Source organism: Gallinula chloropus (assembly GCF_964237585.1).
Source record: "Gallinula chloropus genome assembly, chromosome: 2".
Taxonomy (NCBI): Eukaryota; Metazoa; Chordata; class Aves; order Gruiformes; family Rallidae; genus Gallinula; species Gallinula chloropus.
In genome coordinates, this window is record NC_140086.1 from 90961688 (window position 1) to 91205480 (window position 243793).

General features: G+C 40.8%; 1 protein-coding gene across 1 annotated transcript; it reads left to right on the forward strand.

The window, feature by feature from the left end:
* Positions 1-111230: 111230 nt before the first annotated feature.
* On the forward strand, positions 111231-227081 carry CDYL (chromodomain Y like). The gene is made up of 7 exons (XM_084260053.1): positions 111231-111850; positions 161934-162600; positions 215676-215932; positions 216539-216711; positions 219984-220194; positions 224858-225001; positions 226821-227081. Exons 1-7 carry the CDS (start codon positions 111827-111829, stop codon positions 226977-226979), a joined length of 1635 nt encoding a protein of 544 aa, XP_084116179.1. The 5' UTR covers positions 111231-111826; the 3' UTR covers positions 226980-227081.
* Positions 227082-243793: the final 16712 nt, after the last annotated feature.

The following is a 243793-nucleotide window of genomic DNA, read 5'->3' on the forward strand; positions in this document are numbered from 1 at the left end:
TAGCTATATTATATAATGTCTCTATCCTGGATCAGAAGACAAACTGTTGTTTATCACTGTAGAAAAGTGCACCGAGGGAGACTTCAAGTGGCAGTTGTAAAATATGGGATGGAAGATCTGTTCCCAACATGTGCTGAAACAGTGTAAAATTAGTAAATAATGAAGTGGCTTGGTTTGAGTTACAGTACAGTTCAAAAGAAAGCAAGGAAATGAACAATCTGGGAATTTCTCCTCAGAAATGCCAGTTCCTAGGATTCTTAAAGCTTTAAGGGTAGTTCAGACCAAGTCCTGTGCTTTGTTCCTCCAGGCTGCTTCTTGCTTTCCAGCCTATTCTCAGTGGACAAGAATCTCTGTTACCCTGATGGGGTGATCTTTCACCACTCTGTGGTCATCCCATGTGCACCTTATGAACACAACAGCATTACAGCTTGATCTTGCACTTCCTAAGTGTAAATTCTCATGATGGGGGAGATGCACCAGCTAAGCACAAAAGCACAGCTGATGTCATGTCAGGCACTATTGTTTGTCTCTGGCCTGCTTCTTCCCTATCACAGGGATGCCATTACCCCAAGGCTGCATGACATTATCTCTTGGCAAGCCCTTCTCACTGTTCAGATGCTTCTTTGTAAGATGTGTTTCCCCTGCATATAGTGTGTAGGTTAAACCTGCATTTTGGAGTGTCAGTCGTAACAGCTGTCTGTTGGAGGGTCATCTAGTTTTAATATGCAGTTACAAGACTAGGCAATACAGAGGCATCAGTACCCAGGAATAAGTTCCTAAGTGGTATTATTTTCCAATCTAAGTAAATAGTGCTGCATGATATGGATTGCCAGGCCTATCCTTCACCAAAGAATTTCTTTCAGATCTAGCTTGAAGATAAGCTGTGCACAGTACTGACCTGTTATTACGGACTTGAAAAACAGAGTGTTCTCTAGGGCAGACCTACGTGTTGTCAAACTCTCCAGCAGTGACAGCACTTTTGGGACAGACTATTTTACTCCCTCAGCTTCTTTCCAGACACAGCATGAGCATTTTTCGAGGCAGCATTTCTGCCCACCGTCTAGCAGCTAAACCATCAGCAGTACAGTCCTCATAGCCCTGCCCTGGGTGCATTGTCTTGGATTCTGTGTGTCATGGTTTGGCTCTGCCTGAGGGCCAGTTGCTCACCAAAGCCACTCTATCACTCCCCTTTCCAGCTGGACAGGGCAGAAAATATATACTGAGAAGCTCAGGAGTCAAGATAAGGACAGAAAGCAATTAGAGTCATGGGCAAAACAGCACAGAGTAAAGGGAAAGAAACTCTAATTTATGACACTGCACTGCACACCCAGTGACACCAGAGTTGGGTAATGAGAACCGCAACCAGATCTTAAAGCACTTCCCCCCACCCCTCCCTTCTTAGCAGTCTTCCGTCATAATTTTGCTCCTTTCTTCCCCCACTCATTGTGGCACAGGGAGGGGCAGGGACTGGGGGAATTGGGTTTTGGTCAGTTCCTCATGAGTTGTTTTCCTTCTTAGCTGGGGAGTGTGGGGGGATGGTATTCCTTTACACTCTTCCCCTGCTTCAGCGTAGGGTCCCATCCATGGGAGACAGTCTTCACAAACTTCTCCAATGTGACCCAGCATAGGTCCCTTTGATGGCATGCAGTCATGGAATCATAGAAGGTCTTCCAGTCTCTCAAGCCCAGACTGCTCCAGCCTGGTCCTCCATGGAGTCACTCAGCAATCCTGCTCTGGCATGGATCTTTCTCTGGCTCATCTCTGCGTCTCTATCTCTCTCCACAGGCTGCAAGTGCTGGCAGGGGCTTGCTCCAACAGGGGTCACAGTGTCTCCTGTATGTCTCCACTTGCTCCAGTGTGGGGCCTCTCCATGGGCTGCAGGTGGGGTCTTGGCCTTTTCCATGGACTGTGGGGGGACACACCCGCTCCACCATGGGGTTTCTCCATGGGCTGCAGGGGCATCTTTCTCTCCGGCACCTCAGGTGCTTCCTGCACATTTTTTTACACCTTGTCACTCCCTTCTCTGGTGGTAAAAAACGTCTGCTTGCATTTTTTCCCCCTTCTAAATGTGATTCCCAGAGGTGCTGTGACCATCACTGATGGGCTCGGCCTTGGTCAACAGCAACTCTGGCCTTGAGCCGGCTGGTGTTTGCTCTGTCAGGCTTGCAGAGAGCTTCTGGCTGCTTCTTGCAGGAGCCACCCCTGCAGCCCCCCCTTCTCTACCAGAACCCAGCCATGCAAAACTACAACACCATGGCAAGTTTATTTACAGCCTCTTTGGCCCAGTATAAAAAACCTGCAGAATGCAAATCTGCCATGCAAATGCCATGAAATAGCCTCACTTTTGAAGAGTGACAGTGCCTAAGCTCACTCTGAGCTGCATTTAAAATAAAAGGAGTTTGACCATTCCTGGAAGAAAGCACCTTCAGTTCCTCTTCATATTAATACTGCTGAACATGTCAGAAGCAGAGACACTGCTGTTGTATCTCAGCACCTGGAGCTACTGTGTCCTTTTTCAGCAAGAACAGCTCCAGCACATGTGCTGTTTCTGTACATGGCGAATGGCATCTGGCATGCGAGAATGACTCACTGTCTCTTAGTTCTGCGACTTCTGGCCAAGTTCTGCTCTGAAATCCATGCAGTTCTGCTTGGTTTTCAGCACTGTGAATGAGAACTCAGTTTTGCCCTAAATGTTTTTAGGGTCACTGCCTGCTTGCTACGTGGTCTGGTTCTCTGCTGTTTCGTTCATGCTGCTCTGTTGAATTGAGTGGAGCGGCCATGCTGTAATAATACTGTGGATTTGATTATCAGGACCCACAAACTAGAGAATACCTCCTGCTCTGTTTTTCATCTTACACTGTTTATACACCGTTGGCTTCTTAGTGGTTTCTTTACACTTTCACTGTGGTGAGAGAATCAAATCGTTAGACTGAATACAAACTTCTGCTGGTTCATATCTAACTCTTTACTCTCTGATATTGAAGTAAGTGACAACTCTTCAAACAGTCCTTGCTGTCAGGTTGATTCTGCCTTCAGATGCTTGATACCTTGTTCCCCACAGGGCCCTGCTTGGTTGATGGTACCTTCCACAAACAGCTCAGTCTTTTCACTGCCCTCAAGGGACAGCTGAGAGATACAGACTGAGCCAATGTAAATAGGACTCTTTCCACATTATGAGGATGACAAAAATGTTCTAGCCACGTTCCTTTTGAGAATAGCCTGAGCTGGATCGCAGCATAAATCTCAAGTAGCACATAGGTGTGTTGTCTGCAGCCCAGCCTCACTTTTGAGTGTAACCTGTCTATTTAGACACCATCTCTTCCAGCTGTTGATTTCCCAGTGGCAATGGGAAGGGAATGTGACTGTAATAGGCCAGAATAGAGTACTGCTATGCACCCAAGTCTCCGCTGTAGAAAACAGGAGGATCAAGACTCCAGCACATGTTCTGACACTGCTTAGTCTTATACACAGGCGAAGGTCTGCTTATTTCCCTAGCACAGAAAGGTGGTGCTTCTGCTGGGGTTCAGCTTGCACTTTATTGGATGTAGCTGTATGTTATCACCCTTGTCTCTTCTAAAAAAAGGAGGAAAATTAGAATAAGTAGAATTGTCTTGTCGGGGAGACCTCATGGTGGCCACTCGAAGGGAGAAGATTCTTTATGTCTTCATTCTGCCTCACACTGATTTGAGAGTGAGCACGTGGAAGTCTGTGGGACTTTTGTGTAGTAAATGTGGCAGTACGGAGCCTGCTGCGACCAGACGGGCATTGCAGGAAGCTGCATGCATCAACAGTTTCTTGAGCATAAAGATTAGAATCACAGTGAGTCAGCAGCACTATCCCAGCTTCACCATCCCATCCAGGTGTATCTTGCACGTAAATTTCTGAACTGAAAACATACACTTTGGTCTGTGTCAGTGACTTCCTAGATCTGGTCAAAGCCCTGCATTTCATTTCTCTTGGGAGATTCTGACTCTTCCTAATTTGCTCTGGTGTGAATCATAATGGAAAGAAAACAATCTTAGCAAAATGTAGGTTAGGAAAAAAAAAGAAAAAAAGAAGGCCAAAATATCTTGCATAAAGAAAGCTGGAGAGGTTTGCATCCAGTTGTGTTACATTGCTTTATATTACAATAGTGATATACACAATAGTGTATTGATATGCAACAGAATTTAGAGAATTCGGGAATTCTCAGAACAGAACATAGGAGAGCTGATAAGAAGAAATTTCACTTTTCCATCTCCCACTATACAAGTGGTCAAGGAAAGCATGCCAGTAGCATTGCTACAGCAGTAGGCAGTACTACATTTTTCTCAGAGAGCCACTGGGAAGTGTTACTTAGGCAAATGGGTATTGCATGTTGGTACACTGAACTGTGCATAGATATGATACGCTGATGAAGGCACTAATCAAAGCAGCAGAAGACTCACAGAAAGGTAGATGAAACCACACTCTAGGCAAGCTTCCAGAATCTGATAATTGATGGTATGGATGTGAGGGCTGAATTAAAAAATAAAAAGCCGGTGCATAGCTAGGTCATGAAAGTCACACATAATACCTCTTTTACTCTCTCACATACATACATATGTATGAAGCCATATGATACTCCCTAAATAGTCAGACCAAAGACCACACTAAACACATTATTCTCAGTCAAAGATATGGACAGTCATGGTGGGGTGCTATGGTCTGTAGAAATACAGAGTGTGGTTATGGGCATGAACTGTTCTGTTCTGGGAAAGAGCAAGATAGTGGGTGTTGCTGTATCTCTGATCCTTTGTAAATGCAAAGATAGCTTGGCAAAGGAGACATGCAAGGTGAAGCTGAGAGTGCATTTCAGGCCATTACTTTGGGACGATGAAGAAATCTCACTATTGCTTGTATGGGAAATATTTGAGAAAGTGATACCAAATACTTCAGAGGAAGTTATTGGAAATCATAAACAAACAAAGACAAGCTGGACAAGCAATAAAATAGAATGCTACAAGAAAAGCATAAACAGGGCAAGCCTGCTAGCAAAGCCAGAGCATGATCAAAGCAGCAAAGAGATCACGAAGACAGCACTAGCAAAGAGATTGTAGAGAAAGCACTAGCAGAGATTTGGGAGAGGGAAGCTTGGCAACTAGAGAATGCCTCAGACTAGCTAGAAAAATAATTTACTTGGTGGTTAAATAGTCCTGGAATAGAAGCTGAACCAATACTACTTGTGCTAGGATGGCTAACAGTAACTTAACAAGTAAGAAAGAGGTGCTGCAGATAAAGGAGGGTGTTTTGAAGACATGTATTTCCTGTACCTGGTGACACATGCATTCTGAGCATGTAGTAGGGAGAGGACAGCTTGCAAGCCAAGGTGGTATGGCTCTCAGAATAACAAAGGATCTCAGCACTCAATATTCATACATAGAAGAAATAGGGTCAACACTATAAAATGCAAAAGCTGTCAGAACATGTGACATTACCACTAAGGTGGCAGAAGCATCTGGAACAAGCATCTGGAATGCACTGTATTTAAAAAGCATTCATGAGGAAAGAATGTCTTGCCAATACAAATAATGATGTAGATAAATTTTATCAGCAATACTTGGAAAAGTAATTTTCAAAGTACTTGTGAACAGGTTAAGGGTACTTTTAAAAGAAGAGATGAACAATTGTGCAGCATGGCCTGGCTAAATATTGTGTGTTTAAACAGGGGACTGGAAAAAAATGAAGAGTATGCTTTAAAGCCTTATTAAAAAAAACAAAACCAATTCCTTTTTTCATTGATTTTATAATGACATTAGTTTCAGCTCAAAAAGGATCACTATGAAAAGTGACTAAATCAGACTAATCAGGGCTATAGATAAGGTGACAACAATGCTAAAATACACGTGTAACAACACGTGCAGTCTCATAAGAACTGATGGACAACTGAGCAACGATTTCATTCCAAAGACTATTGAACAGAAAGGGCAAGAGAGCTGCAGCTCCTCCTCATCACTCTCTTTAACTAGTGGTGATGAACTCCAGACTGCAATGTTGGATGAGCGATGTTCTTCAAAAGGCTTTATTACATCTTATGAGGATGGCATACCTCAATGCTTTCTCTGTCCTGCATCTGCCAGTGTGTCTATGATGTGACCAAAATAGTGATGTCACACTGATTCTGGTCCCTATGGGGTCTCTAGTTGTGTGGATTGTCATACAAGTCATCCCTGTCATTTTCTCCAACATTCCTGGGCGCTTTTGTCACAGGTCGTGAAAATTATGTGATGCCAAAAAGCTCATACTGTTGCTATGTGGTGAGTACAGTCCAGTTGCTTCAGTCTCAAAAGAATTTGAGAGAAGAGGTTAGAGAGTAACAAACTCAAGGCATTTAGCTCTATCTTTCTCCCAAATTGTGTCTGAAGGGCCTATGATAAGTGGGTAGCAGGCAATGAACTGCTACGCTAAAATTGTTCTGACAGGCTGGACCTCGTCCACAAAACTTTCTGTTGTTTGAGCTCTCTGATAGAGACTTGAGCTTCCTGGCTTGTGTGGATGATGTCATGTAACTGCCAGACACACTTGAATTGATGAGAGGTTCTTGGCTATTTTATAAATTTGATGTAGTTGCCTTGGATTCACAATAAATGCCTAGAAGATTAAATGGCTGTATCTAGAAAAAGGGAGACTATGTTAAGTGTTGAAATGGAGGGGGGGTAATCTTATAAAACGGTATCTTTTGTACACACCTAGAAACCTTGGTGAGTGTTAACTACCAAGGATGAGGTTAACAGAGCACATGCTTCAGTCACGGGAGCTGCACATTGTGCAGAATTCCACATGGAATAAGAACAGGATGTTTGGAGGGAGCTGCACTATCTAGAGCTGAAATCAGAATTTGGGAGACAATGGACGTCTGTCATTTCAACTGATCACGAAGAACTTCTTCCCCAGAGACCCTTTGTCCAGGAACCATCAAATGGCTGTTCTTGTAGAGTACAATTGCTCTATTCCATGTCCCCACACAGCATCCACTGCAGGGTTTTGCTCAGTCCAGGAAGCCAGTTCCAGCACTGGGTAGTCAGGAAGTCTGCACTGTGCACTTGCTTCCCAAGCAATCAGAGGAAGGCTGGGCAATGCTGGAGACATCAAATCCCCAAGATCTAGATTCAGACAGATTTTACTGAATCAGTGTATTTTCCTGGTACTGGCAATAAGTTTTATTTGTATGATTGTTTGGATCAGAGACACATTCTTTCCTCGTGAATATTTTTTTAAATACAATGTCTTCCAGATGCTTGTTCATGGTGTCCCTGTCATTTGGGTGGTCCCAAATCTTTTAATAGGTTGTTTGGTAAAACTTTCAGTACAGCAGCTGGGTCCTTTACTCTTCTATGCAGTTGTCTGGGTGCTCTGGTCAAGGAGCTCATTTGTAACCTGAGGATAGCTGGAGGGACGTCTTTGGTCCTTTGCAGGACTGTATTCCTCGTTGGTGTGGACTAAGTCTGAGGTTGTATGACTGCTTTGCTGTCTGCTGAAGACATGCTCTCTGCATGGAGACTCGGGCGTTTCAAATACTATTACACCACTGACACTGATGAGAACTAAGGGTGTTTTCAAAATTGTCCTTTTTGTGCCACAGAAAATTATTTTAATTTTTAGTAAAACAACAAGAATAATTAAAATCAACCATTTGCAGAAATTGGATATACCCAGATTTTCAAAGCACCAGCAGCTCTTCCAGAGTACCAAAGCAGAAGAAAGCACTTGGAGGCTGGGGAACCAAACCCACGACAGAAGTGAATTCTTTTATTAAACAGTCTTATGACTTACATAGATCTGATCTAAAAAATAAAAATATGAATAGTTTTAGAGAGATTGAGTGACCAAAGCAAGACATTGCCTTCTAAGAATAGTTAGGTTCATTTTCGCTGCTGTATATTTATATTTGCTCTCACCAAGCTAGTTTGTTTAAAAATATGTGTATGACATAGGGAAGACTTAAAAACCATTGATCCTATCACACATCACCTTTAAATGACCTTTAACAGATCATCAGAGCAACATTACTTTTCTTTTTTAAGTGCAAGGGTCTAAGGTTTTGGATGTTCCCTGAGTGGCTAAGTGGGACTGTATTTTCACCAGCAGAACTGCTAAAGCATTCTTAACATGAGATCAGTTTTCTCCAGGTTTAAGAGTTAAAAAGCTAGATGTCTAGTCTGACCTACTCATTTAAGCTCCTTTCATGGATAGGTAGGCGTTTTCAATGTTCAACCTGACTTATCATAAGGTATGGGTTTGAAAGGTTGGTACCTATCACCTAGTACCAGCCACAGGTGGCTATTTCTGCCATAAGTCCTTTCAAAATTTCTACTATAAATCCTTTCAAAAGAAAACTTTTTGTTGCCTCATTCTGAGAGCTGTTCTTTTATTTTTCTCACTACTTTGCCATTTTAACGTATGACAGACTCAGTTTTCCTTAACTAATTATAAAGTCTGTTTACCCTATCAAGTCACATGAAAAATGCCATTTGAGAAGTCAAAAACCAAAGTCAGTTTCAAATATCAGATACCACAGTGCTCTCACTTCTTGAGTTTGTAGAGGAAAAAGCACTGCATTATTGCAACTTGCAGTATATCTGCAGCTGTTCTGAAAGTTCTGCAAGACTGAATATGTCAAGTAGATAATATTTACAGAATTATCCACTTTGTCTATTTTTGGAATTTTTCCACTGCACTTATGGACTCAGTTCTTCAGGAGTCTCTGCCTATACAGGATTGCTGCCTGACATACCACAGTGATAGACACCATGAGTAAAGTCTAAAAAAAGCAGCTTGTATATTCATATGATATTCACCACTCTCCTAAAGGGTGATATTTTGTATATGTTAAAGACAGAAAAATTCAGAGTATATGAATCTACACCTACTTCTAGATTTTAAATACGTTACTGCTAGGGAATCTTTACTTTGCTTCTAGTCAATACCTGTAAATAAAGAATGCAATATTGGATGTTTCCCTCACAGTGTTGGTATTTGTTCTGAAAAAGTTACCGAGTGTTTCACATTAGGCTAAGAAGTTGACTCACTTGTTCAGCAAGATACTGAACGCATGAGTTTGATTCCCTGACCAAACAAGCATCTTCTCTGAAGAAGAGTATCCCTTCTTAGGGCTAACACACAACAGGATATACTCATTTAAGTTCCAAAAGAGACCACTGAGACTGATAATAGAACAGGATAAATATATGACTGCATGAATCAAGTGTATTTGTTCCTTACTTTTTATTGCTGAAGAGCTTAAACTAGCTGTTCAATTGTTCCCTTTTAAGTAGATGTGGTTAAGACTTTGTGGACAATATGTGAACGCAAGCGGAAATAGGTTGTTATACTCTTCTTTAAGTCCTCTGTTCTCAAAAAATTTCCATCACTTCAGTTCAGGATGTTAGACAATGCATTGCTACTCTGCATGTTAGAAAATGCCTCTCCCACCTTATCTCTGCAGTCTTACTAATAAGGAAAAGAAGGTAGAGTTTGATACCATGGTGACAGATGTCTACCACTATTTCTTTTAGAATCCTTTAGTGCAGTTACACGGTTCACTTATTAACCTAAGGCGTCCACTGTAGGTAATGCTGGGAGTAAAAGAATAAATCAGAAACCATGAGCAGTGAAAAAGTTGTGTTTGGCACTACAGTCATACTGTTGAGGAAAACTCTACAGTCATTTCTGGAGATAAGGCTTAAGACTCAGAACTGTAGGTTGCATATATATGTGTGCTTGGAAGGAAAGCATCCATAATTACTATAATATTAATGCAACAACACTAAGCATCTAGAAAATTCTACCTTAGTGACAACAGCAGGGAATTAAAACTCTCCTAAGTAAAATGCTTGTTCATCACTTTTTGCTTCCAGTTTTACAGTGTTGCAGCTCTACTGAAATCGCAGTTGTGTAGAGTGTTTGATTTTTCCAATGGCACCAATTTCCAGTGGTTGCAGAGCCACTGGAATATACAGGCTCTTCAAGATACCAGCAGAAGGAAGCCAGCGAAAGAGGTTGTAACAGTAATGACAACAGATCCTTAATTACTGGACAAGGATTTTTAACACACCTTTCCTTTTCCTCAGTATTTTTATAACCCTTACATTGATAACACAATCAACCGTACACAATTAATAGAAAGGGCCATTGCATAAACAAATTATTTCTGGCTGAATTGCCTTCCTGATTTAACCAATGGAAATTTCATGCTCTTTTTTTTATTGTCATGTAATGAACACGTTTCAGTTTCAGAATACAGTTTAAGGATGGAAAAAGACAGAAATAAAGAAATTCAGAACTCTTCCATTGAAATAAATGACCTTTTGTATTATGAGTATCTTACTTTTGATCTGGACATAATTGAGTTGTAACTCTGCTGTCCTTAACAGCATTTATTATTCTACTCGTGGCTGATGAGTAAAGGTCATGCTACGCTTACTCTCAGTCATTGCTATAAATGTCATACCAACATGTTGCAAGCTATGGTGCACGAGTTGGGGCTGTGACAGCTGCCATTACTTCTCAAACCCTTTAACTATGTCTTTTTGTCTTTTTGTCTTTCATGTTCCGGATCAATTTCATCAAGGGACATGTTTTTTCCCTGCTATCCAAATGTGTTTTGCTGGCACTCACCAAAGATGACAAGAAATTTCGCCTTTCTTTCTGCTTGATGGCTGTCACTGAATAGACTGTGATTTCACTGCTTGTTCCCATTATTCTAGAGCATTTGATGAATATTAGTGCAGATGTCTTTGACACTGTGGCTGGAGTGCAAACAGTCCTCCAGGGATTTTTTTTATATTTAAGTACACACTGGTTAAAAAAATCCCAACCCATTGTTTCCATTCTCCAATTTCATAAATATGGAAGTATTTCAGCAATAATACTTGTGCCTGGGTTTAGAATTCCACTCCCAAGATTACATTGGAGTCACCATCTTGAAAGCGGTTTCTTGTGAACATTTATGCCAAAGAAAGATCATGAGGTTATCTTAAATACCTGGAGTTTAAATTTTAAAATGGATAAAAGTTAGCTTTGCTTTTTGAGACAATGATCTATCATTTTCTGATAGACCTTGAACTATTATTGGTAAGGATGCATATTAATCTTAAATCTTTGACTATACCTAATAAAAATATATTCTGTAACAACTAGACCAAAGTTGATGTTTGGCATGAATTACACACCGTCTTCTATCATAATAAGTGCACTTAGCTCTGCCATACACCTAAGCTTTACTTGTATTTGTTTTCCTCAAATTGATTTTGCATGTGGGCTCCTCAACTAGGATCAAATCACCTGATAGTGAGAGGTCCAAAGTTGCATGTGCTATAGATACTATTCTGTAGTACAGTTCCAAATGTTGTTTTGCCATATGGCAGGTTCAATTTTTACTTTCAATATGAAAAGCTTTGCTGCAAAATGTTCAGTTAGTTACTAGTTTCAGTGGCTAAGCTCTGGAAATACTGGTTCTTAGAACAAGGCCAGATTCCACCCACTTTATAACCAGTAGTCAGTGGTAATGTCAGTGGTTTGAGTCAGCAGTATGCCCAGGTGGCCAGGAAAGCCAATGACATTCTGGCTTGTATCAAAAATAGTGTGGCCAATAGGTCTAGGGAGGTGATTGTGCCCCTGTACTTGGCATTGGTGAGGCCGCACCTCAGGTGTGGAATAGGACACTTGTCCTCCACATGCTGCAATCCTTCAGGATAGACCTGTTCCTGCACGGGCTACTCCAGTTCTGGGCTCCTCACCATAAGAGAAGACCTTATCACCACCTACATCTATAACTACTTGAAGGGAGGTTGTAGAGAGGTGGGCGATGCTCTCTTCAGCCAGGTGACAGGAGACAGGACAAGGGGAAATGGCACAAAGCTGCACCAGGGCAGGGTCAGATTAGATGTTAGGAAAAAAATTTTCACTGAAGGAGTTGTCAGGGCCTGGAACAGGCTGCCCAGGGAGGGGGTTGAGTCACCATCCTTGGATGTGTTTAAAAAAAGGGTAGATGAGGTATTTAGGGATATGGTTTAACTTAGGACGGGAATGGTTGGACTTGATGATCTTCAAAGGTCTTTTCCAACCTTGCAATTCTGTGTGATTCTGTGATTCTGTAATACTCAGCATAAGTAAATCTGGCAGAACTTAACCCTTTGAAATTCTCAGTGGATGCTTTACTGGTGGATTACTATCTGTATAGGATAATGAGAAGATTGATGTGAAGAGACAAGCTATGTATATTGCATGGGCACAAAAATATATTTCTAGAATTCAGCACTGATTTTAACCAACTTATGCTGTGTTTCCCACATTTCTTTCTTTATTTGTGTTGTAACTTCCAAGACTAAAATTTCATTGTGGTGGGTTGACCTGGGTCAGCTGCCAGACACCCATGCAGCTGCTCTCTCACTCTCCTCCTTAATGGGGCAGGCAAGAAAATAATGTGGAAAAGCTCATGGGTCAAGATAAAGACTGGGAGATCACTTCCCAATTGCTATCACAGAGAAAACAGACTTAACTTGGGGAAAACTGGTGTAATTTATTGACAGTAAAAAGCAGAGTAGGATGGTGAGAAACAAAGACAAAACTAAACCACTTTACCTTCAGCCCCTTTCTTCACAGACTTGACTTTAGTCCCTCAGTCTTGACTTAGCCTCCTGCCCCCTGAGTGGCACAGGGGAGTGGGGAATGTAACAGCTGTTTTTTGATACTTTCTTTCTCCTCACACTTGTCCTCTTCTCCAGTGTGGGGTCTCCACATGCTGCAGTACTTCAGGATAGACCTGTTCCTGCATGGGCTACTCTCCATTGGCTGCAGATCATGCCAGAACATGTTCTACTGTAGGCTCTCCATGGACTGTGGCAGCCTTCATGGCATGTCCACCTGTTCCAGTCTGGGGTGTGGATATCTGCTCTGGTGTTTCCTGAGAAGCTTTGCTGCAAAATGTTCAGATAGTTTCTAGTTTCAGTGTCTAAGCCCTGGAAATACTGGTTCTTAGAACAAGGCCAGATTCTGCCCACTTTATGTCAGAATCTCCACCATGGTATCCTCAAGGGGCTCACAGAGCTGTTTGTCACAGCATTTCCTTTAGCTCTGGCTGCTGGGCAGCACTTTGCCCTGTCTTACCCAAGCTTTCTCCAAGGCACCTGCCTGGGGCTGTGGGGCTCTGCTCTGCCCTGCACTGGGGCTGTGGAGCTGGATGGAATCAGCTGTGTCCAGCACCAGGCATTCCTGGCCACTGCTCACTAGGGCTGCACCAGCATCCCCCACCTTCCCATGGACACCCTATAAGTTTATATTCTCCCTTCCTTGCTAAAGTGGGTTTTTTTTTTCATATCTGAGCTATTACATTGTCTTGGATAGCTTCCTCTAGCTCTCGATCCCTTCTTTCCAAATTATGCGTTCTCCTGCAAAGTGTACAGGAAATTGTCATCCAAAAGTCAACAGGTGGCTGTTGGTCTGAGGTGAATGAGATTCAGCCTGTGTGAGAGTCTGATCATAGATGGGAGTGAAGCACTGAACACCTCACACAACCTCACACAACCTTATCCACTGCCTAGTGGGAATGCCTATGATATTTATTAATAGCAGCAGCAAACTTGTCTTTCTTCATACAAAGAAAGGAATCATTAAACATCTTCCTCTCTTCAGGGACTCGGGCTCCCTGGCACAAAATGTGTTAAAGTGCATAAAAGTCTTTCCTAAATGAAAAGGGGATCTTGTTATACCATGAGGATGGCGTGTTTTCTCTGCTTAATTGTGACTTGCTTAATTGTTATTTTCACAGATATTTTATGATATTTTTCAGGTAGGTAAATACTGTATTTTAGATCTCTTTATTTCTTTATTATTTATACATGATGCTTTGTCTTACTATAGACAACCACATCAGCAAATTAAACATTAAAATGGAAATACTTGGGCAAATTAGTACACCATTAAGATGAATAGGGCAATTCTGATTCCCTTAGGTACCATAGAAATGTCTCTGCTGTGAACTCACTAGGAGGTTGGAAACCTGATTTATACAACTTGCTGTAGAAGGAAAGCTGTATGAGATAAGACTATCTTAATAGAAAAAAAATTGGGAACTTATAAAATGGTAGAGTGTGGTGTAGTCTACTTTCTGGTAGACAGATGTCATAAATTTGTGGAATCAGAACATTTTCCACAGTTGCAAATTTCTTTTGCTGGTGATAACATACATTAGACTGTATTTATTGCATGATATTATTCTCTAGCACAGTGCTAGTAAATTATATTTTATCTACAATATCTCCCTGTCCTAGTATTTATGCTTGCAGCTCTTGCCTACATAGAATACAAAAGGATGGGAGAATACTTCAGTAGATGACTAAATTGATTAATCTAATGCAGAGAGCACCCATTAATAATATGCTATTTATTTTGCTCTCCTGTTGTTAGACATCTCTCACTAAAATGGCGCTTTAAAATGCAGGTGACCTCTAATTCTACTGTGAAGAATTAATGATCCACTTGATCTCTGTACTCTGTGGAATTGAGTGATCAGGAAAATGCGTGTATGAGTGCTAATGATGCAGCATGTCCACTGTTTCACTTCACTGCTGTTCTCACCCTGCCCTTCTGCTACACAGAACTGCAGAATTTTGCTCCTGGGGCACTTATCTCTGAATCTATAGCAAATTTTGAAGGGCCCTTCAGAGCCTTGTGGAACTGCAAGAGGAAAGATTATATCCTGCTGAGGTGCTAGGGAAATTTTCATCAACCATTGCCAAATTCTTTTCTTATAACTGAGGCCAGGAAAAATACTCGACTTTTACTGTGTGGTTGGTGGGGAACAAAAAAGTATCTGGTGGAGTTTCTGTGCTGTCAGCTGGAACATCAAACTGATGTAGGACATTCTGGAAGCATTCACTTAGGCACAGGCAAGCTCATCTCAGAAATAGCCCAGTCTGTACAGTTCTGTAGGATGGTGACATCTGTGGCTTTTTGGTTCAAAGCACTGACTGGTCAGACAGGCATGTTTTCAAGTCATGAGTTACACAGGGAATGTTCTCCCTGGGAAGAGGAAGAAGCCATTTCTGTTTGCAGACCAAAGCTCCAAAATGAGAGCAGTAATCACTGGCACCATTCCCAATGGTGCTCAGTTGGGCACTACTTCAGCATTAGACAGTTCCTGACCTGCTGATATGTGAGTGTACATGGAAATTATAGTGTGCTGAAGAGGCATTAGAAATATTTTCATGGGTTTCACAAGAGCTGTTGATGGAATTCATGTGCCCATTCTCTTTTTTTTTAATTTTTAATTTTTTTTTCCCCATTTGAGCACAGAAATGCTCATACAGAAAGGCATATTAACCAAGAATTAATGCAATTTCATGTTCTGAAGTAGTAGCCATGGCAGATGCTGTGCACATATACAGCAAAAAAGAATTCCTTCTCTGAAGATCTCTCAGTATAAATAACAACAGTGACGATGATGTAAGTCTAAGTGAATCATCATAGGAAGTTATTGACTTATACATACAGAGGCCAGACAAAGTGCATGTTTTCAATGTTCGTTTCCTTTGGGAAAAGTGGTTTTGGCTTCATGTCTGCCAAAACACTGTCATTCATAATGTCTTCATAGCACTGCAGTTCTAAGTGGCCCTGCATACTTACCATTTTTTTTTCTGAAGGCATTCCTACATGACATTAAAAGACAGCTTCAACCATACACAAAATAATTACCCAGGAGAACGAACTTTTGGGTGACTGTAAACTAGGAGAGTTTGTCTGACTGCAGTTCAAATTTAATGATTAATTTGCAGCCCCAATATAATGCATTTTAATGATACACTTGAAAGCAATGATGAAATCAGCAAGAGCAGCAATAAGGAAGCAGCAAGTATCTGCTGCACAGCCATACAGACAACATACTGATAAGATAGCATGCAGGCACTTTCTTCCTTGGTTGATAGCTGCAACACGTAGCAGCAGTGAGAACATTGTACATGTTTCAGAGTGCTGCTTTCTTAGGGAGCCAGGGAACGTTCAGCCTATAGGAGGTACGTTGCATTGCTATTAACTTTCTCATGCAAGAAGTGGTATAGATGAAAGTGTATGACCTTCAAGATAATTTGTTTTCTCCTTCAGTTTGTGAGCAATGCCCAAGGTGTTGTCTGACTTACAGTGGAGTTGCTGTCTGTAAAATAGTATTGGTGTTATACTGATGAGAGAAGAGATGGGCAATGTGTGATTTGTAGACTCTTCATGTCCAGAAGTCAAGTTCATTTATAAGCAATGCAAACTGAATTTATTTGTGGTTGCATGTGCATTTTTCCAGCAGCAAGATTTGTATAAACAGCTCCTGTATCTTTACACTGGCCTCTTTTCCATCCTTTTGCTAATCTCTCGTTTATGCTGGAACAACTGCATGTGGGGTCTGTGCTATGAACCAGATGTGGGAACTCATGCAACTGAAAAATAATTTACACTTCTTGGAGTTATTTTTATTTTTAGCCAATATTGTTGGTGCTTTGCTCTTAGCAGCGCTGAGTCTGAGTATTCCTTAATTCTCCTCAAGTGGGAGGTAGGTCTGTAATATCCTCACCATTACTACTGAGCAGGTAGGGAGTGCAAATGTCAGAATGTGAAGGGGTGATATTAAAAATGCTGTGCTTGTGCAGTCTCAGAATGGTGATAGAGAATTATGGAGGGTTCATAGGCATCACTTAAGTTATCAGTCCCTTTTATTTTAAAGGGTTTTTTCTATACTAGTTGTAGATTATTCCCTAGGAATTTTACCTAATTTATAAGGCTAATAGTGGTTATTACCACTGTTGTGGTGATATAAAACATTCTTGTGCATTTTTCCACCACACTTTGATGATAATTATGTTTTCGTACATTAAAATTGCTGGAAATGGGAAAAATTCTCATAGAAATTCTTCAGAAATGTGTCGTCTTTTCAAGAGGAACTATTAAGACACTTGCCCAACTGTCTTTGAATTACAGTGTCGTTTAGGGAATTAATTGTTGCATTGGCAGCACACAGATTCTCTTTAGAGCTTCCTGCCATGAACCTGCTGTGTTGTGCAAGTGCAGTCGGCGATGCATTTCTGCGGGTTCTTCAAGCCCTTAGTCACAGCCCAAAGTGTTTTGGTTTGACCTTGCTCAGCTGAATCTGGCTTTGTCTTCCCAGTGGATCACCACTTTTCACATTCCAGGCAGTGAAGGGAAAGGAAATGAATTAATACTCTTGTAGTTGACTTCTGTGAAGAGTGTGCTGCACTGCTTGCACAGGCTGTGAGTAATACACGCCTTGATGGTCAATGGGTGGAGGGATTTCAAGCATTCATAATGAGCTGGCAGCACTGCCCCTCCTACTGTGTCTACAGTTGCAATTAGGAATGCAACATAGTTCATAGAACCGTGGAATCATAGAATGCATGAGGTTGGAAGGGATGTTTAAAGGTCATGTAGTCCAACCCCCCTGCAGTAAGCAGGGACACCCAGGTTGCTCAGAGGTTCATCAAGTCTGGACCTTGACTGCCTACAGGGATGGAGCCTCCACCACCCATCTGGGCAACCTCTTGAGTGTCTCACCACCCTCATTGTAAAGAACTTACCCAGCGGCAAAGAAAGATGACAGCTCCATATAGCGAGGAGTGTTTGTGCATGCTATCCTGTGCAATGCTATACACACTGGAGGGCAGGATGAGTAGATAAAGCCAGTGAGCTGGAAAGACACATAACCTTTTGGTATCTCTGTCAATGAATAACTAACACTAGTAATTCCAGAGCTGATATTCTGTACCATTCGGAGAGATGATTTGTGAGTATGTTTTTGAAAGCAGAGTAACAAACCTTAAAGCTTAAGGCATGTTCTCATTCTGTGATGGATGTAAGTCATACAGTGTTCTTGTCAGTTATATACCAGGTCCAGATTAGTTGTGGGAAGAAGATCCAGCATGCCTGTGTAGGGAACAGAGGTCAGACAGATGGGAAGTGAATGCTGCAAAACCATGATGAATCATTTTAAGTCCCATATTTAATTGATTCATGTAAGAATATGATAAACACTTCTATAACTTCCATCACAATGATTATGCATAATGCAAGAGTTGCTTAATGAGGCTTACCTAAGTCCCTTCCAGCCCTACCATTCTGCAACAAAAGAAATAATGGAGCTTTGTAATAACTGAGCCTAAAGATGCCTCTTCTGTAAACACATTTCTATGAACAGGGATGGTTTCTTTCCACTGGCAGGGCAGCATAGGCCTGCACGTGTGTCTGCTTGCATGTATGTACACAAGGCTTTAAGGGGGCGGGGGGGGGAAATATATGTATTCACCAGAGAACAAAAAGCGTTTGTACTTGTAGTGTGCAATTAATTAAAGTTACTGAAGTTTTATTGGTGCTATACACTGAAGAGAGGCTTATTTAGCAAAAGAAAAAATGTAAAGGTTCTGGTGTAAACAAGGATCCTTTGATACATACATCATGTCTCACAACGATAATAAAAACAGGACCGGGAGATCTGGGTCAGGAAACTTCACAAAACTCTGTCTTTTAACTGATGTCAGAACAAAATGAGAACAGAGGCCAGTTCTGACTACACTTATCCCTTAATAATTCCATCATACCTAAAAGAATGTCACAGCTGTGACTAAGCAAAACCCAAATGGACATAATGGAAGGGGAAAAAATACTTTTGGGAGCTTGGGAGCAACGAAATTGATGGTGTTAAAGATTTTAAAGAAAGGCTTAGAAGAATTTTGTGTTATCTTCCAAACTGCTCGGTTATCAGTGAAGGCACTGTATGTTGTGGGGTTCATTACTGCTCCAGCTGGTGCCACTGTTTTTAGTTGGCAGAACACTGGGAGCACAGTTGGGCCAGGAAGAGGATATAGATCTGCAGCCCAGCTAGCTGACCAGCTGTGCATTCAGTGAGTGCAGTACAAAGCATCTCATGAGGCTGCTGCCTAGACTGCAGCCGCAGAAGGCAAGCTAAGGAAGGATGCCCGCAACCACAGCAGTAATCAGCTTTCAATGAGAAAGAGGTGGTCAGCATGACCCCAGGGAGCCCGCTAGGGCTTCTGTGGAAAAGGCAACAGCTACGTAACTGTAAAGAGGTGCAGAATGTATTCTTGCTTGGAGTCAGTCCCAATTCTGCAATTCCCAGCCCCACTTTTAAGTCTCAGGAGAGCACAATGAGGGTTTCTGGTTAATCTGTATTTAAGAGGGTAAGAAGGAAAGGCTCCCAAGCCCCCTTCTCATTCATGCAGCAGAGCAACAGAAGCCATCACTTGTTGACTTCTAGTGAGTTAACTGTGCTAATTTTAGTCTGATTCTACTACAACCAGAAATCAGCACATAACCTCCACCTCAGCTAATTTAATGCCTCCCGGGTTCCCTGAGGTTTCCCTTTCAGGATCCACAGGGGCAAACGGAATGGGGAGAAGGGGCCAACTTACCATTAAAGATACCATCAGCTGCCAATGGGAAAACTTGGAAAGGAATCAATTTTTGTTGATTATTCAGAAATCTTTGATGGTCTCCATGAGTCTGGCACTGTTGTGTGTGGCAGAAGCCACTACAGACAAAAGCTTTGACTAAACTGCTCCCTAGGGATTTACGGGGTGAGTAATAGTGGGTTAATTTCTCTGGAAATTTCTGTGTATCAATAAATTGTTCCAGATGACTAAAATGAAGTGTTGGAAAAGCCTTGACGGACTCATACCATACTGTCAAGGAGACTCTTCCCCTCTGTTCTTAAAGGTGGCTTGCAATATTTAAACAAACAAAGTGACTTTGGGCATTTAGACCTGATTTTATGAAGGAGGAAGAATACTTGAAAGCTACTTGATTTGTTTTAGCCTATCCCTACAAGACATGAGTATTTTTTACTTTAGGAGCATCTACCAATTTGTTTCTCCTTGCCTTACAGTGAAGCATACAGGCATGAAGTGCATGCTTTCTCAGCCTTTAATTGAAACTGAGATTTGTGGGCTGGAGAGTCGGTCTTTTTTATGCCTTTGAGCTCTTCATGTAGTTATTGCTCAGATGTTTGAGTTACATAGGTGTTAACCGAAACAAAGGATTAGATCACACAGCTTTTGTAGTGAATTAATTACATTGATGCAACCTCAAATCAGTTTTGTCAGATCAGCACAAAATCCCATCCATAGGCAAGGCCAAAGCATTTGAGAGAGCTCAGTGAAAATGTAATCGGTTTCACATTTTGCTCCTGTTTTATTTCATTGCCTCTTCTGGTGAAATGAGGCTACTAGTTCACAACTGGTCATGGAGGCTTCTGGGAACTAGAGTGTAAACAAGACCTGAGTAAAGAAAACAAGCTGGAAGCCACTCATCAACTTTATCACTGCCCTTTTCACTTTTCAGACAAACAGAGCACTGACCCTGTGGGAGAAAGCTGTGCTGAAGGCCCAGGAGGGGTCTGGATGCCTGGTGAGCATAAGACATTGGGTCTGCTCTGGGACCTGGAAATCAGCGTGCTCTTCCCACCAGCCCTGAAGAACCATTGCCCTCACACAGAAGAAGCAGCCTGGCAACAGGCAGCAAAGTCCTTGGAGGAAATAGTACTGAGACTGTGTTTCAAAGTGGGACATCCCACCAACATGGGATTTATTTCTCCTCAATGTCATACCATCCCAGGACTGAAAAGAACAGAAAATGAAAGCTGTAGTTCTGTGACATTTATCCTTGGACAAGAAAGAGGTGACACCTCTTCAGCATGGTCAGCAAAAGAAGTGTTTCTTAAAATGTTAAGGGAAAGACATGACCACGCATGTAGGGATACCCTACATCTGCATTGCCCCATCTTCATTTATCTGTCAATTATTCTATTTTATTGTCTTTGTGGAAAGTGATAAATATGGCCATTTGGCTACAATTTCCAGGCCTCTGGCCTGCATAGTAGAGTATGGATAAATAGCCATATTCAGGCCACCCTTTTATTGCACAGATGGTATGTGCTTGCACAATAACTCAGTTGCAGCTCAGATGCCTCTCCAGCGTGTCAGGCTCACTGCGGTGTGTCAAATATCGTACGCTTGTGCACTTCTGACTGTGAAATATTAGATAGAAACACAACAATCTTAATTACTTTATACTTGTGAGGATTTTGCATAACTGAAGCACATATTTTTGTCGTGAGGCAGAGGCCAGAACATCTCTCCATAAACATAAGCAATTTTGTATGCGCTCTGCAGTGCATCCAAAAGCCATCATAAACAGTATGGCAGTCCTCACCCCTTCTGTCTCACTCCTTGCATTACTGGTGATTGGTGATAATAAATGGAGTAAAAATAGGAACAATGTAAAGGCTGTTATGTAAGGGAAGTAACTGCTCTGTGCAGAATGTATGTGCCTGCTGTAAGATTTTAGTTTGCATTTAGTATTCTTCCTGAAATGTGTGTGTTTTGAAAATATCATTTGGTGTTTCCCTGACAAGATATTTTGCTGACAACTGTCTTTTATAAGATTGTAGAATAATTCAAGTTGGGAGGAACCTCTAAGTCTTATTTCCTTTTCAGGAAGGTTACCTCTGAGATCAGACCAAGGTTACTCTGCAATTTGTGTGATTGGGTCTTGCAAAGCTCAAATGGGGAATGCACTGCCTCTCTGCTGTTTTTCTGCTTGACACAGGGAAAAGTTTTTCTTTCTATTCACCTTCAAGCTTTCTTGTTTCAGCTTATGCCCATTATCTGTCATCCTCCCACTGTTCACTGCTGTGAAGAGCCTAATGCCACCTCTTTGTACATACTGTCAGGATGCTAGTTAGGTCTCTCGAAAGCTGTCTCTCCTCCAGCTGAACAAGCACTCTTTCCCCAGCCTTTCCCTTCAGGACAAGTCTCCAGACCCTTGAGACCCTTGGCAGCCCTCTGCTGAATGTATTCCAATGTATCAGTGGATTGCTTGTATTGGGGAATCCAAAACTGTACAGAGTGTTTTAGATGTGGTCTGGCAAGCACTGAGTAAAGGGAGTTTATAGCTTTCTTGACTGTGCTTCTGCCGAAACAGCCCAGGATGCTGTTGGCTTGCTTTGCTGCCAGGCAGGCTGTTGGCTCATGCTGAATGCCCACCATGATTCCCAGTTTCTTCTCAACAGAGCTAGTCAGGTCCCAGCCTGTATCGTTGTTGGGGTTATTCCTTCTCAGCTGCAGAACTTCCCATTTCCCCTTTCTGAGTTTCATAAGGCTATGGTCAGCCTCTTCCTCCAGCCTATCTAGGCCACTCTGAATAGCAGCCCTGCCCTAAAGTTCCCCCTGTATGGTTACATCTTTAAAGTTGATGAGAGTTTACTCCATCACTCTCCTCCAGGTTACAATAAAGGTGTTAAAAGATACTAAGAAAGATGCTATATCATGAAAAGGTTATATAAGTTTCCATACACGAGAAAGCCTCTTGAAGAAGAGTTTAGTGTTGGTTATGCCCATCCACTTGCCTATAACCTAAGGGGATGATATGCATGAGTTACGTGGCAAGGCAGTCCAAGCCCTAGTAGGCAGTTATGCCCTATGCTTAGCCTCAGTAGTGCCCCAATCACCTCAGTGGCTGAAGTGGTTCTCATCCCTGTAGGTTACAGTCCCTGCACACCAGCCCTTCCTGCAAATCAGCAATATCACAGATAGGGAATATAGTCAATGAACACAATCACAAATTGATATGTATATGCATGAAGTAGGATGGAGGGTATGTAGTTCTCCACCTAAGGGAATGGGGCATGGCCTCAGGAAAGATTGTTCTTGGGCAACTATTTTCTTTTGTGATTCAATTTCTTACCTCTAAAGTAAGGATAATAACATTGCTGTACTACATAAACATTTTTGCAGGGTAACAATTGCTTACAGAAATGTTGGTAATTGGTTTTGGACTGCAGTGGTTTCTTCAGACTCTCAGTGAAATCAGAAGCCTGTGCTTCTGGGGAACGTGTGTTAGAATCCTTATCAATATGTACATAAATGATTGGCAATCTAGGGAAGAACTTCTACACAAATGAATCATCAGCAATACACATGTTGTTTGGGAAGTTCTTCTTTAAAAGCGTAACAGGAACTTTACAACAAAATTGTTGTTTATCTAGATGCAGAGATCAATAATGTCCTGTATAAACCCTAAACTTGTATGATAAAATATCCCATCTGCAATTAGTACAAAATAATTTTAACTAGGAAAGTTGATTGTTTGTTTAAAAATCACTTTCTGTTTTTGCCATATAGATGAGCTACTCGTAATTGCAACTACACCTGCTTTTAACTATTATGTCTCATTAAGTGTATAAACAAAGCAAAATAACTCCTAGTGTTGAGCCTGACCCCATGCCCTTTGAAAACAAAGGAAGAACAAGACTCCTGGTAACTTCAGAGGGCATTGCATCCAGCCCATTGTTTTTAAAAGTCAAAAGCTAACACAGATTGTTCATTTCCTGGCATTGGCATCAGCAGTAAATGGGATTGCCTCACATAACGTTTGCTCAGTCCTCTGGGGACAAAGGATAAGAGCATGTTACATTGCTCAACAATGATCTCCTCAACCAGCTACACAGCAGCACTGTTTCATTTGAATAGCTCGTTACCTCCTTGGCAGTAAAATGAGCCATGGAGTTGAAACTATGGGGAGAAGAGTGAAAGCCAGCAAGAAGGGTGGGTCTGAAATACCATTCTTGGACATGCCCTGCTTCCAAATGGAATAAGTAGGAGATAGAGGCTAACATTTCTTCAAGGCAGCAAAGTGGTAAATGACCCATCTGAGGAAACATAGGGGATGCTTGATGGCTGCAGCCTTCTCGGTATTACTGTGGAACAGGGAGTATCTCTCAGTGTTGTCGTGTCTACAGTGTAGGCATCTATACCATTGCCAGTTGTCCAGACTCCCTCCATAGTGAATGGACAGAAATAGGCCTTCCTACTCTATCTCCTAAATGAAGGTGATTTGTTTAATCTATTTTAGACATCAGAAATGGGATGAGAGGAGCACTGCCCTCAGAAGGCCTGTTCCATTGACTATAAGGGGAGCCTAGACAGTTAACTCAGATACAGACACCTACAATGCAGAATCTATATTTGGATAGATGAATCCCACTGCTGGTGTTTACTATAAATAGGGAAGTGCACAGTATATTTAAAGCAGAAAATCCATCGGGTACTGCTGAGATTATTGTTAATGCTGCTTAAACTAGTTAATTAAATAACTAGTCAATCACCCCCTGGTGTACAGAGGACCAGTCATACGGCTACTGAAGTCAATAGTAAAATTCATTCAGGCAACAGCAGGCACTGATCTGTCTATGTATAACATTGCATTGAAGCAAGAGGAAAACCCAGCCTTAGTTCTAGATCCATTCTTTTTTTGGTTGTTTTTTTTTTTTATATCATGGTGATCTGAATATTTCATTCTGCTGGTTGTAGCAGAAGGGAGCAGCTGCAAAGCTCGGCTGAACAGCTATCACTCTGTGTGAGTGTTCCCAGTCTGCCCAATTGCAAGACGCATTAATGTAAGCCTGTTTCAAGGATGTTCACTGCCCCCAAAATATAAGACTCTTCAGGCCTGAATTGCCACTTAAGACCCATCACTAATAAATTTGGGGTAATGGCTTTACAGAAATTAAATAGCTGGCATTGACAAGTTGCTATATCGTAAGGGTGACAGCACTGAATATTGTCAGTGTAAATCAGATCAAATAATTCTGGTACCTAAACTGCAAAAATGTGGCACTTGGTACTGCCCAATCAACTACAGCCATAATGGCCATAGTAAGAATGTGTTCATTTATTCCTTCATAAATCACTCTGAACTGTATTGTTGAAACAACACGATAGGCAAGGGAGGCATTTGCGTGGATATTTTTATAATTAAAAGGAAGAAAACCTTTCATAAGACTGGCTGCCAGGTGGCTAACTGCCATCTCTGAGAGCATGTGTTGTGAAACATTGGGCACGTTTACCATGGAGAAAGACTCACCAGCCTAAAGGGTTAGATGGGTTGTTTTGAACTTTATAGCATTTGGTGGAAATCCTGAAGTCCGTTCTTGGAATGTAAAACAGATTTAGCCATGACAGATAGATCAGAATCCTTAGTTTCCTCTCTGCCTTATTAGGGGATTTAATTCCTCTAGTGGAACCTCACATTCCAATAAGCATCCCTGACTGAAATGCAACACAATTCTATGCTTGGTTGTTGACTTCTCCCTACCTGTGTGATAACTGGAGACTGACCGTGTGTCTCTTGTAATTGTGAAACCATCTCTGAGACATTGGTAAAAGTTCATACAGTGCCGCAATTAGATGTAAGAGTTAAAGATGGCAGAAGGGTTAAGCAATTGAGGCAACAATCACTCATTCAGAGAGGTCATCTTGATTCAGTCAAGGGTGGTATGAAGATCCCATGTGACAGATAAGGAAAGGGTGAAGAGAGAAATTAGTGGACCAAAATAGGTGAATGAAGTAACGAAGAGATTGCCTGTTTGAACTCATGTCACCTGTTGATCCTTTAAAACCAAAATAGCAGGCATATGGTAGAAGAGGTTTCTGAAGGACTTCCTGAGGAAAGGCCACTGGTTGATTCTTTCCTCCACTGTACAACTTCTACTAGATCCATGCCATTAAACATGAGCAGGTACCTGGCTGTTCCAAACAAATGAACAAAATGTTCCAAACAAATGACAAAAGTGAATTTCTGCCTTGGCCTCTCCATGTTCTCTTAGTCTCTTTCCCCTTACTATCTCTTTTTTAGTCTCTTTCTGTCACTCAGCTTTTAATCTCACTTTGAGTTGGCCTGAGCTGTTGTACCAAATGCAGGACAGAGGAAGGAAGGGAAGGAAGGGAAGGAAGGGAAGGAAGACTTGACTTGGCTAGGCGGGGGATACCCAAGGCAAGGGCATCAGGCTCTAGGCTAACAGTCACCAGGGTGACTTGCTACTCCAAATTATATTCAATGAATACTCGGTTGTTGTCTTGTATGCTGAAAAGCTCAGCAACAGCTAATCATCCCTTGCTTTCCACTCTCTTATCCTTTCTCTTTTCCCTGTCTATATTTATTAACAAAAGCAGGAAATCAATCTTTATTCCTACAGTCATGAACTGAAAGATGAATAAGAGAATTAAACCTTTCTTGTTGTGCTAAGAAGGACTTCTGGATAGCATAATGGATTCTAAATTAATAACCTGTGTCTAGCAAAGGCACTCTGACAGATTTTGATTAAGTTAGTCTTGTTTAACCACTTGATTTCAATTTCCAAATGCTTTGTGTTTTGTTTTTGTACATACTAATCAATATACTTCCCAGCTTTGGCATGTATTTCTAGCACAGCTGCCATGTGACTGAGCAGGCTAAGCATTCTGTACTTAAAACCACAAACCATGTTAATGGTTTGACACTTTATATTGGAAGATCACATTACACCTATGACTGAAGTCTTGCTTATTCCACTGACTGGCTATATCTGACTCCTGAACCCCTCTTTGCACCACTGCATAATTTCTGTCTAGATTATCAAGTAGAAAGAAAAAGGCAGGTTCCTTTATTTTTAGCTTATTTGACCATGTGAGTGGCAAAGTAAAATGTTGTGAAGGCAGAACCAAGGATTGATGCTTTGGCAAGTCGCCAGTAAAGGAGAATGAAGGCACTGGCGGTTTTTACTGGTTACTGCATTTAACATTAATACATTGTGAGAAAAATGTAAGTTAAAACACAATATATTATAGAGATAGTAAAGCCTGTGTAACCTGCACTATTTTACTTGGGATAAATGATTGTGTCCTGTTCAAAATGAAAAGGAGTTTGGGACCCCATGGAATGGCAGAAGATGAATCTCTGTTTCCTTTTACATGTCCTTTCAAGTTGAAGGAGGTCACATAAAGCAGTCTCAAAGCTTATAAATCACTCTGCTAGGCTAGTTTAAAATATCATTCTACAGAAACATAGGTGACAGGGGTTTAAAATTAAGATAAAAGAAGTTGCTGTCAAGTATTTGATTTGTTGAAGGCTTTCAACAAGGACTTTGGAGAGGAAGGAGAAGAAGAAATTCTAAAGAAAACTGGAAAATCTCTGATGAGTAGAAATGTTAAGACTGGAAAACTGAAGAAACCCTGGGATCCAAGAGCACAGGATCTCTGAAGAAAGGCAGGAATGGACAAAGTGTATGTAAATCCAGTTACAATTAAAGTCCAAAACATTTCTGAAAGAAAAAAAAAACCTGCTTCTTTTTAATGAATTTGCATTTTATTTAGAATTTTTAATTGTTTTCATGTGTCTTAATGATACCTTACACGAATACTACAAGGCCTTTTCCCATGGGTCTAAGATTATTTATATAATCATTATTTGACATGAAGTCAATACACCATGATAAACATTAAACTGACTTGACTTAATAACAACCTTATTAGAGCCACACAACTAACAAGTCTGGAACGGATGAGAGACTGTTGTCTGAACATTTTAGACAATAGGCATTTTAGGTGTTCTCTTCCCCACTGTGAGAAAGAGCAAATGTGTTTTCAACCATGATATGGTGAAGTTTCAAGAAGGAACAGAAAGGGGAACGGTACTTTTATTCATGTTTGTCTCCAACCAGTTCACAGGCTAATTCTGTCCAGGACACAGTTTTTAAGCATTACTGTTCTTCCCTGCAGTATGAGAAAAATTGTATTTAACATTATGACAGTTGACACTTTTCCTATTGTAATGTGTTTTCTCAAACCAAAAAGGGCAAGAAGGCTTTCACTGGCAAGTCTCTCCTAGTCTCACTGACGTGAAGGTCAGGCTGGTATAGCTAACCACGTGTTGGTGATCTGTACCAATACAGCCTATAATTTGTTTTCTTCTAAAGCCTTATGACAAATCAGAGCACTTCTATGAAAGCGCTGTCTGTCCACCTAACCCTCCTTAATTGCATAAGGGAAGATACCAGGAGAGGTTTACTTTCCATAAAGGCATTATTTTTGCTTGCAAGAGGTCATCTTAGCAAGAATGTCTGGTTTAGGCATAGCTTCATTGGATAGGTTCCATTCAGTGAAATGGAGGTAGGTCTCAAGAAATAACCAAGGCCGGCGAATTTTGTCTTTGTTGCTAGTAGGAGATCACATGGTTTTTGATGTGCTCATGAAATAAGTTTGACACACACATTTTCTCCTGATTAATTTGGGATTTTATATCTGTTTCAATTCCCCTATACTTCTGAATACCTAATAACTAGAACAATCCAAAATATCACTATATATTTATATTTATATGTAGGTGTGAAGGTTCAAAAGCCTTGGTCTGCCCTCCTTGCTTGGTTATCTACAATGTAGCTAATCTGCACCCATGGATATATGTGAATCTGTTGGCATAGGAGATTACAGCTACATAAGGAAGCTAGTTTTGAATGTGAAAAAGTCCCTTCCTTGAGCTTTACTCCCTGCTGTCATCCTGTCACTGTCTTTTCTTCTTGACACAGCCCTGGTGAGAGCAATTTCCTCACATTTGCACAGCTGCTCCAACCAGCCCATTCTTGAACACTTTGGCGTTGTTAACGTTGTCCGTGTCCAAGGACATACCGACCTGCTGCTTGGCTCTGAGTAGTTGTCATCTTCATTCATACTGAGGGTTTTTACTGCTAGCCACCTTGAGTCTCTCACTTTGCCACCAGCATGTGTAGACACTGGAGTAATATCAACAATACCCAGAGCCATGTCTTTTCATTCCAGTGAGATACACTGGTTTGGGAAAGCATGGCTAACTAGGTATTTGACTAAATAGGAGAGATTACTGCTTATGATGAACCTGAAGCTCTCAGGCTGATTCTTACAAATCCCACACAGACCCTCCAGTGCCAGGGCAGGATATTTATTGTACTTGTTCTAGTGGAAATATTCCTTCTAGTATTGCTCCAGGGGTGGTCTGAGATGATATTTAATGTCTCCAGGAGCAGGGCTGATTTGCACAATCAGCTATAGCACTGTTTCTTTACAGTAAACTGCCAACAGTCTGCCATTAACATCAGAAGGAAAGGAAGAGCATCTTGACTGAATAAAGGAGAAATACATCCACAGAAATAAAATTAGATCTTTAAAAAAAAACCCCAAACAAACCAAAGCAACAAAAAACATCCCAAAACCCAAGCAAATACTGTTTCAGAGCAGGAACAACAAGAACAACAATAACAAAAGAAAACCCAGGATAGAAGAGACAGCCAAGTTTGCACTTCATATTTTTAAGCACTGCTGATTTGGAAGCCAACCATGAATGCCAATAGTGCCAATAGTTGCTTATGCACCGTACATGCTGTACTCCAAAAGCATATCTGCTATGGCAGGCGAACCAGAAGGGAAGGCATGGAATTTTCCTTTGAAACGGAAAAGGTCTTATTGCTCACAATCACTTCTGCTCTAAAGTTAACTCCTTTCGTTCTTCTTTTCTGTGCAAAGTTTACCCTGTATCAGAGCAGCCCCACAACACATCTGTAATTGCTTTCAGGGGTCTTGAATTAGACTCTGATATTGAGTCACTGCTATGGTATAATGTTTCTTATTTAATTTTCCTTTTCTCAGCTAATACTGCCAAGACTTCTCACCTTTGCTGAGGACGACTTCCTTTTTTCTTATCTGATATTGTTGTTGTTGCTGTTCCATGATCATAAACAAACTGAAGGCAGACATGAGCTGGTCCGTGGCCTGATCTGAAGCCCAAGGGCTCTGTCTCTGGGGACACATAGGTGAATGTGGAGGAGGTAGTGAGGGAAGCTGTGCACAAATTATGTAACTGAAAAGAAGTATAATCCACATTTAAGGCACCAGAGAGAGTTACATTAGCCTGAAAAAATAATAGCATCTTCATTGTTACATATCCTCAAGCAGTAGATTAGGTCTGTTGAGAGGCAGAGAACAGCAAGGATTTTAATGCCTAGGGAACAGGATCCTGTTCTATGGCCCGAGTTTGGTTATTGCAGCTCCTTGGAGCAAACTCCTGGATGTGAGGAAAGAAACTGGGATAGAAAACGCAGACATGGCCCTCTTTGCCCTCACAAAACAGAGGAACAACACCACAACAAAACCACTGTGTTTAGGGAACAGAAACTATAAAGGAGCTTCTGGAAATAATCCAAGCCAGATCTCGATAGGAAGACATGGATGCTCAGAAACAGAAAAAAGAACCATTAGCAGATGTTTGCCTACAAAATGGGATAACCATAAGTACTGACTATTGCATAATTTGGTAATGTGGATATGATTATAGACAGTTTTATTATTTTCTTTCACTGTTTTATTTATTTATTACTCATGTTTGTTGCAGGAAATGTCTCTCTGTTTTCTAGCACAGTGCAAAGCCTGTGCAGCCACTCTCATTGTCTCCCCTGTTGGTTATGCATACTTCCACATACATTCATCCTGTGACTACATAGCTTTGTTATGTGCAGGTATTCAGCCACAGGTACTTTGGCATCCCATATTTTGTGGAGGGGTGCTAATGTTATGTATCATGGCACGTGTACCACAGTGTGTATTTCCAAGCGTCAGCCCCAAAAAAGGAAGGAAACCAAATGCTTTCATTACATGAAAATACAGCAAGGTATTATGTCTGTAAAGGTAACACTCATTCTCCTCGTGTATTTGACAGCCAGGACACCCACACATTTGGCATGTTGCCACATACAGTTAGGTAAGGTAATGTCGCATGCACAGCAGGCTGTTCTTATCCTCCATCTGTTGTAAGTCATGCAGATTCAAGTTGTGTGTCCCTCAAAAGTCCACTTTTCCATCACTGTCCAGTCCATAGCAAACGCAGAAGTAAGGATGCTCCAGTGTATGGATTCTCTACTACTTGAGCTGTAAGTGAAATGGAGTGAGGTGGGCTTTTTTACGTTAGGGTTCAATTCACACACAGCAGAGAGCCAGGATTTAGGCTACAGCTTAACCTCCTGCACCTGAAAAGCATGTGTGCAGAGGGTGGTTGTTCAATTTAGCATGTGGGGTGTTCGTTCCCTTGTTGTATTTGAACAATGTATCAGCCCATTCATGATTTAGGCAGCGTAGCAAAACGGTTTGTGTTTCTCTGAGCTCATCTGGTTTATGAATGTGCTCTGAAAGTATTCTTTATGCTCCAAGCCTTTATAACAAATCCATACCAGTTACAACAGCTTCTCCACAGGGACTAAGTTACACATAAGTAGGGCAAGGCTTAATATACAGAACAATAGAAAAAATTAGACATGTTGTTCTCAACAAAAATACCATTTTCTGTATGTTGTAATAGGTTTTTGTTGTTGGGGGTTTTTTAACTCCCAGAATGGTGGATGTTGCTTAGAGATAAAATTTGATGCATCATTGCTATCCTTCCAATGAAAAACAATAGATCAGAGTGCACTGAAAACAACTTCTCTCAACGTTCATAGAAGTTGACTGCAAGCTGCTTTGTTCAGTGGTCAACTTCTTTTGTAGCGCTGCCATAAAATGTCATGTGCATGTTGCGTGATCATAGACAGCATGCTGCTGTGAAAAGCCACTGTGGCATAGAGAAGGGAGGTGAATTAAAATTACTATAGTGATCCAAGACACATTCTGATTGTATTCTTGTAAATATAGAGTCACTTAACCTGATCCCAGATTTACAGCATGGTAACCAAAATAAAAATGACACCCCTGTAGCTGCATTTTCTAACTTCTGTGAAATTCTGGTCTGAATCTTGACAGTGGTTAGCATAGTTGCTTCCATTTATATCTTCAATATTTCTTTCAGATTTCTATTGTCTTCCCTTTTTCTTCACTTTCTGTGCAGCTGTCATCATAGCATTTCAACTCCAGTTAGAAGAGCAAGGCAGATGTCTCCCAGCAGAGGCTCTGCCAACATCACTCCAATGACAGCTGTGGGAGCAGTGCTGTGATAACAGCATGACCACCAACGTCAACACAGAATGACCACATCACATCTGCAAGGCTTTTCAGCTTCCACTGGCGTAGGGCCTGCAGTCTCAAGTCACTTTTATACTTGAGTCTCTCAGTTGGCAGAACTTAATGCTACTTATTTCTCAAGTGTATTAGATACATTTAGATCTATTTTGTTGGGATTTTGGTTTTCATTTTATATCTGAATTATGACAATGTATTTTAATGCTGGGGTGAGAAGGACTTTTAAACATACCTCATCCTGAGTTGATCCCTAGGTCTGTCTGTAGCAGAAAATCTGACTGAAATTGCCAAAATGTTGCTATGAACCACAACTTTCAGCTCTCCTAAATGGAAATTAGCATGACAGTATAAAGGACTACCTCAGCAGTTGCTAAAAGAAGAGAAGATTTAAAGCTATCAAATACCAATAGTTTACAAAAGGTTCCATGAAAAAAACATTTAGCTTAGTAGTGTATGTTGCTGTTGTGTTTAAAGCTTGTTTGTGTATAGTTTTAAAAAGTACAAAGGAAGATACTCATAGGAGGAAAGAAACACTATTCAAAAAGAATATGCTTGCTTTGGAAGCAACTATGTAAGTTCAGTGATGTTTCTGCATGCTCCAGCATTCATGCAGAGATTTTGTCTGTGGTAAAATATTTTGTCAAGTGAAGTTCTAACTTAAGGGGCAAAGCTCCCTCATACATCAGCAAGTGGTACCTTTGCTTGCACAGCCCATGCAGGTGCTCCAATAGTCTTCCTGCACCATTTGATTGGAAAGTGCCAATACTACCAAGAGCTTCATACCCTCCACATCTACAGACAAAGCCTGCAGATTGCTGCAGAGAGTCTTTATTTATTCATTAGACTAAAAATAATATGGTCACTCTGACTTTCCAGCGAGCAGGACTTCCAGCAGGTATGTAATTACAGTTCCTTATAAAGTAACAACCATGGTGTCCATGGTTCTCCTCACAGTTATCAGTGCAGTCCGGGAACATCACGATTCTCTAGAGCTGTTAAATTGAGCAGAAGGGATGTGCCAATCCCTTTCTACAGCTGATAGTTGCGATAACCTTTATCAGCCACCAAACACACTGTTACACTGTGCAAATAGGAAGCAAACCCATTGTTTCCTTGGAGATACTCCTTACACAGTTTGCTGCAAAGGTGGTTAGTTCTGAATGATTAAAACCACTCATTGCTCTAAGTAATACTGTCCCCACTTAATGTAGAAGATGACATAAATTCATCTAAAGCCAAGCACTGCTTAGAAATTACTGGTGGAGTCTTGATTATGCAGTAATGCTTGTAATTGACTACACTGGAATGTGGCACATAGTATTGGGCTAACCACACACACCATTTTTACAACAAATTCTGTCACACTTTGAATTACCTGAAGTATTCATCCCCTTCCCCTCTCCCCCATCCTTCCCCAGAAAGTAGATCCTCCAGCTGCAGAGTTTCCCCTTTCTGGGTTGTTGGGTACATTTGATTCAGAAGAGGAGAGCTGCCTGACAATTGCCACAAGTGCCTCTTGCAACATTTTCATACTGAGGCTTGTGGGAAGCTGCAACTTGTGGAACTTGTAATGTCTGATAACAAACTTGGGTCCCATTTCAGGAAATTGTCCCTGTGCAAAGCAGCTCATTAACATATGCTTAAGATCTGCAGAAGACAGTGAGAGATACACACATTCTTAAAGTAAAGCACACACCACTTCTGGCATTTTCTTAAAATTCAGCATGTGCTCTTCCTGAGAATCTCGAAGTGTAAGTTGATATGGCTTCTGGTGCAATCTTAGGCAAGAAGATGTTTGCTGAGGCTGGAGAAGATAGGTTGTGTCTCTGTTACTGCTCTGTGGCATATACAGGATGAGGGTCTTCTTCCCCCTCAAAAATATACACGTTGAAGAAGAATATTTGGGGGATTTGGTTTTTATATATTTAAAGGAGAAAGTCTGATCTCAATTGCCCTAAAAAACCCCAGTTGTGTGTCTTTTGTAATACAAGCAAAGAGTCAAGTGAAATGTACTTAATTGAAGGAGAAAATAATTTCAATCATCTTCAAATTCTTCTTGCCTCAAATGCTTATTCAGCTTAAATATTTGTATTAAAAGATGCTCTGGTGAAAAATTGAACCCTTTGATTAATGGCCAAAAGCTTCCCACCCCCACCCATTCATCTAAGCTATCCAAAACACCTTTCAAAAACAGAAAAGATTTATTTGAGATCTCGAAGTACACAGCAAACAGAAACAAAGTGGTTTTAAAATACAGGTACTTGTAAAGCTTTTATTTTATAACAAAATGAAAAAAATAGCTGAAATACACGTTTCCTCTTTTTCCACTTACTATTCAATAAATCATATTCTGATACTAAAGACTTGCTTGGATATCCCCACTTTACCATAAGTGATATTTTTAGCGTTATCTGAACTTCCTTCTTAGGTCCATTTCACTTTCCAGACATTCCAGTTAGAGGAAGACTTTGGACCTCAGAGCGTAGACACTGACAGTCCAAAGCCAGAGGACTGCCAGTGGGCTTTCAGGAGCAGCCTTTTTTGATTACTGCACTCAATACCTCTGTTATACATCCTATAAACAGCCAGTGCCAAATATCCAAGAAAGGAATTTGGCCTGTCTGAACGCAGGATTTTGACTGTCTGTGAGTGCTTTTATTTAGAAAAAGGTTGCCCTATTTCTAAATAATGTCCTTTTAAAACCTATGTTAATTCACAATTGAGCACTGTTGTTCTGAAATTATAGCACTTGTGAAGACCTGAACTACCATAACTGGAAGCACAATATATGAGCCATTTTGTTATTTTGGTTCCACTTAACCATGCAGGAAGATCCTTATATTTGTGTAAAATTGGTTATTTCAGCTTATTTTGTGTCTGTGAATTTCCCTGCTGCCCTAATTTCTCACTCAGATGATGGGTTCTTTGTATGAGAACTGAGCCGATTGGTGCAAAACCAAGGACAGTTGAATGATAGTCCCATGCAAGGGCCAAATCTATTTCTAATCAAAACAGAGTTAGGGTTCAGACTCACTAGATGTGTGCTGGTTCATTCTTAAAATAAACTATCAATTTTTTCAACATCCTGTGAAAATAGCACCAATGAAACTGAAAGTACACTGATTTTCTACGGTGCTCCTAACCTTGTACAATCACCCTGTTGAAGTTGAAAATGGCTCTTTTTTCATAAAACACAGCACCACACCAACTCAAAATTCATAGGATGGGAGACCACTAGGAAGGTGATATATGCATGTTATGAAAGTTGAAGAAGGAACGTCAAAATAATAATGACAATACATTATATCACATGACTGTTATCAGGTCAACGTTCCAAATGCTAAGCAGGACAATGTATCACTTTTCTTAAGCTATTTTCTTAACTAGTCACTGAATTAGAAACAGCTATTCAATCTTTGGCTCCCAGAAATAATCTGGCAATAAATGGATAGCGTTAAAAGATAGATTTTATTGAAGTCAAACAAAGCAAATTCTCATGTGCACCTGCTAGACATTCATCGTCAAATATTGTGTATATAGTGGATCTCCAGGAATATTTAGGTGTTTGAATTTCAAACACAGGCATTCAAAGTCCTCACTTAGATGCTACTTTGCCTGGAGGCATAGAAAATCTCTAAGTCCCCAAGTTCTCATAGGTGGTATTTACCAAGTGGCTAAAAGAATGAAACTGGGAGGGTTGATGCTTGAGCCTCATATTTCTCAAGAAAGATATTACATCCCTTAGCTTGCATCCCAAATCCAACCCAGAAAACACCCTGAGTACAGACATGTTGAATTGGGCCATATAGGAATCACAGCCAGGGATCTCTCATCACTCTTCCTGCCTTTTTACTCATCAGCTAAGGAGCTCAGTTGGCTTTCCAGAGCATAGGCATTCAACATCCATTCTTTCTACATTTTTCCAACATGCACAAAGTAGCAAAATATTTGTGAGGACTGAGAGAGTGCAGGGAAGGAAGCGAAGTAATATGAAAACTAGTATGATAATATAGCTCAGTGGTTATAGCTCTCTCACCTAAGTAAAGAGAGGACTGAATCCCAGTCCCTGGTCTCATGATTACTTAATATAGGATACTTAAAATTTCATCAACACAGGCACTGAGACCTCTTCTCTTGTAGCTGAGTGCCTCGAATGCTAGGCAATAAAGTATTGCTCTCTCTTTTGCCTAATGAATATTTAATTATTCTCAGTGAAGTAAAGCAACTTCAACAAGAAGAATTATGGGTCTTTTTCTGTCCTCAAACTAACCACTGAGCTATTGGATAAAAATGAGCTTCTGACTATGCCTCTCTTTGGAACATGTAGGCCCGCCCATGCATTCAAGGTAGTAAACCCCAAAAGAAGTTTATTGGGATAGCCTGAGATTAAGTACTTGAATCCTTTGGCGAGCTTAGTCTCCATTCTCTTGCTATCTTTTGCTGACTTTGCTGAGAGTGTTCCGGGTCTTTGAGCTCTGTGTTGTAGGCATCTAACTCAGGGCTGGTATACAACACCTGAAAGTCAGCTATGTGGGGCTGCCTCTGTCCCTCAGGGATCTTGCTCCCAGTATCCACACCCCTTCAAAAAGCCATAGAGGATATATAAGGGCCATATGCATTCAGAGTAGGCAGTGTTAGATGAGAAAATAAATCCGAGAGGGAATAGAACAGTAGGGCAAATTACTGAAGTTAATTTTCTTGCTTCTGTCCCTTAAAGCTTGAAAAACCCCAGGATCTTCTCAGTAAGACAATCCTTTTGCTGAGAGAGGTGTTTTGTAGCAAAACAGCTGGTGCAGACATACTCCTACTGCCTTCCAGTCTGTCCAGTGCTTATTAGTCTCCCATAGTGCCCAGCTGACGGTCCTTTGAGACCTGCATCCAGCTTACAGACATCCGGAATCACTTTAAGTGGGTGTGGATCTTTTGTACAACTACCATGCAAGTCAGACACCTTGCTGCTGGTCCTTTGCAACCACACGAGATAGTGGCTGGCTCAAAGGGCTGGAGCTAATGTGAGTGGACTCACAGAAAGAGACAGGAATACCTGTTACTTCAGCAGGAGAGACAGATTGCTGGGATTTTTGAAATGAGACACTGTCTCCTGAAGGGAAGAACCATGCTGTGGGAAAAGGTATTGGATTTGATTTTTTTCTCAGGAAAACTAAACAAGTCTGTACCTGAGCCCAGACACTAATCTTCAAATTCTCAGGGACCAAAAGGCAGCTAAAAGGCAGCTTGTTGAAAGAAGGCACTTGGAGGATACCCACATTTTTGAGTATTCTCAGATGTCAACTTGACACAGCTCCTTCGTATCTGGCTGAACTCCAGGTGTGATATTTTGTCAAGGAATTTATCTTCTGGGAACGAATTGGTGTGGAAAAACTATAGAAGATCAAAACATGGACTTTGGCTGACAACAGGGCACATGAACCATAAAATGCAGACAGGGCAGACTCCTAGCCACCCAAATGTCCTGTAGTAGTTCTACTTAAGTACACTTTATCAAGTTTCAGATCCTAGTCCGTTGCCATACAATCAAACTTCCATAATTATTTCTCTGTTGAACTCTTTGAAAAGCTGTTGACTAATTTTATTTCTGTTCAGATTACTCAGTGTTGCTGACACAAAGGTTACAAGACACTGACACTGAGGATGATTCCTGCATTCATTTGTCCATTGGTTCAAAGCTGTTTATAATTCATTGTTCTGATTAAAGAGATTTCCCAGGTCTAGATGGACTGGTAGCACTTGAGTATAATTGGAATATATTCTATTGTACTCTTACTCCATCTTTGCTCTTTACTCCTCACCTTACTTTAGGGATGGTCTTTCATAGGGCAGTTATGAAATTGTCAAAATGGAGGGTCTGAGGTTTTAAATTTTGTTTCTGATGCTGTACACAGAGCAGGTGAATTGCAGTTGAAGAACTGGACTTGAATCAGTGGTTCAGGATTCAATCTCTGCCTCTTTCACTTTTCTCTGATCCACAAGTAACTCGTTTTCCTGCTGTGACTTCCTCCTCTGTTAAAATGGAAGTAATGATAGAAAGAAGGAAAGAAACACTACCCAACTATGCTGTTATTCTTCAGAATAAGGTTTGCCATTTACCGAGTGCTTGCACAATTCTTTGCACAATGGGACTCTGATCACTGCTGTAGTATATAAGTAATAATGATAAGGTATACATTTTTTATTTTCCACCATCAGCATGATTCAGTGTAAGACTTAAAACATCACTGTTTATTCTACGCTACTTGGATAAAGAGCTCTGTCATTATAAAGCAGCAAATTTTTTGTGCCACTTTATTTATAAGGCTACAAATACTGACCGAGGAATAGATTTACATTACCATTATTAATATGCAGCACTAATGCTAATAATACTGTACCAATCCCTCACATTTACTTAGCATCTCTCATCCCAAAGTGATTAAAGTTCCTAATTGAAAGACAAAATTCACAGAAATGTGGTCATCCATACATTGAGTGAAAAATGGAGACGCGAAGATAATTTTCTACCAATATCATATTCTGAGTAATGAAAGAAAGGAGGAAGCAGAAGGAAAGTATGAAATAACTGGAATGTTTCTGGAGGTACTTTGTACTCATGAAGTGGTACTACCAAAAAAGCTTTGGTGAGTTGCTCTACTTGAATGACCATTAGAAAAAGCTCCATAACTTTTGAGGGAAAGATTACCGATGCTATAAATTTAAAATTGCATCTCCCACTGGATATAATAACTGGATAGTGATACTGTATCCTACACATCAAAGTACGAGTTGAAACAGCCGAGCATACACAGTAAAGACTGTCTAGAAGAGACAGGCATGACAGTAAAAGCCCAGCATGATGGATATGCCCAAGCATGAGGCCTGCCATAAGGCATCTAATGTATGTAATTTGCAAAAACCATGGCAAAAAATTGCCAACAAATCACAAGAGATTTAAGAAAGTTCACACAAAACTGTCTGAATTACATGCGAACATTTAACTCCTATTGGTGTTGCTGTTACTACTAAACTTCAAAGACATGTAGGTTCACAGGCACAGATCAGTTCTTCACTTCTAAGCTAGTTATACCGCTGTGAGAAATTGGTGTGTGCATTTTTTAAAGTCACAAATATTTATACTTACCAGAACTTATTTCTGTGTTCAAAATCTAATCGTATTAGATGTCCTAATATATCTGCTTCATACTTATTGAGTATTTCCAAGTGAGATCTAAGCACCTGTGACATTTAGGATACAGTACTTATCTTTTCTGGTATTAACTATGTGCAGAGTTCTTTTAAGAAGAGAACAGCCTTCAAACACAGAAAGTAATCCTTCCACTCTTCTCACATCTGGCAAGACCTCAGCTAGACAGCAGTGTCCAGCTCTGGTCAGTGTTCTTCAAGAAAGGAGTGGACTACTCAAGACAGTCCAGAGAACATCAGTGAAAATAATTACAAGCCAAAAAACATGTTCAGTGAGCCATGACTGAAAGAACTGCTGTTGTGCACCCTAATGGAGAGAAGACTTTTAGAGAGAAGTATATACATTGTTCTCCTAGACCACGAAGACAAGACTTCTTGTGTGACAAGAAGTAATGGACTTAAACTGCAGGACAAAAGAATCATGTTAGCTGTTCATCAAAACCTTTCTGAAAGAAGGGATACTGACACCCTGGAGTTGGTTTGCCCCAGGAGCTGGTACAGTTGCTGCTACTGAGGACTTCAATACACGTTAAACAAGCGATTAAAAATGCAAAAATGTGATAGCCGATGATGGCTGGGGTTTGATGACCATACAGCGTGCTTCTCAGTCATTTATACTGATAGCTCTCTGTTGCTTTTATGGTTTCAATTGCCTGTTCAAAGCTGTTGAAAAAGTTTTCTTCAAACTCTCTGAAGTAATTCTTGTTTGGACAGAGGCCAGCTGTGGAAAGTGTCTAGGACAAAGTAACACCTTTTATAGAAAAGATATAGACTATATAAAGTGGCCATGGACTCTAAATTATGACATTTGGTACTGCAAATATCTTAATTAGATGGTTAAAACTGTACCACAGAAATATACAGAATGTGAATATCATTGGATTTCCTACTTAGAAATGTATGATGTCACCTCCACGCATGATGAGCATCTCTGGTGTGCAGCAGAGCTGCTGGAGCAGCTTTTTGAAGTTGTAGCATGACAGGATTTTGGCAACTGCTTGGAACAAAGCTGCTCTGATGGTTGTTTGATTAAGCAAATCTGCTGTGGTAAATGTCTGAAGCCAAGCTGTTTCTGCAGCTGTTTGAGCCAGAGCTAGTCCTGCAGTTTTTGAAGAAAGAAAGCATTTGTAAAGAATGAAGGAGAGAAATGGAAACAGAAAGGAGAGAAGAGAGAAAGAAGAGGTTTTGAATCATTTCAACTAAATATAGTGTTAAAAACAAAAGTATGTTTGTTTTCAAACAGCTTTGTAAAACAAAACTATAATGCCATCTTGGGGTTTTGGTGATACTGGCGATTATAATATGCAGGATTCCTAAGGCTCTGTATGTTTGTATAAAACATTAAATGCTAGACTTCAATAATGTCATTGAAGCTGAAAAGTAGAGTAATCAAAAGCTTGGAAATACCAGAAGTCAGGTTACATGCAAACTTCGCTTTAGTTATGTATCCACATAGGGGTCTTCAAAACCCAAGCCTCAGTCAGCACTCAGGGGTTACAGGTAGATTTTAAATGCTATCTGATATTTTGTTTTCTTGCCCTCATTCAGTGCAAGTCCCTCTACCTTGTTTATTTCACAGTAGTAAAATCTTATCTGACAGCAGAATGATTAGTCTCCTCTTGATCTTTTCAGTGGTTCTCATCACTGTACTCTCTGATGTACAAATACGTTTACTTTTATGATACATCTCTAGCAATTAAAATTATATTTATAGTCCTGCTTTTTGCAGAGATAAGGTTAAAACTACCCTGTAGTTTTGCATGCTCTGTTCAAGGTGCATGATTGTGAGCCTTAGAATAGCTATTTACGTATTCATTCAAGTTGTAATTCCTGTTGGCTTCTCAAATGTGCAACACTTCTGTAGGCCAGATCATAGGAAAGCAGGTGAGGCACTCAGGCACTATGTATGAAAAGCTTTTAGTTAGATGACTTGCTAAGGATTGCACTGGGATTTTGGGAGAAAGGAAGGTGTATAGTGCCATTGTGAAATAAAACAGGTAAGTAATCATGCAGTTAAGAAAAGTGTCACCTAAACACAAAGGAGACAATATGCAGTCTCCACGATTGTATAGCTTTAGTTTTTCCATTTCTTAACTTCTGAACACGTGGAGTCTTAAAAATGATCCATCATATTTTTTTCTAAGTGCAGATAAGTTTCTCTTTTTTGATCCAAACTAGAAAAAAAATCTCCCACATGTTCCAGCTGTCATGCCAAAATGTGCATGTTTTTTTTGTGGGTTAAGAAAATGTAGATGTCCCACATAGTCTCCTGACATTTAAGCTAACAGAACAACTAGGAATAATATTTTCTGTCCTCTCTGTGGTCCACAGCAAAAATGATAGAACAATTCAATGGACAGTTTCCAGCTGATTTTCTGACAATGGCTGGATTGTTGAAGTCAAAGTTCTTGGGCTTTACTACAGGGTCCATATTGAATGTACATCCACAGAACACAGATGCGTGACTTTGTTCCTGCAGAGGATAACCACTTCTGGCTCCACTAGTCACTACTTCAGTCTTACTTTCTCCTTAACCTTAGTCTTCTTTCCAGCTCTATTTTCATTTCTCAGCACATTTCGGTTCCTTCCACTACTTCCTTTCCTTTCTAGTTTTTAATCTGTTCTGTCTCTCCTGGCCCCTTTTCCACCAGATTTCCCTGTAGACTGACGTCCAGTACTAATCCCTCACCCAGACTGAGTGATCCTTCAATCTTTCTCACAGTTGCCAACATTTCAGCAACTCTTCTTAATTTTTTTTGGTCTTTTTTGCTGGCTCTGAATCTCTTCACCTTCTTTTCCAGTGCAGTTTACTGCCTCACAGTTACCGCCACAACCATCCCAGTTCCTTCTTCTTTCACTCTGTCTCTGCACTCTGGTATCCTGGTTCCTGTCCTCTCCTCATCTCCAGGCAGATCAGCTTTTTGTAAGCTCTGCTTTTAAATAGTGCAGCTTCCTCCTTCTCGCTTCCTGTTTGGAGTAGGTGGGAGAAATAGAGCTTCTGCGCTCCGTCTTGGACTGTAGCCCAGTATGACGTAGAGCTGTAGTTGCAAGGAAAATCCTGCTCAGCCTCAGTCTGGAACATGTTCTATAATTACAGCATCTTTGAGAAATGCAACTGCTGACACCTGAGACTTCTGTACTGAGCATGTGTGAGCTGCTTTGGTTTTTCCCCAAAGGACCAGAACTTAGCCAAATGTGACAAATTCTTTGAAGAGATAGAGAGAGATACAGCCTTGAAATAAAGGCAAGCCTCTGTCAAATTTTAAGCCCATTCTACAAGTTGTGGTAGCCCTACAAAAATTCAGCACAACTCTGATGGGTTTTTTTATGAAGAAAATGACGTATTTTCCCTTAGCCTTGATCTCAGAAATGGCGAAGTTATTTGTTTCCAAAAAAACCCCAAATTCAGCCTGAGGCAGATGCTCAGTGTGGAAAATTTCAGCACAAATAATTAAACTTTGGCAAAGTAACAAGTAACTGAAAACAGTCTCATAATGGGAAATGCTGGACAACCTTGCTAGGCATGTGTGCATCCAGGTCTGTCTATAATAGAATGTTATTAAAATTTGGAGAAAAAATATTTTCATGGTCAGCAGAGAAGACCTCATGTTATGGTTTTGCTGCCATCACAGCGTCAGGCTTCATCCAAAGCTGCTGTAGGAGGGTGCAAGAAAGCTACTTTGAACACTTCGTTTTCATTAAAAGGGATGTTCTTTTATTTATGATAAAATATCTGCAATTATTTCTATATGGATAACTCCAGTCATTCCAAGATCCTGAATCAGGTCTCACAAAATCAAGGAAGTGATTCAAAATTTATGAAATTTAAAGAATTTTGCGGGGGGAATGATGACTTCTCTTCCAGTTTCTGAGCTTTGGAGGTGTCCTTTTCTGTAATTGTAAAGGCAATTCACTTCCATATTATCTGTGCTATTTTATGGACTTAAACTACAAGCAGGGGCTTTAAGACAAATAGAAATATACTGCTAGTTGGCATACTTATTAATAATGAATATCATTATAATATATTAATTATTATGACTATATGTCATAGTTATCATGTACTGCTTGACTTTGGAGTCAGAGGTCCATGCCATAGTGGCTTTTCCATTGTATTCATTATGGACTAAGAGTCTGGATGCAGAGTGCTCAGATGATGCACTGTCTCTGCTTATAAAGATGCAGCAAATATCTTGTGTATTTGAGCCCTTTTATCCATTGACTTGTCAATTGAGTTTGAATTCTATATTTTTCATATGACTTAAAAAATTTTCAAGACAGTTACAGTGCATATTGTATACACCTGAAAATGAAGGAGACGTGTTGAAAGCTCAGTACAGGGCAAACGTCAAGTGGCACCTGAGCTCTTCTGCTTTGGCAGCATCAGGATATCCGTTTCTGGTACCAAGAAAAGGTTCTAAACACACCGACTGTAAATACTCCAATGGTTACTGATAAATTTCACGTAGGTCAAAGAGCCTATGACTGTAAATTTTTAAAAATATGTTTGGGTTTTTTTAATCTGGATTAATTTAAACTAATGTTTTTAGGAGAACTTTTTCAAAGTAATCCTCGTGTGGAAGGTTGGCAAAGCTATCAAGGAAAGGTGAAGAGATCCTTTCAGGTACTCCTGAATAACCAAGTACCAAACATTGCATAGTAAAGGCACAAAATCTTCAGAAGTCTAAGTACTAAGAGAGGGAAGAGATTGTTTACTGCTCTGAAGGAAACTATAACAAGATTGAGCAGATTTCAATCAAATGCTTTCTGGAGCAGGAAAAGGACTGTGGTGGTCTAACCTTGGCTGGATGCCAGGTGTCCACCAAACTGGTCTATCACCCCCCCTCAGCTGGACAGGGAGGGGAGAAAAATAAAATGGAAAAAACAGCCCCATACTCATGGGTCAAGACAAAGGCAGTTTAATACAGTAAAAGGCTGCAAATGGAAACAGAGCAAAACCAGTATTTTATTCTCTATTCACCATCAGCAGGCGATGCCCAACCACTTCCTGAGAAGCTGGGCTTCAGTACGTGTAGTGGTTGCTCCAGAAGGCAAACGTAAGATTGAATGCCCCCACTTCCTCCCCTTACCTCTCGGCTTCTTATTGCTAAGCAGTTGTCATATGGCATGGAATATCCCTTTGGCCAGTTTGTGTCAGGTGTCCTGGTTGTGTCCCCTCCCAGGATCTCACTCCCCTCCAGCCTACTGCTGAGGAGGGGGGAGAAATATTGCAGAGGCCTTGATGTGCACCAGCACTGCTCTGTGACAGCCAAACCCAGGTATGTTACCAACACCTTGCTGGCCACCAGTACACAGCCCAGCGCTGTGGGGGCTGCTGTGGGGAAAATTAGTTCCTTCTCTGTCAGACCCCGTATGATCCTACAAGTAAATGTTATTAGGGCAACATTTTCTGGATTACAAGATTTACAAAGATGCCTAGGAAATCAGCAGATATTTAGCTGCTTTGAACTTCTAGAACTAAATTGAACAAAGCAATACACAAGGCACCTGCAGAGAGGTTACTGAAATTAATTGTTCTGATCCTTAACTACCAAAATTTTGTTACTGAAACCTAGAAAATGTGCTCCTTCTCTTCGTTTGCCGTGCTTAGTTAAGATATATATGAACTGCCTGTGGCTTTGCCCTGACACATTGAGATTGATATGAGGTTAGCTAGGAAGGGGAAACCTCAGAGGGAATGGGGTGACAGAAGTAGCATAACTGAGTAATTCTGAGTTTCACTACATTTACTCCTGAATATTTGGATCATAGTACCATGTATTTCATCATCTACAGCTGGTCAGAAGGTGACAGCTCCTCACATGAAATGCATCTCACTTAACTTCGGCTGTCCGAAACAGACAGTTGCACCTGAGCTAATGACCCTAAGTTCCCTTTCCTGTCAAGGAAAAGAAGTACAGTTGTAGAGCACGATCCATTCCATCTAATGTAGATGTCTGAAGTAAGGCAAAAGAATGATACCTGCTGTGAATATTTCTTGGTCTTGCCTGTAACGGCTGTGTAGCACAAGCAGCTAACCTGGGATGTCACAGTTAGATGAAACAGCTTCCTCATTTTTGTCCAAGGTGGACGTCACTACAAGATTTTTTGTCACATATAAGCCAAACAGCTGCAAAGGTCTGTGATGAACAGAACTATACTAGACAGGCATTTCAGAACTGCAAAATATCATTGCTCACCTTCTGAACAGGGTTGCACAGGCCCCTGACTGCTTTTCTAAACTCCATGCTAATTTGAAGTATGTGTCTTGTGACTGTACAAAGTGACGATGCTGATTTTCAAACCCCTCAGGTGTTTAGGCCTTGTAGCTGTGTCCTGCTGCTGACTTAATTAAGGTTGTGTGTCCCCCCCCACCCCCACCTGAGACTAGCTCTTCTCAGCAGTCTGCCACAGCCTGCTTTCAGTGTGCTCAGTAAGGGTGTGCCGGTCCCGCGTCCTGTTTGTCTTGTGGTCCACTGCTTTTCTTTGTGCACAGAGAGGAGGATGCCATCTGTCCTTACACCAAATTGCACCTTCCTCTCCAGTTAGTCTGAGGGTGAGTTTTTATGCTATGGCTAGGGGGGGACTCTATTGATGGAAGCTCCTGGAAAGCATGGTCTTGCTCTTCCCTTCTCTCCCCCATCCCTGGTTATCAGATCTGTCACACAGCCTCAGGGTGACCTGATGCAGCTGACTGACCCAACGAGGAACTGTTTCATTTTTTTTCAGAGTGAATTTTCCTCTGGATCAGCCAGTTGAACTGACTCACCTGGCACCTACACCTTTGTTAGGTGTGATACGCAGGAAGCAGGGGGAGTACGTGGCTACAGGCTGACTGGGACTTATTCCACTCCTTCAGCAGCATTGCTTCATCCTCTTAGCTGCAATATAAAATGGAAAGAACTTCACTGTGGACTGCTAATCAAGGCAGTGAGTGCTCTGTGAGCAGAAGGTTTCAGTGTATACAATCACTTCTTGGCATCTAGCTAATCAGGTTTGGTTTTGCCACTCTATAAAGGAGTTTATATTGTTACCAAAAACCTCACACTATTCGAGGTTGGAAGATTCAGTTAAATATGTGTCAAAACATCACAAGATGCCAAAACAATGGCTCTCATTTATAGCTCTGCTATCAGGTTATTTGGTGCCATAGCAGTGCCAAAATATGCTGTGGTTTTGGTTGGTTGGTTCATCGGTTGGTATTTTTTTTCCAAATGAGAATGAAAAAAACCAAAGCCGTGTTTGTCACATGAGTTGTAGCACTGCCCTTGCCGTGCTGGGCAAGTTCCAAGCGGTAACCAAATTCAGAGTGACTACTAGGACATTCCTTGCAGTTCCAGCTGCATGTTGCTTGTTAACTTCCTGTTCTAAAATAGCAGGGAATATTGCTATCAGCATCTAAACATTTATTGCTTCCTTCCCCAGTAGCAAGCGCAATTCACTGGCAGGCCTCAAAGTATGGAACCTGCTCCTGAAACTGATAGCACCTCAGTAGGTGAAGGGCTTTTAATGACTGCACCCCTAAGGCAGACCCTTTTACTAACAGGAAACGTGCTAATGCAATTTACTATTATCTTTCACGGCAGGAGTTCCCTTCAGGGGAAGACTGATGTTTATTGTAATACTTGGATTTTGTGAGGTGCCTTGAGAAAAGTGAATCATTAGGGATCGGAAAGATGTTAAAATCTCTATTCAGCGAGCGATTTGACCATGACTGGCAATTACCTGAAAGTGCATCTCTTACTGGGATTCCTACCTCATGTAGGATTTTCAAATTTTTAATGGTTTTTAGGTTTCCTTCTGGCAGCAATCTTAAGAAAATCAGAGCACTTCAGACATCTCAGTTTTAAGTACTCAAAATTGCTACTGGCTTTTAAAAGCTTTGGCCTTATGGTAATACCACACATGTAAATGGAAATGAAATGGGTCTGTGCAGACTTGCTGTATTCCACTGCCACATCATTGTCCCAATGCCAGAACAGCCAGCCACAAATTGATTCCACCAGCACTGGAGGAAGTATTATGCATGAAAAAAAGGAAATTATGTCTAAAGTTTGTGAAAGAGCCTTTACTCGGGATTTCCTGTACTTTTAGTTTTTGTGTTATTTAGGAATGAGAGTCAGCAACCTTAACACCATCTTAATGCAATTTTGTCTGTGTGTGCTGGAATTTCCCTTGGTTTTTTGGAATGTAAGTGAAGTGAACACATAGACCTAGCTGAAATACAATTGAAAAGCTGTTTTTATGTAAGTAAGTACTGACAATTGTAAATGTTTACACTGTTACTCATGGAAGAAAAATTAATAATAACAGGTATGCCAAATGCATCCTTCCCTACCAACCAACAAGGAGTTCAGGGTCCTTCTGGCATCATCTACGAAAGGAAGAGAGCAGGGAATTTCCTCTAAGAAACCTCTTTGGTCTAGTCCACCACCAGTTTCTATAGAGACAGTATTCTCAAAAATCATCCTCATTTATAGCTATAAATAACTCCCACAGTTCAGTGCAAAAGTGGAGCTTAGCCATAGAACTTGCTGGGCAGAAGTTGGACGTTATTTTGGTGAAATGGAAATCCACAGCAGATCAAATGTCTATGTGCAGTTGTTGTGGAGAATTTATATAGCCACTGGGGATGGAGAAGATGTGCAGTGGCAGTCTGTTAGTGACACTATTTCATTCTGGGAAGATTGTATCTGTTGCTCACATCACAGGGAGGAATAATGCTGTGCTGTGAATGGGGAGTTACACGCTACACAAAGCTGCATTAGTAGGAGGAGGAGTACCACCCTAAACGCTCTTCCCTGGCGGGTAATACAGACCCTGCACAGACAAAGAGTCACGTGCTTCCTGGTGGGTGTTTCTGTAGCTTCTGAGTTCTGCAAAGTTGATGCATTTTTCTTTATAACAGCCATGTGAGAAAAGAGTTATTATCTCTATCTTGCTGATGGGAAAACAAGTCCCAGAGCAATAAAGATCTTGATTTTTTAACATACTTTGACACTTTGTTTAGAAACTTAAAGCTGTTTAGATACTTAAAGATGTAGGAACGGCTGCAGGAAGACTTCCCAGTGCAACAGACGTGTCAAGGTGCAATCTGAGTGGAGCATCCCTCTCTCCCCACCCTGTGCCTTCGTTTCCATAGGAAGGAAATTTGTGCACACGAGATGTAGAGCCCTGTAGTGCCACTGCTCTGCAGCCTAGACATGGCTATCGGCACCCAGACGGGGTTTTTGAAGGCACCAGGTGCCTCATTTCCATTGTTCTCTATGTCAAAGAGGCCCTGAAGTGCCTCTGGAAACCCTAGTGCCTGTCTGCTGCATTCTTTAACAACTCTGCCTCTAAGTGACTGCTGAAGATCACAGAGGTAGCCTGTGGCTACCATGCTAACCACTGGGATATTCTTTTTTCTGTGCCAACAAAGACTCATTAGAGTGAGCTAAACTGATGGAATTTCCCAGCAGGACTAGAGCTTTTTCTTGATCAGTCAGGAATGAGATGTGCACCCTCTGTCAGCTGCCATGAGGGGCTGGGGCTTCAGGCAAGACCTAGGTACTGGGGAATGTTTCCACAACAGGGAACTTTGTATGTTTATAAACCTGGCTCTGTTATACTGTCCTGTCCTGTAAATCCTGACTGCTGCTAAATACGTTTTGTGTTGGTTTCACCACAACAAAATGCTTTAAATTGCTTTGCATATCCACAGTAAAATACTTTCATCGACAAATGCATTACTGTAAACGAAAAGTTACAGAGGAAATGCAAATACTTAATTGAGGCCATATTACATTCAATACATGCTCTTTCCAGTAGACATTGACAATATATATGTGTGGGTAAGTCTGCAGTTTGTAAGTTTTAAATGTATTAAACTGAAACTACTTGCAAACAACAAATAAAAATAAGAGTTTTTTTTAAATACCTCCAGTTTTTCTAAACATAAAAAAAGAATCAGTGGATACATATTTTTTATAGGCATGCACAATGGGAAATTTTGATAAGCTTCCTGCAGGAAAATTTCACGACAGTGAAAAGAGGAGCCTTACAGTATAAAATGAACATAATTATCTCTTTTGCCCGGAGTACTGCAACATGTTGACAGTTCTTGATTTGCTGGTGATCAGAAGCCTTCACTAGATTTCTCTGCCAGCCTCTCTAATGAACAGAAAGGTTTTACTACCTGGTCAGCTCTGTTTACCAGGGATCAGACAAGAGTGTCTATGGGGCAAACCAAGGTGTTACACAGAAATACCCAAAGAAGAGTTAAATTGGCTAGCTTGAGTGTGGTAATGTTTTTGGCCATAGCAACACAGGTCAATTTACACTGCTTCTTAGCAGGAAAATTTAGCCTTCAGGAGCTCCGTGCTACTGCAGTTTGTTTGCTTCTGGCCTTCAATGTATCTTCTTTAACACTAGCTTGATAACTCTGCTTAATTACAAAGTGCCGTTTAGACAATTTGCAGCGCTGTAATCCAAAGGCAGCTGATGCAGCTCCAATTTTCATATCATGCTTTGTAGCCTGAAAAGGTTCCTTTGTTCTGTATAAATTATGTTTTTTATAGGGCACTTAGACATTCATATGTTCCTTTGCAGTAGGGTCTGACTGTCTTGGATGCTGCATCACTTAGACAGTCATAGTCTTCAGCAACAAAAATAGCTATGACAGGAATGGTCATTTTCATTGCTAAACTCAGAACAAAGAATTACTGGTACAGTATACTGGGTTTGTCTTTTCTGCCAAGTGGGTTAACCCCCAACACAGAGTTATAGGCAAATACTGCAGAAGCCACCGCATGAAAAGTGGAATGTCTGGATTAGTGTCTTCTTGGTAATATTGCAAGTGATTATGTGAATAGTAGAAACCTTGTTTCCTGCAGAATTGTGCATCACAGTTGGATTTTCTAGTGTCTAAGAAGGTGTGATCTCTACTTACCTAAGGATGAAGTAATGCTGCTTCTCTCTGATACGTGAGCTTTGGATATGGTAATGGCTGAACTCATCTTCTATACTTTCACTTAGCAAGTGCTTCTTCCATTTGTCCATTTTCATGAAAAGAAGGTCTTAATTTCTCAGATTATTAATCAATAGGCTCAAGACATAAGTGGAGAGGAAGAGATGGACCTTAAGTGCTTAAAGAAATGATCTAGAGGTATACTAGGAAGAGTTAGGCTATGGTTGGACTGAATGATCTTAAGGGTCTCTTCCAACCCAGGTGATTCTATGATTCTACGACACACATGCATGCACACATGTAGGATCTGTGAATCTCTTTCCTTAAGAAAACAGGATAAAAATAGTAATGAACCCTCAGTGCTACTTAGAGTCCATTTTGTTCAAGGCAGCAAATGATTGCGATAACTACTTGATACAAGTCAAAGCCAAGCATTAACTAAACATCCAGCATAATTGATGAGTGTCTAATATGTCAATACCTGAAGGGTTCCACACAGAAATATTTCTACCAATATTAGAAATATTTTGTTTTCCTGTAGAAGAATCTTTATAATTTTCGGCTGTTTTCATCAGTTTAAACATTAGCTAGAACTCTGGGGCTTTTTAATTATGCCTTTGCAATTGTGATTACTGTACATTTAACGGTGGGGGGTCTTTCATCCTCATTTACTCTTTTCTTTCAATTTCTAAGAAATGTCTTTCCATTAACAGTATTCCCAGGTTTTTGTTCATAATAGGATCATTTCCAGAATCAAAATGGACACCTCTCCAGGGTAATAACTCTCCTGGAACAGGCCCAGATCTAATTGCCTGCCAGAGTCATGATCCTGAGTAACAAATGGCAGCTGTACCGCCTTCCCGCTCTGACCGGGAGGACAGCAGCACTCCCGCCATCCCTCTGGCTCACGGGATTGGCAAGGCAGGATGTGGGTAGTGCCAGTTCACTTGCCTTAATGAAGGCTGAAGTTTGGCATATGTTGGAACACTGACTGCCCATGGGGTTGGTGAATGCATCTTTGGGAGCAATGATTTCTAGCAGGTGAGTGACGTGGACAGGTAGGAGAGGAGACATTGGCTGCCTCTCTGGTGTAGCTAACCACATCAGATCGCCCTCTGTCTCAAAGCCAGTAGCAAGTGATAATGGTGAGATTTTTTCACCTCCTGATTTTCCAATATTCTTTTATATGGACAAAACCTCTGTTTTCTACACCTTATCTGTGGCTTGCTATTTTACTGGTCTTTTTTAGGTCTCATGTTGAAACAGAAATTCCTAGGACAGATAAGTGAAATTAACTAATGATACAGTATCAATTAACAGAAATCAAATCTTACAAAACTCATTTTTGGGTAATCTTTGATAGAGTCAATCTTACATCTCACTGCTGCTACCCCACTGCTGATAACACATGCTTGCCGCTCCCTTGTGCAAGCCCCAGCACTCGTAAGACGTGCACTGAACTAATTCCACTCACTAACCCATAAAATACACCAGAGAAGCAAATTATTTTTCTCCAAAGCTAGTCAGATGCACCAGCCCAGCTCAAAGGAGGCAACGTAACAGGATGGCCAAAAGCAGAGGCATGGGGAGGGAGGAGCAAGGAGTAGGGCTGTCCCTTTCCATAGCAGTGAAAATTAGATAGACTACAGGATTATTTGTTTTTGAGGTACCATGAAAGAGGGAGATATTTAGTGGGATGCGGGAGAGCAAAGGCTGATCAACCAAAAGGTCTCTCTGTGAAGAGCAGATACAAATGAGGTTTTCTTTGGATTTGCACCTCAAGATTGATCTTGCACGTGTATTCTGTCTAGTCGACCAAGGTTTGGGCTCACATTGCACCTTTCTTTCAGTTGAGGGATTTATAAGGGTCTCTGTCACAAGGATCTGTCTTTTCTACTTGGTCAAATATTTTAATAAACATTGTAGGAACTTAATATCTGCCAAATAGCCATCTCTTGCAGAATTCAATTGAAACTGGCCAGCATGATCCAAGTTATTATAGGACAGTAAGCACTTGCACAGACTGAGACAGAAAGTCTATGCAATAACACAGAATATATTTTCTTAGAAAAAGAAGGGGGAAAAGTGTCACATCATTAATTTTTCATTTTTTAAAATTGGAATTAAAAAAAATGCACTAAAATGTCAACATTGGAAAAGGAAAAAAAGTAATACCATTTTATAAATCATTATTCAAACGTGTTGACCGATCTAATAAAGCTACAATCCAACATATATTTTACACTTTTATGGATCCTAGAACCTCATAATTTACCCATACATTAAGTGCAAGGAACAGAAATGTTTCATGATATGCATGCCTTTCCAGGCAAGCAGCTTAGTAAAGGCAACCAGAGATTAGAAAGACAATTCCACCGCGGACCTGTCACCATATGGGTTGTAACTCTAATTTGCAGCGGCAATAGCACACCCTGCGTGAGCCTCACTTGATTCAGTAACATTCTATTATTTCTAAGAGCTGCAGGGTGAACCTTTATCAATCTCCCAATACTAAATATATCAAGATGTGACAATCACTCCTTTTCTTATGGATTAAATAACAATTTGAAATGTCATATTTGGATCTACTGAGCAATATGCCTGCTGCCAGTCATTGACAGCAAACCACAGCAGTTAATTTGACTCTATGGAACATTTGTAAGCAGGCAAGCTTGAAGCATGAGCATTAAGCATGTTTGAGGTTTTGCTTACATATTTCAGCAAATTGTTCATATATACCTGTTCATATTTTCAGTTATTTTTATTTAAAAGTACCTTCACACATGGTAAAGCACAACAGAAAGGGAGAGATCCTGTTGTTAATGAAGTGTCCTTGATTGAAATTCCTCTCACAAATATCCTTACACAGAGGAAATATTTCTCCCCTCATAAACTTCACTCCCATTAGAGAACATTTTATATCTTGACTACAAAATAGAAGGAGATTCTCAAAGCCTCACAAGCCTTTTCCTGATTAAGGTAAACAATTTAATTACCTATCTAAATTGTTAGCGTACTTCGGTAGGTTCAGTGACAGTTCTTGCTCCTGACAGACTATTTTATGTGTCCACCTGCTCTAAATCATGTGTTATGCTTCAAATTTGTTATAAACAAAGGCCCAGTCATTTATGTGCAAATTATCTCTGCCCATAAATTAGGAAATCAGCTCTGAGTTTGTCTCTAAGGTCTCTATTTATATGCCCACAGTTTGGGTTTTTTTAGAGATCTATCTTGCTTGGATTTTTTTCCTGAGATGGTATTAGCTCTGGCCTTTGGGTTTTCTCAAAATAGGATACTGTCAAAGGTGAATTCCATACACCACTTGGGGTTAGAAGAGATGTAGATGGCAGCAGAAGGACCTCCACAGTCTATAGGCATAGGTCTTTATGGCAAAAGGGGTGGACATACAGAAACCAATGGAGACATGACCTTTGCTCATGCTGACAAAGGTTTCCCTGGCTCCTGTTGTGTCATAACTGATTTTCTCTGGATGTCCTGCTGTTTACAGTAGACAAGCCTCACATTTCTGCATGTTCACAAGAGAAGTGACAGTTTTGGCTGAAATGGCACCAGGCCTCTGTATGCTTCCCCCATTGCCCCCATGTTTTCCTGACTTTTCCTGTTTACATGGATTGATTGATAACCATTGGTGCTGATTGCGATTTCTGCATCCCTCTCACAGTTCAGAAAGACAGATAACAACACAATAGCCAAGGGTTATCTATGCTAATGTGCCCACCAGACACTGGTCAGTATCCACTGGCATATACGGGTGGTATGTGAATATGACTATGGGCCAATCATCTTACTCCATAAATAGTGACCAGTCCAAGAGCCCTTTGAGCTCTCCTGAGATGACAGTTGGGCTGCACGTCAGGATCTCCCCTTGAAAGGGACACCTTTCAAGGTTACTCCTCGAGGTCGAGAGAATCCTTGCTGCAAGAGATCTGCAACAGATCCTCGGTAAGTGAGTTGGGAATAAGTGCACTAACATTTGTGATCTTTGCTAAGAAATAGAAAGGATTGGTTGTATATATAATCCTTTAGATATAAACCTTTGACCAAGTCTGGGACTAAGACTGAACCCAGCCGCACCTAGGCTCCTCTCTGAGCAGGAGTTTAGAAAGCAAGGGGATTCTTTCTGAACCTCGTGACTCAAGGGGAGGGTCTCCCTGATAGATTCATCTGACCCTGTTCTCTATGCACTAACTATTCAAGATTACCTTACCATTGAGTCTTAATCACTGTCGCGTTTATTACTAAACACCGTTACACCCTTTTGTTTTATATCAATAAACATATTATTGCCTCTCTCTTGAGAGTGAAGTGCATCCCTCTTATCTCTCCCATCTGCGACAGCCTCTCCTGGAGGTTAGTGCTCACATAACAGTCAGCAAAAGGGAATGGATCGAATGTTTCCGCCAGTGACCTACCACACCTGGTGTTGAGTTGGCAACTTCAAGGAGAGAGGCTGGACAGAGAGCTGGGGCAACAACTTCTTAAACTGCAAAAGCAAAAGCTAGATTTGCCACGGCTTGTCTGACCATGCCCTAACTCCCCTCTTTGCTGAAGTGCACAACTAGCCTAAGAAGAGCTGGCACTGTCCGTTAAAAAGTCTTTGAAGACACCTTCAAAAACTAGGCCGGGTTCATTATGTGATTATGCATTTGTGTGAGAAAATAGCTGATTTCATCTCTAAAATTACAGGGGCATCCCAACTCTGGATACTTTTATATATCACAAACAAATGCAACTTTTGGCAAAAAAAATAATCTGTAAACTGCTAAGAGAACTGATAATGGGAACTAGGTCCTTTGTTTTATAGGTCACCAGTTGAAAGCCACCATAAGTCAGGAATAGCAGCCCTTAGGAATTTCAGTTGATTTGATGATGTTCTATAACTCAATACGAAACGTTAGTCATTTCAATTCAAATCCTAGTAAATAGACATTACCAGCACCACCGCCTTCCCTTCAGTTCCAAGTAAACAAAAAAGTGCCAGCTGCTATTGTATCAGAGAAGCAAAAACTCTATTTCTCATCTCAACATTTTCAGTTGTTCCTTGTGGAGGCCTGTTCATGGGATCAGATGAAAAGATGTCATCGGTACTGCACAGAAAGTTCTTGTTCTGTGGATGAATAATTCAATTTCCGATGTTGCTAATCCAGTGCTTTTCAGAAGCATTAAATTAAGTTTCAATTAAGTATGTCTGAAGTCATTTGACTGTTTATCTTTTTGTTTTCTACTGTGTTAAACCACTCCATGTATGAGAAATGCATAGAGAGAAAATTCAGCGTGCAAAGGCAAACAGGGAGCTCTATTCCAAATTGCCGGAGAACACTTCTGCAGTAGTGTAAACAAGGTTTTTATCACACCTATTACTGTTGGGGTGTAGTGTAGGTTGTTTTTTTTTTTAATAGAAACTATTTGGTATTTTTTCAGCTTCCTCACACTATAAATAGGCATCCTTCCCCAAAATCTCTCAGAAGTAGTAGTGTTCTCTGCGTAAATGTTAATCAGCTTATAGAGTGTATCATCCTCATGTCCCTTTAATGAGATTAAACTCCTCTTGCTGAGTGGGAGATCTCCTGAGGTGCTCTATTCTTCATGCCAGTTTCTATCAGAAGAAGACCCCACCCTTCCTGTCTCAGGTATTTAACAAACACATTAAAAAGATAATCCTTGCCCCGACAGAAAAATTCCTCTTACCCATGCTCTAACACTGAAGGGCGAGTTTCACAGTACATCTTTGATTAGCACAGTTGCTGCCAAAACAGGGAAATCCCCTTCCTGGCCATTCATTATTCTTCTTCTGGGACATTCGCTGACCTACAAATGCTTGTAAACTAAGCTGCCAAAGTCAAGCAATGTGAGTATTCTTACCCACTTCAGCACAGCAAAGGCTATGGTTGACTGCACATTGTGTTTCATTGGGCTGCTGGAGCCGTGGTGAGAAACCAGTTGGCTTCTCAGTTATGCCACTATGACTGTTTCTGTAGCTGCAGGGTGATCTAGATTTGACATTTATTCCAGATAAAAATAGCGTTCTTTCTTGGTTTGGTTGGTTGGGGTTTTTTGCGGGATAACATCATGTAGGCCCACCAAAAAATGGTATCAACACAAGTGAGCATGCAGTGCAAGGTAGCAGGGCATGCTTTGGCTGTGGCTGTGGCTGAAGAAAAGTCAAGTCTCCTGATATTATCCCAAGAACCTGAGAATTAAAGCAGAATACCCCAGACTTCATTCCAGTGTGTCTTTAGTTAAAACTGGCAATTAGATGTGACAATTTCTTGCGAGTATAAAAGAGAGAAAGAATGAAACTGTGAGAAACAAACTGGTAGTAGCTCCACAGTGCGTGCATGTGTGTGTACATACATACATACACACACACATACTTCTCGTAACAGGCAGTAGTCTAATTCTTAGTCATTAGCTGTTCTCTACTGATTACTTTGAAGGTCTACAATGCAAGGTAGCTCCGCAGCCATGCTCTGCAGTTTCCTAGTGCCCTTGGGAGTCATATAGCAGGAATAGGAAAAAAGGAACATGAAGAAACTGAAGGTGTTGCTTCTTTGTTTTCCCTGCAGCAGGCTTTAGGCACAATTAAAATAGTCTGTTGCCAAAGACTGCAGCCATGGCTCCATGACCTGCTTCACCTATAGTCGGGCGCCTTTGGAAAGCTGCATTTTCTGCTGTTGCTGAGAAGCTCAGGAGTTGGGGAAGCAGTTACCGTGGTGACCTCTTCCCACAGCAACAGATCTATCTCCCTCCCTGTCTCCTTAGGCTTGCTGCTCACACTGCTGTCTCTCAGTAGGATTTCCTCCTCATGCCCCAGCCTGCCTTCCTCCCTTCTCAGCTGGTTGTAGGAGAACTGAATGTTCTTCACCGCTAAACCACTCCTTTCTAAGCTAATTCCCTTCTTATTTAGTCCAGGAAAAGCAGTGACAACAGACACTTAAACCCTTTATCTAAATAGCAGTATTTTGGGATCAAGTCTTGGATGCTGATGTCATGTCTCAGAATATGGAAAAAACCCAAAAATCTTATCCTCATGTCTTCTTTAATACACGGAAGTTCGACACATTAGACACTTTCCTCCTTTTCCTCAGATATTGGGGAGTCTTGTACCAGAACAGGGAACACACTGGAGACTGAGTGAGAGCTAAAAAGCACTTTGCCATGTCCTCTACCTTCATTGTCCCTCTGGGAGCCACAGAAACAGAGGAGACACCCAATTTGGGAACCAAAATCACCTAGCAACCGCAGCCTGAATGAGGGCTTGGAATGTTCTGCCATTTATCTTCTCTGTCCCTCCTGGCAACCAGAGAAACAGCAGTTGAAGGCACACCCCATCCAGAAACCAGAGACACCCAGCACTGGACCTTAGGTAAAAGCCTGAAAGTGAGCCATCCTATTGATCTCCCAGTTCCTGCCTGCTGCACTGTGCCTGGCAAAGGAATCAGGTAAACAACTGCAGTCACAGCCCCTGAAAATGCCATCACAGCAACTATGAAAAATGACGTAAGCTCTCCATGCTGCTGAGAAATACAGTATGCCTTTGTGTCCACAGGGCAGCCTGTACATCCTGTTCTGGCACAAGCCAAACCTGTTAGCTACAACCTCGTCTCCCTGCAAGCATGTGTCTGGACAAAGGCACCCCACTTGCGGTGTATCGAAAATCTAGGTTGGGCGCAACTTTGACGCTGGTACTTGAAGATGAGGCAACAGGCGTTTCATTAGGCAGTTTTGGTCGAAGAGTTGAAATGTGTTCCCTCCAACCCCCCTATTAAAAACACCTCAGTCTACTCAAGTGTATCACTGAGTTTGAGGTCTAATCACCCAATGCTTGCTTTATTCTCAAAATGTGCAAACTGGGATGATTGAGCTTCTAGAAATTCTCACAGAGGAAATATAAAGAGCTTTTTTTTCAGGTAATAAAACCAAAGTCTTGGGCTAATCTAGAGAGACTTCTAAAAAGAGGCAACTAACTGTACTTTTCCAGACAGTGAATGTGTCAGCAGATGTGATGCTTCCTCGCTTTACAAGGCTAGTATTTGAAGATAAACTACTTCATAGGAATACATCTTGATCACATTATTCAGAATAACTAGTGTCTTAGCCTACAATTCCAGTCATTTCATGGACAGTGGTTCTGGGTTTGTTTTATTTCAGAAACTATTTGGTTTTATTTAGTATAGTGATTAATAAGCTTCTGTGTTGTTACTTTCAGATTTTTTTTTGTTTCATTATTAAAGCTAATTTCATTTTTCCTTTGTATATATCTCTAACCTAATGTCAGACTATGAAAAAAAGTCCCTGTATATTATTCACTGCACTTATTAGAACCTTTTTTCCTTGAACTGATATTGTTCTCATTAAAAAAATGAAGGAAAAGGGTGTGAAATCGGACCAACACAATGACCATTTTCCAGTACTTTAGACAGGTCTAGCAAAACCATCTTCAGCTCCAATGGTCTGCAAGCACTAAACCCAAGAATTAATTTGTTGACAGTGAAAGCACAATTCATTTTATTGAGTTCTGAAAAGATCTACCAGTCTACATTGTGTAACTTGCCGATAGGGATCAGAGGTTGTCCATCACACCATCTGCCTTTCATTCAGCAGGCTTCCAATTTCCTACAGACAGTAGAACAGCTGGGAACAAGCCAGTCTTGAGGCATAGAGCTGGGTACTTGCAGCGTATTTCTGGCATTATAGCTCAGGGCATTGCACATTCTTTCCCAGAAGTCCTCCTGAAGTGCTCTTGAATAGGAATGGTGAAAGGTCGTGAGCGAAAAGAGTAGTTGCATGTCTGCCAGAAAAGATCAAAGCTGTCTTAAAGTATAGCTGCTCGTCCTGGTCAGGTCTCACAGCCAGATCTGCAAAACCTCCTCCCTAATCAATGGTATTGGAAGCAGCAAAGATGATGAGCATTATTAGTATGATGATTCTGACTGAATTAATGACAACAGTGGAAAAGTCCTTCTGGGGCTCCCCTTACATCAAGATGCTCATTAGAACCTCTAATGGAATAATGAAAAGATTTGTCAAAAATTGCCTTTTCAAGCTCCTCTTATCAATACTGGAAAAATAAATCAATTTCTCACAAAGACATTTTTAATTTTATTCCCAAATCATTTTGGAAACGTAATAGTTCATTAGAGTTTACGAGACTTGAAAGCTTCTGATAAGTCTGTCCATGGTTTTTAATTAAAATGCTTAGAAAACTGCAAAACGTGAATTAAGTCCATTTCAAATATTTCCAAACCGAGAACAGGCATGTTTTGAAATTTCTGATAAAAGCAGGTTTTCAGCTTCTGAGAAATTCAAATACTGATGCAAAGTTTGGTGTCCTCGAAAGGCTTTGTTCTGCAGCTGAGCATTTTGGTGTCAGTTTATCGTCAGGTCAGGGCTTCCATCACTGCTGCAGCTAAGACAACTGGAAATTGGAAACCCATTCATCATGTTAAGGAAGCCACTATGACCAGTCTTTCCATCTCCCCAGAGAAAGTGAGCTCATTGATTTCTCCATGGAAGTGAATGTCAAAGAACAGCATTATCCATTGGTTGGGGCACAAGACTAAAGGTGTTTTCTTCTCACAGGCCTGCCATTAGGGTTAGCTAAGCAAGCAGTGTTTGGCAAGAAGCACAAAGTGTCCACTCCTCATTATGCCTACCTGCAAAAACTTTAAGATATCCAGATACAGTGAAGTATTTGAAATGCCTAAATATATATGTGAAACTGGTGTGAAGTGTTCCTTTGCCTAGGGAAGTAAAGCTTATATGGCTGAGATGGCTTTCATTGCACACTTTTTTACTCAATCAGCAACTTTAAACTAAATTAGACTAAGAGCATTTGTAGTTATTAAGTTACTGAAATTTCCTGAAAACTGTCAAATAAGCAGAGAGCATGCCAAATTGGCACTCCCATTCTCTCCTCATTGCCCCTTTAGGGAAATGCTACAGTGTAATCCCAACAGTTACCTGTTCTGCTTGTCCTTCTGACTCTACAACTCTTGTGTACATCAGATCTAACATGTCTACACATATGGAGCTACAGCTCAGCCACCACGTATGCCGTTCCTTCTCATCCTGTAGAGGGATATAGGAGAAAACTATGGATACTATGAGATGCAAGGGGAGATCTCAGGAGAGTCGCATAAGGGAACTAGGGTTTTTGTCCTTGTTTCATAAAGGGCACATAGGATGTGAGAGTCAGGAGGCTGGAGCCAGGCTCTTCTCAGTGATGGCCAGTGATAGGACAAGGGGCAATGGGTGCAAGCTGGAGCACAGGAAGTGCCATGTGAATGTAAGGAGAAACTTTTTCACTGGGAGGGTGACGGAGCCCTGGCACAGGCTGCCCAGAGAGGTTGTGGAGTCTCCTTCTCTGGAGACATTCAAAACCAGCCTGGAAGCGTTACTGTGTAATTTAGTCTAGGCAATCCTGCTCTTGCAGGGGGGTTGGACTAAATGATCTTTCGAGGTCCCTTCCAACTCCTAATATTCTGTGATTCTGTGATACAACTGCATGAGTAGGCTTTGCTGGTTCCTCTGCAAGGAATAGCTTATTAATAGTAATTGGCCATGATGTATCAAAGGCTTTAAATGGAAAATCAATTTCTTTATGGTCCCTTTCTCTAACAAAGTAGGACTAGATGAAAACTTTCAGGTGGGAGCCATGTCCCTGTTAAAGATGAGGTTGTTCAATTTTTTTCTTTAATTTAATGTTTTCAGTAGGGCATTCACTCCAGCTACCATATTTCAACTAAAAATTTGGTAAACTCCAGTTGAAGGTTGAGAATTCATTACATAGCTCTATTACTCAGTATAGTCAGGCTTACCTTGAGAATAAAAAGCGCAATGTTTTAGGGAGAATGTGCCAAGAAACTGACTCCAATTTAAATTAAGGTAATGCAACATTTGTGTAAATACTAGTTTAATCTCCTGTTGTTTCAGTTTATTTTAAACCACTTGGAACTGGCATATACCTGACTGAAATAAAGTGTCCCTGCAGTAGTTTGCACTCAATTATAGTGGTTTTAAACTGACTTGATCTAAGCAGTGAAGCTTCCTAATGTGCACAGATATTGAGGATTTTCAGGCATGTAACCTGGAAGGACAAAGTACCTTGACTGAATTTGTCCCCCTTGAAAATGAAAAGCTAATGAACTGCAAAAAGAGATGTTCTCTAATCTTTAAACAAGAAATGGGTTGTAGAAAAGACACAGTGTTAAGGAAAACCATTATAGCTCATTTTGCTTGTTAATTCCAGGAGACAGGCATTATTTTAGTAGCAATAACTCTGCTTTTGTTTATTGTCCTTTTTTCAGTCCTGGTTTTATTTTTAAAATTCTATGGCTATTCCTATTTTTACAGCCTTTCATATTTCACAATAATAGTTTAAAGATTGTACAGGTAGGCATTGCTTATTGGTGAATGCATTGCTTATTTAAAATGCTCTGAAAATGTACCAAGGGATAGGAAGGAATCTAAGAACTTCAAGACAGGAGCCCATTTCTTTATATTTCATAAAGAATCCAAGCAAAAAACTGTAACATGAAAGACACTTCAACTACATCTTAATGTGACGGCAGTGAAATAATCTCTTAATTACATTGTTTGACAAAGAGATCTCCCAAGTTGTGTCACAATGCAATAGTAATTGAATTTAGTAATTCTGGTAGTACTGATGTGCTTTTTTCTGGGGGGAGGGTGTATGTGTGGTGTCAACTAGTGAACATTCAGTACCAGGCCAGTAATAAACAAACAAAGCTGTTCAGAGGTTTATGTGTTTTCATGTCAGTCAGTAAACTTAGTACCAGTAATAACAATAGCTAAAGCTGGTTGAGGCAGTCATTAAAAATAGGAAAAATACAGTTTTATAAGCTAATTTATTTTTAAAGGTTTTTTTTAACTTCTTTTTTTTAAGATTTAGTAATTAAATCTAATTATTTAATTTGCTTTTTTCTCTAATTTCCTTTAAATTGCAGTGTGCATATAGCATGGCTTCTTTTTTCTAAACTTCTTTTAATTATTCTGATCAACAGGATTGCTAGAAATCACTACCTTTAATACCATGACTTGACTACTTTTAAAAACATAACAGCAGTCTAGAAATATCACCCATGTCTTGACCAGAAGAGATGTGGAAATGCAGTTTTTATTTCAGAAGCCTTATCTGTTCATCCCTTATCCTCTTAATAGCTAAGAGTTAAACACCAGCAGATTAACCTCCAGTAAAAGTTCTCCACTTATGATAATGTTTAACATCTTATCATTTGCCTTGATGTTTCTGGCTACTGGCTGTTATTATTTTAAGTAGCTTCTGGTACCTCTTTCCTGCAGCTTTTGGTGAATAGTTTATAGATCATTCCCCAGCCTTGTTGTTAGCATTGTTTTCTAAGGCTTTCTAACCACATACAATTACACCATCTATCAATGTTTATTTTCTTCCTCCCCTTCTCCCTCCAGTAACTTTAGAACTCATTGTCCAAAGTCAATCATTTTTGACAGTCTGCATGCGCACAGCTTAGAGCTCACCGCAGTGTGTTCATCTCCTTGCCAAGCTGGTGGGTTAGTACTCATCAAAGTGCTGTGTGTAGGGAGCTGTGTAGGACAAATGGAAAGTACTGGTGGGGGTTTATGGGAGGTAGTGGTTTTGCTGTGGGAGTGTAAAGTAACAGAAGGCAGAATTTTATTTTAGATTATCAGCTTATTTATATATATATTTTGTAGGAAATATATATATATGTACACATATATCTCACAATCAGAAAAAAATGAAGTGTATTTTCCATATAATGATGACAATTTCCTAATATGAGCAGGTCTCATAAAGCAAGCTGGCAAATCTTTGCAGTAGACAATAAGGTGAAGTACATTTTTGCCCTTTGCATGAAACACATTTTCGTAAGTAGCATTTGCTGGAACAAAAAGGGCAACCTCTTTGGACCCTTTGATGATACGGACTAGCATGCATCATAAGAAATTTGTTTAGCATTCTTGATTCATCAAAAACAAGACAGCACATGAATATACAAAAGAAAACCAACTTAAAGTTTGTGTCAGAATTCTGACATCCGTGGCTCTGCCCTGTCCCATTCTGTTTCTGCTTCCACAGGTGAAGTAACATCCAAGAAAGAAATGGGGGTAGACAACTAAAATTCATGACTTTTCAAACTCTACTGCAAGGTTTCAGAGAGCCTACCTTTAAGAACTGTGTCATACTATCCGAGCTGGGAACACTTGCTCTTCCATGGCTTGGAGCTGTGACTTACAGTGCCATATAAAGATACTCTGGTGCATTCATATGGTGGCAATGTGGCTTAATCAGAATAGCATACATGGAATTCAGTGTAATGATATAAATATAACCCAACCAGCAGAGAGGACATTCTAAAGGCAGCTAGAATATCCTTAATATCCTTTCTGCTGCGTTACACATTTGCTATTATTTCTAGAATGTGGAGCAATAAAGCAAAAGATTTGGGAAATTCTAAGGGTGATTCTAAAATTAACTAGCCGAGATTCTGATAAGACTGTACCTGTGGCAATCCAAGCTACCAGTGGATAAAGATGCCAGGAGCCAGGCATACTAATGAATTTAAATTCCATCCTGCCAAGATAATATCATATAATGTACCTACCAGATCTGAATGGTGTCCTCATTCAAATGGGGCTGAAAAGCTACATGGCTGCAACTGTATTATCCGATGCAAGTGAAAGCTGGATGGGTAGTAGTAGTTTCAGTCTGGATGATCTCCTTGGTGAAGAATGACAAGCAGGTGGTTGATTTCTTTAGATCCACAGCTGATAGTAAAGACAAGGAGTAGGTTTATGCTTCAACCAAGAAGAGTGGTTAAAATTGTCATAGAGAATCCACTTTTGTTTTACAGGCATGATATTTTCTACCGGAGGAGATGGAGCAGAGATTTATTTCAGCATTAGCATGGATCCATCCAAGACCAAAACTGCTAACACATTGCTTATTTCATGTTGAGGCCTGAGTCTGAGTTCACACAGGATAGCTGAAAACTTAGGTAAGCAAACACTAGTGGATAGGATAATTTAGGAGACCCTTAGGAATTCCTTCCCTTCAGAAGAACAGATTCAAGAAAGTAAACTAATTGAAGAGGTTTACAGTTTCAGAACTGATCTCTTAAGCAACCACTACAAAGCATAAAGTAATTTTATCACAACTGAGTGAGAACTTGCTATCGTTTAATTGCATTGAGAATACCACATTACAGGAGTTTTGAAAACCTGCCTTTAGCACTGACAGAAGGAAAAAAAGAGCATCCATGCCATGAACTGTTCTGTCTGTGTTCAGATGCTGTGGTTGCACCTTCTGGGTTTTTTTTTTTACATATTCTCTTTCCAGTATCTGTTTCTCAGTCTCTTCCTCAGATATCTTAGTTGCATGTGGCTACCTTTTGTAGCTTGGGATTGGTAGTTTCATTTTATGGCTATGAAACAACATACACCAAAAATGTGCCTCTATTTCCCACAAATAATTTGAGGTGTATCTCTACTGGAGCTACCACAACATTAGGCAATATGATTTTTATGAAAACAGATCAAGGATCTTATTTTCTTCAGGGCTTATTAAATGTTGAAATGTATCATTTTATTGTGAAGGCTTTGTGTTTTAGTTAAAATTTCAAATAAGTCCAAGATAAGTGCTTTGCTTGCGTTCTTCTCTATTTGGCTTTCCAGCAGACCTTTGCCTTTTATTGTACTACATATGTTTAGTTCTCTTTTATTGCTCAGTTATAGGTGTACTTTAACATGCTACCATTAATAGTAAAGTACATGTACTGTAAGGCTTTGCCAGAAGTCAGGAGACTGGTCAAAAGAAATTTACTTACATTTTTGCAACACGCGTGTGTTTCGTAACTGACTGACAGTGTTTTGGAAATTTGAGAATCTCTTTTGAGGCAAATAATGTAACTGAGAAGCCTCTCTCTGCTTATTCCCAGCACAAGAGGAAGGAATGGCAAAGATTTCTTATTTTTATCGTTTCAATTCGGTCTTGGAATTCTGAATTTCCAGCATGAAATGCTTTTACTGGGGCAGTTTCTGGCTCTTCAGGCAGCGCGGCCCGGAGCGGAGCGGCAGTAGGTGCACAGTGGGGATTCAGTTCCAAGCGGTAAGAATAAAAAAAAACCACACGCGTGCAGCTTCCCAGTTCTGGTTCCCCAGCCCAGATGAGCACAGAGGAATGTGGGTGGAACTCGCCTTTCTGCCAAGCCCTATTTTGGTGGGGATTTAAGTGGTGTATAGGCCTTGTGCTGCATGGGGATGAAATGGAAAATCACAGAAGCCTCTGTAGACCTTCCTTCAAAGCAAGTTCTGCAGAGCAACACGCCTCGATTTCCAGAACTGGAAAGCAGAAAATAAACTGCACCTCTGCCCCAGAAGGATAACAGTTGAGTGATCATGGGATTGCTTTGTCACTGTGTGTTTGCCATGTTGGTGGGACTGATGCAACAGCATCTTGCTTGTTTGTATCTGATTGGCTCCAAGAGGGGCTCCAAGAAAATTATATCCTAGGTTGGCTTTTTCTAAGCAGTTGTACCCTAAAAAGGTGTGTCTAACTTTTAATATACTTCTTAATGAGTGCCAGAAACTGTTTTAATGCTACTTTGCAAAAGATTAAAAGAGAATGTCTCAAGGGGATAATGTAAGCATGGAAGGATTATATTTTAATAAAATTAATCCCACCTATAAAGGAGGCCTGTAACAGTGTCCACCTGGACAAATCCAATTTAACTATCTGAGAAGTAATGTTGAATTTGTTCTATTCATTTGGTTAAGAGAGGGAGGAAAACCAGTCAAATCCTTCTCACACTAGGTGAAAAGACTTGAAGGATTGAGGATTTGGTTGCACATAAATTACAAAATGCCTCCCATTTGCTGAAAGAAAGATCTTAAATCCTGAAGTTTTAAACAAAAGCTGTCACTGATCTTCCTGGATAGGCAAAGACAGCGGGATGTTTGCTGAGACTGCTGATCTAAGTGTTCCCCAGAGACCGAAGATGAGCTAGGAGGAGCACGGAGAAAGGAATAGGGTGGGCACTCTTGCTATACATCTTCTCCAAAAAGGTAGCAAAAATGTAGTGAAACCCCAATGCTTAATTGCCTGATCAAAAGCCTGAACTTCCTTGTTTCCACCACAATAGAAAATACTCTCATACTAACAGACCATTACATGGGCATACAGATTTTAGAGCCTTCTCTCAGGCTCCAGAGTAGATGCTGAGGAGGAGAATAGCTCTCTCTCTCTCTCTCACACACACTCTCCTTTTTTCTTTTTTTTTTTTTTTTAATGCAAGGAAATGTTTCTTCTTGCCAAATAAAGAGGTTAGTCAGCTGAAAACTAAGCTCTCCAGGCTGTGCCCTCACATGTTGCTGCTTGTGAAGCCCGAGCACCTGTGCTCCCAGACGCCAGAGGCTTCCAGAGGGAAGTGGCCCTTGGCCACCCTCTCCAGGGCCGTGCCCCATGGACCCCTTCCCACTTGCCCCACAGGCACCTCCCCTGCCACAGCAGACTGGGCTCACGTGTGGTTAGGCAGACAGCTAGTCCTCCACATGGCTGGAAGGGGAAGATGTCAGTCTGTCCTGGAGTTTTCAGCCATGTATGCTTCAGCTGCTAGTGTGGCTTTTCAAGGCTGATTAGTTAAGTTCAGCTGCCCAATAGCATCAACATGCCTAAGGAACAGGATCCCTAGAACTGTCCTGTAGGGTCCATCTCTCTGCCAAAGACGTTAAGATCTGGTTCCTGAAGGATCTGGAGGTGAAATGGTCCCTATTCTGCAGCCCAACTCAGCTCAGTCAGAGAAGATCTAACCAAAGTGTCTCACTTTTATAGAATCAGAGGATGCCCAGGGGGCAAATGCAGGGGGGAGTGGTACTCAAAGTAGGTTTTATGTGTTGCTTAGTCTTGTGTTAAAGCCGGAGAAACCATTCTCTTGTCAATGAGGAAGTACTGACCAATAAGTACATCACCTGTAGAAAACATTTACAGGTAATATATGCTAAAGCCCTTGACAAAACATTTATGTTATTGAAAGAAAACCCTGCCCCAAAGGCGTGCCAATGCATCATCTCTCCCTGGCACATGATACATTAGCTCTGTGCAATGAGGAAAATTCATTTCATGAGAAGAAAATTTCTCTGACACAACTGAGTAACCATAGCTCCATAGCCTCATGGCTCCTGTTGTGCTGTCCCTCAGAATTGAGATCAGCTTGGATGTCATAAAAAACAATTGTCGTGTAGAAAAAAATATCTCTGCTCCAATACTTCCATTTAGAATCACATCTTCCACATGGAAAAACAAAGCTGAGAATGATTAAGAGCTGACATAAATAAATCTGTCCAAATTAAGCAGAGACTTTCTGCAACCTGTTCTTTCTATCATTGACTATATACGGTTTCTCTTTAGAGATAATGACTATTTGTCTAGCTATATTAAATGCAAAAAAAGTAAACTTACTATAGTCCCAAATACCCAACTGTTCCTCTTAGAATCAGAAATACCTAATTCTTTGACTCATGTGTCTATTTTTTGATAATTCAACAATTAGCAGAACTGTTCAAGGTAAACACATGCACTTCAGAGCTTAGCTCCAGTGATAGACCTGTTTGAAACAAAATGGATGAGGGGCTGAAGGATTAGGTCCAGAGTCATGGGCCTCCATCACCAATGTTTGCTTCTTATGTTCTTTTACATGTAGTGTATTTGCTCTTCTAAGACCACTAGATAGCTTTATGTCTCTTAATCCTTGCCTCATCTTTTCCTGCTGCTTGTCCATCCAGGCCTTTAGCTGCATGTCAGCATCTGAGTAGGAGAACAGCTTCCAAACTGTGTGGATTTGGTGATAAGATTGATGACATACTTTGAGACCAATTAGTAGAAAAGACTGATTATATATGCATTCATGAAAGACTGTTACTTGAATCTAACCTTACATATTAAAGGAGGTCTCTTATTCTAGCAGGCAAAATTGAGCTGGTTATTAATAATGCAAGGATGGTTACTGAGGGAAATACTTAGCTCATATGAGTGATTCTTATTAGGAGAGACTGGAAAAGCAGAGTTCAAATGGGCTAAGTGCAGCTTAGTGCTTCTGCTTAAAGCATTACTGTTGCAAACAGAAATCTCCCAGATTTATATTTGTGTTTTCTTTTATTTGCCTGTGGCCACACCACTTAAGCCTGAGATCTCATCCACTCTCTCGAAGTAAGCAGAGTTCAGCTAGGACAGAACTACTCTCAGAGTTACAAAGAATGATGTTTCTGCATTTCATCTGGGTTAGCTTTTCTCTTTTGGCAGCACTGATCTTATGGATTTTGTAGCAAAGAAGAAATTATTATTGTTATTGTTATTATTTACTACTACTATTATTATTGTTATTGAAAATCCCAAGGTGGCTTTTTCATGGCAGATGTTGGCCTTTGATAGACAGACGAGACCCTGCTAATACAGCTGCTTTTGTGGAAAGGAGGAGATCATGTCCCTGTACCCCCTGGGAAGCATGGAGCACAAGATTCAGCCGTGCAAGAGAAGGTGCACGGTTCTGCATTCAGGGCTATGGGGCAAAAACTGAGCAAGGGCCTCCAGAGGTAGACCTCTAAATTGAAGGCTAACAAAACAAGATGATAAATGTTTCAGACCAAAATCAAATCGAAGCGGCACAGTAGCCAGTCATACCTGAGGTCCCTGTTTCACTGTCATCCTTGGAATCACTTTTTCATTTCACAGCCATTAGGTAATGGGACTGTGCCTGAATTCCTTTGGTAAAGTCCAAGATACAGATATGTCTGCATGTGTGTTCTGATCAGCAGGATGTAGTCCTTTAAAAGCATGGCCCACAGGTGATTTTCAGTGCATTATCGAACACTCGGGTTATGTAAACCTACACAAGCTCTTCTGCACCGTTCTGATTCAAACCACGTCTGAAACTCAAACCACGCTTCTCTAAAAGTTTTCTCCTATGCTTAGAAAATGTAATGAGTTTTAACATTGATTTAATCTGAACAGGAGCAAGCCCTAACTGCTACCTGTGCTCGTTGCAGCACCATTAGACATGAAGGACACTTCAGATCAAAGTGTGTGATGTGTTCTAAGCTGCAAGCCCAAAAATTCCAAGCCCAGGGTAGTCCGCCCCCAACTATTTTCTCTTGCCAGAATACAGGGAACAGATATTTGACTGTGACTTTTCTGTAAGGTATTTTGAATGCAGGATGTGACACACAATTCAGAGGAAAAAAAATAACTTTGAATTGGTAGAAAGCGCTAGAATCTCCTTGAACAAATATTCATAATGCTTATATAGAAAGATACACTAAGTAGGTCAAGTTCCACAAAATTACTTGTTTATCATCTCTTCTGGCCTTCCTCCCTCTAAAACCAGATAAACTGACTGTTTCATAATGTGTTATTATTTGAAAACTATTTGTTTGTAGTTTCATGGTACCAAAGTAAAATCTGCAGCATAAAATTCAGCTTGTAAAGACAAGGATGACAGGTTAGTTTAAATGTATTTAAGGTTCTTTTTCTTTTTTAGTGACCAGTAAACTTTATCATCGTGTTTGTGACACTTGCAAACAGTTTGTTTTCAAATGACCAATGCCTCCCACTTTCTGAAAACATGCCCCCCTCTAGCAGATAGAAGATATCAGCTTCAAAAAGAGAATGAAAATTTAGTTTATAGTTCCCATATCTCTCCCTTACATTCAGACTCTCAGGATTAATATTGTGAAAACCTTTTAACCAGTAAGGAGCTACCCCATGAGGTTTATTATCACAAAGCCAGACCATATGCTTCCCTGGAAAAGAAGTATTTCCAGCTAGCTTGTGGAGGAATAGACAACTTAGACTTAAAAGAAAGGACACTCTAAAGTCAGCGGTAAAGACAGTTATCTCTTTAAGACTGTTACATGCAGGTTTTATCAAAAAAGGTTTTTTAGGTCATTTGTAGTGGGACAGAGATGTGCTGTCATGAAATTTCATCTCACTTTTGCTGGTGTGATACAGAAATAATACCACTGAAATCATTAGGGCAACTCTGCCTTTACACAGAGACAATTTTGCCCAGTCACAAAAATGTGTCTTTCTTTTTGCTCTGTGTACAGTCTGACAGGCAGTAATGATAAGATGACCCTTCTCTTTCCAGGTGACAGTAAAAATGTTACAAAAAAAAATAATATGTAAACATTAAATTACTAAGTAGCAGTTAAGGATTCCATTTGTCTTCATCTTTCTGCCAATGCAAAGCCCAGAATGCAAAGCTCTGAGGGTGATTGGCACATTTGACCAGAACTTGATAATATTTTAGAAGAAAAAACACTTGGTTCCCATTTCTGTAATGTCTCAATATATATAACCCAAATTCCAGTAGCTCATGTCAATGTTTCTCAGAATTATGTCACATAAATAAGTTACCACAAGGTAAGCAAGGGTGGTAACTCACTCTATGACAGTGAAAACAGATGATTTATATATCATTATTTTATATAGATATTGCATAACACTAAGCAATGTAACTTACCCCTTTCACCATAGCATATACTGCCTCATGTTTATTGAATAATGCAAATGTGCACCCTGGCAATTAACATGCAGTAACAGAAACACTCTTAAGTTCATACCATTATTTCTTCTATAGTAACTTTCTCATGGGACTGTCCTTTGCACCGCAGCCTCTTCACTAATTTACTGTCTATTCTTCAGCAAAGTATCCTCTCAGGTAAGCACACAAAGGAATACATGTTTCTGATTCCTTTCCTCTTCCTTGCTCCTTCCCTCAAGGTTAATTTCAATATTTATTTGTTCTTTCCTATATTTACACAATCTTCCACATCATTGTTTGTAAATGTTAATACTATATGTTTTTTCTTCAAAACATCAGTGTAGACATGACATGACCTAAGAGACACGCTAGTCCTTGGCTTTGTTATTGTAAACCTAGATTTCATCTCTCTAGGTTTCTGGGGCTTGTGCTATCTGCGTTCTAATCTGTCCAAATTCCTCCATGTTATTGCTCGTGACCTTCCTAAGGCTGTTGGGCTAATAGTTTACCCACACAGTATTTTTCAGATGTACATGCCTCATATGCTTATCCATTAGACTGGAGATATTATATAGCACTGTAAGTCTCGTGCCAGACCTAGATTGCTGTGTCCTACTGTTCAGCAGAGCATTTTAGATCAAGCACACGGCTGCAGTAACCAGCCCATAGCTGGTTAGCTCAGGCTGCAAGCAAGACTTGTACAGACTTATCCCAACAGGATTAAGAGAAAGCTCTTCCTTTAGTTTAGATATGAGTTCACTGAGCATATTTTCACTGCATTTTACTTTTGGATCAGTTCTGCAACACAAACCTAAGCCGATTTACATTCACATTATTTAATATAAATTCAAGCTTGACTCTCCCCCTAGCTCACCCCCTGAGACCTGCCAACCCATAAAGGTTCAGGCTTATATATGGTGCAGTTTCAGGCTTATGTGTGGCAAGTATGTATCCTTTGGGAATGGATAGAAGTGAAGGGTCATTGGAATCCAAGGAACTTCTCTTTCCCCCATACCAGCTTCCTGTACCAGTTGAGTGGCTGTATTGTCTGCTGATGCCAGAGTCCTGCCTCCCTAGGCAAGGTGGGAAAAAACAGCTCTTAAGACCCTCTCCCCATATTTCTTCTCAATATCATCCTAGTAATATTTGTATGTAATGCTGCTCAGATGCCAGGAAGAGGAGGAACTGAATAAAGAAATGCTTCATTTAGCTCTAGAGTTCTCCATCTCTCTCCATTGCGGAAGAAATTCCCCCAGTGCTAGCTGGGTAGCGATACCTAAGAGTTGTTTGAGTCCTGCTGGCCTCCCAGAAAGAAAACAGGAAGTCCTCAAGCAAGCAACCATATCACCTTAGAGCAGTCATGGAAACTACCGTCCCACACACCTCACTATCCCTCGTCTTCTCCCCTGCGACCAATGCCAGACTAGGCACAGAACTGAGCGTTCAGTGGACTTGCTGTACCTGAGCTTAAGCCCTGGCTTAAAATACAGTACAAAAACCATTGGCCAGGAGTCACACAGAATACTAAAATCACCTTCACATCCATCATCTCATTCTCTGGGTATCTAATTAAAAATCCATTTCCAAGACTGAGGAATACCAACCTGTTTGACTCTCAGAGGTGAAAATATTAAAAGTTAAATAAATAGTAGATAAATAAGCAGGTCACAATTCCTTATACAATATTCCCCCTGTCACAGAAAAAGTATGCAATTTATATTTGTCAAGAAGCTGGAAACTGTGAGAAAAGAACTGAAACTGAAATCCTCCTCTCAGACATTGCTCTTGTTATACAATCTGCTGCACAGGAATGGAGGAGGCTCAGTCTGCTATTGAATCATAGAATCACAGAATGTCCTGAGTTGGAAGGGACCCATAAGGATCATCAAGTCCAACTCCTGGCTCCACACAGGGCCAGTCAAGTCAGAGCATGTGACTGAGTGCATCGTCCAGTCGCTTCCTGAACTCAGCCAAGCTCAGTGCTGTGATCACTTCCCTGGGGAGCCAGTTCCAGTGCCTGACCACGCTCTCAGTAAAGAATCTCTCCCTAATATCCAACCTAAAGCCCTCTGTCTCAGCTTCATGCTGTTCCCTCAGGTTCTATTGCTGCTCACTGAAGAGAGGAGATTGGTGCCTGCCCCTTTGTTCCTTCTCATCAGGAAGCCACAGACAGTGATGAGGTCTCCCCTCAGCCTCCTTTTGTCCAGGCTGAACAAACTAAGGGACTTCAGCCTCTCCTCATAAGATTTCCTTTCCAGACCCTTCACCATCCTTGTTGCCCTCCTCTGGACACTCTTCAATGGTTTTGGGTCCCTCTTGAACTGTGGCACCCAAACCTGCACACAGGACTTGAGGTGAGGCCGCACCAGCACAGTGTAGAGTGGGACAGTCATCTCCCTGGACTGGCTGGCAATACAGCGCTTGATGCACCCCAGGATGTGGTTGGCCCTCCTGGCTGCCTGGGCACACTGCTGGCTCATGTTTAACTTGCAGTTGACTAAGACCCCCAAATCCCTCTCAGTGTGGCTGGTCTCCAGTATCTGACCCCTCAGTCTATATGTGTAGCCAGGGTTGTCCCTTCCCTGACAGTGCAGGGAATCTGCACTTGCAGAATCTGGCACTTGCCCTTGTTAAACTTCATGCTCTTGGTGGTTGCCCAGCTCTCCAATCTGTCTGGATCTCTGTGCAAGGCTTCTCCATCCTCAATGGAGTCAACAGATCCTCCCAAATTAGTGTGATCTGCAAACTTACTTAAGATGCCTTCTTGTCCTGAGTCCAAGTTGTTTATGAAAATGTTCAAATGAACAGGGCCTTTTTTTTATGGCACCCTGGGGAACCTGACTAGTGACTGGCTGCCAGCCAGATGTAACCCCATTTTCTACCACTCTCTGAGCCTGACCCTTCAGCCAACTGCCCACCCAACATGTTATGGTTTTGTCTATTTGTATTCTGGACATTTTGTACAGCAAGATACCATGAGACACATTATCTAAGTCTTACTAAAATCCAAGTAAATAATATTGAGATGCAAAATGGTTAAGTCAAAGCATTCCTCATCTACTTAGTGCACAACTTACCCATTGGCTGTATGACTTTTATTTAGGTTATTTGTGTTGATTTGTATATTTTCCAAAAATAAGTAACAGAACAGAATGGAATCATAGAATCACAGAATATTAGAAGTTGGAAAGGACCTGGAAAGATCATCTAGTCCAACCCCCCTGCCAGAGCTGGATTGCCTGGACTAAATCACACAGGAACACATCCAGGCTGGTTTTGAATGTCTCCAGAGAAGGAGACTCCACAATCTCTCTGGGCAGCCTGTTCCAGGGCTCCGTCACCCTCAGTGAAAAAGTTTCTCCTTATATTCACATGGAACTTACTGTGCTCCAGCTTGTACCCATTGCCCCTTGCCCTATCGCTGGCCATCACTGAGAAGAGCCTGGCTCCATCCTCCCGACTCTCACCCTTTACATATTTATGAACATTATAAGGTCACCCCTCAGTCTCCTCCAAGCCAAACAGGCCCAGCTCCCTCAGCCTTTCCTCATAAAGAAGGTGTTCCACTCCCTTAGTCATCTTGGTGGCCCTGTACTGGACTCTTTTCAGAAGTTCTGTGTCCTTCTTGTACTGGGTGGGGGCCCAGAACTGGACACAATATTCCAGATGCAGTCTCACCAGGACAGAGTAGAGGGGCAGAAGGACCTCTCTTGACCTACTAACCACACCCCTTCCAATACACCCCAGGATGCCACCGGCCTACTTAGCCACAAGCGTACAATACTGGCTCATGGGCATCCTGCTGCCCACCAGGACCCCAGGTCTATCTCGCCTACACTGCTCTCCAACAGGCCAGTCCCCAAAGTATACTGGTACCTGGGGCTGTTCTCCCCTAGATGCAAGACCCTACACTTGCTCTTAAATCTCATTAAACTCCCCGCCCAGCTCTCCAGCCTGTCTAAGTCTTGCTGAATGGCAGCACAGCCCTCTGGTGTGTCAGCCACCCCTCCCAGTTTTGTGCTGTCATCAAACTCGCTGACTGTACACTCTATTCCCTCATCCAGGTCATCAATAAATGTATTGAATAGTACAGGTCCCAGTACCAATCCCTGAGGAACTTCACTAGATACAGACCTCCAGCTCGACTCTGTCCCATTGGTCAAAACTCACTGGCTTCTTCCCTTTAACCAGCTCCCAATCCACCTCAGTTCTCTACCATCCAGACCACACTTCCTCAGTTTAGCCACGAGGATGCTGTGGGAGACAGTGTCAAATGCTTTACTGAGGTCAAGCTAGACTACATCTACTGCCCTACCATCATCTATCCACTTGGTTATATCCTCATAAAGGCTATTAGATTAGTCAAACATGATTTCCTCTTGGTAAAACCATGTTAACATCTGAATTTTCAGAGTTACCTGGAATTATTGCTATTAATTAAAAACTATTTTACTTCAATATTTTTCTGTCTTTTAATGCCTTGACTTTTTTGCCCCTTCCCAGAATTTATTTCATTCAGGTAGCACACAGATGTTTTTAACTGTCTTAAAATTATTCTAAATACAGAGCTTGAATCATAGAGTCAGAATCATAGCATGTGTTAGGTTGGAAGGGACCTTTAAAAGTCATTTAGTCCAACCCCCCTGCAGTAAGCAGGGACATCTTTACTAGAACAGGTTGCTCAGAGCCCCATCAAGCCTGACTTTGAATGCCTCCAGGGATGGGGCTTCCACCAGTGTCTCATCACCCTCATACTAAAGGCCTTCTTCCTAATGTCTAATCTAAATCCCCCCTGCTCTAGTTTGAAACTATTGCCCCTCATTCTATCACTCCATGACTTTACAAAGTGTCCTTTCCCAACTGTTCCATAGGTCCCCTTCAGGTACTGGAAGGTTGCTGTAAGGTCTCCCTGGAGCCTTCTCTTCTCTAGGCTGAACAAGGCCAACTCTCTCAGTCTGCCTTGTAGGACTGGTGCTCCAGCCCTCTGATCCTTGGCCCTCCTCGGGACCCGCTCCAAGAGGTCCATGTCCTCCTTGTGTTGAGGGCTCCAGAGCTGGATGCAGTACTCCAGGTGGGGTCTCACCAGAGCAGAGTAGAGGGGCAGAATCACCTCTCTTGATCTGCTGGCCACACTTATTTTGATGCAGCCCAGGATGCGACTGGACTTCTGGGCTGCGAGTGCCCAATGTTGGCTCATGTCCAGCTTTTTGTCCATCAGTACCCCAAAGTCCTTTTCTGCAGGGCTCCTGTCTATCACATCATCCCCTAGTCTCTGTTGGTACCGAGTATTGTCCTGATCCCTGTGCAGGCTCTTACACCTGTCAAACACAAACTTGAGTTTTAAGACGCTGCCAAGATCATGATCCAGGGCAAATGAGAGAACTTCTTTTCAGGTGCAGTAGATGTTTTCTCTGTCTCAGACATATCGAGGAGGAAGCAGAATACATGGAGCTGCCAATTTAAAAATGTGGGAGATGGGGTGGTACATGTAAAAGGAGGACTACTGATGCTATGTCTACACTAGCAGATAGTGTGAACGTGTAGAGTGGCAGAGTTAGAACTGAGAACCTAGCATGTGCATTGTATACATTTCATGATTTATAGCTCATGCTGTAAGCAGGGCAACATAATTCTGATGTTCCTGTACTTGTTTTTGCAGTCTTTTTCATTCCACTCATTGTTTATGAGGTACAACTGCTAGAAAGGCTTGCCTAGGCATGCTGGGCAAAAGATACTGAGGGCAGCTTCTTCATTATCAGATGGGGTATTTCCACCATCCTTTCTGTGGAATCCCATGCTTAGAATAAATTCATAAGTGCAAAATTTAGGAATTAAAACACCTTTTGTTTTGTTGCTCTAAGCAGAAGTTTGAGGAAGGTCAAAAACTGATGAACTGGGTGGGTTTACAATTCAGTTTCTATGCCCAAAATAATACAAGGACAAGTAATATCTAGTGAGATAGACCCGTGGACATCTTCTATTAATAATGGAGACATTTGGATCAGCTCCAAAAAACATTACTTTGACAATCAGAGTCCATATATCTTAAACTATAAATAAATTTTAAAATACATCCAATCTTTTCTGTTGTCTTTTACTAGGTCTGGCAAACATTTACAAGTCTATGTTTTGTGATGTATTTTTAGCACTTTTGTCACATAATTTCTTAGTCAACACCTGTTTGGAGAGGTTCTGAAGCTTACTTTTGATTTGCCTCAATATCTGTTTTGCAGATGCATTGAGTTTCTGTGGCAAGGTTTTGGTAGCAGGGGGCTACAGGGGTGGCTTCTGCGAGAAACTGCTAAAAACTTCCCTGATGTCCAATAGAGCTGATGCCAGCTGTCTCCAAGACAGACCTAGCCCTGGCCAAGGCCAAGCCCATCAGCGTCAGTGGTAGCACCTCTGTCATAATAGGGTTAAGAAGGGGAAAAAAATACTGAGAGCAATTGCAGCCAGAGACAGGAATGAGAATATGTGAGAGGAACAACTCTGCAGACACACAGATCAGGAAAGAAGGAGGGGCAGGAGGTGCTCCAGGCACCAGAACAGAGATTACCCTGAAGCCCATGGAAGTCCACAGTGGAGCACATATCTGCCTGTAGCCTTTGGAGCATCCCACACCAGAGAAGGTGGAAGCTATGACTTTGTTGGAAGCTCATGCTGGAGCAGACTCATGACAGGACCTGTGGGCCGTGGAGAGACAAACCCACACTGGATCAAGTTTTTTCTGGCAGGACTTGTGACCCTGTGGGTGATCCACACTGGAGCAGTGTGATCCTGAAGGACTGCAACCCATGGAAGGGCCCCAAGCTGGAGCAGTTTGTGAAGAACTGCAGCCTGGGGGGATTCATGTTGGAGAAGTTTGCAGAAGACTCTCTCCCATGGTAGGGAGCCCATGCTGGAGCAGGGGAAGAGTGTGAGGAGTCCTCCCCTTGAGGAGGAAGGAGCATCAGAGACAATGTATGGTGAACTGACCTGTGGTCCTGTGCTGCTGGCAGGGAGGAAGTAGAGAAGTTAGAGGTGAAGTTAAGCCTGGGAAGAAGGGAAGGGTAGGAGGAGCTATTTTAAGATTTGATTTTATTTCTTATTGCTCAACTCTGACTTGATTGGTAATAAATTAGATTCATTTTCAAGTTGAGTCTGGTTTGCCCATGATGATAACTGGCAAGTGATCTCTCCCCTTTCTTATGTCAACCCAAGAGCCTTTCATCAGATTTTCCCTTGCTTATGCAGCTGGGGATGGACAGTGGTAAAACAGCTTTGGTGGGCAACTGCATTCTAGCCAGGATCAATCTACCACAGCAGAACAATAAGAAAATAGCTTCATAATCAAATTATTATAAAAAGCAACCTATGCATTTGCAGCATCTGATGTGTATCATGCTTTTGTGAGCAATACCAAATCTCCTACGATATAATATGGAATGGAAGAGAGGATGCAAAAAGATGATCAATCAAGGCTTTATTCAGAAAGTCATGTGTTAACCAGATTTTTCCAGCCTAAAAGTGGTCATGAAATCGAGCATGGAGCTGCAAAAAAAAGAAGTTGTTATAAACATCATCAATTTCCAGTAAGTATTTGACAGCATTCTGGAATATATTTAAATCTTGTATGTGCCAAAAAAAATTAATATCAATATGAGGTTCAGCCTAAAGGTAGAATCAAGGTGAGCACGTGTTAAAAGGATTAACATAGGCTCTGTCAAATACAAAGTGTTCTTCCCCAGTTTCTGTCGGTACTGTCAGTCACTCGTTATGCAAAACAATATATGGTTTGCTGTAACACATAGGTTCAGCAACAATACATTAGGAGGCTTGAATTTTGCTGAAAAAAATCCATTTTCTAGGGGATAGCTCAATTAACATGCAAGCAAAGATTGAAGGACTACTCAGGATCAAAAAGACTGAGTTAGAAAACAATTATGAAAAACACCTAGCAAGAATTTCAGCAGCTCCAAATCAAGTATTATCTTAAAAGGCAAAGGAACAAAAGAAGTAATTCAGTTTGAATATCTGCTCTGGGCAGCAGCCCAAGAATATGAGCATGGTTGTACTGGGTCTGTGTAGCCCAGTATCCTGTTTTGGATGGTTGCCAAGCGGGGGTGGACGTACTAAGCGCAAAGCTATAAGTTTTTCTGCAGCATATTTTCTGCCTTTCTTGTGGAGACTTGGGTTCATGTCCTACTCTTGACTTCAGAACTTAACAGATGTAATCCCTCCCACTGGTGGCAGTTCTTCAGGTACACACCAAGGGCAGTGATCAAAAGCAGATGTCTGCAGAACAGTACAAAAATGGAACAAGCATATGATGATACTTTTCCAAATATTCTCCCAGCAGTCAGCGATTTGAGGAAGCGTCTGGGAGACGTGAGTGGGGAGGCTATCACACTCCCCTGGTGAAAGCAGCATGGCTGGAGGCCCAGCTCAAGCGCCTGTGCACAAACGCACACAGACCGGGAGTGAAGGAGAAGAGTTAGCAGTCCATGCACCTGTGACCTCACTGGGATTACAGACACATGGTGGGATAGCTCACAGTATGGGAGTGCTGCACTAAACAGATACAGGCTTTTCAGGAAAGACAGGCTGAGAATACAAGGAGAAGGGGTTGCACTCTATGCAGAAGAATGACTAGAGTGCATGGAGCTTTGCCTTGGTGAAGAGCAAGCTGAGACCTTATGGCTAAGAACCAGAGAACAGACCAATGCAGGTGACGTACTGTGTGATATCAGTCAGTGCTACAGACTGCCTGATAGAATCATAGAATGCTTTGGGTTGGAAGCAACCTCAAAGATCATCTAGTTCCAGCCCCCTGCCATGGGCTAGGACACTCTCCACTAGACCAGGTTGCCCAAAGCCCCATCCAACCTGGTTTTGAACACTTCCAGGGATGGGCTTCCACAGCCTCTCTGGGCAGCCTGTGCCAGGGCCTCACCACCCCCATAGTAAAGAATTTCTTCCTAATGTCCAATCTAAACCTACTCTCTTACAGCTTGAAGCCATTGCCCCTTGTTCTATCATTACATTCCCTGACAAACAGTCCCTCTCACACTTTCCTGTAGGACCCCTTTAAGTGTTGGTACATTGTAATTAGGTCTCCCTGGAGCCTTCTCTTCTCCAGGCTGAACAAGCTCAACTCTCTCCGCCTGTCTACATAGGAGAGGAGTTACAGCTCCCTGATCATCTTCGTGACACTTCTCAGGGCTAAGGGTACAGTCTATCTGACTGTCCATGTCACAAAGATGTTGAGCAGTGCTGGTCCCAGTGCTGACCCCTGAGGAGCACCACTTCTCACAGACCTCCACGTGGACATTGAGCTGTTGACCACATCCCTTTGAGTGCGACCATCTGACCAGTTCCTTATCCACTGAGTGGTTCATCTGTCAAATCCATGTCTGTCCAATTTAGAGACATGGATGTCATGCTGGACAGTGTGGAAGGCCTTGCACAAGTCCAGGAAGATGATGTCTCTCATCCTTCCCTTGTCCACCATGTCTCTTACTCCATCATAGAAGGCCACCAGATTTTTCAGGCACAATTTGCCCTTAGTGAAGCCATGTTGGCTGTCACCAAGTACCTCCTTATTCTCCATGTGCCTGAACACAGGCTCCAGGAGGATCTGCTCCATGATCTTACCAGGCACAGAGGTGAGACTGACCAGCCTGTAGTTCTCTGGGTCTTCCTTTTTCCCCTTATTAAAAATGGGGTTAAATTTCTTATTTTCCAGTCAGTGGGGACTTCACCAGACTGACTGGACCTCTCAAAAATTATGTAGAATGGCTTGGCCACTTCATCTGCCAGTGTCTTCAGGACTCACGGATGCACCTCATCGGGTCCCACAGAGTTGTGCACCTTCAGGTTCCTGTGTGTTCTCAAACCTGACTTTCTTCTACAGTGGGTGGTTCCTCACACTCACAGTCCCTGCCTTTGCCCTCAGTGACTTGGGCGTTGCAGCTAGAGCTCTTGCCAGTGAAGACTGAGGCAAAAATGTCATTGAGTACCTCAGCCTGCTCCGTATTCTGGATAATCAGGTCACCTGTTCCATTCTGGAGAGAGCCCACATTTTCCCTCACCATCCTTTTCTCATTGATATTTAAAAACTTTTCTCATTGCCCTTTACATCCCTGGCCAGATTTAGTTCTATCAGAGCTTTAGGTTTTCTAACCTAGTCAAGAAGAAGAAATAGATGAAGCTTTTGTTAGACATCCAGAAGCCTCATGATTGCACATCTAGGTACTCAGTCACCTTTATATCTGCTGGAATGATAATAGGACTGTGGGAAGCATCCCAGAACATTTCTGAAACACGTCATGACAATTTCTTGACACAGGTTACAATGGACCTGTTTAGAGAAGGTGTTCTCCTGGATCTTATAGTTACTATCAAGTCATTGAAGTAAAGATGAGCCATCATAGCTGCCATGACAATTAGATCATGGAGTTAAAAATTCTAAGAGAAGATAGACAACTGGGATCACAACCCTGGACTTCAGAAGAGCAAGTTTTGGGTTATTTTCAGATGCACTTGATAGAATCCTATAGTAGACTACTCTAGAGGGCAAAGGGAACTGGTTGGTCTTCTAGTAGAACTTCTTCAAAAAGCAAGACATTTCAATGAATAGAGGGCCAATTTTAGTAGAAGGAAGCTTGGGTGAATGGAGAACTCCTGTCTGAGCTCAAATGTAAGAAGACAGTACGAAGAAGGAAGGCTACTCTGGAAGATTACAGAGATATTTCTTGAGTAAAGAGGAAGGAAATAGGAAAATCAAAGCTGAACTGGAGTTGAAACTAGCAAGAGATGTGAAAAGCAAGAGGATCGACTTCCACAACTACACAATAACTTATTTTAATATAAATACAAACTATTTGCATTGGGTTTGCCTTCATAGTGTCTAGACACCACCCAGTTTCCCAGCAAGATGTCAGGGGCATTCCACATAATGTTCCCTCCTGCTGTGTTATTCTGTTCCTGTAGTAGGAGGTAACAATAGAATTGGGAAGAAATGAAGGACACCCTGCCCCACCCCCATCTTAGAAAACCAACCTCTTCACATTCCAGCAGAGCCAGGAGTATCACATACAAGTATCTGCAGTTTCAGACTCCAAAGGAGATCAAGTGTTTGATCTATCCATCTTCAGAAGGTACTTTAGATCCCATGGTCCACAGGCAAGACACTGGAAATAGACTGTCACAGGAGTCTGTTATAATGATTTTCAGAGGTTATTACCTTTACTAATCCAAAATGACCATGACTTGTAGAACATATATCTTGTTGTTGTTTTTTTTTTAAAGTAACTTTTTTAGGGTTTACAAACTTTGCTGACTAATAATATGATGTCATCATATATTGAGATTTCTGAAGAGAATTTAACTTGGTCTTGCACACCACTCTCATTGCACATCACTCTCATTGTGCTCATAACAAAAAAAAAAAATCAAAGAAACTTACATTAATTAAATTAAAACCATGATAAGAGTACATGGTCGTAAATGGTGAGCTACCACCCTAGCATAGAAGTTACTTGTGTATTCATGAAGGAGCTACACTGAGCCCCATGATGTTTAATATATTTTGTAGAGAATGGAAGAAAATGTGATATCTTTCTTCTAAGTCTCGCAGAAGATGTGAACTGTTACAGTGTGACAACTCCTTGGACAGACTCATCGTCTGCTTCCTCTGTTGGTGGTGTATGGAATGTTCTGTGAACAGTCTGACTTTCTCTACTACAAATGTATTTTCTCCTTTTCAATTTTCCTTTCTCCAAATGGAACAGCTCTACTTCTCCAGTTCAACAGATTTCCACTCCTGCATTCTAGATGTCCTCTCTCTATAACTTGATTCTTAAACTTTTCTTCAGTTCTGTTTTTACTTGTTTTTCTGTGTCACTGATTTAATCACCAGTTTAATGCAAGAGAAAACTGACAAACTATGAGGTCCTCTTTCCCTCATTTTGACTAGTCTGTTCTTCCTCTACCTCAACTACATCTTCATAGTAAGATTTCTAATCTGCTGATTTCTCTGACCCTATTAATGACTTCTTCCAGATCAGGATGCATTCTTATCCATTAATATTAATCCCCCGCTTTTCTCAACACTTCATCTTCTTGACCTTTCCTTTCACAATAAAGATTATGTTTATTTTCTCCCAGTTTTAAAAAATATAGCCTTTACCCTCTCCTTCCACTCACTGAGTTCAAACTGCAATTGCTGCCAGGAGTATTCTTCCCCAATTCCATCCTCCTTTCAGTTCAGACGAGCTTCCAGAGCCTTTCTGTTCACCTTTTCATTCAGCTGAAGCTACAGTCAGTATTACTACATCGACCTACATCTGCTTAAGGCCCAGATCAATGTCCTCACTCGTCTCGTGCGCTTAACACAATAGCAATACTCTTCTTTTGAATTCTTCTCCTTTCTTAGCTTCAGTGATTTCAGCAACTTGGTCCTGTCTGGGTTCCCTTACCAATCTCTCTGTTAGTCAATACTTTCAAGGATCCTCTATCTTCATAGATGATTGCATGAAGATCTGACTTTGGCTCTTTCCTCCTCTTTTTGTCTGCTGCATCTCAGTAGTCTCATCCACAAGCACAAGTTTAATGACTATCTCCACGCAGAGATATAAATGTATACATCCATAACATCTTGGCTTGTGTCTCAGCCTCAGCATTTTCTGATAGCTGTCAGTTCATGTGCAGTATGACCAAAGAGTGTCACATACTCCCTTGTCAGTCCTTACTACTTCCTTCATTTAGAACTGTTGTGAATAATGTGGTTCACAGGCTTGTCAGGCAGGCAGGTGATGCAGACAGCTTTTTAGGTCCAAAAAATCAGATGAAGTTTCCATCATACATATTATTCCTGGACCGTTTAGGTAGTTACAAAGTTATAACTCTTCCAAATTCTCATAATCTTTAGCTTCAAACCCTGCAACCTTTTTCTGCTCCTCTTATCAGAAACAATATGCATGCTACTGTTGTAAAGATCATTTTTCTAGGCTTCTTTTCTTTTTGACTCTCCACTGGTTCCTTCTTTGCTATCACATCAAGAATAAGTTCATTGTTTTAAAGAGTGCCTTGCAGGCATATTCCCACTTTTCAAGCCATTTCATTCGATCTCAGTATGTCAGTTGCTATCTGCAACTGACCAATTATTCCAACCTTTCCTTCCATATCTGCTAAATAAAATTACCTACATGTGTTTTCTTGAGCTTTCTTTCATTGCATCATAGGTCTGAAAGGATATTCCTGCAAATGACCACCACACCTGCTCTAATGGATATGCTAAGTATAGAGAGATCACTCAGCAATTACCTGCCATGGGCAAAACAGACTCAACTCAGGGAAAGTAATTTTTTGCCAATGAAAAGTCAGAGTATCATAATGATAAATTAAAACAAATCTTAAAATACCTTACCCCATCCCTGCCTTCTTCCCATACTTAACTTTGCTCCTGAATTCTGTATGTCCTATATATATATTTTACTTTCCCTGTCTCAAATATGTTATCCGTGAGGTGCTACCACCATCATCGATGGGCTTGGCCTTGGCCAGCAGCAGGTCCAGCTTTCCAGCTGGCATTGGCTCTATTTGACATTGGAGAAGCTTCTGGCATCTTCTTGCAGAATCTGCCCATACAGCCTCCCTTGCCACACTAGCCTTGATACACTTCTATTCTTGTCAATATTGCTTATATCAAAGCAATATTAACATCACAGGCATTAGTCCTGATTTTTTGTACATTCTATCCAGATTCTTAACATAATGTGGTAAAAATTCCAGTTGCTGCTAAAAGATGGACTAAATGTACTTCAAGTTATTCCTTTGTTATTATTAAGTAATTTTAATTTTACTGATATCTGAAGGAACTTAATGGATTTGCTTTCAATGTGAATTATTTTGAATATATTTAAAAATAATTATGACTGATTTCTTATTACTTTTCTTTCTTAATATTTAATCTCATAGACACACTTCACAAATAGCTCAGTGTCACCAAAATGGATAAAATTAATCTTCTTTGGCATGGTAAGTCTATGATAAAATGATGCAGAATAAAATAATGTTAAATCTGACTTTACTAACCAATGCTTCCATATCTGTCTGTGTAAATGCAACAAACACTGTTTGCTCACGTGCCGTTCTCTGTTTCATGACTCACTATTACCATCCTGCTGTGATAGGCTCCTCCTTTGTCAGTAACTGACAGTCTTTTTGAGGTGTATGGAGAGATATATAGAGAATATGAAAGATGTGTAAAAATAAAAAAAATCTACTTAGAAGCTGTTCAGTAGAAGTATTGCCACTCAGAAATATTGCCTTTCTACATGTCAGCATCTCATCATAATCTTCTGCCACTGGTTCTGTCCTCCAGGAAGTCTCTCCCCTTCAGTGGGGAGTGATTGATTTAGCTTGTCAGAGGCTAACAAGACTTAATGTTTCTCCCGTTGCCTTAACGCGGATCAGCTTCTCTCAAAATCCCACCTTTAATAATGAAACCCTAATGCTTCAGCAAGGCTTATGATCAATCTCACCTAATTCTACAATATAAGCTTTTATATCTGAGCTGGTTATATTGGGCTTGCTCTAGTTAAAAAAGTAAGAGAATTTGTGGGGAATAATTCACCTGACCTATTTAAGATATCTACCTTATGCTTAAGTGAATCATGTCTCAGAATGTCATTTTCTCTCTCATTGATTATAAAGAAGTCTAGACAAAAAGCTCAAAGATAGAGGGACTGTTGACATCAAATTGTGGTCAAACAAGTCCTACCTCTGTTTCTATTTGTACTTTTACAGAGACATCAGTAACAAACCCCAAATGTTTCGCTCTAATTTATATATATTCCTATTCTACAATGGTTTTTATATATAAATATATGGAACAATAATGCATCCTTTGGTAGGGCACCTAAGCCAAATTTTAGGCTTCACCCTTCTTTGAGATGAGTGGATCAGTTGTGCTTGATAGTTTTCAGATGTACAGAATGGTTAAGAAAAACAGATACTTCAGTTAATGTTCACAGATATTTGATATGGTCTGTTCTATATATTGTGAACCTACACAGTTTATATTCTTCAAACACAGCTCTCAAAGGCAAAACTGGAACCATTTCCATCATTTTGTACTCTTATAAAAATGTTTTTCAAAGAATTAAAATTTAAATTAAAAGGATTGAGAATATTGTGGACTAAACCAAACAAGAAAAGGATTTTGGTTATTTGTCTTACAAAACACATCTGTGAAAGCAGCAAGGTTTCTGATTGTGAATAATTTTGCGCTGATTTTATTTTTTAAAATTTGTAGACATGAACACAGCTCAAATAATGTTTGCATGACATCCACAATAGGATTCGAAGAGAAAGTGTTAACAAGCCATAGACTGATGTCTTTCTCATCTCTGTAAGGGTGGGATTTGGCTCCCTTAATTACATAAAAGCTAGACTCTACCAGTGTAAGAGAGTTGTCAAGGGTCCCTCTATGGTCAACAGAGAGAGACTGGCATTTCCCAACAATGATTAATCGAAATGTAGAATAAATGTCTGAAGGACATCATCTTAGTCCTTTCTGAAGTTCCCAACTCTATCCATTGATTCTAAGAGAGAACTATATGACTAGCTCAGAGTAAATAAATAACTTTTAGATGCCTAGAGTGAGAAGAAATTAAGCCAGATCAAGATTTCTCTTAGTCATGTAGTAACTGTTACTTGTAATGGCTATCAGCCCTTGGCCAAGGATAAAGACGATGAAAACCATTTGGTAGTATTTAAAAAAAAGTCAAATCACACACACATGCAGAATCACAGAATCACAAGGTTGGAAAAGACCTTTAAGATTATCAAATCCAACCATTCCCGTTCTATGCTAAACCATATCCCTAAGAACCTCATCTACCCTTTTTTTAAACACACCCAAGGATGGTGACTCAACCCCCTCCCTGGGCAGCCTCTTCCAGGCCCTGACAACTCTTTCAGTGAAAATTTTTTCCTAACATCTAATCTGAACCTACCCTGGTGCAGCTTTGGGCCATTTCCCCTTGTCCCATACCCAGTCACCTGGCTGAAGAGACCATCGCCCACCTCTCTACAACTTGCTTTCAGGTAGCTGTAGGTGGTGATAAGGTCTCCCCTCAGCCTCCTCTTCTCCAGACCAAACTCTTCCCCAGCTACCTCAGCCACTTCTCATAGGATTTTCCCTCCAGCCCCTTTACCAGTCTGGCTGCCCTTCTTTGGATTCATTTAAGGACCTCAATGTCTTTCTTATGGTGGGGAGCCCAGAACTGGACACATCACTCAAGGTGCGGCCTCACCAATGCGGAGTACAGGGGCACAATCACCTCCCTGGACCTGTTGGCCACACTATTTTTGATACAGGCCAGGATGCCATTGGCCTTCCTGGCCACCTGGGCACACTGCTGACATATTCAGCCTGCTGTCAACCAACACCCCCAGGTCCTTCTCTGCCTGACAGCTCCCCAGCCAGTCTCCCTCCAACCTGTAGCACTGCATGGGGTTGTTATGTCCCATGTGCAGCACTCTACACTTGCCACTGTTAAACTTCATTCTGTTGGTCTCAGCCCATCAGTCCAGTCTGTTCAGGTCTCGTTGAAGAGCCTCCCTACCCTCAGGCCTCCTCCCAGCTTAGTGTCATCTGCAAACTTACTGAGGGAGCATTCCATCCCTTCATCCAGGTCATTGATAAAGATGTTGAACAAGTCTGGACCCAGGACTGAGCCCTGGGGGACGCCACTCATGACTGGCCTCCAGCTGGATTTTGTTCCATTCACCACCCTTTGGGCCTGGCCATCCAGCCAGTTTTTAACCCAGCTGAGGGTCCACCTGTCAAGGCCAGTGGCAGCCAGTTTCTCAATCCGAATGCTGTGAGAAACCATGTCAATGTCTTCACTGAAGTCCAGGTAAACCACATCCCCAGCCTTCCCCTCGTCCATCAAGTGGATCATCTTGTCATAGAAGGTGATCAGGTTAGTTTGACAGGATCTACCTTTTGTAAACTCACGTTTACTAGGCCTGACTCCCTGACCATCACACATGTGCTGCATGATAGCTCCCACAATGGCCCTCTCCATGATCTTCCCTGTCACTGAGGTCAGACTGACAGACCTGTAGTTCCCTGGATCCTCCCTCCAAACTTTCTCATATATAGATGTAATATCTGTCAGCCTCCAGTCTAATGGAATTTGCCCAGTCCCCCAGGATTGCTGGTAGATTACAGGAGTCATCTGGATGTTAGGGAAATCTTTGTAGACTTATCAATTCACTGTAGTTATTGTAGAAAATGTAAACAAAATTTAACTAAGCAATTTGTAAAGTATCTTCAGTTAATTTGTATGAGGCAGAAAATGGAAAGTATAATTATTGTGCGTGAATCTTAAATCCTGTTTTCAGAAGAAAAAAAAGCTTTAGGAATTTTTGGAGACCCTTTATCTAAAATATCAAGGAATGATAAGAGAAACACTTGTGAACCATTTAGTTAATTTTTAATAAGTAACTTTCCCTTGGCTTGTTAGTTAAAGCATTCTCAAAGGAGTTTTACTCTATGAGCATGCCAATTTAGTTGTAACATGGTATTAAAGGATATTAAATGTTGGATAAAACACATCTACCTTATATCCAGTGCACTGTTAGAACGGTGATCTAATAGTCAGAACAGGGGGTGGGGGCTGGTTGTGGAAGAACTATTTGCAGCTCTGACGTTGGCGCTCTATGACTTTGCATAAGTCACAATTCTGCAAAGTCAGAGAAAATGACTAAGCCAAGGGGGAGGGGAGGAGGCTCCTATCCACTTTGAAAGCACAGTCTTCGCTCCCTCTGGAATGTGAAAAGACTGAGAATAGAATTCAACCCCCACAACGAATCTAGCTCTCAGGAAAATTGTCTTCCCCCTAATTAAAGGCTGAAACAGTACAAACACATTTTATCTACCATCACTACTGAAATGGCACACCCATGACCCGTTAGCTTTTTTTACAATTGTATTTCAGTTCATCTCTATAATTGTTTGTGATGTCAGTGTTTAAGCTTTTATGACTGGCATTAGGAATGAACATGTTCCAGTGGATGGATTGGAATTCTCCAAAGGATGTACAGAAAATTTTATTATGTGTAGGATAATTACATACTTGGTTACTGAAAAATAATGTGTTTCAACAACGAGCTTTACTGCTCACTACAGGGCTGATTCTCTAGGGAGGATTCTTACACCTGCACAAAATCCTGTTGATGTTAATGGGGCTTCATGTGTTATCAAGAATCGACCCACCCAATGAGCTTGCAAAATTAGAGCTTTAAAGCAGTAATTTTTAAATCTCTGTGACCTCAAGCAGGCTGCTGAACAAGTAGATCATAAGAAACAAGCTCTGTTTAATCAATGAAGTCTACTTACTGCCAGGTTCTCACCCTGCTTCTCTCCTTTTCCTCCTGCAGTGAATAGAATACTAACCACTACCAAGAATATCCTCCTAATTAATTTCTAGACCCAATCCCTACTGGACAGGTTAGGAACTGCCTAAACTGGTAGGTATCCAAGAAACATGTGGACTAGCAAAGTAGGTAGAGTCTCCCCCAGAGTTACAACTTTGCTTTTGCATTGTTCTTTATCCTCCTTCTCATTTTTTGATTCTTTTCTCTGAAGAAGGGAACGAAAGAGACATAAATGATATTTGTTGGTGAACCAGGTGCCAAAGGAGCAATATAACCGGGTCACTTCCATTGACCAGCCAGAAGACTTCTAGCCCCATTTTAAATATCATGCGTCATTGTTAAATGAAATCAGGAAATTGTTGTGGAAGTCAAATGAAGATTACTGTTATTTCGTTCACTTTCAGAAAAAGTATTTTATTTGACCAGGAACTCCCCAAACCTTTAAAGTAGCTCACAGGTAAGGACAAATACATTTACTAGTGAGTCATTGGGTTAACTTGCCAAGAAGAAGTGCATATGCTAATGAAGACGTTGTTCCTCTAAGACTAGAATATTAGAAAAGTGTGGGTAGCAAATAAGTGAGGCAAAGGAAATAAAGTAGTTAGGGGAGGAAGGTGTTTATTGGTAGCAAAGGAAGTGAAGAGAACACAGATTGTGTTTGCGATTCCAAAGGTTGGAGAGAGAGAGAAAGTGAGAGAGAAAGAGGAAAGAAAGAGGGGGGAAGAGAGAGGGGGGAAGAGAGAGAGAGGGAGAAAGAGAGAAGAGAAAGAAGAGAGAAGTGAAAGAGTGAAAGAGAAAGAGAAAGAAAGACTAGAAAATGCGAGGAGACAAGAAGAAAAGGGAGTCAGAGAATGTATCACAAAGGTTACACCTGTAGTTCTGTAGTAGATTCTTCAGTATGTCAGAGCAAATTTGAACGCATAGACAGAAGCTCATTAGTCCTGGCTTGATGTCAACCTTTTTTTTTTACTTCTTTTTTTCATGACGAAATCATGCCCATGACATAAAGAACTCATGCTTTCTCATTGTTTCTGGGGTTATGACTACACTTAGAATCATGCCATCTCATGGTGTCTGAACTGAGAAACATGGTCATGTCAAAAGGCTAAAAATAGGCTACAGAGGTCAGTCAGTATACTAAAACTTTTTATGCCATTTGTTTCCTGTGATTTGTGATGTTATCAATGTTCTAATGGTAAATATTTTTAGCATAAGAATAAGGAAGTTTTCCATTAAATTGCATGCTACCCATAGTCCTGGAATTGAGATGACTTATGTAACAAACGTAGGAGATGCAGGCACTCTTAGATCAAAGGCTATAGAAGCTGACTCAGTGAATATGGCAACTCTCTATGATACGTGCCTGATACTCATGTGTATGTTGGCAACTGTCCCAGGCTTATGCCTTAACTTTTGCTTTGTCCTCCCAGATGTGTCATCACTGGGAAATTTGCAGAGGGCTGCTCATAAAATGCATTATCTATTATTTCAAACTAACCCCTTTTTACTGTAAACACAGATCATCCCATGTCAGGCTCTTCTCCAGTACCTTTAAGCTCTGAGTGATGGAGATGGAGAAGTAATGATGAGTTAGGAGTTGTGGCACTTTAGAAGTAACAAGAAAGAAGCATGATATGGTTCAGGAACAAACAGATAACTGCTTTGTCAAAATTGTAGGTGGTATGAAGAATGTAGCTGTCTTTGTACTACAATCAAACATTATTCAGGAGAGAATGTAAATGTAATTGTCCCTGACAAATCATGTCGCTGGTCTGGAGACTGCATGTGTTACAATGCTACTCTGGAAAATTGCTGGCCAAGGACAAAAGGCTAATCATTAGCACTAGTGTTTGTCCTCATCTGATCAGAGATGTAAACAGGCAAAAACAGCCACTCCTCCCACTCAGTTTGATATATCTCACACTTAAAGAGTCATCTGCATGCTCTAGACAGTTGGTGCTCTCTTATGCATATTGCCTTTTCAAATGCACGCTTCTTCATAGTCTGCTGGGCAACCCAAACTTTGAGGAATATTTTTTCCTCACCAGTTCTTGATCCACCTTATCCACAATTTCTCTGGACACAAAGGACAAAGAGTCCCAGAGTATCTTACCTGTGTATTTAGAGATAGAGGTGGTTTACTACCTCCACAGTGGAAGCGCATTGCGAGGGAGGCACGATACACTGCAAAGGCACTGATGATATTCTCAAGATGTGGGGTAGCAGCATGGGAATAGACTACAAAACTGAAGGAAGGTCATTCAAAAGGCTGCTAAAACCTGCTAAGACCAAGCACCCATCTGAAGACAGATAATTTTCTTCACAGTTGAAAGATACTTGTATTAGAAGAATACTGGAGTAAAATGATGTTGCACTTACAGATCTGAGCTTGCACCTCGTTATATCACAAACACTGTAGACTACTATTACATTATTGCCAGGAGAAGAGTGTGAGGGAGCATGTCAGTGGGCACTATCCAATCAGAAAACAGCTAGTAATTTTCTTCCTGCCCCTATTCTAGTGTCATGTCATGTTATACAAGTTACATATATAACGTAACTACACAAATTACACAGGTACCTAATGTAATCGCCTTTGATGAGCACATATAACAAAGAAGGACTGTAGTGATTATATATATATATATGTATCCGTTGCATTCTTTGCTGAAATTCTACAGTTCTAACTGATGCAACATCAAACTGCCATAATTATTTTAATATTTTTTAAACCTTTGGCCCCGATCCTTCATAGTATAATTACATGTTTCAAATCTGTCTCCAGCTCTCCAAATTCCATAGGGAAAGCAGTATGTTAAAAGATTCTGAGAAGAGATGAGAGTCAACTCCAGATAATGACCCAGATAAAATAATTTTGTAAGATAGGAGTGGAGTTCAACTACAAGCCAAAGTGTTTCCAGACAGGCTACTACCAGAAAAAATAGATGGTTTATGGTAACATGCCGAAACCATCAAACCTAAACAGCACTTGGATAGAGTGAATTCGAGTCTTGCCATTTTAAAGACTTTTTATATGTGTAGTTTGCATTCTGCTGAAACTCTTCCAGGAACATTTGCCCTGAAAACAATTATTCAGTTTTAAAAGCCAATCTTTCAAAATGCTTCATAATCAATGTGAATACCCAGATTATTCTGAAAATTGATGTGCCTAGGGAAAGGAAGAATTAAAAGTGCAAGTTTAAGATAATTTGCTTTGGTTCCTTTTCAGCTCAAAGGAACTTATTTTCATAATCAAGATGGTTGATTTACATACTTAAGTGCATTATCTTGAAAATTGCAATAGTAGGGACTGAAGCAGAATTAGTGGTTAGAACTTCAGATTATTTGACTGAGGCACTTCCAATAAGCAATGCCCATAGCACAACACCTTTCAACTTTAAATATGTCCTGAAGTCTGGATACTTAACTGAATACTGGTGTGTCCATAGAAGGAATCCTTTTCTTATGCAGGAAAAAATTGAGACCTTTAGTCCAGGCATTTATCTAGCTCTTCTCAGGAAATAGCTGAATTTATTCTTGAGAATGCCCTAAAAATCCATGTTGATAGTGAAGTTGTTTGGAAAACTGGTAGACTTTGAAGGTGAGCACACACCAAGGTGGACAGTTTGTCTAAACCTCAAGACACTCAAATCTCTATTCACTTCCACTGACTCCTCTCAGTACATCTCCTGTCAGTATATGTGAGATATTTCACATTTATCCCAAAGGCACTGAGGTCCCTTTATTGAATACTATCCATTTAAAATCAAGTAAAAGATTTAGGTGTCCCCCATATAGTTCTCTTACTGCAGAGATCAAAAGATCCTTGTCTCATGGTCCTTCAGTTAGTGTGATTTTTCCTGTAGTCCCTCTTAGGCTTTAGTACATGAACCTTTGTCATGGTGACAAAACCAGCTTCAAGTGGTTTTGTCCTCCCCTGCCCTGGCCATTGGATCCTGCTTTTACATAGCAGCTGACTTCTCAGTTGTTTATGCTAATATGACCCTCTGTGAGGCTGTTATAAACTGGACCAGTAACACCATCTGAGGTTAAGAAAGAATCTGTGGGGTTTTTACCCTAGTTCGAGTTTCTGGCAACAAGCAGAGCTGAAATATGATTTGAGATCTGAGAAGAAGAACCTGAATTTATGTTCCGAAGTAATGTGCTGGCACACGTGTCTTCTGAACCTTGAGAGCAATACATTCCACCTTTGCTCAATTAAAAGCAAATCTGTAGGCTTCTTTTCTTCTTCACTCCTCAGCTCCATAGCTAGCACAGTTTGGTTTAAAAATTGCAATAAAATAGGTATATACTTCAAACTGCATGAAAGCTGACGGACATCATGTAAGTAACAGCAGTACAGCAGATGTCTAAGCAACGTTGCGACACCCGGTTTCCATTTGGCCTACTGGCTTTTCATTGGGCCAGCTCTCCAGGAATTGCTCACGTTGAAAAGTTATCGCATACAAAAAGTTTACTCAGTCAGTTTGCTCAGCTGTCTAATTCAAATGCTGATATCTCAGATGGCCTCAGTTACCAACCTAAACTATCCACTGTCAGGAAGCCTCCATGTGACATCCCACATGTGAGTCCCAGTTGTGCATCCCCAGTAACAACTCTTCATGAAACTGATTGCCTCAAAACCTGGCTGCTGATGTTCAACCTAAACAGTAGTTCTTTATTACTGTGATCCAGACCTATACTTAAAATGCCTGAAAATCAGTAATGCTAATAAAGCCCTTATATTTGGAGGGTCCAAAAAATACAGGATTGAAGTTAATGCTAGGGAAACACTGACAGCAGACGAGTGATTGTTTTCCTACTATCAGTGTTTCTACATGTAGACATCTATATTACATACCACAACAAGAAGCTGTAGTTTCATATAGCATTTAGGCTTTTTGAAAACTTTGGGCAGGCATGTGCCAAGATGCTTTGGGGGCGAAGTCACATGAAGGAGCTGTGAAACAGAAGACTGTTATCATGTTTAGCTAACAACTCTCTCTAGGCTTTTCCAAAGAATGCCATTTGGCCTAATAATTACTGAGAGGCTTTTCCAAGGAAGAGTAATAACATTGCCAAATGAAATTCTTTGCCCAAAATTGCTGGACTGTAACAGCTAGTTAGTTTTGTTCTAACATGGGGGGAGACGGGGAAGAACACAAAGGTTTTATATTTTGTTTCAGAGGAAACTTCCCCCACAAGCTCAAACTGAAACAGACCTTCTGGAAAAGGGTAAGTCCAAATTTGAGTCCAGATGACTTTTAAGTTTTTCTAAATAGCAGGCAAGAGAAAACAAACCCATAATGGAACATGTCAAGCAACTACTGAGGGTACTTGGAACAAAAATGACTTTTAAAAATTTAGTCTGTGCAGTTTGAGATGAGGGTGAAGCTATGAAGAAATAATTTTTTGCATGAGCAAGGGGAATATTAAGGAAACCCATTTTTCTGTTGGTTTCAGTCCTTTATCCCTAAACCTCCACAACATAGTAACGTGTCTTTCCCTTAGTGGCAATGTGATGAGATTAGCTACCTTGCTGCCACATCTCAGGGAACTCTGAGATCTCTAAACTTCTGTTAAATTTATTTGAAATTATTTAACAGGTTTATAGGTCATTAGAGAGACTGTAAGAAAAGAGATCACATAAGCTATAATTTACCAGGCTACCAAATTATGAGCACTCTTTCATTTCCAAGATGAAGAATTTTGTTATAAGACATTGCCTTATAACACATAGCTATGCAAGTGATATAATTCATATAAAGGGTAATTTTCTCCCATGTAGACAAACACTTAGGATGCAGTCAGGTAACAAGACTCAAGTCATCAAGATCTTAAGAAGGCAGGATACTTTTTAAGAAACTGTCTCTCAGATAAACTGCAGTAACTGACATTCTGTGTGTTCTCAGCTATGCAAATGTCAATAAAATAAGTTAGCATGTAACTATTATAAAATAGAAATAAAACTGTTGTGACAAACAGGTATGCAATATTTCCAAAGTAAAATAAGTATTTATTAGTGACTAATGGAATGTCTCCCTCTCACCATTATAGTGACAAATGTTAGATGACTATGAGTCAGCTTTTTTCTAAACATCTCTGGAAAAAGATACATTGTGTATTCTTTTCTTAACTTCGCTCTGAGGGACCTAATAAGTAGACTACCAGTTGTTAAGTGATGCCTTCTTTTCAATGTATATATCTTAAATTGTTTTGATCCTGCTTACAACTCTAAAATTATTTTATTGTGGTGCTCGTGTATTTCTGGTGTTGGTGAGGGACTTAGAATTTGTCAGCAAAATAACTTCTGTGTCAGGGATGAGCCTTTTGTAACCTCCCCGATGGACTGCCACAGTGACAGGCATCTTATGAGAACCACTCCACACATGCTCAACAACCTGGAGCCACAATTTGACAGCTACAGTCCCTTAGGAGTCTTGTCCCCACTGAAGTGCTGAGCTGGACAATCCCAGCTGCTACTGCTCCAGGTTGCTGTAGAGCGCTGCAGGAGCTGAAAACAGGAAGACTCTTCTCTATGGTACTGGTGTTCTGCTGCTGCCAAGTCAATACTTTAGTATTGACTAAGAACCTGAATGACATACAGAAAGAAAGGAAAAGCAATCTGTCTGAAATGCCAAAATGTAGCAAAATCTGGGTTGGGGGGGAGTTTGGGTGGACATTGGGCACCAGGCAACTGGATGTTGCTATCAACAAATCAAGAAAAGGAAATGAGCTTCAGGAAAGGGAGATGTAGGACAGAGATAGCAAGGGGATGGGAAGGCTGAGACAGAACAGGAAGTTAAAGGGGATCCTGAAACTAACTAAACTGCAAGTAGAAACCTGGGTTGGAGGAATGAAAGACTGGGAGATGAGAACTGGCAAGGATGAAAAGGAAGCCCAGCAAAAAGCTGGTGGAAATTGATAATGGGACTGATAGAAGAGACTGTGATCACGTGTGTATTTGAAAACAGAACACGGAGCAGCGAGCAGGGCCCAACTGAATGGCTAAGCATGCTGGCCAGAGAAGGAGACAGGTTCCTAGCCACAGCCAAAAACTTAGAATGGGAGATGGGGGCTGGAGCTGCAAGAACACTCTTGCAACTGATGAATTACATTAGTTTGGCAAAAAGTTGACAACAGAGAGACTGTGCTAGGATTATAAAGAAGAGAGAGAGGACCAGCAAGACAGATTTAAGTGGATGGAGATAGGAAACATCTAGTTGTGGTGAACAAAGTCCTCTGCCTACTAGACCACACCCTGGTAGGACTTAGACCTTAACCCAACTTTCTTGACTGTTAACATTCTTCTGCTGTCAGCAAGTTCCTGTGAAACTCACATTTGGTAGCTCAGGATGTGATCTTAAGTGGATTAAGTGGACCACACTACCACAGAAAAGGATGAACATGCGTTCTCTCCTCCTGACTCTGGCTGCCCTTTCCTTGCTTCAGTACTAAGGAGTATGGACCCACAGTAAGAGCTGGTGCAGCTCACAGATGCAATCACACATTAGATACTTCTCTGCAAAGAGAGTTTTCAGTAAGATTTACTGTGTTTTTACATGATTATTCATGCCAACCAAAGTTAAAATGGTGGAAGCTGAAGCAGAGACAGATGGGAGTGCAGGGAACACCTCCACTCCCTTTTTTTTATTTTATTATTTTAACTCTCTGCCTCTACATCCATTTACACCAACCCTGAAATTATGCCCTCTTTCCTCTCTTTCAGTAGACCATATGGAGGTAGATAGCTTACTAATACTGTTACTCACTAACCGAAATGGTAGGAACCTGCTTTCTGTAACTAAAAATTTTAACTCCGCTAATGAACGATAATAGTGAAATCTGTGTGATGCCACATGAGGAGATCCTGGAGTTTTGTTTGCTTCTTGAAGTCCCAATAAAAATTTAAGAGGAAAAAAAAATCTGTGTTAACATATTATGAAACTTGTAAAAAAACATTGAAGTTACCTTGTGGAAAAACAAAAAAGTTTATCATTGTAAAAGGCGGTATCATAATGCCTGTAAAAATAGAGTTCCAGGAAGGCAACTTAGGGGGTTTTGACCTTGCAACTTTCATAATGTTCTTTCAGTGTTTTCTGTGCATGTATAGTAGTATACAAGCTGTTTTGAAACTCTGCATACGTATTTTAGAAAGGCTGAGGAAAGAGGAGAAAGAGCCATGTGTGTTTTATATGTATAAGCAGGCCAACTAAAGGCACTATAGCTGAAAGCCAGTGAAATGAAAGGCACTTACATCATACAGTTTTCCTGCAGTAAAACTCTAAACACACCAAGCATTCTTGAATATTCCCTTGAGGTTGCTTATTGGCACCTGCAAAGCAAAAAGAACTCTTTGTATTGTTTTAATTATAATGTCTCTGTGCTACTATGAGTAATGCAATAGTACTTTCCTTTTCACTTTTGGGGGAGAAGGGGAAAAGTCAGTATTAGGCAGCTTACTTAAATAACTAAAATATTCATTACCTGAAATTCCATATACAGAGTTCATGTTGCTGTGCTTAGAATTTCTCTGCATTGTGTAAATGATAATACATTTTTAATGGTTGACATGGGGAAAAGTGCAAGACTTGCAATAGGTGACCCCAAGTCACAGAATCACTCTGCCTTTCTAGGAAGTGAACTTCGGTTTGGTAATTAAATTAAAAATCAACAACCTCAGAGAGGAAACATTTCCTCTGTACAGGCATATCTACCTGGAGATTGTGTGCCTGCAAGAAGTGAGTTTGACTAGAGTAGACTGGCATCTGTATTTACGGAGTTGACTTCTTGGACTTATCAGGCTGGTAGCATTGGCAGACCAGGCCTGATCTCACCAAGGGGACTGAGAGGTGATGGCAGTACTGTCACATTGCTCACAGCCTGACTCCAAGCAGACTACTGAACCAACTAGTTGCACAAGTTGGTCTCAACATAAGTGGTTTGGTTTAGACTGGAACAGACAACCGAGACTCGACCTTTACTACTCTTGATTTCACCACAGCCGAGCAGGAGGAGAAGTTCTATTTCCACCTGGGAGATTGATCATATGTGCGATGGAATGTTTTTGAGCTGTTTGCATGATTTACTTTTCCCACTCTTCTCCAAGTAAAGATAGTTGTATTTGTGTTCTCAAGTGATATTGCAGATGGAAAAAGGTAATTTGTAGTGATAACTGTGGTTTAGTTTCAATTTCCAGAGCCAAAAATTAACTGGATACTCTGGAAATATGAGGCTCTAGGGCTAGTGATATTTTGACTTTAAGACAGAGCAATGGGACTGATTCACTTAAGACTTTGTTGCTAGCACTGGTGTCTAGCAGAAGAGGCATATTTTAGGATTTAGGACTGTGGGTTAGCATGCCTTTCCATCAGAGCCTTGTGCTAGTGCATTAATTAAGGAAGATGCTCATTCTGTTGTGGTTTTGAAATGGTTTTATATGATATATATCATTTATGTGATACAGACTTTACTTGTTTATCTTGTGGCATGCTACCTATCACTGCAACTGAATGTGTATTGATCAAAAGAACAGACTCTATATCATTATTACAGAAGCTTACAACAAAAACTCAGACAAAACAATTCTGGGGAAATTGTAAAGTGCTTCAACAAGAGGTGGACTTACCTGTGAATAAGGAGGAAAATACACCAATCTGCACAGCTGGTCAGAATTACTGGAGCCCCTCTGAAAGGACAGTAGAAATTCCCAGGAACATTAGTAAGTTTTAGAAGACAATTCCACTCACTAGAGCAGCGAGTAAATGCCCACGTAATCAGAAGAAGAAACCCTCGACTTTGACATATTTAAAGGCTTGTTGAGCTGCAACTCAAACACACATTCCATGGGTACTACTTTATCGAAGGCTCCTGGGAAGGTATCAGAAAAAACTGGACAGCCTTTTTTTTGCCAAGTGTCATTATTTTCTATGAATGCATTGCATTATTTGGTAAAATAGCTTGAATGCGTCACCGAGCACATCGTGCCCACCTGCACTTGGCAATAATGTCTGAAGAGAAAAGAAAATCAACAGAAAATCTCTGAAGAGCCAATTTGACATTTATTCATACTTTGAAAGCCAGAAATGTCAAGGCTACTTAGCACAAGAGTATAGCAACTTTATAGTATGGACAGTGATGAGAAGCTCTACTACATATTTCTCAAGTAACTATACATAGCAAAAAACCCCACCAACCACCACTGTGAAATGAGCCTTAGTAAAAAATGATCTATTCCAGGCTGGATTTGAAGGGGATTTTTAACAATCAATCTTTTGGTTAGACTTGTAAAAAGAACAGATATGTCCTCCAGCCCATTTGTAGTTATAAATTAAAATATGCTTTCTGAGCAAAATCATGTAATGTGGTAGCAGTGTAGGGAATCATGAAGGGCAACTGAGTTGATCCAGAATGTAATGGACTATGCTTTTGAGATCAGAACAGCTATCACCTATTTAAGATTCCACCCTCTAAAGTGAACAGAGAGTGAGACAGTAGCGAGGGAGGGAGTGAAGGAGTGAAGGAAGAAGGGAGGGAGGGAGGGAGGAAGGCAGGAAGGCAGGCAGGAAGGCAGGAAGGCAGGAAGGCAGGAAGGCAGGCAGGAAGGCAGGAAGGCAGGAAGGCAGGAAGGCAGGAAGGAAGGAAGGAAGGAAGGAAGGAAGGAAGGAAGGAAGGAAGGAAGGAAGGAAGGAAGGAAGGAAGGAAGGAAGGCAGGAAGGCAGGAAGGCAGGAAGGCAGGAAGGCAGGAAGGAAGGAAGGAAGGAAGGAAGGAAGGAAGGCAGGAAGGAAGGAAGGAAGGAAGGAAGGAAGGAAGGTTGGTTTCTGGTGAGAAGACAAGATGATAGAAAAAAGAAACACCCTGATAAATGACAATAATTATCCTTAAGCATGGCTGCTGATCTTTCAGATTTTGCGTGTTATTTGAAGACTCAGAAACAAATATTGTTGTTGCTTGATTACCAATTGACAATAATCCAAAAATGTAAATTTCCTACCAATCTCTACTTTAGTGGACAATTAACAGCCAGAACTTGAAGTTCCCTAGAGGAATAAAATCTTTTTCCCTCTTTTCAGGCATTGGTTTGTTTTCTGAAATAATATCCATGTGGGGACTTGTTATTTTTGGTCTTATTTCACCAAAAAACATTTATAATTCCCTAACAAGATTTAAATAGAAATTGCATTTCTTCAGCAAGCTTGAATCAGCAGGGCATTAGTTTACGTGTTGAAGACTATTTATAGTGGAGGGGAAAATCTGTGTATGTGTATAGGTGTCTTGCTTTAAGGTTCATGTTCTGCTGGGAATAAAAATTCTTTTCTTTATATCCTAAAAATGTGAAACAAATTCTTACCTTGGGCAGCTTTTCAAAACCCAAGGATCCTAACAGCTACACAAACACCGCTTTAAATATTTTTCAGTGTGTCAGGAATAGCATAGAGGATGGTTATTAATCTTCACCTTCATAAATTCCCTCCATCCCCTGAGATTCCAAATTAGCTGACAAGTTTGAAAATTCTCTGCAGCCAGTTGGGCAGAAAATAAACTTACTTACCTTATTCCCTGATACATTTTCATCATCAGGAAACTGATTCATGTTTCATGTTCATGAGAAAGTTCCCATGACGAAAGCTAGCAAAGACTTCTATGGAACAGTATAAATGCGATCATGGGAAGCAGACTTTGGAAATACATATATTTTTATCTTCAATAACTATTGCATTGTTTTATCTTTGTGAGGACATAGTTACAGCTGTTCTCCCCTTCAACCTTCTGTAGATAACCCAGAACTATATTTCCTTACGTGACATTTCTGAGATAACACCAAACACATATTTTAACTGACCTTAGAATACCAGATAAATGTGTAAGTATTGTAGCCAGTTTTCTTTCATTCATGTGCCTCTGTTTGTTTTATTTTTGCCAGATATTGTTTTCTTCTTACACAATGTAATAGGAATGTAACTGTGACAAATCCGGGTGTGCCTTTGAATATTTTTTCTTGCTGTATTTAGATCTGTCCTTAATATGAAGTTTCTGTACTATACATAAGGCACCCGACACGTGACTTTCAGGTCTTGAAGTGCATCTTCACTTTCAGACAGGTGACAAACACTTACAGCTGAACACCTGGATGAAGAGACTATCCGACAAGGGAATAGTACTTTCATTAATACCCCCACCAAACTTACTCCTGTAAGTCAGGTTATTTGAGCTGATATGGTATTTCAGAGCTGATTGTGTCAGTCATTGTTAGAGGTTGCCTGTCCTTGGGGGTGGGGGAAAAATTGTAAGAAGCCATTTGATGACTATCAGTATGACTATGTTATTCCTGCATACCCCTATGAAGTGGATTGGTTCCAGCTGGACCTTAACCAAAATTGAACTAAATATGTGCACAAGCTCTTTGGTGTTTGTAAAATCCCCTTTTCTCTCGTGCTTCATTCCAACTGCTAAATAGAAATGCCTTCTTTTAAGGGAGCTGTTTGTCAATATCAAAAGAAAAACAGGTGCCTGAAACCAGTTTAGATCTGTGGGATGATAGGCGTTATTATATACAAGAAACTGCTTGCCTCCTGACTGAAAATAAAAGAAAAGCAAGATTTCACACAAACACAGCCCAGGATCAGACAAGTCAGAGAGAAGTCAGAGGTGAAGTCACTTCCATAACACTGAAAACGACATGTTAGGATTCTGGCAAAAGCTGGTACTGACTCCGCTTCCTACTTTCACACTTGCAACTCCCTGAAAAAAACCCACCCATACTCTTGAGTTCATTACCCCTTGAATACATATGCATTCTCTGACCAAGAATGAATACAGCTCTTCTGCAAAATTATGTTTACTAACTCTTAAAAGTTGATTTGTAAAACTTTGACCCTTTGAAGTTGATGCAAGTTTTATCACCTAGATAATGAAATATGTCCATAAAGCATAAAAATCTGTTTTGCCTGATTATATGCAACTTACCAATGATTTTCTTTGGTATCTTTCAAGTATATTCAAAACCAGCTAATGTAAAGCATAGGATTTGAAGCAGGCCCTGAGCCTTTGACTTCTCCTGTTTCATGCAGAAGCAGGGAAGTTTCTTCTGTGATGCCATCTCCAGTTTCCTTGACATGCTCCACATGACAGATTCCCTGAACAGTGCCAGGAGGATGAACAGTCACTGTTCTCTGCTCTGAACTTAGATACTTTTAATAGAAATATAACTGATTTGTGGGAGACTTTTGGTAGTTGACAGGGTTTTTTTCCTTGCCATCTGCTGAGTCTTTTCCCTTGGGAAGCACCACTATTCCAGCCTTTGCAGGTGTAGAAAATCCTTTATCGCACTTTAAAAGCACTTCCATATCCAGAAACAGGAGTTCTGTGGTCTTTTGCAGGTATTACTCTTAGGTCTACACCTTGTCTGAACACTGAACTATTGCAGTCAAGTTAATTAGAGCCACCTTTGTGAGTTCAAGACACAGACTACAATTACAATACTGTTTTTTTTCAAATTTTCAAAAATATTCTTCAAATAACTCCTCTCTGGTATACGATAAAGACGTTACCTTCCACATCCATTTGGGATGACCTGAATGACTAATTCGTAACTATGCTATTTGTTAACAGTGGAATCATCCTATATTTCTTTTCAAAAAATCTTTATGCTATGTAGTGTTTCTGTGTGCCTGTGCTGATCTGAGATTGTATCTTTGAGAAGTGCATTACATGTTATGTTACACTGGGTTTATTATAGACAGTACAGATAATAATGCCTATAGTTAACATTGCCCGACACTTTCTTGTCCAAGACACTTTATATTCTTCTCTTTGCTGAGTAAACCATTTGGATTACAACTTTTCAATACATGCCTTTTGGTGAATTCTTTAAAGGAGTATTTCACCAGAAAAGATTCTGTTTACGGTTGGTTGGTTTTTGTTGTTTGGTGGGGTTATTTTCCCCCAGAACAATGTTCAGGAAAAATATGTTCTTCTTTGAATAGCTGTTGTAGTTTCTCATTACTGGGATGTGCCAACAATACAACTTGACAGCTGCTTGACTCCTTGAGGAAGTACTCACTGGAGTGTCCTCATATCTCCTTTGCTCACTTCTTTTACGTACTGCTGCATAGTGATGTAAGGATAAGATTAAAAAAGGTAGATGTAAGGAGCTTTTAACATCATGTGTTCCTTCCAAACTACATCAGGGATCATTTTTGGAATTTCGGTGAGCCAAGCTGATGTAAATACACCAACATTGTTGGCATTTAGTTAGGTTTTCAGTTTCATTAGACACGACTCTACACCATTTTGTTCTATTAACTGTTGTTTTTAAGAATAATTAATACTGTGCTGCAACATACAATTATTAATGCCAAAATAAAAGATAGGCATTGTGACTGTGCTAATGCTTGACCTTCTGGAGGAAAAGTCATTCCCCATTGCACTGCTATAGAAAGACCGATAGAAACATACCCATGCCCTGCTAAAACACAGTCTCCTTGTGTGAGGACAATGAATACAGTTCAAGATGACACAGAGGCTCAATGGCAAAACCTTGTAAAGTGTTTACTAGTGAATTACCTTTGTCTATTGACAGCAAAAGTTAAATAATGATACCAAAAGATCGCCAGCTAGCAGCTGCTAAAATTTAACTGCAAATCCAGTAGAATTCAGCCTATCCTAATACAGGCAAACTTCTGGAACAAGGCCTTTTGTTCCAGTGCCGCCAGTCTGAACAACAAGGCTATTGACTGCATGTGCCAGCCTTTGTTAGTGGGGGCTACCTGAAAAGATGAAAATTGCATGAATCTGCAATTTTAGATCCATTAATTCTCAGCTGCAAAAGCTCCATCTGTAAAATGACCCAAAAGGAGTGGTCAGGTTGTCTTAAGCTTCTGTGTTAAAGAATCATATTGTCATGGTCTATCCCTAGGAAATAAATCGATTTTCAGTGGTAGTGCAGGATAAGTCTCAAGAAGCCATGGGATCGTTTTGATTTTTCATATTGCCACAATTATTGTAAAAGGTCATTAATTCATCTATGGACCACCAGTCAAATCAGTAACCCCTACAGACAACTTCAGACAAAGATAAGGAAACAAAATGAAAGACATTCAGACCACTTCCTCTTCCCCTTCGTCACGCTTTTACTAAGCTATATAGACTGACATGAACACGCTTCCCCAAAAAGGAACTGTTCGCAAACCACCTTCAAGCAGAAGCCATTAATCATCTCACTAAAGATTCCTTACCTTTACACCCCTTCCTTTGCAGAAGGTAACATTGTGTTTTGTTCAGGCTATATTGAATCCACGGTCAAATCTGCAGCCTTAATGATGAATCAGGCAGACATTTTACCTTCCCTTCCCTGTGATGAAAGGCAGTTTGCACAGCTTTGTGAAAAGGTTTTCAAGCACCAAGCCGAACTTATTAGCATAATATCCTTATATTTGAATGAACCTTTGGTAAGAGGTACTGGTAGAACTAGGCTACACTGCAGTGGACTGGATAAACCCAATTTTTGATGATTACGGAAGGTCTAAATTTAATCCACTGTATAGAAAACCTTCCTCTGGACAGTCAAGAAAAATCAAGCACTGAATCTCGCATGTCTACATCTATATTCCTAGTACTAAGAGGAAGCTGCAGGTGCTGTTAGAGGTGGTCAGACCTAAGCAGATGATCCCACAGAAGTTTGTTTCTTCATCATCTTCTTCAGAAGGTACGTTGCAGTCCTATGAAGAGGAGGAAAGAAAGGACTACAACCTTTTGCATTCTGCCAGCAGCCCTGGTTGAGATATCACCAGATACCTCTGACATCACCATGTTAAAGTAAAATATTCTGACATCACCATATTAAAGTAAAAATACTCTTCTGGTCACAGAAAAATATAGGGTTGAATCTTGAAATGGAGAGAAAAGCATAGACCTTTGACACATTTCTGATCTTCAAAAACTCAACTGTTAGATAAAAAAGTCCATATTCTTTATTTGGAAGAATCCATTTCTATTGTTCTAGAAGATAGCTTTCCACTGCATTTTCAGTTTTCGCTTTTGCAGTTATTGAAGAAGAAAAGATAGTTAAGTTTTATATTTTTCTCATCTGAATGGAAAAATTATGGGGTTTCATCTTTCTACAATTATCAGAAGGAATACGGGTTCTTTCTCAATACCTACAAACGTATTTACCACAGAAAACAGCTAACAGTTTACCACCCAAACTAACATAGTCTTCACTTGACAACACTCATTATAGGATTTTCAAAAGGCTTGATACGTCATGTTATGAAAAAATTGCTGAAGACCTTTAAACTCTGGAAAAGTCAACCTGTAAATGCCATTCTCATAATCAGTAAAAACAAAACAAAAAACCCACAAACAAACAAACAAACAAACAAAAAACACCTCTGTGAACAAATATCCTGCATGAGCTATATTGGAATGTCTACTTCAGTAAACGTTCAGGAGGGCTGACTGTATTCTCTATAAGAACACGGAATTTCAGCTGTCTCTGCTCTTCACATACCCACTCTAAAACTGTATTTAGTCGAGAAGGTAAATTACAGATCCCAGAGAAAAGCAGAGAATGGCTGTCTTTCAGATATGGTACCTACATTTACATCAGTTCTCAAGCTACTTCTTTCTTAGCTTATGATACCTCCTTCCAAAAACTGAAAAGGACATTCCCCAATTTCAGATTGAGATAAAGCACTCTTCATAGTTTTCATTGCATGGAGTATAAGAAGGAGCAAAATGTTACGGCTGATCAGCCATTTAAAGAGCTCTGTAAAGATAAAATTATGCTCAAGCTTCACTCCATGCTCTCTTCTCAACCCAACGAACTATTAACCTAGGATCATGTTTTCTTAATTGTTTTATAAACCAGTTCTCATCCTCACCAAGGCAATGCCAGTGGTAAGACAAGACAGCGCTACTTTGAATAGAGCCAAGGAGTTCAAGGAAATATCTATGGTTTTTTTAATCTCTGATGTGGATGTAAACATCTGAACTCTGATGGTGACCAATAGAATAAGCTGAAAGGGTGAGAAATGTTTTATTTTAGATTTCCAGTTAAAGGGTTTAAAACATAAACTTTTTTAAAGTTAGGTAATACATGTATACCTTCACCATCTATGTGTGTTCTCCCATCAGCTATTTGCTTTGCCTCTTCCACGGAACTTTTGCCTCATTCAAGGCACGGACCATCTTCTAGAAATAAATCAGGGATGGATAGCAGACCAGAGGTGTAAAGAGACATCAATCTCATCTCTGTTACCATTGACTTCACAGCTCTCTTTGTCAGGGCTAACTGTCTGTTTCTGTGTGAGGAGAGAAGCTGTTGTGTTTAAGATTGCAGTTTCATGTGTTGCAGAACTACAAAAGTGGGTGGTGAAAGAGGCAGGAGAATACAGGAAGACAAAAGCGGGTCCTACAGATAAAACATGTATTTTGTCCCATGAGATTACAATTTTGTCCTACTTCTGTCACAGAGCTTCTCTGTGATACTAAGCAAGTCATTTAAAACACAGTAGTCACGGATGGCTTCTATATATACATCTTTGGAAACCCCATTCAAGATGTTGGGTACCCAGCTGGAGTTACAGAAGCTTCTAGCATTTACACCTGCAATGAACAGCAATAACAAATTACTTTTAAAATAAAAGATACTATATTCTCTTAGGTACTTAAATCTAGGCCTCTTGAATGGCAGAAATCAGTGGACATCATCCCAACAGCATGATTCTGCTTTGGCAGAAGGGTTGGACTAGATGATCTTTCGAGGTCTCTTCCAACTTCTAATGTTCTGTGACATCTCTGACTATTTAATTTCAGGTCTCAGTTCTATATGGGTGGAGGATGGATAGCAATTCAAACCCATTTCATGGGCAGATTGGGAAGAAAAATTAGTCTTCATTAAAAAAAAATTATTACATTGAGTCTTTTGTTGAAGTCCACAAGGAAATGGTGGAATTACCTGCTAGCTTTCAGTGAAAGCAATAATTTGGAGAAAGAAACTACTACCTCATCAATAAAGATACCATGATGTCAGTACCAAAAAATTACTAAGAATCTTTTACTGTAAGCATATTCACCATTGTTTTCTTCCGTTATTTAAATCTGATTATGTTACTTGCTTAATCCAATTCAGAAGTCAATGTTTTGCAGATCAACAAAAGTCATGTTTTAGCAGTTTACAGAATTAGATGGCTCTTCTAGACTTTCATGGAAAGAAACTTCCAGTTGTTCCTTCAGGTGATCCCATTTTGCTCAATGTGTCAGAGAACTACACCTTTCTTTCTGTCTGAAATGATCCCATTTCAAACTGCCCCCACTACAAAATGGGGAACATAGCTCTCAGCTCTGTGTTGGGAGTATGGTTACTCATTGCAAGAAATAGGCTTTTTTTCTAGCATTTTTGTTTCCTCATTTGAAATTAAGCATCTCTGACCACTTAGAAGAAAAAAGGCTGAGATGGAGTTGAAGAAGAGTGAGGAAAGGAAGAGGGACAGAAACTGCAGAGAATATCAGAGTGCAAGGATGAGCCACATCCTGGGCGTTAAGATGAGAACAAGTGAGTATAAGATCAAAATAGGAAAGAAAAAATATTAGGTGCAGAGGTGTGTTATGTATTTCGTAACTAATCTGTCAACATAGTTTGGCCAGCATGGAGTTTTAAATTATTCAGTTGTCTTGGATCTGGAAAGGCTGGATTGCAGAAATATGGGTAGAAAAAACTTGCCTTTCTTTAAGCACAATAGATGCCATACTTCCCATCAGTAAAAATCCAGTCAACAACATAAATCAAATTGAGACTCCAATTCATCTGACCAGACATAGACATCTACTTTAGGATGAGATGGAGCATGCTGTGAATGCCATTGATTACACTGACTAGCTTTTTGTTGCCTGAGAAAAAGCAGTGTAGGATTATTTGATCAGATGTTAATGCCTACAGCATAGACCATCACGTTTAGCCATATCACTTCCACCTTTTGAAATACTTCAGTTAATCACTGGCTGTATCTCAGCTACTGAATGCTTCATTTCCTAGCCCTACTCCCTAATACTAAAAGGCAGACAATCACCTCAATGTCACCAATCACAAGTTACTGACAGTCACTTTATTATCAAGAGTTAAGAGCTTGTGGGTAAATATCTGCATAGCAAATATGGCTGTGATCCCTTGGGTAGAGAAAATCCTGGAGATGTAGACACATCCCCAGCTAAAACAGATCTCTGTGATGTTCTCAGTATTGCCATCTTTCAAGCCAGCTGTGGCCTACCACCATAGCTATTTCAAAGTCAACTATGAATGATCTTTATAGACGTTACAATGGCAAACAGTGAGGTCAAAATGGAGTTGACCTTTCAAATGAAATTCATTCCATGGTCTGTACCTTGCCCATAAATTAGAACAGTCTTCCTTCTGCTAAACAGAAGAACGACTGTCCCCCTGGCTTTACCAGGACTGCCACTATAGGCAGCTGTCCACTTCAAACTGGGAGTGCTGTATGTGGATGGTAAAACTTCCTGCCTGGCTGACACTGTCTCATTCTTTCCAAAGCTGGATTAACTGAGGCCATTTCAAGCACCTCTAGAAACATTTGCTGCCGTTGTCAGAACTCAAACTGGCCTGGCTTTCTCTTTCTCCTAAGCAGCTCCATTACTGTACACCATACAACTTCTCTACTAGAAACATTTTGATTCAATACTAGTTAAAGCCAGTCAGGAACTTGGCAGGAAGATTAGTTTCACCAACCAAAATAATGATAAAAAAAATAAATAAATTGATACATACTGCCTAAATGAGGTAAGTGTGAAACACCTCCAGAAATAAGAAGGGAAAGGTGATCTCAACAATTCACCATACAACTGTTGGTCAACTTGTTTTTTCCTAGAGAAAGCAAGAAGAGGGCACGATATCATGGAACTTAGTGTAACAAAATTCAACTGCAAAACCTGGACACCAGTCATAGAACCTGGTACCTCTCAGATGCTTGAACCATAGCACTATCACATAGTATTTTTGAATAGTATGGGTGATTCTCCTAAAAATCTCATAAAGCTACAAGGACCAAGGGTTAGAATAGAAGGCAAAGAAGAGTTAACGGCGATGCAAGCAATGAATATGTGTAAAAGAACTTCTTTCGCTGAAGATGAAATGTGGAGCATGGTTGAAACATTAAAAATGAGTAATAACTCTGAGGTTTTGTTGCCTCCTTGAAAAACAGAGCAGTACTGATGAAATGCATTTCTGTTCAGTTATCCAAACAATCAAAACACCTAAGACCTGTTTTACTGCAGTGGTAAGACCCTTAGTGCAAATTAAGATGTTTTATTCTTACGCCTTGCAAGCAAAATAAAGTCTTCAGCAACCACCACCATTGCCACCTCCTTGCCAAAACATGAGCATCCATTACTTCAAAAGATTGTCCTTCAAAGGGTGTCTACAATGATGGTGTGCTTGAGTATAGCTCAAAAAGGATTCAGACTGCATCTCAGGGACTGTGACTAAGTGCTCACCTCCAGAAGGTAGTCACATCTCAAACATCTCTATTTCATACACAGGCCTATCCTTCCATCGGTGTTCCTGCTGCTGTCACTGAACAAGCCCCTTTTTCATCACTTAGGCTAAGTCTAGCTCTTGAAGATCTCAAGAAGTGGTTTAAATGCATATCAGTTCTAACCGTTTCATAGACTAGGATATTAGGAAAATATGGAACATATGAAAGTTGTTAGATGTTTTATCTGCACAAATGAAGTCCATCTAGCAGTCCAGCACTGGCATTCTGTTATCCAGAAGAAGGTTGTTGACCAGGGAGGCAACGTATTTGTCACAAAGGTCCGGCAGATTAACCAAGTTTGAGAAAGGAGTCTCAAGCTCCTTCTACATAGGCCATCCAAAGCCCACAAATGGATCAAGGTTTTCCAAATGGGTACCAGTTGGATGATGGTCCAAAATTTGTTTATGAAAGTAGAACGTTGGGGAGTTTCTTGCCTTTCCAGAAACATTCTTGAAAGACTTTGGAGAAAAAAAGAAAAAAAAAAAAAGTAACTTGATCAAAAATTAGTTGAGTCAATGGTTGGCTGGTTACACAAACAAGATGAACTCTGCTACAACTTGTGCAGGTCTGCAGCAGCATGTGTCTTCCTGGTGTGCTGCGGAATAAGAAACACTCTGACACTGGTTTTGTCCCACCCTTCCATCATTTTGAGATCAGAAAGGCCATCTTGTAGAATTTACTCTTGAAGGAGTAACTCATCTACCTTTGTGCAACGATGCCTTCGACTAGTTGAGCTCCTGCTTTGCTGCACAGCACCTTATTTGCACAGTTTCCTGTGAAGCATCCCCAGATGACACAGGAGGCAACAAGGCAAGCTGTGTGGTGCAACCAACACTGGACTCTCTAAGTCAACAGCGCAGTTACGTTCTGTTGACTCATCAGGCCAGGGAGACCTCGGTGGGGCCTTCCCGGCTTTGCCAACACGGTCAGTTGGGACACGCAAAGCCACGCATGTGCCATTGGCAACCATTGTTGGGAGCTGCTTATTGGGTTTGCCCATGTCCCCGGCTCTTTGATGGCCAAGGCATTCAACAGAGGAAGTCGGGATGGGAAAAAACACGGGCAGGCGCATCATGACGTTGCTTGCGCACGCCGGGGTGGAAGAGTGGGGCAAGGGACCGGGGACCAGCTGGAGCCCGAGGAGGAGCCGGGCTAGGAAAGGCCGTGGGGTCCGGGCAAGGCGCGGCGGGGCGACGGGAGGGACGAGCGTGGGGGGCTGCGGGGCGAGAAGCGCGGGGGGCTCCGGGAAGAGACGAGGGCTCCGCACGTGCGCGGGCCCCGTGTCCTGCCCCCCCCCCCCCCCGCCTCTTCCCTTCACTCCACGCCCGCCTCTCTCCAAACTCCGCGGCCGTCCCGCGGCCCCCCGCTCCCCCGAGTGCTCGGGCGCGGCCCCTCCCGCGCCCGGGTGCGCGCCCCGCCGCCCCCCGCGCGCCGCCGGGCTCAGCTGAGCAGACAATGGGAGATCAAAGCGGGGGGGGGGAAGGGGGGGGGAGGGTTGGGGGGGAGGAGGAGGAGGAGGATGGTGCCGGGGGCGGCTGGAGCCGAGGCGGAGTGGTTGCGTGTGGCGCTCTCTCTGCGCTCGATTAGTGTTCCTGGAGAGGGAGCGAGCGAGCGAGCGAGCCGGGGACGGAGGGGTAGGGGGGTGGGGGGGGGTGTGCGGGGCGCCGCCGCCGCCGCGCGCGAGTGCGTGTGTGCGAGTGAGTGTGTGTGTGTGTGTGTGTGTGCGTGTGCGCGCGTGAGTGAGTGTGTGCGTGCGTGCCGGCCCGCCGGGCGGTGCGAGAGGCAGCGCCAGGGCGAGGGAGCGAGCGCGAGCCGGGAGCAGGCGAGTTGCGCAGCTGCCGTGCGCGCAGCCCCGCCGCCGCCGCCGCCAGAAGCAGCAGCAGCAGCAGCAGCAGCACCTCACTGGCATTTAGCGAGCGGAGCTGCTAGTTGCGCTGGAGAGAGACGCGCAGGGAGGAGGAGGAGGAGGAAGAAGAAGAAGAAGAAAAAGAAGAAGAAGAAGAAGAAGAAGAGGAGAAGGAGGAGAAGAAGAAGAAGAGGAGGAGGAGGAGGAGGAGGAGGAGGAAGGGGAGGAAGAGGAGGAAGAGGAGGAGGGAGAGGGAGGAAAAGAAGAAAAAGAAGAAGAAGAAGACGACGAGGAGGTGGGAGAAGAAGAAGAAGAAGAGGAGGAGGAGGAGGCCAAACGGACACCAACTGAAACAAAGTCTTTCCAAACCAGCACCCAACTCCACCTTGTGAGGCTCCCCAGCATGGCTTCCGAGGAACTCTACGAGGTAACAGCCCCCGAGCGCCGGCCCTGCCCCCGACCCCGCCGGCCACCCCACCCCACCCCACCCGCCTTTTTGTTGCTCTCGGGAGAGCCGGCGGTCTTGTCACCCACTCTTGCTGCGGCTGCCCCTTCCCGCTGGGCCCAGCGCCTGCGTGTGTGCGTGTGTGTCCCCTGCCCAGCCTGGCCCCCCGCCCCCCCCCCCCTTCCCTCCCCAGTTTTACTGGAGGAGGACGGAAATGTGACTGAAAGGAGGAGACGGCAAAGTGTTACCCGTGGCCTGCGCTTCCCCCCCCCCCCCCCCCCCCCCCCGCCCCACGTTCACACAACACTTTGACTCCAGAAGGAGAAGGGGGGGGGTTGAGGGGGTGCTGGATGTTGGGGAGCAGAGCCTGACAGCCGCGACTTGCCCCGGAGTGAGCACCCCGAAACAGGAGCCCGGCGGTGTGCAAAAATGTGTGCAAAGCTGAGTTATTGCATGTGTCCGGCGGGAGGGGGGGGGGGGGGTGGTGGAGGCAGAAGGGGCTTTCGTCCTGGATTTGTGTCTGTACCCAAGTCCCGTGCTACCATCCGGTGCCTTGGCCATGCAGCCAGCCGCGGTGATGCAAAATATTAAAATTTAAACTCTTCGTCTGTTGGTGCACTAACGATACGGCTGAGGTTGCAAGGGAAGCCCAAAAGATTCGAAGTTCGGGCTCTGACACGCCATCCTTCGGTCCTTGGCTGGGAGGTGGTCAAAGGGTGTGCTGATCGGAGAGCAAGGTTTTGGGGTGAAGAAGGGAATGAGGTGACAGCCTAACTTTGAATTTCCTGTCTTATGTCTGGCGATTTCACATCCTTGCCCTTAATTGAAAAGCATTATGGTTGTCTTGGATTTAACTTCCTTGTTTTTATTTTTACAAGAAGTCATCCTTGGGAGTGGAAAGCTGTTGTTGTTTTTGAGCTGTTCTTGTCTTTTGGGTCAAGAAGTGGCCACCCAAGACCAGAACCGCTTTTATCTCGCGGTTAGTACCATCCAGGCAGTGTTCTGTACAAAATATTTATATTCAGAGGCTGGAAGGCTTAAGGTCAAAGGGAGGGAGACTGCCTTCAGGACACTTGACAGAAGATGTCTTTCTGTTCTGTTGGTGAGCGTGTGTCTGCTGTTAATGGAGTTACATCTGCGCTGCCGTGGGTGAGCAGACCTGTGGAAGCCAGTGCCTCGGGTGGCCTTACGTTTTTAGCAAGTTGACTGCTGGGTGGAGATGCTGAACTGATAGGCTGTAAGAGTGAAGGCCTGTATTCTCAAGACAGATAAATCGTGGTTAATTGCTTTGGCAAGTCTCCCCATCCTTATAATGTGGCTTAAACCAATCTTGAAGAGATCATCCCTGCAAGTAGGAGAGAAATTAGGGACCACTCTGTGTGTGAAAGGGTTGCCAAAAACTTGCTTTGACTTTGGAAAAAGTTTTGTTGGGTTTGTGGAGTTGGGCCTACAGACTGTGCTGTGGCCAAGACTCGCTCTTTGCGTGTCATTGCGTTTGTATCTTTGGATAGGCATAAAAAATGAGAAGAAAAGTAATATTTGCTGGACATCGGACTGAGTTTTAGAGTGACCACTGCTCATTACTCTTCTTGGCTGCCTTAAGTTGTCTTTGAAACGTTGGCTTGTGCAAAAGGCTCAGTTGAGTCCATTGAGCGTGCCTGTCCTCACTGGACAGTCAGTTTGTGGTGCCCATTGGGCAAAAGCCTCTTTTGCAAAACACCTGAAGTGACAAACTACTTTTTTTACTTTAAATATTAGATATATTCTTTAATTGTGCAAGTGCAAGGTGTATTTGAAATGCCGAAATTATTAATGCTTTTGGATTCTGATGTGGTCAAGCTGTCTCAAAACTTTTGTTTTGTCTAAATTGGTGCTCGTTTTTGACTAGTTTTGTCTTGTAATGAAATTTATAGCCATGCCTGAAAATCATAAAATAATTTAAATATAGTGAACATTAATTTGGGGAATATATAACTGCAAGTTGACCTAAAATGTTGAGTATTAGGTAATTCAAATCCTTCTGTGAACCGCTCGTGTTTTTGACTGGGGTTTACCTCTGTTTCATGGATTTTTTTATTTTTTTTTTTTGGTAATTCATGCCATTCAATATCCACTGAATTTGATGATTGAAATCCCGTGCCATTTGTTATACCTACATTTTTCCTTTTGCATCTAGATCTTATTTCTTGATTGAGAAAAAGTGTATAATCTATTTGCAATTTTTAGACTAAATCTGCATGCCAAGTACTCTTGCTGATATATGTCATGGTTCTTCCAAAATGCAATACAAATGTCTTTTAGACAACAAAAATGAAGGTAAGTTTTTTTTTGTTTGTTTTTTTTTAAGAAAAAATATTTATGGATTTGGATTTGTTGTTTGTGGGATTACTTTTATTTTTACTCTGAATATCATCTCTGGAGAGAGGGAGCTTAACTGTGGGTCAGCGATTTGGAATTCAAAGATTGAAACCTTGAAATACGCTAACAGGCTGGAAAGATGACTTTGTTGAGCTGGCTGTATATCCTGGGTGTCATTTGTTGCTGAGCATTTCCGAGGTTGTGGCAATAATTGCATGCTTTTTTTTGAGGGGGAGAAAATCTAAAGAAAATCTGAAACTTTTTGAGAAACATTGAAGGGACTCTCCTTCTGTGGATGGAAAGTGAAACAAATAGTAATGTTGCCAACCTCCATGGGTGAGGCGAGTAACATAGTTTTTCTCTTTGTAAGTTTGGTTCTTCAAGTGACAACATGTTAGTGAGATGGACAGACATGGAGAAAGCGGTGAACAAGTGAGGAAAACATTTTAAAAGGTGCTGGTTTTTTGGTGTTCCCCCGCCCTGAAATTTGCTCTCCCTGCAGTCAAATTGCTTGGCCTCCTCTGGCAGACTGTGGCAGTGATGTCTGGGATTGAAGCCCCTGAATTGTGGCAGGCGTGACAAGTTTGTTTGGTGAAATGTGGAAGGGATCCCATAAAAGAATTCCCCAGAACAACTGTATGCTAGCTGCCAGCAGGTCAGAAGTACCAAATGGTGGTTGATAGACAAATACTAAAGCTGTGCTGAGTTTGGCAGAGTCTCTTTTTTTCAAAATTTAGTAACTTTTCCTGTACGAAGTATGGTGGAAATCTATTGAAGCTCTGTGCCGGTTGGAGATTGTATCTAATCAGATGACCAAGTGTTTCCAACTTCCGCCCAAGAATTTCTGGCACAGCTGACGGTATATACATGGCCCACTGGATCCATTTGCGTGACTATCGTTAGGCTTGGGCCGTGTTTGCTACTCATATCAAAACATTTTCACTGGGTTTTACCAAGAACTAAGCAAAACAGTTTGTGTGAACTTTGCAAGTGCACCCGTTCGTTGATGTCTTCACTTTGTATTTCACCTTGACGTTGCTTGAAAACCTAGGGTTTTGAAGGTGACTTAATCGTTTTCCTTTGAAATATTGAGGGTTAACATATATAAAGTCCTGTAGTCCAAAATTATAGGGTTTTGTATGCTTTATGGAATGGAAAATGTCTTTTTTTAATTCTTCGAGTGTCTTACAAAATGCATATGCATTTTTTTTCAGCCCCGTGTCTAGTGTTCTCAAGGTGATACTTCACTTCCAATGATGATTCAGTATTTTTGGTTTTATTTTTAGAACCAAAGCCTTTGACATTAAATTATACAGATACGGTGAAATTACAAAGCGAAACTAATTTCAGGAGCAACTGATGATGGCCTGGCACTGGGTTATACGGCAGGTTTGGTTACTTAATAAGTAAGACCCAAAGCAACGTATTCCATCAAAATTTACACTTTGCGTAATGCAGCAGTGGCCATGAGTCGAGAAGAGTGATCCTGTGGGCTGTTCTTCAGCTAATGTGCAAGTTAAACGATACAGTATAGAAAACTGAGGGAGAAATGCTGTCATTTAGTTGAAAATTTGGTACTGCATGAGAATTACCCACCTAAACACAAAGTTTTTCTCACAGCCCTGGTAGTGCTGCAGCAATCAGACCTTCATCGTATTTTGTGTGCATTTACATTTGTTTTGCTCAAGTTAGCTGAAAGAGTAAATCCATTATCTACAGTATGCAGCTTGGAGTTTGTTGTAATTTCTTATGGCTATTTGATGAAAAATTGCTATTAACAACAAATTAGAATTGCCTGTTTGGATGGTAACCATTTTTCCCCCATGGAAATGGGCTGGTTTTATTCAACCTGTCTTGCAGGAAATCCAAAATATCTTAGGATCTATCTTCTGTTCCTTGTTTCTGATGTGCTGATTCCTAAGATCTTGGTTAAACATCAGTGACATTTGTTCATAAAGGGGGAGTGTTACAGGCATTGAGCTGTAATGCCTGAATCTTTCTGGTTTTGTTTTGACAAGTGGTGCAAATATTTTTGCTTGTTTCAGAAAGAGGTAAAGGACTAAGATGTGCTTGACTAACCCTAGCCAACAAGGCTAGGAATTTTCACCAGACCTGTTTGTGTTGCTTTCACCCCCTAAGAACTGTATATCTGACTTAAGATACTGTTGAGGATTAGGTGTTCATCCCCCTTTGGTGGCTCTTGCTTCTTTAAACAAGAGCGCTAATGCAAGAGCGCTGCAGGAATGGAGACACCAGTTTAGTGCAAGGAACTCTCTTCCATGTCCCTTACCACACTGCTTTTCACCTACTTGAGTTATCTCTCATCTCCTCTCCCAGAACTTTAGACTGTAGAATGTAGGAGGTCTGGTGCCTGGTCTTCTGCTCTTGGCACCAAGGAAATGCCCAAGCCCCAGGGGCTCCTCCCCAGCTGTTAGCAGCTCCCTCCCCTAGTCGCTGCCCCAGAGTTGCAACACTCATGGCAGAGTGAAGTTCTGCCTGGGCCCTGTTGTGTAGGACCACAAATGATTCATACATCAGGAGATGTTTTAGCAGGTTTTACACACTGTTTTGTACTTACTGGTTTTGTACATACAAGTACATGTAATAGGTATAGTAAGAATTTTTTGAATTATTGTTTTTTCTGTGTAACGGTTTGAATTGCCCATGTCCATCAGAGAAAGAAAGGATGGGAGAGGAATCAGGAGAGAGGGAGAAATGGCCCATCTGCAAAGCAGGCAAGCTTCTGGTAATTCTTACCTTCACAGTCTCTATCTTTCACAGCACACTGTGATTTTATTCTTCATTTTTTTGTGTCAGTTGAGGATTGACTAATGTGTTGCCAGTCACATTGAGAGTTACGGAATAGTTATTTCCACCTTACAGCACCGCGCTATCGCAGAAGGTTGCTTCCACTATGCCAACGTTCAGTACCTCCTGAATGAGGATAAATTATTGGACACAAAGGACTTAATGAGACACTGCCACAGCCCCTTGTTCCTCAGGAAGGTTGGTGTAGCTTGAACAGCGTCAGTGATGCTCTCTCACTTCTCAGTAGGTGCAGCTTCATTTCTTCCTGACTGCTGCAGCGTGTCTGACCTGTGCCAAAGGGGTAGAAAAAACTGGTTGTTAACAGTTACAGTTTCATATCTGATAAATACTCAACACTTGCAAACAACGTTTGATGCAAAACTTTGACAACCAGAATGACTTCTTAAATACGTGCTAACTGAAGGCACAGATCCTTGAACCCGTCTGATACGCAGGCCTGGAATGGCACTCCTCTGGAATAAACTCCAAATCTGATATTGCTGGGCAAGGTATTATTTTTGGCTATCTGTTGGAAGTATGAGCTCCACAGACTGTATTTGCAAGATGAAAAGGGATGCACAAGTCTCTCCCTGTTAACTTCTGTGTCTTTGTGGGTTTGGATGGCTGGATGGCAAGTGATAACTTTGTCAATAAATACAGGGTTGTTTGACTTTTGGTTTATCTTTGAGTAAAACAATAATTTTCCTATTAAATCTACCATGTGCTTTCTCTGATGGTATATTGTTGGTCCAGAAAAATACCTTTAAAAATGAAAGTTCTGTATTTTTTGTTATCAAGTGTATTCTTCAAATCCATAGCATCTCCAAGAAGAGCTTTTACTTTTCTAATTTTTGATGGGCTTTTAATATTTACACACAAGAATTTTGTGTTCTTTGAAATAATTACTTTGAACTTACTTAGAGGAAAAGAAAATCAGCACATTAACAGCACAGTACACTACTATAAAGGCAAGAATATTTACTGTTTTCATAAACATCCTCAGAAAATTTACATGTGCCCCTTAATGGTGACCTGCTGTAGATCTTTTCCAAGGAATCTATGAATATGTATGAATACACAGAATGACTATGGATTTAAAAAAAACCCCATTTTTTTATCCACAGATTTGCATTTTTAAATAATTTTTCAAGTAACTTTGCTAGCATAAAATGCAGAATAAAGCAACTATTTACGAAATATCCTTTAACTATATACATGTTTCACCAAACAGTGAAACACAAAGTAACTACTGTAGCAGTTTTGTTGTGATTTTTCAGTGAGGCTTCACATTTTGTAATTACGCTGCATTAAATAAATTAGTACAACTTTGATGAAATCTCCCTTCTTGGCCATGTTATGTGTGATGGTTGGTTTGTTTCTTTTTTACGTTTTGCTCTTATTCTCTTTGTGGGAAAAGATAAGGTATGTTTTTTAAGTGGCCTAACCACATTTGTAGTTGTGCCTCTCCAACTCTTTTCCCCATACGGTTTGTGAAAGTTTCACAGCTTTTTAAGTAAATTAGATCTTGGTGTTCAATCTTAGTTGATTGTCATAGTAGCATCTGAAAACTCAAAATACAGGGTTTTCATTCAGCATCCAGGATGAACAGGGAAGGAAGGAGATGCACTTTTTTCTTTCTTCTTCTTTTTTTTTTTTTTTCTTTTAAGTGACTATGTGTCACTTTGGTTGTTTTTTTAAGTGGTTTTGCAAAGACATTTCAATACATCCCTAAGTGCCTCCACTTCCCATAAATCACCAGTTTATGGAAAAACTTGCTTGGTTTAGGGAGTACTAAAAAAAATTGACTTTAGTTTAAGATGCCGCAGTTTAACTCAAGTTGCAGGAAGTGTGTTGTGTTGCATTTAGCACAGAAAAATGTTAGATGTGCATACACACAGTTTGTAAATAGGTAGGCAGGGGAACTAGTCAGCTAAGTTCTTAAGAGCATTGAAACAAATACATGTTAGCCTCAGAAGGCTTCCCTGAGGCTGGGATGTGTTGAGTGTTGTATTCAGTAGGTATTCAGAAGTCTACAGTTTTTCAAGTTCTTTCCATAAAAGGCAGTTCTTAAATGAAGCATGGGGCTGTATATTGATAACATTTTTGTTACCAAGTAACAATGTGGTTATCCAAAGTATCTTTGGGAAAGTTAGCTGGATTGTAGTGTGGCTAGCTGCTAAATCAGGTTCCTCTGTTGCGTTTTGATTTCAACACCTGATATCCCCCTGTTATGTGTATAAAATATAGCTCGTGCCAGCACAGTGTGACTCTTCCATCATATTTTAGTGGCTAGATCACTTACAAGGTTAAAACTAACAGACCTGGGACCGTGTCTCTAAGAAATAATGAGAATGTAAGGCTATGCATGCTGACACAAAAGATCCGTCTAGTTCAGCGTTCTGATTCCAGTCTCTGGTCCGTAATGTCTTACTGCAGAGGGAAAAGGTGGGAAACATGGCACAGAGAAATAACTGGAAGCTTTTGTGTCTGGCTGTGTTGGGACCAAGGGAGGTTTCAGCCTTGGTTATAAAATGCCAGCAGCATGACCTGAGCTGCCCCAAGGTTCAGACCCACCTTCACTCCCTGCGCACATCTGCCAGCGGGTGGTGGCTGCAGGCTTAGGCGAGGGCTGGCATACCTCAGGGAAGAGCGATGCCCTGCAAGTTTCTGTTGACCCTGGCAGGGCACAGTGTAAAGCAGGAGTACGGTGTGATCGCCAAGTCACTCACTTGTGTCAGCAGGATTGTATTTTGGGCTCAACTTTCATAATTTCTCTTCCAACATTGTTTCTAAGCACTCTGAGGGTCTTCTGCCCATAGAAGCTGTGGCTGCCCCCTCTCTGACGGTGTCCAAGGCCAGGCTGGATGGGGCTTTGGGCAACTGGGTCTAGTGGAGGGTGCCCCTGCCCATGGCACGGGGCTTGGATCTAGATTGTCTTTAGAGATACCTTCCAACCCCAAACCAGTCTGTGGTTCTCTAATTCTGTGATTCTTCAAATGACATTTGTACAAATCTATGAGTCATAACCATATTGATACTGAACAGGGTGAGGTATTAACTTTTAACTTCCTCTCGAGTGAAATCTAAAGTCATCAGCAGTGTGAGCTCTAGATACTTGCAAAATCTTTGGTGGAAACTTTGAATACTTTGAACTATTGTGTGTAAGTGGTGTCCCGGTGGAGAAAACTTAAGAGGGAGGAATATGGCCACTGAATAAAACACACTGCAATATCAAATTATATGAATTAGTCTTGGTACTTGGAATTAATAGTATTTTGTGAGTGTGAGTATGAACCATAGTAGATTGTACTGGTGTATAATGTTTCTAAAAGTAAGAAAGATGGAAAACTTTTCCCTAAAGAGAAAAAAGACAGAGGTGGGGGGTTTCTGGGTTTTTTTTTGGGTTTTTTTTGGGTGTGTTTTTTTCTTCTTCTATATAAGCTTATATAGTAACTCTGTACTGTAACTCTTAGATTGCCTGTCATGTTATCAAGGCTGCCACATTTTTTTCTCACTCATTTATGTCACAGGTAGGGAACCAAACTTGATCTTTGATTAATAGTGCTTTCTAAGAACAAAGAAACAGAAGGAAAGTAAAAGCAATGATGTTTTCATCAGAGTGAGAATCACTAGGCTTTAGTTCTTAGTGTAGTTTTCTATGGAATTAGATCATAAAAACAGGTATTCAGAGCGACTGGACAGTCATTTGAGTGACCATTTCCAGCTAAACAATTTTTTTAGAGCCTCTTCCCCTGCAAGACCTAGACGCTCATAGGAACAGATCACCACCACCCTTTGCAGCTGAAGGAATAACTAGATGTCCATATATTCCCAAGGGCAGTGGAAGTTTTGAATTAATGCTGTTTTAGAGGAGCCAATCAATTTTCACTCATGATACAGTAAGGTCAGAAGTTTCATTTCAAAGTTAAAATTTAAACTGTTGGGGCACACCGGGTTGTTCATAGTGTATGTACATGGCTAAAGAAGGTTAAAGCCCAGCTTACAGATGTTTTTTCTGGGTCATATGCTTAGTGTTATGTACTTCATGTTTTGATTTGATTGTACAAAAGGGTATGTGTTGAGATGGAGAGGAAAGGACACTTGAGCTCTATTTCATTTTAATTTGGAAAAAACATCCCTAAGACAGTGTAATACAGAAATCTAGGATGAGCTTACTATCATATGACTTTTGAGAGGCTTGATTTCCAGAAAATTAACACTGTAAAAAACTGTATTTTTTACCTAGGTCATCAAGGAATGATGATCAATAACAGCAAAGATTTTTTTCCCAGATGCCAGTAGCAAATAAGGTAGCATCCTCTTTCAAAAGATCCATCAGTGTTTCAGATTCTACTTCTCTTGTATAGCGGCATCTCTCTTGTTTTAGGGCAGCTCTTTAGTTGATTTGGTTTTCCCTCTCTCCTACATTGTACTCATCAGATCTCCTGAGATTTGTGCTTATTTATTTAAACTGCCCAAGAATACAATACTAGGTTCTGAAGGAGAAGATAGACATTTTTGTACTTCACTGATGCTTCTTTGAGGTGCGACATTGTAAGAACGGTAAAACACGGAAGCCAGTGCATTGAGGAGTGGTTGATTTGTTGACTTATGCCCATGACTACAGAACCCCAATGGATATGAAGGATTACTACTTCACAAATCTTTCAGACCATGCAAAGATGGGATCTTGGTCACCTTTCCATCAGCAGGATGCACATGTCTTAAATTGTATGCAAACCGTTCCATGCTTCTCTACTTCCTTATCGGTAAAAATGTAATAACAGGGTGGTTTGGCTTTATTACATTTAAAAAAAAAAAAACAAACCCAAACATACTGAGATAAATCATTAAAACATATCTTTAAAACCAATTCTTTATAAGTATTAGTTTTAAAATTTTAAATTCATTTTTGCCATGAAACTTGTGCAATGCAGAACAAGCATATTGAATAAGGTGGTGGTTTGGAGGTTATCTCTGCTGACATTAGTGGCAAAATGTGGATTTAGTGAGGAGATAGGATGAGCACTAGGGCGTGATATGGTATGTGTCCCCATGAACAAGTGGTCTTGAGCCACTCATAGTGACAGGCGAAAATTTACAGTTATTCATTTATACATATTCCTATGTTATTTTCCTCCATTTATCCAGATAAAACTCTTTATTCCGTTCTAGTTCTTCATATCTTTGCATACTCCTGAAAAGCAATCAATGATGGACAGCTGTCAATTTAGTTAGAGTTGAAATAGCGTCAGGTTTTTTTTTAGTGCAAGTCATCTTATCAATGATTTTTTGCTGATATTGGTCTGTCAAATAGGAAGTTCCTGTCTTTATTGTTGTGAGATATTTAAATATATTCAATATTAATTGAATTATTCAATGTTAAATTTCTTATTCAAGTAATTACAACCTGGTTTATTCTCAAGAATTTAATCCTCTGCACATGAACATATATATCTCTAATCAAAGCTATTAAATGTAACAAAACTGAATCTTTGCATGCATACAAAACATTTGCTTTATTATGACATTCTCTTTGTTAAGTAAAAATAACAGTTTGGCATCTTTGCTTGTTCATGATGGATGTTTTCATAAATAATGGAAATTATTAACTTCTTATTCCAACCTATATATGCACACACACACACGATTATATGCTTTCCATTAGGAAAATAATGGGGGTTTTGTTTTTTAAAATTTTTTCTCTGGTACACTTGTTTATATTTGCAAAGCTTGAATTAAGATGTCAATGGAAGCAATTCTTTTGGAGGAAGGGATTTTAGATCTTTATATGCTGAGTAAGTCTTAAAGTACGCTGAGATGTAGTGAATTATGACAAGGGGAAGAAAAAAGTAGTGATTGGGCTGTGGCACCATGTGATAATTTTATGTCCTGCTTTTCACTGAAATGATGCTCCTTTGTCATTCATTTGTCCCTTTTGTCAAATGTTTGAGCTCTGCTTCCCAGCATCTTCCCAATACATGTCTCTCTCATTTTCAGTCAAACTACCAGAAAAATCCTTTTCCATCTGACTTGTTCAGAAAAGGACACTTTCAGTGTGGAATCAGTTGTCTATTGATTGTGAAGTAGGAATGATTTTTATTTTTCTGAGCAAGAAACTGGAACTTTGTTACGTAATGGAAGAGAGGCACATCCTGCTAGAGCTGCCTTATCTTTTGCAGAAGGATGGGTTGGCAGGGGTTGTTGGGAGCAAATGGAGGATCTCATGATTAGGACAACTCAATGCTGACTTGAAAAATGTAATTCTCTCCCTCCTCTGTCATAGTTAGTCTCACCCTGAGCATATCACTCAGACTGAATATTTCAGAGATGATTGCTAATAATTTTCTCATCTCCCTGACAAAGTTTGAGTCGCTGAGCCAATGCACAAGCAGAATGAAGCCCTTTCTTTTTTCTTACCCCAAGTAAATATTATCAGAATGTCTTAAAGCAGAGCTTATAGAGACAAGCAACAACTATGAGCCACAGGCAAACCTGTCTCCCTTTTATGTTGATTTTTGGTGTTTGGGATTTTTTTTGGGGGGTGGTGTTTGGGTTTGTTTGGTTTTTGGTGGGGGCTAACTGCAGAGAGGTGTTTAACTAGCATGCAGTGTTATCCTTGATGTCCTCTGCAATCAGTGATGAGAGTCAATCTGAAGGCCATTCAGACCATCTAGGCAAAATTCCTTTAGAAAGCCATCAGAACAGCAGCTTCATCTCCTTTCTCCACAAAGGGGTGTAGAAAGGCTAGTCAGGTTAACTTACTCAGTTCAGTTAAATATACTTTAATGTGACCTTCTAAGCACTGAGCTTTTTTTTTTTGCCTCCCCTCCTATTTCTAGTGTTTTCTGAACCTAATGCAGGGTAACACCCCACATTTCATTCATTACAGGCCTTCCCTCGGGACTGTAAACTGTGTTAGTAGGTGAGTGTTGTTAAGGGATTGTGCTGTTGAGGTGTAAAGTGTTTAGGCAGAGCGCTGAGCTGCTGTGGTGTAAGCTGCGGGTTGTTATCTCAGTGACAGTACCTGAGCGAGTTATGTTTTTAAATCATAATTGTTGTGTTTTAAAATCTCAGAAGGCGTTGGGTGCTTTGGTGGCAGTGGTTTCTAACTGACTTTAGCAGCCCTTCTTCCGACCGCTCAGCTGTTCCTTCCGTTGTGCCGCAATGGCAGCTTGACCACGTGTGAAGAGGATTGGAAAAATTGATCTGGAATAATTAAAAACAACAAAAGAAAACGACCTGGCTCCAAAAATTTTGATTTGTCTGAATCAGTTCTTCTGTCTGATTCAGCACATGTCCCTACATGTATTTATTTGCCAGGATGACAGAACAGGAACACTCTCTCAGCCTTTCCTCACAGGAGGGATGTTCCAGTCCTTTAATCACCTTAGTGGCCCTTTGCTGGACTTCTTCCAGTATCCCCATGTCACTCTGGTACCAGGGAGCCCAGAACTGGACCCAGCACTCCTGGTATGGCCTCACCTCCAGGAGACTGCTGCGTGCAGCACAGTGAGTAGGAGGAGGGGTGGTAAGGGTGCTGGGAGAGCAAGGTGCTGTTTCCAGCTTTGCTCCAGGGAGCATGTCTTTCTGCCCCCTCAGTTTTTTGGGTACATTGCACAGATATTGCAACTGGGACACAACTAAAGGAAAAATTCCCTTCTTGACAGCATAGTTCACAAATGGGCACCACCAGGCTGTAATGAAGGTCATTGATGCTTTTAAGCCACCAAGCAATGTCCACAGAAGAGCTGCCTGAGCGAACAAGACTTGAGACTGGGTGGAGAACTTTGTGTCAGTTTTCCGCTCTTTCCCTTAACGTTTCTCTCTGTGGCATGATGATGTTTAAAAGTTAGTTTTGTACCATATTCTGTGTTAAGGAAGGAGACGTTCTGTTCCTTGTCCACTTTTCACTGAGAGTTTGAGGACTCTCTACGGCTTAAGCAAAGATAAGTACTGTGGGCCTTGCTTGCCGCCACGGCCTCCTCAAGCAAGCCACTGGTTCGTCCCCCCTTCCCTTGCAACCCCGCTGACTTGTGCTGCTGGGTCGGGTGAATGCCATTTAAGGGAGCCTGCCTAGTTCTTGTAGAAGTTGTTTCCTGGCAGTTTTCTGCCTGACTCAGGTTGAAATCCAAGAGGTACCACTTCAAGTAGAAGAGCAGAAATATCTGAGCGGGTTGAAGGCAGGCAGGAGGGGGGAAAAAATGGTAGATGTGGGGCAATGGTTGCAGCACTGACTTGGCTCTGTTTCAAGAGAGGAAAAAAAGAAGAATCCATCAAACTGCATGTTTAATTTTCAGCTGTATCAACTCTCTGCACTGAGTTGCAGTGTGCCTGCCCCCTTTCTTGTTCTGACTCACAGAGCCCGTGTCCCCAGGGTGGTGGGGCGATCACGTTCAGGGAAGGCGCTGTGCTGGCTGGTTGTGGTGGCTGGTCACACTCACATCTAAGTGTGAACACGGAAAAGTCATTCTTGCAAGAATTTGGGATTCCAGTGTCTACCAACTGCCCCTTATGAACAATTTCCTGATACTTACTTAAAGCACAGCAGTTACAGAGCTTGCTGAAACTCTTTGCTAGTCAGTGTGCCACAGCGGCAATGGAAGTCCTGCCGCTGCTGCGTTAGGTTGTCGCTTCCCTGGCTGCTGTGATTATAATGATGCTCTACTGCTCATGTGCAAACCCTGTCTGAAGATGGGACTGACAAACAAGCAAAATTAGAAATAAATGATACTTTTCAGCATTCTGTTTATTCGCTGAGTGGGCCGTGGGCAGCGAGCGGGATGGGACAGGATGTCTGCTTGTAGTTGAGCTCGCTTTAAGCTGCGTTCCATTTAAAATGCCGGTATTCATAAAGATACTTTCTAGTCTCTCCAATCTAATTAAAGTTCAAAGTAGAAGTGCTGCCAATATCTTTTGAGTAGAAAAACTTACGCTTTAATTACTTTCGGTTTCAGTTTCAGGGGCAGGAACAAATTATTTTCACTTTTAATGTGTTTATGTGAAGGTGGGAAAACTGATAAGGAAAGTAAACTGTGTTGCTCTTTAACTCATTCCAATATATAAATAAAAACTGGTTGGGAAAGAATAGTATCTACTAATAGTAAAGGCTACAAGGCTAGTGCTGTATTGTGGAAGGATTTGGGAAAATAGCAACGGTAATTGAATGAGAATTTAGGAAGTAGTCAAGTAGTTTAAGTGCTCCAAATCCAATGTTTTCAGTTCTCTCTCCCTCTGTGTAGGCCCCTTATTTTGTTTATATTAAGCAAAAATATTCCATCAATTATTTAGGTGTAGCTAATAATTAAGAAATGTCTTATTTCGGAATGTTAAATATGATGATAAAAAGACTAAATTATGTATTCAGTACTTTAAAGACAATTTTCTTTTATTAAAAATATTTAATATGCTTATTAAAATATAGTCTGCATTTGTATGCAGCTTGAAAACATAAAATAGATTAAAATATTGGTTATTTCAGAGGTGTAGCACACAAAAATTAAGATTGCATGAATGTGTATTCAGATGACTCATTGTTTTAACAGGTGCATGTAGCAGTAAGCTTAAAAGCTATACTTTGCTTCTAACCCAGCACAATTCAATGGCATTGCAGCCTTTGGCATTGATCCCTTATTTAGTTAAAAAAAAAACCCAACCCAAACAAACTCAATTATTAAATAAGTAATTTAAAAGTACAAAACAAGATTACTGGCAGGTTTTTTAAAAAAAACCTGTTGATCATTGTCTGGAAACTCCATTCAATATATTCAAATTTATTTACTTGCCAACAAAGTATTTAAAACAAATAAATATGTTGAAAACCAAACAGTTTAGACTACTTATGTGAAAATTACTAAGTTAAACAGACTTCCACTGTGTCAGGTTTTTATTGAGTGCTACACTTTATAGACCAGAATCAAAATATATAATCAGGCCATCACAGTTGCCCCTTCCATTTTCCCCTCTGTCTTTCAACTCTGGCATTGCTTTAACGGCCAGCCTGGCCCAGGCACTGCTTTTTTTCCCACCCAGAGAGCAAGGATTTAAAGTATCTTGTACTTCTAGTACCTGAAGTGTGCCTACAGGAAAGCTGGAGAGGGACTGCTTACAAAGACGTGGAGTGACAGGGCCTTAAGCTGAAGGAGGGTAGTTTTAGATTGGATATTAGTAAGAAACTCTTCCCTGTGAGGGCGGTGAGGCCCTGGCACAGGCTGCCCTGAGGAGCTGTGTCTGCCCCCTCCCTGGCAGTGTCCAAGGCCAGGCTGGATGGGGCTTTGGGCAACCTGGTCTAGTGGAGGGTGTCCCTGCCCATGGCAGGGGGGTTGGAAATAGGTGATCTTTGAGGTCCCTTCCAACCCAAACCAGTCTGTGATTCTATGAAAACATTGAGTGTAAAAAGCAACAAAATACAGTGTACACTTGAAAGTTGCCTCAGGAAGTTCTGTAAGGTCTGAACTTTCTTTTCACAGAGATAAAGACACATTTTCCAGGAATATATGTGACAAAGGAATCTTTCTTTAAATGTCCAGATGCAAAGTAACTGCATTGTTATTTCAGAGTGACTACATTAGGTGATCATTAATAAAATGTTCCTGGAATATCTAATGGTGTGGGTCATTTACCATACTTTTCTGAGAAGAAAAATTTCTGTTCAGTTTTACTCTTCTGACAAAAATTAAAAGACATAGCAGATTGCTTCCACGAAAACAATCAGCACTGATATTTACCATTGTTTATTTGAATCTGCTCTTTCCAGCACAGTAGTAAATAATTACTTTTTATAAAAGGATGATTTCCTGAAATACAAATTTTACTGAAAATATGATGAAAACAGTTTCATCTCAAATTCATATTACCTAAAACTAAAATTTACCCAAGAGATTTGTAATTCTTACAATGAAAAGTCATTAGTGAAACTGCTATAATGTAGTAAGGAAGAGGTGAAGATTCAAATGAATGAAGAACCAGAGAAAGTGCTGTGAGCAGTAGTGGCTATTAGCTGTCACGATGAAAAGACCATGGTAGATTATATAGACACTGATCATAAACTTTCTATCAATGGGATTAAGAACAATATGAACATTCTCTTATTTATTGGGAACAAAATAATTGCTAGTAATGGCATACATCTACTGTATTGGGACAATAATATTTGAGAAGAGACAGAAATAGCACAAAAATATTATTCTATGATTCTGTGAAACACATGCTGTCAGTCAAAATACCGTTGATTAGCGATCGCGCAAAGAATTGTGGGAAGGCAGAAATAAGAATTATTAACAGAAAATAGAAGAAAGCAGAGTCACTGGTTGCCCAGCTGTTCATGATGATTAGAACTTGTCTGTATTTATGTCTTTATTCCGAGGCTGGAGGTTTTTGGTTGACAAAGGCACTCATGTACATACAGTAAGCTTTTGTAAGGTACCTGATGCAGTACTGTATGGAATTCTGATTTTTAAAACTCCAGCTCTTTGCTAAGTCAACACGGCCCATATTAAATACACTTCAAAATGGTTAATTGACAGATCATAAAGCAGTAATAGATGAAGGACGTTCATGTTGGATTTTATACAAGTTTTTCACAGCCCATTGCTTTGAGGATTTGGATAATGATCTGGAGGAAAATAGAATATAATCTCTGGTAAAATGCATACATGCGAGAAATTGATGGATTATTAAGTGCGAAGGATGGTCTATACTTAGTTAATGGGATCATTTCAACATATGTTAATATACCTAAATATATCTGTCTAGACAGTAAGATCATACATGTAGGATGGAGAGTAGTACTTTCAAAAGAAGTAACACAGTAATATGATATGGTATCTAAAATGCACATTGTGGTCCCTTAAAATCAATATAGGGGATATATTACTAAGTAGGATTAGGTGTGCTTTTGTTTTGCTATATAGCTCTGGTGACACAACGTTAGGAAATTACAACCTGTTTAAGATGCAAAAGAACCCTAAACCTAGATAAACTTAAAAAGATTTTGAAAAACATGACAAGGGCAATTAAAAACCCTCAAATGAAGTAAGTGAACAAACTGGTGTATAGAAAGAGCCTGGAGAAGCTCAATCTATTTAGCTTAGCAAAGGGAAGATCAGGAAGTGACTGATGACCTATCGGTACTTATATGGGGGCAAAGATTTCAGCAGGAGCAGTCCTTTAGGTATAGTAGGCAATGGTATGACAAAATACAGAAGCTGAAAGCTGAACTCAGGTGCATTTCTTCTAGAAATATAATAAATTAAAAACTGAAGGCAGTTGTCTATCAGAACAGTTTATTTAAGGATGTTCTGGATATGTCAGTGATATAAAAGGCTGTGAATTTTTCAGAAAAATGCTTTTAGTTCAACCACAATATGATGGCCTCATGCAGGAGTTTTGGAGTGGAATTATCTGTTACATAGGAAGGCAAACCAAATGATCATCACTCACACAGGTCATCCACAAAATCTGACAAAAGTGTTTTCAGCATCAAAGGCACCCTGAGCTCAGTTGCAATGTGCATCTGTATTTTTGGAAGGGAAAGCTGAAAAAAGAAAGGAAAGACAGGGTTGGGGATGTGGGAAGAGTACATAATAAAGATGAGTTTAAATGTTATTTTACACATACAGAGGAGTTAAGTATGAGATTTATTAAATCAAAGCAAGTGATCCTCTAAGCAGTTACATGCATCTTCTGTATAGCATTTTGAAAGATTTTTACATGATAATTGTTTGAATTAGCAACCAGCTGGGAACAATACCCTGCTATTTGTTAAAGGAGAGACAATAAAGTTCTTCTAGACAGGAAAGAATCTACATTGTTAACAGATGACCTGAAAGTTCAGCTCATTGAAAAGGCAAATATTTTGACCAGGAGAATAATTCTTCCTGTGGAGCAGTATGAGTTGCTGTGCTTAAGCTGTACAGCTATTTTTAACCATGTTACAGCTATTGAGCTTAGTCTTCAACTTACTTCATAAACCATGTAAAACAGACTATGTAGGTCTTTCTCTTTGATGAATGTGGAGGTGAATATGTCAGAATCCCCTTTTGTTGCAGTTTTTGTTTATTTTGTGCAATTTCCATATTGATTTTAACAGTTCAGATGTAGATTTTTGTCTCCTTTTGCCACTACCTGCCACAGTCTGTTTTGTTAAACTCCAGAAGCACTGTTGCATCAGAGTTACTGTGGACAGAAGCTGGAGTTGCATGTACAATGAAGGTTGATACAATCAAGGAGAACAAAAAAGTTGAGACTGTATAAAATCTTACCTTCTGCGAATGGCACAGATGCAGTATTCCAAAAGTTTGTTCTAGAACACTCCTGTAGTTTAAAAACAAACTCAATTCTGCTTTAATGGCAGTTTTACAGTAGAATTTGAGTTCAATCTGTAGCTTTTCAGCTTGTCCAGATTCTTTCAGATGGTTGACTTGAGTATCTAAAATGTTTATCAGACAATCTTTGTTTTGATTTCCTGAATTCTAGGTTTTTCTGGTTTGAATGGTGATTTTGGTTACTATGATAAAGGTTCCTGAGTTATTTTGATGCTTTTCAAGAGTAAAGTTGTGCCTAAATTGTGTTTGCACATTAAGATTTTTCAGTTCACACGGTCTTAGTAATGTAATTAAGATCTTATTGAAAAATATTTGAAGGAATGAGTGCTGCTTTCAAATCCCCTACTTATCTTAGATTTAAAATATCTAATTTTTCAAAGGTGGCATGATGGACAAAGATGTATCATGGAAAATCTATTTTACCTTTAAAAATGGGTGCCACAGTGTTATTTTGTGAGGCACCTCTTGAAATTGTGTATTGTGTACATAAATACTCTATGGTTTCTTTCGGACATGCTGTGGAGTTTATGCTTACTCTGTGGAGGTACATCAGTGCGTGCTGCATCCTTTGGGAATAAAAGAAGCATCTTGCCTCTTTAACGGCCATTCCCTTCATTGTGGTGAGGCTTCAGCTTCTCATGCTTTTTAGGAAAGCATGACCTAAATATGAGAAACAATTATGAATGTCGTAGAGTGCAAAGCTATATGAATTTGGCTTCTTTTCCACTGTTGCAATTAGTGAGTATAGTCACAGTATCTTTCTACCGTGTGGTAGGCAGGATTTACCAAATTTTGTGGTAACTTGCTTGGTAATTTGGTGGCAGGCTGAGAATAGACCAAGCTACCTTTGAGTATTGTTCATGGAAATGAACTGGGAGGTACAGCCATGGGCACAAATGTTCCTTACATTAGGGCACATTTTGGTAGTTCGCCGTAACTTTTTAAGTAGTTAATTTGACACTTTTTAGAAAGTCTATTTGGCTGATTTTAAAAAAAAAAAAAGAGGTGAAATGATGCAATTTAAACTCTACCCGGTCTGCTCTGTGATACAGTTCACTGGCAATGCATGTGCATTACCACAAAAAAAGGTATTTCAAGTTCAGATCACACCAAGTTATGAGATCATTACTTTTGCTTCCCTGGTAAAGACATGTGCTTATAAAAAGTCCACATTTAGGTTAGCTCCTTGTTCATATATACTTGATAAATCTGATGAAACTCTTGCACCCCTGCAAAGAGGAACGTTGTGAGCTCCTTAGGGCAAGGGCTATGTCTGAGCATCTTTTTTTTTTTCTTTATAGATTTTATACCACATCGTAAAAAGACTATTTTTGTCACAAATTCAAGTACTCTAGATTGAGGAAATGCCAGATTTATGGTTGCCTGTGAGCTCTTATTTCTCTTTTTTTGCATCTAATTTTTGCACAGACTGGATCATGGGTCCTGTGGTCAGGGAAGAAAACTCTTTGCAGTAGTAATTAAAAGAGAACTAGAAGGTGCACAGCTCATCTACCCTTTCCGATGAATTGAGTGGGAAGGGGTACTTCCTCTTTGGTGCTCCAAGGAGAGAAGCATAATGAGCAAAAACCATGGTACTGACCAGGTTGTCCTGTTTGTCCTTGATCTCAAGAACTGGAGATTCCCACATATTTCCATGGCAATGTGTGTATTTACTGCCTTTATCCCACCACCTCAACTGGGTGTTCCCTGTACCAACACTGGCACTGAGGGTTTCACACAAAGACAGTTTAGGCAGTTTATCTATCCGAAAAATTGTCTGTCTCGAAACCCTCATCTTTTTTTTGTTGTTTTTTTTTTCCTTCCTGTCATGCCTAATAGGGTTAGTGTGAGGAGAGATTTTCACCAAGAGCAACTTCAGTTTAAAGTCTGGCAGTCCCATGAGTATTGCTTTAAGCAGCTGTAGAAAAACATCCTTGGACAGTTCAATCTGCTGTGTTTCAGAAGCTGCTGGCAACTTTGGAGGTGATATAACTTGGGAAAGAGACTGCTATTGTAAAGAAACTCTAAATTCGGCATTATTTCACTACCAACTCCCCTATAATGAAATATCTTTGAAGTAGCATGCAATATTGTATTAAAGGTGCAATATCTTTGTAGTTGAAGTACCAATGGGTTTTGTAATTGTAGTTGGAAGCATCTAGAATGAATTTGTTGATTAAAGACTTCATTTCTGTCTACTTAACAAAAATGCAAAGCCCAAATTGTCATTCCTGAAGTGAAAAAAACAAACTTTCTAGACATTTATTGACTAAGATAACTGTTGATTTATCACAAGATTGAGTCAGGTTTTGGTTTTCTATTATAATTTGCTGCCTATTCTTCATTGTTCAATAATTTTCTTAACTTGGAAGGCGTATGAGGAGCTTATGATTTTGTCAAATTTTTTCTTTTTTTTTTTTACCCTTTGGACAATAAGAAAAATTATGGGGTAGGAGGAATGCTTTGAATGAGCAGCATGTCTATCTTCTCATCAATAACTCTTTTGATTATCATAAGTATAAACCTTGTATCCAGCTGAATAGGTAAGGAAGGAGTCATTAGAGTTTTTTTCCATACCGACAGACCTAGCATTCATAGTAAGGATCTTACTGTGTCTACATGGATTCCAGTTAATGGGCTTGACTTTGTGTGCACAAGAGAAATTTTCTGGGTTCTTTTCTGCTTCTTAGAAGGCATCTCACTGTGTGTTTCTCCACTTGAATAAGAGTACCTGTTTATCAGAGAATAATATATTTCCTGTCAATATAGCTTCTCTTGCTGTCCCACACAGGGCTTAGAAAACAACAGCAAGCTGCCTACAAAAGATATTTACAGTCCTCCTTCAGCAATAGCTTTGTCAATGGAAGAGGAAGTTCACCCCAAAGTATTCATCACTGCCCTCTACCTGGGGTTACTGCCCTCTCTGGTCTTCTAGATGAGCTGCTCATGGGAGCTCTCCCTAATCCAATTCGGTCAAATTGAGCCATGTTAGGAAAGATTTGTTATTTAAATTACTTAAGCTGATCTAGCTTATTTTGACTGACATGTTTAGGGAGTTCTTATATATGCAGCTCAGACAGAAGATTTCAGAAGTGGTAACTGTCAGCAGGATGCGATAATAAGCTGGGGGCATGGGTGGCAAAAAGCCAGTCTTTCCCAGCTGTGCCCAAACTGGTTGAGGTATGTTCATCTACAGCCTGAAATCTGGGAACCTGCATTTCTTCATGAGCACTCTTAAGTTTTTTTGGACATTAAAATAGAGAAGATTGCCAATACCAGTCCATCTCTGAGTGTTCTTGTTAGCCATAATTTCACCTGGAACCACCTAGTGTGTACTGGCCAAGAGGCTTTGATTGTCCACTTTTGAATGACTCCTGCCAGCACTATTTTATAGTTGAACTAAAGTGCAGGTCTCCCTCTGGTGCCTACTTTGTAAAAGCACAAGATTTTATAATTGGGCCGAGCAATTGCAAACCAACTGTATGAAAAGAGAAAGGTCTCTTTGTTGTCCTAGTAATAACAATTCTGTGAGTGCTGACAGTGATGCTAGACAGTAGACTACTTTTTTTCTCGCGGTACGTAGTGCTAATCAACACAGAAATTCAGAACTGTGTATTCAGCTGCGGCCATGCTTGTCCTCTGTACCTCTTCTAAAAGTAAAATCCTCTGTTTGGGAGGAATATTTGTTAATAGATATGTGGAAAGAAAACCAGAGGGGTTTTTTGTCTGTTTCTCATCTTTTACGCTTCCTTACCAATCCCATTCAGTGTTCATTGTGGAAATTACCTGGCCACACAAAAACTGGTCTTATATGACTAGTTTCCTGCCTTGATGGATCTCAAATTGTGACGATCAAGATCTAATTTAAAGCTCTTAGCCCACCGATGGAAAAGCTTAGACATCAGAACATTGGTAGGAACACACTGCCACACATCCCCAACAAAATGCTAAAAAATGGTGTCATCACTCAGGAAGGAATTTTTCATTTAAATCACCTTCTACCCCAGGGCCTCTACCCCCTTCAGAGAAACACATTTTACATCATCAGTCCTACTGTTCACAGCTATCTGTGTGTAATTTTTTCTGTTCATATTCCCAAGAACACACAGTACAAATGTTTCTCAGAAATATCCTAGGTATGCCATACATTGAAAGAATTCCATGCATTTCCCGCTCAGTACCTTTTGGTTGTACCTTGCTGACTTTGAGAATACCTTGACAACTCCTGATATCAGCAGGCGGCTCTCATATAACCACAAATGATGTGTATGACTCAGTCCTGCACATTGGTATTTCCAGAAATAAGCCTTTTTTAAAAATGCCCAAAACAATTGTTTAGAAAGAAACTTCTAGAGAAATGCTGGTTAATGTTCCAGACGTGATTTTCTCACCTTTTGTTGTGAACCAACGTAAGTCTAAAAATTTCCCTGGTATGAGAACCAGGACTGATTTGGACTGCCCAGCATGAGCAAGGTCAGGTTGATGCTTAGAAATGATAAACTGAAGACCCCCCCCACCACCACCACCAGTTTACCTATTTGATACAGAACAGCAGTCTATTCCTGCATTCAAGGCTTTCCTGGGTCTATCTCTGTGGACAGCGTCCAGCACAACAACCTACTCAGCTGAGGCTTAAGATACTTTGCTCTAAAGCAGAGGAACAAGGAACTGTGTGTAACAGGGGTTCATTGTGGGGAGTCCCATCTTCTCATGATGTCCATTGCTCTCTATGTGGGGGACAAGCTGCTAGCCTGACGAGAAGCCAGGTGGTCTTTTGACTCACTTTGTGCTTTACTGCTGTTTGGAAAACTGCTGAGGTTGATGATGATCAGGTTATTTTGGGGTGTATATAGGGGCAGGGGTATTGCTGGCCTTTTGTGTCCCTATATTTCTCTATTTCTTTGATACAAAGCTAGTGTTTCCCCATTCGAGTGTTGAGCTGTAGTTTTCGTATGTATTATGTCAATACTGCGGCAGGAATGGTGTGAGGGGAAGCAACATATGTTTGGGGGGGGATTTTTTTGCAATGCACTCTCTTCCATTGTGCTGGCTCATCTGTTTTTATGGCTGAGTGTGAACCAGGTCCAGAAATTCAGCAGAATTAGTTCTCCAAATGGTACAATATGCATTGGCACAGCAGCTATGCCAGCACAGAGGTGGGGGAGAAGCAAAAGGGAACAAAAAGGTGTCTCTTTTCTGTTTGTTTGTTTATTTATTTATTTTGAAAAAATGAAGGAAGGATGAGCAGGTAGCAGGTCACCCAATGAGTAACACTTTCCTGCAAGTTGCCATTAAAGGGCTTCTGTTCATTCTCAGTAAGATTAATTCTCAGCTTGAACATCTGGCTATAATTTGTCTTTGTGTTGTCCTCTCCTGCTATACTTTTCAATTTTTTCATAGGAAAAAACCAAGGTGTTGAAGAAGCTCTTTCACACTCTCCCATTTGGCTTTCTAAAAGAGCAAATCAGAGTACTAGATTCCTCTTTCACTGCTAGCACTTAGTACCTCCTTAAATTCTGCCCTTGAGTTTTGACATCCTCTCAAAGAAAGACAATCTAGGTCCCAGTGGTAACAGATGCACATGGAGAGGTGGCAAAAGACTGCTTGCAAGGCTCTCTGATTTTTTCAGTGCTATAAAAAATTGTTTTGTCCTGGAGGCTCAGTCAGATGCTTTATAAGGCTTCTGAATCTTAGTCCTCCAATTCCTTCCCAGGAAAACTTCATTTCTTCATGTAATTGTTTTGTCTTTAAGAATTTGTTTGCTTATAATCTTGCAAAATGTCTTGGAATCAGAGAAAACCTCTCAAGAATACTGTGTTCTCAAAATGCCCCAGTGCTGTGGAGGATTATTGCTCAAAAAGGCTTCATAAGCTTCATAATAAAATAAAGACAGCACTAGAGATTACTGGAGGGTACCCAAAGCTCTGTCAGTGCCAGATCATGGGAAAGTTTGATGAAATAAAGTTGGCCATCTACCTATTTACACCTGCACTGTATCCTTAAACTGGGAATTACGCTAAGGATTGTGAGGTAAATAATAAATAACATTATGTTGAGAACTCAAGGTCAAACCAGTTACTGTGGGAAAGAGGTGTTCAGAAGAATATATTGCACAACTATAAAGGGCACTAAGGACAAGTTGTGTCTGACATATTTGGTGGCCTTCTCTGACAGGGTTACACACTGGTTAATACGGAAAGAGCTACTGGTATCATCTACCTGAGCTTGTGCAAAGCATTTGAAACTGTCCTGAAGTTCAAAAAGGACAAGTTCAAGGTCCTAGTGAGGACGTGAAGGTTGAGGGCAGCCTTGGCTGCAGTGACTATGAGATGGTAAAATTCGGGATCCTATGTGGAAGGAGCAGGGCAATAAGTAGGATTACAACCCTGAACTTCAGGAAAGCTAATTTTGACCTTTTCAAAGACTTGGTTGGGAGAATCCCATGGGTTAGGGCTCTAGAGGGTAAGGGGGCCCAAGACAGCTGGCCAATATTCAAGCATCACTTCCTCTGAGCTCAGGATTAGTGCTTCCTGAAGAATAGGAGGAAGGAGACACTCATGGATGAGCAAGGAGTTCCTGGAAAAACTCAAAGGGATGAAGTAAGTTATTAAAATGTGGAAAAAGGGACTGGCCACTTGGTAGGAATATAGTAGTAGTAGTAAAGATTTAGTCAGAGAATGTAGGTATGCAACAAGGAAGGCTAAGGCCCACTTGGAATTAAGTCTGGCTAGTGATATCAAGGACAACAAGAAGGGCTTTTTCTATTACATCAGCAACAAAAGGAAAACTAGGGAAAATGTGGGCCTGCTGCTGAATGAGGTGGGTGCCTTGGTGATGTAAGTTACAGAGAAGGCAGAGTTACTGGATGTTTTCTTTGCTTCTGTCTTTACTGCTAAGGCCAGCCCTCAGGGATCCCAGACCCTGGAGGTAGGAGAGAAAGTCCTGAAAAAGGAAAACCCTTGGTTGAGGAGGATCAGGTTAGAGAACATTTAAGCAAACTTGACATCCACAAATCCATGGTCTTGATGGGATGCCTCCCTGAGTGCTCAAGGAGCTGGCAGATGTCATTATTAGGTTGCTTCCCAATCATCTTTGAGAGGTCATGGAAAACAGGGGAGGTGCCTGAGGACTGGAGGAAAGCTGACATCACTCTGGTCTTCAAAAAGGGCAAGAAGGAGGAACCAGGAAATTACAGGCGGGTCAACTTCACCTCCATCCCTGCAAGAGTGATGGAACAGCTTATCCTGGGGGTTATTAATAAACATGTGGAGGATAAGGTTATTTGTAATGGTCAACATGGATTCACCAAGGCGAAATCATACCTGGCCAATCTCATAGCCTTCTGTGATGGCATGACCACCTGCTGTCTACACTGACTTCAGTAAGGTTCTTTGACATCATCTCTCACACCATCCTTAGGAAGTTTGGGGTACAATCACTGGACAGTGAGTTGGATTGAGAACTGGCTGAATGACAGACCCAAAGGTTTGTGCTAAGTATCCCAGAGTCTGGTTGGAGACCTGTAGCCAGTGGTGTGCCCCAAGTGCTCGCTCTGGTTTTATTCAGTATATTCATCAATGACCTAGATGAGGGGAGAGAGATCTTACATTAGTAATTTTGCTGATGATACAAAACTGGGGGGAGTGGTTGCACTGCCATTCAGAGACATCTTGACAGACTTGAGAAATGGGCAAAGAGGAACAAAATAAAGTTCAACAAATGCAAGTATAGGGTCCTGCACCAAGGGAGGGATAACCCCAGGTGCCAGTATAGATTAGGGGTTGATCTGTTGGGAAGCAGTGCAGAGTCCTGTGAGTGGACAAAAAGTTATCCATGAGCCTGCAGTGTGCCCTTTTGCTCAAGGCAAATGGTGTCCTGGGGTACATTAAGAAAAGCATAGCCAGCAGGTCAAGGGCAGTTATCCTCTCCCTCTACTCCACTCATGAGGGCCCACCCAGAGTACTGTATCCAGCTCTGGTGTCCCCAGTACAAGAAAGACAAGGGTTGGAGTAAACCCAGTGGATGGGCACAAAGATGATCAGGGTGCTGGAGCCACTCTCCTCTGAAGACAAGCTGAGAGAGTTTGGTTTGTCCAGTCCAGAGACGAGAAGGCTCCAGGGAAACTATTGCAGCCTTCTAGGTTTCCTTTTCTCTTTATTAGGGAATACAATGATAGAACAAGGAGTAATGGCTTTAAACTGGAAGAGAGTAGATTTAGATTAAATGTAAGGAAGAAACTCTTCCCTGTGAGGGCGGTGAGACCCTGGCACAGGCTGCCCGGAGGAGCTGTGGCTGCTCCCCCCCTCCACCCCTGGCAGTGTCCAAGGCCAGGCTGGATGAGGCTTTGGGCAATCGGGTCTAGTGGAGGGTGTCCCTGCCCATGGCAGGGGGTTGTTGCTAAATGATCTTTGAGGTCCCTTCAAACCCAAAGCATTTTATGGTTATGTAATTCTAAAGATAATTCAAAATAGCCAATCTCTTTTCTTGAGAAAAGCAACACCTATCTGGAAGGCAATAATACAGAAGTAATTTTAGTGCTGTCCAGTTCCACTGTAGGAATAACTTTTGTTTAGACTGAGAAGAAAATCTGAATAATGGTGTAGTGCTGTTTCTTAAAATAACCTATTTCCCCATTTAATTTTATTTCAGAATTCCTTAAATTATTCTTACACACATCTTGAGCAGTTACATTTCACATAGACTTCAGTGAAAGCTGCATGCTATTTGTAGTCTGACCGTATGTATCTACTGGACCACAAATTTCACTGGGGTTCAAACCTGTCCTTGATCCTTTGTGAGTCCTGAGGTTAGCCTGGAGCTACTGCCCAGATTCTCAAGCCACAGTACTGCTGAGCATCATCCAGGCTACTGTTGTAACAGCTATGCTTGCAGCACTGTAGCCCACTTCTTTGTTCACAGTATTTTTCCTGCTGTCCCATTTGGCCATTGTATTCCCACCTTCTACTCCAAATCACATTTGAATCTGTGGCTGTGTGCAGTGCTAAAAAAACCACCCACTTGTCTTTTCTACTAAACTACTGTTGTACATTACTTCCTACATGGCAGCTTTGTATCCTATGTTCTGTCCTAATCCTCACCTTCTTTTTACTAGGCTTCTTTCACAGTCTTCCTAATTCACTTCTGCTTGAATCACTATATTCAAATGTTTTTCCTTAAGCCCTTATTTAAAAACCCCAAACATCTCTTCCGTCACCTTGAGAACTGAACACAAGAAGGGATGCAGAGTTGTACTTTAAATAGTGCTTTCTTGCAGGGTGTACTTTTTATTGTTCCTTTCTGTTGACCTTCTCAGCCTCTGTACCCTTTTCCTTCTCTTACTGTATTTTAAATCTTTATATCTTTTTGGATTGACTATGTAACTAAGTGCTTACCAGCAGGATTTCAAGTTTTTTGGCAGGTGCCAAGCTGAGCATTTATTTAGATTTCCTCCGGTGTCACAGTAAAATCTGCTTCTGCTGTTTTTGTTGCATCAGCAAAATATCTTGCAAACTGGGTTGGTGTGATTGAACCACACAACTAAACACAAAACTCAGTGGTTAAAACTGAATGTAATTACCCTCGACCCTTTGATCTCTCCCTAATCTTCAAAAATGGAAGCACATACTGTCAGATCCATTGCACCTGACCTCACCAATAAGAAGGGGTTTTTGGAAACCATTCAGAATAAAGTAACTGCTGATACCTTGCTAAGTAGTAGGACATTCACTTCTGTTTTCTAAAAGGCTGCAAACCCAATCCAGCAGCTTTTGCTTATGTGGAAAATGCATCCTCGGGCAAACCAGCCTTTGGACAGATTTTTTCTTTTTTTAATTTCAAACAGTTTAAGGTATATTTTTAATTTTTTTTTTTCATGTCCGAAACATATATGTGTGTGTGGATTTTTAGGCCAGAAGCAGTTATGGAGGTGTACATGTAACATATACGCTTCACAGTAATATGTGGAAGAGCAAATATTGATTCCCAGATCTGAAAATGGTTATCTGAACAAATCCTCATATACTGTACTTGGGGCTCCTCGAGTTCCTTAACATACTTCCCTAATTAAGCTGTTCATTTCCTAGATTTAAATAACTGTCCCCAGCTGTTGTGCATTAGCAGATCCCCACTGCTAGTCTAAAAAATTGGCTGAAACTGTTTTTTAAATTTAGAATTTGGTCTGAGTTTAATTTACCCTGTATTTGCTACTCTGTAACTTCTCTTTCTCAGGAGAGAGAGGCTTAGGCAGTGAAATAATAACATTTAACAGATACAGTAACTCTCAAGTAGCTGTAAGAAAATTGAATGTGAGGAATTTAAAAAAAATCTCTTCTTGATAGAGCATAAAAGTAACAGTATTTACTACGTAAGAGAATAAGATACAGATCAACATAAAATTCTGAACATGTGGTGATATTTTTAAACAAGTACTTAACTTTATTGAAAAACACACTTGACAACACAATACATCTGTTAAAGGCCAAACTTTTCGTAACTTACCAAGGTACAGAAAACTACAAAAAAAATATAAAATACCATGAATTTGGCAGCCAGACAATTACATCACTGAATCACTCATGGGCTGAGTTTAAGTAAACTTGAGTTTTAACTGCTTAATCCATTCTTAGCAGTAGTAGCAAACAAACATTTAGATGCACAGAAATACTTTCTTCCTTTCAGATTACTAATCATTTGAGTAATTTATTAAACATTTCAAAAATCAATGTGTTATATATTCCTGTCTGAATAAAAGAATAGGTATGAGTTAAGATATTTGACTTCTAAAATCTTGAAGCATAAACACAAGCCTGTGTTTATTTCCCTCATATTGATTATTTTATCAAAATAATTTATAGTAAAATCATGTGAAGCTTATTCATTCTTGTTAAAGCACATATCTGGTGCAACAAGGAAGGGTATACCTTTTTTTTGTTCCCAAAATTTAATAGAAGAGAAAAAAAACTGGACTCCAAACCTGTGGAAACTGAAGGGATGGTTGAAGAGGAGTGAAAAGGGTATTGAATGGAGCTGGAGAAACCAGTTCTCACTAAATTGATCTGATTCATTTCCATTTTGTGGATAGGTCAAGGGGAGTTATAAAGAGCAGGAAAGAAAGTGGGAAGAAATTAGAGTTAAGGAAAATTTTATTAGTTGCTAGATGAAGAGAGCGATAGAATAGCAAAAGTAAATTTGAAAAGCAGGTTGAGTGAGAGCTAGTTGAACTTTGTTCCAGACCATTTATAGTACCTGAAACATTATTTTCCCCTTTAAATTTGGCTTTCTATTTGGTGTGGTTTGGTTTATTTCTTACTCTCTGTATGTAGTTAGATTTTTTTTCCCTGATAACCAACACTAAACCACCACTCCCACCGAACTCAATCATCCCATTTGAGAAAGAGAACGTGGAGTTAACTACCCAACAAAGTGTAGGGTGACTCATGAGTCAGGAGACTCCTGGTTTGAAAAGGTCCTCAATTACCATAGGCTGTATCCAAACAATAGGACAGCTTCAAGGTGCAATTCCATTGAGCGGAACAGGGACACTGATTTCCTTTTTGACTCGGTCCAAAATGCAGTTTCAGGCTCTGAATGTGTTCTGCTGATGGGCTGGTCCACTGGTGGTGCAATTCAGAGAGCTGGTGAGTATTATACCAGGTGAGGGTACAAAGGTTAAAAGTTTCCTAAATCCTCTTCCTTTGAGATAAGATGAACTCCAGCTATTAACAAGGCCAAGTGTAGAGTGCTGCACATGGGACATAACAACCCCATGGAGCACTACAGGATTGGGGGAGACTGGCTGGAGAGCTGTCAGGCAGAGAAGGACCTGGGGGTGTTGATTGACTGCAGGCTGAATATGAGCCAGCAGTGTGACCGGGCGGCCAAGAAGGCCAATGGCATCCTGGCTTGCATCAAAACCAGTATGGCCAGTAGGTCTAGGGATGTGAATGTGCCCCTGTACTTGGCATCGGTGAGGCCACACCTTGAGTGCTGTGTCCAGTTCTGGGCTCCTCACCATAAGAAGGACATTGAGGTCCTCAAGCAAGTGCAAAGAAGGGCAACCAGGCTGGTGAAGGGGCTGGAGGGCAAATCCTCTGAGGAGCGGCTGAGGGAGCTGGGGATGCTTAGCTTGGAGAGAGGAGGCTGAGGGGAGACCTTATCACCACCTACAACTACCTGAAGGGAGGCTGTAGAGAGGGTGGGCGATGGTCTCTTCACCTGAGTAACAGGTGATAGGACAAGGGGAAATGGCATGAAGCTGCACCAGGGCAGGTTTAGATTGGACATTAGAAAAAATTTTTTTACTGAAAGAGTTGTCAGGGCCTGGAACAGGCTGCCCAGGGAGGGGGTTGAGTCACCTTCCCTGGATGTTTTAAAAAAAAAAGGGTAGATGACGTACTTAGGGATATGGTTTAGCTTAGGATGGGAATGGTTGGACTTGATGATCTTCAAAGGCCTTTACCAACCTTGTGATTTTGTGATATTCCTAAGGGAAGGGTCTGGGACACCCTGGGGGTGGGAAGGGTGGCTCTGTGGCAGAAATACTTCAGTTATTGTCAGGAAACTTCCCTTATAGGAAAGCTAGATAAATGGCTAGGTGATCTGATGAAATGAGCTTTTGAAGGGTTTGCCTTTATTTGCTGAATGGAAGGAATGTTGTAGTACTTAATCATTTAGTTAATCTTCAATGGGCTCATTTATTAGGAGGAAGTTGATTGTGGAGAGGAAAGGAGAAGGGGGAAGATAAAAAACAGTCTGTAAGATAGAATGTATTGTGACAGTGGGACAAAATGTTCCATGACCCACTACAAGAAGTCTTTGGACATTTTTGTTTCTGCACAAGACTGGTTGTGATTGATTATCACTGAGCAGTGCCTTTCCTTCTTACAGTCATCAGGTTTGTCAAATCACATCAAGCAGAAGAGAGCGCTTGCAATTACAGGGAAGAGCTGTGTTCAGTAGAAACTGCATCTGATGCCTGCAAAGGCCATCAAACCCAACATCAAGGTTTCTGAGCTGGACCTGTCTATCCTTTCTTTAAGACCTTTTTCTGTTTTGATTTTATCATCTAATTATTGTCAAAGAGCTTTGTTTCAAAGTAATTCAAAAGCCTGTCTGATACCTGTTAGCTGATAGTAAACAAACAAAAAAAAAGATAAAAGGAAAAATAACAAAGTTATTCTCTGGAATGAGTAGCTTTCCATTGATTAAAGTAATTGAGCTGATTCTTCAGCTGCAATATCCTTATAATTCATGCAAAGTATGGGAAAAAGTAATAGTGAAATTATGAGTGCCTGTTTCAGTGACAGTTGATAATTTACATGCAACATATCACCTTATGTGTAAGCATCTGTAGACCTTCATTCTGTTCCATCAAACCACAGTTAAAATTAATGTTCTGTTGGCATAAATTAGTACTGGTGCCACAAAAAAACCCCAGGAAAATTCCTTTCTGTGCCTGGTTGCTTCTTCCTGTCCTCATACATGACAGAGCTGTTGAGTAATAATGGTGCAATATGATACTGGAAAACAGTTAATGTTCAAAATACTTTTTTATTTGGCCATTTTATAGCTGGATCTGTTTCCCAAACTGGTTCATCATGTAGCTAAAAAAACCCATCGTGTGCTAATTTTAGGAGGAGGGTCTAAAGAATAGGGACTACTTCAAGTGGCACAAGTGTCCATACCGAAAGAAAATCGTTTGTATCACTCTGTTAGATACCACTGTCTCAGTTATGTAGAAGGCAAGGCTTTTGCATTACCATGTGCCTCTGGCATTGGTATCCTAGCCTGAACATCACCTTGCTGTAGGGTACAATTGAATTCCATTGAGACTATTAAATCCAGAGCCTGTAGTAGGTTGTGTATATATAGAACATCTCAGTTCCAGTATCTGGGGAATCTAGATCCTACCTGTGTGATGGGTTTATGCTCTAAGAGTGTTACGTGTTTTCAAGGGTCCTCTGCTTTGTGCTCTTGGAAGTTAATTAATCTTCAAACATAAGGGTCCTTGCTGAGAGCATTTCTGTGAAGGGCTAGTTAAAATTTGGAATTTACAACAAAGGGAAATTCTGTGAAAACAGAATTTGTTGAGTTTAGAGGGGAAATAGGAGGATGGTGGGGCTTTCTCTTGGTGGAAGTCAATTGAAGTTAACTTTTTGACAGTAGAAATTCTGATCTTGTCTTTTCCTGGGAAAGTTGAAATTGAGGTGCACTTTGCCACTGTTGCATATTGTCTTCAGGGTGTTGTCATTTAGGAACTTCAATATATTATTTATTCAAATGAACCAGGATCTTTGGCCAGTTTATATCTCCCAGAATGCACTCAGGGATATGTATCTCATACTTCCTACATAGGCAGGTAAGAGGTATGGCTGCATAATGAGAGGAGTTGCATCATGTTCTGAGGAAGGGCTTGGGATCTTCTGAAAAGAGTGGGAGCTTTAAGAGCTCAAGAAGAGGCCATCATGTCAACTTCTGTTGGAAAAGGAAGTTAAATCGGTTTTGAATTAAATTTAAACAGAGTGCATTGAGTTGCTTAGAATAACATGTTAAGATGTTCCAACTGGGACCAGACAAAGAATGAAAAAGTGTCTTACAATTTTGCTGATTGGTGAAAATACAACTTTCAGGAGAATCGAAATTCCCTATGGGAACATTGATTTGATGAAAACTGTCTTACTGATAACGAAATATTTCATTAGAAAAATTTCTGACATTTAAATTCAATAAGAAGTCATATTTATGTTGCCTGTACTTTCCAAACTGCCTCTGAAGTGACACTGGTCAGAATGAAACAACGTAAGGGCTAGTACTCCAGTTCAAGCACTTGACCTGCTGGTTGCCTTTTTTTCCATAAATCTTTTTTAATCTGTTGTCAATGAAGTGTTAATTCATACTTCTTAAAAGTACTGAGTGGCTTTTGATGTAAGAGATGATCTACTGAACTAGCTCAGAGATCCACTGCAGTAGTATCTTGATGTGAAATGACAGTAGTGAATAGGTAAAGAACAAGACTGCAGAGAGTGACTCTCCCTTTGCCATATCCTCCTCCTTTCTGGGAAACAGTAACATAATAGCTTCCCGAGTTACTTGTGCTGAGTATTTAGTAACTTATAATGAATATAAAGTTCATCAATTCATCTAGTCCCTCCACTATGTGATGTGGTGAATTGTTCTGCAAATTAGTTTTATCTTTAAATAAAATTATAATATTTCATTTTATTAATTTTTTTGCTAGATAACCCTAGGGTTTTTTTGTTAATATGGGAAGTATCAGCAATATTTTCTATTCATGTTCTTATTCATCATTTCCTATACCTTTTAACCTCATTCTATAAACTTCCCCAGACTGATTTTTTTTTTTTTTTTTTTGGTTTTTCCTTTGTTGGAAAGAGTTAAAAACTTCTGACAGCTCTTGTCACTTGAGGTCATCCGATACCAATAAAAGATGGAGTGACAACTGCACATACGATGTGGATAGTATTTGGGTTTATACCATACACTACTTGAAGAATTCAGTAAACCTCAAAAAGTTCATTAATTGTGTTTGGGGGGGTTTTCTGGGTTGGAAAAAGAGTCTGGTCCTTGGGTTTCAGTATTTCAATGTTTGTAATGAGTTGTTTAAGCAAGAAGAATCCAGTTGCAGTGGGAAATACAAAAAAAGATGGTGCTTTAAGTTAATTTTGGAAGGTGGGGGGGGTGAGCTAAAATAGCTGGCAAAATAATGAGACAGAAGCAAACACTAAGGGCCATCAGTTTTCATAAAGATTTGTCTAGAGGCTTTGAGATCTAAAGCCTGTTTCAGCAGTTGATTGTTTTACACATAGTGTAGCTCAATTTACCAATCCTTGCAAATATCATGAGTTCAAAAAAGAAGCCCCTCAGTATAGTCTCTTCCAGGAAGTTGGATGGTAAAGTTGTTTGTCTTGTTCGTCCACCCCCACCCATCTAAAACATGAATGTTTCAATTCAATAGGCACTTAAATTTTCAATAAGGTCAGCAGAACCTTAATTTCAGCTGGGAAGTCTTGAATAATTTCTCTTTAATTCTCTATATTACCACTTCCATTCTTTAGAGCTGTCTCCAAACATTTTGATAAAGAGAATCACAGCAATTTAGTTTTATATTTTAATTATTGCTGTGTAGTTCAAAGTAAACTCTCTCTCCCAGCAATCAGTAGCAGTTAAAAGTATTTTTTATTACAATTTAAAAAATTACAAATAATACTGCAACATTTGCATCTTCTTTGTCCTAATTTTATCTGTCACAACTTGTTACAGGATTTTAATTTTTTTAATTTCTAATATTTTCAAGTAAGAACTTACTTGACTTTGTTAGAACAACTTCCCTAATTTGACAGTATTTTTAATTCTAATTTTCACCCCTTTTCAAATAAATTCATTATTGCCTTTTTTCACAAGGTAGTATATTTGTAGTTATTAGATCCAAGAATTAAGTCAGTTTGCTACTGTGAATGGCCTACCAAACTGATGGTCATGTCTGAAGCAGCAGTAAGCATTTAATTGAAAACATATACTGCCCTGGAAAAACCCTCTGAGGGAAAAGGAAACTCCAGGGAAGGTGGGGTTTTTTAAAAAAATTTCTGGGTGGTGGTGGGGGAAATGGTGATGTGGACTGCAAACTGTGGACCTTGGTCTAGACAGGATACCTGCACTCAGCAAGCTGCAAAGGTGTAAGAGTGAACCCCCACAATTTACGGGGCAGTGCTTTGGGGTGTGAGGAGGCAGACTGAAACAGTTACCGTAAGGCTGACAGCAGAAGAAAGCTCACACTGCTTCTGGTGCACACCTTACTCTCAACAAAAGGATTGTTACTTTCCTAATGTTAAGCTAAAAAACCCCCCAAACTAACAAAGGTAGTAGCTGGTCTGCAAAACTGCATCTTTCATAGCCTGGCATAGACTGGTAGGTAGGAAATAAAGCATCCTGCTATAAGTTAAGGTGCTGCTGGCAGGGTGTCTTCTAAGTTATGTACACACAGACACATAGAAAAAGAAATAAATACATTGTCCCCAGATTTCTTTTTGAAAGTCATGCTTGCTGTTGTGTAGTGAAACTGAAATAAAATTTCACATTCAGCAGTAACTTCAACCTTTAGGATTAAAGAGGAGTCTGTTTCACTTCACTTTCTTTTAGCTCCAGTGAGATGTCACAGAGTTCTGGGAGTGTCAAGAGGAATAATTTTATTCAGAAAGAAATTGGCATGCGAGTGAGTTTCTTAAAAACAGAACAAAACAAAATCCTTGACTTTAAATGCTTTTCCAGTTTGGAAACAGTCATGCTGTCTGAATGAAGATTCCAGTCTGGCCCTTGAATAATTATTTCTAGGTGTGAGTTGACAAGTTAAAATTACCTTGTGCCTACAGAAAAAAAAAACCCTTCTCACATTTATGAAGGGTGTTCATATAGATTCCTTGCAAAATTTTTGGTTTGCTTTTTTGATTGGGTTGGTTTCATTTTTACTTACCCTCTAGTTTAGTTGTTAGAAAGCAAGACTTCTTTAAATATGCAGTTAAGGTAAGGAATACATAGAGGAGACAAAGTCCTAATCCTCTGTGTTTACACCACCTTGTACTTGATTGCTGTGAAAAGATGCAAGTTGTAGAACAAATGATTCAAAACTTCAGGTCAAAAAGCTTCTGAAGGAGATGAACTTTTCAAAACTTTGATACCTTTCTCACTGTGATATTCTCCTCACATCATTTAAGACATTTCAAAGACAAGGAGTGAAAGACAAACATGCGAGCAAGAAATTGGAAGGGTTTAATTCATATGCTTTCTAGAATTCTATGAAATGCAATATATTAGTTTTCAAGAATTCCTGATTGTACAATTATTTAGCTTATATACAATTAATAATTATTTTCATGTCTGTAAACTCAGTATTCAGTCTTTAAAGTAATCTCCAAAAATAATGCTTTCCTTTAGGTAACTTCCCTCTCTCTGATATTTTTTTTTTTTGAGGTTGAGAGACTCTGGGTTAAATTTCCTTTATGTTCATGACAAACCAGCATAATCCATGTTGCTACTCAACTGCAGCAATTTGGACCATAATTCCACACTCTCATCATTCCAGGAAAACTCACCACTGCTGTGTCTCCACTATTTTTTTTTTTCCTCATCTGTCCCACTTCCATCACATAAGCATATGATTACACAACAAAGCTGAAAATGAAAATATTTTTAGATGAATTTGGTTCTAGGCAGACCCATTCACCACTTTAATTCGTAACATAAGTACTTTCTGGATAAGGAAGGAATCAACTGTGTTCTCTACAGTAACAGAGTTTCAACAGCATATGAAACAAAGGTGTTTGTTGTCATGGATTATAATTAAAAGAAAAAGGAAGGTTTATTTATGACTTAGTCTGTTGAAGGGGAAAAGCTACTAACATGATAAAAACCAGCAAACAAACAAAATAAACCCAATCCAAAACATTTTAAGAGGAAAACACTTTTTAAAATTAAAAAACCAAACCAAACCAAAAAAACGTGAACAAATTGTTAAGGGACGTTTAAATTTATCTAATGTTTAACTGTTCAGATAAAAAAAAAAATCTTTCTCACGTTGACTACATAACTAATTTAACTCAGGATAGTGAAAAACATCACCTTAAGATCAAAGTCTATATTAGTTAGTGATACATATCGTGGTGACTGATTAGTAATAATGAAAATAGCAAAGAAAAGGCCTGAACATTTGTGTTACTCAAGTAGCAAGGTCTGGAAGATGCAGGCTTATGAACTGTATGACAAAGTACAGCAGTATGGACACAGTTTCCAGGAAACCCCTTTAAAATATCATTAGTGTTTTTTATTATATCTAAATTTGGGCATTTGTTTCAGAGATTAAATTCTGTTCTCTGTAGCACCACTGTAATGGTGTAATGCCAGGGCAGGTTCAGAGTAGATATTAGAAAAAAATTTTTTACTGAAAGAGCTGTTGGGGCCTGGCACAGGCTGCCCAGGGAGGGAATTGAGTCACCAACCCTGGATGTGTTTAAAACAAGGAGGTAGATGAGGTACTTAAGGATATGGTTTAGCTTAGGACAGGAGTGGTCTGACTTGATGATCTTAAAGATCTTTTGCAACCTTGTGATTCTGTGTGATTCTGTGTGTGGTAATAATATCCATTCATTTAGCTTAATTTTTGAATAACTGTAAAGATAAGAGTGTATTCTGTGCTGAGTAGCATGAATTGTACTTTAGTATGCTAAAATATAAAAATGCTACCAAAAACTTTCACAAAAGACCTTTAATATGCAAGCATCTTTTTTGAGGAATGTTTTAAAACATATTTAAGTTAACCACTACTTAATTTGAATTTATGGCTGATAACGGGCTAACAGATGACTAATTACCACCACTTGAAAATTTGAAATGATCTATTTTTAAATAAGATCCTGAGTTCACTCTTTTTTTTTTTTTAATGTGACTATTTCTAGAAACAGACAGACTCTTTTGGCAAGGAGTTTATAGCATAGATTCTTTGGATGTGGTATAGGTGTGTGGTAATAATGCACGCTCTAAAGACAAATGGTCTATAGGCAATCTGTTCTTCCAGTCAAACGGAATGAAAAATAAAGATGTTTTTATATTTTCATGTTACTGTATACATACTTAGAGGGCTGGACCACCTTCCCTACGAAGAGAGGCTGAGGGAGCTGGGTTTGTTCAGCCTAGAGAAGAGAAGGCTGCGGGGGGAACTCAATGCAGCCTTCCAGTACCTGAAGAGAACATAAAAACAGGAGGGGGAATCAACTTTTTAAAAGGGTAGACAATGGCAGGAAAAGGGGAAATGAATTAAAGGTAAAGGAAGGAACGTTTAAATTAGATATTAAGGGAAAGTTTTTTACAGAGAGAGTGGTGAGGTGCTGGAATGGGCTGCCCAGAGAGGTGGTAGATGCCCCGTCCCTGAAAGTGTTCAAGGCCAGGTTGGATGGGGCCCTGGGCAACCTTGTGTAGCTCCAGGCCTGGAGGTTGGTGGCATTGCCTGTGGCAGGGAGGTTGGTACTCTCTGATCCTTGGGGTCCCTTCCAACCCAGACCATTCTATGATACTATGACAAAACAAGTAGAATGCTGTGTTCCTGGAATTGGACAACTTCTAGATAAATTATTTCTACTTAACATGGGCAGGGATTATCAAATCTAGAAGTCTGGAAAACCAACATGCTAGATCTTGCCTGAGCATTCTCTGAATTTGAGGACTCTGGTGTGCAAAGAAACTGTCTGGTGTTACTTCTGCAGGAGAGGTCTTTAGTGAGACTATTTCAGAAGGGTCACTCCCCACTGTTGACACTGACTGGCCTGTGATGACAATTTCTCAGTGCAGGTAATCCATAAATAGGACTTATGTGGCAATGTGAAGAAAATTTTATATAAAATTCAACAATCTTTTTGTGGCATTAGTTTGAATATCAGTTTTTTTTTCAAGAAAGAAAGGGTAAAAATGGTAAGATGTTATATGTTAAAACCAGTTCTTACGTAGAAAATTGTTCATTGTTACAGTGCATCTTTAAACTCACTTTAAATATGAAAAGACATAGTGAAGGGGAAAACAGGCGCCAGTAGATGACATGGTTAAGTCTTGATCTGTCATTGAAATTGTACACATAACTAAAGCAAAAATAAAGGTTTGGGACTATCTTAAAATACTTTCTCTGTAATGAAAGAAACCTGTTTGTGAACAGTGACTGTACCACAAGCAGTTGCATAGATTATAGTTAACAGAGTCAAATATAAATTTTAAAAAAACCCCAAAAACAGTGTTATTTTTGCAGGATATTTTACAATTTACTAGAGAAATGAGTAAGGATTTAACATACCCTTAGAGTATAAAATGATGAGGAAAATAATCCTCATGGCATTATTTGAAGAGTGAACTATGATGGGGGATTAGGAAAAGCACTGCAAATAGCAGTATCAGATTCAGATAGGGACAAATACAAGAAAAGGAATAAAAGCAACTGAAACTGAACAATTTGGTATTGTTTGGCACCTTTTCTTACCTGTTTCTTCTCCCTCTGCCAAGGATTACTCTTTTAAACGAAGAAATGTTATCTTTGAATTGAGTAGAACAGGTGGGTGGGTGAGGATGTACCAAAATAGTGGACTTGATCTTAAAGGTCTTTTCCAACCTTGTAATTCTGTGAAAAGCCAATCCAGTATCCATATCTAGTGGAAAATACAGAGAAATATCTTCTTCCTCTGCAAAACAGCTGGTGGTAGTTTTACCACAAAAAATATCGTAAGAATAATAGAAATTGACAGATTATTTTACTTGACATCTCTGTGGAGGGCAAGACTTGAATGCAAGTAGAAGAAATCTATGCTTCACAGAATCAGAATTCTAACAGCTAAGTCTTGGTTCCTTTGTTCTTGAAGATGGACTCAAACTAGTTGTGGTGCCCTGCCATTTTTGCCTAAATGAAGATTTCAGCCCGAGTTCTTTTTAGAAGAAATCTCTGGCTTTCCATGGACTTTAAAGAGCATTGGCAAAATCTGCAAAAAAAAATTGTTTAGGTTTCTTTAATATCTGTGACGTGCCACAGCTTTTAAGTGTTTTATCAGGAGTACAATGGCTATTTCATGTTACAGACAATTTTGAGACAATATTTTCTGGACAAAAATAATGGCCTGGAAGAAATGTTTTGAGTAACCTTTTTTAATTTATTTTTTTAAATTATTACTATTACCTGTTTCTGGAAACTACATGTCTCTTTCCTTATCTTACTTCATTCCAGAGTATAATGAATAAATACTTCTGAAGAGGTTTATGATAACTATGTTACTTCAGAAATTTTTGTAACCGTGCAATAGAGAAGTTGCTGCTACCCAATTAAAAAAACAGAACACCTGAATTATTGGAAAATGAGTTTACCTCAGCACAAGCGGCTGTTAATGAAGCTGCATTTTACAAACCTAAACCACTTTGTTATTCTTGCTGTTTGTTGTCATCAGCAAAGTGTGAGGTATTTTGAGATAGGACATTATCTTTTGTCAACCAGCATCAGAGTAATCAGTTTATCTAGTGTCTGCATGAACTGATGGTGGATAGGAACAGTAAATAATAGAGCTTTAAGACAGTGTATATTTTCAAAAGACAATATAAGAAAGTCTTTTAGGCATCAGTTCCTTTGATTTAGGATTTGTAATATCAATGTAATGTGTCAGGTTGAATGACTACTGATATAATGTTGAAAATAACATATTATGCCTAAGCCATTAGATACATTTTAGGAAAATCATAATTATTTGAAGTATATTTTCATACAATTTATGCCAGCAGGAGGTATATGTAAGTTAAGAACAGTGATACAATGTAGGCCAGTTTTATTTCTGATTGGCATGTTTGAAGGATGAGGTTTAGGAACCCTTTGAAGTTACAAGTGTCGGTGAAATAAGAAAGTAATTTGAACATGTTGCAAAACTTGTACTACTAATGTGCCATATGCAGGCCTAGTAAAAAGTTAATTGTATGCCAAAGATCATGAACTTAGTTGTGTGTGCTCTGTTGGGTTGGTTTGGGCTTTTTTTATTAGGAAGGTACACACTGGAAGAACATTATAAAATTTTAAAACCTTGCAATCTGGAAGAGTCTTTGCCAAGTAAAGATACCAGCTATCCCACAGCCCACTCCCAAAATAAAATGGGAGAACAGAGTCATGGAAGCTGACATGGTATTAAATAAGAAACTTTAGTTTATGCTCAGACTAAAAGCCGGGGATGTGAAGTGACTTGAGGCATAAAACAGAGAAATTATTTTTTCCAACTGGAAAAAGTTTATCTACTAATAAATCCCATAGAGAAACAGAATGTTGGCACTAAGAGGCAGCTGTGCAGCACTGAGGTTGATTAATTAGGTTGATTAATCTAGCTTCTCTAGATGGGATTAGATCGAGAATTGAGGGAAGTGGTATTGCATGCAGAGTGACTAGGGACCTGTGCTCATACAGCACGTTCTTCTAGGGCGTGTTAGAATTAGATAAGGAATACAGAAAGAGACAGTACGTAATGTTGTTCTTAAATATGATCTGGAATTACTTAATGTATTTTTCTGTATTTGAAAACAAAAATGCAATCGTGGTTTCGTATCCAGAAGCTTGAGTTGTGTCTGGCTGAAATAAGCTTTTGGTGCAATGGTGAGAGGAGATTGGTAGTGAGCAGTAAGTGCATATTGAGCCTTCTCAGATACAGTGATTCCAAAGAAAGCTCTCGGTACTCACCTTTACTTAGGACAAGTGCCTCAAGATCTCCAGAGAAAAAAGGAAGAAGAGAGTGCTAGTGAGTAAGCTTCTAAGAGCTTATTTGAGGTCTGGTGTCCCTTCTTACTGAGATCTGGTCAAGTGATCTACAGTAGCAGAGCCCTGTAACTGTCACTTGTGCCAGCTGTAGGCTGCTGAATAGCCTCAGTTGGTTTTGGTAGATAAAAGTGTTATTACAGACTAAGTAGAATTTGGTAAATTAAATAGAGCATTGCAAGTTTTCTCTTCAACTGTCCTGTGATTTTCTTGATATTATGTGTTGTTTTACTTGCCATTTCTGAAGTCTACTTAGCCTTGAGAGTGTGTTCTCTAGCAACTTCCAAGTGCAGTTTTGCTGTGGTCTATTCTGTCATTAGGACTCTTTTTAGGTAAAATATTTGGAATCCTTATCAGTCATTTGCAGTTGCAGAATCTTTGCAATTGTGCACTTCAGTTTCTTCAGCTTTGAAAGCAAAAGTCTGTAGTCTTGATGCTTAATGTCGGCAAATTCTTCATCTGCTACTCTGTATTATTCTATTCTGAAGGATAAAGTGATAATATTTCTATTGGCCTTATACTTTAAGTAAATAGTCGTCAAACTGTTCAGGCTCTTGTTGTAAGGTAGTTTTAGTTTATTAATACGTTTTCCCTGATTATCACATCCCAAAACATGATCATTGTTGGGTGAGAGTTCTGCCTCTCATGTTGCCAGAGGTACCAATAATAAATATATTTTTACTTCAGGATAGTATTGGATGCACTGAGTTTCGGACCTTTACTTTTTGTGACTACAATGGAGAGATACCAGCAGCAGAATTTGACAAGCAGAGACACAATATTTTCCTCTGGGAAAAAAAAAAGGGGATCCAGGATTTGGTTTGTGGGATATAGCTTTTCGAAATTAATTGAAGATGTGAGGAATTTCCTTTGGATTTCTTCATGTTGGTGATGCTGAGATCTTTTAGTAGCTAGTGATGAGAAACATTTTTATGAGAAACTTTGAGAATAACTCAGAAATACTTAAGTAATATCTTTGACCATCCAGAATGTGTATCTTCAATGAAATGCTGGTAGGTTTTCATAATGTGTTTTGATTAAGCGGTTTCCATTGATGTTACTTGTTCGTTTTTCAAAAGCAGTAAAGTAGTGCATGTTTGGTAAGCATAGGTCCTTGCAGGCATTATATTCAGTATTTGTACATATCTTAACAGCTTTTCGTCTACTTTCATTGTGCTTTTGTGCAAAATAGATAATTTATGACTCTCTTACCTCTTTGTACATAAAAGGCTAGAATAGTTATGAGCAGTGATGGTAAGATTTTCAAACCATTTTTGCAGTAGCTCAATAGCTATAGTTAGGGTAAGGCAGTGGGTAAATTCTGCAGTGAGATGTAACTTGTGCCACAACTCGCTGTGATTATTTCTGTGTAAACAGTATCAGAAACATCTGTGATGCTGACTGATTTTAGCATTAATCATCACTGGTGGTTTGTGAAGAAGTAAATTGCAGGCACACTGCTTCTCTTGTGAGTTAATTCTCCAAAGCAAAGTGATTGTGTCACAGACTCTCCCTCCCTCCCTGTTTCCCTGGTGTTCTCTGTGGAAAAGGCTTCTTACTAAGATCCTTTTTCTGATTGACAACTATATTTTTCAACAGATGATACAGGAGCTGCCGGTACTGTGGTACTCAGTTTGTTGAATGTAAGCACAGGCCATAGAGCTTCCTAAAGGAGCTGGTTGTGTAGCCAGGCGTGGCATGTGCCGCTGCTGTGGGTGCCTGGAACCACTGGCTTTGGTGAGAATGTGGCAATTCAATTATTTGGCCTGTTGTCTTTGTTAAGACTATGGAAGGATAAAAGTCATAAATTTGATAATAAAGTACAGGTTTGGCTGAGACACTTTGTAGGCAACTTGATTAGAAATTGACACAGAGGGGGAATTTAAAATTTAATGACATCCTACAGGCCAGTATATTAATCGGATGTTGTAGATAGCCACAATGTCAGCTATCTATGACTTCTCCAGGAATCCTAAAAGAATGGACAGTCTTTGATCAAAATAAAGTTTGAGGAAAAGAGATATCTTAGTATTTGTTTTAACGTGGTTATTTAATTTTTAGAAGGAGGGTTGAGATGCACAGTTCTCTATTGCACTGCTAGCATGAAGGACCATGGCAAGTATATTAGCCCTTTACGTGACTCCTGTTCATAAACATGAATGCATTCCAGCACTGCACACACAGCTTCCTCAAAAGGAGACTGGGAGCGGCTGCGGGTTGTAAAGCAATGATCCTGTGTATGAAGTCATCCTGCTGGTCCCGATTGCCAGAAGAGTGTTAAGAGTCAGTGAACTCTGTATTGGCAGGCCTTTGGCCGGATCAGGTATCATCCCTCATCCTAGAGCTGTCACAAAAGTAACATGAAAGCTGTATCATCTGCTGTAGCTAATTGGACAGGCAATAAATAATCTGCCCGCACCTCACCCATATCTATTTTGTACAGCTCTGGCTTCCAGAACAATATATACACATAATACAGTTCTCACCATAGCCAGGGAGTCCTGTAGTGTATAGACACACTGGCTGATCATACCATAAGGATACAGCAGCTCAGTTTACCACAGTTCATCGACTGTTAATCCAATCACTCTGTCCTGCTAATCAAATCAGTCAGCTCCAGGAGCATGTGGTGGCAGGGTTATGTTCTCTCCCAGGCTAAGGTGAATGGAATAACACGGAGCTGCAGTGAAGAACAACTCTGGGATTTATACGGTATCCTAGCATAATTTTTTAGTGACGTTATTGAAACTTAAATTATACCATACTGTAGTTTTAATATTCTGGACATATATGTGTTATGTTGTTTTTAAAATTTACCTGCTGATGCCAACTGCAGTGAGCAATGCTCCAAGTTGGTATGAAGTCATACTATTGGAAAGTATGTATTTTCTTATGAGAAATGTGTACATTGAAGATTTTAGTGAACATTTTGCAGACCTTCAGGTGTATTTTTACATCCTCATCAAATTTAGGCTTGAATAACTATCTTCTTAACACTACTTTCTCCTTTTCTTCTAAGCAAAACTGGGTGCTTTAACTGTTTTCATGTATTGTAAGCTGCTAGATATTAGTTGTATTTTTTTAATGTAGAATGCATTTATTTTATTTACAGTAAGAGGTATTTGGATACTGCTTATAATTGACTTCTGCAAGATCTTAATAAATAGAAATATAGTCATTCATAAATATTGCTTATTGATGATCATGTAGGTCCCATTTGTACATGGAACAGTTTCCAGTTTAACCAAAGGGAACTGTTCACATGTAGCACATACCTGTATGTGAGGCTTGCATTTATTCTAGCTTCTGAATTGGGGAATGTCTGCAGTAGTAATTTGGCTCAATTGGAGCAAATCAGTAGAGCGAAGCAGTTGGTGCCGTGACCCCCACCTCTACATATTCTGCTGCGCAGCACTTTTATTTTGGACTAGATTTAGTGGAGCCTCTCAGGATCAAATATCTATTCCCCAACGTGTGTTGAAGCTGTTCGGAGCTATTATTTGCTTGGATGTGCCCCCTTAGGGGTTGAAGCATGACAGATAACACCATTGCATTGGTAACACCATTTCCAGTTTGTATTTCTCCATAAAGAATCCATATCACGTATACACAAACTGGTCTGTGAACAAAACCATTGCACAGTAAGTAGGAACAGTGCAGAGGGGAGAAGGATTTGCTTCTAAATTGCCCTGTTGCTCTGAAACAAAACACTAATGCAAACATAGCCTTCAGCTACCAGAACATGGCCTGCTACTGTATTTTACAGGCAACAGATAGATTATGAAGTCAAATAGATTGTATTCTGTTAACTTTAAATTAATTTAGCCTGACGTGAATGTGAGGACAGAGAGGAACATCATGGGAATGGAAAATGGATTCATGATAAACACGGCAGCGCTCATTGAATATTTACATGCCTACTTATATGTTTATTTTGCTCATTCTGGTTTTTGTCCGCTGCCCCTTGACAGCTGTACCTTTAGTTTAATCACTTCAGATCTTCTGTTTAATTAAAGTATGAGCTTTTTATATATAATACCTATTTATATACACACTTACACACAGTGTAAGACTATGTAGAGTTTACAAATGTGCCCAAAATTACAATGCTTTGGACTGAGAACACCCTCTTGAATTTCATCCTTACTTGGACTGACCTGAACAAAACCTGCTCTTTCCTTGTGGATGAAGGTTGTGTGTCCTTTCTTCTGGCCATAGCAGAATGAAGAGGTTACTGTACCTGTCCTGCCCATAGGTGTTTGTTGTCCTCTGCTGGAAGTTGCACTCCTCTTAGATGTGTCAGAAAATACCACATACGTGGCTGCTTTCCAAACCAGTTATTTCAGGATGCCTACGTTAGCTCAGGTATTCTTAATATCTAAACCGGGTCACTTTGACAGAACTACATTAGGGAATAATTACACAAGAAGTTGTGCTGACAGATGGGGAGGAGCTGTTGTCTCTGAGCACAGGACGGGGAGGAGCACTTGCAGTGTTGCTGTTTTCGCCTGGCGCAGCTGTAGCCAAAAAGCACTTTGGCCTGCAACTGTATCTTCTTCATGCCCATTTCTTTACAGAGGTATATATTACAGTTTATTTTGTTTTAAAAAGTAATTAAAGTCAAACAATCTGCTTCTTAGGGAGTGAAGCAAACATAAACTGATTCTCACCACATTCATGGAAGATGGGAAATTTACCATTTTACAGACAGGAAACCTCAGTTATAATTGTAGTGTGTAGGATTGTAATTTGGGCACTCCGGTGTTGGATCATACCTCTGAGCAGTGTGTTGTTTTACTGTCAGTTTTAGTGTGGACTGAGTTTTTGAGTGTTGTTGACCAGTGCCCCATGTGGGGAAACTGGTAACTTGGCATGCTAAAATGGACTGTGAGATGTTATCTTTTGCCATCCAGATCGTTTGCCTGACAGCTTTCCCTCACCCTTGTCTTATCTTTCCTCTTGATACAATTTTCCTTGTTGTTTCAATTCTTCCCTAACACATGAAATCTAACCATTAGCAGAAAATCCTGGCAGTACAGAACCTTCTAATTACTAAAAAGAAATATTGCCTTATGTTTGAAGGCATTGGGCACTGTAGAAATGAGTTGTCATGAACTAGTTGTCACCAGCAGTTCTGTGTGATCATGATAAAGTTGTGTTCTAGGTCTTACCCTGGTGCCTAGGGACACTGCCAGTTCTTAAGTCTCAAAACTAACTCAACATAAGATCAGAAAAGCACTGGGTTGGCTCCAGGGATGAGCAGTACTACCCGTGTGGATGGTACCTAGCTGTTCCAACAGGTTGGTTGTATCATCAAACTACACCATGTCAGGGAGTAGGTACGTAGACTTCCCCCACCCCCCACCTCCACCCAGTAATGTTCTTTGTTTCATCTTAATATTTGGATGTATGTTGCTACTATCTTCTAGCATAAGACTATGAGGTATCTTGCACTGTATATCATGTCATCTGACTACTGTACATCAAGGTAGAAATGGATGATTTGGGCAAGCTTTCTTTTTCGGTAGGAAAAGAGGTTTGCGGTCTCTGTTTTTACCACGAAATCTAAATATTCCCCTGGTTCAGGATGAATAATCCTGTTCTCTACCCAAATACTCTGTACATTGTGGAAGCATTCCAGTTTCCTCTTTCCAAATCTGGATGAGAAACACATATGTGTCTGTTATCACCAGCAAAAGTATAGAAGCAGAGTATTCCTGAGCAGTTTTGGAAGGGTTGCTAGGGGAGTTAGATTAATCCAATTGAGGCAATCCAAAAAGTCCCTCACTAAAGCTCTGAAGCCACATGCTGAATTATGCATCACAGGTTAGTTGCTATAATTGTGTTGTAAATAAAATAGAAATAAGATGTCTTCAAGAAGAAAGAAAGGCTTAAGGAAAACATCTCCTTTTAATCGGAAGAGCTGTGTGAGGCAAAGTAGGCTTTGTTGCTGGCTTGAACAATACAGCTAAATGAAATGGTTTTCTTTATGCATTTCTGTTTGGTCCATAAATCATCAGGTTGGGCATGGATTTTTGTGTCTTCTGTTCTAGAGTTCATCAGTTATCTCTACAAGGTGTCTGGTTTTTTGGATGAGAGGGATGGCTTTCTACTTGAAAAGTGCATGTCCTTAATGGGTGGCCTTTCAGTATTGAAAAACATTAGTAGAACTTTGTGCCCAGTAATCGATGCTGTTTGTTACAGAGATTTCCTGCTAGAAAATAAAATACCTTGCTAGTAGTAAAGATCTTTCTCTGAGAATCATGTTTTGAAAATCTGTTTTAGAAGGTCAAGAGAGGATAAGCAAGACTATAGCAGCAACTGGTTTTTTTGGACAATAAATCAAGTCTGATTCTTGAGTTGTTTTTATTTTTTAATTTAACATATCTGGCTTAATACTTCAAGATCTTTTTACACAGTTTTTACTAAGAAGAAAAAAAGAATGTATGGTTCTCCATAATGACAGTTATTTGGAGTAACATTTTTATTAAGATGTTCTTAACTACATTTTCACAGAAAAATAGCAGTTTCATTTTTCTGGCCGTGTGCTTTTTTAAGTCAAGTAACTTTACTAAAATGTGAGATATTCAGAATAAAAATAGATCTAATGTATTTTAACATTTAAATAATATTTGGACAATTTCATTTGCATTAACTATCCATATAATATACTGAATTACACAACTGAGTAACAAGGTAAAGGTGGAGTTAGTCTGATAGTTTGTGCTGGTTTTTTATTCCTCTGCTGGTTTTTGCTGGGTTTTTTTACGACCTATGCAAACAGAGCTGTGCAATATCCTAATGACAGGATAGAGTAGTACACCACCTGCAGAGTATCACATGAAGTTGTAGGATGTGTAGTTATATTGCTGCTGAGATTATAATAATAGTAATTATCTAACCTTGCTGTTGAAAACCAGGCAGTACATTATGATAACGTGCCACATATAAAACTGAGGTGCACTCTTAAGACAATCTGTTGTCAGCAGTCATATGTTTTGGTAATTAATCATATGGCATATATGTACACCAGATACATGTATACCATACATACTTGTATTTCCTTTCTGTCTTTCCAAACTGTTACACAGATGTTCCATTTGGTTAATACCACTCCAGTAAATGTTACTGGCCTTCAGAGGTTCTCTGAGGCATGTGCAATCTTAGCTTATGTGCATGATCTTTGCTCGTGAGGGGCTAGGAGTTAATTAAAAGGTGATAACCCTGTCCCACTCCCCATGGGTTTTGTTTTAAATAACCAAAAGGGAAATAGAGATGGGGAAGAAAGCTGCATTGATCCCACAACTGAAACGAAGTGGGCTGGAAGACCTGCCAGAAAGATCAGGCTGGAGAGAAAAAATGAAATAAAAAGGGGAAATCTGAAGACTAACCTTGCACTTACTTCTCTTTCTCTGTAAAAGAATTCTCTTTCTGCAGGCCTGGCGTGATTGGCATGAGTTTCGGTACTAGGCATAAGGCTCTGTCCCTGCAGCTGCTGCTGTCTGCCCTGTCTGCTTTACCCCAGTGCCTGAATTCCTCTAGCCTGTGGGTCCCATGTGCAGTTGGAGCATGTACATGCTTGATAGTTGTGACATAAATATCATCTCTATTTGCAGATAAGTGAGGCGTAGTAATTTGTTCAAGTATGTGTATCAAAGACTCTGGCCAAAACAAGTTCCCGGTTTATGCAAGAACATCTTCTAAAAAAATTCTCCAAACTTCTGTATTTGCCCCAATTTCTGAGCTCTACCATATTGTCCCTGGTAGCTCAAGGATAACTCACTGTAAGAGATTCTCACATACACCTTATGCTAAGCCAGCAAACTATTCAAACCATACCAAATTGATAAGTTTTGTAAGGTAGGCACACCGTGTTCATGCAGGATATTTAAACATGATCTCTATATTCAGAGAGGGAAATCCTATCCACGTTGAAGTTGGTGTCAAGACTTTGCTGGGGCCAGTGCTGATTGTCAGCTGTAATGTGTCATATTCAGATTCTTGTGCATATGAAATACTTACTGAGGAACAATTATTGGGAACATCTTTTATGAGGTGGAAGTAACAATCTGAAGTTTAAAGAGAGGAATTTCCACTCAGGAGTGAAAGACTGTAAGCTATAGAGCTACAATACAGAGTTACAGAAATGTAAGAATATTTTTAAATCTACCTACACTTAAATTATTTGCATGCAAGTTGCATACTTGAGCTGGGTATCTGCCCATGTCTAATGTTTACTTTTTCTTTTCAACAGGTAGAGAGGATTGTTGACAAGAGGAAAAACAAGAAGGGAAAAACAGAGTATTTGGTGCGATGGAAAGGATACGACAGTGAAGATGATACTTGGGAGCCAGAGCAGCACCTTGTTAATTGTGAGGAATATATACATGAATTTAACAGACGCCACAATGAAAAGCAGAAAGAAAGCACATTAACCAGGACAAACAGGACATCTCCAAATAATGCCAGAAAACAAATTTCTAGATCTACCAATAGTTCTTTTTCAAAAACATCTGCAAAATCTTTAGTTATGGGTAAAGAACACGAGTCAAAAAATAATCAACTCCTTTCTGCTACCCAGAAGTTCCGGAAAAACAATTCACCATCCCTTTCTGGAAGGAAAAATATGGACCTTGCAAAATCAGGTATTAAAATCCTAGTGCCCAAAAGTCCAATTAAGAGCCGGACGACAGTTGACGGCTTCCAGAACGAAAGCCCAGATAAAATGGACCACATAGAGCAGGATCAAGACGACTCTGTAGCACCAGAAGTAGCAGCAGAAAAACCGGTGGGAGCTTTATTAGGACCTGGTGCGGAACGTGCTAGGATGGGGAGCCGACCAAGGATACATCCCTTAGTGCCACAATTGCCAGTGCCAGTAACCCCCACAATTGCATCAGCATTAACAATAAATGGAAAAGGTAAGTGTACGAGTTGGCTGTTCTTGTGTACATTTGTCTTTTGACTGATCTCTTTTGCTGCTCAGATGCTAATTACCCACTTGTTTCAGCCATGTTAAATCAAGTCTGGAGAACTTCACAACTTTATTTTACATACCTATGTGATTACAAAGCCATTTCAAATTTTGCCAGCTTTTGCTTTCCTCACAGAGATTCATTGGTATTTGTGTTTTCAGAATCCCCATAAGATACATCGGTGTTTGCCCCGACACTGTGGTATGCATATTCTGTGTGCCACTTTCAGAGTTTACATCATTGCTTTAAGTTTCTTTAAATAGGTCAAATTTGTTACTAATGTTAGAAGCTTAGATTATGGGAATAGATGAGTGATGTGAGCAGGAATTCTTCATAACAGTTTACATATCTATTTTGTTATAAAGATTGCCTGGGGAAAAAAACCCTGTGAGAATGATGTTACTTGAAAGACGTTTTGTTTAAGTGAAAATTTGAGCCAGTTGTGGAGTTACACATGTTTTTTCCCTGGGTTGAATTCTGTCTTCATTATATTTTATCAATATTTTGTTGTTTATACCTCATTTGATGTGAGATCTTATTTAGATTTGATGTATGGCATGTTAATGTCTCAGTAGATGACAGATTCTTGCAGTTGTACTATAGCATTTGTGACACCAATGAAACCCAAACAGCTTCTGTGGAGGAAGCTGTTTGTTTCCCCCACCCAGCTGAGACCCTCATTTAAGACTTTGTGGTCCTCATTCTTAAGCCCCAAACTTTTGCTCTTCCCTGGCAGACCCAGGTTGTTTTGTAATCACAGACATTTTCCGAAGCATGCTTTAGAGGATAAATTTTCAAGTGTAATACTGTATCTTCCAATAAAACGCAGCAGGTAAAATCTGCAGATGTGCTATTGATGACAGTTTGCTGGAAAAATTGCTTGAAAACCAAGGACCAAGCCTGCCAAAACCCACATTTATTGGCAAGCTATGTAGGCACAAACTTTGGGAGACTTTGTGTTCAGTGCCCCACTGTTACTTATGCTCAGATTTTTAGAGCGGGGAGAGAAACAAATTGGGTGGGGGGGATGGGGGGTGGGGATGGAATGGGAAAGCTGCAGTGGGAGAAGTTGCAAAGCAGTGGACAAGGGAGGAATACACTCCTGGAGCTGTGGTGTCAGGTCATGGACCAACCCGTTTTGCTGCAGATGAACTAGGTAACCATGGTAATGCACATAGGGATGCCAGGAATATCTCTTCCTTTGCATGGGCTAAAGAAGGAATGTAAATCTCAGAGGATGCAAACAAAGCTGGAGGGGAAAATGCAAGAGATGCCAGTGTGTGAGTTTCTGAGCAGGTGAGGTAGAGGAACATGTTTGCAAATGTGATGGTTTTGGGATAAATAATGTGTTTTGGAGTATGGTGTTGTTCCTGGTGAAGTGATTGATAAGTGTTGCCTTCAACATCTTGGGTTTTTGCCTCATGGTGTTAAAAATAAATTGGGACACAGAGGACTTTTTGGGATAGATCAATAACCACAAATGATTAAATCATTCCCACCGACCTTCCGCTCTGGTAATAGTGGTACGACAAGGGCACCGTTACAGCGCATTAGGTGTAAGTGGAAAGACCTGTCCAAGAATGGTAGTGATAAATAAAATACCAGCTGAGATGAGTTTGCCTGTTTCACTGGGATCTCAACGGTTTCCTCAGCTGCCACTACATCCCTCAGCTCTTAATAGGCATTTGTTTGGGCAGCTAACATTGAGGACTGCTGATGGACCCTAGGGATGATGGCAATGCAAGACATTTCTCACACTTAAATTTTCACATGATCTTAAGATATCAGTCAAAAAAGGAGAACCAGTGAGATAGCCACAATTTATAGTTGCCCAAAAATGTGCAGTATGTTTCTACTTTCTGTCGGCTACAGGAGGGATATTAGTTTAAGTACATTAACTGAGGCTTTCCCTCCCTGTCCTGATACACCAGCACCAATCCCCAAGCTGAGCTGTGCAGTCTGCTGGGAAATGGATGCCAAATATAAAAAATTGTTCTGGCTTTGCAGGCAGTTGTGCTCATCTGGAACACTTTTGGGGATAACATCCAAAGCATGCAGCTATTCTGTAATTATAGAACTTGGAAACAAAATTGCAAAAGAAAAATACTTTGCATTTATATCTGACATCAGCTTCTTTTCCTAGCTTTTTAGGATTTCTTGGAGACATGTCTTTCTCAGGGAAGCCCAGGCTCCAACTCAGCTATTCTGCATGGCCAGAGTGGACCTTTATTTAGAGAGAAGCCAAGAGAGGCAGCCGTGTCTTCAAGGACTAGGCTGGTCTTGAAGCTTTCTGAGCTGACACATTCTCTTGCCTGTTCATTAAAGCTGCGCTCTTCTCCTGGCTGTTTTTATTTTTAACTTCACACTGCTATTCATTAAAATGTAGTAAATTGATGCTTCCCTCCCTCCCCTGCAAGAGGCTGTCACAGTTCAGGATCCTGTTTCACTCCTCACTCAGGACATTCCTTCTGTCTTAAATGGATGCCTCATCACATTTTCAACATGACCTCGGGAATCATACGTCATGGGCGATATTCATTGTACAGAAACGCCATCGAATTCATACCTTCATCTTCATGGGCACCAGATCTGACATATTAATAATGCAGATGATAGATCTGGCATTTGGCGCACTCTTCCCAAACTTCCCACCTCCTCCACATACACCTTCTGTTAATTTTCAGACTTCCTGCTTCCACTTGGGGGATGCTGTCAGGAAGACAAAAGCATCTTTTGAAAAATAACTGTTTACTTGAGCTGTTTTAGGAATTCTTTATCAAAACACGTGTTTTGGAAAAATCCAGTTAGTCAAAACAGAAATTGCTATTGGAAGGAATGATTTTGAAAGATTCTAGAAAAAGAAATATTCCACTTCAAAATATTTTTTAGATTATTTTTATTTAGATTTTGATTTTTGAAGATTATTGGGAAAAACATTTAAACTACTAATATGAAAGGTGTTCCAAATTTTTAGATTATTGATGTGACTGCTTTTGAATTGTGTGACTCCTGTCAGTACTTTAGTCCTAGTTTAGGACAGTGAAACTCTTTAGTTTGTTCTTCATTTTTTCCAGCCTGGCTATTTTTTTTTCCCTTTCTTTTAAATTTCATTTATAATCAGAGTACACACCAGGAAAAAGCCCCACAAATTTATATGCATAGGAAAATCCCATGACTGTAATTACTAGGAAATATTGGCTTTATTGTAGCACCTAGTTGTGCTTTTCATGAGGCAAACTACCATGATGCAGTTCTTGCTCCAAAGTCCCTACAATCTCAGAAAAGGCAACCAGCAAATAATTATGCAGGGTGCCAGGGGAATAAAGTAGCAGTAATGCTTGCTCTGGGAGCTGGTGGTTTCAGCACACTAAAATTTAACTGCAGTCCAAAATGTATTTTTTAACAAAGAAAATCATTCCATTGAATGCTCATATTTTAAAGGCTTGCTCTTGAAAACAGAGCTGATGGGGTAATAATCTACAGTCTAAGAAGGGTAAGTGGGTATGGATCACTGAATGCGCGTTGCCATGGTTCTGGGGGTTTTTATGAAATATGTGGTGATCATCAACTGTTACTACAAGTTAATCAAAGTGATACTTAAATGGATGAATGAAATGGAAAAACAACACCAACAAACTGAAATGATGTGGAAAGAGTGATAATGGTTACTCCAAGCAAGGCATATTTCTCAAAACTAGGAAAGAAAGTAGCCTCATGTAACAATAGATTATGATACCTTTAAAGTTTTTGAAAGCTTATTTCATCAAAGTGGAATGAAAAATTAGGTTTTGAATTTTCTTGTGAATGTTTTAGGTATAGTACACTTACAAATATCCATGGAAGCTCTATTTAAAAGAGTACACAAGAAGTGAAACTGTCAGCCACACAAAGCTGGTCAGCTGTCTTGCCATTTTAGAAAGGACTAAAAAACTGGACTGATTGTTCACCTTCTGCAAAACTTGACCATAAACCAGGTGAATAGTATTGTTTGGTGAATTCTAGTTGCTTACTGTATTATTTTTTTCTGTGTGACCCTATAGGTGCTCCAGTTTTTATTTGGTTAACCATGTCCAACACGTGGATGAAAATAAATGCCACAAGAAGGGAGATTTTGGGCAGGAAGGCGTGCAAAACGCTCGAAGTATAAAAAGAGCAAGAAAAGCACATCTAGCTGCATGTGTTGCTATATTTAGAAAAAGGCAGGCTGGTGGCTGGCATACAGGAAGGACAGAAATACAAGAAATGGAGTGAATCACATCACTCATTAGACAGACAAGCACCACTGGCGTGCACGGTGGCATTGGCTTCTCCCTCCTTGCACATGTGAGTTTAGATTGATAACCTGCAAGAGCAGTAGGCTGCCTGACAATAGCAAGGTGATTGGAGTATTTTGCTCTGCAAGGAACAAGGGTGTCTGCTGCTTTTTCACTCAGTTAACGGTGCTGTTTTTATCTCAAAACAATGGCAATAGCACCAAAACAAAAGCTGGACATCAGGAGAAAAATTATTGAACCTAAGTTCTGTTTGTTACCTGTTCTCTCCCTTACCCAAAGCAGCTTATGGCATTAAACCCCACAGATTCTGCAAACCAAACATCCGCTCTAGCACCCAAGGACAATCGTGTCTGCTGCTTGGTTAAGTATCCCATAGCTTGTGTCTCGATAGGAACCAAACATGCATAGAGGTGCTTACAAAGGCAACTGGAAATGGGGAGAAAGATATGGTCTCAATAAAATGCTAAGCTGAACTTAAAGGATCTCTGCTGCTCCCTGTTCCTTAGGGTGAGGGCAGCCCACCCACTTCCTTCCCAGGTATATCTCCCAGTTACTTCCTTTCCTCTCCTACTCTCTGCCTGGGTGTTGGGCATTACATGAGAAGCAGTCTACTGTCATTAGCACAGTAATCAGGCCACTCTCTTGAGCCCTGTAGGAAAAGGGTGGCAGTAGACAAAGGTGTGTTGGGTGTGAACTATGTTAATTGTCCTGGTGGACCCCAAGCTATGCATATAATGCTCTCAAAAAACAAAAGGGAGAGGAGAGTTGCAGCAGCTCGTTGCTGCATGAATTAGAGCAGGCAGTGAAGCTAGAGGAAAGTTGGGGTGATGTGTTACAGTTTGTCAGATTTATTTTTAGTGTCTTGTAAGGACAGAAGCAGCTTTGAGCCCTCCTTTTGTTTGTTTTTGCTTTGTAGTTTGTTAAGAAGTAAAATGTTATTCCGAAAAAAGGCCTAAGACAGGAACTTCCTTTTTCAGTGTGTTTGTACAGTGAACTTGGATGGTTGCTTGATCTCTGCTGACTGATCTGGAAAGCAACCAAGTATTTTATTAGTGCAAACAAAAAGCCAATGAAATGGGTTAAAGTCCTTTGTAAAGCCTGCCCAACTTCTGAAATTACTGGTTAAAGCTCCGTGTCAAACGCAGCAGTGTGTAATTTTGTATCTTTTCTATTGTGTGTTCATTTAGCAAATCACTGAGAGTTAAGAGTAAAACCCTTTTCATTTAATCAGCCCTAAAGACACCTTTGTTGATTTTTTTCTTCATAAATTGCATTTCATTTAGATTCCATTCTTTAAGAGTTCACATTATTCCTTCCCTTCTGTACTTTATTGCAACATTTTAACCTACCATCACATTTTTCTATCTGTTTTACTGTTGTAATTTTTGAATTCTTCAGTTTCTTTACTCTAACTAAGCCAATATTCTGAAGTGTTGCCAATTTCTTGTTTATCTGTATTTTCTGGCTTAATATAAATGCAAAAGTGTTAAGTAATGCGGTAGACTGGATGGTCTGTAGAAAATTGATCTGTTACCCCACATTGTTCTGGTTTTTTGTCTCACCACCCACCCCATCGCTTGTGCCATTTCTGGTACAGATTATTATGACTTTACTTGGTGCTTCAGGATTGAGAACTTCTTGAGAAAATCTCTGATCTTACAGGCCATCACTGTCACAATAATTTATTATTATTTATAGTAATAATAAAGTGATGGGATTGCTTGAGTGTTAAGAGCTGTTGTCCTGAGTAGAGACTGATTTTCTTTTTCTGCCTTCTCCCATTCTCCACTCCTTGGAACAGAGATGCCTCAGCTGGATGTTACATTCATTAATCTAGACTCTGGATAGAGCTAAGCTGATGTAAAAGGTAGCTACTTTAAAAAGCCCGGTCCAATTCCTGTTCCTTGCTTTCCCAATCTCATATTATAATATGACCCAACCTACTGGTCCTTTAAGGACAGGCTTATTTTTGTCAGCCTTCTGGAAGTGACAATGAGGGAGAGGATGTGTCCCTGGGGAGGGAAACCAAGACATGCTTTTTCTTTGTTTAAATTATGTCCCTGAAAAACCATTAATGCAAACTCTGAATATAATGTATTATCAAAAAAAGAAAGGTAGTCACTTTCTTAAGAAATACTCAGTTTGGAAGTAAGATCCTCACCCTAAGTTGATGGAAATACTCCAGTTATTTTCCCTGAAATTAGTATTACACCTGCAGGTCCTGTGTGTTTACACTGGTAAACATGAAGCTCTTAGCTGCATGTGTTTCTGACTTTGCATCACTTTACACTGACTGACTGAGGGTCTGGAGTCTAAATTTCTATTGACTGTTATGGGCACTTGCAGTCCATAAGGCCAATCACATCCTGGGTTGCATGAAATGTGACCAGCAGGTCAGGAGAAGAGATTCTCCCTGTTCTACTCTGCTCTGCTCAGACCCCACCTGCAGAACTTGTCCCTCAGCACAAGAAGGACATGAACCTCTTGTATGGGGTCCAGAGGAGGGCCACGAGAATGATCAGAGGGCTGGAGCACTTCTCCTCTGACGACAGGCTGAGAGAGTTGGGGTGGTTTGGCCTAGAGAAGGCTCAGGAAAGACCTTATAGTGGCCTTCCAGTACCTGAAGTGGATGCCAGAAAAGCCGAGGAAGGACATTTTGTAAAGTCATGGAGTGATAGGACAAGGGACAATGGTTTTAAACTAGAGGAGGGGAGGTTTAGATTAGACCTTAGGAAGCCCCGTCCTTGGAGACATTCATGGTCAGGCTTGATGAAGCTCTGAGCAACCGGATCAGGTTAAAGGTATCCCAGCTTAATGCAGGGGGGTTGGACTAGATGGCCTTCTAAAGGTCCCTTCCAACCTCACACATTCTATGATTCTAGGATTCTATAACTACTAAGCTATTACATCCTCCTGCAGTACTTCTACCAGTATGAGACAAAAGTAATTTCTGAGGACTTGTTTGTCAGACCTGCTGTGTCAAAACTTAGGAGCAACGGAGCACAGTGCAGCATAGGCTATGTTTTACAAGGCTCACTTTCAACGTACTTTGCACAAGTCTACACAGAACATGATAGAACAAAAATGTTTGAGCTGGTTTGTTGTTTTTTTTAATTCAGCCATTGACAAAACTGTAGAACTTCAGCCAAACATGTGGTGATACAGCAGAAATGTGAACCACAATCAGAAATACGCCGGTGGTGACTTCTGAGGTTGTGCCTGGCAGAGGAGCCAACAACTTCTGCTGCCTTGCTCTTTCAATTTTTTTTTAAAAAGTTACATCTCTCATCTCTAGAAGGGCTGTGGAGTGGGTGGAATATATGTTTGCTGTGGAGACTGTCATTATGAATATATGTTTTCTTGAAGAGAAGATTAATCTTAACCAGTTGATACAAAAATCTAAAAAAATTTTTTAAAAAATCAAAATATGGTTCAGGTAAGATTAGCCTAGATCACATTATCTACCTAAAATAAAAAGGGGTTATGATGAGAGTACAATTTAATTTACAGTCAAGAAAACATCCTCCCATGGATACTGTTGCAGGTGGGATAAAACATCATAGAAAATTAATAAATAAACTATTGTAGGTTTTTTCCATCATTGCTTGTGAAAGAGAAAATTATTAAATTCAAAGGGATAAACTGAGGGTTTTTAAAATATTATTTTAAGCTAGTTGCTTGGATAATTGGAGGAAACAGCTTTGCATTTTACAGGTGGTTGCAAAAGTGTCCTTTTTCATAACAAGACCTAATGAAATAGCCAGAAATCTATATTGCCCTGGGGTAGCTGTACTTCCTACCCAGCCAGGGAAGTTGCAGCACTCAAACTGCAACTGATCCAAAACTGCTGCTGTGAGTTATTGAGAATAATAAAGCAAATTACTATTATTTTCTTTAAAAGAAAATAAGTGAAGAGCCTAGAAATTTTTGATAATGTGTGCAATTTTACAAATCAAACAAGAAAAAATCTAATTTAGCTACTGTGTGTATCATTTATCTTGTAAACATTTGAAAACAGGCACTAAAATGCATTAGGCCGCAAATTATCAAAGAGATAATTCTATTCTAATAATTGTTTTCTTAATTTTGTAATCTTAAGATGCAAAATTTTTTTTGGGGGGGAAATATTTTTAGTTTAAAATGCTTTAAAGTTTATTATATTTTAGATGCCTTTAGGAAACAATGACAATATAAACACTTGTGCTTTGAACTAGAATATTCTATGTTTGAACACATCTGAAAACTGGGAAATCCTTAGATTCACCATGGAACAAGAAGAGGACAGAGAGCATCTTAATATTATATTAAGAGTTCCTTGAACATCTCAGCTAAACAGTGGATAAAGACTACAGGTTGTGATGTATTTTCTTTGGAAATACTCCTTGAAAGAAACAACTAAAAGAATTAAGTAGTTGTGCCTCAAAAGTATGCTAAGAAACTGGCTGGGAGATGGAAAAGAGAGTATGCTTACTGGCTCATTTTAATTGTCTCAGGAGGTTAACAGTGGGGTGGCATAAGATTCTGTAATAGGTTCTGTGCTTCTTTATATTTATTAGTGATCTTTAAAAAAAATTGCAGTGAGCATCAAAGGTAAAAGACTTGTGGAGAGATGCTTAGTTATTTATTCCTTAAGAAAACAGACACTTCAGAGGCATGCATGTATCTGAAGTAGGAGGCTAAGCAAAGTGATGAACAGCTGGAAGATAACTTGAACTGGTCGTTCCTTGCTTGGCCCCTAAACAGAGTTTTTAGCCTGGGATGTAGATGGGAATACCTAACAGAGCTGAGGGCAACTCCGAGAGGACTTGGTTTAATGTTGAACCAAAGAACTTCTCCAGATTTCAGTCACACATGTTGGACCCTGGTCAAGCCTTGTGTATAATGAATCAGTGAATAATAAGTGGTGGTTGGCACGGTGTCTTCCATGCGTTTGCACTGCTGTGCCTCAAATTTCATCTGTACCATTTTCAAGATGGGCTGGAATGAGGAGTGGAGAAACTGGCTGGCTTCCTCCTCAGACTGGTTACTTGTGAGAAGTCTCTAGGCAAACTTTCCAGGGTGTATACCTGGTTGGAGAATCTAGGCCAAGCTGGTGCAACAGGAACAAAGAGGATATAATAATAATAAAGAAATAATGTCTCTGAAGGGAATACTGAAAAGATTACACATTATTATTTTAGAGAAGAAGCATTATAGACACGATGAAATAATGACTGGTGTGGTTGAAAATTTCTATTCTGCAATTGAATGAATATGACAGGGGGACATCTAAAGAAATAAAAGGGTGTCAAATTCAAAACAGAAAGATAATAGCTGTTGATGGAGCTTCCATTTAGTTCTGTTTGCTAAAATGTATTTGAGTCCAAGAGATAATGACTATTTAAAAGAATTGTAGCCATTTATAAGTATAATTAGAATAAATTGTATTTCTAGGAATGGTATTGTTTTACAGAGAATCTAAGTTCTCTTGCTTTACATATAAGGAAACTTTCTGTGACATACCTGAAAACTGTCATTCAGGAATTTCTTACCCTGTTTTCTGCATTGTTAGCTATTATTATTTACAGAATAATTTACTCAACTATTATTTGTGGAATTACTTTTATACTCTGCAGCCATTCAGAGATCCTAATCATTGTCCTAGGATAGGCTTTGGAAAAGCAGTGAGAAAGTAGAGCTCTACTATGGTGCTCCTTACTGTGAAGAACATTTCTCTAGATCCATATATGACCTCCTTTTGACAATGCTTACAGAACTCTATAAAACAATAATTTCTGGAAGAAAACAAAACCAAATCAAAACAAACTCAGATACCACAACAAAATTTAGGTGCTTTAAGGAGAGAATATGGATTTTCATTCATGCTTTTTTGGTTTGGGATAGTCACTTCAACTCCCCCAGTGTAAATAGATTTGTTACATTGTATTCTCCCCTAAGCCCTTGTTTTTCTAACTCAGTAGGCACTTCTGTAAAATACAGGATTGAGTTGAAAACAACTATAAATGCGAAGCTAATTCTTATTTTGCCAGGCAAAACATTTTATTGACGTAGATAACTTTTAAATAATTTCCAACATACAGAAAGAACAACATGCTAGGGCTTTTCCTAAAGTTGGTGATAGTGTGAAAATGTATTTGTGGCAGTGCAGGGTAACACTCTTTCACCAAAGAATTCAAAGATAGGGGGTTTTCTTGTATTACTACAAGTAGGGAAACTTAATAGAGTAATAATGGGCATTTTAAAGAATTTACTATGTGTACTGTGATTTTCTGTTTTAATTTCTGGATACAAAGGATGACAGATTATTCCGTGTTCTTCAGTTTGGAGAATCATCTATTTTTACTCTCTGGCTTGTGTAGGCAATTAGCTTGAAAACCTGCTTTAAATATTTAAAAGTGTATACAGAACATAAGTTACTTCTATGATTGCCATGCCTGAAAACTAGTGAAATATTTTGGGTTTGTGTTTCTTTGCTTTGCACATTGGCAGTGCTTTTAGTTCCATCAACTTTACTGGGTCCTGTATAGTCAGTTAGGTTGGGGGGGGGCAAGTATTTTTAGAAATTACCTTTCTGAGCACAGACAATAGAGCATCAAAAAACCCTTTTTAAATACTTGAAAGGGAGGAAAAAAAGAAATGTTCTCATGTCCTTGTAGGAAGTGGAAAGTTTTCCATTCAAAGAAAGGCAACAATAAATAATTTTACAATTAATAAAAAGTTTATTTTATAATACCTCCAGAGTGAGAGAATGGGTTTTCTCAAATGATTATGTAGTATAAGACAGTGATGATTGTGAATGGAATGGCTGCACAAACTGTGAGTCAGGATCCAGGACTTATTCTGGAACAAGCACTCTGAAATGAGGGTTTCCTGAACTTGATTTAGTTCTACCTGGTGTTTCTGGTCTTAAGAGTCAGAGGAAATGTTTGGTTTAAAGGTTTTTTTTCTCCTTCTGGAGTGCTAGATTCCACAACCCTTTAGATGCCGTAAAGTAAAAGTAAAAAGTAACAAGTATATTATGTTCAATGAGCTTTGAAAGCAGTGAGTAAAATTACTCTTGAAGACACATGACAAATCAATGGTATGATATTTAAAAATTTTTCTCCTTCATTTGACAGTTTGCATACCTATTGTTTTATTGACTTTCACATGGAAGTGCTGATGCTCTGCATTTTTGGAAATCGGGGGGGTGTGTTGTATTTCCATTTCCAGACATAGGTGTAGCTGGCTAATGTTAAAGGTTGAGCTCTAATTCTTCTGGTAAAGTAGTACAATCCAAAAGAATCAGTATCTCTAACTGATCTTTAATTTCCAGCTTGCTGTGACATACTTTTGCAATGGTATTTTATTTTGCTCTTAAGTGTCTTCTATTCCAGTATGAAGTTTTACTCTGGCACAGCGGTCATCCTCAAAAAATCATTATTCCTCTTGTTCTGTCATGTCATAGGTAAGGGTTACTGTTGTGTTCGTGTAGTCCAATAATCTTATAATTAAATCTAATCTTATTGTTGAATAAGATGTATTAATAGATTAGTGATTGATGAATGAAATGTTGAGGAGCACTCCATGCTCTATTAAATGTTTTACGCATATCAGTGGCACACAAATTTAGAAAAAAACCCAAAAGACATAATTGCAATTGTGTGAGCTTTCTTTTTGAAAAGACAGCAAATTTTCATAATAGACTTGGATTTATTCCCAGCTTTTAAAAAATGATTTTGTTTTATATTTTCAAATTCCTGTTTTGAACTGTGATAAATTAATTTATATCTGTGGTGGGTTGACCCTGTCTGGAGGCCAGATGCCCACCAAAGCCATTCTATCATCCCACCTTTTCAGTTAAATGGGGGAGAAAATGCATAATGAGAGACTTATCTGTCAAGATAAGGACAAGAAGAGATCACTCTGCAATTAATGTCACGGGCAAAACAGACTCAATGTGGAAAAAAATGCATCTAATTTATTACCCAATCAAAACAGAGTAGGATAATGAGAAATAAAACCAACTCTTAAAGGGCCTCTCCCATCCCTCTCTTCTTCACAGACTCAATTTTATTCCCAATTTCTCTCACAGAATCACAGAATTGTATAATAGCCTGTATAATAGTCACTCAGTGGGTGTGTAGTTGACCTGGGATTAACATCTCTATTCTTTTGCGGTAACTTTGTCTAATATTTTAATATTTAGTCAGCATAAGAATAAACTATGCTATGATTTTCCAACAGCTTGCTTAGGCTTGATAATCTCATTTTCAAATGTTTCAGTCTTTTACCTGTTTTTTTTTTGAAATGTATTTTTAAAATATCCTTTTATATTCTTCCCACTGTAAGTATTCCATATATTATGTGGATTGGCCTCATATTATTTGGAGACTCAAAAAAATTTCCATTATACTGTGGTAATTTTTGATGGGCTTTAATTACAGTTTGACTGTTTCTTTCTCTAAAGCACATCCCACCCCCAAGTTGTATGTGCCCATTGGTGTCTCTGTCCCCTGACTGACTGAGCCCTGATATGGTCCTTGCACCCTCCCTAGGGTGCCAAACCTGCTCTCCCCTGCCGAGGGAGGGAGGGATCTGCACACGACGAGCTTGACAGCACTGTGTCAGGGTTAGGCAAAACCCTTGGGGTGTATTTTGGAGCCTTTGAACGAATGCTGAGGTACCCCAGAATCCCTGGCAATCCTCAGCAGCTAGAGAGGATTTCTGCTGGTGGCCAGGTGGTATTTATGTGATCAATGTGTGCTTTTACAGACATTGTTTCTAGGTCAGTAAGTTCCTTGGTATGTGTCCAGTTTTCACAGATACTCTTGTAATTCTGCTGAACTGCACTAAGGCTTTATTTAGTAAGAACTTTTTATAGGGGGTTAGGCGTAGGTAAATCAGATTGGTGCTCAGGTTTTTTACATTTAAATTTTGCAGAAATTGCTGTGAGATCCTTCAAGTCCTTGGCTCAATATTTGTTGTACGTCAAATCAGTTTCATTTACATCCATTAAACATTGTGAAATGACTCTTTTAGTCAAATCAAGAAATTAAATACGGTATCATTGCAGTGACAAAGTTTTTTATGCTTAGGCATTCAACTGATTAATTTAAATTAAGATCGTATATTTAAAAATTGTGGTGTAATAAGCTGAAGAAGCTTGCTCTTGCACCTTGGAAGGCCAATGGTATCCTGGGCTCCATTAGAAGAGGGGTGGCCAGCAGGGACAGGAAGGTGATTGTCCCTCTGTATTCTGTTCTTGTGAGGTCCCACCTGGAGTCCTGTGTCCAGATCTGGGGCCTCAATACAAGAAAGATGTAGAACTGTTGGAGAGGGTTCAGAGGAGGGCCATGAAGAGGCTGGAGCACCTCCCCTACGAAGAGATGTGGAGGGAGCTGGGCTTGTTCAGGCTGGAGAAGAGGAGGCTGTGGGGGGACCTCATTGCAGCCTTCCAGTACCTGAAGGGAGCAGAGAAACAGGAGGGGAATCAACTTGTTAAAAGGGTAGACAATGACAGGACAAGGGATAATGGATTGAAGCTAAAGGAAGGAAGGTTTAGATTAGATATTAGGGGGAAGTTTTTTTACAGAGAGTGGTGAGGTGCTGGCACAGGCTGCCCAGAGAGGTGGTGGATGCCCCTTCCCTGGAAGTGTTCAAGGACAGGTTGGATGGGGCCCTGGGCAACCTTGTGTAGATTCAGGCCTGGAGGTTGGTGGCCTTGCCTGTGGCAGCGGGGTTGGAACTCTCTGATCCTTGGGATCCCTTCCAACCCAGACCATTCTGTGATTCTATAAAGAATTATGAAGAAAAAAGATGTAATTGAAATTTTGTTCACAGTATGCCTACATTCATGGAAAGAAACTTTTATCCCATCAGAGGAAGGCATATGAATGGGAGTGTGCTCTGTTCTTCTCTTAATGGGGGAAGTAATGACCTCCACTTCTGAATTTTCATAACTGTGGTGAACTATAAGCTCCCTAGTTTGCACAGGGAACTTTTATTCTCACCAGGGAGTAATTAAAGACCAAAGCCACAAAGTAACTACCTTGATTTCAGTATTTCTCAGTTATAATGGGTGAGGGGTTAAATTGTTTTTAAAAATCTTAGTATCTCATGAGATCCATGTTCAGAGTTTGGAGGTTTTAGGAAAAAGAGATGTAGATAGGTCTGTATAGCTCTTTCTTACCAGCTAGTTTGCTAAGTTTTCACTAGTGTTGAGCTCCTATTTGGCTGGATTTCCATAGAGTTAGTTGTGAGAAGAATCAGAACAAGGAGGAAGATTGAAGTTTGGCAGCTCCTTCATATGACGCTATTAGAGTTTAGGGGTTTTGGTTATTGTCTCAGCTATGCATTCCAAGATGGGCAGAGAGCACACAAAATCAGACTGTCTGTCAAGGCTTGGAAAATGTCTAGGCTTCCACATCAGTATGAAAAACCAAAGAAAAACTTTTCAAATATGAAAGACTGAAGTTTTAACTTTTCCTGGCAACTTCCAATGATATTTGCATATCCATTCTTTCAGCATTCTGGATGTAGCAGAGAGGGTGAAAATAGTGGCGTAGGCTAATCATAGACAAAATAATCCAAATAATAATGGCCCAGACTCTTCAAAAAAAACCCCAATTATACATTTTAACAAAACTGAAGTTTCAGTTATTTTACTCTTACCCATGTTCAGGAACAACAAAGTCAAGTGAGAGTAAGTCATTGCTGAGAAATGGAGTATTCACACTAAGATTGGTTTGTATTTACCTACTCAGTTCAACTTTCTAAACTTCGGCTACAAGTCTCTTTGAGATGCAGTTAATTTGGCAAAACATTCAATTTATTTTTGTCTTCTAACATCTGGCACATAGTAGTTGATCCCAACACCCATCCCATGGGTAGAGTTGTACCCCGTGAATCCATCCATCCTTGTAGCCTGCTACCCTTTCCCAAAGGAGATGGAGAGGCATTTGTGCAGCGAGTGCAGTCCCAGTCCTGAAGTCCTTTCCTTCCCCCGCCTCCCAGGGATCCAGGCTTGCAGCTGCTGCTTGCAGGAGGGAAGCCATCAGCAGCAATGGGTGCCCCATGCTTCCTGCAGCAGCTGTGTGCCCTGCTTGGCAGCAGCAGCTCTCACAGATTTATGCCCTCTCGAGCAATGGTTTAGCAGTCTCAGAATGGTGTGAGCAGGAGCAACTGTTGCCAATGAAAGAAATGGAAAGTAGGGCTATTTGTATGGCAGAAAGAGAGAAGGATGAAAGACCTTATTGCAGCCTTATAGTCCTGAATGGGGCCTACAGAAAAGCTGGAGAGGGACTGTTTATAAGGACGTGTAGTGATAGGACAAGGGGTAACGGCCTTAAGCTGAAGGAAAGTACATTTAGATTGAGCATGAGGAAGAAACTCTTCCCTGTGAGGGCAGTGAGGCCCTGGCACAGGCTGTGTAGAGAAGCTGTGGTTGCCCCCTCCCTGGCAGTGTCCAAGGCCAGGTTGGATGGGGCTTTGGGCAACTGGGTCTAGTGGAGGGTGTCCCTGCCCATGGCAGGGGGGTTGGAGCTAGATGATCTTTGAGGTCCCTTCTAACTCAGGCTATTCTGTGACTCTATGACCTTCTTACACAGAAAGTAGAAGGTGATGATTTTGGGTGATGGTGCAGGGGAGGTATTGAAAAGAAGCTGCAAACAGCAGCAAGAGGGTAAAGGGACCTCAAAAGTTGGATGTCAATGCAATGACTGCTGAACTTGGACCGCCCTGATTTGTATGATAACATACAAATGTATTCAGTTAGTATTCTGCAGCCTGCTCTTCTTTAAAAACAAACCCAGTAAATTGTTAAGTTATAGGAATATATTAGGACCATGCATGTTCTTAATGCAAAAAATTCTAAAATCACTTTGGTTTGTGGGAGTCCCTTATACTTTATTTATGTGTGGTATGAGGCTGTAATGAGAGGATGACTCAGTTTTGGTGTACTGTGTTGTATTATAGGGCGGTAAATGAACCTCGTTACATCAACATGCTTGGATATATATGACTTCTCTATTAAAAGAAAATCGTAGGATCTTAACAGTGGCACACAGTGGTCTCAGTGTAGGTGTAAAGTAGGAAGGGTCAGGAGAGGGAAGTGTTTCATAGTCTGTTTTCCTTATGAATATCTTTCGTCTGTATGTAGCGATAACGTTTTCTTTAACACGATATGCTTCTGCAAGTCTTTGTAGTGGTTGCTTAGGCTTTGTGGAGAGTGGAGATTAAAGGTCATGATTCAGAAGGAGTTGCATAAAAACATAATATGAAAGCTATCAGCAATGTCATACAGAACCCTACAATACAGTGACCGCATGGTAGTATTACCAGTGCAGTTTACAATGAGAGTTCTTGTCTCATTTTCCTTTGTGTAAATACAAAACATTGCGTTAGACACTTCTGCCTAACCTTAGGTCATGAGGTTTGTCCATCTAATGTGCCCATCAACATGGAGACAGCAGTTTGTAAATTTTTTTTTCCCCACAGTTGGAATTTTATTTTTTTTTTCTATAACATTTGAGTCAAAAGGCACTGAGGTCATCTGTTCTGTGCTCTGGTGTATTACAAGTCATTACATTTCATCACCTACTGCTCTATCCCAAGTTAGCTTGAGTTAGCCTAGAGTATTACCAGACTCTGGAGACTAAATTTTTGTTTGTCATTTAATGCTGAATAGCAGGGAGTTGATTAGAAAAAATATGCTCAGATGAAAATACTTGTTTTGTGTGTCATGTTCTGCATAACGTCTTGAGAGGATGCCATCTGCTTCTGAATAAATAAATAAACTGGATTCCTATTAAAAGAGCTTGCTTGCAGAAAAGCAGCTTATGTTTCAGCCATGTACACATAGCCTAGCCCTGGTAATGTGCCCTCCACACGCTTCCTTCTGGCAACCTCTGCTCTTCGCACCAAGACCCATGCAGATTGTTATGCTTCCCTGAATGCCAGAGTGTGCTGACAATAAAAAACTGTGTAGGCTGGTTATTAAAACTTCTGTTGAGATCACCCTGCTAAAGGGCTTGCTTTTACTATTAGCAAGTTCTCCCTTTAGTGTCCTTCTCAACTGAGGAAGAGAATAGTGGTGGGCTTAGTTGAGTCCTTGCTAATCCTCTGCCACATAAACTCTGGACTTTCTCTTGCCTGTGAAAGCTGAGTTGGCATAAAGGGCTTTATGAATGTAAGAGTGGGTTTTGTTGTTTCTCTTTTTAACTAAAAGTTTTGAGTTGTTTTATTTTGTTGTGAGGGTTTTGTGGATTTTCTGTTTGCTTTTATTGCAATTGCCTGTAGAGTAGAATACGACCAGAATTTTACATGTGTCAAGCTGAGCTGTAGCCTGGAAAGAACCCTCTAGGAGGTCCAAGCCAGGGAGATCCAATGTAAATAGATTTAAAGATACAAGGTCTCATAAACACACTGCATTTTTTTTCTTGTATCCTCTAGGGTATGAAGTTCTGTAAAAGGAAGGAAAATATTTTAGACTTCAAGGAAGTTGATTTCAGGAATTTCCTCAGGTTTCCTGCACTGAGACCTGTTGGAGGGTCCTGACTAAAAGAATGGATTTTTGTCTCTAAAATGTGTTTGGGCTGTTTTTCCTCTGCCTTGCTCACCACAGACTTCTCCAGTTTCTTTCTGTCTGCTGAGTGCAGCTTCTGCAAAATCTTCAGCCTATACAGCTTTCTTGAGTGAAAGAAGAAATACAGCCACAGATTTCTATTAGGTAACCTAGCCCAAGCCAGCTATACTCCCTCCTTTCCCCCACCCCCTTCAGTTCTGTGGTTAAACATTAAGTAGAAGTGCTTCCTACACCTGCTTGCACAATTACTTTTTTCCTTTTATCTGTCTCTCTTACCACTCCATGGTTTTGGCTGCTGGTTCCTGTCCATATCCTCTGATTTATGCCAGCCTGAGGGCTGAGCAGGGGCTGAAACCAGCAGGCACTGGGCAGAAGAGGATCTCAAAACTGGCACTGGTGCTTACAGAGGCATGCCCTAGATATATTTTGAAAAGACTGGTTTTCTTTTTTTGTTTCCCTGCTAAAAACATCTGTTAAAGTGTAGTGAAGAGATGGTTTCTTCACTAAGCAGAAGCTCTTATTACAATAAGTAGATATACAGAGGTAACTCTGAGGTCCCCTGTTAACAGTCTCTTAGATGCTTATAACCCTGACACAATATACTAATCTGCTATGCCCCTCACAGAAGCAAGCAGTTTCCCTAAGCAGCTTCTTCAGATGCAGGCAGTACATAATCCATGAACATAAACCCATCTGAACTGAGTTTCACAGAAGTGGTAGGATTGCTTCATATCTCGACTAAGCACCTTTTCGTGTCTGTGTCCCTCAGCCATGTCCAGTCTTTGCACTGGCAGCTGAGTCCCTGTAGATGATAAGAATGCAAGTAACTGACTGGAAATTCGCTTCAGCCAAGAAGTTTATCATTCAGACCCAGTAAAATGTGGTCTGGGACATTGGTCAATACAATGTTTTTTAATTACCTGATGAAGGTAAATGCTTTGAATTCATGGACTAATGTGATAGCAGGTCACAGGAGGATAGAAGTTAAATGAATTTTAAAAGGCAGTGCAAATATGTCCCCATTCTTTACTCAGATCTGTAACACGAATAATTACCAAGCTTTAGTAGCTAATCCAGTGAGCAGAATATATTAGGTTGTAGTTGGTTTTTCAAAAAAAATTATGTGATTCAATCTTGTGCTTGACATCCTATTCTTTTAGTTTTGCTTCTCATCAGACATTTGGATATCCCTGTGAAGGTTGTCAGGGGTTGTTTGAAGTATCTGCAAGGGTGGAGATTCCATGCGTCTTGGGGACATTTGTTCTAGTGCTTGACTACCTCTTGGTGAACCATTTTTTTAACCTGATATCAGAACATCAGAATTTTCCTGGTTACAACTTGTCTCCATTGCCTCTTATCCTTTAGTGTGCACCTCCAAGAATGATTCATTTATGCTTCTGCAGCACCGCACTTCAGGTAGGTAATGTGAGAGCTGACAGCAGTTCACATGGGAGGGTGAGCAGGGAGGGCTTAGTCACCCTAGCAGCTCAGGAGGTGAGTTCCATTGGTGGTCATCACCCCCTCTGAAGGCACTTGGCAGAATGGATGTGGCAACCCAGACAGAGCTGCCACAAAAACATGCAGCCACCCAGCTCTCGGGCTGCAGGGAGTGTCAGAGCCTGTCACTGGGAATGGATGGCAGCAGTGAGAACGGCTGTGTGAGCTGTGACTGAGTGGACCATCTGCTCAGCCTGGTGGCAGAGCTATGAGAGGAAGTAGCAAGGTTAAGGAGCATCAGGGAGGCTGAGAAATAGATTGACTGGTTGAGCCAAACTCTAACCTCCCTGATGCAGAAACAGCAAGCAAAAACCAAGATGAAGGGGACCCTGTATCCTTTCCGTGCCAGGTTGAAGGCCATAGCTTTAAAAGTAAGGAGTGAATGGAAGCTTCCCAGGTGCCTCTGTACAACTGGTATGAGGCTCTGGCTGTGGAAGGTGAGCTAAAGGAGGACATAGATGACAGTCAAGCTATGCCAGAGGTATTAAAAGGCCAGGAAGGCCTACCTCCATATTGTGACCAGCTTCCCAAAGAAGAAAAGGTAGGTTATAGTTGTAGGCAACTCCTGTCTGAGGGCAATGGAGGATCTGATATGCCAAGTAGATGCTCCTCTCATGGAGGTCTGCTACCTCCCTGGGGCACGCATTAAGGATGTTACTAGGAAGCTCCCAAGCTTGGTACAGCCCTCTGACTACTACCCACTGCTGCTCCTCCATGTGAGTCATGATTAAGTCACAACATGTAGTGCAAAAGTAGTTGAAAGATACTTCAGGGTCTTGGGACAGTTACTGAAGGAATATGGAGCACATGTTACTTTTTCCTTCCTCCTCCCAGTTGCAGGCAGCAACGTTGAGAGGATCAGATAGGCACAGTCCACTAGTATTTGGCTCCATTGCTGGTGTCACTGCCACAGTTTTGGGATTTTTGACAACGGGATGGCCTACGCAGCACTTTGGATGCTTGCTGAATTCAGATGGGATTCACCTTTCTCAAAAAGGGAAAATAGGTCTTTGCTCAGGAGCTAGTGAGACTCATTGACAGAGCTTTAAATTAGGCTTGAAGAGGGAGTGGGATAATATCAGACTTGCCTGTGACAAGCTGTGGGATGACATACCAAGGTTGAAGGGACAGGGTGCTAACGAGACCCTTCAGCCTGTTGCTCAGAGTCATGCTGGACACACCACAGTACACTTGAAGTCTAACAGAGATGAGTCAGGGGGTCCTGAGGTAATGGGAACCAACAAGGAAACACATCAAAGGAATTCCAGCCACTCTAGTTAGTCAGCTTCACTGGGTGCCCAACTGAAAGGCACAGTAGTGTGGAGAACAAGCAAACAAGAGGAGTCAGAGATGTGCACATGCCTGCAGGGCTGTGATCTTATTGACACCACGGAGACATGATGGGATGGCTTCTATGACTGGAGTGTTGGGATGGAGGGATACAAGCTCTTTAGGAAGGACAGGCAGGGGAGATGAGGAGGAGGTGTTGTGCTCTATGTCAGTGACCAACTGGACTATGTGGAGCTCCATCTGCAGATGGATGAGTCAACTGAGAGCTTATGGGTCAGGATTAAAATGAGGGCAGGGACAGGGAACATTATAGTGAGGGTCTTCTACAGGCCACGTGACCAGGGAGACAGAGCACATGAAGCCCTCTGTAGACAGATAGGAACAGACTCATGTTCACAAAGCCCTGGTTCTCATGGGCATCTTCAGTCATCCTGGTATCCATTGGAGGGACAACACAGTAAGGCATAAACAAACCAGAAAGTTTCTGGAATGCATTGATGACAACTTCTTCCCCCAAGTGATAGAAGAGCCAACAAGGAGAGGTGCCATGCTGGAGAGACCTTGTTCTCACCAACAAGGAGGGGCTGATGAAGAGTGTGAAGCTAAAGAGCAGCCTTGGCTGCGATGACCATAAAAAGGTGGAATTCAAGATCCTCAGGGCAGTGAGGAGGGTGCACAGCAAACTCACTACCCTGGACTTCAGGAGAGAAGACTTTGACCTCTTCAGGGATCTGCTTGGTACCATGGGACAAAGTCTTAGAGGGAAGAGGGGCCCAAGAAACCTGGTTAGTAGTCAAGGATCACCTCTTCCAAGCTTGGGAGCAATGCATTCCAACAAAGAAAAAGTCAGACAAAAATGCTTGGAGGCCTGCATGAGTGAACAAGGATCTTCTGGGCAAACTGAAATGCAAAAATGAAGCCTACCAAGGGTGGAAGCAAGGACAGGTAGCCTGGGAGGAATACAGAGAAACTGTCTGCACAGCCAAGAAAAGTGGTCAGGAAAGCTAAAGCCCTGATAGAATTAAATTTGGCCAGGGACATTAAGGACAACAAGAAAAATTTCTATAGGTATGTCAGTAATAAAAGGAAGCCAGCAGAAAATGTGAAATGAACCAGGAGACCTGTTGCCCAGTATATTGAGGAGTCTGAGGTACTCCAAGATTTTTTGCCTCAATCTTCACCAGCAAGGGCTCTAGCCACACTGCCTAGGTCACAGAAGGCAAAGGCAGGGACTGGGGGAATGAAGAACCACCCACTGCAGGAGTTCAGGTTCAAGAACATCTAAGGAATGCAAAGGTGCACGAGTCCATGGGACCTGACAAGATTCATGTGTGGGAGCTGAGGGAACTGACAGATGAAGGGGCTAAGTCACTCCATCATATTCGAGAAGTCGTGGCAGTCTAGTGAGGTCCCATTGACTGGGAAAGGGAAAACATAACTCCCATTTTTAAAAAAGGAAGACCTGGGTAGCTACAGGTTGTTCAGTCTCACCTGTATGCATGGCAAGATCATGAAGCAGATCCTCCTGGAAACTGTGCTCAGGTACATGGAAAATAAGAAGATGATTGGTGACAGCCAGCATGGTTTCACTGAGGGCAAATCGAGCCTAACGAATTTGGTGGCCTTCTGTGATAGGGCTACAGCACCAATAGATAAGGCAAGTGTGACATACATCTACTTGGACTTGTGCAAAGCATTTAACATTGTTCTGCACAACAGCCTTGTCTCTAAATTGGAAATGCATGGATTTGATGGATGGACCACTCGGTGGATATGGAAGTGGTTCGATGTTCACACTCAAAGGGAGTCAATGGCTCAATGTCCAAATGGAGACCAGTGACAAGTGATGTTCCTTAGGGGTCAGTTCCTTAGGGGACCAGCACAGTTTCACATCTTTGTTGGGGACATATTGCAGTGGGATCAAGTACACCCTCAACAATTTTGCCAATGACAGCAAGCTGTGTGATGTGGTTGACAGGCTGAAGGGAAGGAATGCCATCCAGAGATTCCTGGACAGGCTTGAGAGGTGGGCCTGTGCAAACTGCATGAAGTTCAACAAGGCCAAGTGCAAGGTCCAGCACGTGGGTTGGGGCGATCCCAAGCACAACTACAGGCTAGGTGGGTGGACAATGGATTGAGAGCAGCCCTGAGAAGAAGGACTTGGGAGTGTTGATTGATGACAAGCACAACATGAGCCAGCAGTGTGCCCTTGTAGCCCAGAAAGCCAACTGTATCCTGCACTGCATCAAAAGAAATGTGACCAGCATGTCAAGGGAAGTGATTATCTCCGACTACTCCACTCTTGTGAGACCCCTCCTGGAGTACTGCATCTGACTGGGGTCCCCAGCACAAGAAAGATATTGAGCTGTTGGAGTGAGCCCAGAAGTGGGCCATGAGGATTATCAGAGGGTTGGAGTGCCTCTCCTCTGAAGACAGACTGAGAGAGTTGGGGTTGTTCAGCCTGGAGAACAGAAGGTTCCAGGGAGACCTTACTGCAGCCTTCCAGTACCTAAAGGGGGGCTACAGGATAGCTGGAGAGGGACTGTTTACATGGACATGTAGTGACAGGACAAGGGGTAATGAGTTTTGACTGAAAGAGGATATAGATATAAGGAAGAAATTCTTTATTGTGAGGGTTGGATGGGGCTTTGGGCAACTGGGTCTAATGGAGGGTGTCTCTGCCCATGGCAGGGGGGTTGGGGCTAGATGATCTTTGAGGTCCCTACCCAAGTCCAAACAATTCTGTGATTCTATGATTCTCTGAAATACAACATGAGTAAAATAATCAGTTGTCATTAAGTCCTTCTATCTAATGTGTCATGCCATCTTCCATAGATTGGGGGAATTAATCTGATTAGCTTTTGCCTTTCAGCTTTGGAATTCTGATTTTGTGGGAGAAAAGAGGGACTTTCTTAATTCTGAGGATCTCCCATGTACCTCATCAAATAGTTAAAATAAGCTGTAAATAGTATCCTGACCTTATCATAGTTCAGTATTAGTCATGTTTGAATTATTTAATTATTTGAACTTGTAGCCTCAGAGTCTTTGTTACAAGTTTGGAGAATTTGAGAGATGGGCAGGAGTCCTCAAGTATAGATGCTGATGGGAATTGTGTGATGTGAGTTCTGGAGCTGGTTTAAATCTTTTGGAGAATTAATGCCCCCACTGGCGCTGTCTCTAGTGGTACAGATTTCTATCAACAGCTTCAAGCTAGCAACATGGTATGTGTTTATAATAAGCCTGTTACTGGAGCACTTTTTCTCCATTTAGAAATGCCTAACATCTTAAGCTTAAGAGCTGTGTGGAACAACGTGTCACTGAAGCAATAAATATTGGCCTTTGTTCAACATACAATAGCACTGAAACTGGGACTGTGCAGGTGGAAAGCAGATTTTTTTAAAACCTCGGTGATGTTGTTAAGACTGGAGCTTGTACTAAAGGAGATGTTGATCAGCTTAGTCCATCCTTGCACCGAGGCAGAATTGAGCAAGTGTTTGTTTTCCCTGGCAGGACTTGCATAACCTGTTCTTAAAAGACATCCGCAGTGGGGATTAAACTGTCTCTAACTCACCTTTCACACTGCTTTGATTAGAAAAGCCCTCTTCCTTTTCTTTTCCCAATATATTTTAATGGATACAGTTTTAGCCGATGCCATTCAGTAGTGACTCTTCCAACAACAAACAATGCAGATTTGACTTACTCATGCTATAAGAACATCTGTCAGATGTCCACACTTCTCCCTACAGACTAAAAAGACCCTTTCCCTTTCAGCTTTCCTCATAGGTCTTGTTTTTAAATCCCTTCCTGTTGTTGATCAACCATGGACAGTGCAGAGTATCTCTCTTCAGGTATGGTACCAAAACCTGGATTGTTTCAGCAGATACATCACAAGTACTTAGCAGAATGTATCATCTCCTTGCTTACGTAAAGTTTCGTTTCCAACGTCTCTCAGAACTGGGCTTTACCCTTCTTTTTTACATCATGTTGTTAACTGGTGTGCACTTTGTGATTGATTATAACCCAATGAACTTTCCTGTGTTCTGCTCCATAGTCTGTTATTCCACATATTTAGTACATGTTTTATTTGTCTGCCATAGGAGTAAAAATTCAGTATTCGAGCTGTTTTCCAAATTCAGCAATGTAATTTAGAAATGTGATCCTCCCCTTCTGAAAGCTGCTTGTCCTTTCAGTTTGATGTAATCTGTTCATTTCATAAATACAGCTTGTCATCTATTATCCAAGTCTTGAATAAAAAATAGGACTAGAATTGGGCCCAAGGCAGACCGTTGTACTTGAACAGTGTCTTTTGTTTGCTGCTGTGTAATGTTTCTGCATATATTTTTTTCAGCTATTCATATTACCTTGCTCCTCTTACCTTCCAATGGCTATTACCCATAGACAAACATTTTTTATCTTGCTATGCCACCAGTGCCAAAAACATCTACTCCATCTTTTTATTTATCCCCCCTTATCACTAGGTCATTGTAGATGGTGGTTATAGATGTGTGGTGTGGCTGTGGTAGTGCTTTTGTCGGGTGGCATGCACGTGTGTGTTCAAAATTGGGTGGCCAAGAGCAGGAGATAAAGTTTTATTGAAAAAAAAATAACAGCAGTGGTCCAAGTATATTTACAGGTGGAAGTGTCATACTTAAGTTAGGGTTTTCTTGCATCAGCCCCACCCCCCATCTATTCCTATCACCACTGCCCCCATAGCCCTCCTGATCTGTCATAGCATACCTTTTTCCACTTGTCTAGTCCAGCACCTAAACCTGCCGAGATTTCCTAACCTTATTTCTCCATTTCTCAAACTTAGGGGTGGTTGGCACCTGTGAGACTTCCTAGATTCCGCAGAATTCCTAATTTTATCCTTGTGAAGCTAAAAAGGTGCTAAAGACAGGTCACACAGTTCATAGCACAGCTTAATACCCTAATTGCTGCACGAATATATATTCTGCTGTGGGAAGACATTTTTATTTTAATTTTTCTCTTTTCTTTTTTCCCCTCCTTTTCCCCTCCTCCTCCCCACCCCTCCTCCCCTTTTCCCTCCCTTCCCCCCCCCTTTTTTTCTCCCTTTTCCATTTTTACCCTTTTTTGCCCCCTTTTTTTTCCTCAGTGAGGTTGCTACACTGTGGTTATGGGATTTGACTGGGACCAGAAGGGCTCAGCATTTCACTGCCTTGGTGCACAGTTGGGTTGCATTCACTGTCCTACCTTTCCCTTCTGTAGCGGGGAAGTGTAGTGCCTGGGGGCTGTTAAGCTGGGCTGCCCTCTCCCAGACAAGATCGTTGTATGCCCTCAAGGTGGGCTGTGTGTGTGATGACAGCCTCTGAACTGCCCCAGGAAAGGTTTGTCCATCTCCTTATCGAGTCTGACCTTGGGCTGCTGTAATTTATGAGTGACTCGCGTTTTGATCAGGTTTTGTAAATCGAAGTGTGTGCTGTTCCTGAATCAGTTGCCAGTTCAAAATGTTTTGCCTTTCAGGTTTTAAAGATCCCTGTGGAGATTAGCAGCCCAAGATTTGTAGATGTTGTCTTTACAATGTATTGCTTGCTCAGGCTGGTCAGCTGATGGTTTTGCATATATTCACAATCCACAGCAAATTCACTTCTTCCTTTTGCAATTTTTTTCTTCCACATATATTCTTTTTTTGTTGTTGTTTGTTTGAGTGTGGGTTTTATTGGTCTGATTTCCTTTTAGTAGCATTAACTACATGTTTTGACCAAAGAACACTGTAATTATAGTAACGTGAAGGATTGATTTTGGAGTGGTTTGCAGTGCATCTCTTTTCCATGGGAATCCTTCCCGGTGTTTATAGTGCACTGACACTTTTATTGCACAGTGACTTGCAGTTTCAGTAGTTGACACTGCTGAATCAGTTACACTTTCCATTTCATTTTTAGCTCCAGACTTTCCAAAAAGTTATGTACTGGTGGGGGTTTTTTTGAAGAATCAGGGGTTTATGCTTGTTCTTCCTCATACCACAGTCACAATGCTTTACTTGCCCACATTTTTCCCCCTCTTTGGGCTCTGACTTGTTAGGTAAACCCAAGCAATTTCTCATGTTTTGTATTTGTTTCAGGTGGTGATTCTCATCCTTTTTAAATAAAACCATCACCATGATTATTTTTATTCTCTTTTTCTCTGTGAAGGTAAATGATGAATAAATTACATAGACCCCAAGTACATGAATTAGTAGCCTTGTTAAACAAGTTTCAGCTCATTAAAATTAAGGTTTGTGATTCAGAGGGTAGGCAGAAATACCCATTCTCAAAATATCTTATTAACACATATAACACTAGAATATGTACTGAAAGAATGACTTCCAGGATTTATTTTATTGTATCTCTCCTAGCTTCAAGTAACACAAGAAAGTCAGGACCTAGTTCTGTGCTGCTTCCTAATTGTACAGAATTATGGACATTTTTTGCTCTCAAAGAAAATATCTGGTTAGGATTTAAAAAAAAAATCAAAAAACATAATGAGTGTAGAGTGTAGTCACTAATTGTAAGTTGGCAGAGCTTCAGTTAAGTGAATTTCTACTAAGAACTTCAAGAACTTTTCCTGTCCAGGCTTTGGCTTCCTGTGTCAGTCTTAAAGAAACAGTGAGTGTGTCCTAAAAACCTGCTTGTGTCTTTGCCTTACATGCTTTTCACTTTAAGACTGTCACAATGTTTTTTGTAGAAACCAAAAAAGAATCATTACCTTGAGACTTTCTCTCAGAAAACTTTGACTCATCCTGGTGTTAAACATATTCTAGAAAGCTGACAAATCTAGCCCATGTTGGGTTTTTCTTGTTCTCAAGGTAAGTTATGACCTCAAGAGTTTTAAGAACCAGCTTCATGGGTTCATCACTCAAAAAGATTAGAATATTTTATGGTCAAATTTAATGACAAATTATCTGTGTTTAAGAAAAAAATAATTAGAATGTTTTGTCCTGTAATTTGTATTTTCTTTTCATGAAGATAGCAGTAAAGGACTCTTCATTTCAAATGTTTGTGCAAAAGTGTGACAATTAAAAACACACATCTCCAAGTTTCAATGCAGTCCACAGTTCATCCATTATTACATGTTTACAAGGATCTTTATAGTTCTGTTGAGAGAAAAATTTGCTAGAAGACAGAGGTCATACACCTTCAAGGAATATACCTTTCTACTAGATAGTGGGTTTTGTAGCCTGGAAAGTTTGGAGTGTAGAGTGGAACTTTTGACACCAGGCAGTGACAGAAAAAGTGTCCTGGCTCACTGTGTAAATGAGAAATTTGTCTTAGTTTATAGGCTGGCCAGAAATACTGAATTTAGGGACTCTGTGTTTGCATGTAATTGCAACTTTGCTCTTGTCAGTGGCAAGTGGTAACTGCTGCCCTGTGTGGGCTGCAGTGGGATGGCTTCCTTCTAATGCACCTGCAAGGGAAGTGGCATGGTGTAAGTCTTAAATGTGCATTTTCTAAGGAGAGGTCTATGTATATGTACTTCATCATGTAATTTGTGGTGATGTGTACACGTACCACTAGAAGTGTATCTCAGATAATGTAGACAATGAACATAACTGTGTTTAATATCAAGCATGTCTAATATTACCTGCCCATAAAACTCCCAACACTGATGCCTGATTCTGTAATCACTCCTGTACTTCAGAGACTTCTCCCTTGTGAATTCACAAATCAGCAATGCTGCTGATGTAATACATACCCAAACTAGTTGGGAATTTTTGTGGTCTATAGATAATCAATAATAATTGGGCAGGGAGGGTAGCGGGTTGAGGTGTTACTATATCTGAGTCAGATGAAATCCTCTTTAAGCCACATTCTTTGTTTTTTATTGTTCATGATACTGGCTTTTGCCCACAAAATGTACTGGTAAGATTCTAGGATCAAATGGGTTTTTGTTTGTTTGTTTGTTTGTTTGTTTTCCCCAAGGGAGCCCTTATTTGATAACTCAACAAGTTCAGGTTTATACTTTTTGTTTCTCTGTATGTTGTCATCACTCTTTCTGTCCTCCTGTTTCAGCTTTTCAATACAATCCCCATAGTAAGGGTTTGGGTTTTGGTGTTAATGGGTTCTTTACCTTTTTTGTTGGTTGTGTGTTTTTTCAGTTGCTGTGAGGTCAAAAGGCGTAGGGAACAGTAAGTAGTGGGATAGAAATGAAGCCTGGAGAAAACACGTTACTCTCTAGTTTTCTGGCTTGCTTGAAAGGATTTAAGCAGTAAAAGTCTGTAACATTCAATAAGAGTGCCACAGACATTTGTTGAGTAAAAATTTCAGTAAAACGTCTCCTAATTTGAAAGCTTATTCCCCCAAATCTACCCAAGTTTCCTGAGCCCAAGATACTTGGGCTTTATCGGTGGTTGCTGTTCCACAGTCCCCTTTTTTCACCCATTATTTTAGAGTGAAGGCCTACAGAAGGATGGTTTTACTTTGCTTGTTTGCTCTTGGTTCCATCCTTAAAATGTTTCGATTTCTCTAGTATATCAGCATTCATTGTTGGTTAAGGGACTTTCTTTGGCTTTTTACTCTTACAGCTATTGTTAGACATTTTAAATTGTGAAACAAATTGACCATTAGAGACCAATAATTTAGAACATAGAGGATATTTTTATGCCTGTGTATCCTTCTCTCAAAGCATTGTACATTGTTAGGAACCAAAGGCATTCCATAGACAAACACTTTTTGACCAAACATGTAACAGGATTCTGTTACAGTAATGTCATTGCAGTTGTTACAGGCACAGCAGAAGCAACACCACATCTGTTCTCCACAGCCATAAGGGTTAGGACCGTCATGATGTTGACGCTGCCATAGCGTTGGATGTCCTTACTCTCTCATCTCATAATGTTGCTGTCTGGCTACTGGGTTCCAAGTTACACTTGGCTTTGTTTGCTCTAAATCTCCTGTTGTTTTTCATGGACTACACTTAAATATTTGGTTTGGTTTGTATTTTTTAATTATTATTTTAACCATTTATGGAACTTCAGCATTTGGAACTTTCAGTAGGGATGTGAATACTTGCTTTGAAAGACTGGTTTGCACAACATATCAAGTTTGGGATAAATATATATATATATATATACGCAGAGAAATACCTGTGCATTTCTGATTGTTTACATCTGATTATATTTCACCTTTGATATTTTATAGTAATACTTAAGGTTATGTACTTTGTCATACTTTGTAAAAGAAAATAGGTCTGAATATGCTTGTGTGGTTAAATTAACCAAGAAACAAGTCTTTGCCAAGAGATAACAAAAGCAATTTTTGAAATATAGGTTATAGATTTAAATTAGATAAGCCAGTGCTAAATGATTTTAATGAAGTTTAATACTAAAATCCACATAGTAAAAGAATCAATTACACTGGCAAAAAAAACCCCAACAACCCAAAACCTAAATTAAACAATAATTGATTCTCTTGAATCATAAATGCATTTTTGCTAAGCAGATGAGAAGGAACAATTTTCAGTGCAGACTAATGTCTTTTGCTATGATAGATAAAGGAACATCCTTTCCAGCAAGATATAGCAAAACAAAAAAAAATTACATGGAATTTTTACTGTGCATATGTTCACACAGGCTAATGTTCAGTGGAGAGTAATGTCTAAGGGGTAGATTTCCATTGAAGATTTAACAGAGAGACACAGTTATATGTCACTTTTGTTGGGGTTGGATTCATTTTTAGCCATCTTACCTGCAATATTTAACCTTCGGGACTGTGGGGAAGCTTCACTGGCTCGAGATTTTAGCCTTTTGAGAAAAGGAGGGGCAAAACCCACCAGGTCTTCCCTTACCATCCAAACTGACACACATTACCAGAAGAATCAAGGAAAGGAAAAGGAATAAGTCAATAGCAGAAAGTTTTGTGGTGAATGTGGAGTTTGCATCAGATGGACTCATATGGAAGAAATGTATGGGGATGTCAGGAATTCCCATATCCTGACAATGTCCTACTTTTGCTCAGGAGTTTGCTTTCTGAATATCTTAACTGTCAAAGAAGGCGAGCATCATCTGCTCCTCACATAAGCCTTTGTGCAGTGATTTGAAATTTAACAGAACTTTGGCCTTCGTGTCAGAGATTTGCTTTTGCTATCATGTTAAAATCTGTTCAGGCTTGGCCACCTTTTAAGTCTTTCTAAAAATATTTCACTGAATGCACACTCAGCAAAACCCTCCTCGTTTTTTATCCATTACACTGCCTGGAGATCGCCTACACTGCTCACAGTCTGGCTTGTGAAGGAAGGTAACAGCGCCGGCAAATGTTTCCTACTAACGTAATGCCAACAGCAGAGGAAGCCGTCTTCAAAGTGAATGGACCCCTGCACCATAGAAATATGAGACCTCTTTAAAATTACTTTTTTTCTTTGTCTCTTTTCTAGTTGTTGGGTTGATTTGTTGGGGTTTTTTTAAAAAAAACAGGGTAGTGAGTTTTGTCACTGGCTCCTTTTGTGGTGGGAGCAGCCCAGGTGGGGAAGGTGCCACTCCCCAAATGGCAACCAGCTGTGGCTGCCTCTGCTGGCACACACACAGCTAAGGACTTTTTCAGATTCAACTCCTGTTCCCTCCCAACCCCTTGCTTCTTGATGAATTTCATCAGCCTTTTCAATCTTTCTATCATGTAATCCTGTACTTGCAGTAGAAGAGGGACTCTGTGTCCTTGCTGCATCCTTTTCGTGTCTGGCTGGCTGAGAGCCCACCATGTCTTGCATACCACCCTAGGACAGCATCTGCAAACTGGTGGAGGGCCAAAAGTACTGCCAGGATAGAAGACCCTCCTGCAATTGTTGTTCAGATACTGAATGCTCTTTTGGCTCACAGTGGTTTCCCTGACAAAGTATTGCTTTATTTTGGGAAAGTGGGGGAGAAGCCTGAAGCCCCTCAAGAGGGAACTGTCTTTGCTTTGGTTGAGGCTTACAGAAAATCTTATTCCCCCCACTAATATGGTTTGGATGATCAGGTAACCTCAGCATTCAGAAATAATACAGTAACAGTGGGCAAAGCTGGACAAAGCAGGCAGTTGCAAAACTGGTCTAAGTCCATGGAAGGGGAAAAAAAACTTCAAAAACCTAACTGTTGTCATCCCTCTCAATAAATGCAGTAAGACAGGGAAACATGGTACTCTTGAACTTTTTACGTCTACTCCTGCTATTGTTTTATCAAATATTCCTGGCTCCCCCACATCAGGGTGAAGGTCATATCACAGACAAATCAGACTGGCTTTATTTCTCTCACTGCAACCCTGCCAAATTCTAACTTAGCACTAAGCATTGCAGAAGGTTGTCTGACAGAATGACTCCTGGAGTTGGCCATAAACTCCCCTAGGCAGTCCAAAAGGTATAGCACAAAGTTTATCCAATAATAGCACCTGTATTTAATTTAGATAGTAGTTTGGTTGTGCTGAAACCAAGGAGATTAGCAGTTTCCCCTGATGAATGGCTGTTCATGCTCCTTACCCTTGGAGAAAAGGAACTGTCAGTTTTAATCTGATCATCTAGAAGTTTCCTTTTACCACAGGCTATTTTTTTCACCTTTATTTTGAAACTGTTAGAAAGTTATAATTTCTTGTACTCAGTCTCCTGATTTGGAAGTGTTTCACAAATAATGCATAAAACAGAAGTCATTTTCACATCAGTGAGGTCATGGCAGAAATGATCAGTTCAGAACAGAGACTGTACTCTATAGCAACATCCTGACAAAGACCTTACATAGCAGAAGACCCTAAATTTTATAGCAGAGGTACAGGTATATATTGGAGTTGTGGTTGTGGCTTTCCAGACAAATATTCAAGCACATCCACAGAAGAGGACTTTCCCCCCAACCCGAGGGTTCATTCAAGGACACAGGCAGAGATCTGTTCCCCTTCAGGACTGAAAACAGTAGTTAGCTGAGAATACGGTGGTCATTTTCCACAGTTTGCTCATCTGCACCTGATACCATCAGTCCCAGTACCTTTTTTTTTTTTTTTAATTTCAGTTTGTTGAAAAGCAACTGCCCTTAGGTCAGGATAAGAAGGCAAGAATGCTGCATGGTGTGATCACACATAGAGCATCGAGCACTACAAAATAGGACTGGAAGAGTCCTTTGTCATCTATCCCATCCTCCCTCCCAAAAGGCTCCTCTGCAGATGCTGCTGTTTATTCAATCAAATGATTTTCACATGCAGGGGAAGCCATCAGGGTCCCTGGGAAACACCTGCAGCTCCAGGGTTAGAGGATGTGCCAGCCAGCAAAAAGGCCAGTAGCTGTTGTGTCACTGTGCAGAGATTAAAAGTAAAGAGTTGCAAAGTGGAGGTAGGTTCTTCCTGAGGGTCATCTGGTGGAGCAGAAGGTGTTTAAGGTAAGTGTGATAAAGTCAGATTGCCATCTGCTTTTGTAGATGCCCTTGGGACATTAAATATGTTGATAATTCTAGCTGACCAAGGATGCAGAGGAAAAGAGTTTTAATGGGGAAAATTTTCAGTGACAATAATTTGTGTTTCTCTGGAGATGTTTGGTCTTCTATTGAACTATGTTTGCCTGTAAGGGCTACAAACAGGGAGCATCTAGTGTTGCTTTCTGAGTCTGGGTTGTATTTACCTGTTGGTGAAGTGTTCGCTTGTGTTGGAACATTAAAGGGCACCTCTCAGGTGTATGGTCATGTGGAGTTGCAGCACAGGGCAGTGTATGTGTTAAATGGTCTGTACTTTTTTTTTTTTCCCCTTTTTTTCTTTTCTTGTGGGTCCTGGTTCCTTGCCTGGTTGTGAAACTTGGCTGTACAGGGCCATCAGTGCTACCTCATTAGTGACCCTTGGTGGGACAAATGCTTTGGGTCTTGTAGAGGAATCCTGAGTGGGAGGGGGGCTTGATCACAGATACCTTTGGAAGGAAAATAATTGTGACAAGTTGTTGTTGCCAATTGCCTTGTGACTACTGGCACACACAGGTTTTTAAACTCCCAAAGCAAAGCCAAATCACTGGCAGACCCTTTCAGAGATTGATTTTGAAACAACACAGGCCCCATTTCAAGCCATTGGTTTCCCATTACCATATAAGGGAAATATCTTTCCAATCCTAAAATTTAAGGTTAAACCATTTCTGGCTTTCAGCTAAACATATGTGGGATTAAAGTTTAAATTGACCTGTAGGACATGCATTGGTTTTGTTCTGCTTTAATTTTAAGGTTCCTGAGGAGAATCTGGTGAGTTGAATGCTGTATTAGTGTTTGCAAAATTCATTGTGTTTCTTATTTATTTTTGCTCCGAGTAACATGAATAATATGTATTCAGATTCATGCAGCAAAATAATTAAAACTACTGCATTAACTCTAGTAATAAATGCTCTAATTATATTACTCCTGAATGGATATGGGCAACTTTTTTTTAACAATAGAAATTGTAACAAAAGCAGAGCTTAGAGCAGGGAAGAACAGAATCCTATTTACAAATGGGTCCAATTTAGTCAATGCACATCTGACTTTGTTTTGAGGTAGCTTTTTTTGTTGTTGTTTGGGAACAGTTTGAGAGCTGTTACATAGATGGACTAAATCTGAAAATGTTTAAGGTTTTTGTTGTGCCTTCAGTTTACCTTCTCAGCCAAAATTGATTATTTGCCCACTTCCACTCTTGATTGCTTCCTGCTTCATGGTCATAATTATATTCTTTTTACATGTATTACAGGGAGTATATCTAAATTAAAAGGAAGATGAAATTTTTAGACTTTAAACCTGAATGTTTTAAACCATAGCCAGCCTCAAAGAAAAGGACCAGCTTTGCTTGCTGGCCTGGTATACGGAGTGACACACGGTGAAGGACTTGTCTTTGGAAGCAGTTGTGAGAGAACCACTCGTAGTGGCATGTTGTGAGAACAAGGATGTTCTGTGGGCTACTGATGATGGGCACCGCATGGTGGCTTGTAGAAGAAATGTGTTTTGACATGAAATCTACTATTTACTGTAGCTATTAGTTCAAAAAAACCCGACTTTCCCAACAGCTTTAGAGGCTGTATCAGTTACACTGCTTTCTCTGTCCTTCAAAAGGCTGGCAAAGTCAGCAGCCAAACAATCCCAAATCAGCTGAGTACATATTGCACTAATAGAACTCTCAGAGATGTTGGGGCACTCTCTACCAACCTTTTCTAGGGGTTTACTGGAACATTTGTTAAAAAGATGGTGGAGCCTCAGCTTGAACATTGTTCTTCTTTCCCATTCAATGCCATTTACTCTGGAATTTATTACAGTCAAAAGTGCTTGCAGGGACAGTCCTGGACCTTGTAGGCAGGGAAATCCCAGCTTGTGAAGAGGAGGAGGTTTGTGAAGAGGAGATGGTGAATAGTTGTTCTTTTCTGATTGTCCCTGTTTGTGCTTCATCCCATTGGATTTGTCACTTTACCTCCCACCTCACACTCTAGCTCATGTCCCAGCAGGACATCCTGTCTGCTTCTGATGTAGTTTTCTTCTCTGTGACAACATTTCTTGTTTGCTTTATAGGTAAGCATTGATAACTACAAATAGATGGCAGCAATGAAGTATGCTGCATTCCCTTTGCAACAGCTTTACTCATGGCTTTTCTGTTTGGGCGAGTTTAAAGAGTTTACATCACAGGCTGTTTTCTACAGTATCATAGAATCGTAGGGGTTGGAAGGGACCTCCAGAGATCATTGGGTCCAACCCCCCTGCCAAAGCAGCTCCCTAGCTCATATGGCACAGATAGGCATCCAGATGGGTCTTGACTATCTCCAGAGATGGAGACTCCACCACCCCCCTGGGCAGCCTGTCCCAGGGCTCTGTCACCCTCGCTGTGAAAAAGCTCTTCCGCATGTTGGTGCGGAACTTCCTGTACTGCAACTTGCAGCCATTGCCCCTTGTCCTGTCTCCACAGACCACTGAAAAGAGACTGGCCATTCCCACTGCATCCCATACTTCAAATATTTATAAACATTAATAAGGTCCTCCCTTAGTCTTCTTTTCTCTAGGCTGAACAGTCCCAGCTCGCTCAGCCTTTCCTCATAGGGGAGATGCTCATCACCTTAATCATCTTCGTAGCCCTTCTCTGGACTCTCTCCAGGAGATCCCTGTCCCTCATATATCAGGGAGCCCAGAACTGGACACAATACTCCAGGTGGGGCCTGACCAGGGCAGAGTAGAGGGGGAGGATCACCTCCTTCAACCTGCTGGCCACACTCCTCCTGATGCACCCCAGGATCCCATTGGCTCTCTTAGCCACCCGGGGCACACTGCTGGCTCATGGCTAACCTGTCATCGACCAGGACCCCCAGGTCCTTCTCCACAGAGCTCTTCTCCAGCAGGTCATTCCCCCAGCCTGTACAGATACAGGCAGTTACTCCTTCCCAGGTGCAAGACTTTACACTTGCTTTTGTTGAATCTCATCTGGTTTCTCCCTGCCCAGCTCTCCAGCTTGTCCAGGTCTCTCTGGATGGCAGCGCAGTGTTCCTGCGTGTCAGCCACTCCTCCCAGCTTTGTATCATCGGGTACTTGTTGAGGGTGGATGCTATTCCCTCATCAAGGCCGTCAATGAAGATATTAAACAGGACTGGACCCAACACCGAGCCCTGGGGAACACCTATAGTCACAGGTCTCCAGTCAGATTTTGATCCACTGATCACCACTCTCTGAGCTCGGTCCAACAGCCAGTTCTCAACCCACCTCACTGTCCACTCATCTGTCCCATGCTTTCTCAGCTTTGCTATCAGGATGTCATGGGAGACAGTATTGAAAGCCTTGCTGAAGTCAAGGTAGATGACATCCACTGCTCTCCCTCCATCTATCTAGCCAGTGATGAGATCATAGAAGACTATGAGATTGGGCACGATCTCCCCTTGGTGAATCCATGCTGACTACTCCTCATGACCTTCTTCTCTTCCAACTGCTTGGAGATGGCATCCAGAACAAGCTGTTCCATCACCTTTCCAGGGACAGAAGTGAGGCTGACTGGCCTATAGTTGCTGGGATCCTCCTTCTTGCCCTTTTTAAAGACCGGAGTGACATTGGCTATCTTCCAGTCTCCAGGCACTTCTCCTGTTCTCCAAGACCTGTTGAAGATGATAGAGAGCGGTTCAGCAATCACTTCCACCAGCTCCCTCAGGACATGTGGATGCATCCCATCCAGGCCCATGGATTTATGTGCATTGATCCCTTTGAGATGCTCCTGGACCACCCCCACCTCAACCAGAGGGAAGCTTTTCATTTCTGAAACTCTTACTTTCTTCCAGTGTCTGTGGGTCCTGAGGGGCCTTTGAAGTGAAGACTGAAGCAAAGGCGGCATTCAGTATCTCCACCTTCTCAGCATCCCCCGTTACCAGGACATCTGCCTCGTTCAGCAAGGGACCCACGTTATCCCTGGTCATCCTCTTACTATTCACATATCTAAAAAGCCCCTTTTTGTTTTCCTTTATGTCCCTTGCCAGTTTCAATTCCAAGTGGGCTTTAGCCTTCCTAGTCGCATCCCTACAGGCCCTGACCACATTCCTATATTCTTCCCAAGTGCTCAGACCCTTTTTCCACAATTCATAGATCTTCTGCTTCCCTTTGAGTTTACTCATTAGCTCCCTGCTCATCCACTCAGGTCTTCTGCCTCTCTTTCCTGATTTCTTACTCAAATGGATGCACCAATCCTGTGCTTGGAAGAAGCGCTGTTTAAATGCTACCCAGCTCTCACAGGCTCCCTTTCCTTCTAACAGCGTAGCCCACAGGATAGTTCCTAATAGGTTGCGGAGGAGATCAAAGTTAGCTCTTCCAAAACTCAGGGTAGCTATCCTGCTTTTTGGCTTGCTTCTTCCACCCAGGATCTTGAACTCTACCATTTCATGGTCACTTTGTCCCAAGCTGCCCCCAACCTTCACTTCCTCAACGAGTCCATCCTTGTTGGTAAAAACAAGGTCCAGTACCTGCCCTCTCCTTGTAGGTTCCTGCACCATCTGTAGCAGGTATAAGTAAACATTACAAGATAGTCACAGCGAGATGGTTTTAGGTTTTGTTGGTTTTTTAAATGTTTTTGATTGTAGAGCATGAAAGAGCACGTAATACTGCATTACTACCTGTTCTCTGATTATTTCAATTTTGCCAGTTTCCTGTGTGAAAAAATCAGTAGAGTTGGAGTTTATGTTGCAATACTGGGACCCGATCTCATAATTAAATGGCTTGCATAAGGAAATACCGACTCTTATCTGTAATTGTTATCTGCTAGACTATATTATTTAAACTTGAGGGAAATGTTTTGCTGTTCTCTTTACGTGTGCTTTTCATGTTATTCTCAGTTAGCCCGTCCTCTCTTTCCACCTTCCCCTTCCCACGTATCCTTGCTGCCCTGCTTGGTCAGCAGCAGCAGCACTCAGGAACTGATCAAGCTGAAAGCTAACCCAGTGCACCCGTGAAAATGTTTGGCTTGTTCCTGATGCTAAATTAATTTTGTCAGTTTTTCTGGGGGGGTTTGGCATGTCTTCATTTGTTTATGTCAGTTTATTACTCATTTCTTGCTATTTAGTCATAAGTTGGTATTTCTGTCCAAATAATGAGTCCAGAGTAGGAAAACACTGATACTGTTTCCCAGAGATTCTGCTGCAGTTGAACTATATTTGATGTTTTTTGTAAATTTGGTTTGGGATTCCAGTTGTCTTACTCAAGACTGGGAAAGTCAAGTGGGGCAAAAACACTGATGACGAGAAATAGTTTTAAACTGGAGTTTGGTTTAATTTTGGAAGCTCTTGTGGAATTGTTTAGCAGATGTATTGGTGGAGGGGGTGGAGGTATTAAGGTCCGCAGCTGTCCTCTTCCTGGGTTTGGCAGAAATACTGCGATCAATGACTTGTTTCTGGTCTGGCAGGCTATAGAGGGAGAAGCAGAGCAGTGAAGGGAAACAAATCTTAACTTACGTGTTATCAGTACTTCGGTATCGAAATAGTTTACATAAGTAATTTGGTCTGTGCTGCTTGCCCAGGTCACTGGGGTATGGTGAGGCTCATGAAAGGTCCTTGGCTGATTTTCCTGAACTTGCCAGCTAAATGGAGTGCCAGTCTGCTGGCAAGAACTATCAAGCCCAAGGGCAGACGTGCAGCAGGCTTCATCCTTCTTGTAGCTGGGGTGAACGTGGTTAATATACTTGGAGTGTTGGTCTGATCCAAGCCTGCATATGATAGTGCTGCTTATGGTTTGTAGTCTCTCATCCAAACAAAAGGAAAAAAGTATTCATCTGTTTCATTTAACAAAACACCATAGCTGCTCTCTTAAAAATTTCAGTAAGCATATATTTTTGTTTTAAGAATTAATGAAAGAGATTATCCTACTGCAGCATTTTTATTAATTATAATGACTCAAAAGAACACCTTGGAGGTAAAACCCTTCGAGGTCTTGATAATATTTTGACTGAGGTGAGGGGGATAGCCAATGGTATGATATCTTCTGTGATGTAACTATATAGGAAAAGTCATCTAGTGTAGTAATTAAAAATAGACAGAATGTTTTTAAGTCCCCAACATGTTTATAGATAATAACAGAATAGAAAAGTCTAAGCAGTGTCTTTGTTTCAGTTAACTATTGACCTTATAACAAAGTACTAGTGATATGGCAACGTATTCTGAGGTCAAATGAAGTTTCAGGATTTATTATATCCATGTATCAAACTCCTAATGACAGAGGATGTTACCATTCTTCTCATGCGATAACCCTGTCCTCCTTTGCTGTTACTAATTTCCACTCTTTGGTATCAATAGAAATGGTTTAGGATAATATAAAGTGAAATTAATTTTAGATAGAAAATGTTTACTTCTCAATATATTTCCAACTTCATAATACTAAGAATAATTCTATGTATACAGTTACAATGCTAAGCGAAATAGGGTTGCTCCTGTGTTGAAATATTCTTTTAAAATTCTGGAATTTCCAGTAGATTTATGTATACCTGATAGGAAGGCTCCTGATGCATGTTTTGTAATGTTATGAAACCGCAAAATATTGGTAAAATATATGGCAAGTAAGGAATGAATTCATATATCTGCAGTACCCAGTATGGCTCTCCTGAGTATCACTTTGGATCCCCAGTAGGTTTTAACTGGAAGGAGACTTTTGAAACATGACTTTGAGACCAGTCTTGTTTATAAACAGAAATAAACTGCAGAGGTTTAAGACTTTTTTTAAGAAGTTTTTCCCAACTCTTTCTGAAACTATATCAATACAAATTTTATTACTCAAGATACCTTCCACATTTGCTAGTCTCTGAGTAAGCCTCAGAGGTATTTCACTTACTACGTGATACATTTCCCGTATCAACTATTGCATTTGTCTACTTCTCTTTTTTTACTGTAAGTCAGCAATCTTCCCATGTTCAAGCCTCTTAGTCTGTCATTTTTTTATATGTAGAATATATTCATGCTCATTATAAATCTTTTCTGGTTTCTTATGGCATGCTGGTTTCCCCACTAACATTTTAATTGACTTTGTAACTTGCACTACATTTCAGTCTTTTGTTTTGGGTCTAATTCTCATCTCTCTTTTTTTTTTTTTTCCTTCCCTTTTTTAAATCACCAGAAAAATAATTTGTGTTTAGCATCTGTAACTATGAGAACTTTAGAGTTTTACTTTGCATTTCTAATACCCGTTCTTTATCTGTTTTAGCATCTCCCTGTATTCTTCCCAGTGTTCTTTACTTCCTATTTTCTTGTAAGTATAGCATATTCTATTTTTCCCCTCAGTTCCTATTGACATGTTTAACCATGTGGAGTTAATTGAAGCTACATCTCACCCCTGAAGAAAATAATTCAATTACTGTAAAAGTTTAGTTCCATTTGTACACCCTCTCCCTATGACTGGGGTGTCTTGCTATTTGCCTAAAAAGTATTTAATGAAATACCTTTTTACATGACACATCTAAAATAGCACAGCTTTTGTCCTGGTAGAAGTTAAATTTCAATTCCATTTGCTGATACTGTCCTGTTTGTGTTTTCTTTATTCTGCTTGTTTAGTGGTTGGAATCTGACTTGAACAGGTGGGTCTCTGGCAGGTTTCGGGGAACAATCAGTCGTGTAGTTCATCTATCGCTTTGACTCATCTATGACATGTTTTAAATGGTTTCCAAATGAGGAGTGAGCTCACAATTGTGCCTAGTTATGTACAAGTCCCATTATTTGTGTGCATGTGGTCTTCACTTCACTTAGTAGTAATTCTCCTGTCCTTTATGTAGTGACTTCCTCTGACATTTTTTACTTCTCTGTTTTTAATGGATTGTTTCCTAAGGCAAGATACAGCATTTTATGCATCTGCTGTATCTTAAGATGCTCAGAGCCCATTACCCATGAATGACCTCTAAGTAAATGCGAGTCCGAGCACAGTTTTATGAGCTTACTGCTGAATATCTGAGGCTCCAGTGCTGGACTTTGAAATTGCAGTAATTGCAACGATTCCCAAGCCCCAAATTCAAATTGAGATTATTTTTTTTAGTGTTATTATTATTAATTCCACACACACACTTTTGCAAATTACCAGGTTGGGGACCCATGTTCTTTGATGCATTTGCAGTGATAATATTTTGGTTTTAAATCTTCAAATTGATTCTTGAACTCTGATCACACCAGTATGGCTCCTGTGAAAAGATCCTTCTCCAAATAGTCAGACAAACCTTACTTTATTATTGCTGGCTACACAAGCTACAAAATTCTCTCTGAGGCCACTGGACACTAGGATATAAAGCATCAGGTATGATATACTTTCTTTTGGATCTTGTGTAGCAACTGGGATTGTTGCCCATAACTAAGCCTCCCTTGGTTTGGGCAAGGTTGATAGTAGTTTCTAAGTCCTGCTCTCTGACAGATATTCACTGGTTTGTCTTTTTTAAACTTGTTCTGGTGTTTGCCTTAAACCTCATTGTTTTTTTGTTTTGGTTGGTTGGTTTTATTTGGGTTTTTTCCTCTGCCTCATCTGTAACCTCCTATTTTATTTTTTTTCCATCAAACTTTCAGCCTCTCCTTCGTAATCTCATACTGTTTCATGTTGATGCATTGGCACTGCTGAAACACTATGTCCCACTTAAATATCATAGTGCTTATTCCATTGCTTCCTTAGCTGTCTCTTCTGACCAGCAGTAGTATCAATATTTCTACTTGTACTTCGATTAGATAGGTACAATTTCTAGAAAGGAAAAAAAAAAGTCCTGTACTTCATAAAACCAGTTTTTTACAAGGGAAAGTAGCTTTTGGGCACTGGGACCACCTGTAGCTGTAGTAATCCTGGCTTCTAGACTAACTTGCTCTGCAGCCTTAGGGAAGCAGCTCTGCACCAATTTCTGTGTATGGCAGCATGTGTTAACTACTTAATTAGTGCTTTGTGGAGTTATCATTTTAGGGTGTTGGGTTTTTTTATCTGGGGGATTTTCCCTTTGATAGACTGTTCTACTTCACTGACTGTTGCCATACTTATGGAAACCCAAGGTCTTAAAGAGAAGCTGATTGCCTTCCTCAGCAATATGAAATGTATGCACGTAAAGGCTACCCACCCGTGTGTGATCCATCCGGCTGTGTAAGGGCAGCTCACCACCTCTAATTCCTCCCAGATGCTGGCTGAGATTGGAGCACTGCCTTTTCTGTTCACTGCTTTCAGCAGGTTATTTGTCTGTGATTTACCCTGGGTATGGGGAGTGTATGTTTATTTCCTTGTTTACAGCTATATTCTTGATTTCAAAATTTGATGAAAATGTGTTCTTAACACGGGCATTTTCCCAAGTTTTATGACCATGTTTGACATCTTTGCTATCTTTGCAAATCCTGCACTGTGGAGAAGCATTTGTACTGGGGTCAAACTGTGGAGCAAGAGGATATGAAGACAAATGTGTGCTGTATTTTCTAGTAGTCACCTGTAGTGATACAAGACAGAGCCTAATTGAGGGAGATATCATATAAGTTTTCCTCATGCAAAACATATGATCCAAATCCTTTACTCTCAGTAGTCTCCTACTGTTGACTTTAGGACTTCCTCTGGGCTTTTAGGGGTTTTGGTTGTTTGTAATTCTTATCACTTAATATAGGATGAGTAAAGAATTCTGGATATTGTCCATGAGTTGTCCAGTTCAGGCATGTCCTCAGAGACCTGCTGATCCTAGTTAGTGTTGCCAAAAAAAAACGGGAGAGATCAGATTCAGCTTGAGAGTACAGGTTATATTTACTTGCTCCTTCCATCATGCCTCATTTCAGCTGTTGCCAGTAGATCATAGTTGGGATTTATTCCTCTCCAACAATATAAAAGGACAAATTTGCCAAGGTGATATGCTGTTCTGAGTCACTTCTTGAGTTCAGGGCATCTAAACCTCATGCAACAAGTGTTGGATATAACCAAAGATACCTTTCATCATCCTGCTTTTAATATGATCTTTCTTTTCCCCCCCAGAATATTGGAAAACTGGGGGAGAGATTGTCTCTAGAACAATTTGTGAATGCCTCTCTAGATGTGGTGTATATAGAAGTTTCATGCTTTACTTAAAAGCAGGGTCTGTAAGAAATCTTTTTGGCCCAAACCCTTGATTCTCCAGGGGAGACTCTACTGAGTACCGCTGAATCAAAAGTAGGAACCTGCTTGGCAATTGCGTTTCTGAATGTGCCATTCATCTCTAAGAGGTACCCAGTAGACTGAAGTTGAAGACTCAAGAGATTCCTCCTTTGTGCTTCTCCTTCCTCCCCCGTGCCAGTTATTTCTGTTCAGGTCGGTAAATTCTGATGAGGGGGTGCTGCTGCAGAACAGATTGCCCATGTTAGCAGCAGCCAGCGGTTTCATGTAGTGCAAGCTACTCAAGTATTGGGTATAGCTGGTGTGTGTTATGGTATAACTCCAGCCAGTACCTAAGCACCACACAGCTGCTCGCTCACTCCCCCACAGTGGGGTGAGGGAGAAAATTGGAAGAATAAAAGTGAGAAAGCACACAAGTTGAAATAAAGACAGTTTAATATGGAATTCAAAAGCTTTGCACACAAGCAAAGTAAGTCAAGGAATTCATATACCAATTCCCATGGACAGGCAGGTATTCAGCTATCTCCAGGAACACAGGGCTCCATCATATCAATGGTTACTTAGGAAGACCAATGCCATCACTGTGTGTGTGTGTGTGTGTGTGTGTGTGTGTGTGTGTGTGTCCATTCCTCCCTCCAGCTTTATATGCTGAGCATGCTGTTGTAGGGTATGGGATATCCCTTTGGTGAGTTGCAGTCAGCTGTCCTGGCTGTGTCCTCTCCCTCCCAACTTCTTGAGCCTCCTTGCTGGTGTGATGGGGTGAGAAGCAGAAAAGGCTTGGCTCTGTGTGAGTGCTGATCAAATAACAAAACCATCTCTGTAATCAACACTGGTTTTGTCACAAATCCAAAACATCTCCTCATACTAGCTACTATGAAGAAAATTATCCTGGCCAAAATCAGCACGTTCTCCACCCATTATTCCATACAATTTATGTCATGCTCAAGTGCCACTCTAACCAATACAACGTCATTAACCATGCCTGCCCCTTCCCATCCTTTGATTTAATACACAGGTATAATATTCCTTTAGTCTATAGATTATGCCTGTGAAATGTCCACAAAGTTTCATGGACTAGATGAACTCAATGTACTTCAGGGTCTGTCTGTTATGGTGGTCACTCAGGACAGGGGAAGTGGTGTGATGCATGGAGTGACGGGGCCAACTCAGGTTGGGTCACTGCTTCCTATTAAGTCTTGTCCTTTGTTGGGTCAGGGGATTCCTGCTGTAGTAATCCCTATAGCATGCAACTCAAATCCCAGGTCACAACAATTTAAAGGTATTTCTATTACAGTCTCCACCCCAGTACCTTTGGAACAGACCATTGATTTAACGTTGCTATGAACTCCCTTGCCCCCATTCTGGCTTAGAGCAGTCTCTTAGGGGTGTATCTGCTCCAAGTGGAGCCTTATCTGTGAGCCACAGCCTCTCCAGTGGTTCAGCTGTTCCCACATAGACTTATCCACAGACCCGGTTGCTTGGAGGTGCACCTGTTCCGGCATGGCCTTCTCCATGGGCCGCAATGCCTTCAGAGATACACCTGCTCCAGCACGACCTTACCTACAGCCACAGACCCTTCAGAAGTAAATGTGCTCCATAGTAGGCTCATCCATTGCTACATGCTTTGAGGTGCTTCAGCATGACCTCCTGCACAGCCACACGTGCTTCAAGGTGTACCTGCTGCAGCATGTTATCCACAGCCACAAATGCTTCGAGATGTTCCTGCTCTGGTTTGGACTTATTCATGGCTGCAGACACTTGTGGGGGTTCTGCTGCCACGTAGACTCATCCACAGGTCACAGTCCCTTTGCCTGGAGTTCCAGGCTGTCTGGTGTGGCAGCACAGAAAGAGTGGCGATGCCCTGGCCACCTGCCAGCCCAGGCACATCACCATTGCTGCTATCAAAACGTTCCCAGGCGCGGCATGGTGAGCTGATAAGCAGCACAGCACAACAGCAAGCAGGGAAAGCAAAAAACAGCCAGTAAGAAGCACTGGACTCTACTACCCAGTGAGGCGAGCGAGCCCCATGGCAAGCATGGGAGCCTGGCAATTAACAGCTAGACAGCAATAACAGCTATAAATTTGATCTAACGCACTCCAGTCAAATCTATTTATCTCAAACCCTTTGGACCCCACGTTGGGTGCCAGAAAGGACTGTTACCGTTTAACCCCAGCCAGCAAGTAAGCACACAGCTACTTGCTCACTTACCCATGGCTCTGGCAAACGCTGGTATTTAAAGCCTCGTCTGTGCGATAAGAATGAAATGTGAATGCTTATTGACATGTATTCAAAAAGAAAGGAGGTTAAAGTATTCTGCCAGCATAGTGGTGGTATAGCCATCTCTCTAAATCTCATTAATTATTAGCTAAAATGTTTTAGAAAGTTATGTCCTTTCAAGAATTGTGGTATGTGTCTGTTTGTGTCTATACAGGAAACTGCCCGAGATGTCTCTTGGTAGTACCTGTTCTAGGTTAGCCTTACGCTGGAGCACGTTGATCTCACAGGAAGAGCCATTTTTTAGACCACTTTGGGGATTGGATTAAATTGCAGCGGAGCACGCTTAATATAGCGTGTGTTCACCTTTGGAGCTAGTGTGAAATAGCTGGGTATACTTCAAGTTTAAACCTCAGCCTGTTTTGCGATAGCATTTCTCTGTAGATGAGCCCCAAGCGGTGTCCTTCCGTACCTCTCAAATTTGAGAGTGTTTTGAACGAACGCTGCAGTATCATAACCTGCAGCTCTGAGAATATCAAAGGACATGATAGGCAAGTTCTTCCTCATGAAACATTCCCGAGGTTAAGAGGCCTCAAAAAGGAATCTGTAACCTGGGGAAGGTTTGTCAGTCTTGGATTTATTTGTGAGAAAAAGAAATATGAGTGACTGCCTCTCCTATCAACTACTTTGGTGTGCAGTACTCTGAATATGGCTGAGATTTTTTGTGACTGGAGTAGTGTCAGAGGGGCTTGGGAATTTTTTTTTTTTTTTTCTTCTTACAGCCACCTTGAAAATCAGTTGAAATGGTGAGAACGATCACGTGCACTGTTCTCTGTCAGTAGTATCCTGATGATAGATTCAATGGAAGAAAGGTCACTCTGAAATGAGTCTAAAACTGAAGTCGAAGGGGAAAAAGGGGCAATCCTAATGTATCTTGATGCCATGATAAAGGAGAAAGAAGATTTGCTCTTCTGAGGAGTGTTTGTTTATATATTTCAAGGGGAATAAGAAAGATTTATTTGGAAAGCTTTGTGTGTTTCCAAATAAAATGGGCTGGGGGAGGGGCATGTTTTTCCACTGTAAGAGAGGATGTGGAAAGCTTACTCAATACCTTGTGCATAAAACCGCAAAAGTTCTTTTTGAAGGTAATAGGACTTAAGTTTTGTTGCTAAATTTCATATTATTCATGTTGTCCTTGTCTTGACATATCTTAAGACCATGGGCATGGTCTTAACAAGTGTTAGGTCTAGTATTATATAGCCTTAATTTCTACTTATAGGACTTAAATAGCTTTACCTTGGTCTGATTATTTTAACTTGAGGGTAGAGAGATGCCATTTTCTGTTGTAACAACTGCCTACTATGAGTAGTGGAATTTTATATTCTGCTTATGTAAATTGCACTTTTGGTTGGCATCACAAGTTTATCTTTACATGGATGCTTGTGGTCTAAGAAGGGGAGAGATTCAAAACCAAAAATAATTCAACAGCCTAAAACACATGCAACCAGCAACATTGACGTCTTCCTAACAGCATCATTGTTGACATGTAAAATATATATATGATGTTGCAAGTAATCAAAGAAACAGAAAACATTCTGCAGAAGGAAGAAGGGGCCGTGATGGACCATACTACTCTAAATGTGATGTGGTAGTCAAGATAAAAATCTGTGTAGGATTGAAAAACTTAAGCAACTAGAGAAAAATTGCCAAGGGCACATGTGTGTCTTTCTCTTCTCGTGTTATTTTTATCCATGACAACAGGGGCCTGGAAGAAGCCGAGATTTTGTAGGTGTAGTGTTTTGCAGTGGCATTTAAAATTAACACCAACACAAAATGCAGGGGAAAGCTGAATTAAGGGCATGAGAAAGTAGGGTTTTTTAGAATTTGAAGATGGGTGTTGCCAACAAAGCTGGCCAGCCCATGCAGGACTGCCTACTGCTGAGTTGTGGTTATCTGTTGATGATTTTTCACCAACTACTACTACTATTAGTCTGTGCCTAAAACCAGCATTCTTTTGTGTACAGAAAGGTGATATATTTGTAGAAACAACAGGAAGTGGTTGAAGAACATTGACCTATTCCAACTATTTCCTGCAAAAAAGAAATCAAGAAGTGGTTAACTTTATTTGAAAAGATAAAGTTAGTGCACACACCACCACCACCCCCCCATAGTAGGAGTTTTGCAGTGGCTCAAGTGCTGGCGGTAGGATATCAGAGTCATCAGCACCCCATCATTTGAAGGAGTCTGAGCATCGTTGGGAAAGCCTGTTCTAATGCTGGGGTATGTGCAGATTGTTCTTGGTAGCATTGCTGGTTTGTGTGCTGCATCAATCAATATAAAAACCTATTCTGGAAGGATAAGTAAAGTCTATTTTTCTTTCATGCATGACCCATACCTTCTGGAATCTCTTTTAGAAATGCAGAGCAAAATAGTATTGTAGGTGAAATTTACAATAACTTAATTTTTTTTTTTCTTCTTACAAATATTTATAGTGCCATTTTAAAGGAACAGAAGTTTGGTTTGATTCCAAAATGGAATATACTCAGGCAAAAAATGGGGAACATGTATGGGTTTTATAGAACCCTTATTTTGCAGTTCTGTAATCAACGCCAATACATTGCAATTCTAAGAGATATCTGCTGTGTAGTTGCTGAAGCAGAGGTGGAAAAGTTACTGGAAACATATATTTTATTTGCAGTAGTGCTGTCTGGGCTCGGTGTCACATAGTGTAAAGTATTTGTTGTAGTGCAATAGTGTTTATAGTTAAGCTTGCTAGTAGGTATGTACATGTAGCAAAACACTCCTGGTCACATGAGGCAACCTGCACTGGGCAACTGATGTGAAGTCTTGTGGATTATATATGCAGTGGACTATAATGCAGTGAAAGTATAGAAAGGGATTTGGGGGGGTGAGAGGTGGGGAGAAACCCAAAATCCAAAAAAACCTTTCCCCCTCAGTTTTGCAGAATATTTTTTTCCCTCTCTGGTACCTGAATGATTGTAAGTTACAATTCCATTGTTGTTTTTGCAGTTAACGCTTTAAGAAATTGTTGCTGGTGTTTGTTTGTTTGTTGATCCAAGCAGGATGCTTCTCATTAACCATTCTGTCACTTCATGTAGGAGAGGACATGGATGGTTGGTGTGTGTGGGTACAGGGAAGATGTCAGGGTCCCTGAAGCTCCTGAAAACGTACCTGAAAGTACTGCATGGTTTTGTGATTAAAATGAGAGATTGCTTTCAGTGCAGAAGAATGCCAAGAAATGAGGGGGGGACAAAATGAATTTGTAGGTAAAATGCTGCCTATAGCAAAACATAAGCCCGTGCTTGGACGGTGACTGGTTCCTGGCTACGTGCTGCTGCTCAGGAAAAGGGCATCAGGTTTGGTTTGGGTCGTTTGCTGCAAACACCCGCTCAGTGCTGGTTAAAAAGGTAACCACAACAAACTCTTTGTTATGAATTGGTATGGAAAAGTGGTAGAGGACAACAGAGACGGCTCGAACATGCCATGTTATGAATCCCCACCTCGAATGGTTTTCTGCCATTTTGGGTGCTGAAAGATGTAGTAGAAGAGGAAGGGGCATGGAGAAGAGTGACAGCCTGGAGCTGGCATCTCACGGAAGAAAGGGTAAATAAGACTGGGGCTAATCAATCTAAAGGAGGGATGTGATGAAAGGGGGGGAAGAAAGTAAAGAATCAAGTTGCAGAACTTGCTGTAAAGAGATACTTTGGAAGACAAAACCATGGTGGTTTCAAAAGTAAATTGAACAATCCCACAGGGAATAGGATTGTTTACATGGGTTTGGGTGCGTGCCTACGGTTCGGAGCATGCACAGTTTTTTTGGTGGCTGGAGTTGGGGAAAATCCTCAGGCAGCATTGTTCACACCTCCCATCTTCTTATGCTTGTTCCTTAGACGTTGTGCTAAGCCTTTCAGGAGCAGCATACCGTGCCAGACCAAGCTTTGCATTGAGAGTTCCGGCACTAGTTCATGTGTACGCAAAAGGAAGTGTGGCTGTTATTAGAGCACCGGTGTGTCCCTGGTGTTGTTGCAGGGAAGGGAGTGTTTGTACTCAAGGCTTGCTCTGTAAGCTGGGCCGAGCTTCTCAGGAATTTGGGCAACAATAACAGGGAGGCACGCATAGCTTGGAGAGGCCCTTTGGGACTGTTAACTGTTGGATTGTGGTGAAGCTGGAGTGTTGTTTGGTTTTAATGCTGTTCATCTAGATGTCTGACATCAGGTAGAATTATCATCCCACTCATATTTTGGAGAGGTGGCTGCCAGTGGAACGGGGAGACGACACCTTCGCTGTTCTGCCCCTCTTCCAGCTTCTGTATTTTGTGTCAGTCTTCCTTTTGAGTAAGACTGGTTCCTTTCTTTTAGGTTGCCTGTAGCTCCCCCCGCCTCACCCCCAAGAGCAGCTGCATGAAAATGGTTACTATTATCAGGGTTTGATCAGCAGCAGCAGCAAAACCAAGCAGCCCTCTTAATTTCATTTTGCATCTGCGTGGTGAAGCTTTGCGCAGTAGTACTATGTCTTCACCTTTGAGAAGATCACAGTACATCAATGAACAGGTTGCAGTTGGAAGGAAGGGAGGTGTATATACGAGCTGTTTGTTTACCTCTTAAACAAGCATAGTTCTGCATTAGTTGGCAATATCCAGGGTGAATTGTCTTTTTTTCCAAGCCCTTATTGGTTTTGGAAGGTTTGGTTTGAAAGGAGTGGGCTGTGATGTTCTGTTTGTCTTTGATATGCTATCTCCAATTGCATACTAAAACACAGAACTGCTTTTGGTTTGTTACGAAATCTATATTTTAAAGTTGTGAAATATGGTTACGATTAACCCAAAAATATGTACTCTCAAGGAAAAAAGGTCATGTGAGGAAATCTCTGGCAATACAGTTAAATCTCTCTTGCTTTCTATTTTATCTTTTTTTCCCCCATATATCCTCATTTGCTGCAACACATGTCTAAGACTGTCCAGTGATGTAATCTTTGCCTGCTTATATGTAACATGAAGTGCTCTTTATGTCTCTGAGTTGTCTTCAAGTTTGAATGCCAAAAGGAAGAGCCCCCTATGCTTTAAGGTGTAGAAGGTCACAGACTTACAGCAATAACAGCAAATACTGATGAATATATTTTAGCTCTGTTGGTGCCATTTTCTAATCCATACGAGCCGGACACCTCTCCCGGCCCAGAGGAACGGTTTCTACAGCCAACAGGATTTTGATTCCAGTCCTAAGTCTCCTAAAAGTGTGTTTACAAGGCTGGATGTAGGAGACTTCTGCTGAACTGCAGCTGTCCTTTGTGGTTTGAAACTGCAGCGATTGACAGGTGCAGGCAGAGCTTGTATAAAAACCCTGAAGGTTTCTCGCCAATTCAATAACCACGGAAAGTGGTGTGTGGTGTTTACATCTTCGTCTCTCTTGCCAAAAGTTTTGTCTCTCAAAGTGTGTAGTCATTGCCTCTTACATCTCAAAAGTAATTTTCTGGTATTTGAGTATGTCTTTGGAAGTATGAGTCGTGGGAAAAGATCTACTCTGAGCTCTTACACAAGTTTACTGACCTTTCTTTTTTTGGCTTAGGCTTTCCTATTGTGCTCTCCTGGTTCATCCTTTTTTTTTTTTTTTTTTTTCCCCACTGTTTCTAGCTGTAAAATCTTATATCAGGGTTTAGAAATCAGAGATGGTTTCAGTTGGTTTAATTTGCCTTTCCTATGGAAAAACAAACCATTGCAGCCGGTGATGCCATTTGGTCTTGTGTTCCTAAAGAAATATAGGGCAACAGCAGTGTTTGCTCCTGCAAATTCCCTTTTAAGAGAATTCTTTTAAAGTAATGTATTCATCATGGTGTGGTTTACAAGGGAAAAAGAATCAAAAGCATCCCTCATCAATTTAATATTTGCTACACATCATATTTTTATTTATTCTGCTGAAATGAGAAAAAAAGTATTTGATAAGCTGTCAAAAATTTAGGAAAAATGTGACACTTCTGTGACAATATAAAAGATTAATTTTCCATTTTATTTTGTTCACCTGTCTCTTGGACCTATCACAAGCTGAATTCAGGTTCTTACCCTTTCCTTTAGACAATTGAGAAATCTTGTTGCCTTTAATGTCACAAAAAGTGATGTGGGAAGAGGATTAAATACACTAATATGACAAGAAAGACAAAAGTTATAAAAGTGTTATTGTATAGCTCCTTTGACAGACAGCATGCCTCATTAATCATAACAGACTTATAATCAGAGATTTATTTGTTTATTTGAAGATACTTAATATTAAAAACTGTATTTATATGTGAAGGCAGTTTCTGAAATACAAATAGAAAAAAGTATAATGTTCTAAAGTTTTATTCCATCTGTCTTTCTCTTAATTTCTCTCTCACACTTCATATAAGCCAAAGCAAGCAACATTTAAGTACAGTGTAAAATGCGGAGATAGGGGATATTCTGGTTATTTAGGTGAGTCTGATGGTTTCACTGAACCCACAAGTGTTTCAAAGATATTGGGTGGGTGAGTGTGTAAAAAAACCTCATGGCATTGCATATTGTTAGAGCTTTCAAATTGCAACTACTTTAGGAAGATAATGAAGAATGCAGCAACATCCACCGACAGCAACTTATTTATATCTGTTTTAAGTGTTCTTTTTAAGACCTCGTACACGTGATGTCCTGAAGTACCTGTTAGTGAGAAAAGGGCTGTGGGAATCCAGTAAATTTTAATAAAGCCTCAGAGCTCAGTTTTCAGGAAAAGTCTTTCAAAACTTTCCTCTCTTGGCCTGTAACATGTTTTTCCAACCCCACTGTCCCCTCCTGCCATGCATACTCCATTGCTTTAATTTGACAAATTTGGTGGAGGTTTTACATGAAGACTTGAACATGCAGTTGGATTACGGATCCAGGATGTTCGTTTATTTTCCCTTATAAATGCTAATTATTTGGCATCGTGTTTCGAACAGAAAAACACATCTCTTCTGTGTCAAGAGGAATGGTCTGTTTACTTGCATGCCTTCAACTTCTGTCTGTTTAAGTGATGGGAACAAGACCAGAAACACGTAATGCTCTATTTGCCAATTCTAATAGCAGAAATTGTTTTGGCTTGAGGAATATCTCATTGTCTACGAATCCATTAAAATATCCATCACTGCACAGGTCTTGCTTCCCTCTCACATAAGTAGTCTGTATTTCTTCATTTCCATTTCCCTTTAAAGACAATTGCGATTTGTAGCATCTCGTCAGTCAGGTTCTTTATTTGGCTTATTGTAGGTATTATTTTCTTCCCTATATTAACTTCTTGTGGTGTTTGAAACAAAAGGCTTCTGCTTTTACTTTGCAATCTTGATGCTGTTAGGTGACTTGGGAAGGGAGAAAGCAGAGTATCAACCTACCAAAGCACACAGGTATTAGGAACACTAAATAGATCTTTTTCTTCCTTCTAAAAATAAGTATATGCTGGCTGGTCTGTTTGGCTTGTTTAAAACATATTTTCTCACAACTTTAAAACAAATGTGTTGGATCCCTTTGTCGCTTTAAATTTTGTTCTGTGAGCAGGGTGTCCCTCATTCTGTAGTGTTTTGGTAACTTCCAGGGGACTGATTTTCATATTGATTGTGTGTTCTTGCTGTGACTGGTGTGCTTTCAGGCTAATAGGGATTTTTGAAACTGCTGAGCTAATAAAAATATCATTAACAGTTTAAACAATAACATTCTATTTCCAGGTACATCCACCTTTATGGAAGCATTAGCAGCCAATGGTACAACCAACATACAGTCATCTGTAACAGGAGTGACAGCCAGCAAACGGAGGTTTATTGATGACAGGAGAGATCAACCTTTTGATAAAAGGCTACGATTCAGCGTGAGGCAAACGGAGAGTGCGTACCGGTACAGAGACATTGTTGTCAGGAAGCAGGACGGATTCACACACATTTTGCTATCAACAAAATCATCTGAAAATAATTCACTAAATCCAGAGGTCAGAACAATTCTGATTTTTTTTGAGGGGGTGGAGGAGGGTGCCGAGTGTCTGTCTGGTTTGTGCCTGAATAACAGGCAGAAACACACAAAACAAGATTCAGGTTGTTGCTTGCAAGATGTTACATGTATGGCTGACTTCAAGAGTGGTTCAGGCTGAGTTTTAGCTACGTTACCTGAACGTGTAGATGTGTCTCTTACAACATGTGCTGATTTATGAAGTGCAACTGGAAACAAGCTGTAGCCTGAATTAAGGTTCTTTTTTTTTTTTTTTTTTTTGTCTGAACTGGTTGCATGTGCCATCTGCTGTCCGAATCACAGAAATGCTGAATGAGGGCTTTAGTTACAGATAACATCTAATAGATCTCAGGGATTTCGTTATCTTAGCCTAAATAATATTTTTAAACACAAAGATTTTAATACTTTTTTTAAAACTTTCTTATTTTGGGATAATGGAAAAAGTCAACTTTTCAAATATGATGGTTGAGTGGCTCTTAAGGAAATGTTAAAGGTGTCAAAGATCTCACGGGGGGGAGAAGGAGGAGAGCGATATGTTACTTTGAAATGATGCGATGAAAAGATTCTGAAGAACTTTTCCTTCTTTCAGGTAATGAAGGAAGTCCAAAGTGCACTGAACACAGCAGCTGCAGATGACAGTAAGCTTGTGCTGTTCAGTGCAGTTGGCAGCATTTTCTGCTGTGGCCTCGATTTTATTTATTTTATCCGACGCTTAACGGATGACAGAAAAAAGGAAAGCACTAAGATGGCAGAAGCTATTAGGTATGTAACATTTTCTTCAGGTCTCTGGGTGGGTGTTATTCTTCGTGCTGCCTGGCTGGTTTTACCTCTCTTTATTCAAAAAGCCTCCAACTCAACAAGATCTCAGACATTCACCTGTTAGGCGATGTGGTGTGCGGTGCTTCTTTACGCTCCTTCTCCCTCTCTACCTGGGTTATCATTTCATGCATCGCTATTTTTACTCCTAAAATTTTTGCTAGGAAAGCTGGTGGTGGTATGGAGATGCTCCTCCAGTTGAAACCAGTTTTAGAAGAGTTAAACAGCCACTGGGACTCAGGAAAACTAACGTAACGCACACCAATACAAGAGGCGTGTGGCATGCCTAACTCAGTATAGCACATTCAGAGCAGTGCAATGATGGAGATATCAGAGTAGATTAATACTAGTGAGCATCATCCCAGCACTATGCACCACACCTAATGTTTAAACAAAACAAGCTATAAACTAGAAGAATTTATGGGAATAAATATGGATCTTAGAGACATGTTTTACCAGTAAAAACAAGTAGCTTGTCATTTGAACACTGGTTTTGAGGGCCTGAGCTCTAGGAATAGCTCTTGTATGCTCCAGAGGATCAATGTTCCTTCAGAGACCCGTGTAGTGTTGTCATTCCCAGTATCTGTGTCCCTCAACAAAGCCTTGTAACATCTAAAGCCCATTTCATTGAGGGCACAGTTGGCTCATAGAGATGATGATAGGTTTTTCAAAGGGAAATTTTCAATCATCCCATGTCAAAGGTGCTCACACAGATGCAGCCAGGGACAAAGGCACTGAACTCTGAGCTTCTGTCAGTAGCTTAATTGAGGCCGTTCCAGAAGCCAGATTTGTCACCTCTTATTCATTGTTAACATGAGGAATAAAGGTAACTTACAACTTCTGCACCAACCCCACCCCCTGCAAATAGAGTAATAGTATTTTTTGCACATATCCTAGAGGTGGTCCTCTCTGCAATATTCAGACATGATTCCAATTATCAATAAGTCTCTGGATGGGATGTGTGTATGACAGCTTGCATTAGATGGTTCCAGTAGAATTTTTTTTGCATTCACCTATTTTCAGTTCCATGGAACGAGTTAAGAGGAAGTGCAGTAACCTTTAGTGATGGGGGCAATATAGTAAAAATGTCCTGTTTCACAGACCTACAAAAGCCAGTAATGCAGATAAAGATCAAACTTTAAAATTACCATTAAACCCTCCTCTTTAAAAGCTCTGATAAAGATCCTGTATTTTAGTATCAAATACAGAACTGAAAAGCTATCTGTCACTGACAGCAAAGGAGTGCTTTACAGGTGCCGACAACTCTGTTGTACACTGTATTCCAACCAGAATTTCTTGTGTACTTGAAGTAATTATGCACAACTTCTTCATTATGTGTGGCAGTGATTAACTGAGAAATGCCTGCACCTCAGCTTTGAGGCTTTAGAAGTCTCTATTTGGTCTAATGCATGCATGTACATACACACACACACACATGCTTTTTCTGAAGAAGCTCTTGAAGGTATTTACTGTTTGAGAAGAGGGAAGCATGTGAGCATCCATGCTTTGTGGGTACTGGAATGAATTGTCACTTTGTGTTGATCATGAGAACATACACCAGTAACTTAATAGTGTAGCACCTGTAGCATTACAACCAACACAGAGAGATAGGATGAGGAAGGGAGGTTTACAGGCGTGTGATAATTGATGGCAGAGATCAACTATTTATGGCAGAATTTTAAAAGGCAGATGCATTTATTAAGAAGAGCTGTCTCCCAAAATTCCAGAGATACTCCTTAAGGAAACTCATTAATGCTTTGCCATCTTAACACCTATATAACTCAAACCTTGACTTGAAATTATGGCTAGATAGATACCTTATGCCGATGTCATACATAAACGCAGTGATGACCAAAGCAGGGCTGTAACCATGATTTTGGTACCCAGATGTGAGGTAGGACTACAACCTCATCTGAGAGGGCTGTGAAGCACCACATCAGCTGGTGCTCATAGAAGGGGCATTAAATCCACACCTGCCCAATTGTTGTGCTTGTTTGGGCTGGGAGAAATGTGAGGCTTTCACAGCATCAGTGACCAGTAAGATTGGAGATTGTCTTGTTCAACTTGATCCGGCTCAAGAAGGGTCACCTAGAGCAGGTTGGCCTGGACACAGACCTAGCTGGGTTTCTGAGTATCTCCAAGGATGAAGAGTCCACAGCTGTGCTGGCTGCCTGTTCAGTCACTCCGAGAGTAAGAGAATGTTTCCCGATGTTCAGAGGGGGTGTATTGCCCCTGGTCCTGTCACTGGGAACCACTGGAAACCTGTCTCCATCCTCTTTGTACCCTTCCTGTGTACACATTGATGAGATTCCCCCAGGCCTGATCTTCTCCAGCTGAACAGTCACAGTGCTCCCAGCCTTTCCTCACATGAGAGATGCTCCTATCCCTGCATCATCTTAGTGGCCCTTTGCTAGACCGTCTTCAGTAGCTCCACATCTCTCTTCACTGAGGAGCCCGTAACTGGGCACCAGTGCTGAGTAGAGGGGAAGAAGCGCCTCTTACAACGCGCCTCTCAATGAAGGTCAGGATACCATTAGCTGCTTTTGTCAGAAAGGCATACTGCTGGCTCAAGTTCAGCTTGGAGCTCACCAGTACCTCTGGGTCCTTTTCTGCCAAGCTGTTTTCCACCTGTTCGGCTTCCAGCATATATTGGTGTCTGGGGCTGTTCTTCCTGGGGTGCGGGACTTCTTTGTGCTTTCCCTCATTTAACATCATGAGGTAACTGTTGGCCTACTTCTCCAGTCTGTCAAGGTCCCTCTGGGTGGCAGCACGACCCTCTGGTGTGCCAGCCCAGTTTGGTACCAATGGCAAACTTGTTGAGGGTACGTTCTGCCCCATCACCCAGTTCACGAATGAACCTGTTGAACAGTACGAGACCTGGCGCTGTCCCCCTTGGGTGTAACAGTAATGACTGGCCTCTAACGAGACTTCATGCCACCCCACCCTGTGGGCCAGACATTTCTCAGTCCACCTCACTTTTGGCTCATCCAGCTCATACATCAACAGCCTGACTGTGAGAGTCTTGTGGGAGACAGTGCTGAAAGTCTAGGTAGACAATATCCACTGCTCTCCCCTCATCCATCACCTCATCATGGAAGGTTATGAGGTTGGGATTGAAAGTGATGTTACTGTGGAGATGAATTATTACTGAGTTATGAAGGGCTGGTATATTTTACTCTCTATACATGTCGTGAGTGCATGTTTCTGTTTCTCTTCAGGAATTTTGTGAATACTTTTATTCAGTTTAAGAAGCCTATCATTGTAGCAGTAAACGGCCCAGCCATTGGACTTGGAGCATCTATATTGCCTCTGTGTGACGTGGTTTGGGCTAACGAGAAGGCTTGGTTTCAGACACCATACACTACTTTTGGACAAAGTCCAGACGGATGTTCATCCCTTACATTCCCTCGGATAATGGGCCTGGCTTCTGTAAGTAGCTTGCAGGGTCGGGGCTGACAGCTTCGCAGTGCACTTGCAATAACTTATCCACAGTGATTTCAAGGCTTTGCACCTTTGCTGTGTTGTAGCTTCTTTATTTTTCCTTTCTCTCATGAAAACGCTTTCATGAGAAACCAGTGTTCCTAGCTTCTCTGCCCCGTGCTGGTACAGCCCACGTGCACAGAACAGAGAGCACACACAGGCCCCAACCCCACGATATGGGCACCCTTAACCCCACGGTGACAGGAGGGCTCTGTCCTGTGTACCAGGACACAGGGTCCCTGCTGGTGCCTCGCGAGGGCCAGCTGCCAGTGCCTGCGTTCAGCATCCGGCCGGTGCTGCTGTGCCGTGGCACCAGCCATCAGCTCTCTCGTGCCAGTATGCAAAGCAAGTAATTTGGCTTCCATGCACTTGTTCTCAAGAAGCTGTGTCCAACTTCCTCTGCTGATGTTTAACACTAGTGTGTTATTGTTATGCAAGAAATCCTCTCTGAAGGATTTCTTTTTTCAGTCTTGCACTTGACTTACAGTGTTGCGGGACTGAAAAAGCAAATGCTGTCTCCTGTTGCTGCCAACACAAGCCACGTGTTACTCACTGTCCTTTTCTTGCTTGCCAATTAGATGAAAGAGTCAAAGGGAACAAAACATATTTTAAAAGCTCTTACCTAGGTTATTTTTCTTTTTGTTTACTATTTTTTATGCTGTGTTCTTTGAAAACTTTGAGACCTGTGCCCCCTCTCATGGGAAGCTGAATAGTAACAGTACCAAACAAGGGCTCATAGCTACACCTGGTTTTCCTAAATTACTGTTTATTTTAGAAGCCAGTTTTTTCCCTGTAGGCATTTCTTGATTTAAATATATAGATTTTGATCTATTAAAAGCGTTAGTTTGAGCAGATCTAATGCCTAATTGTGTGATATCTGGATTTAGTTATTAGAAAAGAACAGAAAAGGTGACTGAACTAAATTAACAGTTATAAAAGTATCTTTACTATCTTAGCATGTTTCAAACTACTGATTGTTCTTTCCCTTTTTATTTGGCCATCCATCCATTCATCCATCCAGCCATTCCATCCATCCATCCCTGTCCTTTAAAGACTTGTGGTTGTTACTTTCTGTTTCTTTAGAAGTTGTACAAAAAACACAAACAGCTCTTCCCTAGTGTATGCGTTCATGTGTGTTTGTGAGTGCTCTCATTTTTAAATACAAAGATTGAAATCGAAAGCTTCCAGCAAAATATTTCCAAAATATTCAGTGCAAAAGAGGAAAATAAGAAGAATCAAGTCCACTGCTTTCATGCTACCCCTGACCCCCTGAAGCATAGAAGGGTCAGTGCTGTATGGGACAAAGTTGGACTTTAATCAGGAGATTTCACAAAATATACTTGGAATCTGTACTGAAAATTTTGATCAAGTAGTGTGCTTTCTATCTAGAAAATGGAGAGAGAGGTCAGCAGAAGGAAGGAATGAGTGAGATGAGAAACATTTGGGGGAGAGAGGGGGAATTAAAATATTACACAAAGGCAAGAATTAAGGCCTCTCTTTGAACCGTAAAATTTGCTACAGAGTTATTACTTCAGTCCCACCTTTAAGTCCTGTAAGGTGGATTTAGTGCATTCTTTTTATTGTTGGCTATTATATAAAAATCTTCAATTGCAAGAGTGCTGGAAAATCCCCAGTCTTGGCCGGTGAGCAGGTCTGTCACAGATGGCTTTTCCTAGAACACGCTCCATGGAAGTCACTCTTACAGGAAAAGCTCAAGCCCAGACCTTAGCTAGAATTCAAAACTGATACTGCATTGGGAATACCAGGAATTTTAGAGGGATTCCTAAAATTCCTTAGCTTTTCAGTTTTAAAAAAATAGCCTAGAGTGGAGATAAAGGTGCCCTCTGTTCAGGGAGGTACATTGTTGGATGTCTGCTGTGGGCATGTGTTTGGTTTTCTGGTCCTGGATATAAAGCACAGCATGACCAACCTTCCCATGCTGTGGGTTTCCCTGTGGGTCTCCAGCACACTCAGCAGGATTCCCTGTGCTTTTCTGTCAGTCACAAGGGACATGCATCTCCATAGTGCCCGTAGGCCGCACCACAGCCAGGGCCTCTGGCACTGGCATGGGTGGTCCCCCTGTGAGCCACAGAGAGAGCTCTCACTGTAAGAGAGACCAGAATAGAATTACAGAATGACAGGGGCTGGAGGGACCTCAAAAGATCATCTAGTCCAACCCCCCCTGCCAGGGCAGGATCACCTTGATTAGGTCACACAAGAACATGTCTGGGTGGGTTTGGAATGTCTCCAGAGGAGGAGAGCAGGTCCCAGGGAAGTTCCTCTGTGGAAGGAGAAAGACAGACTGAGTAGAAAATGAAGGCTGTTAATTAGAATCTGGAATTAATATGAAGTATGTTGATCACCTTCATTCCTATTGCTGTAGTCTATTTCGTGGAAGGTAACCACCAAGTGTGTTAATTTTCACAGCAGATACAAGGCAGCATTGTCTGATTAAAAACCTGTTTAGCAGGAGGTCTCCAATGCATGCTGTGTGTAGATCAGAAGTGAAGATGCTACAGCAAAATGTTTCCCCTCAAAACCTGTCAAGTGAGAACAGTAATGGGAGCGCTGGCTTCACATTCTGCTAATGCTGGCAGAAATAAGATAAACCCACCGGTATCTTTTGTGGCTTTTCACATTTGGACTGCTACTGAGCTTAAGAAAAAACTTGTGAAGGTGTTTTAGCATTCCTTTTTGTCTGTGTCACTAAAGGTACAGGAGAGACCATGTTGACCTGACGAGCTGACTTATATTTCTGACTTCCTTAACTCCCAGTTAGATTGGCTTCAAGATTTGATCTTGGATAAAAATGTTGGATATCTTTTAAAAATTATTTTGGAATAACTTCTTTTCCATATCTCCTTAGGAAAACTATTCCTATTTCTAGACGAACCAGTGCATAGATCACTGGATTTTGGCTAGTGTTTCAGGTTGGCTTTGCTCACATACAGTCTGAAAAATGTGGGGATAACTAACGAACTTCATATTTTTGATTCTGCTTTCACAGGAAGTAGAGCTGTAGGGAGGAGCAATTTGTACCTTTAGTTTGTGGCTTGGGTTTTTTCAAACTAATATGTGGAAAGCACAACTTTCCATATGAAGTTCTGAGAGATTTGCTGAGGAAAAACTTTATGGAAAAGATCCTCAGAAACTTATCTCTTTTTTTTATTTTTTCTTTTAAATGCCCCATGCCCCACGAGTCAGCCACCAACACTCCACTACACTGTAGACAAAGGGGCAAATCATAGACCTTGGAGTCTTCAAATTCCCTCATGTGTAAAATGGTAGTACTGGGAACATCACTGCCCACTGTAATTATATAACTTGATCACTGAAGCTGCAATAACTCCCAAAACGACCGGTATAACGAACGTTAAGAACTCAGAATTTTGTCCTTAGAAACGCTGCACTTGTCAGGTTTGGGTGCTCTAGAATACCCTTACTTCCCATATTTCAAGAGTCTGGTGGTGGCTTTGTCATGTCTTCAATGTAAATTAGTCATTAAGAAGCAGTAACTCTTCTTTGTTTTACGCTGACAATTACTGTGACTTTTTAGTCTTCGCTGGTTGTTTCCACACAGATGTCACTGCAAACAAAAAGGTGACCTATGTAAGAAACCTCACTAAATAGAGAATTTAAGCGTAAACTGTTGTAGGATGATGAAACTTTAGTGGGGAAGCTGATAAATAGTGAGTTGTATGATAATTGCAAATTTAAAAGATCTACAGAAGTAGGGATCACCTTACTGCCTGGAATGTCTGAGGCTGTTCTGTGCCTTTAAACTGGTACAAGACATTTTTAACTACTGGGCTGGTGAGTTTTTTCATTCAGGAAGCCTGCTCAGCCAGCTTTTGAAAGGATTTCTCAGCTCAATGTTGAGCTCCTGAATAAAATGGGAATGTTTGTTTTCTAGGAATTCGATCCAAATTTGGAATATATCCTGCTCCCTTCAGTGGGTTTTGGAGGTCAGATCCTAAGAGGATCCACCCATTTTACATGTTGCGCCACACACGAAATGCTGCTGCAGGGTTTTGAGAAGTGCTGAAAATAAACCATATATTTAAGTTTCAAACATTTTGAGTACTAAAACACACTTCAGTTGCGGAATATTTAACTGCCCTTTCCTACCAAGACTGGCAGTTCCCAGCAGGCCTACCACCAAAACTGGGTTATCTTTATAATTTACAGACCACGTAGATTTTTAGCAACAATTTAATCACTGCCACTGCTGCTACTAGAAAGGGTGAGCTGATGGAGTCATTGCAGGTTTACAGATTCGCCAGGTGCTGTAACCTGTTACCGCATAGGCAGCCAACCATGTCAGCAACGCTGCAAGAGAGCTAGAGCTAATGAACATTCGTGACTGGGAAAGGACAAAAGCCCTTCTCACCTTCACCCCTTAATCCATAATTCTGTAACTACTGACATAGCAGAGCCAACAACGCCGAGCAGCCAGCTGTAGGCAAGGCTTTATTAATTACAAGTTGGAAGAGCTCTAATAAGCCTATTTGAAACAGCGCAGGCATTTTCCTTATTTGTTTTGAACATTTTTTCCTTTAGTGAGTTTTGTCTCATTACATTTCATACCAGAAGTAACTTTTTATCCCTTCAGGCCAATGAAATGTTGTTCAGTGGAAGGAAGTTGACAGCGCAGGAAGCTTGTGCCAAAGGACTCGTCTCGCAAGTGTTTTGGCCGGGAACATTCACCCAGGAAGTAATGGTTCGAATTAAGGAACTTGTCACATGTAATTCAGTTGTAAGTTTCCTTTACTTCTTACCTTTTTATAATTAGATTAATAAGTATTATGAGGCTACATCGTCTGTCCTTCTAAAAGGTCTGTTTTCATGAAACAAGGGCTGCACTTGAGTATAGCAATGTCTTTTAATGCATTCTTCTGTATCTTTGTGTTCCTTGGGTTATGACAGTTTGTTTTGGGGTTTTTTTTTAATGTTTGTAGCTGCCACGTCTTTAACATAGGCCGAGCTGGTTTTGGCTGGGATAGGACTAATTTTCCTCATAGCAGGTTTGGATCTGTGCTGCAAACAAACAGCTCTGGTAACACAGAGATGTTTGTGTTACTGCTGAGCAGGGCTCACACAGAGCTGAGGCCTTTCTGCTTCTCATACCCTCCCCCGCAGCAGCAAGTGGGCTGTGGGTGCACAAGTTGCTGGGAGGGTACACAGCCAGAACAGCTGACCCCGACTGAGAAAAGGGATATTCTGGTCCATATGATATCATGTTCAACAATAAAATTGGGGGAGAATTGGCAGGGGAGGTCACTGCTTGGGGACTGGCAAGGTGTAGGTCAGTTGCTGGTGAGCAATTGGTATGCATTGGCATCACTTATCTTTCTTGGGTTTTATTTCTCTCTGTCTTCTGTTTTTATTTCTTCCCTAGTATTTTTGGTGGTGGTGTTATATTTTGGTTCCAACCCACAAGGGGGTGGGTGGTGGGGGAAGGTGAGCAAAGCAAGCAGCTGGGTGGTGTGCAGTAGCTGTCTGGGGTCAAACCATGACAACCACTGACAACCATGCCCTAGTACATTTCAGATAAGAACGTTAAACCAGCATTGAACTCTTCATGATATATTTTGGTTTTAACTTAGGTGTATAAGCCCAACTTATTCTAATCAACAGTGTAAACAGCTGCCCTAAGAACCACACAGAAATGTGGGTTGTAATTTAAAGGCTTCAGTTGTCATTTAAATTTCCAAGGAAATAAATGCAGTCTTTAACATTATGTTGGGCAACACGTAGTGAGTGATTCTGTGGGCTGCTGCCCAAGGTAGCTCTAAGTACCATATTTGATGCTTTCTTAGGACAAGACATTAAATACAAAGTAACTGTTCTGTACATTAGAAATTTTGGATTTTGAAACAGATTGTTTTCTAAATGGAAAAGCAAATTAAGTTTTTTTCAGTCTACCTGAGGGAATGGCATGAAGCTGAGACAGGGAAGGTTTTAGGTTGGATACTGGGAAGAGGTTCTTTACTGAGAAGGCTCTTGGGCACTGGAACCAGCTCCCCAAGAAAGGAGTCACAGCACCCAGCTTGGCTGAGCTCCAGAAACAGCTGGACACTGCACTCAATCACATGCTCTGACCTGGCTGGCCCTGTGTAGAGCCAGCAGTTGGACTCCTTATGGGTCCTGCCAACTCAAGATATTCCATGATTTTAAATGCTCAAGAGACTCAAGGTCTGCCTGATTATTAGAGCAGTTCTGGATAGGAGTGTTATGATTAGCCTTCACCAAAATGGAGTGGGAGTTTTCTGTAGTTGCCAGGATAAAACTGTGTGTACAGTCATAGTTATGGCATTATTTTCATTTTTTCCACATTTTTGCACTCCTGTAAATTGTGCTATTATAGGGTAAAGGAAATCTTGTGTGGTGCCATAAGACAGACTGAGAAATGTTTCTTAGGGTCAAAGTATGTCCATGAATTGAAAAGCTTAAGTTCATAATCAATCAACTTTAGAATGCACCAACCTGAAAATGCAAATGTTGTAATTCTCATGTAATACTAACCCAACTCCCCCTGCCCCTCCCCCCTCTTTTCTCCTCTCTTTTTTATCTAGGTACTTGAAGAATCAAAAGCTTTAGTACGTAATGTCATGAAGGTGGACTTAGAACAAGCAAATGAAAAGGAGTGTGAAGTTTTGAAGAAAATCTGGGGCTCAGCACAAGGGATGGACTCAATGTTAAAATACCTGCAGAAGAAAATTGATGAGTTCTGATGAGATGCCCATTGACACTGGAATTGTATTTCTTGGACATCAGGGCAAGCAAAATATGCCCCTTTAAAAACCCTTAGAAACTTACTCCTTGTTCAGCTTGGGAACAGGAGTGGAACCCCTCCCTCTCTTATTGTGAAGGGGTTTTAAAGAAGTACTGTATCACTTAAATTTGAACAAAACTCCTTTCTCCCTGATTGTTACGTATAGATATATACATACACACACAGTAGTGTATGTGTGTGCATATATATGTCTTTTATATATATATATATATAAAAATAATGTGTGTGGGTGTGTATGTAGACACACAGACACACAAGCTAAAAAAAAAGATAGAGTGCACTACCAAACATCTCTTTAAATGCTCTAGTTTTTGTTACCTTTGGCTAGTACTGTATCAAATAGAGAATGGATTTAAAAGTGAATGGTGTTGCATTATTTTCTGTGTGGCAGGGAAGTCTGGAGAAATGCTTTTCTTTTTCATGAGAATCCAGAATTGAAACGGGTATTAGCCAGCCCTTACTTTCACTGCCCAAGGAGTCAGCAAGGATACCAGGCATTGGCTCGGAAGAAGGTTGAAATACCTCAAGAAATGGAACATTCTAGAATTGTGGGGAGTTAAACCCAGCTACTATAAAATCACATGTACCCCCCAAAAGAGTGTGCTCAGGATTAATGCTTAGAAAACACTCTGTGGGTTTTTTGGGGGAGAGGTATAGAAGGGTGGGAGGAAGGGGGCAGGAATATGTTTAATTCTTACCCAGACAGCATGAAGAAACCACTGTCTCTTGGGGAAGGGGGAAGGAAAAAACAAAACAAACAAACAAAAAAAGCTTGTTTTGCAGTATTAGTGAATCACTGAATATCTTATATATGAATATCCTAAGTTATAAGTTAGTTTTAGTGGGTTCTTAAATAGTTTCTCTGGGTTTGGTTTTTTGGGGTTTTTTGTTTGTTTTTGTTTTGGGTTTTTTTTTTAAATAACTACATAAGTGCTTCTGTTGCTGGATGAGAATACTACTTTATATACAGTTTGGGTTTTGTTTTTGGTTTTTTTTCCTATTTGCTGGTTTAATTGATGTATTACACCAAAAATGCATTTTATGTTCATAAATTTTAGGTTCACTTAGAATATATTATTTAATAAGTTAAAATTCTTTTGGCACACTATTAAGTAAAAAACAAAAAACTCCTTTAAAAAAAAAACTACCTTATATTAGATGTTTAATGTTCTTTGTCTATGCTTTTTTATTATTTTAAATATACACTATATACAGTATGGTGTAAAAGAGTGCCCTGTGTACATAGACCTATTTTGCATTCCTTTCAGGAACGGTTATTGATTCCTGACTGCAGGTATCTAGTATTACTTGGGTATCTGTGCTTGCAATCTTATTGAATGTATTATGAAGAATGAAAAAAGAAATCAAACCTTATTTTTGTACAGTTTTGAAGTTTTTACTTGGAACTGACCCACCTCCCCTTCCCAGTGGAGAGCTGTACAGTGTGTAAATCTACCTTTACCTTGGATTGGTACAGTATTTTTGCATCTGTGGGACCTACTTTTTTGTTCTAGTAGTTTGAACTATATATAAACTGTACAATCTGTAAAGTTTTTATAGAATAAATATTCAGCTGTGAAAACTGGTTAAATAAAACTAATATTTCTTAACACATTTTAAATGTGGTTCTCATATAGTTGACTTCTTCAAAGACATTTCAGTTCTGATTTTTAAAGAGTTGCTTAAACAAACCTTGCAACTTTTAAGCCTTCAATATTTATGATTGGTTAAACTTATGTAAGCTCTTACTTTCCTTCAAATTAAAAGCTGAAAATTAATTTACTGTTGTAAACTCTATAGAAATTTTTGCTTAGGGGACAGAAAGGGGAAAGAGAAAGTATAGGAAGTCATTATTTGACTCTTAATTATTTTGTTACAGTCCTAAAAGAACATTCAATAAATGTTTCTTTGCAATCTCTTTAAAAATGGGTCATTTTCCCTGCAATGCTGTGTGATAAAAGTGAGAGTTCCTTAGCTGAATGTGCTTTTATTGAAAGGCAGAAGGAAAGACACCTCACTCCTGACGGTTCTGCAATGTTAAACCTTTTGGAATGCAACTCAAATGGATATTGTGACACCTTTTTCCCAGCATCTGTAAGAAGCATTTGGGCAGAGATGGCACCTATTTCAGCTGGAGGATTATTTATGCGGTCCCTTAACACGAAAGAGCTTCACCGTACTAGAGGACTGCAGCTGGAGATATTAAGAAGAATTAAATCAGTTGAAGGTGCAGGCAATTCAGCTGGAAAAATGACTCTACCTGCTTTATTTTTGGTGTTACTATCAGTCAGGCTGCTGTGCTGCCTCCATCTGCACAATCAGATGTGAGTAAGTTGGTGAGCACATCGATCCCTGTCTTTGGCCGGAGAGAAGTCCTGAGTTCAGACCAACTCACCTGCACTGTCAGTGTCACTGTGCAATTGCCCAGCCTTTACATTAATGGCAATAACTAACTTTATTAACAAACTTCATGATCTCATTCCTAAATAACATACACAATGTTGTCTATTTGCTGGACTACAGAGGTACTGTTTCTCTGTGAAACAGCCTGGTCCTTTCAGTATGGGTCAGCAAATGTCTTTACATGTGCAGGAGAGTTACAGTTAAGGCTAGACTGGGCTTTGCAAAACTGGACTAGAACAAAACCAGAAAAATTACAGACTTCTATTAGCAAGCAAGAAGGCCTGAGGGATCATAAATACAAACTGAATCCATGTCAAACTGAGCCTTTTCCAGGCTTTTCTTCACAGAAGACGCAGGCCTTCTGGCCTGCTTCACCCTGATGCCTGTTTTGTTCTACATAAATTCACAGTGAAACACATAAACTAACCCAAAGTGTCAGATGTATCCCTGATGGCTGAATGCAGCTGTAGCCATGCAGGGTCTTCTGGGCCCAAGGAGAACGCCCAGGAAGCAGCTGAAGAGCAGCATCACTCCTATGGCACCTGGTTTGGAAACAAAGAGCGGCAGTACTTCAAAACAGCTTTTCTACCTTAATTCTAGAATTGACATGTGGAAAAGTTCTATGTGAAGTTTTCTGGAGCATCATAAATAGTTGGACCTGGGTGCAACACAAGAACAGAGAAGCAGCATCTTTCTGAATGATATTTGAGAGAACTTCCATGTGGCTTGGGTTTGTGTTTGTTTTTTGTTTTTTTTTAAAAAAAAAAAAGAAAGAAACTTTCCTCAGTTTTTCCCTCCTTCAGCCATGAAGCAAATCACCCCACATGTCTGTGTGTCAGAAGTCTAGTCAGGGGCTAGAAGAATCAGAAATCATGGTGTTGGAATATAGAATTCAGCTCAGTCCTGGTTCCCAAGACTCCTGTCAAGACTGTTGGCTATCACAACTACATCACCATACTGCACAGTCTGCTTAATTCCTTATGGAGCACAGAGACCTGCTGTATAGCAGCTGTCAGTGACAACATTAAGAGGAGCATAGGAGTCTCGATAACGCAGTGTAGGAATCTCTCTATGACATTCCAGTTCTCTTCCTGAGATCAGTAACAAGTCAGGCACTAGCAAATCACAAATTGACAAGCATGAGGCCATCAAGTACACCATCCCTACAAAACTTCCCTCATGTTCATCTTTCTTTGGAATTAAGTAAAAGAACTTTTCTCCTGGTCAGAGATGAGTGCCAGGGGTTGAATGCCCTTGGAACAGTTTGAAAGCCACCTGTATACATGTAACCACACCTTCTACTGATACCTTAGTTTAAGAGCAACATCCAGATGAAAGCAGAGCAAGGCTTTAGCTTTGAGTAAGCTAACTTACCACAAAAGGTATTTTGGGGTAACTCACAGGTCTTTTCCTTATTCACTTATTAAATTCAAAGCCTGGATTCATGCAAATTGTTTCCTTCAGTGAGTCCTTTGCTGGATTGCTGCCTTCACTAAAAGATGCTTCTCTGTGCTTCAGAAGTTGCGCCATAACCACTCAGGAAAACAAGGTTCAGGAGAATTAAATAATCTTTTCAGGTGAGATTCATGTCTTAAGGTCAGGCAAGCTTGAGGATAGAACACCACAATGCCAGACTATAAACTGCTCAACTTCACACTGATTATTTCATGTTTTAGCTGAACACTGGAGAAGATAGCACTGTGAGCATCTAGGGAACGAGGTAGGAAAAACACCAAACCCAGCCATGTCTGGGCAAGTGGGCAGGAGAGACTTTCTTCAATAAACAGGGTCTGTACTTACCTACGCTTGTCGGTGGGATTTGAGGGACATTCATGTGGGACATAAGTGTGCTGCTGAAGAGAGTAGGGGGAGGAGACACCTCAACTCAAGTGCAGCTTGACACGTGATTTTTTTCCATCCTAAGGAACTGCCAGCAGCTGTCAACACAGAGGTTGTCTTACAGAGCTGGAGCAGAGGCCACCTTGGCAACCTCAAGTCATGCAGGATGGGAGGTCCATTACCATGGCTACGGCACACAGGTGAATCTTCCTTTCCAAGGGAAGAAGTATCATCAGGAGGAGAGCCCCTATACAGCATGAGATACTGCGCAAGGTTACCATGAGACTCTTCTGTGCAGCCCCTCAGAATTTTCTAGAAAATATTTCACTCAGAGGTCTCTGCTTTTTTCTTTTACCTCCTCACTTGCGAGGGACACGACTGGCAGGTCAAGTCAAGTCACGCACCAGACTCATTAACAAACGAAACCCAAATATAATTACTTTATGAAGCAGTCACAGGGTGAAGAGTGGATTGGGATGCAAAGGCCTCGAAGCACAATGCAAAATAAGATGGTGATGGAGTACTTTGGTCTTATTCATCCCTTCTGCACCATGAAAAAAATAGAGTAAATAAGGGGAATTAGAAAACCACCAAGTAAGAGCAGGTAAGAAGTCAAAGGAGCTGTGGGAGGAAATAAAGGAATGGCAATTATTGTCCCTTAAAGCCTCCTTCTTATCAATCTCAGTGCTGGAAAAGATACAGGGCACCAGGTGGACATAGACCTGTTGCATACAGCAGAGTGGAGCACATTCTGTAACAGCCACAGGAACATTTGCAACATCAGCATTGTGTGGTGTCGGAATAACTGAAGTCACGCTTTCATTTTTTAATGTTTCTGAAGGAATTACATGATCATTCATGCTGACAGAAAAAAAATTGTACTGTGGGTAGAAGCAAAGTGAGTCCCTGCATCCAAGGAAAGGGAACAAAGAGAGTCAGGTCTTGACATCAATTTTCTTGAAGCAAAATAAACCACAAGAGCCAGTCTGACGGGGGAACCGGGGGCAATAACTCCACAATCTTGTGGACATTTCAGACATCTATTTCAGCTCAATGGAACAGATTTATTTTCCCACAGAATCATAAATGTCTGGAGTTATTTATATTAGTCTGAGGGGCAGCAGAATTACTTCTTATTCATAGAATCACAGAATGGTTTCAAGTTGGAAAAGATCTTCAAGATCAAGTCCAACCATCTATCCAGCCCTACGAGGTTCATCACTAGACCGTGTCACCAAGCGCAACACCTACTCTTCTTTTAAACGCCTCCAAGGATGGTGACCCAACCACCTCCCTGGGTAGCCTGACCCAATATCTTACAATCCTTTCAGTAAAGAAATTTTTCCTAATTTCCAACCTAAACCTGACATGACTTCAGACCATTTCCCCTTGTCCTGTCACTAGCTACCAAGGAGAAGAGACCAACTCCCACCTCACTACAACCACCTTTTAGGTAGTTGTAGAGAGTGATGAGGTCTCTCCTTGGTCTCCTCCAGGCCAAACAATCCCAGCTCCCTCAGAAGCTCCTCATAAGGCTTGCCTTCTAAACCCTTCACCAGCTTTGTAGCTCTTCTCTGGACATGCTCAAGCATCTCGCTGTCCTTCTTGTTAGTGAGGGGCCCAAAACTGAACACAGCACTCCAGGTGCAGCCTCAACAGCAATTTCTTCAACAGAAGATCTTTGCAAACTGTTAGTCCTAATGATGTAAAGCAGGGAATGAGAAAGCCTTAATAATTCAGCTCTGAAGTGGATTAAACACTTGAAAATAATTCAGATCCCTCCTGTTTCTGAAAGATGCTGGCACAAGAAGACAGGCTGGATCCTTCAAAAGATGCAGCCCCATGGTCTATAGTTTGGGTTCTCCTACAATAGAAACACACACACACACACACACACACACACACACCTCCCCACCCCAATCACTACCAACTGTTAGATGAAGGCAACAGTAGTTTTTCACAGTCACTCAATTTTCTTATATTCAGCTACTGATTTAGACATTGTGGCTCCAAAAATAGATTTTTCACAGCCATGAAGCAATTTAAACATAACTGACTGAAAACATCATTTTGAGTTTAAAGAAAAAGAAGTGGTAAGCACACAAGAATGCTGTTAATGAGATAAATACCTCAAAATCTGAAAAATATATGGGGAGCTTCTGGAAATCTCCGGGTCAACCCACCACAGCTGCTTCACTATGCTTCCTACCAGGACAGGTCCACCCCGTGCTCACCTGTTAAGTTACCACTTTGGGAGCAAGACCTGCTGAACAAGAGATATACCACATTGGCCTCTGAATGGTTCTCGAGACAGAGGCACCCAAACTGCAATGCTGCCTCTCAACCAGCTATCCCAGATTCTCAGCATGGCACTTGAGGTCTTTTTTCAATTCTCCTTCTGATCAATTTGCTTTGATTACTGAACTTTCAAAACCAAATAAGCTAAATAACATAGCAGTCTAACTCTAATGCATATAAAATAATACACCAATTAAGCTATGTAAAGGGTGTAGAAGATCCTGAAAGAGGTTGGTTAGCTGAGAAGTAACGTCATTTTGCCAGCGTCCAGATAAAGACATGCACTGAGTCCCTGACTTTACATTCAGAGACTTCAGAAATCCTCAGCAGAGTTTTGTACCCCGAGAAGTTGATCTGAACCTGGGGAATTCCCTGATGGAAAATTTCTGGCCAGCAATCCACAATAACCTGACACGGCATCACCATTTCCCCATCTCTGACATTCCCAGTGCTCCTCTAAGCTCACACTGCTGGAAAGCAGCTGTAACCTGAGAAGAGCTCCAGCACCCACAGCCAGGACCCACGGCAGGTTCCCCAGAAACGCGTTATCACGGGCGGTGCAGCAGCCCAGCGGTACCAGGCACAGGCAAGATAAGCATTGGATTTTCTCCCTCAGACCGCCGCCTCTCGTCACAAAACGAAACCACTTGCACAGACAAAAGAGGAATCAGAGCATCCCACCCAGAACTGACAGGAAAGGATGGGCACGTCTCCTCTGCAAGGGTGACAGCTGAGATTAAGGATCTCCTCCATCTGGTTTTCCTATCGCGCGCAACAGGAGCTCTGTCTGAAGAGCTGCACACAGGCGGCGCGCGCGGCGCCTGGCCTGCTGCCACGCTGGACCCTGCAAATCACTGGTGATAAGAACGGAGAGTACAGCATCGCTAAGGCTACACACTTGCCCCGTTTCCCCACTAGATCAACACGCTATCACCCCCTTGCAGGCTTTCTCACGAAGGGAGCTGTGATCCCAGCTCACACCGGCAACGTGAAACCGCACCTTCCAGCACGCTCTCCCTCATAACCAAAGGTATCCACGCCAAAACAGTGGACTGGGAAGAGAGGGGAAGGAGCTGCTTCGGAGCCTGACAGCAGCAGTGGCTTATTCCTCCTGGAGACTGCGAGGCCAGAGGCAACAGCGCAGTGAATGCTGTGATACCCAAGGGCCCTCAAACCACGGGTACCTCACAGTACTTGCAAGTCCAAAAGCTGCTGGGTGGCCATCACCTGGAGCCAGTTCTTCCTTTTTGACTCAGGTTGCATGGAGAGGCATCCAAATACTTCAAAAGCATTCACCGACCAACCACTGGTGAGCGCCACAGAAAACAGCATGTCCATAAATGAGGTACGATGCAAATATCAAAGTCTCTCAGCCTTTAGACTTATATTTAGAAATTCTGTGTTAAACTATAAAATTAATACCCCCTGAAGACTGTGGGTCTCTGAGCAGGAAGACCTGGCTTTGCTGGCTGGGGCCAGGAGGGATTTGATCCTGAGTAGCAACACTCTTGCTTGTTTCTACCTCTGGAAGGATTGCGTTTGTCTGCGAGCCAGAGAGCCTCCGTGTCTCTGTGGGAACCCCTAAGGGGAAAATTAGGGTCTCCTCAGAACTGACAAGAAAATTTAAGACTTCCTTGAAGAAGAAAAGAAGGAAGGCAGAAGAAATTCAAGGGAAGAAGTGGAACTATTCCTAACAATCACAATAATTGCAGTTTTTTAAGTTAGGCTGGCTAGGTGCCCAGAATGGGTAAACAACCCCAAACCAGTTTAACTGACAAGCATATTGCAGATTGCACAGCCCTGGAGGAAAGCACAAGGACCTCCAACTTTCCAAAAATCTTAGTCAGAGACTTTCCCCCATCCCTGCTTTTTTAATGTAGATTAATAAGCCTGTGCTCTGAGACAGCAGTGACGGCTGGTATTTCTGAGAGTAACGGGGAGGCCCAGACACACAGCCATTGGTAAAAACAAATGGGAAATAAATTTGGCTTAGATACACATATTTAAAATCCCTTTTAAAAAATATGTTTACAGTACATAACCAGCTGGTTGTACATACAGAATGGGAAATGGGCAGCCTTCACGTGTATGCTCTGCATGGCCAGTTTACCCAGTAAGCTTACAAGGCTTTGCCCATTTTAAGAGCTTTAACCACATTTTTCCAGTAGCCTTACTCGAAATGTGTTTTACTGACACGCCGCCCAATTACTTTTGTATCAAGACAACTTTAAAGTCCATTTTATCAGCCTGTCACACTAACCTAACATAACTCCAGCAGGATTTCTGAACTCAACACTGCGAAGATCAGAGGTCTTCGTGAAACTACAAAACAGGGCCTGCTGTCACGGCTTCAGGAGCTTTAATTTGAAGGTTCTTGGTCCAAGATTACATATGATGGGGAGAATTCTACAAGCGGTTCTAGCAGCTTTGGAGGTAGGTATCAGAGGACATCAAGGAAGATGCCTATTGTAAACATAAGAGTAATTTTTTTTAGCTGGAAGACAGTACAGTGCAATAATTTTGCACTGTTATTTGATTTGCACAGGCTTTTCCTGCATAGAAAGGGTTAATCAGAACAGCAGTTTTCATCCTATGCATCCCTGATCAAACTGTACATAAATAAAAAGTTACGGGAAATGGTGGGCTGAGGGAAGGGGCAGTAGCCACCTGAAACAGAGCCCCTGAAAGGCTGTGCACTACACCCTCCTCTGCCTTTCGGATCAGTACTGCATCCAGCCACACAGGACCCTTCGTCCCTCTCTGCTGCTCCAACAGCAGCCTCGAAGCAGAACTTTACCAACACTCAGAACAGCTTTTGACGAGGATGTGTAAAACCACTGACCATCTGAAGAGGTCAGCATCAAAGACCCTAAGGCACTGGGGCTCCTGATATCCTCTTCACACTTGCATCAAGTAGGCCATGACCACGATTCGCTGCAACCTGCCCAAAATTCTATTTACTAGCTAGTTTTAATAAGCTGACCTTTCTTAACAATCTTGTATGGGTACAAAACAAACAGCCCTGTGAGATTCAGCTTGTTTCTTTACAGCCCTTTTAAATTTGCTAGTTTCTCAGCCCTCGATGCCAGCTCCCCGCGTAGCTGGAATCATATAAATCACAATTTTATCTAATCTCCATCTTTTCTAGTAAAAAGCAAGCCCATTTTGCTCCTAGCATTGTGTCGCTGTTCCTCTTTGAAGTCCCACGGAGTTGCATCCGCTTCACACCGGAGTACAAAACCGGCCGAGGCACAGCGATCCCCCTGCCTCCTTCATTCAAACCCGTGGGCCTCTCCTGCCATCACCCATCTTTCCCACAAATCCAGCTTGATGCCTACTAACACAAAGCCCAGCACGCTGGCTTGAGACTCGCTGTTTGTGCTGCTCTTGACACTCTTCCCTGCCCCCTACCATCTCAGTGCTTTATTTGTTCTTCTGACTCCTGCCAAACGCTGAAGTCACAGTTGGAGTTTCCAGTTTACTCGCATCCTCAGCTCTTTTTCTTATTCTGTAGCTACCTCCTCCCTTTCCTCGAGCTTTATCAGGTTTAGCTCAGTCTTTTTCATACTTGAAATGTATTTACACACTGCACAATGGTAGTTTATTTTCCTTTTCCCCCCCTCACTAAAACCTGGCAGATCACAACATTCAGTGCTTGTGCGTTTAGCGCATCATCTGGGATACTCTGGACCTCACAGTGAGATGGGGGTTAAGAAACACGAAGCTTGTTTTGGCTCTGTTGTGATTCCGACTCCTAGCAGCCAACTCACCCCTTTCAAAATGTCATTTTTCAACAGAACCCACAGGCTTTAAGACTTCAATTCATCCCAAAGCGACATGCAGATGAACAGGTTCCAGCCAGCTCTCACTCGCCATGAAGCCAACATGCTAATAGAGCTCCATCTTTGCTTTCAAAGACCTCATGACAGGCTAATTAATTTAATAGTCCAGACTTCCCTTTAGCTGGCTTCAATTCCCTTCCCAGAAAACTTCCCCTGGCTCTGTAGAATATCTTCAAACTGGTTTTCACTATCTCAAACAGTTTCTGTCCTTGACAGTCTGACTCAGTATTTTCCATGTACCACTTTTCCATCACCAAGGCAAGACAGATGCTTTTGGGAGAAAAAGAAAAAAAAAAAAAGAGCAACAGATCCTTTGGTAATTCCCCAATACCTCCAAAACCTGGTAAATAGGACATTGTGCTGCCGAGAACAGCTACAGGGATACAATTCAACAGGCTCCACGTCTACCACTTGGGGCAGGGACAAACTTTCTCAACCTTGTTTAAGAACAATCAATCAAGTTTGAAAGCACTGGCTTGGGTGAAACTCTGCGGTATGTTTCTCTCTTTAGCCTAACGTTTTTAGTAACAGCAACACCTTTTGTGCAACCTTACCATTTTGATCCAATTTTAATTTCTTTTTTTAAACCTTCAAGCCCTAGAAGGCAGAGGCAGCCTCTTTCTACACCTTAGCACAGCGTTTGACACAATGCTGCTCGCAGGCTATGGCATTTCATGTTAGGTATGGGGGAAGTGGTTAGAATTCCAGTGAAGTGCTCAGAAGTTGCCCTGCTTCCCTCTAACCATGCTACTACAGGCAGTGAATCCTTCACTGAGAACATCCAGGAAGTTAAAGCAGGAAGGTTTTAGACAGCAGGAATCAAGTTTATCCCCTCTAACAAAATTGACTGTAGTAATTTTCAAGCTACAGACCCAGTGAAACATCTGCAGGGGTTAAATAATAAATAAAAGGCATACTACAGATCCTCAAAGCCAAGAGAAACTTATGTCCACAAGAAGGCTGCTGCTAATTTCTGTATCTAAATGGAAACAGGATTCTTCCTGTCTCCAAATTTGCTGATGATACAAAACTGGGAGGTGTCACCAGCACACCAGAAGGCTGCACTGCCATTCAATGAGATCGTGACAGACTTGAGAATTGGGTGAAGAGGAATGAAATAAAGTTCAGTAAGGGCAAGTGCAGTGTCCTACACCTAGGGAGGGATAAACCCAGGCACCAGTACAGGTTAGGGATTGACCAGCTGGGAAGCAGCACTGCAGAGAGGGACCAGTGGATGGAGAACAAGCTCTGGTGAGCCAGCAGTGTGCCCTCGTGGCCAGGATGACCAATGATATCCTGGTGGCCATTAAGAGCACGGCCAGCAAGTCAAAGGTGGTTCTCCTCCCCCTCTACTCTGCCCTGGTGAGGCCACATCTGGAATATTGTGTTCAGTTCTGGGCTCCCCAGTTCAAGACAGACAGGGAGCTACTGGAGAGAGTCCAGCGAAGGGCTCCAAAGATGATGAGGGGACTGGAGCACCTCTCATATGAGGAAAGGCTGTTTAGGCTGGAGTGAGAAGGGATCTGATCAATACTTATGCACAGGGTGGGCGTCTAGGGGATGGGGGTCAGGCTCTTCTCAATGGTACCCAGTGACAGGACAAGGTGCAATGGGTAGAAATTGGAACACAGGGAAGTTCCATCCAAACACGAAAAAAAACCCCTTTCACTCTGAGGGTGACAGAGCCCTGGCACAGGCTGCCCAGAGAGGTTGTGGAGGCTCCTTCTCTGGAGATATTCAGAGGTTGCCTGGACGTGATCCTGTGCAATGTGCTCTAGGTGATCCTGCTTTAGCCAGCGGGGTTGGACTAGATGATCTTCGTAGGTCACTTCTTACCCCTACCCTTCTGTGAATCTGAAAATAATCTGACTCAATATGCACCCACTCAGGGTCACACAGAACAGCTCAGAGCTGATGAGAGAACACAGGTCAGAGCTGTGTCCTATGTCACGTGTACCTGCCCCCCACCCCTGGTTAATTTAGTCACTGACATGCCATCCACAACAGTGCTGGCTTATAAACCAGCACACTTGCAAGCAGTTTAACAAAAACATTTAAATGCCTTCCAGAGGTATTTATCATGAGTGGCTTTTCCTTGACATAGTTACACAAGGGCAAGAAACCAAAAGGTTTATTACAATGCTGATGAGCTGCTTGATTTTTGCAGATTCTGGTATTTATAGATCTTCTCTTAGAGTAGGGCAGGATCTCGAGTGCAGATGGAATGAATCCACGCTTAGAGGTATTTGGCACAATGAGCTATTTGTTCACTAGGAAGAAAAACCCCATGTTTTTACCAAATTCAGCACACTATGGAAGTACCTGGGAGTTCTCCATTTGTCCTGGTATCACCTATCTTAACACATTCTGTCCTCTTCTGCCACAAGACTCTTACTGAGTTTGGAGAAAAAAAGAGACCTTTAAACACTGTATCTTTTTCTATATTGCTATCTAAAAGATCCAGGGCAAAGTTTCTCACCTCTAGTCTCAGACCAGTTTCCAAATTCTGGCTTTATTCTCCATCCACTTTGGCTTTTTAATTGGAAATGAATACAGGGGGGAGAATTGGGACACCACAGTTATTTGAGAGTAGGAACTATATGAGCTGGCACACTTCTTTTAGGAACCTGAGGTGCTTCTCCTACCATGTCCTCACAATTTACAGGGAGAAGCACCCATGACATTTTTAACAAAATCTGGTTCAAGTAGAAATATCTATGCTATTGAAAGAACCTCAGCCAAACACTGTCCTATGCTACCACTAAAGTTTTCTACCTGTTAACTTTGTTTCCAAATCACATTTTTTTTTGATCTTTCAGGAAGTGGCAGGTGTTCCTGAAACTACTGATCTTGGAGGGCAAAAAAGCCCCCACCAAACCCACCCAAATCCAGACAAAATTATCTTGGAGGTATACTATTTGTGAGTTAAAGAGAAGAGCAAGGGCTCTCTGATGACAGCTGTGAGACTACTCTTCCAGAAGCGAGGCCAAGAACTCAGCAAGCAAATCCTGCTTCCTCATCTACACAGGCTGTAGTGACTGCTGGTGAAAGGCAGAATCAGGCTGGGCAAACAGAACACGGAGCAGGCCCCTTGCCTACAGCAAAGCCCATCTCACCGGCCCACTTCCCAGTTCCAACAGAGGGAACAATTTTAGAAACAGATGTTGATGCCAGTAAACCCAGGCACCCGCCAACAGTTACTGGAGTAAGAAAAGAAAGAGCAAGCTGCTCCAGACTATGGAGTACCAAAGCAATCCTGGATGGGGCAGACCTACCATTCTACATGCATGAAGAGTCTCCTCCCTGGGGAGAACAGCACCTAAATCTAGAAAAGTCTCATGTTTAGTTGAATCTTAGTAGCAACTCCACTTTCAGCTCCCAGTCAGTGAGATTGTCATTCTCAAAAGAAACAAATCTATAGAGTAAAACCTGGCATTTCCACCTAGCTTACCAACACCAATGAAGAGTTCTGTAGCGTGTGCTGTCTTAAATCAAAGTGCCATGGTTATACTCTGAGCTGCCGACTCCATAGGAGCTACAGAGAGGTTCCCACGGCCAACAATACCTTGGGGACTCGAAAGGAAGCTGGAGAAATTCTTTGCAATTTAAAAACGTGCTCACTTGTCTTCAGGGGAAGGCACAAAGGAAGGAGGTTCAGCTGGAAGCCCCTATGAAGCCACATCTTACATAGCTTCCTGAAAGCGTCTTCAATCCCTGCTGAATCTCACCCTTCTAAATCTTCATGCAAGGCATGGAACGTTGAGTTCACTCTCATTTACTTGAGCTTAATGTCTAAAGGTTTTGAGCATTACTTGGGGAACAGCAAAGGAACCTGGCAGCAAGAAGTTAAGAAGGAAAAAAAAAACCACAAAACTGACCCTTTGAGAAATCAGGGAAGCAAACAAGCACCCTACTGATCCTGCAAAGTTCAAGGGACCTCTATCAAAAGGGATCAATATCTGGCTCCTGAAAATCATGTATAATCCCCAAAATAAAGCTCTGGCTGCTTCCCACCAAGCGCATCAATTTCTGCCTAGATCACACAAAACTGACATGCTCATAATGGAAGCCATAATTAATACTGTTTAAACAAAACAATACATGGGAATTTAGCCATGTCTCTGCTCGATTGAAAGGGAAGTCCTACAGCTAAAAATCTCAGCCTTCCCCTTAGGGAGAACAGAACAATGAATCTTGCAGCAGAGTGACATATTCCAGGCAATTACAAGTGCTTCAGACCTCAAAGCCACACTCTGAGCATGACTGGAACATAAATAGATTAGCAGCAGCTAAGGACTGCTCTCCTCCTGATTTGGAAAGCGTGTTCCCACTTTGCTTTTGTAGCCTTTAACGATGCACAACCATTCTTTCAGCACGAAAAGCCATTCCACGTTTGTATAAATATCTCAAATGCCTGGTGTTACCCCGAGTTACCCTTCAGCCCTCTCTCCTCTACAAAGCCACCGACTAGAGAGTCCTCTTTTCCAGCACATCACAGTCTTGCCTTAAGCAGAGTGAACCCATAACACCTCCTCCACTCACATCACCCTCCAGGCAGGTAGAAGACAGAGAGAGGTTGTTTTGTCCTGGAGCCTTGGTCAAAGCCACCCCTCCCTCTCTCATCAGCAGTCTTCAGAGGAAAACTGATGCGTCCAGAACCAGTTCCAGCTTCTGACGTAAATTCCGCGCACACCAAGTGATAACCTATGATGCCCTCAAAGTGCTTTACCAAGCAAGTAGCACCCCCAAGTCTGATGCATCGTGTGGAAAGTGACAGAGCTGCACACAACTGCAAAGTTATTTGTAGAAGGTCACCCCACAATTTGCTGTCAGAGCTACAAGTAAAACCCAGATGTGTCTCAGTTCTTCAGATGACCTCTTCTTTCCACCTCAAACTGCCCCTGTCCCCTCTCAAAACAGACAAGCAACAAAAAGCCTCTACAACCACCCAAACCCACGCTTCCATCAGAGCACACAGATAAAACCTGAAGGTAACACTAGTTCTTCACACTGTCTTATCATCCAGTGTAGGCACCTCACTATTCAGCATGCTGACTTTTCTGGATCTCTGTTCTGAGCAGAAGAGTAAAGGTGCTTTGCAGGACTGAGTATCCAGCATGGAGGCTGTTAACAGCCTACAAGTAGGCACCGTGATGCTCTGCTTTTACAGATCTTCAGGAGTCTTTTACAGTCTTCAAAATTGGTTGTGTGTATGTGTATTCAAGCTGTTGGAGTGAGCCCAGACGAGAGCCACAAAGATGCTCAGAGGGCTGGAGGTCCTTTCCTGCGAAGGCAGGCAGAGTTGGGCTCCTTCAGCCTGGAGAAGGTTCTGGGGAGCCCTTATTGCAGCCTTCCAGTACCTGAAGGGGGCTACAGGAAAGCTGGAGGAGGACTGTTTTTTCAGAGAATGCAGTGACAGGACAAGGGGTGTTGACTTGAAACTGAAGGAGGGCAGATTTAGATTAGATCTCAGTGAGGAACTCTTCCCTGTGAGGGCGGTGAGGCCCTGGCACAGGCTGCCCAGAGAAGCTGTGGCTGCCCCCTCCCTGGCAGTGTCCAAGGTCAGGCTGGATGGGGCTTTGGGCAACTGGGTCTAGCAGAGGGTGTCCCTGCCCGTGGCAGGGGGGGTGGAGATGATCTTCGAGGTCCCTTCCAACCCAAATCAGTCTGTGGTTCTACACAGGCACCACTGATTTTACAGCTCTAACCTGAAGGTGCCCACATAACTCTGAAGACTTAATTCTCGAACCTTGCAAACCCGTGCTGGTCACACAAACACATTTATGGCCAAGTGCTCTGTTACTCTGAACTGCTAAGTGGTATTCCTACTGACCTTCAGGATCAGCACAGCCAGAGGTTCCACATGTCTCAGACTGTGACTCTGCAGTATTTACCACAGGAGATACCAGCCATGACATCCCATACTGTAGTACAAATTTCAGCCAGATCTGGAGCACACAACCACCTTTCTGTCACATCAGTCACAAGTACATGATACAACATTTATGCCAAGTGTGGGAAAACAAGTAATACTCAACTGTCAAAGCTTAGAAAAATATTTGAGCACATTTAAATAAGTTTAGGGGGCTACAACATTTTGTTATGACACCAGGAGCTCTCAAGTTAGATTATCTAACAAAAAAACAGGCTCAAGAACCAACATATCACTGCTTGATTTTGTGCCTGCCCTGCAAAAGTTGACCGTTCAAACTCTAATTTTGCTTCAATAACAAAGAAATCTCTCTTTATAAATTGTAATCAATGTTATCCCAACAGCAGTGTGGTGCCTAGCTCAGCAAGGTTTTTATCCCAGGGCCAAATCACAAGAACTTCTGAAAACTGCAGTGTAACAGCACTAGCTTCCTGTAGA

Bases quoted from the DNA above. Each gene is read 5' to 3' on its own strand.
- CDYL (XM_084260053.1), top strand. From the start codon at position 111,827: ATGGCTTCCGAGGAACTCTACGAG. The intron at 220,195-224,857 runs GTAAGTAGCTTG...TTATCCCTTCAG, and splicing joins GGATAATGGGCCTGGCTTCT to GCCAATGAAATGTTGTTCAG. The intron at 225,002-226,820 runs GTAAGTTTCCTT...TTTTTTATCTAG, and splicing joins TTGTCACATGTAATTCAGTT to GTACTTGAAGAATCAAAAGC.